At 44.0% G+C, this 245,604-nt stretch overlaps 1 protein-coding gene across 1 annotated transcript; it reads left to right on the top strand.

Annotated features, from left to right (window-relative positions):
* The first annotated feature begins 52,967 nt into the window (after positions 1-52,967).
* On the top strand, positions 52,968-174,474 carry LOC147736699 (lectin-like). Its single transcript, XM_086953813.1, has 5 exons — positions 52,968-53,055; positions 84,123-84,280; positions 172,525-172,665; positions 173,961-174,072; positions 174,383-174,474. The coding sequence occupies exons 1-5, from the start codon at positions 52,992-52,994 to the stop codon at positions 174,472-174,474; spliced, it is 567 nt and encodes a 188-aa protein (XP_086809939.1). The 5' UTR covers positions 52,968-52,991.
* The last annotated feature ends 71,130 nt before the right edge of the window (positions 174,475-245,604 follow it).

Genomic DNA, 245,604 nt, shown 5'->3' on the forward strand with positions numbered 1-245,604 from the left:
GAAATGCTTGGCACAAATGAGGTGTCAGTGTGGCAGTAATATCAGAAGTGCCTACAGGGGAGGCGGTCTGTCTGAGGAAGCCCCCCGCTCCTTACAAGGACAGGTTGTTTCCACAGACCCTCTGCCTCTCAATGCAGCTCCAGCACCCTTCCCTTTTTTCTGAATCACACCCAGAGGAGGCTAGCCGCAGGTATTGTTTATTTATTTATGCGTTTTTATATAGCGCTGACTTTACCCAAAGGTGTCAGAGCGCTTCATAATAGGAACAGAACTGATACATGAGAACATTACAAGTGAGCAAAATACAAAAGCAAACGTTACATTAAATGAAGCAAAAATGACAATCGTGAGCCAACAAAATACAAGAGGTGGCAAACGGTGCATTACAAAAGTGACAATCGTGAGCCAACAAAATACAAGAGGTAGCAACAAAAAAAAGTGACGTGTGCAGGTTAAAAAAGCGTGCAAAGTAAACATAGAGGTATAATACTGCAATATATGGAGGACACTCAAGCACAAGAACAAACGTTACGTAGGCGCTGGTGGCACTTGTGCAGGTATCGAAAACAAACAAATGTAAGAGGTAGAAAACAGTGTGTAACTAGAGAAAGTGACGGGTGCATGTTACACACGAGTACCAAACACAGGTAGAAGGTTAATACTGCAATAAATGGCAGACTCTCAAACCACAAGAACACACTGAGAAGACACTTCCATAGTCATGTAAAGTAGATTTTTCTATAATGGAAGGGCTTCCTTCAGATAATAGAGAGGGCATGGATTACATTTGGAAGTGTCTTTGAAGGAAGAGAACTTTGAGGTCAGTTTTGAATGCCTGGGAGGAGGTGGTGGTCCGGAGCTGAGGCGGCAGTGAGTTCCAGATTCTCACTGCGCTGCCTGAAAAGGATTGGGCCATCGATCTTTCCTTCTTGAAAGTGGGAGGTTCAAGCAGTAGATTTTTCGCTTTTCGTGATAGTCTAGAGCCTCCAGAGAGTTTCAGTTTATTCGCCAGGTAGTGCGGAGAGGAGGAGTGCAAGTCTTTGTGGGTGATGCAGGCAGTCTTTTAGATAGCTCTAGCCTCGATGGGAAGCCAGCGGAGGGTGGATAACATGGGAGTGATGTGGTCGCTGGTTTTGGCCCCATAAATGAAACGAGCTGCTGAATGGAGAACAGGCTTAAGGGGGGACAAGTGGGATTTGGGGAGGCCAGTCAGAAGAGATTTGCAGTAGTCCAGTCTGGAGAGGACCAGCATTTGGACCAGGGTTTTAAGGTCATGCTCCGGGAAGAAGCGACGAATCCCCCAAAGAAGGCGCAGTTGGTATCGGGCAGACTTTGCAATTGAATTAATGTGGGAGAGTAGATTGAGTTTTGTGTCGAGTATGACACCAAGGGATTTTGCGCTGTCGACAATGATGGGTTTATTGTTCAGCAGATTCATCTGGTCCATCATGATTGAACCGGGGGAGGAGAAAGTGAGGAGTAGAGGAGGAGGAATTCAGTTTTGGAGGGCTTCAGAATCAGTTGATGTGTTGACATCCAGTTTTGAATGGAGTCGAGGGTAGAGCTTAGGACGGAGAGATTGTGAGTGGAGGCAACCTTGAGGTAGAGTTGAGTGTTGAGCTCTGTTTATTCATGCTATTTGGCGTGGCGCTGTATACCACGCATCGCTTCACAGCACTGATCTCAGATGCCACTGTGTTTCATTGGTGAATAATAATATTTCATATTTGTAATGCACACATTGAGGCTAATCTGTCCTTACCTGCAGAACAATAGGCCTTATATTTATGTAACCCACTGGCACTAATTTATCAGCTCTCTGAGGGGATTCGAACCTGTGATTAGGAGGTTACAAACAGCTCTTCATCAAGTGAGAACCCCCATTAAGGAATCTTAAGAACTCTTTCGGCCATTGGCAGATAGGAATGGCAGCAAGAGGATTTTTTATGTTTGTTTCATTTAGTGCAAACTCGATCCAAATGTACCACAGCGCAATATATCAGCACCGGTTACGTTACAGGTGGACACATTCATTTTGTTAAGCACGGAATGTTTTATTCCGATTTTTTTTTGTTTCCTTTCCTTCTCTTAATAAACAAGAGTTTCTGTCTGAAAATAGGCCAGAGGATACCTTGGTGTAAGGGGAACCTGGAGACCTTTGTTCTCACCTCGAATTTCCCCCAGCACCGCTCTAATCAAATCCTGCTCAAAAGTACCTCAGGCACCAGCCTGTTTTATAAAGAGCATTGTGTGCTTCCAGGTGATCATATGCACTAAGCATGTTATGTGTAAAATGCTGCACTGTTTCTTGCAGACTGTATGGTGCATCTATATCAACTAACAAGCATTTGTAATGCAATTGGTCTTGCATTTGCGAGAGTTTGAACTTTCGTCATTATAAATAAGAATGCCTTTTATTTATATATTTTGAAAACCTGCAAGTGGTGCCTAAACACCCACTTTGTACTTATAGTCGTTGCTTTTTGAGAAGCAAGGCTGGCGGTAAAAGGGGTGCAGTTACTCCCAGACTTGCTTCTTGTAAGCAACAACTATAAATACAAAGTGTGTGTTTACACACCAGCTCCAGATTTTCAAAACACATAAACGAAAGACATTATCATTGACAATGCAAATAGCTCATAAAAATGTGAGACCTATTGCATTGCAAATGCTTGTTATTGTGTTACTCCTCCCAATTAAACACAGTTGTAAATTATTCCATCTCGCGAAGTCCAGCTAAGTTTAATTGATCAAGGGATCTAAATCAATTTCCATGATCCCCTCAATATCTGCCTTAATGTTAACACCCGGATAAACTGCCGACTCAACCAACCGTCTATCCACAAACTCAATTTCCCCATTAATAATAACTTGCGTTTGATCTTGATTCAGTAAATAGCCAGAAAAGCTCCCAAATCTACCCACCTCCGTCTCAATTTCTGTCAGCGCAGTCTTGGGGTCAGGGGTAATGACTGCTGAATCAGAGCAAATGCCAAGGTTTTTGTTACCCAAACCTGAAAACACATCTGTGGGATTTCTGAACCACTACTGATGAGCAGGTCAATATAAAGAGCCAAGAATAATGGTAAGCATTGGCATCCTTGCCTTGCGCCACGCTGTATCATCATTGGCTCGGAGTAATCTTAGCCCTCGGATTCTAATACAGGACTTTCACAGACTTTGGAAACGCAGGGCCTGTACCTCTTTGCCATAACCGGCCAAAGATATGACTAGGAGAACCTATCAAACGCTTTTTCAGCATCCAAGAGCACAAACGCCATAGGTTGTAATGATGTTCTGGCCGCATCAAACAGAGTAAACGCTTTTTCTGCATCCAAAAGTATTAACGCTATAGGGTCTAATGATGTTAGGGCCCATCAAACAGAGTAATAACCCAGCAGATATGGTCGGGTGTGCCCCCTCCCAGAATAAATCTGTGTTGCACTGGTGAAACTAGACGGCTAATTACTGCTGGTAATCATGTTGCAAAAATTGTGGAACATATTTTTGCATCGCTGTTCATCAGCATAATCCGGCGATATGAACCTTATTCCTGTGCTGTTTTATTTTTCTTCAGAAAAACTATTATATTAGCCAAAGCCCAGGAGTCAGGGCGGTTTGCTCCCCAATGGACCTATTGAAACAGGGTGGCTGAAAAGGACTTCTAAAACTCCCTCGGCATAAAATCCATCCTGAATGCCTTTCTGGATTTTAAACTATAAATGACTATATCCCTATGTCTTCCTCTGAAATATGCAGTTCTAGAGACACCCTGTCTTCCTTATTTAGAGTTTCACATAATACTGAATCCATATACCCCCCAATATCATCAACTGTCTCCCCCGAATCAATAGTATACAGCAGCTCATAGGTTGCCGGTATTCCAACTGAACCAGATATTACACCCATATGGGAATCCCAGATTTCTTTAATCTTCCACTGGATAAAAATGTGTCTTGTACAACTTGTTAAAAGGTGTCCCACCCTTTCGCTGTATTCATGAAACGTTTGTCGCCAGACTGTATATTTGTCAGCAGCTTTTCTAATAGAAATGTCTATAATTGCAGATTTAGCAATTGCCACTTTTAATTGGCCAGGGTCAATCTCTCAATGTTATTACACTTCCTCAATCAGGAGAATTTCTGCCTTTACCAATGACTCATACCAATCAAGCATGTGCAACCTATCTTTTCTTTGGTGTTGTAAACTAAACCTCAGAGTCTCCCTGCAACACAACAGCCTTCAAGGCATCCCAGATCACTTCTGCTGTATCGCTGCCTAAATTATAAGTCATAAAGACTGGGATCCTCTCCTTCATATACGCTATATAATCTACGTCCTTTTGAATGACCAAATCCGGCAAGGGCTAGGAGAGGAGGCCATCCGGCAAGGGCTAGGAGAGGAGTCCTTTTTTACCTCTAACACCAATGGATTATGAAGTGGCCTAACAAGACGGTATTTGGTGATCCGAGAGTCCTGCACAAACCCTTCTGATATATAAAAAATAATCCAGCCACGCATGTATCTGGTGGGGAGGGGAAAGGAATCTAAAGCCGGAGTCACACATCTCCTTTTCAGTCCAAACTTCCACTAGACCATGTGTTAGCCACACATTTATCAGAGATCTGCACACCTTAGGCTAGCGACATTGATAAAATTTAAACCCTGTCTTGAGAATCCCACAGATTAAATTACTATTAGAATCCCTGCATAAAATAAGCAGAAGTGGTCATAACGCTAATTCATTATTTAATCCATGACCGAGCCACATACAGTGCAAAGAATAAATGACCCACTGGGTTGCAGCATTCTGCAATAGTCCACCAGCCAAATTTGTCTGAGCTAGAGAAAAGAACGCTGCAGACGCCCTTCTATGTCAAAATAGCTACCCCCATGTACGTGTCCCTTGAGAGGTGCAGTAAACATCTTGATATCCCAAACCATCCAAGATATTCCGCTGTGCAGTAACCTGCATGCATTATGTCTGCCTTCAAAATGTGTAGATCATTGGCCACCCATTGTCTTTTTGACCATATTGACCATATTGACTATATTTATAGTTGCAATCGGTAATTCATTCATAGAATGAAATCAAAAAATGAAGCCTTGAAAATATTATTACATCAAGCTGCAATTCCACTAGTCGTTACTAGATGTCTCTTATGAGTCAAATGCAAAAGCATTGACCTGCAGCTTGATGTAGTAATTCCAAATTCTTTTGCATTTGACTTGTGAGGGACACCTAATAAGGACTAGTTGAACTGCAGCTCTTTGTAGAATTATTTTGCTATTGGATACTTTAATATTCACTGCCCACTGCTAATCTCATCCCATAATGCTTTGCAGGGCCTTTGGTTCGGATTGTATTTTTGCCCATAAAAACTATGCTAGGGGTGGTCCTAAGAGGATGGGACCACCACTGAATCGTTCAGGATGATATGCTCTTTGTGGTCAAGGCATCTGCTTGGTCCTCCCCTAGTTAAGGGGGGACCCCAAAATCATCACCACTCTCATGGCCTGATATATTTCGTTTTCAAAGTTCACTTTTGTGAATTGGTTACATGCTTTTAGCATGTCAATTTGCTTTATCAAAGCATTTGTGGGCGCAGTTTAGTAGCTGACTTCGAAGAACGGAGGTGTTTTTAAAGGAATGCTTAGTTATCAAATCTCTGCAACTTCCGCTAGCGAGGAGGAATTTATTGCCCAGGCCTAGTTTGTAGTGGAAAATAGAACAAAGAAGCAAAGAACGCTATTCCGGATACTGGTAGTGCCAGACCGGGACAAAGCCAAAAGTTAAGCGGAGCATGATGGAGCGCAGGCTGGCTACATGGACTCAGTTAGGCCTGCTGAGCAAAAGTATCTGAAATTCTGGTTGAAGGAGCATTGTATTGGTCTGCATCGAAGATGTATCGTGCAGCAGAGCCAAAGCATCTGCTCTGAGATGCGATGAGGCTGCAGTGTGATGGCCTGATGCATTGACATTGTGGATCCTGTCGACCGAGCTTGTGATGCAAATGCATGTGTAGGGGATGCGCCGCACAGCTGAGACGATGCATAGGTTCTGAAGAGCAGTGAAGCTGCTAAGCATACGATTGACGTTCTCACAGACACTGCACTGGACAAGGCATAAGAGGAGCTGGCACTACAAAAAGCTTCACATAGTGGCAATTCCGCAGGCCTTGCGTCAGTTACAAGATGCTGGATGGAGTGGAGATGTGAGTCTTTTGCGACGGGTCCAACCCATGCAACAGTGGCAATGTATCTGTTATGCTCAAAGAAACACCGCTCAGCCAAGAAGATGTGGCGGTTCTGCTTGGGGATTCATCGCTTCGCAGAGGATGCTTTGGTTCCACTGGAGAAACACCTTAGGGCTCCTTCCAAGTGTCAATGACTGGGGTGGGACCACTTGACAGTAAAAACTCACAGATGGCAAAGTAAAGGTACAAAAGCCGGTTGTGATGCAGGTCCAGTCCCCTCACCCAGGCAACAAAGCAGCAGGGAGCTGTCAGCAAGGCAAGAATTCTGCAAAACAGAAGTCCAGCGGAGTGGCAATCATTTCAGCAGCACTGCCGTCCTTCTTGCTGGCAGAGTCTTAACCGGTCCGAAAGTTTTCTGAAGCAGCAGTGTCAGAGGTCTAGTACTAATACCCTGTTTGGCCTTTGAGCTGTTGGAAACTGAAATAACAAGCCTTTGAAGTGTACAGAGGTCCTGTCTTCCCTTCGTCTCCTTGGTCCATACACATTACATGGGGTGTGTAAGTCTTTATTTGGGGACAGGACATAGCCTATTTTGGTGTAAGTGAGGCTGTGACCAGGTTCACCATCCCACCCTGTCAGGATGGCCCATCAAGTTACACCTAAGCTTCCATTGTATGTAGCTGTTTATGGGGAATACACAAAGCCCAGCTGTCTCCCACCCCAGACATGTGGTCAGACAGACAGCAGACACCAAATGGTTAAAGTAAGAAAATGGCAACTTTCTAAAAGTGGAGTTTTCAGAATTGTAATTTAAAATCCGACTTCAACATAGGTTAGGATTTCAAATTAGGATTCCAGAGACACCAAAGTTGAAACAGTGATATCGTCCGATTTGGAGATTACTCTCATAAAATGTAATGCATTAATCTCAATATTATACTAAGGGAGTTATTATATACCTTGCAGTACTGAAAAACAAATTTAAGAGTGTTTCACCACCGGGACACGTAAAAAGTGAAAGTACGTCCTATTTTTTACAGACGTTGGACCCTACCCTCGGGCTGTCCAGCGCCTACCCTAGGGATGACTTATATTTATTAAAAAGGAAGGGTGGTGCCTGGCCAAAGGTTTACTTTGCCCGGTTGAAATATATGGTTAGAGGGCTACTTAAGTGGGTGGCACATTCAGTGCTGTGGGCCTACTAGTAGCATTTAATTGATAGGCCGAGGGATGTACAGTGCCACTTTAATAGAGACTCAGAAGTAAAAAAAATATACCAATTAGAAATGAGCCAATATTACGAGACAGACGTGCACTTTAGCACTGGTTAGATTGGTAAAGTGCTCAGGGTCATAAGGCTGACAAAAAACAAGGTAATAAAAAGTGAAGCAGAAAGGAAAAACATTTGGGGTGACCCTGCAGAGAGAGTCATTTTCCCAAAAATAGCATTTGCTCCTCTGTCCCAAACTTCTTTGATTCTGTACTTTTTTTGTTAATTGGGAGAGCAGATGAGTTGGAGGAATGAACTGAGGCCCTCCACATGCTGCCAAGTTTTCACTCTGCATATGTGTGACATTTTCATGTCTTTAGTGAGTTCATGTGTGACATTTGATTGCCATGTTTGACAACAGTCACACAAACTTGCAAAGCCTTAGATGCTTACGGGTTGCTGTTTAACTCGGGTCCTACAGGCCAGATCTTGACAGGGGATCTTTTAAAGTCCATCACTGTGGCAGGTGGGTGCACCATGCCACGGCACACCGCTAGTTCCTAGGAGGTGCCTGGATGCCAGACTACCCATGGTAGCTGGGTTCAGGAGACTGCTTGTGCAAGGGAATAAAGTGAAATGAACGTGCTGGAGAACGATGTGATTCACACACAGTGTCAATGCAACCATCAGGTCACTGCAACCAAATTAACAAAAAGCCTTTCTGGGACTACAGCCCACAAACATAACCTGACAACACCTGACCTACTCAACCCCAATCGTGATACAAGAGGGACAGCAGTTTCTAAGTGCACTATCAGTGTGCATGAGCCAGGTTTGTGCTGACAACATGCCTTTTCAGAGATGCAGTGCACGCAATTACAGAGGTTAACTGGTGGAACTTCAAATTACGTGACAAATGATTTCAGTTCAGTAATGCGGCGACGATGAAGCATTTGCGTTAGTTTGACTCCGGATGAGTGACACTTGACAGGGCTCATGTGTTGGCTGGTCAGGGTCTTTCTGGCACTGTAAGCTTAAGCCAGGGCTGTGATGACTTAGTGGTGGGCGTGACCTATCTTAATTTGGAAGTATAGGTTTCTTTTTTAGGTGTTACTGTAATCGTGTTTAGAGCAAGACCTTTCACCTAAATGGCCAGGGGCGGGGCAGGCCTGTCGAGGAGATGAAAGAGGGGGGTGTGTCACTGAACTCTGCATTCTGCCAGAAACTGCTGTTGGTCATCGTGAATGACAGGACTTGGCCAAAGGGCGAAGCTCAGTGCATCTTTCTTCCTTCCTTCCAGGCAGCCAGGTCGGAGCATATGAGTGTTTTACTTTTGTTTATTCTACTCCTGCTTCAGTCCAGTTGTTTTTTCATGGAAGAAGTCACTGAGTTTGTAGTGTGCCCTTGTGCACACCAAATGAGAGCAGTCAACAATATATTCCCTGACTCAAAACAGCAGCAAGTCAGCTAGGTTTTCACTGAGCAGTCATCAATCTTTGGCAAAGCTGCCCAGTCTGTCTGTCTGTCCCTCCCACCAGAAGAAGAAAAACGTGTTGGAGTCTGCGATGTGCTGCTATGTGGTTTCGGGGTTTGTAGGAGATCGGAGCTGAACACACCTGGAGGAGGAGAAAACAGAGGAAATTTGCTCACCTGACGGAAAAAGCAAGTAAGTGAGCTCCATTAGAATTCTGATCTTTTTGCAATGCTACTAAAGCCAACCCCGCTCGCCCTCATGATAGTTTGTACCTGAAACGTCAGCCTGAGCCAACTCTGAGACAAGACTATGGACCCTCTAACACTAAGAAACATCAAGCATTTACCAATACTCGTTTGCATTGTTGCCCAGGCCGACACCTGTCTCCCTCATGCCATTCTGTATCTCAAGTGCCAGCCTGTGGCAGCGTTGACACTGCAGTACGGACCCTTCGAGACTCAGAAACCTAATGCATTTACCAATGCTTGTTTGCATTGTTGCTGAGGCCGACCCCACTCTCCCTCATGCCAGTCTGTACCTAAAGTTCCAGCCTGAGCCAGCGCTGACACTGCAGTATGGACCTTCAGAGACTAAAAAACCTAATGCATTTACCAATGCTTGTTTGCATTGTTGCTGAGGCCGACCCCACTCTCCCTCATGCCAGTCTGTACCTGAAGTGCCAGCCTGTGGCAGCGCTGACACTGCAGTACGGGTCCTTCAAAACTCAGAATCCTAATGCATTTACCAATGCTTGTTTGCATTGTTGCTGAGGCCGACCCCACTCTCCCTCATGCCAGTCTGTACCTCAAGCCCCAGCCTGAGCCAGCGCTGACACTGCAGTATGGACCTGCTGAGACTAAGAAACCTAATGCATTTACCAATGCTTGTTTGCATTGTTGCCCAGGCCGACCCCACTCTCCCTCATGCCAGTCTGTATCTGTTTGTTATGTTAATAAATATCTAAAGTGCACAAATACCCTGGGGTGTCTTGGCGCTGATTCAGCATAACAAACACGGAGCTGAGGAGGAGACTAGATGTTTTAATCAGTTTCCTAAAGCTCAGCAGGGTGGGAGCCGCTCTGATGTTTATAGGCAGGCTGTTCCAGAGTTTAGAGGCTTCTGAGGCAAAGCAACTACCCCCGATTTGAGTGTTTTGAATCTGGGGAGGGTGAACATCATGACATGATGGTAAATCCCTGCTGGGTACACACCATGCTAGGGATTGTTTGAGATGGATTGTTCACTAAAAGCCAGGGATTGTTCACTGAAAGCCAGTGGTGTTCCTTGATACCTGAGGAAACTGACAGGAAACTGACAGGAAACTGACAGGAATTTTATGAGATCAAGAAGAAGTCTAACAGCTGTGTTCTGGACACTCTGCAGTTTTCTGAAGGATTGCTTTTGGGTACTTATGTATAGTCCATTACAGCAGTCCAATTTGGTAGGATTAACAGTGTAATAATGTTTTTTCTTGAATTACGGTGAATCAAAGAGACAATTTTCTTGATGATTCTAAGGGTGTTGAAACTTGTAGAAATAACTGAGTAAATGTGTTTGCTAAAAGTAATCATCTATTAGGACTCCTAGATTTTTTATTTTTTGAACAGGTGAAAGGACTGCTCCTAGATCAGAGGGCCAACAGCTAAGGCTCCAGAATTGTTATCTATCACCAAAAATAATTATCTCAGTTTTGTCTGAGTTTAATTTAAGGCAATGTTTCCACATACAGTTGCTTACAGCTCTCATACAGTTGTAAAGTTGGAGGTTGGTGTCATTGACATTGTCGGAAGCTGACACAATGATTTGTGTATCATCAGCATACGATGTGGGTGAAAGAACAAATAATCCAATAGGAGGTTCTAATTCTATTACATAGATATTAAAAAGTAAGGGGCTGAGTGAGGACCCCTGTGGAATCCCGAGAGGAAGAGAGAAAGGATTGAATGTGACATTTTCCAGCATCAGCAAGAGCGTTGTTGTTAAAGCCGAGCTGTTTAAGGTGAGAGTACAGAGTGGAATCGTTCACAGTATCGAAGGCAGCCAATAAGTCGAGAAGGATAAATGCTGCCGAGCCTCCTCTATCCAGGATGGTTCTTAACTCATCAGTGGTTTATATTAACGCAGACTTTGTTCCATATTCAGCCCTGAAGCCAAGTTGTGTGCTGTACACTAAATTATTTGACTAAATTAATTGCGTCAATTGAGTATTTATTACTATTTTTATGATTTTGAAAGGGAAAGGCAGTCTAGAAATAGGACTGTAGTTTGCTGGGTTATCTGGGTCCAGGTTAGGCTTCTTGAGAAGAGGAAGAATAGAAACCTTTTTCCACATGTTAGGAAAGATCCCTGTGGCAAACATCGAATTAAAGATGTTGCCAGCATCAGCCAGCGCTGAAACTGCAGTATGTACCCCCTGAGACCAAGAAACTGAATGCATTTACCAATGCTTGTTTCCATTGTTGCCCAGGCCGAGTCCATTCTCCCTCATGCCATTCGGTACCTGAAGTGCTAGCCTGAGCCAGCACTGGCACTGCAGTACGGATCTCCGAGACCAAGACACCTAATGCATTTGCCAATGCTATTTAATTTATAAGCACAGGTGCACCACATGTAAGGATTGGATGTATGACGTTACAACGCATGCTATTTTGCGTTGTAATGGCTGTTCCCCGTAAGGATTGTGAAAACTAAGTCCAATTTTTTTCAAAAATCCTCTTTATTGTTCCATTTGTAAGAAAGAACAGCCAACACGTTTCGTCCCAGATGGGACTTCTTCAGGGCTGTATTATGACAAAACAAAACATATAAAGATACAATTAAAATCATGAACTATTTACATGCTCAGCCGAGCAACAATAGTCACAGATTAAAAAACATAGCTGCTAGTATTACAATACGTAATTAGGTTTTGGTACACAAAAAAGCGCCAATAGGGCCAGGCCGTTGGCCATAGCCCCCCCAAATCTGTTACAAAGTTGTATGGCCAATACTATCTGTTCACTTAGTCTCTATCTATTCCTGTTTCTAATATACAGGAGGTTAAATCTGGAAATAGGTATTTGGGAGAAGAATAACCATAGAGAGCTGTCTTCTGCCTTTACAATTGTTACAAAAAAGACGAAAAGGTACACACTGAGTCATGGCAATCATGCGGATAGAAAGTGGTATAAAAATAATATCGGGACCTACCGAGATGAGCTGAAACCTCATGGACGATTCGGCAGGTCCTGTAAGAGTAGACAATCGTAGCGATAATTGCTGTTTTATACACAGTCTGGATGTATCTATTCCCAAAAACAAGAAAAGGCAGAAACGTATGAGCCTTAGGACGGCACTTTGCTCCCTATCCTAGTCGCACCCCCCTTCGTCATCAGTAATGCAGATGGTAAATGCCTAGGGGGAGGCAGGAATGGCCACTTACGTTTGTAAAATTGAAGTGAGGTTTATTTCTATTGATCAGGATACGAAGGATAGAGAGTTGTGGTTTAGACTGTGGAAGACATTGAGGGTAGATAATAGATGTATAAGTGTACATTAATGAAGTGGGGAGCCCTGCCCAAGATCCCGAAACAACATGAGATTGACATTATAAACCTCTTATATGTGTCTAAAGTAAGCATTATATCCATCTGTAACCTAGTCCCGTTCATGTCCATAAACGTAGAACAAGATTCACATGTCGTTTACTGACTTTCCCCTAGGGGTAGCCCCAGAGATTGCCCATGCTACAATCACTCCTGTGTAGATAATGCTTACCCTTACATGTCACAAAAACCAAGAAGCTTGTGTAATATCCAGGCGAGCACCATCAATCAGATGCGCCCTATAGACCTAAAAGGAGGGACGAGAAGAACACGTTTATTAGGTAGGTTGTGGCGATGGACATAGTGCATGGACGTGACACACGAGTACTGAATTACCTGGTCTCCAATTCTAAGGCTCAAATCGGCAATCCAAGGTATCAATAAGAACCTTCCTATGTCCCTGGCCGACTCTAAAAAGAATAAGAAATTAAATTAGATGACCGAAAAGAATTTTGAATAAACCAGGTTGATGGACATGGTAAATGGAAGTACTGAATTACCTGTTCCCCAAATGTATGGCTCAGATCCGCAATCCAAGTTATATATCCAAACCTTCCTATGTCTGTGGCTGACTCTAAGAAAAATAGGGGGTGAAATTATATTACAGAAGGAATGATTACACTGTATAATTCTCAGATTAGACACAACAGGGTGTTTGATTAGTTATGAGTGGTATTCTCAGACTACCGACAACCCCACATAATAAGCTTAGTGTCGTTGTGCATATACCATACCTACGGTCACCCAGGATGTCCCCCATTTTTTATATATATATATAATGTCACCAGAGCAGGCAACTTCGAACAGGAGGGATAAAAAATTCAAGTCAACATGACTATTGACCATACAACTTTGTAACGGGTTTGGGGAGGCTATGGCCAACGGCCTGGCCCTATTGGTGCTTTTTTGTGTACCAAAATTTAATTAGATATTGTTATACTGGCAGCTATGTTTTTTAATCTGTGACTATTGTTGCTCGGCTGAGCATGTAAATAGTTCATGATTTTAATTGTATGTTTATATGTTTTCTTTTGTCATAATACAGCCCTGAAGAAGTCTCATCTGGGACGAAACGCGTCGGCTGTTCTTTCTTACAAATGGAACAATAAAGAGGATTTTTGAAAAAAATTGGACATTACACTTAGTGTCTTTGTAACAAACTTGTGACTTAGTTTTCACAATCCTTACATGTGGTGCACCTGTGCTTATAACGTCAAGTTCTGTTTGGAACTATCACTGTGATGGTGGGTGTTTATCGGTGTGCACACAAATCCCATTCTAAAATATAAAGGGAAAATTACTACTGTGGTTATTTTGGTTAGGTGCATTTGTAAAGAAGGTTCCACCATTTATCTTGTTCAAGCATTTGCCAATGCTTGTTTGCATTGTTGCTCAGGACAAGTCCGCTCTCCCTCAAGCCATTCTGTAACTGAAGTGCCAGCCTTAGCCAGTGCTGACACTGCAGTACAGACTCTCGGAGACTAAGAAACCTAATGCATTTACCAATGCTTGTTTACATTGTTGCTCGGCCCGAGTCCGCTCTCCCTCAAGCCACTTTGTACCTTAAGTGCCAGCCTGAGCCAGTGCTGACACTGCAGTACGGACTCTCGGAGACCAATAAACCTAATGCATTTACCAATGCTTGTTTACATTGTTGCTCAGGCCGAGTCCCCTTTCCTTCAAGCCATTCTGTACCTGAAGTGCCAGCCTGAGCCAGCGCTGACACTGCAGTATGGACCCAACGTGTCTAATAAACCTAATGCATTTACAGATTCCGCTCTCCCTCAAGCCATTTTGAGCCTGCAGTGCCAGCCTGAGCCAGTGCTGACACTGCAGTACGGACTCTCGGAGACTAAGAAACCTAATGCATTTACCAATGCTTGTCTGCATTGTTTTCCAGGCCAACCCCGCTCTCCTTATGTTTTGTTAATACATTTCTAAAGCTCATTAATAGCCTGGGGTGTCTTGGTGCTCAGACGAAGACTAGGGGCCCGATGTAGGTCGCCCACTACCGGTCGATAACAGCCGATTTTGGCCGTTACCATCTGGTATTTGGCTTTTGACATGTAGGTGGCTCGGAATTCACAGAATCGGTATATTTACCGATTCAGTAAATTTACCACTTCGGTATTTTTACGAATCGGTAAATATACCGATTCTGTAAATCCATATGTAGGTGGCACAGTTTGCAGTGCCACAGGCCCTTAGGAATTCTTAATTTACCACCCAATCCTATTGGGTGGTAAAATACCGAATTCCAGTGTACATGCAGATCTGTGCATGTACACCTATGCCATGTGACACACAGACCAGGCAAATATTAATATCAGCACGTACTCCTGGTCCATTCTCATATAATGGGTATGAAATTCGTATTGCAGCTGATTTTTTCAGAGACACTAACGAGAGACGCAAGGCCTTCCTTTCTTTTAGACCTCAATTACGTCAGCTAGACATTAAGGGGCTCATTAGGATTGAGGTTTTTTCCGCATCCTCGGGGCCGGCGGAAGCCACCGCCGGCCCAGAGGATGCGGAAAAACCGCAGTGGACTGACCAAAGACCCACCGCCACATTAGGATGGCTGGTGGGTCCTAGTTTCCGTCCGCAGCTTTTCCGCCGCGGCTGGCTTACAACCGCGGCGGAAAAACTCTAATCTGGTGATGGTGTCTCTCAGACACCGTCAGGCAGATTAGGATGGGATGTAAAACATGTTTTTCCGCTGTGGCTTTTCCGCCGTGGAAAAGCATGTGTAACTCTAGGTGAAGGGGGGTTGGGGGGTGCACATGGGGGGTACCTATGGTACCCCCCTGCATTTGTATGCAGAAAGCGGCAGGCACCGCGAGGTGCCTGCCTCTTTCTGCATGCAAATGCAATGACTGCATTTTTAACATTGCCGCGGGTGCAGCTTGAAGCGGCACCCGCCGTAATGTTAAAAATAGAGGATGTGACCGCCAGGGTGGCGGTCACATCCTAATCGCACAGGAGGGGACTCCGCAGCCCATGCGGACATCCCCTCCTCCTCAGTGATCACGGACGGACGCAAGTCCGTACGCGATTATAATCGGCCCTTATATATGGTCTATTTGATCCTGCTCATCTCCGAATTTCTAAGGATGGAATATCTAAAGACTTCTATGACCATGAGGACCTCCGTATATAATTAGACAATTGGAAACCGCAACAAATGGAAACTCAGCAGTCCACTCCAGATCTGTCACATCACGGTTCTTTTCCTTGGGCATCGAGCAATCCACGACGTAATGTCAGCAGCCCTCGACAAAGAGGCAGAGATTTTGAAAGGACTATTCGTGGTCAGGAGGACAAGAATTCTGCTCTTCAAACTGTATCTGCCTTCACTAAGGAACAGCATAGGGATAAATCCCGATCTCCACTAAAATCCATTTCGAATGCAAAATATGGATGACTCAATACTTCTCTACAATTTTGATCAAATTAACCTATGCTCACACTTGTATCTTTAAATTACTAACCACTCTTAATGAACTCATAACATACAGGAACTGAAGCTGTTATCTTACCTGCGGACAGATGAGTATTAAAATCTAATTTGAATCAGAATGTGGATGATCTAATGTTTTAATATACTTTTGTTCAGATTGAGCTCTGTCTTCACACCCATTTCCTTCTAGGAGTTAGATCAAACTTAATGAACTCTTGATATAAATGGGGAGAATAAGATATATCGTCAGTTTGCTGAGTAATATAGTTATTGTACTGTTCTTTATTGCTCTCCCTTTCTTTTCTCTCTTTTTGTTTCATCACATCTATTATATTAACTATATTGCCTTCAAACACTGGGTCTATCCCTCTCACTGTTTTTACACATATCTGATTGATATTCTTGGTATTTATTTATTCACTCTGGGATTGTGGTTATTACAACTCTTCATGCTGATACTCCCAATCTTTTAATTCTTCAGATATTATTTAATTATCTACAGGGTTACAACTCCCTCTCTCCTTATCTTTATTCTATTCTTTATTTTCAATTTAATACTCTAATGGTTTAACAATGTGTTTCGCAATTATATTATAATGATATGTTCTTTATTATTACTACAATACGTCTTCATATGAATTATAATAATTCACCTGCTTCTGCATCTATCATTCAATGCAAGAGCCTTATTATTACTGATAGGTATATAATAATTCGGTTTTTTTTGTCCTTTTATTGATTACGTAATGTTAGTAATACTGTTTTTTCTACCAAATGTACTGTTTATCTTCCCCAAATTCATATGGTAAATATTCTCTGTATAGATCAGACATAGGTTTCAATGTTACAGTATTACAATTTATTGTTATATTTCTTAATAATAATAAGAATACCTGTTATTATAAACATTTTAAAGACATCTTTGGATTTATATTTGTCAACCACTGCTTCATTCTCCTGGTGGGGCCCCTCCTCGTAGTTTAGACACATGGTTAAAAGTCCTGAGATCCCTTGTGCCATTTTATACTTGGCACTCTTTCCTCCCTACCTTTCCCTTTGTCATTTATACTACATATTACTCCATCTGTTGCATACATCTCTACCTATCTCCACACATATATTATTCCATCATCAAATAGCAATACCATTTGATCCATTTATTATTTACCTGATCTTTGTTACGGTCCAAGGTCCCTTTTTATCCTCTTTATCCTCTTAATTTTATTTATTTATTCATTTTTTCTTTTTTCTTTCCTTTCTCTCCTTTCTTTCCTATTCTTATCTGACATGGCCACTTCACACAACCTTCGAGTAATAACCTGGAATGTTCACGGATTGACACATTATATTAAAAGAAAAAAGACACTCTCTTATTTACAGTCCAAGCATGTGGACATAGCTCTCCACCAAGAAACCCACCTTGGTGCTAAAGAGTCTAAAAATTTATGTAGAGACTGGGTAGGTCGGGTTATACACAGCAGCATACAGAGAGAACGGACCCAGATGCGACACCAACCCGCAAATGTGGAGTTGCGATTCTTATCTGTAAATCCTTACCAGTGACAGTCTTGAACTCCTGGATAGACCTGGATGGCCGATATGTCTTTGCCAAACTTCGCATCGGTGAAACACACATATGCGTTGGCTCCATTTACGCTCCCACTGGAGCAAAACGATCATTTCTCCTTCAACTAAACTGCCTTTTAACTGAAATAGGTGCTTCCCAGTTTCTTATCGGTGGATATTGGAACCTAGTGCGTGACCCTGTCCTAGACAAAACTGGCCCTCTAGATAAGGCAAATGCAGCAGATAGGGCTCTAATGGATGATGTGGTGACAGATAATGGTTTGGTAGACCATTGGCGACTTTCTCACCCGGTGGATAAGGACTACACCTTCACTTCCCCTATGCATGGCACACTCTCTCGTTTGGACTATTTTTTAATCTCCTAAAATGTAGTTCAAATAACACAGGACTCTCAGATACTGGAGGCAGTGATCTCTGATCATTCTCCAGTTCTACCTTCCTTACAAACTGGTTTATCTAAGCCAGGTCGCAAACACTGGCGATTAAACATTCAACGTTACAGGGCACCCAAAAACAACATTTTATTACAATCCCATTTTCAAGACTTTATGTCAGTCAATCAAGGGTCCGTTGACTCCAACAGAACTCTCTGGGCGGCGGCAAAAGCCACTATCCGTGGGCAGCTTATGAGAGATGCAGCTCAATTTAATAAACAAAATGCTAAAAAGCAAAAAGAATTGGAGCAAGATATTGTGTCTTACACTCGCTTATATACACTTAATCCAACGATATCACATCGTAAATCATTAGAAAAAGCTCGTATGGCTTTAAACAACCTTTTTACCTCTAAGGCAGAATACGCCCTACATAGAATGAAAGGGAGACATTATGAGCAGGGGAAAAAAGCGGGAAGATTATTAGCAGCCCAACTACGTCAGCAGCTATGGCTATACTGGCCATTAAGTCAATGAATGGTGTTACCCTAACTAAACCCCAAGATGTTGTAAACCAATCTGCCCAGTATTATCAGTCTCTTTAAACCGCTGAAACTCAATTTGACGCTGACAAATTGGATTCTTTCCTTACAAACGTAACCTTACTCTGTTTGTCAGATGAAGGTAGAAACTTATTGGAAGGTGAAATTACCAGGGATGAAATATTGCGTGCAGTTGCTGGCCTGCCATACCATAAGGCCCCAGGAGAAGATGGTTTTCCTGCAGAGTTTTATCGTTGGGCAGGAGTTGATGTGCTTGACTCTCTTTTACTCGCATTCCAAGAGGCAGGGCGTGAGGCCTCCTTGGGTCTCATATCTAATAAAGCTATTATTGCTGTATTACCTAAACCTGGTAAAGATCCTCTATTATGTAGCAGCTATCGACCCATATCTTTATTGAATTGTGACATCAAAATTCGGGCTAGCATTCTGGCCTCTCGCTTGCGTAAGGTTATCCCATCTCTCATACACTGTACCCAAGTAGGATTTGTTCTGGGGAGTTTCTCTAGGAACCATCTTCGCACTCTTGCCCTCACACTATGGTATGCCAAGAATCTTCCTGATGACGCTTTTGCCTTGTCGCTGGACGCGGAAAAGGCGTTTTATCGGATTGAATGGGACTATCTTTTTAGGGTGTTTCAAAAATTCGGCCTGGGAGACCAATTCATAAACAAAATACGTTTTTTTACAAAAATCCCTCGGCACAGGTAAAATGTGGGGGCTTTATTTCAGATCCATTCCTTATCAATCGAGGTACACGTCAGGGTTGCCACCTCTCCCCGTTACTCTTTCTTCTAGCCATGGAACCGTTAGCTGGCTCCTTAAGACAATCTACTTATATTAAGGGCATTTCTCTTCCGACAGATGAATCCAAAATGTATCTCTACGCAGATGATATTCTTCTTACACTCACAGATCTCTCCACTTCTTTACCATCTGTGTTAAAAATAATAGATGATTTCTCCTCCCTTTCTGGGTACAAAATTAATTGGAACAAAAGCGAAGCGCTACCCATCTCGAACGGGACCACAATAGCGACCATTCAAGGTTTTCCCTTTTAATGGAAATCTTCTCATCTCAAATATTTAGGCACACTAGTGAACAAAGGTCTAGAGGGCATGGTTACGGATAATCACAATCCCCTCATTGCTCAAATGCAACGTGATTTTGAAAAGTGGAAGGCATTAGGTCTCTCAATGTGGGGCAGGGTTCAAGCCTTGAAAATGGTTACTCTTTCTCGTTTTCTTTATGTCCTCGGCATGCTCCCTATTCAGGTCCCTTTAACTACGTTACGTTCAATTGATTCTAAGATCACATCTTTTATATGGAACTCTGCCAAACCCCGTCTCTCAGCTTCAAAACTAAAGGCTCATCGATCCTATGGAGGAATAGGTCTACCTTCAGTGGAACATTATGCTGTAGCATTACAACTTTCTCAAATGTCATATATGCTTCCACATTCCTCGGATGCGCTACAGTGGGTACATCTTGAACACTACCTTTCATTAACAAAAGCAGGTCTTTCTGTTTTAAATGGCTCTGAATCTCGTCCCTGAGACTACACTAATCCTATTTTGTCAGCTATGCCCGCCGCTTGGCAAAGGGCACACTGCTTACTGGGCTCACATCCTCGTATCCATAGGAAAGCACCCTTATGGAATATTTCTGCTATTCGTATTAATAGAAAATCAATTTTTTGGCCTATTTGGGAATCAGCAGGTGTTTCCACCCTAGATCAACTTTTTTCAAATGGTGATGTTAAATCATTTGTCCAACTGCAGGAAAAATTGAATCTGCCTGATATTCAACTTTCAAAATATAACCAGTTACTGCAATCCTTGCGAAGAAGCCTAGGACCTCCACCATGGCTCTTGCCTGACTCACCAATTGTCACATATTTCCACACTTGGGGTAAGTTGAAAGGAGCTACATCTGGTTTTTACCAAACTCTTACTTCGCATCTTTTTTCTTTACCCTTATCGCAAACTCTACGTACTAAATGGCAAACCTTATTATCGGTCTCTTATACCGATGATGAATGGTCTGACATTCTTAACAACCTCAATAGGGGTGCTCGTGAAGCACGATTGAAATTTTGCTTATTCAAAATTTTACATGATTGTCACTGGTCACCAACAAAACTGCGTAAATCTGGCTTGCTTCCCCATTCTAACTGCTGGAGATGTGATAGTACGTCTTGTAACATTTCTAATATCATCTGTGGATGTCCTGTGATCCAACCCTTTTGGAATTATGTAGGTAAAACCTTGCGTTCCACGATGCCTCTACAAATTCCACTTTCGCATTCTACCATCTTCTGCATGATACACATCAATCCCAATCACTTTCTAAGCCACAAGCCTGACTTTTACACACAGCCTTAGCTACAGCCAAAATGTGTATATTACGGCAATGGAAATCGCCTCAACCACCATCACCAGAAACATGGATGGTGGCCATGATCCAAACAGCTTCCTACGAACGTATGATATACAACATACAGGATCAAGCTGATCTCTTTCTTCAAATACGGTCACCCTTTCCTTGTATGTTATTTTTCTTCCTCATCTCCCTTGGTTCCGTAACAAAATATTCATATACCTGTAATATAATGTAATTTATTTAATTTTGTTTAAGTCACAGAATATTATTATATATTTTTTTCTTTCTTTGAATCAGCATAATTAATCTATGTTATGGTAAGTATTTATCGTATCGCCTTTTACCTTACTTTATCTTATCTTATCTATTTTTTAGAATGTCCTCTCATACATTTATATTTATATACCTTAAATAAAATGACTTAACCCGTATATTCACCTTTTACCTATTCGCAATTGCTGTATTATGCTTCATATTTGTACATTTTTCACTTACCGATTTCTTTTGTGATCCCTCCTTTCCTTACCTTTCTCTTCCCCCTTCCATCAAGTCCTTTTTCTTTTAATTTTTTTTTATGGCCTCAATATAAATCCAAATATTTGTCCTTGCACTTATATGTTTATGTATTTATTACATTATATAATATGGTTAATTATTCAAAGTTTTACTATATGATTATATATAACAATGTTCTTATATATTTATTGTTTGATAATACATACAGTTATCATAATATATGTATTTTTTTTATTTATAAATTTCAATAAAAAATTGAAACACGAGAAACCCATAGTAAACCTCTGGAATGCCACAACTTCCAAAATATGGAACAATTATGAATTTTGAGGTGTATATTATGCCAAAGAGGCTGATCGCATAAAGAATGAAGAGATGGATAAGAGGAGGGTAAAAAAGGGGTAAGAAGCTTACTAGAGTGGGAAATAATAGGATTTCGAAAAGAGGTCATTTTAGAAGAAAAGGATAAGAATTTACGAAAGTCGAAGGGAGCAAGAAATGAAGATTCGATTTTTAACCAGATGGGAGGATAAAAGGGAAGCGTAGAGGAAAGCCAACGGGACGTTTGCTTCAAGGAGAAAGCACGATGATAGGTCTTAAAGTCAGGGAAACGAAGACCTGCATGAGGTTTATCCTTCTTTAAGGAGGTAAGACAAATATGCGATTGTTTACCCTTCCATAGGAATTTAAGTAAAAGAGAATCTATCTTCTTAAAAAATTAGTCAGGAATATGAATCGGAATCATGGAAAGTGTATAAAGTACAAGGGAGATAACATCATTTTTATTGAATCAAAGTGACCCCACCAGGATAAAAAGAGAGGATTCCAACGTGTGATAGCAGCATTCAGTTTTTTAAGTATATAGTCAAAGTTTATTTTAAGGGTGTCAGGTAGATGGGAGCAAACCAGATGCCCAAGTATTTGATCTTGGATGGTTTCCAAGAAAAACCAGAATGTTCAAATAGATTTCACATTTATCGACTTTAAGACGATAACCAGACACAATAGAAAAAGAAGAAATTTGTTGAAGAAAGAAAGAAAGGGAAGATTGCGGGTCAGAACAATAAAGAAGAATATCATCCACGTAGACCGAGAGTTTAACTTGTTGGGAATCAAAACGAAAACCAGAAATGTTGTCATCATGACGGATCTTAGTGAGGAAACGTTCTAAGGCCAACACAAATAATAAAGGAGATAGGGGACAACCCTGTTGAACGCCTCTCTGTAACTCAAAATAATCAGAAACCATACCATCAACGAATATTGACGCCTGAGGACCTGAATAGAGTAAAGAAATAATAGAAATAAAATTGGGTGGAAAGCCTGCCCATTAGAGAGCATGAAACATGAAATCCCAACCAATCCTATCGAATGCTTTCTCAGCATCAAGAGAAATGGCAGCTAGAGGTTGATGTAGTGAAGGAGCCTTACTTAAAATATCAAAAAAGACACGTGAGTTATCAGAAGAGAGACGTCCCTTAACAAAACCTGATTGTTCAGAGCCAATTAAATCAGGTAAGAGAGGATCCAATCTAAGGGCCAAAATCTTAGCAAGAATCTTGAATTTGTATTCACTAAGGAAATTGGCCGGTAATTTTTTCACAATGAATGATCTTTATCATCTTTAGGAATTAAACAAATCAAGGCTTGTTGAAATATACCACACGAAGAGTCAGAATCAAGAAAGGATTGATATAACATTAAGAGCTTTGGTAAGAGGAGTGAAGCAAAATGATTATAAAATTCAATGGTAAAGCCATCAGGCACAGGGGCTTTTCCACGATGCAACACCGCAACGGCATGAGAAATTTCTGCTAGAGAGATATCAGATTCCAGGGAACTAAAGTCAACGTGATCAGAAGGAGGTGAAGGAATATCTTGAAAATAGGAGAGAAGATCAGACGGAGACGGAATAGATTCCGGAGAGTAAAATGTTTTTTAGAAAGTGACAAATTCATTTAAGATATCTTTGTCGAGGGAGGAGCCAAGCGGGCGACCAAAATGGCCGCATAGACGCTCGGCCCCGCACATACATCCTGACACTTATCCTGCGCAGTAACGGCATATTTCAGAAGACAAAGGAAAACTCTCCCTTACCATTTGCTTTTGGGGCTTCTACGTGCGGCAGATCCGAAGAAATGTCCCCGACCGTTCTGCGGCCTTCACGGAGCTGAGACCGGGGTGTCGAGTGAGAGGAGCAACCGGCCACGACTGTCACAACAGTGGCCATTGGTGGAGGTGTGGTGTCGGCCGGTGGGCTCCGGAGGTGTGCTGGGCCGATGGAGGCCGCGGCGATTCAGTCCGTCTAGCGGAGTGCCTTGTGTGGGTGCGTGGCGGTGCAGGATCTGGGGGGCATGTGAAATTTGGCCCCCCTTTCGGTCTTGTGTCCGGGCATGACAAACGGCTTTCCCCTGGAATCGATGGGCGGCTCCCAAGGAGCAGCAGCAAATTTGTTTAGCCCTTTGGTGGTTCTTCGCTGGATGGCCTGCCTAGACTTTCTGTGTCCACACTGTACATCCTGGTGAGCCCTGGTGTAGGGCCTAGTCCCGGGGTGAGGTGAAGAAGGACGAGGCCGGATCAGCTAAGATGGCGGCGGTCACCCTCCTACGCAGCTTGCATTTGAATGGAAAAGCCGCTGTGCGGGAGTGTTCAGGGGTCTGGCGGCACGAGACTGAGCCCTCGTCCCAAGATATATTGGTTGCTCTAACGACCCTGCATGTGGCCCTGATCCATGGCACCCAAGATCTGGGAAGAAGGATGGCCGCCATTGGTTTTTTTTTTTTTTTTAAACCTTTATTGTGCAAATAGAGGCATACAAATACGGGCCTACAACCAATCAGGCTGGCGATGACACATTATGAACGCACATGAGTCAACATTGAAGTTCCCCAGCAGTCGCCCAGTAGTGTACAGGCAAGCAATCAAACATTAAAAGGTCGAATGTAACCGCTAGAGGCAGGATTAAATAAGGTTAATTTTATAATATAATAGGAAGTATAGCAGGATCAGTTGCAACTTTCGACATCTGAATTCCCATGGCGGGCTATTAGTAAAGCATCAATACAGAGGGGCATTGATAAATGGAAGTAATAGCAGCAATTGACAGGAATCAACTTATAGTCGCCCCGTTTCAGATCAGTTCCCACCACGACCCGCCACACACCCGTCACCACCTGAATGCGTGCTGGCACAAATCAGAGGAATCAGAACAGCAACGTAAAAGTAGCCATCCACTATACTAACCCAAATAAAGAGAAAAAGAGGGGAGGGGTAGAGAAGAGAATATCAGAAAGAGGGAAAGAAAGAACGCAGCGCCACTGCACGCGTCCCACAGCGAACAAAATGTAAATGTGTATGTAAATGTATTTGAGCTTATATAGCGCACAGCTACCCACAAAGGGTTTCCCGGCGCTTGCTTAGGGAACCCGTCCTGGTATTCCCCTGTGAGATAACCCCGGCAGGGTATCCACAAGGTGAAAGCCAGGCATCCCGCCGCGAGGGGCCGTTGTGGAGATTAAGCAAGCTATTGCCCAGAGTCGCAGAGTGTGAACCCGTGAGTCGAGAAGGCACCGGAGCGAGAATTATCGAGTCCGTGGAATTTTTTGAGCCCAAGACCCGCCGAGGCGGGGAATTGAACCCTGGTCCAGGGGCGATCTCAGCTTCCGGGTCTGCCGCCTCTAACCCCTGAGCCACACTTCTCCACAAACAAAACACGCAGGACTGGAGGACCCGCTATCGGGACAAGGCTTGGAAGACATGATATATGTGCAGTCCATATTGTGGAAGCGGGAAAGTCATCCCATTCACTACCAGCTAACACGCCATGGAAGATGCGCGCAGACACAGCGTCCCGAGAAAGGGATACAAAAGAGCCATAGAACTAAAGAAAAAACGAACACTATAAAGACCCCGTCCCTCCCACACCACCCTGCACCCCTTCAGAAGGCTACGGCCTACCCCCCCAGCAGCGTGCCTGTCGCCCTAAGTAGAACCCGAAATATAGAAGAATCAGAAAGTGAGAAAAGAGCACAACAGACAAAGAGAAAAAAGAGGAGGGAAAGGGACCCAGTGGGAGAGGAGATCTGCAATCGGACATTCAGCTCCCACCCCCCGCCTTAACACAACTGAAACCCACAACAAAGCGAGAAAGACACAACCTCAAACATCAGGAAAAGGAATCGGCCATTTTATCACAGCTGCGGGTAGTCCTCTTCTCCATACATTAACCAGTAGTCCGCCGAGGCAATACCGTCTCACCCCTGTCCTCTCCTGATCATAGCTTTCGTGCGCAATAAAATGGTAGGCAACAAGCAGTTCGGCATGGGGTGCACCCAGGAACGAAACAAGGCAGGCCAAGGGCGTAGTCCAGAGGACCCCAGTCTCAAACAGCAAAGCAAGCAGTGGTTGCGGCAGACCAGACTGTCGAATAGCAACATCAGGAGCAGCAAACAGACTAGGTGCTGTCCCGCCCCCAAAAAAGCGAGGTGACCCCCGCGGGGCAGCTGCGGGACCTCACCAAAGCAGTTCGAGTCGAACATCCGCCGAGCTCCCCAATCAGACTGGCATGGAGAAGTGTGGCTCACTGGTTAGAGCAGGCAGACCCTGAAGCAGAGGTCAGACCCGGGACTAGGGTTCAATTCCCGTCGCGGCAGGGTGTTGAGCTCAAATGTCCACGGACTCGATAATTCTCGCTTCGGTGCCTAACCAAATCATGGGTTCACACTCTGCAACTCTGGGCATTAAGCTTGCTTAATCTCCACAACGGCCCCCCCGCGGCGGGATGCCTGGCTTTCACCTTGGGGATGCCCTGTAGGGGCTATCTCACAGGGAAAAACCAGGACGGGTACCCAAGGCAAGCGCGGAGATACCCCTTCGGGGGTCGATTCTGGCGCTATATAAGAATATAATAATAATAATAATAATGGACGGGCCTCGACGTGGGGCCCTCGCTCATGTTCGCCACAGTCGAAGCTTCCTGGGGATTCAGGGCTGCAGACTTACAGTCTCGTAAATGCATGGCGGCAGCACTCTTCGCAGCAGTTGAGGGGGGCAAAGCAGCACACACCATCAGTCGAGCCGCATTCATGGGGGACGGGCCAACAGGCACGGCAGCTGAACCGCTGTCTTGCATAGCCGCACGTAAAGAACATAGGGCGGCAAAGACATCACCAATCGTGGGCTCACGCCCACAATCCTCAGCCATCGTGTATGTCGACAAACCAGGTTCGCCGCCCCAAGCAGGTCCGGGTCCCGGGGTTCCGGCCGCCATTTTGCCAGTGCCGCAGGGACTCTCCGCTCCTCAACTTATGGACCAGGCTTTCGAATAAGGCCCGCCGGAGTCTCTTAGAGCCCCAGTAATGGCAATCTTGGTGCAGAAAGATGGGCCACCAAAATACAGGGGTCGCCGGTAACCCAAACCCAGCCCTGAAACCTAAAAATACCCCTGTACCCCAAAACCCAAACCCAACCCTGAAACCTAAAAATAACCCTGTACCCCAAAACCCAAACCCAACCCTGAAACCTAAAATTGCCCCTGTACCCCAAAACCCAAACCCAGTTCTGAAACCTAAAAATACCCCTGTACCCCAAAACCCAAACCCAACCCTGAAACCTAAAAAACCCCCTGTACCCCCAAAACCCACACCCAACCCTGAAACCTAAAAATACCCCTGTACCCCAAAACCCAAACCCAGCTCTGAAACCTAAAAATACCCCTGTACCCCAAAACCCAAACCCAACCCTGACACCTAAAAATACCCCTGTACCCCAAAACCCAAACCCAACCCTGAAACCTAAAAATACCCCTGTACCCTGAAACCTAAAAATACCCCTGTACCCCAAAACCCAAACCCAACCCTGAAACCTAAAAATACCCCTGTACCCCAAAACCCAAACCCAATACCCCTAATAAATGTTTTAAAAAAAAGATAAACTTACCTATACTCACGTTGTAACGGTATGCATTGTAATAGTATCTGCGTTGTAGTGTAATGCGTTGTAAAGGTATTCGTGGTAAAGGGTCCTGCGTGGTAATAGTTTCGTTGTAAAAGTATTTCGTGCTAAAAGTTGTGTGGTAACAGTTACATACCGTCAACACCAGTAGGGGCATAAACATTAAGTATAACAATTGGAATCTTATCAATAAGCAATTTAGCAATCACCCAATGACCATCCACATCGCATTCATGAGAAACATTGGAAACAATAGACTTTTTATGGCATAGTATCACAACCCCATTTTTCTTGCCGGCAGCAGGTGAATAGAATACATGACCAACCCAATAACGTTTAAGTTTTAAGGCTTCAGTTTCTGAAAGATGAGATTCCTGAAGAAGGGCAACATCAGTTTTAAGTCTAGCTAAATGAGATAATACCCGTTGCCTTTTAATGGGGATTTTTAACCCCTTAACATTCCGAGTGGTAACCCGGAAAGTGTATTAGAAAGAAGACATAAGCAATATTTTCTTAATAATACAAAAAAGAGAATTTTTAAGAGGAAATGCAAAGATAAAAAAGAGTGGGAAAAATTGCAAATAAGAAAAAGGTGAAAAAAGGCAAAGAAAACAATGTAGTATGACAGTTGAGAAAAAAAAGAACCAAGAAATACCAAGAGGGAAGAAAGACAAGATAGTATAAAAAGAAGATAGTACAAATCTAGACGACTGAGAGACATACCTACAAATACAAACGAAAAACGGGGGTGACGATGCCAGACAGATGACGACAACAGCAGTCAGAGAAACATCACCAAACGTCCGCTGAATTACATCAGAATGTAGTGAGACAAGAGGAACAAGATGGGATGGTTGAAAGAAGGCAAAACCTATAAGAAAGAGGAAGAAAAGCAGTAGAAAGTGGAAGAAAAAAGTTTAGGAAAAACGTAAGGTAAAAAACATAAGGTATGAAAGTTATACAGATAATGATATAAAAAAGCAGACCAAATAACAAGTAAGGGAAGAACAACAATGTAGAAACTATTATCACAAATAGGGCAGAAAAATCAAGTCAAGGAACTTGTGAAGTGTCCATGACGTCAGCTGCATGTCGACGAAGAAACTCTTGCAGTGCCTCTGGATCCAGTCTGCTGTAACTTTAGCGAAATCTTGGGAGAGATACAACCGGTGACCTTCCCAAGAAAGTTGTTTCTTAGACTTAGCAGCTGCAAGAACTTGTAGAAGGTCAGTATATTGGAGAAACAACATTATGACACCGCAAGGCTTAGTGGAGAGTCTCGGACCAAGTCTATGCACTAAGCATGGGCGGAAAATCCGTTACGCTCGCGGATTTTGCGGATTTTCGGGAAATCCGCAATCCGCGAGATTTGCGGATTTCCCGCAAAATCCGCAAATTCGCACGCAGCGGATTTTTTTGGCGGCGTTGGTGATACAATTTTTGCGGCGTGCGGCGTTTTTCATCGTTTGCCGAGTTGTTTTTTTCGATAGTTTGCGAGTGCTGAGCCATTTTGGATCTTGCTGTGTGATCCCGCGGGAATTGGCGAGCGCGATTACGTCATCGCGGCTTGCCAGCGATAGTTTGTCAACGCGAGTACGGCGAGATCTCGTCTCGCGGTACTTCGCAATTGCGAGATTTGAGATGCGGCGAGCGAAAATATAAATTTGCAATTCTGCACAAGAAATCCACCAGCAAGCAGCATAAACCTTCTAGAAATGATGATTTTTATGTGAATAACTCCTTAGTTTGACATTTGCCTGCACTTTTTTAGCGAGGAGTCCATTTTGGGGAGGGGGGCAGGGGGGTGGGAGGAAGGAAGTGCTTCATAGTCTTCAACTTCCTGTTCCTGTTCAGCAAGCTCCTCCCAGTGCTTTGTCCATCTCCTGGTCACTTTTCATTTGGATGTGCAGCTGGAAGGATTACTTTTTGTGGATGCTGCTGGATCTTTGGATTTGAGGCCTTTTTGACTTTCTTTGGATCACTGTTGGATTAGAAATTTACAAGTAAGTTTGTTTGGGGCAATACAGTTGCTGCAATTAAAATTTTGGAATTTTCGATTTTTGGGCTGTTTTGGGGCCTTTTGCCCAGGGGTACTCAGTGGTGGGTGGACTGAGTCTTTCTGTGGGGTGTCTTGAATTTAAACATCATGGAGGGGCTTGATGGCTTGGGATTGTGCTTATTTTTCAGTGATTTTCGTTTTTTTGGGCTGTACTTGTGGCCTTTTCACCAGGGGTAGTGAGTGTTGCATGGGCCTAGTCTTTCTGTGGGGTGTCTTGAATTTAAACATCATGGAGGGCATGGATGGAATGGGATTGTGCTGATTTTTCTGTGTTTTTCGATTTTTGACCTGTTGTTGGGGCCTTGACCAGGGGCAGTGAGTGGTGCATGGGCCTAGTCTTTCTGTGGGCTGTCTTGAATTTAAACATCATGTAGGCCATGGATGGAATGGGATTGTGCTGATTTTGCAGTGTTTTTCGATTTTTGGGGGTGTTCATGGGGAGGGACATGCCATGTGGCTGGTGGCCATTTTGAGTGCAGCTACAGGCACTGGCCATGTGCTGGCAGGCAAGTGGCCATTTTGAATGCAGGCTTTGTTGTTAGGCCTCCAACCATTTTGCCTACTTTTCAACCTTTATTTATGCCCAGGGGTAGGGAGTCTTGCATGGGCCTAGTCTTTCTGTGGGTTGTCTTGAATTTAAACATCATGGAGGCCATGGATGGAATGGGATTGTGCAGATTTTTCAGTGATTTTCGTTTTTTGGGCCTGTACTTGTGGCCTTTTCACCAGGGGTATTTGAGTCTAGCATGGGCCTAGTCTTTCTGTGGGCTGTCTTCAACTTAAACATCATGGAGGGCATGGATTGAATGGGATTGTGCTGATTTTTCTGTGTTTTTCGATTTTTGACCTGTTGTTGGGGCCTTGACCAGGGGTAGTGAGTGGTGCATGGGCCTAGTCTTTCTGTGGGCTGTCTTGAATTTAAACATCATGTAGGCCATGGATGGAATGGGATTGTGCTGATTTTGCAGTGTTTTTCGATTTTTGGGGGTGTTCATGGGGAGGGACATGCCATGTGGCTGGTGGCCATTTTGAGTGCAGCTACAGGCACTGGCCATGTGCTGGCAGGCAAGTGGCCATTTTGAATGCAGGCTTTGTTGTTAGGCCTCCAACCATTTTGCCTACTTTTCAACCTTTATTTATGCCCAGGGGTAGGGAGTCTTGCATGGGCCTAGTCTTTCTGTGGGTTGTCTTGAATTTAAACATCATGGAGGCCATGGATGGAATGGGATTGTGCAGATTTTTCAGTGATTTTCGTTTTTTGGGCCTGTACTTGTGGCCTTTTCACCAGGGGTATTTGAGTCTAGCATGGGCCTAGTCTTTCTGTGGGCTGTCTTCAACTTAAACATCATGGAGGGCATGGATTGAATGGGATTGTGCTGATTTTTCTGTGTTTTTCGATTTTTGACCTGTTGTTGGGGCCTTGACCAGGGGTAGTGAGTGGTGCATGGGCCTAGTCTTTCTGTGGGCTGTCTTGAATTTAAACATCATGTAGGCCATGGATGGAATGGGATTGTGCTGATTTTGCAGTGTTTTTCGATTTTTGGGGGTGTTCATGGGGAGGGACATGCCATGTGGCTGGTGGCCATTTTGAGTGCAGCTACAGGCACTGGCCATGTGCTGGCAGGCAAGTGGCCATTTTGAATGCAGGCTTTGTTGTTAGGCCTCCAACCATTTTGCCTACTTTTCAACCTTTATTTATGCCCAGGGGTAGGGAGTCTTGCATGGGCCTAGTCTTTCTGTGGGTTGTCTTGAATTTAAACATCATGGAGGCCATGGATGTAATGGGATTGTGCTGATTTTTCTGTGTTTTTCGATTTTTGACCTGTTGTTGGGGCCTTGACCAGGGGTAGTGAGTGGTGCATGGGCCTAGTCTTTCTGTGGGGTGTTTTGAATTTAAACATCATATAGGGCATGGATGGAATGGGATTGTGCTGATTTTGCAGTGTTTTTCGATTTTTGGGGGTGTTCATGGGGACAGGCCATGTGGGTGGGGGCCATTTTGAGTGCTGGTACAGGCAGGCCCTGGCCATGTGCTAGGAGGCAAGTGGCCATTTTGAATGCAGGCTTTGTTGTTAGGCCTCCAACCATTTTGCCTACTTTTCAACCTTTATTTATGCCCAGGGGTAGTGAGTCTTGCATGGGCCTAGTCTTTCTGTGGGTTGTCTTGAATTTAAACATCATGGAGGCCATGGATGGAATGGGAATGTGCAGATTTTTCAGTGATTTTCGTTTTTTGGGCCTGTACTTGTGGCCTTTTCACCAGGGGTATTTGAGTCTAGCATGGGCCTAGTCTTTCTGTGGGCTGTCTTCAACTTAAACATCATGGAGGGCATGGATTGAATGGGATTGTGCTGATTTTTCTGTGTTTTTCGATTTTTGACCTGTTGTTGGGGCCTTGACCAGGGGTAGTGAGTGGTGCATGGGCCTAGTCTTTCTGTGGGGTGTCTTGAATTTAAACATCATGGAGGGCATGGATGGAATGGGATTGTGCTGATTTTGCAGTGTTTTTCGATTTTTGGGGGTGTTCGTGGGTGGGGGCCATTTTGAGTGCTGGTACAGGCAGGCCCTGGCCATGTGCTAGGAGGCAAGTGGCCATTTTGAATGCAGGCTTTGTTGTTAGGCCTCCAACCATTTTGCCTACTTTTCAACCTTTATTTATGCCCAGGGGTACTAGTGAGTCTTGCATGGGCCTAGTCTTTCTGTGGGTTGTCTTGAATTTAAACATTATGGAGGGCATGGATGGATTGGGATTGTGCTGATTTTGCAGTGTTTTTCGATTTTTTTTGTGCTCTATAACTGAACTGATGTTCCTCTGTCTTCCATTTTTTTTAGGTGCACAAGACTCAAGAGAACCACCAGTGCCAGGAAGAAGTCCTGCAGCGGTGTGTGTGTGCAGCATAACGTCACGCGACGTCACGTCTGGCCTCAGACAACTCTACTATTCGTGCAACTGCGGCCTGCTGTCTGACCTGCTCTGAAGAAGATGGCCCCGCCCCCAAAGAAAGTTCTCCGTAGCTCCTCTAGCAAGAAAGTTGCTAGTAAGGAGCAGAAGAAGCAAGTTACCAAGGAGGCTGGTGTGCCACCCGCCACGTTTTTTGGGAGCAAAAAAAAAAGTACGCCTGCTGCAGCAGGTTCTGCTGGGGACCAAGCTGGGAGCAGCACCCCTGCTCCATTGGGTTCAGTGCCTCCACCACCACGCCAACTTAAGTCAAAGCCCTTGAGTGCTTCAGAGGCAGTCAGTGTACTTCTCCAATCACCATCGACCAGTGATGTTGGCTCATCGCAAGAAAGTAGCAGCAATGTCCCTGAATCAACACAGCCGCAACAACAACACCATGTGCAAGTACACGCCCAAGTACATGTGGAAGGAGAGGCAGCAAAAGGAGATGCGCAAGCAAAGGTGCATGGAGGTTCACAAGTGCCCACAATAGTTGTTCCTCCCGAAGTAGGGGCACATCAGGAAATCGACAATGAAGCCGAGGTATCATTGGAAGCCACTCCTCCTGATGATCATTCATTGTCTTCCACATCCCTAGCAAGGAAAAGATCAAGGGGGGTGTCTACATCTTCTTCAAGCCCACCTCCTTCTGATGCAAGTGATCTGTCTTGGGAACCACAACTGCGGTCTGACAGTGAGGCACACCATGATCTGACACCGGTACCTAAGCGTAAAAGGAAGGTCGTCCAAAAACTCAAACCTATGGAGTGTGATGAGGCTCAACAAGAAGTGACAGATACTGCTGGTGATGAAGCCTCTCACGATGACGACGAGCCAGTCATCACAAAGGTCACTGCAGCCTCACCGGGCATGCAGCAAAGAGACATTTTGACCCTATCCTGAGAAGCTGCTGAGCGTGATGATGATGTCGGCGAGGAGGCAATGGAAATGGAATCATTAGATTTGGAGTTAAGTAGTACACCAAAACCTACCGCTTCCATATTTCTTCGCAAGAAGGTACCCACCTCGTCCTCGACCTCAATTCGTGGTGGTGAAAGTGCAAAACGTACTGAAGTTCGGCAATCCACATCCTCCACTTCATCTGGCATTAGCAGCAGGACCACCACCACCAGTATCGCCGCCTCCTCCGGCCCCCAAAGACATTTCAAGTCTCCAGTTTGGGACTTCTTTAGTGTTTGCCCAAAAAAGGAAAACGTAGCCATTTGTAGCCTTTGTAAGCTTCGAGTTGGTCGTGGTAAGCTTGGTTCTAACTATGGTACCGGAGGCCAGAGAGGTCATCTTGAGAGAAGGCACGCTGTCCAATGGTTTCCGCACCTAGAGGCGGTCAAGAAAGCCGGAATTGCACGTAATGAAAACGTTGATTTTTCATCTGCTGATGACGAGGAGGTAGAAGAAGACGATTCAAACACTTCACTTACACCCAGTTCCCATGTCAGCAGCACACCCCATGGGAGCCACACTAAGAGTGTGGGAGAGAGTGAGACATCAATGCGGAAAAGTTCATCAGCGAGCGTAACTGGGTCGAAGAGATCATCATCATCCCGTAAATCATTGGTCCAGGGCAACATTAAAAAGATGTTGTTTACAGAAGCGCAATATGAACGCAACCACCCAATGACCCGTCTGTATAACACTAAGCTGGCTAAAATGCTAGCTCTGGACCTTCTCCCTTTTTCTTTTGTAGAAGGGGTTGGTTTTCTAGAATTAGTGACAGCGCTCTGCCCTAAATGGAAGGTTCCTAGCCGGTTCTATTTTGCCCGAGTTGCGGTTCCAGCACTACATGACGATGTTCTGAAGGTGATTGGGGCAGCTTTGCAGAAGAGTGCTGTTCACACTATACATCTGACAACAGACATGTGGACCAGTGGCGCAGGCGCTGATTACATGTGCATCACTGCACACTGGGTCTCTTTTTCAGGGGCTAAAGCAAAGCTAAACTCAGGTGTTGACACTAACATTGTTTTTAAAGGTGCTCGGAAACATGCAACACTAGCCATGTTTGGTTTGGAGAAACGTCACACAGCAGAAAACATTTTGGATGTCTTTAACACAAAGGTCCTTAACTGTCTGTCCCCACTAAAACGCAAGGTTGGTTATGTTTCCACGGACAATGGCGCCAATATAGTTAAGGCCATGAGGGACGGTTACTATTTCAGAGTGCCGTGTTTGGCGCACTGTATAAACCTGGTTGTCCAAAAATTCTTGGGTAATAAACGCAGTGCAGCGTACGGTGTATTGGAGACCTGCCGAAAAATTTGCAAGCATTTCAGGCATTCTTTTAAGGCCCGGAAGCAGCTGAGGAGCATGCTATATCAATGTCAAATGCCAGTGAAAGCACTCATCCAGGAGGTGGTAACACGTTGGAACTCAACCTTCTACATGCTTGAGCGTCTGTATGAGCAGTATACGGAACTCGATCAATATTTCTTGAAAGAGGGTATAGAGGAGCTGAGGATGGGTGGGCCGCAATGGAACATAGTTGAAAGCCTGACACGCATGCTTCGTCCTTTTGAGGTCTTCACGCGTGCAGTCAGCAAGGAGGACTCTAATTTGGGAAAAGCTATCCCATTGTTGTACATGCTGGAGGACCAACTGAAGGAGGTGTGTTCTGTGTTTGGAAAAGATGACAAAAAGCAAGACTCTTTGCTTCTGGCTGAGCAATTATTAGAGCTCCTACAAGGTGATGAACGTCTTAAAAAGATCCACTCAGAACAGCATTACATTTGTGCTACTATTCTGGATCCACGCTACAAAAAGGCGCTGGCAGGCCAAGCATTCTTTCCTTTTAATGATGAACATGTTCCAAAGTACAAACGTTGGCTAGCCTTGTCAGCCAAGAAGTTTGAAACAGAACGGCTGGAAATTGAAGGAAATGGCAGTACATCAGCAGGCCATCCCCAGTCAAAACAATCCACTTCTGCACCTGTGGCTGTGGCACAAGTGACCTCTCAGCCGTTAAAGACACCGGCAACCGGATCATCTGCACGAAAGACAACAGAAACATTGGAGGCTGAAGAGGATTGGCTAGCTCTGCGTGGGTTTGGTTCTCAAAAGGTCAGAGGCACAGCAAGAGCTAAGCAAAGTGGAGGAACCTTGGATGAGGACCTTGAGTCGATGGTGAAGGACTATCTGAATGACTCAACAGAGGTCTATGTTAATTCTGACCCATTGGCGTATTGGCATGGGAAAAAAGAATTGTGGCCACAGCTCACCAACCTGGCTTTAAACTACTTGTCTTGCCCACTCGCAAGTGTGTCTTCTGAACGGGTTTTCAGTGCGGCTGGTGGGATTGTAACTCCCAAACGGAGCCGCCTCTCGCCCAAAAATGTGGAGAGGTTAACAATGATCAAGATGAATCAGCACCTCATACCACCAGATTTCAGAGTACGAGAGAGCGTGCCGGATGAAGAGGAGGTGGCCAGCAACATAGATGAGGGAATTTCTACTCTGTCAGGTGACACTGACCTCACCCTGCCTGAATTCGCAGAGTATGATGACGAAGCCTTATTCTTATTCCTGGACCGTGATTCCGACTTTGAGCCCTGAAAATGAGACAACGAATCAATAACTTTCTTTTTCATCCTTATTCACTTTTATTCCTGTGTGTCTGTCTTTCTTTGTTGTGCACAGTTAATATAATTCAAACTTTAATCAGATAATCACAAAAACAAGCCCATCAGCAGAACTGTCTTCACTTGTTTGCTAATTTATTTGAAGGTGCCGCAGTCTGCATTCCTCAGGTTCACAAGTTCAGAAGAACATGCTCCTCTATCCTCCTCCTCCAGACTCCTATTTCCATCAAAGCAGAGGGCTGGTTTACGCCCAATGAAGAAAGACTCAGCACTTGTGGGGGTGTTGTTCTACCTCTTTGCAGGTGAGTTGACGGGTCTGGGGCCATTGCTGGGAAGCACTAAAAGTGGTTTGGACCAAATCCGAGGCGGAAATTTTTTTGTGTTTTTGATGACTTGCTTGCCTTTGAGGTGCTCTTAGGGGGGGTTCCGTCTGTTTGTGGGTGAGTTTCGTGGTCTGGGAGCACTGCTGGGACACTCTAATCTTGATTGCATTTGCTTTTCAGGAAATCCGTCGTGCCAACCCCGACTTATGGCCTAGCTACGCAGCGCGTTTGGACCGAAGGCCCTGAAATATTGCAAGTATGAGATTTTGCTTTTGGCCTGTTTGGGGGTGTTATGCTTCTTGGCGGGTGGGTTGCCAGGTCTTGGGGCATTCCTGGGAAGGTCTAATACCGGGTAGAAGTGGTTGGGACAAAATCCAGGCCGATTTTTTTTTGGGCTATTTCTGACATTTTGCTCTATGTAGCGTTTTCGGGGGCCTGTTTGGGGGGCTTCCTGGTGTTTGTGGGTGAGTTTCGTGGTCTGGGAGCACTGCTGGGACACTCTAATCTTGATTGCATTTGCTTTTCAGGAAATCCGTCGTGCCAACCCCGACTAATGGCCTAGCTACGCAGCGCGTTTGGACCGAAGGCCCTGAAATATTGCAAGTATGAGATTTTGCTTTTGGCCTGTTTGGGGGTGTTATGCTTCTTGGCGGGTGGGTTGCCAGGTCTTGGGGCATTCCTGGGAAGGTCTAATACCGGGTAGAAGTGGTTGGGACAAAATCCAGGCCGATTTTTTTTTGGGCTATTTCTGACATTTTGCTCTATGTAGCGTTTTCGGGGGCCTGTTTGGGGGGCTTCCTGGTGTTTGTGGGTGAGTTTCGTGGTCTGGGAGCACTGCTGGGACACTCTAATCTTGATTGCATTTGCTTTTCAGGAAATCCGTCGTGCCAACCCCGACTTATGGCCTAGCTACGCAGCGCGTTTGGACCGAAGGCCCTGAAATATTGCAAGTATGAGATTTTGCTTTTGGCCTGTTTGGGGGTGTTATGCTTCTTGGCGGGTGGGTTGCCGGGTCTTGGGGCATTCCTGGGAAGGTCTAATACCGGGTAGAAGTGGTTGGGACAAAATCCAGGCCGATTTTTTTTTGGCCTATTTCTGACATTTTGCTCTATGTAGCGTTTTCGGGGGCCTGTTTGGGGGGCTTCCTGGTGTTTGTGGGTGAGTTTCGTGGTCTGGGAGCACTGCTGGGACACTCTAATCTTGATTGCATTTGCTTTTCAGGAAATCCGTCGTGCCAACCCCGACTTATGGCCTAGCTACGCAGCGCGTTTGGACCGAAGGCCCTGAAATATTGCAAGTATGAGATTTTGCTTTTGGCCTGTTTGGGGGTGTTATGCTTCTTGGCGGGTGGGTTGCCGGGTCTTGGGGCATTCCTGGGAAGGTCTAATACCGGGTAGAAGTGGTTGGGACAAAATCCAGGCCGATTTTTTTTTGGGCTATTTCTGACATTTTGCTCTATGTAGCGTTTTCGGGGGCCTGTTTGGGGGGCTTCCTGGTGTTTGTGGGTGAGTTTCGTGGTCTGGGAGCACTGCTGGGACACTCTAATCTTGATTGCATTTGCTTTTCAGGAAATCCGTCGTGCCAACCCCGACTTATGGCCTAGCTACGCAGCGCGTTTGGACCGAAGGCCCTGAAATATTGCAAGTATGAGATTTTGCTTTTGGCCTGTTTGGGGGTGTTATGCTTCTTGGCGGGTGGGTTGCCGGGTCTTGGGGCATTCCTGGGAAGGTCTAATACCGGGTAGAAGTGGTTGGGACAAAATCCAGGCCGATTTTTTTTTGGGCTATTTCTGACATTTTGCTCTATGTAGCGTTTTCGGGGGCCTGTTTGGGGGGCTTCCTGGTGTTTGTGGGTGAGTTTCGTGGTCTGGGAGCACTGCTGGCTATATATACTTTACTTTGCAAGAGGTTTGAAGCAAATCCATGGTGGCAGAGGGGACTTAGGGCCTAGCTGCAGAGCGCGCGCGGAGTGATTTGGGAAATTTGTGAAAAATTGACTAAGTCCCCATTTTTGTACTTTTGCTCTTTGGCTGTTTGGGGGTCTTCTACTCGTTTTCTCCTGGGTTGACGGCTCTGGGGCCATTGCTGGGAAGCTCTAATACCGGATAAAAGTGTTTTGGACCAAATCCCAGGCGGAATTTTTTTTGTGTTTTTGATGACTTGCTTGCCTTTGAGGTGCTCTTAGGGGGGGTTCCGTCTGTTTGTGGGTGAGTTTCGTGGTCTGGGAGCATTGCTGGGACACTCTAATCTTGATTGCATTTGCTTTTCAGGAAATCCGTCGTGCCAACCCCGACTTATGGCCTAGCTACGCAGCGCGTTTGGACCGAAGGCCCTGAAATATTGCAAGTATGAGATTTTGCTTTTGGCCTGTTTGGGGGTGTTATGCTTCTTGGCGGGTGGGTTGCCGGGTCTTGGGGCATTCCTGGGAAGGTCTAATACCGGGTAGAAGTGGTTGGGACAAAATCCAGGCCGATTTTTTTTTGGCCTATTTCTGACATTTTGCTCTATGTAGCGTTTTCGGGGGCCTGTTTGGGGGGCTTCCTGGTGTTTGTGGGTGAGTTTCGTGGTCTGGGAGCACTGCTGGGACACTCTAATCTTGATTGCATTTGCTTTTCAGGAAATCCGTCGTGCCAACCCCGACTTATGGCCTAGCTACGCAGCGCGTTTGGACCGAAGGCCCTGAAATATTGCAAGTATGAGATTTTGCTTTTGGCCTGTTTGGGGGTGTTATGCTTCTTGGCGGGTGGGTTGCCGGGTCTTGGGGCATTCCTGGGAAGGTCTAATACCGGGTAGAAGTGGTTGGGACAAAATCCAGGCCGATTTTTTTTGGGGCTATTTCTGACATTTTGCTCTATGTAGCGTTTTCGGGGGCCTGTTTGGGGGGCTTCCTGGTGTTTGTGGGTGAGTTTCGTGGTCTGGGAGCACTGCTGGCTATATATACTTTACTTTGCAAGAGGTTTGAAGCAAATCCATGGTGGCAGAGGGGACTTAGGGCCTAGCTGCAGAGCGCGCGCGGAGTGATTTGGGAAATTTGTGAAAAATTGACTAAGTCCCCATTTTTGTACTTTTGCTCTTTGGCTGTTTGGGGGTCTTCTACTCGTTTTCTCCTGGGTTGACGGCTCTGGGGCCATTGCTGGGAAGCTCTAATACCGAATAAAAGTGTTTTGGACCAAATCCCAGGCGGAATTTTTTTTGTGTTTTTGATGACTTGCTTGCCTTTGAGGTGCTCTTAGGGGGGGTTCCGTCTGTTTGTGGGTGAGTTTCGTGGTCTGGGAGCATTGCTGGGACACTCTAATCTTGATTGCATTTGCTTTTCAGGAAATCCGTCGTGCCAACCCCGACTTATGGCCTAGCTACGCAGCGCGTTTGGACCGAAGGCCCTGAAATATTGCAAGTATGAGATTTTGCTTTTGGCCTGTTTGGGGGTGTTATGCTTCTTGGCGGGTGGGTTGCCGGGTCTTGGGGCATTCCTGGGAAGGTCTAATACCGGGTAGAAGTGGTTGGGACAAAATCCAGGCCGATTTTTTTTTTGGCTATTTCTGACATTTTGCTCTATGTAGCGTTTTCGGGGGCCTGTTTGGGGGGCTTCCTGGTGTTTGTGGGTGAGTTTCGTGGTCTGGGAGCACTGCTGGGACACTCTAATCTTGATTGCATTTGCTTTTCAGGAAATCCGTCGTGCCAACCCCGACTTATGGCCTAGCTACGCAGCGCGTTTGGACCGAAGGCCCAGAAATATTGCAAGTATGAGATTTTGCTTTTGGCCTGTTTGGGGGTGTTATGCTTCTTGGCGGGTGGGTTGCCGGGTCTTGGGGCATTCCTGGGAAGGTCTAATACCGGGTAGAAGTGGTTGGGACAAAATCCGCGCGGAAAAGCCTTTAGTTTTGGCACTTTTTGTAACTTAGGGTTCGTTAGGGTTAGCCCTAGCAGCAGGATTGCATGTGTTTCGGGGTGTTCTAGATTTTTCCAACTGAGTTCTGGGGTCTTAGAGCACTCGTGAGAATGTGTAATTTTGGTTGCAAGTCATTTGAAGAAAATCCATGGTGGGAAAGGGGGGATTTGGCATAGTTAAAGAAAGCCTTTGCCACTATTCTTAACTTAGGGTTCGTTAGGGTTAGCAGTATTTCTATTGCATGTGTTTGAGTGGGGGGGATTTCGAGTCTTGGAGCGATGCTGGCTATGGCTACTTTTGCTTGGTTGCTTGCAAGTGGTTTGAATGCAATCCACGGTGGGTAATGGGTAATTAGGAAGGGGGTACTTCGGCCTACTTTTACTTTCAAAGTAAGTTTTGTCACCAGTTTTCTGCTAGGCCTTGTTTTTTGAGATTTGATTGGGGGTCTTCTACATTTTTGCGACTGGCTTTAGTAAGGGTCTGGGTGGGAGCACTGCTAGGAAGATCTAATTTTGTTCTAAAACACAGTTTACAGTACACCTAGCTTGAGGGGCAAGATCCGCTACATTAATTTGCCCATACTTATTTATCCTTCAAAAGGTGACTCAGAGTACGCACTTTCAAAAATATTGTACTGTCTACTAGGAAAATCAAATTGTGACTTTTTGCACTCCACAGCCTACATACCTTATATTTATTTATCAGTGGTGTTGTAATATTATATCACTTCCTGTTTTTCGTTGAATAATTACAGGCCGGGTTTCAGTCTCTGCAATGGGGAAAAAAGGATGGAGTCAGGCTTCACAGTAGCGAGCCACAATTCAGCATCAGGCAGGCAGTGGACAGGGTGTCTTCTGGTGACCAACATCGATGGACGAGGCGTCGGCTGCAATGGAGGAGTGCCGCTAATAGGAGGATTTTTTTTCTGCAGGCAACTTACTTACCACTTCCAACAGGACCACTACAACCACATAGATACAGTATCCCTTGCCTTTTTCTCTGACTGTGACTGCATTTCTTGGCTCTCTCTCGGCTTCTACATTGATCCCTTAACACATCACTTAGTCCACTCCACTATCACATCTGCACCACACATAGTCATTTGTAAGTGCTCCTACGTAATTCGCAAGTCGCAGCATGCCCCAGGCCGTAGAGGACTGGGATGGCCCCAATGATGAAGCATGTCACCAAGGGCCAACCCTGGTGAGTGAGGGGACACCTAGAAAAAAAGCAATTTCTCCTTTTCTATCTACTATACCTTCCAGACCAACCCCACTGAGTGTTGTTGTGAATGGATTTATAGTGACCAGCAAGGCTCTCGGGTATCTGGCTACAGAGACCTTATGTTGAATATCGTTATCAATAATTTACACATAGGCCCTTTACTGTTGCATTCTTTCTTCCACAGTTGTCGAATGTACTACTTACTTTTCATTGACATGCATGCAGTAGTGCATGCACTTTCAAAGATTGATGGATAGGTTTGTACCCAAAGAATTGTTTATGTTCAATTGTTTGTCTATGCTGTGCTTTTTTTTACAGGGTGTCTTCTGGTGACCAACATCGATGGACGAAGCGTCGGCTGCAATGGAGGAGTGCCGCTAATAGGAGGATTTTTTTTCTGCAGGCAACTTACTTACCACTTCCAACAGGACCACTACAACCACATACATACAGTATCCCTTGCCTTTTTCTCTGACTGTGACTGCATTTCTTGGCTCTCTCTAGGCTTCTAAATTGATCCCTTAACACATCACTTAGTCCACTCCACTATCACATCTGCACCACACATAGTCATTTGTAAGTGCTCCTACGTAATTCGCAAGTCGCAGCACGCCCCAGGCCGTAGAGGACTGGGATGGCCCCAATGATGAAGCATGTCACCAAGGGGCAACCCTGGTGAGTGAGGGGACACCTAGAAAAAAAGCAATTTCTCCTTTTCTATCTACTATACCTTCTGTCAGGTTACGCAGCCCCTAAGCGCCTACCGTACTATGAAACTACATTTCCCATGAGTAGGCGGGAGACTTGCAGGAAGTTTATCTGGGGAACAGACGCGCTTCCTGTTGCGCGTTATTCTGGTTTCTGTTCTGCACCGGCATGAGAGCGGACGCTCTGCATGCTTTTCTATCGTGTCTCCTGTGGACTATCACCTTCCCCCCCCCCCTGAGGCTCAGTGGGGAGCGCTTCCGTGTTCTGTCCTTGGCGGTAGACGGACTTCACGCGTCTTCAGGTAAAGCCGCTCTAAACTCTTCGGCCGCCCGTGCGGTCAGCTGATTACTGCCTGAACGGATTGTTAAGGGAGGTTCTGTGACTGTTTTCTAACAGAATTCTAGCTTTGATGAATTCCTGTTTGGTTGAATTGTGTGTGGCGGAGCACAGTGGCGGTCTATACCACGTGTTAGCGTTCACATCGGGGATCGTTTTTGTACTATTAAAACGGAGCGCGGTAGTAAGGACAACTACGCGTCTCCGTTGTATAACTGTGTATTTCAAAGGACCTCCATAACTGGGCATGTAGTGAGGTAACTACAGGCTACCCCAGTTCTCTTTGTGTAGTGCACCGTGGGGTGTGTTGTTGGCAGAATTCAGTGGTGGTCGCAACAGCAACTACGTTTTTCTGTTTGACCTTCACCAAAGATTCTCTACTGGGTCATTACTTAGAGAGCGCAGTGTTGTAGTTCTTGCTTCCTACACACTACCGTTTCCCTCTTCCTTTTTGTTGGACCATACATCTTTGCTTTGACTATTTGGAACCCCCTTTGTACATTGAGTCCTCTACCATGTTTGTGGTATGTTGTGAGTAGTGGGTTTGATGTCTTAGTATAACGCGAGTGTGTTTGGTGCGACAGGAGTGTGTTCGTTAACTATATGTTTATGTGTTTCTTAGGCCTTCCTCACAGATTGTGGCAGAAGGGCTATAGTATTTCCTATCCAAGGTCATGTTTTCTTGGTGCTCAGGTACTTGTCTACTTCCTTGGTTATTTAGTGAGACTATATGAGAGTACCCTTGTATGTTAGGACAGCACTTCACTGATGCCTGTCTTGTCTTCTGTTACAGGTATCCTTTCCCTGCTGACCCTACCTTTACCCATCCCACATTTTTTATTTTAGTTTGTTATTTTTCTCCCCCGCCTAATGGCTCGAACACCCTGTGTTTACACTTCTGGGTGTTGGTGACATTTGGAGGTGGAACCATATTTGCATCGACTGGATCACGGGGAGTAAACCTGACACCTTCCAGACCAACCCCATTGAGTGTTGTTGTGAATGGATTTATAGTGACCAGCAAGGCTCTCGGGTATCTGGCTACAGAGACCTTATGTTGAATATCGTTATCAATAATTCCACACAGGCCCTGTACTGTCGCATTCTTTCTTTCCACAGTTGTCGAATGTACTACTTACTTTTCACTGACATGCATGCAGTAGTGCATGCACTTTCAAAGATTGATGGATAGGTTTGTACCCAAAGATTTGTTTATGTTCACAATAGTTTGTCTATGCTGTGCTATTTTTTCTTGTCTCCCAAAACCTTTCCCAAAAACCCCCGTACCCATCCATTTTTCAAACCCTAACCCTCTTCCCCCGGGCTGTGTGGTTTTGATTGATGTGTGACTAAATTATTATTACAGCAATAAATCCACACACTTGCTGGGTGGGGAGGATAAGGTGATAGCAACAGGCTGGTGAAGAAATCCGAGGATATATTCTTACTCTGCTTGACAAAGAACCATTGCTAATGTGAAAGAACTTCAACCGAATTAGTACTTATACTTTACCATTTGTTAGGCTACAATGTGGCACTGCTCTACTGTACTTCTGTCACCTGCTATATTCTCAGTTGTACCGTTGAATTGCTCAGGAGGACAAACCAGATTTCATTTTCTTTTTTTTCATAGGCATGCAACTGCCACTGTGTCACACCACTAGTACCACCGCTATGAGGAAATTTTATCCGACCAAGATTGCCAACGTTATTCGGTGTTTCCCGTGGAGCCAGCCCTGGGTCTAGCCCTACTTTCAAACACAAATTACAGGTAAGATAAGCGTTTGGTGGTTTGGGGGTATAATGGAGTATTAGTACGAGAGACGAGAGACTGAAGGTAGTACTACTAAAGTCCTAGGACTCTTGGATTCACTTCACTTAGTCTGTGAGAGGCACTTAGTGTTGAAAACATTTGGGCATTTACACTTAAAGGAAGAAAATGGAACTAAACTTTCAGGAAAACAGTCAACGTTAAACCCCCACCCACCAGGCAAGCAGTAAAAAACAGGTATGCTCAGATAAAGTTTGAAAAAGTATATTTATATCCCTAACAAAATAATCTCCCGCAAGACCCTCCCTAACCCCAACGATTGTCCTTCAAAAGTCCCCAAAAACCCAACTCCCAATTCCCACCCCCCAAAAGTCTCTAAAAAAGGGGCAAGGGACACTATGGGTGGATGCTGTTAACTTTTTGGGCCAGGGCATCATGCTCCTCGCGGAGCAAGGCGAGCTCCTGCTGAAGGCGGGACACCATCAGGGTAGTGCGGCGCAGGCGTGCCTTCACTGCCTTGCAGGTGCAATGCCTGTGAGAGGCAGCTGTTGGCCTTGCTGCTCGGCGGTGGCGTTTGCCTTTGGCAGCCCGCCTCAGTCTGGGTGGACCACTGTGCTGGGTGGCAGCCCGTGGGGCCACGGAGGCCGATGCAGACGACGTTGTTGTAGTTGTCGACTGCACACTTTCCACGTCCTCCAGGGCCACCAGCCGCCGATATTCCGCAACAGTGGCCTCGATCCTCCGTTGCCGGGCCGCTCTAGCCAGCTCCTTCCTCCTTGTTCGTTTGGAAGGAGAACCTATATGAAGAAAGAAAGACATAGTCTGTAACCAATGCTCTTTAAGATTAACTCAATCATTCAGCAGAAATTTGTGTTGCAGTACAACTAGCAACTTGCAAGCGCATTACATAACTATTGAGGCCAGTATCTATCTAACCTCACACTTCTTCATCCTTGCTCTAACATTAGTGGGAGTTTAAGGAACAAATTCTACGAGCACTGTGGACTTCCATTGGAGTCGACTATGAAAGTACACCAGTCTTATTCTTCTTCTTATCTCTTGTTTTGGAAAATTGGTACGTTATTTTCTGCAAGCCGGCATAATGCCAGCGCAGTAAACTTGCACCCGAGAAAAAGAGACGCACGCCATGAGGAGTGACCTAGACTTGCGTTGCTGTTGCGTTACTGTACCCGTCCAGTACATGCAGGTGGTGAAGCTCTTACTTTTCTATTACGGGTGGCACTGAGAATACTCTGTTACAACTCAAGGGCTACTGCTTAATTAATTTAACTTTCACCCTACAGTGGAAATGAGTACTAGAAATGGAAAATTGAAGAAGATAAATAATCTGATTATCTATCACTTCACATGGGATGTTTTTGCTTATATATGGGATGACTTTAGGTGCTTTGCTTTTTATTGAGTGACCAGTGATACATCCACACATGAATGACTGAGTACTACTAAACTTATTAAGAGAGGTAGGGAGTGGCCACCATAATAACCGGATCTATGCAGTGCTTGCAATACAAACTACTGCTACTATTTATGGTAGTATTTGGACAAAATTAAAAGTTCTTTTCCTTGCCTTTCCTACACTGGAACGGACGTGCGGGTGCAGTGTTACATGCTCTTCAAAGTTACACTTAGTTCATCCACTGACCGTCTACTCTCTCTAGATCATGGGTACTCACAAACTTTCTCTCAGGGGCTACATTTACAGTGTAGTTTGGGGCCGAGGGCCGCACTGGTGGGGGCGGAGTCAGAGGGGGCGGGGCTAAAGCAAAACGATAACTTGTGACCATGAGGTTGCACACAGGTCCCTGCAGCAGATGCCCTCATCCACTGAGCCACCAGACCCAGCATTTACATACATCTCTCTCCCTCCTGCTCTCCCTCCTGCCCTCCCTCCATCTCTCTCTCCCTCCTGCCCTCCCTCTCCCTCCCCCTCTGTCATCTCACTGTGTGTGTGTCTATCTGTGTCAGCCTTCAGCCCGGGTTGAGACCGCTTCCTCAACGCGCACACACAGACAACAACACCAAAGTACTTAACAGGTCTTTAAAAGACCATTAACATATTATTGAGGCTTTGTTTGTTTTAGCGCCCCTGCTTCTCCACCCTGACAATCACTGCTTGCCCGGCCCCACAGAGCAGAGGCTTTGTTCTATTTCACCTCTTTGTGGCCTTGCATCTCCACTCTGCTCTGTGGGGGCCGGGGGAGCAGTGATTGTCAGAGTGGAGATGCAGGGGCGCTAACAGGTGAAATACAAAAAAGCCTCTGCTCTGTGGGGGCCGGGGGAGCAGTGATTGTCTGCAAGGTCTGCGCACCGCCAAGGAAGGCTTGCCGGGCCACCACCGGCCCGCGGGCCGTACTAGGAGTACCCCTGCTCTAGATACACATATGCTATCTAAGAGTCAGATAGTAGCATGATCCAGGTATATGGACACATACAGTTTCTGTGTCACCCACCCAGGCTGTTGTCCTTCCACCCATCATTGCTTCATCATTCACCCAGCCATGCATCTCATATTCTTGCCTTCCCAGCTAGTCTTCAATCTCAATAAGTAAGGAGAGCTTACCTCTGGCCGCCACCACCACCGTCTCAACTCTCACAGCCGCCGCCGCCGCCGCCTCCTCCCCTGAAGAATCGGCCTCCGCCTCCGCGTCGAGCACCACCACCTCCACACTGGCCCCGCCACCAGATGTTCCACCTACAAAGTACATTTAACAATGTTAGAATAAAGCACTCACTAGTCACTAGTATTTGGTCTAGGAATGAAGACATGTGAAAACAATGTAATTTGTGACTGTCTACGTTAAAGTTAAAAAAAATGTCCCTTTTTCCAGGGAAGGTTGTCTTGCTGCACTTTTTGGCACAACTGATGAAGGCTGTTTTTTTAACACGCACCATTTTTCTCCACACAGACAGAAGATGGACTTCTAACAACAAGATCAAGTTGAAACCAGGTGAGAGCTTGGCTCGACCACAAGAAATGTCTTCAATTAATCGTCAGCACTAACCACTTTTCCATTATCAGTTAAACGTTTAGTTTTATTATGACTTCATTTTAATAAATGTGTTTACTTTTAATAAAGCTTTTAAACTTAAATACAATCTGTGTTTTTTGGTCCAGACTAGAGTGACTGAGCGAAAGGTTTTGCAATTTTTGCAAGCATGAGTCCAGATAGAACACTTCAAAAGACATTATGGACAATCCCAGAGGACTGCACTAAGTTGATAGAGCTATTGCTGACTAGAATCATGGGAGTTTCGCCAACCGTGCAATCTTAGTTAGCTACACAGACAGACTAATAAGAATAATCTAGTAATACCACAGGGAGTCATAGTAGAGGCAGGATAAGAATTTAGATACAGTCTACAAGAAGAGCAAAGACAATTTTGAAAAAAGTCAAATGAGGAACGCTAGGAAAAATAGGTACTAGTCTAAAATGAAAACTTACTGGGGCCAGCAGAGGAGCCCTCGCCTGCCCGATACTGGCCCTGTTGAACAGCATCCGCCGCCTGCTGCTCCTGTGTCCTCCTCTCGCCCCTGGGGGGAGCTGACGTACAACATGAAAGAAAGAACAGAAAACATGGATGATTGTTGCTTGTCAATGTCAACCAAATCAAACATTTCAAAAGAACAATAACAAAATATTTCCGCGAAATTATATTGATTATGGTTACTTTTCATTTATTTGCGGACCTGTGACTTCGAAAGTCACGTAACTCACTAAACAAAGTACTGAAACGTTCACCTAGGACTGGCAGTCCGCAGTCCGCAGGCAAGACGCAAAGTGACAGACAAACTCCATTGTGATTTCAGTCAGATCAGTGACAACACTAACAGTTGCCTGCTACATTACCAGTCATTTAAATAGTCAAACTATCAATCCACCGCCACTATTTTTCTTATTGTCAGGGTTACAAAGGAAGGGGCAGATTTAAGCCCTTGCGGCTCTTTTGCGCCGTTCTTGCGTGACTTTTGTGACGCAGCAGCTAAACAAAAAAGGGCGCCATGGTGCGGCGTATAATATTATAACAACGTGACGCATTTGGGAGATGCATCCCGTTATAAAGCCCTGCGCCATCAGGGGGCGTTCCGGCGCAAGGGAGGGCATTCCTGCGCTGGAACACATCCTAATAGTGGCTGAGGGAAATCTACAAAATATCAATCAGTCACCTTTAGGACAATGATGCGTCACACAAACCCTGCACCTGCTTGAAGCAGACGTACGGCTTGACCCAGCATTGGGGAGATAGGGTACCCCAGAGCATTGATGGAGCTGCGCCATCGTTGCGACGCAACTCCAGCAGTAAAGCTTCGGTGACGTTTTGGGCCCATGGTGCGCCGCATTGCAAATACGGCGCACCATGTTTGGTGGTGGTAGCGGGCCGCACAATTAATGGCGCATCCCTGCTACTTTGCAGGGATGCGACGGTAATTGCAATTCTGCCCCTTAGGGGCATACTTACTTACGCGTTCTGGCGCATCTCCAGAGATGCGCCAGATCAAATGCGTCACGCAAAACTACCCTTGCGACACGGCAGATGTGCCTCATTTACAATGCGGCGCGCCCTGGCGCAAGGGTAGGCACTTGCGTGACGCATCTCGTCACGTAAGAGCGGCGCATCGCTGGAGTCACGTCGCCAACGCAATGCAACTCCAGTAATGCTCAGGGCCACCCAATACTTAACATGCTGTGTCAGTCCTTTTGCCTGCTTCGAGCAGACATAAGGAATTGAATTGACGTAGCAGCGTCGCAGAAGTGCCTGCGTTAAATCTTGTACATTTCACGCAGGCAATTTTGCGAGGCGCACAGCCGCTGGACCGCCCACCCTGCGTACTAGGAACGCACCCATTGTGGTGCAGGCCCATGGCTTTATAACGTGACGCATCTCCCTAGATGCGTCATGCTGTAAATGACTCGCAGGGATGCGGCACGTTTACGCCGCTGTTGCGTCACGCAAGGCAACGTAAACGTGGCGCAAGGGGCTTGTAAATGTAATCTGCCCCCTAGTGTCTAGCATTACGCAGTTCTGTAAAGTACACTCATACATAATAGTTACTCAGGCCAATGAGACCACGAAATAGAAAACAAATAAGCATAGTAGCAACGCCACTGAGAAGGAGAGCAGTGCACCTGAAATGCACAGAAGATTTTGAAATATAATTTAACTACAATGTAATCGTCATCAGCGGCATTATTGGCTTGCTCCATGTAAAAAACAAATATTTGCAATACAACAACACAGAGCAGGAGAAAACATCATAGTAGTGAGTGATTAAATGGCTACTACTACTCACCAAGCCCGGGGATCTCCAAGCCGAGCTGGTCCAGCAGGTCGCGCTCGCGGTCCAGGAGGTCCGTCCAGCGATGGGTGACCTGGCTGTAGGTGCGCTGGACCCCGTAGAGGTGGGATATGGCCCAGCACACCTTCTCCCACCGCTTCCGGCGCTCCCGCATGTTGTAGCCGCCGGCCGCGATCCTGCCGCCTCCCGCGATGGTCCTGGGCAGGCGGCGCTGGACGAAGTAGACCAGCGCGCCCACTTCCTCCGGGCTGAATATCTCCCGTCGCGTCACCAGCTCCTCCCTCAATCTCCCGCATGCTGTCCTGGCACTGGGTCCAGCACTACTCCCCGCCGCCGCTGCGGCCCTCAAGTGCCTGGGCAGCTTCACGGGGCCTGGCTTGACCATGGTCTGGGCAGGTAAGGTAGGAAGAAGTAGAAAATTAAGAAAGAATAGGATAGGGAAGAAGAAAAGAAAAGAGTTTAAAAAAGTAGTTTAAAAGTAAAGAAAAATAGCAGAAAAGACAAAAATATACAGCTAGGAAAAGAGAGGGATAGATAAGAAGCAAAATCGTAAAAAAAAAACTGAAAACAAGCAAAGGATGGCAAAGATACCAAGAGGATTAAACACCATGCCCAGACACAGGAAATGAATGAAAAACAAGATGGCCGGCGCCCGTTCACGAGCGCGAAAGTAAGTTCGCGCGAGATTTTCCTCGCGATCTCGTGCGAACCTCTAGATTTCCCGCGCGATCTCGTGCGAACCTCTACTCGCAATGCGCTTACTGCGCGAGATTATACATAGCGGGCGGAAACGGAAATACGTCACGCAAACAAAATGGCCGCGCCCGTACTTGACCTTGGGGTAAATTCGCGTGTTGCGCTGCAAGCGGCTCGCGAATACTGCAAAAAAACTCGCGAAACAACAAGCCGCAAAAAAATAAAATGCTCATTCGCACGAATTGGCGGCTTCCGCGGTCGGTTTCGCACGACGCCGCGCCCCGCGAATAGCGCGAAAAAAACCGAAAAGCGATTTCAGCAAAAGCAAAAGCAATGAGCAGGTGCAAAAGGTCAACCTCATGATTTGTAACGATTCTTTGTAGTGCTTCCTGAGGGGGCCCTCCAGAATTCGGTTGCCTGCTTGCAACTATTTTGTGTGACCCTGCTCTGACCTTAACTGTATGCCACAAAGGTCCTGATTTACAGCTAAAGGAGCAGACAAGCAGGTGCCAGGCTGGAACTTTAAATTCTTTCAGTGACACATTAATTAGCCCCTAATTCATTATTGTCAGTTGGGGCAGGGCAGGTGTTGTAACTAATTTTGCAACAATGAAAGCACTTAGCAAGTGCAAAAGATCACTAATCAGGGCGCACTAAGAAAGCAGGTGCCAGCTAAAAAAATATTCTGTGACACATTAATCAGCCCCAAATTAATTCAGGTCACTTGAGGCAGGGAAGGTGTGCTTTGCTTTGCCGAAAATAATGTACACTGGACAACCAGAGGGTGTGGTGATGAAACAGAGGGTGGCATGGGTGGGCCAGAGGGTGGCATGAGTAGTCAGAGAGTGGCAGTGGTGACAGAGAGTGGCAGTGATGAAGAAGAGTGTCCCAAACAGGCTGGACATGTAGAAACAACAAGTTCGCAAAACTTGCGACCCGACAGGTAAGTTCGCAAATTGCGAAATTGTAAAAACCCTCGCGAACTGGCAGAAACACGGGCGAACACAAAAAATGCGGGAATTCGCGGATTTTGCGGATTGCGAATCCGCAAATCCGCAAAATTCGCGAACGCGAGATCCGCAAAATTCGCCCATGCTTACTATGCACCCTCTGAATGTTAAATGAGGAGGTTGTTGGTAAATCCAAAATTTTCAGAAGATAGGACTGGAAAAAAGTTGTTGGATTGGAACCTTCTGTGTGCTCCGGAAGACCATAAAGACGAAGGTTGTTCCTGCAATTACGATTTTCCAAATCCTCTGCTTGTCGTTTAAGATGGGAAACATCCGACTCCAGAGCAGTAATCCGAGAACATGAAGCTTGATGAGATTCCGTCGCCTGTTCTACAAGGAGAACTCGAGAGCCCAAAGAGGACCATTTGTCATGTAAAAATTGTAATGTTTTATTTGTTTCCTCCATGAAAGGTTTAGGAGAACGTATTTCTGCAAGAATTAAGTCCATGGAGGCTGTCGAGGAAGAGGAGGAGCCTGGATAAGGAGGATCTTTTTTCGGCCTTTTAGTGGAGGTTTTTTGGTAATTTACTCGTAGTTTGTGTTTTGGCCGTAGCACCAGAAGAGCTCTGCAATTGTGAATCCTCCATGTCTTGCATATTAGAATCAGAGTCAGAACCTACAACAGATTTAGTAGAAGCGGAGAGTTTAAACTGTCGTTGTTTCCCCATAGACAGAGAATGAAGTAGGGCAGAAAGCGAAAAATTCACAGTAATTTGCAAATAAAAGAGAGCACTAGAATGCAAACAATTGATAATAAGACCAAGTTATAGTCATTCAATATTCATTTAGAGGTGTACTCACCACATCCGAATACTAGGCACGGTTGTTCTTGAGTTGTTCATAGCATTTGCACACATATGTTTGAGTCTTTCCTATCCATGTTATGTAAGAGTAATTTTCCAACCCATCTGTTTTGAGAGGCCCATACCTGACAAAATACGGTAAACAGGTGGAAATATGCATCCAGGTGGGAAACACTTATGGCGCCTTTTTTGTGAGTGGGTATGTGTTTGGTTTATGGGCTGGAGGGCATATCCCAAACATACAAATTAGGTATGTACATCACAAATTTCTGGTATGCTTCGATAATTGTCGTGAAACTTGTGCTGTAAAATGCCCCATTTGAATTCCAGTTTTTCAAAAAGTAGTTCTAAATGTTTGTTATAAAAACCTATAATTTGAATCCCATACTTTCTAAAAATTTCTTGAGGGAGAAAACTTGCACTTGGCTTTTTTACTTCAGGCTTGCTTGCCGCGCTCACTGACACATTATGCTTGTGTATATTTGCACCCCAACACTTTTAAAATTAAACAGCCATCACTGATCTAAAAACACATGCAGCAAAACAAAGAGAGATGTGAATAGACATTAACATAAGGATACACACAGGGGCCTGAAATGAGAGGAGAACAGACATTAACATAAGGACACTCACAGGGGTCTGAAGTGAGATATGAGAGGAGAACAGACATTTTATAAGTTTGAATGAACTTTTTTTGTAATCGATCAGGAACACTAAAAGTAAACAGCAGAGTAAATGCAGTTTATTTTTATTTACTTTTTTAGAAAGATGAATGCATGAATTTACTGTTGTGTGTGTAGATTCCTTCGGGTTTCCTCAATTTTCTGTTCACACATTTATTTATATTTTTTAAAGATTTGGACTTGGCAGGATGTGTGTTTTGAAGAACATGTCAGAATGATTTATAAAAGGCGTATATTGGGTGACACGTGATATTGATTTGCAGAGTGTGCCCCTCTAACACAACTATTGATAAAGTGTGCCCTCCATGCATTCTTACAGGCCCAGAGGATAGAAGAGTCCGGGACGATGGGCGGTGCCAGGTCCAGGGTTCTGCTGCTCTGTGTCACCCTCTTCTTCGCTGTAGGATGGGGTAAGTAAAAGATAGCGCCCTGACCACACCGCTCTCCTTCTTGGCCGTTTGTGACACTGACCACACTCCACAGTGATTGACGCATATTTTGTTTTGCTGAATACATAATAGAGGCCTCTTCAGTAGCAGAATCGACTATGGAAACGCCCCCTACGTGGGAGCCCCGGCCAAGCTCATCAAACGACTGCAACGCATTAAAAACGCCTCTGCACGCCTGATCCTAGATGTACCATGCCACAGCCACATCACCCCCCACCTGTAAAACCTGCACTGGCTCCCCTTCAACAAAAGGATTTCCTTCAAGCTCCTCATCCACGCACACAAGGCACTCCACAAGACCGGCCCAGCCTACCTCAACAGACAACTCTTCTTCTACATCCCCAACCGCCAGCTCCTTTTCACCGACCTCGCCCTCGCCACCGTCCCTCGCATCCGAAGCTCAACCACCGGCGGCAGATCCTCATCCCACCTCGCCACCAAGACCTGGAACACCCTCCCACTGAGCCTACGACAGACCCAAGACCTGCTGATCTTCAGGAGGCTACTCAAGACCTGGCTGTTCGACCAGTAGCCCCTCCCCCCCTTTTTTCCCCCAGCGCTGTGAGACCCTCACGGTTAAGTAGTGCGCTCTACAAATTCTTGATTGATTGATTGATTGAGGCCTGAGGTTTTGTATCTTTTTATTTCTGGTGTAGGTTTAGTGCTGTATTTATAGTTTTTCAAAAACAGAAAGTGGTAGCAAGGCACAAGGAAACCGGATCGATGACTCTCCGGACATGGACTATCCTGATGCTTATTCGTTCAAGCCAAAGGACTCAAACTTGCCAGAAACAATAAAGTAATACACTTTAAATTCAATGATGACCTACTTTTAAGTCAAGAAAGTAAAACAGATGCTGAGCTACTGGGATGCTACAATGGGCAAGGAACAGTGCAAGTACAGTTGGATGCTTGTGGATTTTTTCTCCAGGATTGCTTGTTAAGTGCTTAAATAACAGATTGCCCTGAAGAAACCGCATTGGCTGTGTCCATGTTCCAATGAAATTTGAGAAATAAAGAATTTTCTAGGTACACAAAAATTCAGTGCATGAACCATTATTGAACATTGTAACATCTCGTATTATGTGTATTACCTCTAATCTTTCTGTCAAAAACTGGATTTATAGTTCTTCGCTTTGCTAATTTGTTACACTCCTATTACCAACACCATTGCACAGTATCATTTTTATTAAATGGTTTCTCTTAAAGCTTGTGGCTACCCAGATATGGGCTTAACTGCCCCTGGGGGTTTGTGTATTCGGGCAGGGAGAGGATGTAGAAAGTTAGTGTAACCTGGAGGTTTGTGTATTCAGGCAGTTGGAGGGTGTAGACAGTTTCTGTCATCTGGGTGTTTGTGTAATCAGGCAGTGGGAGGATGTAAACAGGTTGTGTCTTTAGGGGGTTTCTGTTTTTGGGCAGTGGGAGCATGTAGGCAGTCAGTGTCATCTGGGGTTTGTGCCTTTGGGCAGATGCAGGATGTCGGCAGTTAGTGTTGTCTGGTGGTTTATGTATTTGGGCAGTGGGAGGATGCAAACAGTTATTGTCAACTGGGGGTTTCTGTAATTGGGCTCTGGCAGAATGTAGGCAGTTAGTGTAGTCCTGGAGTACGTGTATTCAAAGCGTGGGTGGATGTAGGCAGTTAGTGTCATCTGGAAGTTTTTGTATTTAAGCAGTGGGAGGATGTGGGAAGTGAGTGTAGTCTGGGGGTGTGAGTATTCAGGCAGTGGGAAGATGTGAACATTGATGTCTAACGGTTTCTGTATTTGGGAAGTGGGAGGAAGTAGGAAGTCAGTACCGTTTTGGGGATTTGTATGTTTAGGCATTGCAAGATGTCAGCAGTTAGTATTGTCTGGGAGTTTGTGTATTCGGGCACTAGGAGGATGTAGGCAGTTAGTGTAGACTGGGGGTTTGTGCATTTAGGTTGTGAGAGGATGTCAGCAGTTACTGTTGTCAGGGGCGTTTGTTTGTTTGTGCACTGGGAGGATGTAGGCAGTTACTGTCGTCTGGGGGTTGTGTATTCAGGCACAGGGAGGTTGTAAAAAGTTACTGTCATCTGGGGGTTTGTGTCGTCAGGCAGGGGGATGATATGGACAGTTAGCATCATCTGGGGGTTTGTGTTTTCGGGCAGTGGGAAGATGTAGACAGTTAGTGTCGCCTCGAGTTTTGTGTATTCAGGCAGTAGGAGGGTGTAGACAGATTGGGGCATATTCTCAAGGGAACATCGTTGATTTAGCGGCAATTTTCAGCCACGAAAGTGGCAATAGATTAATTGCCCTATTCACAAGCCTGCGATAACAGCCGACATCACCAGTTTACCTGCAATAGCTGGCACAAAAAAATCGCCAAGGCTGAGAGAGACAACTAACTCTAATCATATCCAGTGTAGGCGTTTACGTCCAAAAACTCACTATAAAACCACTTTGCGATATTCTCAATGACCTGCCACATTGTTGATGCATGCCAAAAACAGGCGATAAGCCACGTTAGCAGCAGGGACTTAAGACCTGCTTTTTTTCTGGTCTTGTAGGATGACCTAGTTGACCTAGGGGAATATGAGACCTACATGGTCAATCAAAAAATTAAGGGACTAAAACGCAATCTAGAGAGATATACACACAAGTGGGCATTCCCATATATGGAGGACAAATACTATCAGCCTAGCACCTAGCAGCTGTATCACCCGGCAGGCCAGAGGGGTGGGAGACGTCAGGGAAGGAGTACACCGCAGAACTGGACATTTGATAGCACAAGTAGTGAAGAAAACACTAGTGCCCAACCTTCTGTCTCTAATCAGGGCAGAGTGAGATTTAATCCTCAGGACAGATCAGACGAGGATTTAGGTGCACTGTTCCAGTCTTTTTTTAGGTCAACACCAGGCAGACCGAGGAAGAGGGGGAGGGCAATCTCAGAGAGGGAGTGTCAGAAGTACAAACCAAACCAATGGAGCCGATGATGGTCCCACTGCCCCACTACCAGTACGCCCACCAGATGAGATTCTTGATGAGAGCATCAGCAGGGGGGAAAGGGGAAGTGGAAAAGAAGAGAGACTGCCCGGGAAAGATGACTGGTACTTTACGCCCTTATGTTCAGCATGGACTGGATACTCAGCATCTGCATAGGGAGAGAGCATATAACACTTCCAACAACATTCACATTTACCTAATTGTACTTCTTAGTATGATTTCTCTTACACGTTCATACCCAATTATCCTAGGCCTTTGCTACTCTCTTAAGTAATTTGGTTTGTCGTTTAGTTTCTTCCTGAATTCAGTATTACAATTGATATACTTATATATGGTAAACTCCAATTCGGTTGTCTTCAATCTGAATTCACTTGCCAATAAATTCACAACAGGAATAATTCTTGTAATCCTTAAATTTACTAGCTGAATGACAAACACTTATATCAACGCTGCAAAACTGAAGAATAATGGCTGCCTGTGATTTCTTCCTGAAGCGAATGAGTATCTAAGCTTCGCGATGCCAAATTGAAGAAGTCAAACTTGTCAGTTAAGTTTTATAAAGAACAAAAGTCTTACTGGTTCGTTGCTTCAACAAGAAGTCTTACCGGTACGTAGTTTCAAAAGAAAAGGTTCTTTATTCTTGAAGAGTGCTGGTAGAGCTCTAGTCTAGTAGCTCACCTACCACTGAGGAAAATAGTTGTGCATGTGTTTGCAATGTACACTGCATGAAATTAGTGAAAACAATTCTTTTCAGAGAATTCCGGGCAAACGCTGACGTCGAAAAAATGCTACCAAAACTTTACTTCAAAGAAATACGCAGGCTCGAAGGCAAAAAGCAGCGCGCCTCCATCACAGTTGAAGTGCGCTTTTCCCTAACGGAAACAGCGCATTAGACTCCTGATTCTAGCGCGCGCTGCAGGAAACTAGAGTGCTGACCTGAGTCTCCCTTTTTAAGTTTACTATCCACTTCATTGGCCATTTGTAAGTTCCACAACAGACAGGATAAAATATTCCGGGTTGCAGAATGTTGGCGCTTCCATTGTGGGTACTTGGCAAATTCTTTTAAACGTCTGCTCACTTTCTTATTCATTACCTTTTTACTGATACATCCTACCACAGTCCTAACAGGGAGAGGCAGGGCTCGCCAGAATTTGAACCAAACATGGCAATCCTACTCCTCCAGGGTCACACAGAGCAGAGGCAAGAAACCACTACAGTTCTGACTACTACAGTGATTGACATAGTAGTAAATCTATCCAATCATGTATTGACAAATGACAAACACCAGGTTTTAAACAAAGGACTTAGCTTTGTGCCCACTCTTGTACATGACAGCTTTAAGTGCATGAGTGAATTTTTTGAAGAGATGAGAAAAATCAAACTTAAAAAATTCTTTGCTTGCAAGGAACCTGATCCCCCTCTGTGTTCAGTACCAATCTGCATCGCCCTTCGTCCTTCTGCCCCCCCATGAGTTCAGTGGGATCTGAAGTACAGGTGTTAGAGGAGAAAGTTCACCAGGATATTGATCAGCTGGAGAAAGCAGAGAGCAAACGTGTTTTTTGTAATATGAGCAAGTCCGTTTGGGTGGCCGTTAAATCTTTGCAAAACAACAACTCACTGACCATCAAACCAGCCGATAAAGGCGGGGCAGTGGTCGTGATGAACACCATGGACTATGAGGCCCAAGTGTTACGGCTATTGGGGGCTCGACAGAACTATAGACCTTTTGCCCGTGATCCTACTGGGGAACTACAGGATCTTATAACTGGACTCGTGACAGTAGGGAAAGAGAAAAAATTGAGTACTTCTAAGGAAATGGACATCCTGATTAACACCAAACCGAGAACTCCGGCATTCTACATACTGCCTAAGATTCATAAAGCTTAACAGCCTCCACCGGGTAGCCCGATTGTTTCAGGGATTCAATCCGCGTTGGAGCCGTTGTCGCAGTTCTCTGACTTTTTCCTCAGGGAGTGTGTCATCAATCAACCTTCCTTCTTACAGGACACTATGGATATTTTAAATATCTTAGAAACTCTTGAATATGATCCTAGCCATCAATTTTTGATAACGATTGACATTGAATCGTTAAACACGAGTATACCCCAGGAAGCCACGCTGGTGGCAGCAGCCCGAGCCCTGTCAGTATGTGAGTGTTTCTACGACACGCCCCAATCGTTTGTACTCCAGTGTGTGGAGATAACTCTCACCCGTAACTTCTTCAAGTACAAGGAACAGCTGTACCTCCTGGTGTCTGGGACTTCAATGGTGGCTACTTTTACCCCAGTGTGGCCTGGATCTATGTGGACCAGTTTGAGGCACACTACATCCATCATGCATCTAACCCCTTCCAGAATAACATCTGCCTCTTGAAGAGGTTTATAGATGATGTGCTATGCTTCTGGTCAGGCACAGAAGTCGAACTCCAAAACTTTTTGGTTTGGTTGAATGGACTGGATCAATGCCTTAAATTCACCTGGAAAACCAGTAGGGACGCAGCAACATATCTGAATTTGGATATTTACGCAGTGGAGAATCAGTTGTGTACTAATGTTCACCAAAAACCGACAGATAAGAACTCTCTACTTCATTATAGGTTGTTCCAACCGCGTGCCCTCCGGGACAATCTGCCAGTGGGCCAATTTCTCCGGTACTGGAGGAATTGTAGCACCACAGAAAAATTTGTTGAACAAGCCACAGAACTGGCAGAGAAACTTGAAAAACGTGCATACCCTAAGAAAATTGTGAAAAATGCCCGGAAAAGGACATTGAACACACCAAGAACTGTGTTAGTGGAAAGGAATAAGAAAGAGAAAGGAGATTGTCTTCCGGTGGTTACCACGTTTGACCCTCTATCTACAAAAAATCTCCAAATCCTTAAGAGACATTGGCACCTGCTGAGTACGAACTGTTTCAAGATGCCAGCCCCCAAATTTGCTTTTGAAAGATCCAAGAATTTACGGTATCAATTGGTAGGCACTCATCCTAGACAAGTGTCGAACACCCTGGATCTTCAATTCACGAATTGTAACACTACCAATGTTATTTATCAAATGTCCTGTCCATGTGGGCTTTACTACATTGGTCTTACTACACATGAGATTAAAATCCGCATTCAGGAACATCTCAGCACTATCAAAGCCAGCAAATTGACAACTCGACTGGTAGTGCATTACCACTGACAAAAACATGGCTTGAGGGACATCAGATGGGTTGTTCTTGAGAAAGTATGGGGTGATCCATTGTATATCGAAAACAGATTGATCTCCAAGGTAGCCCGTTGGATATACCAGGAGAAGTCAGATAAAACAGGGTTGAATGATGTGATCGAGTGGAATAAAGTAATAGCACGCATATAGCCTCATAAACTGATATGTAGAACAGTATTTCTACCGCATTTATCAGTGGATGGTGTCAATCCTTTAGAATTCCTCAGATGCCTCATGTACAATCTCTGGTTTGGGGATCATCATACAACTTGCCCCTCCATGGCCCCCCCTTTTTTTTGGGAGGGAGGTAGAGAGTGCGTGATAAAAACTTGTTTCTCTCTGTGCTGTATAGCAGTCTGCACGGTTAGGCACCATTAGCTAACTACGAGTGTCCAACCCGCCTAGATGCAAGAGCAGGAGTTGTGGGGTGGAACCCCCTTTTTAGCTACAATTTACAGCATGTTCTCGAGTTTGTGATTTGTCTAGAGAAGGTTTGGGGCTTTTTCTATAAGACATGCCCTACTTTTAAAAAATATTCATTTGTTTCAATTAAGCCCCCTAAAAATATCCCTGTAGGAGTAGGAGTTTAGTACATCAAGTGAAACTGTAGATTTGTATTTATATCATGAGCACAGGGGGAGTACATTAGTTAGTTTGGACTTTTTACCCACTCTAAGATGGCCGCCATAGTCAAGCATCACGTGACATGTGAGGGTGCACGTTGCAAGGGCGTCAGAGTTCGCCGGGTGAAAGAGTTTTAAAAGCCCCGCATTGGAGAAGCAGCATAGCGGGGAGTTTGATACTGAACGCATCGGTCAAGGTCCGGTAAGAATGTGCTTGCGTAATTGGAGGTAACCGCTGCAGTAGTATGATACGGGTGTACTCCACACGCACTCCCCTCCAAGGATTACATCCTTTTGGGAGACCTCAACTTTCACCTTGAAAAGAACAACGACCGCAACTCCACCACCCTTCTGGACAACCTCGCCAACCTCGGACTTAAACAACTGGTCACTTCCCCCACCCACATCGCAGGTCACACTCTCGACCCTATCTTCACCTCCAGCAATCATGTCTCCTTCAGCCACACTACGGCTCTCCTCTGGACTGACCACAGCTGCGTTCACTTTTCCTACAACAAGCCCACATCCAACAACCATCCTCAACCTACTCTGCAAAGAAACTGGAACAAAATAACCACCGACCAGATCTCCTCATCGCTTCTTCTAAACCCCCCAGCCCACTCCTCAAACCCCGACCAAGCCGCCACTAACCTCACCCTATGGCTATCCAACAGCGCCGACTTCCTAGCACCACTGAAAAAGCGACAAAACAAACTTGGCAGCAAGAAGGCATCATGGTTCAACGATGATCTTAAGAAATCCAAGAAATTATGCCGCTCCCTTGAGAAGGCCTGGAAAAAAGACCCAACCACCAGTACCAAGGACGCCTTCAAAAACGCCACCCGCATACACCACCAACTGATCCGAAAAGCCAAGAAAACCGCCTTGAAGGAACGACTAGATAACAACGCCCACAACAGCAAGGAACTTTTCAACATCGTCAAGGAATTTACTAATCCCTCAGCCAACTCTAACGACATCACCCCCTCTCAAGCACTCTGCGACTCCCTAGCCTCATTCTTCCACAACAAAATTGCAGACATCCACAACAGCTTCGACAACCAACCCGAAGACCAACCCACCCAACCTTCTGCTGAACCTCCACCCCCCTCGAACATACTTAATGACTGGAACCCAATCTCCACTTAGGACACCATCCGCCTGATGAACTCCATCCACTCAGGATCCCCCACAGACCCATGCCCTCACCACATCTTCAACAAAGCAGACTCCATCATTGCACCGCACCGCCGAGACGTCATCAACTGCTCCTTCAAATCCGCCACCTTCCCAGAAAGCTGGAAACACGCTGAACTCAGCGCCCTTCTGAAAAAACCCACAGCGGACCCCACCGAACTCAAAAATTACCGCCCCATCTCGCTCCTTCCATTCCCGGCCAAAGTCATCGAGAAAGCTGTCAACAACCAGCTCGCCGCCTTCCTCGAAGCCAACAAATCCCTCGACTCCTCTCAGTCCGGCTTCCGAGCAAAACACAGCACTGAAACCGCCCTCATCGCAGCAACAGACGACATTCGAACTCTACTAGACAATGGAGACACAGTCGCCCTCATCCTCCTCGACCTCTCCGCAGCCTTCGACACAGTCTGCCATAGCACCCTTCTACAGCGCCTCAGAAACGTTGGAATCCAAGGAAAAACTCTGGAATGGATCACCTCATTCCTCACCGGAAGAACTCAGAGAGTCCGCCTTCCACCATTCAAGTCAGTAGCCACTGAAGTCATCTGCGGCGTACCACAAGGATCCTCACTCAGTCCCACCCTTTTCAACGTATACATGAGCCCCCTCGCGGCCATCGCCCGCCAACACAACCTCAACATCATCTCCTACGCGGATGACACTCAACTGATCCTATCACTCACCAATGACCCTAGCACCGCCAAAACGAACCTACTCGAAGGAATGAAAGAAGTAGCCGAATGGATGAAACACAGCCGTCTGAAACTGAACTCAGATAAAACAGAAGTCCTCATCTTAGGTACCTCCCCCTCCGCATGGGACGACTTTTGGTGGCCAGAAGCCCTCGGAAAAGCACCCATCCCGACAGACCACGCACGGAACCTAGGCGTCATCCTGGACTCCTCACTTTCAATGAACAGACAAGTCAACGCCGTCTCCTCATCCTGTTTCAACATTCTTCGCATGCTCAAAAAAACATTTCGTTGGATCCCCACCGAAACTAGGAAAACGATCACCCACGCTCTGGTCACGAGCCGACTGGACTATGGAAACACCCTCTACGCCGGGACTACCGCCAAACTCCAGAAAAAACTCCAGCGAATCCAAAACGCCTCAGCCAGGCTCATATTAGACATCCCGCGTAAAGAACATATCTCTGATCACCTGAAAAACCTCCACTGGCTTCCGGTCAATAAGAGGATCACTTTCCGGCTCCTTACCCACGCACACAAAGCACTATACGAAATCGGACCAGAATGCCTCAACACACGACTGTCCTTCTACACCCCCTCCCGCCAGCTTCGATCTTCCAACCAAGCCCTTGCCACTGTACCTCGCATCAACAAGACCACCATGGGAGGTAGATCCTTCTCCTACCTAGCAGCCAAAACCTGGAACTCACTTCCCACCCACCTTCGCCTTACCCAGAACCACCTAGGATTCAGAAAGTAACTTAAAACGTGGATATTTGACAAGTGATTCCCCACCCCTCCTTATGCGCCTTGAGACCCTCTGGGTATGTAGTGCGCTATATAAATTCTATGACTCTATGACTCTATGACTTGGGCGCAGGGGAACCGCAATAGAAGGAAACATGTGGCAGCAGTGGATGTATATCCGAAAGTGAATATCCTTCTTGGGGGCCGTGTGTAATTTACAAGGTGCATTGATGTCATGACACTGAGAGCAGGTGGTGAAAGCGATGTGGGCAGAATTAATTAGCTGGGATGATAACAACACTACAATTCATGCACCACAAGTAGGCAGTGCGCTGGATTGAGGGGACCCATGATGGTGGTGTTACATTGTGTTGTGAGGGGGGAATTTGATGACTTTGAGAGCAATATTCAACAGTGTGGCAGGTGTTAAACCTGGTGTATTACCATAAACCCCATGGGCTTTGAAATGGCAGTATATGTGTGTATCCCGCTTACAGGTTGACGGAGTGTAATTGGTATTACCAGACGTGGATGCGCACACATCGCGTTTATACTGGTGGCTGCAGGTATGCCAGAGAGTGGCAACCACCACTTTATGTTCAATGAGCAATTACAATGTAAATTAACTTTTGTTCCTGGGGCAATTATTGATCAGTGTCACTCTATGTATGTCTTTATGTGTTGTGTCTGTGTCTGTGTTCTACAGGTTTTTACTGCTGTGCAATCACAGTAGGGTGTGGACTGACCCATAGCCCTGAAGAACTTGCCGACAAATAATGATAGGCAATGAAACATGTTGGCTTCATGTGTGTTAAAATGAAGCTCAACAAAAAAGCTGGGGGAGTGCAGGAACTACCTGCACTGCTTCCTAAGGCACTCCGAGTGGAGAAGGAAACGTCTTCAGTGGACGTTCACTGTATGTTAGCGAAGTCGAGAATAAAAATACACTAAGCGTTAGTGCTCCATTTCAGGTACGTTTATTTTGAAAGTCATGTATTAAGTCATAGTGATTTCAAAAGAAACATGTATACATAATTCAATGTTCAAAAGAGTCCAATTGCATTGATAGTGTCCCTATGCATTTCCGGACTGTGGCCCTTCATAAAGGGGAAAATTCGCAATCTGAAAATGAGAGTACAAAGTATCAGGGATAGGGGCCACGTTTGACCCTCTATCAACAAAAATTCTCCAAATCCTTAAGAGACATTGGCACCTGCTGAGTACGAACTGTTTCAAGATGCCAGCCCCCAAATTTGCTTTTAAAAGATCCAAGAATTTACGGTTATCAATTGGTAGACACTCATCCTAGACAAGTGTCGAACACCCTGGATCTTCAATTCACGAATTGTAACACTACCAATGTTATTTATCAAATGTCCTGTCCATGTGGGCTTTACTACATTGGTCTTACTACACATGAGATTAAAATCCGCATTCAGGAACATCTCAGCACTATCAAAGCCAGCAAATTGACAACTCGACTGGTAGTGCATTACCACTGACAAAAACATGGCTTCAGGGACATCAGATGGGTTGTTCTTGAGAAAGTATGGGGTCATCCATTGTATATCGAAAACAGATTGATCTCCAAGGTAGCCCGTTGGATATACCAGGAGAAGGCAGATAAAACAGGGTTGAATGATGTGATCGAGTGGAATAAAGTAGCCTTATAAACTGAGCACATAGCATCATAAACTGATATGTAGAACAGTATTTCTACGGCATTTATCAGTGGATGGTGTCAATCCTTTAGAATTCCTCAGATGCCAGAGAGTGGCAACCACCACTTTATGTTCAATGAGCAATTAAAATGTAAATTAACTTTTGTTCCTGGGGCAATTATTGATCAGTGTCACTCTATGTATGTCTGTATGTGTTGTGTCTGTGTTCTACAGGTTTTTACTGCTGTGCAGTCACAGTAGGGTGTGGACTGACCCCTAGCCCTGAAGAAGTTGCCGACAAATAATGATAAGCAATGAAACATGTTGGCTTCATGTGTGTTAAAACGAAGCTTAACAAAAAACCTGGGGGAGTGCAGGAACTACCTGCACTGCTTCCTAAGGCACTCCGAGTGGAGAAGGAAACTTCTTCAGTGGAAGTTCACTGTATGTTAAAGAAGTCGAGAATGAAAATACACTAAGCGTTAGTGCTCCATTTCAGGTAAGTTTATTTTGAAAGTTACGTATTAAGTCATAGTGATTTCAATAGAAACATGTATATATAATTCAATGTTCAAAAGAGTCCAATTGCATTTATAGTGTCCCTATGCATTTCCGGACTGTGGCCCTTCATAAGGGGAAAATTTGCAATCTGAAAATGAGAGTACAAAGTATCAGGGATAGGGGCCGCCTCCAACGAACAAGTACATAAACAGTAAAGCTAAACTTAACGCGTGCCAGAGTGGGTACCACGAGCGGTGAGTCACAACTAAATAACTGTGAGTATGAAAAACTGCATGCAAAAAGGTACGTATCAAATACAGGGTAACTGAATGAAAATGAAGAGGGTAAAATTGTAGTGACAAAGATGTGTGAATAAAGTTAAGCAACCCTAAATTGAAGTTGAACACAAGGTGACTGAAAGTTAACCAAAGAAGGTGAAAGTCGTGGAGAAAATAGCGTTTGAATAAAGCTAAAAATGCCAGAAAGTGGAGCGGTAAGCAAAACGGGTGTGCGACGGTCAAAAATGAACTTACAAACTGTTAGGTTAGCTTATAGGTCACGGAGACAAAATGCATGTTTAAACAACAAGCATTAATCACCTGAATGATAAGAGTGGGATAGAATGCGGTGTTCCACGCTTAACGGATGGTGTACAGGAAAGACGCGTAGCGTGTCAGTCAGGGGAATGAAAGTTACGAGAGTAAACGCGGAAGTAAATAGAAATGGACTTGGAGGGTGAAAACAAACAAAGGACTCAAGGAGAAATACAAATGAAAATGAGCGTAAAAAACAAGTAATAATGTCAAAGTAATGAGGACTGCGACCAGGAAAACTGACAATTAGTGTGCATAAAAAAATAAAAATAACGATGTTAAATAAAAAACCATAGATCTTAACATCAAAAAACGGACGCACACTGGCGGCCACCTTAGGTGAGGAGTACGGAAAGTGATCTTAAACAAGGTAAGTAAAATCAGACAATGAACGGAGTTACAATTAGGAACATACAGATAAAGAGAAAAGAATACGAAGTGATAACACTATAGGAAACGATCAGGTGATTATCCAGAACAATAAATGGAGAGAATGAGAGGCAAGGACACAAGAAAAATGGTTATCAGAGGTAAAACATGGATAGACCAGCGTATGAAAAATGTAGATAGTGAGGAAATGCAGGATGAGAGAAAGGGGAAAAAACGTAGAGCTCAAGAAGACACAAGGTGCAAACATGTGAAGTATCAAGGAAAGTAAAAGTAAATGGTTGGGTAAAAAGTGTGAAGAAATGAGGATAGTAAAATGGAAAAGTGAATGGGTAACACAAAACCTGTAGGGTGTGGAAAAAGTTGAAATAAAAAGTGGAGAAAGCAGTAGAACGAGAGTACACGCGGAGCGTGTGGGGTGTAGAAAGGGTTGAAATAGAAAGTGGAAAAAGCAGTAGAACAAGAGTACATGAGGATAAAAGGTGATTATCAGCAAGTAGGACAACAAGTAGATCAAAGGAAGCAACTGTATTCAATCCTGTCGTTAAGGCCTTTAGGCTGGCAGGCATCAAGTCTCTTTATCCAGACTGTTTCTCTTTGTAAGAGTCTTTTTTTGTTATCAGTGCCTGGTCTCAACGGTACAATCTCCAATACAAGGAACAGCAGTTGACTGACGTTGTGGTGGTGTGCAGTAAAGTGGGCCACAAGGGGTGCTTTGGTCATCTTATTCCTTATGGTACTCTTGTGTTCAGTCAGACGAACCTTTACTTTTCTTTCAGTCTTACCTACATAAGGTAACCTGCAGGGACATTTGAGTAGATACACAACGTTTTTGGAGTCACAAGTTGCGTTAGTCAGAGGTTTAATGACTTTTCCACATGATTGATGATTAATGATATTCCCTTTGATGATATTGTGACAATGACTGCAATTCAGGCAGGGTTTGGTGCCAGTGTAATGAATGGAAGGGTCATTAGGTTGAGTCTCCAATATGTTCTTGATATTTTTAGCTCTTTCGTAGGCGAACAGTGTTTTGTGATTGAAAATACCCTCGAAATCTGGTTCATATTGGATCATATCCCAATTCTTTAGAATGATGTTTTTGATGGCCATGCTTTTGGTGGAGTATTTGGACACAAACACTAGTCTCTGGTTGCTGGTAGATTTGATCTGTGGAATCAAAAGATCTTGGCGATTCTTGGTGGAAATACATGTTTTGGCTGTCTGTAGAGTGGATACCGGATATTTACGTTCCCTGTATTTCTGAAGGATCTTTTGCTCATAAAGGTCATATGCCTCTGGTTCAGAACAGATTCTTTTGGCCCTTAACAACTGTGAATAAGGTAGATGTCTTTTCAAAGAGGCAGGATGACAACAGGTGAAAAATAGGGCATTGTTTCTGTCGGTAGCTTTCACGAACAAGTCAGTAACTAGTTTATTCTCCTGCAGAGTAACTTGGACGTCCAGAAAAGGTAGACTGGTGGAGCTGATGATGTGAGTGAACTGTATGTGATCATCAAGATTATTGATGTACATCAGAAACCCAGAGATTTCATCAGGGTGACCAATCCAAATTAAAAAAATATCATCAATATATCACCACAGGGTGAGGATGTTGTTTATCCATTTGTTGTTATTCAAGATGTGATCCAGTTCCATGCGGTGCATGAAGAGGTTGATGTAGCTAGGCGCTGCGCAATTACCCATTGATGTACCAACGAGTTGAAGGTAATATTCATTGTTCCAAGAAAAGTAGCTGTGGTAGAGTGTGAATTGTATAAGTTCAAGTATTTGAACTTTCAAGTCATCGTCGATAGGGTAGGTTAACAAAAAAGATTCAATAGCTTCAATGCCCCTATTGTGTGGTATCGATGTGTACAAGGCACATACGTCAATGGTAACCAAAGTGTATGTGGTGTCAGGCTCCAGAGTCACTTGTTGGAGTCGGTTCAAAAAATCTGTAGTGTCCCTTAAGTAAGTAGACATAGTTTTAACAATGTTCTGAAGGTATAGGTCGATAAATATACCAGTTGGTTCATGGATGGAGTTTTTGGTCGATACAATAGGGCAAAAAGGTGGTTGGTGTAGATTTTTATGAATCTTAGGTAGCATGTGTATGCTGGGACATTTAGGATGGGATTGTGTTAGATATTTGTGATCTTTGTCGGTGATGGTTCCCATCATACCAGCTTTATCCAAGATGGTTTTCAAAACATTGGAAAAGGTCTCAGTAGGATCATGCGTTAGCTTCATGTACAAGTCAGCGTCGCGGACATGTTCAGTCACACTCTTATTGTAGTAGTCACTGTCCAAAATAACCAGTGCTCACCCTTTATCTGCTTTGCAACAGACGAAATTCGGATTGCATGCGATTTGGTTCAACGCTCTGGATTCCCTACGGTTGAAGTTGTTGCGTTTAGGGGCTGGTCTTCTGAAACACTCCTTGAGGAAATTCATAGTGATGGTTTCGTATGAATCCAAAATCTTATGGCTCACCGGGGTCAAGAATGTGCTCTTGCTCTTCAATTCCTTGCAGGTGTGAGTCACGGGAGTGCTCGTTGGGGGACAGACGATGATAAAGAAGTGTTGTAGTCTCAAACTGCGCATAAATTTGTATAAGCTCACTTCGGTTTCCAGTTCAGAGGCGTTGTATGTAGCAACAAATGAGATACCTTGTTCAAGTGTAGACAATTGAGAGTTAGTTAACGTCGTTTTAGAAATGTTAATAACTAGGGTTTTTTGCTCCTGGTTGCCTGAGCTATGGATGTGGTTGTTTCTTTTGCGGCTTCTGCTCCTCCGGGTTCGACGGTGATAGCGGGGCCTTTCTCTAAAAAAGAAACACCAGATGTTGAGGCGCTGGTTTGAGAAATAATTTCAGTGGTCTTAGAGGGAGGGACATTTCTGGATGGTCTTCCGTGGGGAGCGCCTCCTCTTTGTGATATAGAACCGTCAGTAGAACTCCCCTCATCTGATAAGGGGTTATTATACGATCTTTGTTGTCTGCGTTGGGCATAAACTTCAGCCCAACTACACAACTCCCCCAGTTTGTAGTCCATGGTATTGCGTTTGTACTTTCTGATCTTTCTGTCGTTAATTTCCTTTGTATATTTATCCAATTGGATATTGATATCAGCACGAGCTCTTTCCAATTCATCTTTAGACATAATATTGTCCAAATTATGTTGAATTTGAGCAATTTCTTTCTCTAAATCGTCGATGATTTTTGAAAGTTCATCTACTATTAGTAGAATTAAATCAAGTGAACAATGGTTGAGGATGGCGTACCATCATTCCGTGAATTTCGGATTGCTCCTGCAGAGAGTAGGCTTCAAGGCGATGTGTAAACCTCTCGGGATACGTTGGTCTTTGTGGTATCTAATGAGAGTTTTGTCGTGTAGGCGTTGGTTGATGACTCTTTTGGATGTATATAGTAGTTGTCTTAAAATGCTGGGGTTTCAAAATGTGTTTGTGGAGGACGGATACACTTTCTGGATCAAAGAGTATATGCGTCTCGTTTCTTCAGGGGTAAATCCAAATGATTCAGCACGATTGGCTGTGGTGCTGGAGATCTCTTCGTAAGACGTTTTGGGTGGGTGCTCGCCAAAATTGGCCAGAGGAAATATATGAATAAGCTATACGAAGTGGGATGGCGGCACACCCTCTGTAAAAGTTCAGCAAAGTCAATTTAAATACGATGGTTATCGTGTCTTTGGCTGCCAAGGAAAGAGTCCCTCCTGGCCAGTGGGGGCTCCAAATTTCAACAGAAAAGCTGGGGGAGTGCAGGAATCACCTGCACTGCTTCCTAAGGCACTCCGAGTGGAGAAGGAAACTTCTTCTGTGGACGTTCACTGTATGTTAGCGAAGTCGAGAATGAAAATACACTAAGCGTTAGTGCTTCATTTCAGGTAAGTTTATTTTGAAAGTCACTTATTAAGTCATATTGATTTCAATAGAAACATGTATATATAATTCAATGTTCAAAGGAGTCCAATTGCATTGATAGTGTCCCTATGCATTTCGGGACTGTGGCCCTTCATCAGGGGTAAATTCGCAATCTGAAAATGAGAGTACAAAGTATCAGGGATAGGGGCCGCCTCCAAGGTATAAGTACATAAACAGTAAAGCTGAACTTAACGCGTGCCAGAGTGGGTACCACGAGCGGTGAGTCACGACTAAATAACTGTGAGTATGAAAAACTGCATGCAAAAAGGTATGTATCAAACACAGGGTAACTGAATGAAAAATGAAGAGGGTAAAATCGTAGTGACAAAGATGTTTAAATAAAGTTAAGCAACCCAACTCGTTTTTTGTGCCCTTCCGCCCTCTGTTAGATTCATTTTTCCCTTGTTTTTCTGCCCTTCTGCCCTCTGTTAGACTCGTTTTTTGTGCCCTTCTGCCCTCTGTTATTCCCTTGTTTTTGTGCTCTTCTGCCCTCTGTTAGACTTGTTTTTTTGTGCCCTCCTGCCCTCTGTTAGACTCATTTTTGTGCCTTTCTTCCCCGTTAGACTCGTTTTGTGCCCTTCTGCCCTCTGTTAGACTTGTTTTTCCTTTGTTTTTCTGCCCTTCTGTCCTCTGTAAGACTGTTTTTGTGCCTTTCTGCCCACTGCATCACCACATCATAACTCAGCGCTACCCCAGCATCACTCAGCACCACCGCAGCATCACTCAGCGCCACCACAGCATCACTCAGCGCCACCACAGCATCACTCAGCGCCACTACAGCATCACTCAGCGCCACCACAGCATCACTCAGCGCCACCACATTATCACTCAGCACCACCACAGCCCCACTCAGCACCACCACAGCATCCATCAGCACCACTACAGCATCACTCAGCACCACCACAGCACCAATCAGCACCACCACAGCATCACTCAGCGCCATCACAGCATCACTCAGCGCCACCACAGCATCACTCAGCACCACCACATTATCACTCAGCACCACCACAGAACCACTCAGCACCACCACAGCATCACTCAGCACCACTACAGCATCGCTCAGCACCACCTCACCTCAGCATCACTCAGCACCATCCCAGTATCACTTAGCACCACCACAGCACCACTCAGCATCACCACAGCACCACTCAGCACCACCACAGCACCACTCAGCACCACCACAGCACCACTCAGCGCCACCCCAGCATCAATCTGCGCAACCATTCAACAACAACTGGTTCAAATATGTTCTCTCAATGTTTCAAACTTTATTACAAATGTCACAAAAAGATGTTAATATTTCACTTCTGTTCTTGGATTTACGTCACAATAAAATACACTGAACAAAATCTTCACAAAAGTTATTTACAAAAGTTTAGGCTATTGCCATTATAAATTAAAATCACTTTTATTTAAGTATTAATTATTTTAAAAAATTAAAAGCCATTGTAATTTGTAATATCAATATAGCTAAGTCACGTAAATACAAAACATGTTGCATTACAAACTCTATAGGTGTCTCATTTGCGAAAGTTATAACTATTGGCATTGTAAATGACAAAGCTATTAATTTAGCTATTTTCAAAACCAACACATAAATAAAAAAAATTGTCATTTACAAGACCAATAGCTCAAACTTTCCTAATGCGAGACCTATTGCATTGCAAATGCTTGTTTTTATATCTGTCAGTGCTTCCTGTTGAGGGTTAATTTTCCTGACAGGCGCCTCATTGCCTACTTGTAACTATTCTCTGACCCTGTTTCAAGGATCAGAGCAGGGTCAGAGAATAGTTGCAAGTAGGCAACGAGGCGCCAGAAAGCCCTTACAGGTTTACAGCAGCAGGTGCCCAAGTTGAAGTTAATTTCTTTGTAACCCTTTTGCAAAAGGTTACAAAAAATTTGCTTCAGCTTTTGCACCTGCTGCTGTAACCCTTTAAGTGCTTGGCTGAAAATGAGATGTTGCAGCGCACCTGGTAGACTCTGATCTGACCTCTCACCAAGAATTTGGAAAGGAGGCAGACAAATGGGTGAGAACCAGGGTGAAGTAGAAGGTACAGCACCAAGGTGGTGACCAGAAGAAGCAAGATCCTAATAAGGGTGGAGAGAAGGATAAAGACCAGAAGTCTTCACCCCGCCCCCAAAAATCTTGTAACGGTGGGGATTCCCCATCATCCAAAAAGAAAGGCCAAAAGAAACCATGGTGTAAAACCTGTAAACAGAATAGCCACTGGACTAGTGATTGCACTAGATCAAAAGATTCAACTTCAGCCACCATTGCCCTAAGGCAATTGTTCCCCCTAGCTCAGCTCCAAGTGGTGGTACTAAGAATAATGGTGTAGTAGGGTTAACCCTGGGTTCTGAGATGGGCTCTTTCCTAGTCAGTGTTCCAACTCAGGCTGTACGGATCTGTGATGGAGCATGGATATGTCCTCCTTTGTGAGTAACTTGGGCAAATACAGACAGCAGCCTTTGATACATGGAAAAGATGCTATGGTCTACAGAGACACAGGGGTAAGTGTCACAATAGTAACCCAAGACCTTGTGCCTCCTGAGGATCTCATACTTGGTGAAACTTACCAAGTGACCAATGCTAGCAATGACAGGACCAACCAATCCCTGGCAGTTGTTAATTTCTCCTGGGGAGGGGTAACTTGTCGCAAGAAGGTTGTGGTAAGTGCAGACCTCCCTGTTGAGTGCTTGCTTGGCAATGATTCAGAGACTTCAGGTTGGGCTGAAGTGAAGCTCAGGACCCATGCAGAAATGTTAGGGATCTCTGCACATGTGTTTGCTGTGACTAGGTCACAGGCCAAAATGTCTAACACTGAACAGGCCCTGGATTCTGGAATAATGGACCAGGTGCCTTCCAAGAAAAGGGGCAGTAGGGTAAAGGCAGTGCCTTACCCCCTGACTCAGAATGCAGATCAGTCTCTTGAGGGAGATGATTGTAGTCCTGAAGAAAGAACCTTCCCAGGTGAGCTTGAGCCTGATCAGGTTGACTTCTTGGAGTAGGGGGCTCTTCTGGGGCAGATCTAAGCAAGGAGCAGCTGAGCTGCCCTTCTCTTGAATCCCTCAGACAGCAGGCTGCTGATGAGGCTGCTGGGAATGCTAGTTGCACCCACAAGATTTATTGGGATGATGGACTCCTGTACTCAGAGATTAGCGACCCCCAAGCCTGGTCAAGGGCTTCCTATTGACACCAGCCCATGATATTCCTCTAGCAGGTCACCTGGACCAATACAAGACTTGGGGCAGGCTTGTCCCTCACTTTCATTGGCCCCATATGTCTGAATACAAAAGGAGTTTGTCGATCCTGTGTCACCTGTCAAGCCAGTGGCAAGGCAAGTGATACCACAAAGGCCCCCTGATACCACTACCTGTGGTGGGAGTTCCCTTTGATAGGGTAGGGATTGGCATTGTTGGTCCCATGGATCCTCAAACAGCATTTGGGCACAGGTTTATCCTGCTGTTGGTTGACCATGCCACTAGGTACCCAGAAGCAATTTCCCTTAGAACAGCTAAAGCACCTGTGATGGCAAGGACCCTTTTGGGAGTGTTCTCAAGGGTGGGTTTCCCTAAGGAGGTAGTTTCTGACAGAGGTGCAAACTTTATGTCCAGTTACTTGACTGCAAAGTAGAAGGAGTGTGGAGTGAATTACATATTCACCACACCCTATCACCCACAATGCAATGGTTTAGTCGAAAGGTTCAACAAAACCTTAAAGGGTATGATCAAGGATCTCCCAGAAAAGCTTAGGCGGAGATGAGACATCCTACTGCCCTGCCTTTTATTTGCATATAGGGAGGTTCCTCAGAAGGAGGTTAGTTACAGCCCTTTTGAACTTCTGTTTGGGCATCTTGTAAGAGTTCTATTGTGCTTAGTGAAGGAAGGATGGGAGTTACCTCTCTAACGCCCTAAACGGGACACAGTGGACTATGTACGTGGTCTCCGCTCCAGGATGACTGAATACATGAAAAAGGCAACCAAAAATCTTGAGGCTAGCCAGGAATTACAGAAAGCCTGGCATGACCAAAAGGCTGTGCTGACTGTTTACCAGCCAGGACAGAACGTGTGGGTGTTTGAGCCTGTGGTCCCAGCAGCCCTCCAAGACAAGTGGAGTGGCCCCCATACAATTGTTGAACAGAAGGAAGAAGTTACCTCTGTGGTAGACCTTGGAACTCCCAGGAGCCCCCATAGGGTGCTTCATGTCAACAGATTGAAACCTTACATTGACAGGGCAGGCATGGGCTTGGGCTTGGGCATGGCTACTGATGAGGGACAGGAGGCAGAGAGTAATCCACTCCCTGACCTGTTCTCACAGAACCCTGATGATGGGTCAGTGAATGGTGTAGCCTTGGCAGTCAGCCTCACTGCTCAGCAACAAGCTGATTGTATACAGTTGCTAAATCAGTATAGGAACATGTTCTCACTGACTCCAAGTCAGACACTGGTGCACTCATGAAGTAGACACTGGTTACAGTCAACCTGTTAAAAATCAGATTTACAGGCAACTTGATCACGTCAGGGAGTGTATCAGGACAGTAATCCAGAAAATGTTGGATTTGGGAGTTATTGAACCCTCAGGTAGCCCGTGGGCTAGTCCAGTGGTCTTGGTACCTAAACCTCACACCCAGGGTGGTAAGAGAGACATAAGGTTTTGAGTAAACTACAGGGGTCTCTATGCAGTCTATGGGACTGATCATCCAATCCCAGGAGCATATGAGCTTATATATACTTTGGCCAAGTTTCTGAGCACATTTGATCTTACAGCTGGCTACTCGCAGATCAGACGAGCTGATGATGCAAAGCCAAATACGGCATTTTCTACCCCTAGTGGCCATTATCAATTAATGCCCTTTGGTTTGAAAAATGCACCTGCCACTTTTCCAAGGTTGGTGAAAAAAGTCCTAACAGGCCTGGAAGAGTATAGTGCAGCATATCTAGATGATATTGCGGTCTTTAGCTCCACCTGGGAGGATCACCTGGTCCACCGAGAAATGTTTTGGAGGCCCTGCAGAAATCAGGCCTAACTATCAAGGCTAGTAAGTGCCAGATAGGGCAGAGTCAGGTTGTGTACCTGGGCCACCTTGTAGGGGGAAGCTAGGTTCAACCATTACAGAGCAAAATCCGGACCATCATGGACTGGGTTGCTCCAACCACCCAGACTCAGGTCATAGCTTTCTTTGGCCTCACTGGGTATTAGAGAAGATTTGTCAAGGGGTACGGATCCTTTGTGACACTCCTGAATGACTTAACTTCAAAAAGAATGCCTAAGAAAGTTCAGTGGACAGTCAGCTGTCAAAAGGCATTTGATAACCTGAAGCAGGCCATGTGCACTGCACCAATTCTGCAAAGTCCTAACTACTCCAGAGAATTCATTGTCCAAACAGATGCATCTGAGTTGGGGGTAGGGGCTGTGCTGTCACAATCGAATGATGAAGGTCAGGAGGACCAGGCAGTAGCTTTGATTAGCAGAAGGATGACCCTTAGAGAGAAATGTTGGTCAGCTATTGAGAGGGAGGCCTTTGCTGTGGTTTGGGCTCTGAAGAAACTGAGGCCGTACTGGTTTGGCACTCACTTTACCGTTCAAACTGACCATAAGATCCTCTTATGGCTGAAACAGATGAAGGGTGGAAACCCCACACTTTTGAGGTGGTCCATTTCCCTACAGGGGATGAACTATATGGTGGAACATAGACCTGGGAGTAACCATGCCAATGCAGATGGACACTCCAGATATTTCCACTATAAAAAGAAGACTCAATTGGTCAAGGTTAGTTTAATGTCCTTACGTTTGGGGGGGTTGTGAAGGAGAGTAGGATCTGCTTACTATTGTTACCCCCACGTTTTGCTGGGGTTTCACTGGTTTTCAACTTTAGTCTGGCTGTGGCCCTGCTATCCAGGACCTTCGCCTAGCTATTTCCTATCTAAAAAGATTGCCTGTACTTTAGGTACACTACAGTTTGGTTATTGAGGTAACCTTGTGAGTTCCTAGTATATGGCACACTAGGTACTAAGGGCATAGGTACCCCAGAGGCCTACCAGGGGATGAAGCATGTATTATGCCACCCCTGGGAAGCCTTCCAAAATGACACCACAGGACTGCTACTGCAGCCTGGGTAAGGTGGTGCATGCACCCCTTACTAAGATATAGGTTACCTATATCTACCGTTAATCACTGACACATGTAAGCCTATCAGTCACTCCTTTGGCAGGCCTTATCAATCCTGAAGGCAGAGTGCTTGGTTTTATGTGGGAGGGTGCCCATGCATGAGCAGAGCCCCTCTGTAGCTTTGGGAGCCTATTCTCTGAGGCTGTTCTGTGATGCAGCCAGACCATATGCTCTTAAGTGTATTATAACCTCGCAGTAAATGCTAACTTTGGAATGGCTGCATGTAAAACATGGCGGGGGTAGAATTCCGCCCTTCTAGAGGAGGAGACATGTACACACTGGTCTAACCGGTAATAGTTTAAAAGAGCCCTGGCACCACAAAATAGATGCTGCAGCCACAGACACGAGTCTGGCCTCCTGCTGATGACCGAGACTGGGCAGGGGAGGCCTGGACAATAGGTTTCCTTCCTGTGACAGGGATGTCTAACCACCTCCTAGACATGCTTTAGTGTATTGGGGCTGGGTGTGTGCACTCTGAGAGTGCTTTGGAGTCTGCACTAGTGGCACATTTGGTGTCCCTGTGCATATCCCAGTTCAAACCGGTTGCAGGGGCTACCAGCCCCTTCTCTGGCATGAAACTGGACAAAGGAAATGGGTGTAGCCACCCCTCTTTCCAGAGCCTCCATAGGTTTGTCCCCAGAGTATGTCCAACCCCTTTCTTAGTATAAGTAAGGGACCCCTGGCAACAGGACTTTAGATTACATCTAGATGAAACTCTGAAACTGAATCCTGGATCTTTGACGCTCTACTAAAGACTAAAGGACAGAAGAATCTACCTAGGGGTCAAGGGGTGATTCCCCTGCTCAAGCAGGCACCAATAAAGCATTTGCCAGTTTGCATCTTTGAAGCTCCCACCAGAATCCAAAGTGTTTGCAGCCCAGGAAGAGAATTTCCAGACTTCTCGAAGGCCGACCCGAGTCCCCAACAAAGCTGAGACCCGCAGCCCTCACAAGTGATGTGGAACAAGAACCCCTGGACACTGTACACATTTGCTAAGTGCATGGACTTGCTGAGCTTTCCTGAAGTTGTGCTTTGGGCTACTTGTAGCCCAAGCCCCGAGTACCATCTACATGAAAGATTGTGGGTCTACACTCCCTGAGTGTTCCGTGAGCACGCTTCTTGCAATTCTGCTTGAGGCTCCTTCTTGATAACTGGTCCTTAAACTGATGGGTCCCCACGAAGGCAATTCTGATTTTTCAAGGGATTCTCTGGTTGCATTATACATGCCCTGATTCTCTATCAAGTGGTGCATCCCTCTGACCTTGCTGGTCCACACCAAAGCAGTTCTCTGATTCCTGCATGGGTTGCTGTTGCCAAGGCTTGTTGAGTCCAATCTGGGCACCAGCACTGCAGCACTCAACATCCTTTGAGGGACAGCTTGATTCCAGCTCCTGGTTGTTGTCAACACCTCCTGGTCCTCGTGGCTTAAGAGTCAAGCTTCACCTTTCACCTGAAATCATCCCGGCATTGGTGGGCATTCGACTATTGTGCCCCTGATCACTGGCTAGTGACCCAGACTCTGTCCCCTCTGCTTTCAGGATCTTCTGATCTTTGATCCAGGCTTGGATCACCCCAGACACTCTCAACTTCTTCGGCAGCAGCACTCAATCAATCAATCACAGCATTTATATAGCGCGCTACTCACCCGGGAGGGTCTCAAGGCCCTGGGGGAGAGGGGTATGTTACTGCTCGAACAGCCAGTGCAGGTCTCTCAGGTGTCCGGTGATGTGGCTGTGTCAGGGGATGTCCAGGATGAGTCGTGTGGAGGCGTTCTGGATGCGATGGAGTCTTCTCTGGAGTTTGGCTGTGGTTCCGGCGTACAGGGCGTTCCCGTAGTCCAGTCGGCTGGTGACGAGTGCCTGGGTGACGGTCTTCCTGGTTTCAGTGGGGATCCATCTGAAGATCTTGCGGAGCATGCGCAGGGTGTTGAAGCACGAGGATCACCATTGAAAACAACGACAAAACCCAACACTAAAAGACACCTATGCACCGCTCCAGTGCTCCCGTGGGTGTTGGCTCTAGAACCCCTTAAGTCTAGAAGGGGTTTGCTGAAAGTCCTACTCTAAGTGTCCTTTATCTTTAAATTTCCACCTGCGACGTTCCCCAAAGAAGGTAATGGTGATTCGCTGCTGTGTTTAGACACTACATGTGTCCCCTGTGTCACTACCTTGGGTGGTTCCTGGTCGCCCCAGCGGTTCTAAAGGCTCTAGGCCTTGTATCTATGCAAGTCGTATTTCTTATACCACTTACTTAAGATATGGTTTGGTACGCCCCTAGGGCTCAACTTATATTGTGCTATTTTATTGTGTGTCATTGAGTTTACTGAATGTACTTTTGCCTCTAGCCTCAAAGAGAGTAGGATTTGTTTAGAATAAATACATATATTTTATATATATATATATATATCTGGTGTGGTTCTCCTTTCATTTTGTCATTCACGAGATTATAGACTGATTATAGACTGGTAAAAAAAGCTGCTTTACATTCATCCAACACTTAGCCTGAAGGCCTCTATCCACAGCTACCACTAGGATAGCTTTCTATTAAGGTTGTCTTTAACCTACAATCAATAGGGTAATTTGGACTGGTGTACAGCATATGCCAGGCAAACTGCAAACAATTGCCTCAATTTCAATGTAAATCAATCAATCAATCAATCATTTGTATAGGGCACCACATACCTGCAAACGTCTCGAGGCGCTGGGGGAGGGGGTGCTACTGATCAAATAGCCAGGTCTTGAGTATCCTCCTGAAGGTCAGCAGGTCTTGGGTCTGTCGTTGGCTCAGTGGGAGGGTGTTCCATGTCTTGGCAGCGAGGTGGGAGAAGGATCTCCCACCGGTGGTGGTGGATGCGCGGGACGGTGGCGCGTGAGAGGTCGGCGGAGCATAGCTGGCGGTTGGGGATGAAGAAGGAGAGCCGTCTGTTGAGGTAGGCTGGGCCCGTCTTGTGGAGTGCCTTGTTTGCGAGGGTGAGGAGCATTAAGGATATCCTCGTGTTGACGGGGAGCAGTGCAGGTTTCTCAGATGGGGGGGTGATGTGGCTGTGGTGTGATACATCGAAGATCAGTCGTTCTGAGGCGTTTTGGAGGTGTTGTATTCGTTTAATGAGCTTGGTTGGGGCTCCCGCGTAGAGGGCATTTCAGTAGTCGAGTCTGCTGCTGACGAGGGCCTGGGTGACTGTCTTTCTTGTATCTGTCGGGATCCAGCTGTAGATCTTGCGGAGCATGCGGAGGGTGTTCAAACATGAGGAGGAGACAGCGTTGACTTGCTTGGTCATTGAGAGCATTGAATCGAGGATGATTCCCAGGTTGTGTGCGTGGTCAGTGGGTATCGGGGCTGCCCCCAGTGCCGTCGGCCACCAGGAGTCATCCCAGGCTGAAGGGTTGGAGCTGAAGATGAGGACCTCCATCTTGTCCAAGTTCAGCTTCAGACGGCTGGTCTTCATCCAGTCGGTGAAGGCCTTCATTCCTTCTCAGAGGTTGGCTTTGGCGGTGATGGGGTCCTTGATGAGGAAGAGGATCAGCTGAGTGTCGTCGGCATAGGAGATTATGTTGTGGTTGTGCTGTCGGGCTATGTGTGCGAGTGGGGCCATGTAAATGTTGAACAACGTCGGGCTGAGGGAGGATCCCTGGGGTACTCTGCAGATGATCTTGGAAGCTTTGGAACAGAATGGGGGGAGGCGGACGCTCTGGGTTCTGCCGGAGAGGAAGGAGGTGGTCCCATCCAGAGCCTTGTCTCGTTTTCCTGCGGAGTGGAGGGGGGCGCGTAGTGTGCGGTGGCAGACTGTGTCGAAGGCGGCAGAGAGGTCTAGGAGGATGAGTGCTGCAGTCCCCCCATTTTCCAGCAGGGTCCTGATGTTGTCGGTGGCGGTGATGAGGGCAGTCTCGGTGCTGTGGCTGCTGCAGAACCCTGACTGGGAAGGGTCCAGGATTCTGTATTCTTCGAGGTATTGTTTTAGCTGTCTCTTGACAGTTTTCTCGATGACCTTGGCCGGAAAGGGGAGCAGAGAGATGGGCCGGAAGTTCTTGAGGTCTCTTGGATCTGCCTTAGGTATTTTGAGTAGGACGTTGATGTCGGCGTGTTTCCAGATCTCTGGGAAGGTTGCGGTCTGGAGGGAGAGATTGATACCGTTGCGCTGCTGGGGTGAGATGGAGCTGCTTGCTCTGTTGAAGACCTGGTACGGGAATGGGTCTGACGGAGAGCCGGAGTGGATTGTGCGCATGGTCTTGATGGTGTCATCGATGTTCATGTTGACCCAGGCTGGCAGGGGGTCGTGGTTGATGGTGTGCGAGGGTTTAAGGTAACGATCCCATCAAGCGTGTGCCTGGCAATATGCGTATCATGCTTGACAATCTGGTCCTAAGAGAAAGCACCCATTGTCTCTATCATTGCAGCAATGTTATTGTCAGATTTCTTTTCTAGACGTAGATTAAAGTCCCCTACAATGGTGAAATCGGAGTCCTTCGAGCTAGATTCTAGAAAAGCACTTAGTAACTGTAACAGAGGGGTCTTCACCCTTGGTGGTCTATAGATCAAAAGACCTTTTAGCATGTAATTCTTTGTAACTGAGATGTGAAAAGATATCATTTCACAGTCATGGGAGCTGTCCAAACCTAAGCCCCTCGCTTGCAGCTCTTCTCTGAAAACAATGACTAACCCCTTTGCTTCCATGTTCTATCAACCAGGATGACCAAGTAGCCTACCGGTAGGGCTAGAGTGATGTTTGCGTCTGAGGCACCATCTGCCCATGTCTCTGTGATGAATGCTAGATCGAGGTTGTGTGCTTCAATCCATTCAGCCACTTCAGTATTGTGTTTCCCTAATAACGTGCGAGATTGATGACTTTAGTAAAAAGAACAATTCATGGACAGAATCGGGAGCAATGTCATATATTCACCCCAGTACAGCGATCTGGGCCTAAAGCCATTGTTTGTTTGCTCACAATGCCATTCCAGTTTGGACTCAGCCATATGCAAATCAGCCTTGACCCTGTGCCCCATGGGAACAGTCCAGCCCGAACTGAAAAGCCAGGTCCTCCCTGTACTGGAAACAAGGATCCTAGGACCAGTTTCGGGCTTTAAACCCTCATCAACCAGGATAGCTTGACTCCATTAGTATGGAGAGCACAGGACCCACGTTTGGCAATACCCATCCCACTCGGGGTGACATATACAAAAAGAGCAATTGATGGACATAATGCAGAACAATGACATACATTCACCCCAGTACAGCGATCTGGGCCTCAATCCATCTTTTTTTGCTCACCCTGCCATTCCAGTTTGGACCCAGCCATATGCAAATCAGTCTTGACCCTAGTGGCTTTTTTGCTAGAGGGAATGTGCTGTGGATTTAACGCCATACTTTTTGTGAATCTGAAATTCATCTGGCAGTTCAGACACTGCTTAGTTTGTTCCTGCAAGTTCAGGATTGGACAGCATGTTTTGGTCCTATGTCTGAGCCGTTCTTTGCTTGTATATGTTATAATCATGGGGTTTTCCTTGTGTTGCGTTTCCCTAGGGATGGGCAAGCGTGCACAGGCTCAGAAGGGTTTACCTTTGGCGCGCCAGTACTGCGCCTGCTGCGCGTGTCCGCTGCATGTCCGTGCTGTCATAGGTTTAAGTAGGGTGTGCAGCATGAGCAACTAGCCCGCTCACCACCCAGAACTGCCTATCAACCGGAAGTTTGGAAAGTTCTTACTGCCTTCAATACCCTCCGTGCAATCAGCACTTGCCTTCTTCAGGGTAGGCAAGAGCCCTCAGTGCTGCAGGTTAGACATGAACCCACAGCATTCTTGGCTAGGCAAAAGCTAACAGCAGAGTACAAAGTTCCCCGGGGAGCGTGTGACAGTGTGGAGCAAGGAGTTGGTATTGTCAATACCGTGGATACCAATGAAGGGTTCCCTAGTCGGAACTTAGAGAGCCTCACACACCCAAAGTAAGAGGCGTGAAACACACCCTTACTGGAGGGTGTCCGGTGTCATCATCGACTCACTGCCCCTCGTCAGACCGGCACTGCAATGTCTGACGGAGTCCCCAAAGGTACTCTTTTAACGGGGTTCTTTTGTTCCTTGCCGATGGTTGGTGTAGGTGAGGATGAAGAAAGGTGTAGTCAGTGTAATAGTGAGTGAAAGTAATAAAAAAGGTAATCAGTCCACTTTCAACTTTAATAACGTGGCTGATTCCTTACTTAAAAGGGGTGGGAGGGGAGTTTTAGAGACCGTAAAGGTATACAGAACAATAACTCTACCCCCTAGTGTGGTCAACATGTTTCTCGCCAAGAGGCGATTCGTCAGGACCTCAGAAAAGTACTACACAAAAACAAATGTGGACTCAATACTCAATCTCTATGAAGAAAGCAAATACAACCTCACTGGGTCGGAGGACAAGAGGGCCAAGGGGTCCTGCTCTATTTAGCCGACCCTAAAAGGATTAAAATAGGGCCTCGCAGCATGCTCCCGTGAGGCCAGCGTTATAAGGTTGGGTGCACCTTGACGGAGACACTGGAACGGCGGAACACCTACCCCTCACGCTCGCGGCACCTGGTCAGGAGCAAAAAAAAAAAAAAATTGGCTAGGCAAAAGCCCACAGCACTGCAGGGCAGTCAAGAGCCCTCAGTGCTTCAAAGTAGATGAACACCCTCAGCAATGATGGATAGGCAAGAGCCTTCAGCACAGCAGAATAGACAAGAGACTGCTGCAGTGCAGGACAGACAGGAGCCCTCAGCACTGTAGGGTAAGCAAAAGCCTATGGATCTGCATAGTAGACAAGAGCCCTCGGCACTGCAGGGTAGACATGACCCTTGATACTGCAGGATGGAAAGGAGCCTTCTGAGCTGCAGGGTAGAAAGGAGCCATTGGATTTGCACTGTAGGCAGGAGCCCTCAGCACTGCTGGGTAGATAAGAGCCTTCAAAACACGAGAGTAGATAACAGCCTTTGCCACTGGAGAGGAGACAAGAGCCATTGGAACTGCAGGATAGAGAAGAGCCCTCACCTCTCCAGGACAGGGAGGAGTCCTCAGCATTCTAGGGTAGACAAGAGCCCTCAGCACTGCAGGGTAGACAAGAGCCCTAGGTGGTGCAGGGTAGGCAAGAGCCGTCAGCACTGCAGGGTAGACAAGTGCCCTAGGTGGTGCAGGGTAGACAAGAGCCCTTAGTGCTGCAGGGTAGACAAGTGCCCTAGGTGGTGCAGGGTAGACAAGAGCCCTTAGTGCTGCAGGGTAGACAAGTGCCCTAGGTGGTGCAGGGTAGACAAGAGCCGTCAGCACTGCAGGGTAGACAAGTGCCCTAGGTGGTGCAGGGCAGACAAGAGCCGTCAGCACTGCAGGGTCGAGAAGAGCTTTCACCTCTCCAGGATAGGGAGGAGTCCTCAGCATTCTAGGATAGAGAAGAGCCTTCAACACTGCAAGATAGACAAGAGCCCTAGGCAGTGCAGGGTAGACAAGAGCCCTAGGCAGTGCAGGGTAGACAAGAGCCCTAGGTGGTGCAGGGTAGACAAGAGCCCTAGGTGGTGCAGGGTAGACAAGAGCCCTAGGCAGTGCAGGATAGACAAGAGCCCTAGGCAGTGCAGGGTAGACAAGAGCCCTAGGCAGTGCAGGGTAGACAAGAGCCCTAGGTGGTGCAGGGTAGACAAGAGCCCTAGGTGGTGCAGGGTAGACAAGAGACCCTATCTGTAGTAAATGGACTGGAGTCCTCAGTACAGCAGGCAGACTGAAGCCGTCTGGATTGCGGGCTTAATAGGAACCCTTAACAGGCTTGTAAAGAATATTAAAAAGGCTTATTAAGAGTTCCCAGAAGCCTGCATATAATACTTTAGCAATATAGGATCAGCAATATAGGAGCTCTGAATACAACAATCCTATGGAAATATTTCTCCCAAAAATCTTTTATTTACCACAATTGTATATGTTTATTAAAAGTCTATCCTCTGCTATATAGACCCAGACCAGTTTTTCACGAAGACAATATCAGTGTATATATAGTGAAAATACTCTTCTCTTCTACCTAGTAGTGCATAGGAGTATTTTATTATGCGCACAGCACTGTAGAACAGTAGATTAGGCTTCCTACGGTATTTTTTGTACTATTCATAGAGAACCATGATGGAAATGAAAGGAGCGGAACTTGTTATTTTTTTTATAAAATCTGCACTGTTGCCCCCCGCCAGACAATAAAAAATATTAAACACTGCTTCCTTTAGCAACCTTCATAATACTTATTTTTGCCATTTATTTCTTCAATGTGTCAAAGTCCATTAAATTGTTTTATTTCTGTCATGTATTGTGACCACAAAATGTACATACAATTAGAATCTGCTTTAAATGTGATTGCATTAATTGTCTCCCTAGTTGACTCTGAAGTGACCACCGGGACCTTGGGAAAGACCACCCACAAGAGCCGTCACCTCGATGGAGGTGTGCGATGGAAGGGAAAGACTGACTGGGTCCCTCGTCGTGGTTCCTGTTATCGATATCTCCCTGCTCAGATCCCCTGGGGAGATGCTGAGGTATGGTGCAATGTTTCAGTGCATGCCTAGTCTCTGCGGTGCCAGCCTTCTGCAGGGTCTCTGCCTTAACCCCTTCGCTGCTGGCCCGTTTCCGCCACTGTGTGGTAAACAAACAAACAGGGAGGGGCTGTGACGAACCCCAGCCGTCATCAGCACACGAGCACCGCAGAGCGTGACGGCTGGGGTTTGTCCCCAGCTTACAAGGGGTTAATGTGTTCCCACTCTAATAAATAGCTCAGTAGTTTACTTTATACTTATGGGATTGCACGCTTGCCAAGATGTTAGAAGAGGTAGGTGGGAAAATCCGAAAAATAAGTCCGGAAAATGGATTTACGCCATTGGTTAGGAATGACGTAGAGGCAGTTTCAGGCAGTGAAAGTTGTGGAAGTGTTTACAAATGTTGTGCATGTAGGCGATGGAGCAGTGTGGAATCGCAATTGTGGTTCCCTATTTAAAGGGGAAATAGAGGAAGAAGGAAGACATTTGGAGGATAAAGTGTGAAGTAGGGAAAGTGATACTATTATTTTGTGATGTACCAAACATGGAATGTAGATTTGGAAACAATGAGGGAGTAACACCATCCTTGAGTATACCAACTAATCGATTTAACTCAGGAAGATCTAATGTCAATAGTGGATGTAGTATTTACAGATGCATCAAACACCAATAAAGTACAAAGTAAACCTATTTATTTGAAGATGGGTCACACACCTCAATGTGCTTCTTCCAGCTGCAGCTCTTTCCCTAACCTGCTCTTCTTTCAAACCAAAACATTCTCTTGGAGCTTTGGCAGGAAATGTTCCACAGCACATGCAACAAATGGACAACGGTGGGGTTCTTAGGTGTGCACATCACTGTGAACCGCACAAATGAAAGCAAATAGTAATCACCTGATTGTGCTCTTCACCATCAATGCCCTGGTTAAATTGGAAGCATGACACTCTCTTCCTTCTGCTAGATGCTTGGAAGCAACCCAAAATGAGCACCATGTTGTTGATGATTGGCATGATGACATCACGCCGGTCCCAAAAACGTTTTGGTGAATTGCACTCACACCGCAGTCACCTGCACTGCTCCAGATGACGTGAACGGAATTTCGTGCTCAGGCTGCTGCTGCTTGCTTTCAGGGGCGGCCGGTGACATTTGAAGTGGTGGAACGTAAAATGATTGGCATACTGCACAGGAGCGTGCAAGCGTAGTTAGTGCACCCGAACAACCTAAGGGGGGATTGGGGGGGTTCTTCCCCCGAGAACATTTTGAAAAAAGAGTGGACAAATGGTGTCTTTTTAAGCAAATTTGAGAAAGCAGGAAGCTTAATTAAACAATTGTGAAAATGCAGTTATTACATTAATAAAGAGATGTCATAAAACATAGGTAGCTGCTTATTCAAGCTTTCTTTCACCCCATATTCCAGCAGGGTCTTGATACAAGACAGATAAGAGAAAAAGCAGTGTGGTCCTCGACCAGGAAGACACTCATATTTTGTTGGTAAGAAGTCAAGAGATTGGTCAAATTGAAAACTTAAAATGCAATATGCAATCCAATAATTTGCAAGTGCATCTCATCTATGTTCAACAAGCCATGTTTTACCCATGATTGGAATAGTGAATCACCAAATAAACCGAGCCACTGCAATCAAAAGCAGAGGGCCTCCTCAAAAATTATGCCCTTAAAATAGTTCTCTCATCTGATGGTCTCTCTATATTTTCTCTGGAATTTGAAAACTCATCACAGTCTACTGCACAAACCTGAACCCTTCTGCACATTCCAACACCAGAACTCATTATTGGCCATTTAGTTTGGAGCCATTCATACCAGGAATACAGAAATTTGTTTAAATAGAGTAGAAGGTATTCCAAAACAAGGAGTGCTGAAATGTTGCTTAAGATAAGATGTACACACTAAGCACTATGGCCAAGAGCACGTAATGTTTAGTAAACAATAGGCTTAGGAAAAACCAACCATTCTGAGAGCACCTACAGTCAAGATCCTTCACCTGAGACTATGTGTCCCCAAAGATGTAGTGATATGTTAACAGTTCTAGCTAGACTTAAGGCCTTCTAACTGATGTACAAGGTGAAGGATCTTGACTGTAGGTGCTCTCAGAATGGTTGGTTTTTCCTAAGCCTATTATTGACTCTTTCATCCCCTCTCCCTTTGTCCTCTACACTGTGCTTTTTTCTCACACTTCCATTTGTCTATGTCATCACCTAGAGCTCAGTTCCTTTACTTTTTCTCTCCTGGCATCCTCTTTCTATGCTACTTTTCTTTATTTGTGTCCGACGTTCTCTTTCCTTACATATGTGCTTCGTTTACTTTCTCTGTTGCTCTCATTTATTTTTTTTTTTTTTAAATTTATACAGTGCACTGTTACCCGTAGGTGTCCTGGCACTAAGTAATACTCCAACGCAGAGGCCAAGTAGAGATTAGAGAGTAAACAGCCAAGTCTTAAGACCTCTTCTAGAGGCCATCAGATCCGTAACCTTCCTAAGAGCCAGGGGCCATTCAGATGATTTATTGTTCTGTTTTGCATTCTTTCTAGCTCTTTTTCTTTCTTCCCTCCTTTCTTGCCATCACACCTGTCCCATCTCTTTCTCACTACCCTTTCTTTCACTTCACTTTCTTCATCCCATCTTTACTATCCTCTCTTTCCCTTACTTATATTTCCCCGTCTTTGTTTTTCTTTCCCTCTTGCCTTCCCTTTTTGTTCCTTTTCTTTCACAACATTCTCATTTACACCTCCTTCCTCCATCTATTTCTCTTTACCTTTTTCTTTCATTCGCCCTTCTTTCCCACCTTAGTTCATTTCTTTGCTTACTTCCTTGTGCATTTCTTCCTCCCTACCTTCTTTATTTACACATGTTCTCCCTCCAGTTTATCTGTCATCCCTTCCCTCATCCATTTTATCCCAACCCCACTCCTTCCCTTGTCCCTCTCATCTCCTTTTTGCTCTCCCCTTCTGTCGTGTCCTCGCCTTCTTCTTTACCTCCAGCTCTCCCCCTCTCGCTGTCTTGCTTTGCTTTTCCTCTCTTCAGCAGTTTTAATTTTCCAGGTTTGGATTGTAATATCCCACGGAGCACCAATTTCCCATCACTAATGTAAGGTGCATTTGCATATCTAACCATTGCAGTCACTATCCTATCAGCTGCTCTTGAACTTCTGATTCAAGGCGCCATTGTTCCGTGTGCTCTTCAGCATATCGGATCAAAAAAAAAAGGCAAAGAGATAATTTTCCTTTCAGTCATTTTGTTTGTATATGTGCGCACGTGCGATTTAGAGAAGTAATCACACAGGCAGAGTCCTTGTTGATAATCTACGGCTCGCGCATATGTTAAAATTCAAGGAGGCTGAAGCACAGATAAGGAATTGAATTTTGAGAGGAAAAAAAATAAGCCTAAAGTGTCTTATGAAACAGAAATAATTTTGCCTTAGGCTGGTTGGCTCACTAGAGATGACCTCCAAGTTCCTCTTCTTTCAGAGGAGGTGAATTTGTGAGAGCGCAGATGCATTTTGTTTTTCTGTGAGTTAAAGATGATTAAATCTGATAAATCATATGAAACAAATCTAAACATGGGCCTTCTAGAATATTCCGAACAAATCTCAAGTGGGCCTTTGCCATTTCTTCATCTGAGGCAAGGTGCAAGGTTTATCTCTTTTTAAGCTCGTTTTTAAACGCCCAACGTAGCTCATTAATAAAAGTGGTACACTTTTGTTTACTACGTGCAATACGGACGAATAGTGCTGATCTAAAGCTGACATTTAAATTCCGCTTAGCGCATAGATGTAGATGCTTTAAATGAGTAACTGCTAAGGGGATTTTAAAAGTTATTATGCCACAACAATTTCAGGATTTTTTTGTATATTTGAAAAGTAGAAATGTATTATTTGGATGTTGATATACATATATCTCAGTACTACATTGAGAAACATTTGCAGGCACTGTCCTGCCAAATCCAGTAAGCTGCGTCACCTTAGGTCTGAGGCAAACACTGAGTGATGTCACAAATAGAAGACGAGGTCATACATACAAACGCACACACACATAGACACGGGTGTGATTCTTTTACATACATATTTGTGATTCTTTTGTACATACACATAAATACACACAAACACACATACACACACAGAGATGATTGAGTTTGTGCCTGTGCCTTACAAGCCCCCACCCAAACCTGTGTCCTCATTGACCTTCTGTGGGATTAAGGTCTGAGGCTCACACTGAGTGATGTCACAGAAAATGAGATCACACACACACCGGTGATTGTTTTACATACACATACACGTGATTCTTTTATACACACACATACATATGATACACTGAGACCTATTCAAACACATACACGCTTCCTCATACATGCTCCCACCATAGGGTGCCTCAGCATGAGAATTAATGAGACAAAAGGCTGCCTCAAATGCTCCGCCAGTGTTCGAAATGACATGGCCTTCCCATAAAGTGGGAAGAGAAAGTGGAAGGTGTAGAGTCTGATGGTGATCTTGTGTATTCACATATATAGTTGTTATAAAATCTGCTCCCAAAGTCTAACCTAGGGTTAATGCTCCTGCTGCAGAAATCTTTGCTTACCCAGCAAGTTCCAGGGCATAACGTTGGTTAGATAATTTGGTAGTGCATGCATTTGCTAGAGATCTGAGTGCAGTATTGTCACGGGTTTCGCTCATCAAAAAGTAGCATAGATGGTTAATGGTGTAAAATGAAGGCCACACCTGAAATCAAGTTGCGGCCCCCGGGGGTCGGGGTATCGCGTGGGGGGGGTCTCGCGTGGGTTAGAGTCGGGGTGGGGGGTAGTTTTAATATAAAACAAAAACCTACCTGACAAGGTCCGCGCCGCCTCGGGTCCGTTCTGGAACAGCCGCATCACTTCTGGCAAGTAACAAACCCCTCTCAGCCGATCCTGGTGCCCATTAGGAGAGCGAGGTTTGAGCCTTTGCTCAACTCTCGCTCTCCAAATGGCCATGGGCCATTAAGGATTAGGTAGTGTAAAAGTAGTGTAGGGTAGTTTAGGGTAGTGTAAAAGTAGTGTTCTAACGTTTGTGTGTTTTTTTACGTTTTAGTGTGTTTTTTTGTATTGTAGTGTAGTGTTTGTTTAGTGTAGTGTATTAGGGGTTAGGGTACTGTTGTAGTAATTTAGGTTTTAGGGTAGTGTAGTTGTGTTTGTGTAGTGTAGTGATTTAGAGTTTAGGGTAGTGTTTGTGTAGTGTAGTGATTTAGGTTTTAGGGTCGTGTAGTAGTGTTTTTGTAGTGTAGTGATTTAGGGCTTAGGGTAGTGTTTGTGTAGTGTAGTGATTTAGGTTTTAGGGTCGTGTAGTAGTATTTTTGTAGTGTAGTGTTTAAGGGTTTCGAGTAGTGTAGTGCTTTAGGGTTTAGGGTAGTGGAGTAGGGTTTGTGTAGTGTAGTGATTTAGGGTTTAGGGTTGTGTAGTAGTAGCCAGGGGCTTGAGGGGTGGGTATGTACTCCATGCAGGCTGTAATGCAGCATGCATTGCAAGCAGGGAAGTGTGCATGACTGTTTTGGGCAGCCTGAGAGGACCGACCAAAACAGTCATTGTGCACTTACCACTCCGCCCCTGCTCCGTGAGTGGAGCAGCCCCACCCACCCACCAGCCCACAAAGGAAACATAGCATGAGTACATCAGAAAGGTATCATCATGTTATGTTTCCTCTTCTTGCACTGCTTGAAAGCCATAGTGGATGAGCCACCACTCGGGGTGCGTCACGCACAGGTGCTAGGCCTGGGCCCAACTGGACCCCTGTGCCTCCTCTGCTACACATCCCACTTTCTCCTCATCTGGACATTGACAAAGTGGCACAATCCGCTGCATTCTCTCCAAATCTGTGACTCAGCTAGCAGGAGCCTCAGCCAGGTGGGATTTCACAAGCCTGGGTAGAGCAGTTGCCGCCAAGTCTGGTGGGGAAACATCCTGATGCAGGTGATGCAACATGGCTCTCTCAGACATGAAGGTTCAGGGCTCCAGCTACACAAGTTCAGGACAGCTCAAGGTCCACACTCTCTACAGCGTCCCTCAGCACAATCTCCTCTGGAGGTGATACAGGGTGTATATATACAAGAACTGCCACTAACTGTAGGAGAGTGGGGTCTGCTTCCTATGGTCACCCCCAATTTTTTTTCTGATACTCTGGTTTTTCGACTTTAGTGTGGCTGTGGGCCTGCTAATCAGACCCACTGCCCAGCTGTTCTCTCTCTAAATTGATACCATGTACTCTAGGTACATACCTAATTGGGAATTAGGTCACCTTTGTGAGTCCCTGTATAGTGTACCATAGGTACCCAGGGAATAGGTGCATCCCAGGCCTACCAGGGGCTGCAGCATGTATTATGCCACCCCTGGCTGGCCATCCAAACTGACACCACAGGCTGATCACTCAGCTTGGGCAAAGCAGTGTATTCACCCCTTGCTTAGATATAGTATACCTATATCGACCCTTATATATAAACACATATATGCCTATATACCTATAAGTCACTCCTATGGCAGGCCTTGACAATCCTGAAGGCAGAGTGCTTGGCTTTACGTGAGAGGGTGCTCTAGCATGAGCTGAGCCCTTCTGCAGCTTTCTACCCATGTCCTTATAGCTGTTATATGATATAGCCATAAAATATACTCTTAAATTCATTCTAATCCTCGCGGTTAATGCTAACTTTGGTTTGGCTTCATCAAAACATGTCGTGTAAGGTGTCAAACCCTTTGGAATACTACCCCCCCCGCCAGTTCTGGCAGCGGGGGTAGCATTCCACCCTTTTACGTGCCAAATGTAAAGCCCTGGAGAGGAAGTGGAGGATGTCTTACTCCGCTCCCTCTAAAGTGATCTATAAAGAAGAACTAAAACTCTATCATGCAAACTGCAAACGTGCTAAGGCCTCTCATACTACTTCCACAATCACTTCAGTGCAAAATTGTCCTCGGACTCTTTTTGCCACAGTTAAGAAACTCACAGGAGCTGATACCGTTCCCGCGCTGCCGGCCTTAGATGGCACACAATGCAATGCCATTGCAGACTTTTTTATATCTAAGGTCGAGGGCATCTATCAATCTCTGGCCTCCCTTCCACCTTCTAATGATTCCTCCCAACCTTGCCCTCTTTGCAATGCTTTCTCCCCTACTGAGCTCATTCACAACTGGATACCATTCAACGACTCCTCTTTCCTATCCTGCTTAAAAAGCATCAGGTCAGGTTCTCCGCGGGACCCTGTCCCTATGAAAATACTCAAACAACTTGACCTTGAACCACGGAGATTCCTAATGAGGTTACTAAACATCTCTCTCACTGAATCTCGGGTGGAACAGGATTGGAAACATGCCATGGTCGTTCCCTTGCTTAAAAAATCCGGTGCTGACATCACAAATCTTGCCAACTTTAGGCCCATATCCCTGCTGCCAGCTTGTTCTAAAATCTTAGAGCGTCACGTTAACACCCAGCTTAATGAATTTGTTGAAAACATGGGATATCTCCATCCTTCCCAATCAGGCTTTCGCGCTAATTATTCCACCGAATCCGCACTCCTTGGGGTAACTGAGCGACTCCGACACGGTATCGATGGCGGTGAGACCTTTGCGGTTATTCTCCTTGATTTAAGCGCTGCTTTCGATACCGTGTCTCATTCCATCCTATTAGAGTCTCTCCGTTCCCTTGGTGTTGTTGGATCAGCGCTTGCCTGGGTGACCTCATTTCTCAATGAGCGCACCTTTCAAGTTTTCTCAAATAAAGCTGAATCTGTGATCCATTCCTCTGCCCACGGCGTCCCCCAAGAGTCTATATTGAGCCCTCTGTTGTTCAATATCTACATCAGACCGCTTGCTTCTATTGTAGAGGATGCCGGTTTGTCTATATATTCATATGCAGACGACACGCAGATTGTGTTCTCTCTGTCCAACAGCAGGGTTCAGGACACTTCTGCCCTTAAAATCGGCTTTTCTCGTGTTGCAGCTTGGATGCAAACGCATCTGTTAAAGCTCAACGGAGACAAGACCGAGGTGATCATACTTGGCAAACAAAAAGATCTATGGGGTTCAAGACACTGGCCCAGTGATATGGGCCCACTGCCTACCCCTGTGCCTGTTGCTCGCAACCTCGGTGTCCTGATTGACGACAAACTCTCGATGAGGCAGCAGGCAACTAAGGTTGCTGCAATCTGTTTTAACACTCTTCGTTGGTTGCAGAAGATCATATGGATGTTGCCTGAGTCCACTCGTAGAACTGTCGTACAGGCCCTTGTGATGTCTCATATCGACTACGGTAATGTGCTTCATCTAGGAGCAGATAAAGCCACAATCAATAAACTCCAGGTTGTACAGAACTCAGCTGCCCGCCTGCTGCGCAATGTCCCTCGAAGAATGTCTGCAACGCAAGCTCTACGTGACCTTCATTGGTTAAAAATTTCGGATCGTGTGGCCTTTAAAACTTTATGCCTTCTATTTAAGATTCGTCAAGGTTCTGCTCCTATTTACCTGCAGAATCTTGCTCAGCCATATCAGCCTGGCCGCCTTCTGAGGTCATCTAACAGTGGCAATTTTGCGATTCCTAGAATCCGATTGGCAAAAATGGGAGGCCGTTCATTTGCATATCTTGGACTTAAGATGTGGAACGCTCTCCCGTTGGCGCTAAAAACAGAAACGAGTCTTCTCGCTTTCCGTAAAAAACTGAAAACTCTTCTGTTTTAAATCTTTTGGTCTTGTGTCTCCCCTCTCTGCAGTTGCCTGTTTTCTTCTCTAGTCTGTCCCTGGCGCCGGGAAACCCATTGCGGGTAGCTGTGCGCAATACAAGTGCAATAAAATAAAATAAATAAATAAATAGAGGGAGAAGACATGTAGTTACTGCTTTGCCTGGTTAAAGGTAAACAGAGCCTCAGCATCACAAAATGGATGCTACTGGCACAGACACGAGTCTTACCTCCTGCAGCTGGGCGAAACTCCGGCAAGGGAAGCCTGGACAATAGGTTTCCTGTCAAGGGAGGTGCTAGCGCCTCCCCAGACAGCCTGTAGTTTATTGGGGCAGGGTGGGTTCAATGGAAATATGCTTTTCAAGACACTGCCTGGGGCACACAAGGTGCTCCATGCATAGCCCGGTTCAAACCAGTTAATGGGGCACTCCAGCCGCAGCTCTGGTGCGAAACTGGACAAAGGGAAATGGGTGTAACCACCCCCTTCCCAGGTTCCACCCATAGGAGGGACCTAGCAGGTAAGCCAGCCCCTTAGATTAGTATAAAGCTAGGACCTGTGTCTAGAAACATTAGATTATCCTGGACTGAAACTCTTAAACAAACTCTTGGATCTTCGACGTTCCATATCGACTGGAAGACTGAAGACATCTCCCTTGTGGTCAAGGAGTGACCACCATGTGCAAACAGGCACTGCCAGTTCCTTGCCGGTTTGCTTTTTCGATGCTCCTGCCGGAACCTGAAGACTCAGCGACTCAGGAACTGGACTTCCAGACTTCTCCAACTCCGATCCACATCCACAGCAAAGCTGAGACCCGTGGCAGACACAAGAGACGTGAGACTGGACACCCTGGACTACCTACTTTTTGCTAACCGTGCAGCTTCTGAGGTATCCTCGAAGTTGTGCATTGGGTTTGAGAAGCCCCAGACCCGAGCAGCATTTGCACTGAAACTCAGCTCTCCACACTCCACGAGTGCCACGTGGGGCCTGCGCCTACATTTCAGCTCAAAGCATCTTCCTGGTTGCTAGCCCATTGGCTAGTGAGCCCTCTGAAGACTTATTCGTAAAATTACACCACTTGTCTGATTGCTGTGGGCTTGCTTAAGCTTCCTTGCGAAGGAGAAGCTCCCCAGACCTTGCTGGTCTGAACTGAAGCCAATCTTCTTTTGCTGCGTGGATTGCGTTTGCCAAGGCTTGTTGGGCCCAATCTGGATACCGACACTGCAGTCAACTAGATCCTTCATGGGACAGCTCGAATACAGCTCCTGGTTATCGTCGACACCTCCTGGTCCTCGTAGCTGCAGAGACAAGCTTCACCTTCTTCACCTGAAACACTCAACATCGCCTGGTTCCTTCGTGGTTCCTTCCTGGTCACTGGCTAGTGACCCAGACTCTGTCCCCTCTGCTTTTCAATTTCTTCACATCTTCGATCCACCCTTGGATCCACCCGGACACTTTTCTCCTGGTCACCTGCAGCACTTCTTTGCAGCACTCCATAGGAAACAGCAAAGAAACCCAACACCTATGCACCCGGCTTTCCTGGGTGAGGTAAATCGAGTACTCTGGTGCTCCCGTGGGTGTTGACTCTCGAAGTGACCTAGTTTAACAGGGTTTTACCGTAGTTTATCCGGAAGTGTCCTTAATCCACTACTTTGTAACCTTTACGTTCCCATTATAACTGTATGGTAATTTACATGTGTGTTTAGACATTGCACCCATCTCCCGTGGGCCTCCTACTTCCAATCCCTTGGTTGTTCAGTATAGCCCCAGCAATTCCCTAGGCTCTAGGCCTATTCACTATTCCTGAAGTGGTTCTTTTTTTTTTCTTTTCTTTTTTTAAGTCCTCATTTTTTCACCATGGTTACAAGAGCTGAAGCCAACAGAGAGTGACATACTGACTCAGACAAATTGGTAAGGACCGCTAGATGGTATACGCGACTCCCAACAGCTATGTCGATATCTCCAAGCCTCAAACTACTAAGAAATCATTAAGGTGTACCCAGCCACCAAGGAATCAGGCCGGAAGACCTTGGCTTACCAAACAGAGCGGGGGAGTTAAAACCATAGCAGTATAATCATCGGACCTTGGGGGGGGGAAAAAAAACCCAGAGTCAGATTCGTTGTTGGTCCCATATTAACAAATTCCAAAAAGCTCTTTTATCCTGGTTTCCAGACCTAGCCAAGTGTAATTTTGACACCTGCAGCAGGGAGACTCTCCAGTCCGAGAGTGATGGTGGTATATGGTCCTTCCACTTTTTACAGATCTCCCTTCTAGCTAGCAGAATAGGGTAAAATAGGAGATTTTTAGCAGGACTTCGAGCCCAGAAATGCTGTAAGAAAGACCCCAATATCGGACCAAAATAAAGACACTCAAAAAACATATGGGCATCAGAGGCCTCTATCAGGCCACATCTGGCACATGCATATGGGGAGTTTTGGGAGAATTTGGAAAGTCTCAAGGGAGAGTAATAAGCTCTGTGAAGCGTGAAGATATGGTTCCTCCAGAGCCAGGCGGGCTTGACAATGTCCCACAACACCTAACATGAAGCTACCCACAAGATTTCTGGGTATTGCCCGCCAAGGAAGACTACTACTAAGTGAAGTATATGAATGCACCCAACTAAGAATCTGGAAATATTTAAATCTGGAAAGGTTTGAGCCAGCTTTATCCCTCAGCGATTCCCATGGTAACAAAGTGCCTTCCGTAAACAAATACCCCCTGACTTCCAAGCCAGCTACTCTCAAAGGCAGAGCCAGACCGCCTGCCAACCACTCCGGGCCACCAGACCGAGATCCGAAGACTTAGACTGGGCTCCCGTGGGTGTTGACTCTCGAAGTGTCCTATTTTAACTGGGTTTTACAGTAGTCCATCCAGAAGTGTATTTAATCTACTATAATAATTGGGGTGGGGTCGCACACTGCTCACACACCAGCGGGATCGCCCCTAAGGGCTGTGGTAAGTGTAGTTCGTGTTCTGCGATGCATCTTCTTTCGATTCTCTGCTATCTTCGCTATCTTCGCCATCCCTGTACATGTGTTTCGGGGTATTTACCCCTCATCAGCAGGGATTAGGCCATCTTCTGGGGTTGCCGGTGGCTGCCAAATATTACCAGGATTAGTACCACTCCAGGCGCAGGTTTGGGGTCCCAGGCTCATCAGCCGGCTGCTCAAGGGAGCATTTAACATTACAATTGGGGTGGGGTCACACACTGCTCACACACCAGCGGGATCGCCCCTAAGGATTGTGGTAAGTGTAGTTCATGTTCTGCGATGCATCTTCTTTCGATTCTCTGCTATCTTCGCTATCTTCGCCATCCCTGTACACGTATTTCGGGGTATTTACCCCTCCTCAGCAGGGATTAGGCCATCTTCTGGTGTTGCCGGTGGCTGCCAAATATTACCAGGTTTAGTACCACTCCAGGCGCGCAGGTGCGGGGTCCCAGGCTCGTCAGCCGGCTGCTCGAGGGAGCATTTAACATTACAATTGGGGTGGGGTCGCACACTGCTCACACACCAGCGGGATCGCCCCTAAGGACTGTGGTAAGTGTAGTTTGTGTTCTGTGATGCATCTTCTTTCGATTCTCCGCTATCTTCGATATCTTCGCCATCCCTGTAAACAGCTTGCTTCACATGCTCTCTGAGGTTTTAGCTTAAGACTGCTGGTCCATACTACCACTAGGATAGCTGATCTATAAGGTTGACTTTACAACCACCATCATAAGGGTCGTTTAGACTGGTGCAAGGTGCCCACTAGAATAGTGGACATCATATACCAGGCTAACTTCTCACACTAACTAAAACTAAAACTAGTTAGTGACCGTTTTTTTATATTGGCCTATCACCAAAAACTATCGCCTTGTTAGCAATGTATTTACAATACGTCTCTATATGGCGATAGTTTCAGGGAGCTGCAGTGAAAACAATAGAGTGAAGGCAATGCAAATGTTGGCGTTAGCAGGCGAAAACTGACGAAAAACCCATTAGCGGCAAACAACTCATGTTAGGCATCCCAACATGATTGATTTCCCTCTAGAGCCAAAAATACCCTATAAGTCCACCTCCAATGGAACATAGGAAACAAAACCAATGGAATGTAAAATGGAGCAGCGAGGGCCAAGTGCAGCACAGATCAACAACCCACAAGCCCTCCAACATCCAGGATGACCAGCCCGAGTTCCAGGGGGAGAGGAAATTCAGGGCTACAATCATGATGAAAAGAGGTGCATCGCTGGTCAAAACCAGGAATGCATCACTTATCATTGCACACTCATTGTGACACCATGATATCCAAAACCTTGAAAGCGTGGACAGTCCCTGGGCCCCGTATGCCTCATTGGGCCTGCATCTGGGACCAGGAGTGGGATGCGGAGGTTCTATGGAGTTGCTGTGCTGTGGCGGTAGACATTGTGTCAGAACTCACGGAAGGTTTCCTCCTTCCCAGCTGTTTGTGGCCATAACTTTCGCTCTCCAAAACCACCTAAAAGCACCTGGTCCTTCTCAGGAATTCAAACATGGCAGCCAACATCCTGACTAAGATTGGAAGACTGAGAGAAAACCCACAGATAGTGTTGTGGAGTGGTGGAGTGGTGTGGCTCAATGGATAGAGGCGGCAGACCCGGAAACAGAGAATGGCCCGGGACCAGGGTTCAATTCCCGAGGCGGCAGGGTTGTGGAGCAGGGTCAACGGACTCGATAATTCTTGCCTCGGTGCCTACTCTAACCAGGGATCACACTCGGCAACTCTGGACATTAAGCTTGCCTCATCTCTACAACGGCCCCCCACAGACGCCGGGGATGCCTGGTTTCACCTTGGAGATACCCGGAAGGGACCATCTCATAGGGAAAGCCAGGACGGGTTCCCCAGCGGTCTTCAGCGCCAGGACACCCCGAGATGGGGTAACAGTGCGCTTTACAAGTATCATCATTACATTGTAAATATGCCAACACTAAAATAAAAGCCACTCGTAAAAGAAACTGTTAGAGTACTAGTTAAATAAAATCGATCTGAAGTAACTAGCACTCGAGCAAATTCTTCGCTCTGTAAATTCAATTAAATAGAGGCTTTTGAAATGACAAGTGAGTGAACCCAAGTAACAGTTTGGTTAGTTGAGCGAAGCATTTCAGTTTCTCTGACACAAAACCAATTCCGAAGAGATTATCATTTCGCTTCACACCTGACACATTACCTTGGGGTTAACAAGTGCTCTTCCTTCTAAACATGCAGCGTTAACCATAGCAAATAACAACCTCAAAACCAAAAATCCCAGGAGTAGATCATTTGTTTAAAAACTCTTTTCATTTTGAGTAGTCTGTGCATTTCACACCATTGGAGTATGAAAGAAGCTTGAGCTCACATAATAGATTAAACCCTTTGAAAGTACACCACTGTTCTTTTGAAGTGAGTATAGAGCAATAGAAAGGGATACAAAAAGATAACGAATTACATAAACAGAAAGAATATGACTTACCAGACATTATTCCTTGTGTGTCTAGAAGAGTCTAGATAGCAAACTGAGAACCTGCAAAAGAAAGAATAGAACTGGGTGAAAATCTGCTCTACATAGATTAACGCTACACAAGAGAAGTAACAGAAGAGAAGTAGGCTCATAAAGAACTCTGGTAAGATAACTTAACCTATCATAAGGAGAGAAGTAAGTAAAATAAATGTAGAGTGAATTACTGAAATGAATATATATATTCACAAAAACAAACGTGTGGAGGGTCAGGGGGAATATATTTAACGACCTGTCTGCTCGCTCCCCTACTGTCAGTATACAAAACAACCAATAGAGCAGAACAGGTCTGGAAATGGTGTGTAACTAAACCAGTGACTATGAAACAACAGGATGCATGAGCGAACCAATGCTGTTGAAAGTTATTGGAGACAAAAGGCTAGTACAAAACCCATCAGCCCACCCTTCCGGATCAGCGTCTCCCGGTGCGGACATGCGCGCGAGTCTAGAGGTAGACACCAGATCGAATGAAAGCACTATTCTAATAGAAGGCATGCAACGCTTTACTCACATCAGCGATTAAGCATGTAAATAAATGACGAATTGTGTTTAAATCATTACCGGCATGATTGCCTCTCTGTTTAACTATTTGCGCACGCGCGATGGAGTAGTGTCTCCCTTCGCGTTTGTTCCGATAGTTCTGTAGAGTGAACGCCCCTTATCCACCGATCGGTGGTTACTTAAGGGTGAAGGGCGGCTTCACAATCACCTCCTCTTCCGCTTGGCTCATGAACAGGGGCACCGACGGACAGGTGAGTGTCCGATTGGACTCTCCTTTTCTCAGTAGTTTCTGCAGATAAGGGAACATCAGTCAGCTTTTGCTGACAACACAAGACCAGAAGTAGCCTGGTTTGTTTGACACGGCTGTGTTGCAAAAGGGGACTTTGTTGTTTAGTATTCTTTGACTTTTAACTATTCCACCCACCAATGCCCTTTTTCGACTGGGTTGTATAGTAGCCCAGAGTTTATATAACTGAATGAAAAAATTACATAAGATTATTTAGAGGCACTCTTAAGTGTCTGCACTCTTAAGTGTCTAGACTATGTCGTGTGAGGTTAGATATAAAACATGCAATTTCTAATGTGCCATACAGGATGGTGTGTGTGGTCTTTGGCTTGGCAGATGGGTTCCTATCACACGTTCTTTGGGTTATGTGTGTAGAGCAATTGGCTTGGACATTGTAGAGTTACTCACTGTGTCCTTTTTTCTACACCCCAGGGCGGGGCCTCATTCTCCCGAGCGGTTGCCGGGTGAGGTGAGGTCTTCACCCACACAAGGCTGGGTGAGTATCACCGTGAGGAAATGCCTCTGAGTGATTAAGCTATTATGCTTTTTTCTATATATGCAGAATGTCAATTATTCATGCAGGTGTGTCCTTTCTTTACGGTCTCTCTGTATTCAAATGGTTGTGTATGTGTAAATTAGTGTTGTTGTACAATTATTTTTGTTTGTTGATAGGAAGAAGACATGCTTCTCTCCCGCCAGTGGACGTTCAAGCATTGAAGTTCCTGGTAGATATGTATCTATCTATTAGTAAACATTTTTTCACTTAACATATCACTTATAGTTATAGTTGCAGTAGCTATTCTATATCTAAGGTCCTGAAGAAAGCTGGGGTAATGCCCCGCAAGCTGAAACATGTCGACCATCCTGCACAGCGCCAAGAGGTAGCCTCACTACCGGGCGTGTTTTTAATCATTGACACAAAGATTTCTGTATATACGTTCTTTCAGTATCTGTGTAGCCAATTTTATCCATCACCACCACTTAAGCACTGCACATAATTAAGTCCACTTCATGGTAAACATCATGGCTAGATTTCTGACATCCATTTTCACACCAGCACTATATGGCTGGATGTGGTATGGATTGATCAGCAATTCCCACGTGACGTAAACTCCATCGGAATGGTGGGCTGATGGGTTTTGTACTAGCCTTTTGTCTCCAATAACTTTCAACAGCATTGGTTCACATATGCATCCTATTGTTTCATAGTCACTGGTTTAGTTACACACCATTTCCAGACCTGTTCTGCTCTATTGGTTGTTTTTTATATATATTCACACACTGTTTAAAAATAATAATAGAAAGAAGAAGACGAAGCAGAACTGCAGAGAAATTTGGAGCTGTCTCTTCTCTGATTCATTCCCCTTCCCCCCTCAGTACTTACCTGCATTGGACAGTTAAAAACCCAAATAGAAACGTTCTGAGAGGGGCTTTGGAAATTAGTGTTGTTCTGCTTCTGTGTGGTTAACAAGTAATTACCAGCCCTGACGCATTGAGACACCAGCAATCACCCTTGCCTGGTGGTGAAGTCCGCCAAATGAGAATCTGTCAACTCCTTGTGCGAGAACAAGATGATGGTGTGTCTTGTACAGACTGTGGAACTTCTAGAAGAATATCAAGAGTTTGCCGATGTGTTCAATGAAACGAAGGTGAAGAAACGTCCCCCACATCATTCTTATGATTGTAAAATCAACCTTTAACCGGGGACAAATCTACCTTGTAGAAGAATCTACCCCCTCACCGAAGTGGAGAATAATATCTGAAGGATTATCTTCAAAAATGTCTGGAAAATGTATTAATTTGACCATCGCATTCACCTGTCTCATCAACATTCTTCGTTGTTCCCAAAAGTGACGGAGAGTTGAGAGCATGTATTGGCTATCAAGCACTGATCAGGATAACCGCAAAAAATCTCTATCCCCTACCCTTGATCTCTGTCTTACTTGATTCTTCCGCCTGTTCATGAGGTGTTTTTCCTATTCAGGATTGCGTGTTTGGGACTCTTATTGTGTGCTCAGGAGTAAATATTGTGCAACCTTCACCACGCGATCACCAATGGGCGCGGCCAACTTGTTTTTCACTTTTTGTTATGGTTCTATCCTTCCTATATCTTTTCAATTCTTTGTTTCTAATAACTTTTTTTAGATCGTTTCGATTTATTATCTATTCATCTCTAGTCCTGATTCTATATTTTGAGTTTTTTCTACTTTTTGTGTGTTTATTAGTCCGTTTTTCACTCTTTTTCTATTACTTGCTTTTTTAATTTCTTTTACTTACTTTGTTTATTCCTACCTTTTCTTTTCCGGCCCCCGCCCACCCAGAACCATGGCGAAGAGCCTTCCTTAAAACAACTATGGGCCAGTGGAAGAGGCCCAGGAGTAAGAGCCGAGACCGCCTTTCTTGCGGAAGGTGGCACCCACAAGGAGTACACCCACAGGCCTTTTTCAGTGAGGAGGAGGTGGCAGCACAGTTTTATTTTGTCCAGCGCCACCTCCCCTTAACCCTGGTACCAGGCAATAGGCCTGGATTTAGGTTCCGGGAGCATCACCGGTGGTGGGACAGGGCAGAGCGGGCAATGTTTGGCTGCTCTAGGCTCTGGGCCCGTAATCAATTGACGCACCAGTGGTCCATCATCCTGGACCGGGAGCATGACATTCTGGACCTGCTAAGTTTTGAGGTCCTGGGGCTTGGTGAGTAGCTAATTATATTACTATTATGTTCTTCTCTTCTGTGTTATTGCGAATATAATGTTTTTCACAAATAGGTAACATGCTGCTGCTGCTTACATGCAGGTAACTTATGTTTAAAAATCGTAATAATTGATTGTTACTTCCAGACAGGTGCTCATGCTCGGCTCTAAAAACTAATTGTACTTGTTTGCAACTTTAAGCTCTCTTGGGCTGGTTATGCAAGAGAGGTTTGAGAATTTAAGTTAGGTAATGCATATAGGATACACACCAGTCCTTTCCTTTGTCCTGGCAGGCTGTCCTGTCTCCTGTCACTATGATAGTGGTAGTCGTTAGTTAGTATTATTTGGTAATTTAGCGGCCTGTGTGACCTGTGTGACACATCCTCTCACATGACTTCAGTCTGAATAGAACATTTTGTAGTTTGATCTCATGGTGAGTGAATAGAATAGCAACTAAACCAATTTGGTGAATGCAACATGCATGAGTCCATCTATGTATTAACCTCATCGCTGCTATGGAGATTTTCCTCCAGTGCTGGATCCTCTAAAATGGGTGTGGTCATGACGGAACGGTTCCGTCATGAGCACAGCTCAACCGATGCTCATGATGGAACCGTTCCGTCATGAGCATCGAAGGGGTTAAGAAGAATACAAATGTAGACTTTTGTAATTGGGTCATCAAAGAGGGTTTGAGTTGGAGACTGAGTGATGATTGGGAATGAGATCTGAATTCATTAGAAGCAAACATATCTTTTTGCAGTTCATTCCAAACTCTGGACTAGGTGGGCTAGGTATGTTTAGGATTCGGGAATCAGAATTGAACTGTGGAATATTAATGATCCAATGGTACTCGACTGATACATGCTAGTCGACTACTACTAGTAGAATATGATCAAGAATATGTCATTGTTACTGCAATTCTTGTTTTTGCTCTATTTCCTACTAGTAGTACTAACATTGTTTCTAGTGGCTGTGTTTTTTACATCAAATCAAACTGCGTCTGACTAACCTCTGACTCTGTATTAGTATATAGCTTGCTTTGTTCTGGGTTTCACTCAGCTTTCCCTCTCCCCTTATATGTTGATTGCCTAAGACTCATTGAACCCATTGGTTGTAGACTACTACTAGTAAGGACCCCTTCTACTATTAGGACTTGTAGCACTAATATGCTGTGCAGATTGCATGCCCAAGTAAGGTGTTCTCTGTAGGTTTGTGAGCTGAGAAGGCTTTGCTTTCTTTTACTGTCTCATCATGCTCAATCAGTAATGGTGGTCACTAATGCTGGACACCTCAAAATGGTGTATTTTACATTTTCTAATCCAGGCCTTGGACTTTTTTTAGTTGGAGCAGTTGATGGTGAACACTGAATAACTGATTACCGTGCACCATGGCAGGAAGGAAATATAATAGGAGGACGGCATTATTATTTTCCAACTAAGAAAGACCTCATGTCCGCCTAGTTTTTCAAAAAATTAGATGCACCAATAGCTCTTGTCACTGAGTCCATTCCTTTGGGTTGGCCTCTTTTAGAGAGGCTTTTCAAAAATTGCCATGACCAAAATACCCAACCGGATATTATTTTGTTATTTTTAATAGGACAATACTGTCTACTCTACTCTACCAAAAGAGATGTGTGTGATGTATGTATTATTAATTATGTATTATTTTCAATCTTGCTAATGAAAAAAAAATGGTGGTGTATATGGCATCTAAATATATTGAAATGTTTTTTCAGGCGTACCGACCACCAGTGTCGGGCCAGCGTTGAGGGCCATGCCACTCTGGAGTGAGAAGATGCAGCAGCTGCAGGGGGTGAGCCAGCAGCAGTACTTGTGCTGAGACTAAGTTGTTGTGAACACTGAAAAGGTAAGGAAGACACCATTTACTTAACATTAGCATTAGCTGTGAGGTTCGAATAACTAATGGCCTATTCTATCTTCAACTCAGCAGAGAGAGTTTTATGACGGAGACAAAGAGTCTGACGACATGTATGACTGGCAGAGAAGAATGTGTGGGTGAAAGAAATGGGCCCTGGATGCATATAGGTGGTAGATGAAGATGATAGGATGCATGGGTAGTTTAATTATGGATGAAAGGTAAAAGACAAAGCAGAAAGGATGCCTGCCTGAGTTGGTGAAACTGTATGGGTAAAACAAATCCTCTGGCAGGTTTGAGGGGTCAAACTCTAAGGCAATCAAGAATGCATGGTATGGGTAGAGGTTGGTTATATCTATGACAAATGTATGTTGTCGGTGAAAGCCGGTTTATGGTAGACATGTTTGGATGGATGGATGCCTAGATGGAATCATAGATAGCAGGTAAAAACAGAATCAGACTGGATGACGGAATGTAAAAGAAAATTAAATTGTGCCAGGGTACCATAGCCAAGGGTGAGTAATAAAATATTAATGCTAGAAGAGCAATGCAAAAGATAAATTAAAAAAAGCCCTGGGTAAAACAAGGACTGTTTTTTTGCCAGGTTTTTGATTCAAAGGATTGAGGTTGTACTTGTATTTCAGAATGGAATACTTCCTTGACTAACAGTAGTTTGAAAGCACAACATATATATTGTGCATGACAATGATGTACCCTACCCACCCTTCATTAATGACCTCCTTCCAACTCCAAGGCCCACTTCTGCTTCAGTCCATACCCATGTCATTTTTGACAGTGTCAGCCATGGGTAGCCTATCGCTACATGGTAACTACTCATACTTACAAATCACTCAGTATGTCATCATCATCATCATCACATGAGTGACATGATGTTGTGCCACCGTATATCATCATTCATAAGCATATCATCATCATCATGTGCCTTTTTACAGTAGTCAGGGTGAAAGTGAAATTGTTGGAACATTTGCCATTGATATAACAGAGTAGGGCCGCAATGGAAAAATATGTAATTGTGTAGTACAGCTTCTCCACATGCAGACACTAGTAAAGTAACATGAGTCAGCGACACAAGCATGTCTGTCTAGGGCACAAGCGGACTGAGCTGGCATGCCTACAAGATTAATTGTGCTAAACAAGAGGGAGAAGAAGCATACTTCTACTCTACTCCATAGTGCCTAAATGTCTAATCATCGCATCCAAATCTTAAGGACAGAGAAAGTGAGGAGGAAACCACAACTGCTGGTGGTACTGTGCCACTATCATTTTTATGGGTGTAATTTTGTGTTACTGTTTTGGTACGAGCAACACTTGTGTTTTTTTTCTTTCTTGATATCACTACTCCTTCCCAACCCACCAGGCAGGAATTAGAAACCAGGGCCCAGCAAAGGGAGCTGAAGGCCATCCAGGATGAATATTGCGGGCTGGTTTCCTTGACGGGTGAGGAGGCGGTAGATATAGCTTCTGTCTCCAATGCCCGGTGCCCTGCCACTCCATGCCTCCGTGGTACAGCGCCGTGTTCTGGCAGCCACCCGCCGCCCATCAACTTCATCATCATTTACTTTTGACCACCACTGTTGTTCCTGCAGGAACTTTCGGTGCTGCATGTTTCTACGGATGACACGCTAAGCTGGAGGAGGTCCGGAGCAAACTTGCTGGCACCCTCGCCGCTAGACATTAGTCGTCGACCCTTGACCCTTTTTTTATCTTTTTTTTGGTGAGTGACATGTTGGGAGTTGGGAAAACTTGAGGTTTACTTTTTTTCTTCAACTACGACGTGGACGGACATTTATTTAATTTACTGGACATTGGTTGGGGTTAGGGAGAGGGGTGGATCGGGTGTTGTGGGTTTTTCTTCTAGTTTATTTGTGTTAAGATAATAACTTATTTATCATTTTACAATACATATGATGCAAATATTTTCTGGGGGGTTACTCTTTTACGTCAGGGTCGCACACAGTTTTTCAAATCTGCCAATTGTTTAACACACCAACAGATAGAGGCAGTGCCCTCACTTGTACTTCTACTGTCAGTCTCTCCTCCTAGTCTATGCATTCTGTAGCTAAAACCCCTTTGTAGAATGTACTTGGAAGGATGTGGCTGTGTGAATGAATTCATTTCCATAGTATGTACATTATTGACTCCCCCGCAATTCTTCTCTTACCTGCGTTTTATGTTTAGGTGAAGCGATGGCAGGATGGTGATGGTTTGAATTCCTAAGGTGCCATGGTGGGTGGTGGTAGCAGTAGTAGACAGTTGCATTTACAAAAAAAATAGATAGTCACTTGAGGGAGACTAGGGAACAAGTGGTAGAAGTACAGTTAGTAGTAAGTACACAAGAAGAAGACTGCCAAACAAGAAACCAGATGATGAAAGATAAGCACAGCTAAAGTAAAATAAAACATAATAATGACAGGGATAGCCTAGTACAAGTTACAACAAACTGAAGTTGACTCGAGCTATGAAGTGGACAGGCGAAACCTTTAGTGCTGGAAGGATGATAATCAATGCTGTCAATTAATAATGGATTATTATTGATGTTTCTCTGTAAAAAAAAGAGAAGAGCAAATACTAATGAGCATTGTGGGCACTTGGCAATCTAATCTGTTGTCAGTGTGGCCGATATATATATATAGACAACGGAAGCAAATATCGACTCATAACAAAGACAGAAGCAAAGGAGGAGGGCCAGAAGCAAGTGCAGGAAACGGAAGGAGCAGAAAACATCAATACAACAAAAGGAAGTAAAAATCGATTGTAATAGTAATATCATCATCAATCTATGCAATTAAATAAGGCGGCACTACAATTGTTATCCCTAGGTCTGTCTTAGTGTCCAGAGAGTAGTTTCAATTATTTGCAAACCCGTATGAACATTTTCAAATTCATATGAAAAATAAAATTGACAAAAATATTTCACTATTAAACACTCTAAGAACAACTCAGATCCCCCAGATTACTTAGAGAACAAGATGAGACAGAAAAAATGTTTGGCAGCCTACTCAGCAAACCCCAAAATACAAGACTGTATTCTCTACTTATGATGGTTAATAAACCATAAAAATGTGTCTAGAGATCAGCACTATCTGCGCCAACCTTGGCGAAACACTCAAAAATATCGGATCGAGCTATAAAAGACTGCATTTCCCAGAATACCAGGGGCTGATCTTGCCTCAGAGGTCAGCGGTGAGCTCCCACATCTTATTGTCTATTTAAAGTACTCTTGTGAGTCATTGAGCTGACGAGCTCGTGGATGAAGCACCTGCGCGCCAGTGAAGGTACCGGACCTGATATAATGTTTGGCAGCCTACTCAGCAAACCCCAAAATACAAGACTGTATTCTCTATCGATAACGGTTAATAAACTAGAAACACGTGTCTAGAGATCAGCACTATCTGCGCCAACCTTGGCGAAACACTCGAAATAATCTAAGCGAGCTACAAGAGACCGCATTTCCCAGAATGCCAGGGACGAACCTTGCCTGAGAGGTCAGCGGTGTGCTCCCACATCCTGTTGTCTAAAAAAATCATTCCTCACTAACAGTTTCAGATATTCCTGTTCTGCGAACATTGGAAACCCTGGCATCACAAAAGTGGTGAGTGTATTCACTTGCCCAATACACAAGAAACCTTACAGAATGCAGGCATTGGATTTAGGAAACTAGCTCACAGTCTTTTTAAACTTCAATCATCCAACATGCCCATCTTGCCCCGTGATGCTATCGACATCTTTCAGGATGTAATAGGAGATGAATTAAAAAAGCTACAGTCCAAAGTCCAACAAAAAGCTAAAATAATGGGATATAAACAAAAAAGTATCAAGATCTCATCCAAAAATGACAGGATTAAAATGATGTCATCATAAACAAAGCAGATCAAGGGGGAAACATTGTCTTGTGGCCAAATGTTGACCACAGAACATGCTTCGCCAAATCCAATCACCAAAAGCTAAAAGAGGTACAAGAACAACTAAAACAGCATCTTAGTAAATGGAAGAGGAAAGGTCCTTTGATTAATGATGAATACCAATTCTTTAAGACAGATTTTCCAATCAATCCAATAATCTATTTTATTCCCAATATCTATTAAAAAATCTCGCCAGTCCATGGAAGACCTATCATATCAGCTAGAGGACTGTTAGAGAAGGAGTCTCAATACGTGGATTACTATTTAAAGGATTTTTCTAAAGCACTGCCGTCCTTTATTAGGGACACAATCAGGGAAGCCAGGAAGGGTTTCGCAGCGGTCGAAGCGCCTTGGGACCCTCCGGGTAAGTAGTGCGCTATATAAATGCCTATACACATACACATACACATACACATAGGTTGGTGGGAGGAGCGGGCACTCAGGGCCACGCACAACGAGGCATGGGATTACCATATAATTTGCTGGATGAGATTTATAGATGATGTCTTTATGGTATGGAATTGTTCAGAAACACAATCTAAGGCTTTCATTGACAGCATTAACCACAATAAATTTACAGCAGATATCAGCAATACAGTAATCAACTTTCAAGATGTCAAAGTCCAAGTCATTAATAACAAACTGGAAACCACTCTACATAGGAAAAGCACAGCAGGCAACACCACCCTTCATGCCTCCAGCTTTCACCCTCACCCCCTGATTAAAAGCATCCAGTGGAGTTTCTCAGACTCCAGATAATATGTAGCACAGACCAAGCCTTTGAGGACTGTATTAAAAATGCTACTAACATATTTACAGAGAGAGGGTACAGAGAGAAAATTATACACACAGTACTAGAAAAAGTCAATAGAGTCTCACACAGTGATGTACCACGCATTTATAATTCTGGACAGAACGGGCAGAGAAATATTTAGCAAAATGCCATGCCAAGCAATCAGGGAACCAGACTAATAACTACATGTATTTGTCAACACAAACACATCAGAACCATCAATAATTCTAATTGGCCTATTAATAAAACTGATGCACTACTAGGTGACCTCATTCCAGGAGAGTCTTCCTTTACATTTAGGTGATCAAGGTGAATTCACAACTCACTGGAGAGAAGCAGTCCGGAACACTCAAGGGAATTACGTGGGAATTTCAATGGTTTTATGTCAGTAAAATTTCAAGCTAACTATAACTGGTGTGAAACCTATGGTTTTTTCAGTGAATTTAATAGGTTTTTTAAATGCTAATTCCTAACTATAACTGGTGTGAAATCTATGGTTTTTTCAGTGAATTTCAAAGGTTTTTTAAATGCTAATTCCTACCTATAACTGGTGTGAAACCTATGTTTTTTTCTGAAAAAACCATAGGTTTCACACATGTTATAGTTAGCTGGAAATTTCACTCATACAAAACCATTGAAATCCCCCCGTTATAGTTAGTTGAGGTAACTATAACTCGCGCGCCCGCAATGCATCACTCATGACATGGTCAGTGACATCACTCATGACATCACTCATGACATCTCAAATGACATCACTAATGACATCATCCAGTGAATGTGTGTCTATCTGAAAAATAAATATTTTTTATATATGTATATCGAAAGGTCGATGGAAGAATAAATGGGTAAATAAGTGTCTAAATGGACGTTTTTTTGGTAAAATTGATTGTATACCTGACTTATTAAGTGTATCTTACTGAATACATGTATTAACAAGTAATGTTTAAATATTTAAATATCTGTATCAGTGTCTCATTTTGTGTATAACCCCTCAGATGCTCATGACGAGCTCAGCTCGTCATGCAGTACACTGGTCGTGTGCTTATGACGAGCTGAGCTCGTCATGAACAATGGATTTCAAGCACTTTTAGCACAGAGGGGGAATTGCTGCAGCAGTGATAGTATTAAGTGGCTGCATGGGTTGGTGAGTAGCTACATGAGTGTGTATATGGGTTATTAGTTTGTTTTTTGAGTATCAGTATGAGTGTCTGTATGGTTCCGTGGGGGATAATACTTAGCGTATACATCCATGAATGAGTGACTCACTGTTTGTATGTGTTTTGAAGACCGCATTGGTGCAGGACTGTAAGGGTGGGTGAGTGTGTGTATGGGTGTGTTAGTGAGTGAATGGCTGTCTCAGTAGTGTCGTTATGAGTAACTACATATGTGAGTATTGCTAGAGTGAGAGTTTGGAAGAGTTCCTGTATAAATAAGTATGTGTTTCTATAAGTGATTGTTTAAGAGAGTAAGTATGTGTACGTTTCTGTAGAAGTAAGTGTAGTGGGGTGTGCATAGCTGTATATGCAAGTAAATGGATGTTTGATTTGCATTTGTGAGTATGAGTGTGAGTAACTCTATGGATGAGTATTGGTGTGTAATAGGATGTATAGGTGTATGAGTACATATGATGAGTGAGTACATGTATGAGTGACTATATAGAACTGATGGTGAATGCGTGGATGTGTATGTAGAAGTTGGAATTACTGAATAGGTTGTTGTAACTGGTATTGGTATCTCCATTTTTTGAAAATGTCTGTTTCTATTTTTGAATGTGTGTATCAAAGGTAATATTAGGGTGAGAGGAGGTCTGCCACTCTTTCACAAGGATGATGTCATCAGTGATGTCTTCAGTGATGTCATATGAGATGTCATAAGTGATGTCATGAGTGATGTCACTGACCATGTCATGAGTGATGTAATATGTGACATCATCAGGAATGCATTGCAGGTGCGCGAGTTATAGTTAGCTGAACTAACTATAACGGCGGAATTTCAATGGTTTTGTATGAGAGAAATGTCCAGCTAACTATAACGTGTGAAACCTATGGTATTTTCTGTAAATTTCAAAGGTTTTGTAAATGATAATTTTTTATTGTATTAATTGTTATATTTTTTTATATTGATTTACTACATTGTTTTAAAATATTTATTTTAAGATATTTTATTTTTTAAATTACATTACATATTTTTAATATAAATTGGAAAAAAAGTTTAAGAAAATATTAAAATTGTAATATTTTTATTTTTTATTTTATATTTTTTTAATTTATATATATTTTATATAGCAGGCAATGATATCCTATGGAAGGAAATTCAAGTTACTGGTAAGTACTGTTAAAATTACTTTTCAGAAACAGTAGTGAGCTGAAAGATGCAGCACTGAGGTCTCTCCTGATAACAGGTGAGTAAATCGGAATTCATAGTTCGGCTGATTTTAGAGGAATTTTTCAAATTTCCATAACTCCACACTTAAAATAATTTCCAAGTGAAACCAGTCAATGTTAGCCTATGGAAGGAAATTCAAGTTAATGTAAGTATGGTTAGAACTACTTTTCAGGATCAGTAGTGAGCTAAAAGATGCAGCACTGAGGTCTCTCCTGATAACAGGTCAGTAAATCGGAATTCGTAGTTCGGCTGATTTTAGAGGAATATTTTTACGTTTCAAAAATAGACAGAAACTTTTCTGGTGAAAACCACACAATAAATTCCTATGGAAGGAAATACAAGTTACTGGTAAGTAGGCTTAGATTTACTTTTCAGGGTCCGTACTGCGCTCAAAGATGAAGCACTGATGTCTCTCGTGATACAGGTGAGTAACGAAATTCGTAGTTCGGCTGATTTTAGAGGAATATTTTGACATGTGTGCAAACATGCCCTGTGGCGTGTTTTAGGTTGGGGAATTAATTCCTCTTCAATCCTGAGGTCCCCTGTGAGTCAACTAGCCCACCAGGTGCCTCCAGTATGCGCCAGGGAGCTGTGTTGCAGAGAAGTGTTCAGAGGGCACGCACCCTTTTTACAACATTCTGCAACGCAGCTCTGTGGCGCTTACTGGAGGTACCTGTTGGACTAGACGGCCCTTAGGGGACCATCTGATTTAAGAGGAATTAATTCACCAACTTAAAACACGCCACAGGACATGTTTGCACTCATATCACCTCAAGTCCCGCCCCCTACTTTCACCACTGTGCAAACGTGCCCCGTAGCGTGTTCTACATTCGGGGATTAAGTCCCCTTGCATACTGGGGTCCCTGGGGGCCAACTAGCCTACCAGGAACCTCCAGTATGTGCCAGGGGGCTGAGTTGCAGAGAGGTGTAAAAAGGGGTGGGCCTCATTACACCTCTCAGCAACACAGTCCCCTGGTGCATTTGCAGAGGGAGAACTAATTCCCCTTGCATACTGGGGGTCCGTGGGGGCCAACTAGCCCACCAGGAACCTCCAGTATGCACCAGGGGGCTGCGTTACTGAGAGGTGCAAAGAGGCCATGTCCCTTTTTACACCTCTCTGCAACGCAGTCCCCAGGTGCGTTTGCAGAGGGGGTACTAATTCCCCTTGCATACTGGGGGTCCTGGGGGCCAACTAGCCCACCAGGAACCTCCAGTATGCGCCAGGGGGCTGCGTTGCTGAGAGGTGTAATGAGGCCACAACCATTTTTACACATCTCTGCAACGCAGCCCCCTGGCCTATACTGGACGCTCCAGGTGAGCTAGTTGGCCCTCAGGGACCCCCAATATGCAAGGGGAATTATTCCCCCCTCTGCAAACACACCAGTGGGCGCGTTTGCAGAGTGGTGCAGGGAGGGGGCGCGGCCACCTCCCGATCCCATTTTTTTAAAGAAATTTACTTTTAAGCCCCCCTTCTTTTTCTTTTTTTTATGGCCCTGGGGACCCCATCCCTCAGGGCCTCACCCCAATTCTTAATTTTTTAAAAATAAATTAGGTAAGGGGGCAGCATGACCCTCTCCCGTGGCCAATTCCAGCCCCGGGGACACCATCCCCCAGGGCATGGCCAAATTCTATATTATTTTTGTGGAGGGGGGCTGCATAGCCCTCCTCCTATGCCCACTTAAGGCCCCGGGGACCCCATCCCCAGGGGCCTGTCAATCTTTTTTAATTTTTTTATTCTTTAATGGTGGAGTGGGGCCACGTGGCTCCCCCCTGGGCAACTTATGGCCCCGGGGAACGTGGGGAGTCCCCAAACCCCCCACAGTCCCTGCCGGCTCTCCACATCCTGCGGGAGCCGGCATTGCTTTTCTGCATGGGGATCAGCTAACATGCTGCTCCCCATGCAGAAAAGCAATCCGCTTTGATTTTTGAAAGAGAGAGCAGGTTTCCATAGCAAACAGCAGTGTCCCGGCGTATGCACCCCGGGACACTGCAGGAGCCGGCCCTGTGGGGTGGCAGTCCCCAGGGCCATCAAGGGCTCCAGGAGGGGAGCCTCGCGGCCCCAATCCAACCAGTTGAAAGCCCCCAAAGGGGGTGGTGGTCCCCAGGGCTGGGGGGTCCGTGACAGACCCCCCTATTTTAAATATTAGTGCCCCAGGGAGGTGGCAGTTGCCGGGGCTACAGGGGGCCCTGAGCCCCCCCGCATACATAATATTAAAGCCCCGGGGGCTGGTGGACCCCAGGGCTGGGGGGGCCACAGAGCCCCACCCTATTAAAATAAGACCCGGGGTGGTGGTCCCCGGGGGCTAAAAAAAATATGCAATTTTTTTTATCGCCAGGGTACGCGTACCTATGCCTATCCCGCGATTTAAAAAAGAAAAAAAATTGGGGGGGCCTTGGGGAGTCCTTCTGGGCACCCGAGGCACAAGATGGCTGCCAACACTTCCTGGTTTGGAGTGTTGACAGACAGTTTTTAGCCAATTAGCAAGCAGCTCGTGCTCGTAATGGTACGCATACTGTCCTCAGTCAGTACACGTACGGTACAACTTCGCAAATATATCTATGATTTTTCTTCTGATTTTCTAAGGAACTACTGAACGGATTTACACTATTTAACAAAAAGCATAATCTGCAAACCAAACTCTACCTTTTTTGCCAAATTTGGTGTAATTACGTTCAGCCGTTCGGGCTATAGCCTCACTTAAAGGTCCCTATGGAAAATTGCATGGGGAAAACACGTTTTGGGACCCCCTTTTTTCTCGGCCCCCACTTGACAAATCACCCCCAAAACTTTCAAGGAAAGAGTGGAGCGGAGCAGGCCATCTTCTTTGAGAATTTTGCAAAGATTCTTCGACCGGTGCCAAAGTTATTCCAAATAGAATGTGGCAGATTTCCTATGGAAACTACGTCCTAACTATAACTACCTACTGGCGACGGCTAGTAGATAATGTGTATATATATATATATATATATATATATATATATATATATATTACCTACTGGCGATCACCAGTAGGTATATATAGTTAGGACCTAGTTACCATAGGAAATTCTGAACATTCTATTGGGAATAACTTTGGCGCCGATTGAGGGATCTTTCCTTAAAGTTGCCTCGCTGCGCTCCGCTCCTTCCCTGAAAGTTTCGGAGGGATTCGTCAAGCAGGGGCCGAGAAAAAAGGGGGGTCCCTAAACGTGTTTTCCCCATGTTAATTTCCATAGGGACATTCTGACAAGGCTACAGCTCGAACGGCTGAACGGAATTACACCAGATTTGGCAAAATGGTAGGGCCTGGTATGCAGATGTGCCTTTTGTATGTTTGGTGAAAATCCCTCCAGTACTTCTTAAGAAAATTGAATTTGAAATTTTTCAAATGGCATTTTTTTATGGGACCTTTAGACACGGCTACAGCCCGAACGGCTTGAACGGAATTACACCAAACTTGGCAAAATGGTAGGGACAGCTATGCAGTAGTGTCTTTTCTATATTTGGTGAAAATCCGAAATCCCTCCAGTAGTTGTTGAGAAATTGAATTTGAGCAAATTATATATCTATATGCGCTCAACATTCTATTGGGGATAACTTTGGCGCTGATTGAGGAATCTGTGTGCAATTTTCCAGAATTTTGGCCAGCTCCGCCCCGCTCCTTCCCTCAAAGTTTCGGGGGGATTCGTCAAGCGGGGGCCGAAAGGGGGGTCCCAAAACATGTTTTCCCCATGTTAATTTCCATAGGGACATTTAGACACTGCTACAGCCTGAACGACTGAATGGAATTACACCAAACTTGGCAAAATGGTAGGGCCTGGTATGCAGATGTGCCTTTTGTATGTTTGGTGAAAATCCCTCCAGTACTTCTTGAGAAAATTGAATTTGAAATTTTTCAAATGGCATTTTCTATGGGACCTTCAGACACGGCTACAGCCCGAACGGCTGAACGGAATTACACCAAACTTGGCAAAATGGTAGGGACAGGTATGCAGTAGGGCCTTTTCTATATTTGGTGTAAATCCCTACAGTAGTTGTTGAGAAAATTGAATTTGAGCAAATTATATATCTATATGCGCTCACCATACGCGCACCATACGCGTGTGCGTACCCTTACATGCGCGAGTGAGTTTCTGATTGGCTGGCAGTCGACTGTCAACATTCCAAACTGTCCAAACCAGGAAGTGTTGGTCACCATCTTGTTTTTCAGGAGAACTGAGGCACAAGAGAGCCCAAAACAAAAGTGGAAAACACGAAAAGGGGGCAGGGTAGAGACCCCCTAACCCTCTAGCCCTTCTCAGGGGGTCCCAAAAGGACCCCCAAGGGCAAAAAAATTGCGGGGTACACTCACCGTACTGTGCGCGTACCCCGCGATTTTAAAAAATAATACTTTTTTTTTGCACTTGGTGGTCCTTTTGGGACCCCCTGAGAAGGGCTAGGAGGTCAGGGGCTCTCAACCCTGCCCCCTTTTCGCATTTTCCTCTCTTGTTTTGTGCTCTCTTGTGCCTCACTTCTCCTGAGAAACAAGATGGCTGCTCAGGTGGTCCCAGAAGGATAATAACATATATAAACTTTATCCGCTAATAGAATTAGCATTTACAAAACCTTTGAAATTTATTGAAAAAAAATATAGGTTTCACGCCTGATATAGTTAGGAATTAGCATTTAAAAACCTTGCAAATTCACTGAAAAACCATAGGTTTCAAGCCTTATATAGTTAGGAATTCGCATTTAAAATACCTTGCAAATTCACTTAAAAAACCATTGGTTTCAGGCCTTATATAGTTAGGAATTAGTATTTAAAAAACCTTGCAAATTCACTTAAAAAACCATAGGTGTCAGGCCTTATATAGTTAGGAATTAGCATTTTTAAAACCTTGCAAATTCACTTAAAAAACCATAGGTTTCAGGCCTTTTATAGTTAGGAATTAGCATTTAAAAAACCATTTAAATTGCTCCTTTATAGTTAGTTGTACTAACTATATTTCGCGCACCCGCAATCCACTGCTGATGCTGTCACATATTACATCATTCATGATATGGTCAGTGACATCACTGATGGCATCACCGATGACATCTCAAATGACATCACCTATGACATCACTGATGACATCTCATTTGACCATTTGATATTTAACAATCTAGGCAACCATAAGAGACAATCAAAGAAGTTTTAATAAATGGAAGGGAATTAAGCTACAAAATGTTTGTAAAGAAAACAATTTATTAAGAGTTAAAAAGAACAATATCACATTCACAGATTTAATATGCACGTTAAAAGAGTGTAGTTTAAACAAACTAGACTTAAAACAACAATCTATAAATCACATGGCATGAATCACAATGCAAATGAGAACATATATAAAGTTAAAAAACACTGGAAGTGGCAGATTGGTACTCTACGCGCGTTTCGGCGGCCAGCGCCTTCTTCTGGAGTAGCCACAAAAAGTTTAAAAAGTTGTTGTAATGATGTAAGGAAAATACTTTTCTTTCTTAGTTTCTTTAGAGAGCGGTTCTAGCTGTCTGGTAACAAGAGTATGATATGTAGATATAGCGTGTAAAGCTCAATGGCGACGTCTAGTCAAGATAGGACATTATTATTTTATTTCCTAGATGGACGGATTCCAAACAAGAAAATATCACGCTGTATGAAAAAAAGGGTTAATAACTGATCCCGCCGACCGGAACCTCTTATTCATTCAAGTGAAGGATATACTTGGTAATTTAAAATAGCGAGATCCTCCTGATGTGGAGATATTTGGTAGAGCAAAACCCCTCTAATAAGGTGGTTCTTCAAACCTCGAGTCCCGCCGCCGGAAGTAGAGAGCCCTGTTGAATCATTTTGGGGAGTTATTTTAACCTTTAACTAATCATCTCAATTGGAAGATAACCACTTGATAATTGATGAGGCATAATAAATTCAAAGCCAAGTGGCTATAATCCCGGATTAATTTGTCCATATTTTTTAAATCAAAACAAATCAAATCATAAGGTTCCCCTATGGGTTTTTTTTTTGGTTCTTGACATGAATATGATTATGAGACAATATTATTAGTCGGTGCATTGAGACACGGATTATTCCACTGGGAATTTGCAAGTGTATTCTAACAGCCTGTCAACAACACCATGATAAGATGGCCGCTTGAGTTAGGCTACTTATCACTGTCATGGTTACTTTGAACGTGAAATCATATACATGAGAGGTCATGTGCGCGACTAGTTGGCCGTCTCAGTCTAGCCACTGGGCTCGTGTATACGGTCCATGTTTGCCACGTATTAAAACACTAACATCACATGATGTAGTGTGCAAAATATATCACAAGAGGCATTTGCAAAGTACAATTGAGACAGGCAAATCCACTGGGAATGCGATGTATGACTGGCCAAACTGTCATTCACACCATGATAAGATGGCCGCCTTAGTCACTATAACTATGTCCTTTGTCTATGTTCATGATCGGTTCACTGATCACATGTGCACTTTTGTTAAAACTTTATTTAAATAACTTTGTTTTCAATACACGAGTCACCCGTGAGCAAGGCGAGAGTTTCATCGCCGAAACGCGTTGGGTTTTGTTCCATACTTGCCGTGTATCGCATGCTGGAACTTTAAAGGAGAAATAAATTAAATTTGAGCACACGTACTGTCTCGTGGATTACTTCGTAATTACCTGGACTGGAAGTGCATCTGCACAGCGGCCGCTGTGCTTGGTGGAAATCAATATTCACAGGGCGACCTCCGCCCCTGGATTGCACCGCAGTTACAGGTTCCGGTGTAAACGGAGGAAGTGGGCTGATATATATACATATATATATATATATATATATATATATATATATATATATATATATATATATATATATATATATATATATATATATATATATATATATATATATATATATATATATATATATATATATATATATATATATATATATATATACCAACAAAGTGCCCCAAAGCATTGAGAGGGCACACACAGCCCTCGCACCTTCCGGCTTTCTAATGCAGCTCGCCTTCATGTTCCATCATTTAGCATTTTATATGCCGACGTGTTTCAAGGCTCTGGGCCTCTTCTTCTTGGGCAGCTAATTAAAACACCACATCTCAAGCTCACAATGTGTTTTGCAGCGGTATTTATTTCTATTCAGGTCCTTAGTAGGAGTTGCTAAGTATAATCTATTAGCTGTATCCTGGGACATGTAGTCTCTTTGGTGAGTGTCAATATTTCCTTTAGTAAGTTCGATGTGAATTTTACAATTAAAGCATTTTGATGTCCTTAGTAGGATTTTGAAACATTGCAGACGGGCTCATTTTGCATTTCGAGCGCTGTACTGTAAATGGTTACGAACAGTTCAAAAACCACAGCCTTCTTCTTTGATGACAGTGCTCCTCTCCACCGCGGAGCTGCCGTGTGAATAGATATACCAACAAAGGTCCATAGTAGGAGGTGCTAAGTCCAATCTATTAGCTGTATCCTGGGACATATAGTCTCTTTGGTGAGCGTCATTATTTCCTTTAGTAAGTTCTGGCGGTCGGTAGGCTGTGGTAGAAGATCCGCAACATTCTATTCCCAATAACTTTGGCGCCAAGTGATGTCCGCTCCTATCTTTAAAGTCTCGGGTGATTCGTAAAGTGGGGGCATAGAAAAAGGGGGGGTCCCAAAATGTGTTTTCCCCATGCAATTTCCCATAGGACCTTTAGCCACAGCTACAGCCCGAACAGCTGAACAGAATTCCACCAAATTTGGCAAAGAGTTAGTCCTCAGTTCAGACTTGTGCCTTTTGCTTAAATGGTGTCAACCTGTTCAGTAGTTCCTGAGAACATTACAGTTAAAGTCATGGAGTGGAGTGGTGTGGCTCACTGGTTAGAGGCGGCAGACCTGTAAGCAGAGAACGGCCCGGAACCAGGGTTCAATTCCCGGCGCTGCAGGGTCTTGGACCAGGGTCAACGGACTCGATAATTCTCACCTCAGTGCCTACTCTAACTAGGGAACACACTCGGCAACTCTGGGCATTAAGCTTACCTCATCTCCACAACGGCCCCGCACATACGCCGGGGATGCCTGGTTTCACCCTGGAGATACCCAGTAAGGGACCATCTCACAGGGAAAACCAGGACGGGTTCCCCAGCGGTCTATAGCGCCAGGACACTCGGGTAGAGTAACAGTGCGCTTTACAAGTATCCCACATTTACATTTACATTTATATATCTATGGGCGCAGTGGATCCGCGGAGTGTGTGAGTATGAATGAATGAATATGCACTTATACAGCGCATGGCTGCCCATAAGGCATCTGTTACATTTTCTTTCATGTATTAACACTGTACCTTTAAATCCTTGTTGTATTTCTTTAAGTGTTCTTTAGAACACCACTGTCTTCTGGACTTCAGGTCAGTTGCACTGTTCCTATTGACCTAGAAGCTGCTTTCTCTGTTGCTGTGCTGCATAATAAATCAACTTTAATTTCAAGCTGTTCCTGTGGATTCTCGAACAAAATTTGGCGACGAGGTTGACCTTATCCTTATTGGACATTGCAGCACAGGTGTGGAGTCATTTTCCATATTTCAAATTTTTGGGAAAAACCTTCAATTTCAAAACGGTAATATTTAAATTGCTGTAATAATTTTTGCCAAGTATCGTTGCAAGGAAGAAAAAAATCCTGTTTTGATGACTCCTACCAACAGGAAGTAAATACATTTCTACAAATTCAAGGTATTTTCAAATTGTTTACCTTTGAATTTTTGACTCTGGCTGGTGGATCGTGACCACTTGGATCGTGACCCATCGCGAGACAGACGCTTCTTTGGACAGACGTCATCTTTTGAAGAACACTTCCTGGCTTTGTTGTTCTTCAAGCATCATGGAGCATCAAGCGTCACGAAGCGTCATAAAGGGAAACAACGTGAAGAGCACGTGATGCGCGATGATGCAATCGCGTACGTACGTAATGTGCAATAGCGTGGCAGCCATTTTGAGCTTGTTTATTTGATCGCCATAGGAACCAATTGTCGCGAACCTGTAATTGCTCGTTTTATAAGCATTTGAGGCATTCTGCAGTTTGGCTATTCCGCTTTTGGCGATTCAAAGCTTTTGGGAACATTTCTGATCTAGAAGAAAAGGATATAACAAAGTAGGCATTATTATTTTCTTTTTATCGAAATTCATGTACATTTACCTGGAAGTCGGATGGAACTATTTTCTTGAGTCATTTTAAGATACAATTTTGGTATTTATTTTAAATGAAGATATTTCTTTTCTTTCATTTGTCAACAGCAGTATACATCTCATAGTAAGAGTTATTCTTTTAGAATTTTAATACTTTGTAAGTTCTTTTTTTTCTCTGGTCTATTTTAACACTGTTACTGTTCTAAAATTCAAGACATGCAGTTTGATCCACCTGAAAAATGTTTACAGAACAAAGGTGATTCTCCAATTCCTTGGACACGCTGGAAAGAAGAATTTTTCAATTACATCAAAGCCATAGATGGTGAACGCATGGGTGCTGAGAGGAAGAAAAGTATTCTTTTACACTGCTTAGGCTCTGAGGGACAAATGGTTTTTAGAGCCTTACCTCCTGTTCCACCAGAGTTGGGTGAAGATGATGGTACTAATGTTTACAAAGAAGCACTTATTAGAATTGAGAAAAGGTTTAAACCTGTTTCAAATATAGCCCTAAATAGATATAAATTCTACACTCGTGCACAACAAGAGTCTGAATCGTTTGATGAATTTATGACTGCATTAAGATCTTTATCTATTCACTGTAATTTTGGTACCATCTGTGATGAAATGTTAAGAGATCAGATTATTGTTCATGTAAAGAACAAAAAAACACAAGAACGTTTATGGGAACTAGGTGATCCTAAATTATCTGAGGCGATTGCCATCGCTAAATCTTTAGAACAGTCTGAAAAATGGATGCTCACAGTTCAAAAACATACTGTTAATAAGTCAGACTCTCACGATGAAGTTTGTTTGGTCAAACATAGAGAAGGGCAAAATAATGATAACCCACATTCAAATTTTAATGCCAACAGATTTAATAATCCAGGAAATTTTAAGAGGTTTGATAAATCTGTGATATGTTATAAATGTGGTAGTAGGATGCATGTTGCTTCATATGCTGGTTGTCCAGCTATAAATAAAGAATACAGGAAGTGTGGGAGGTTAGGACATTTTTCTACTGTTTGTAGAGATTTTAGGAAGGTTGTTCAAAATCCAAAAGGTAAAGTAGCTGTTGTTACAGAGGAGTTATCCAAAACTTGCAGTTGTGTTTGTGAAAGTACACAGAATTGTGCAACGTCTAATAAAGGTTTTGTAGTTTATCTCGCGGAAGAGATTTCTTTAATTGATGCTGATTGTCAGGTCATTAAGAAACCCATTTGTGAAATGTTTGTTTTGGGAGTAAGTCTCAACTTAATGGCTGATTCCAGCTCACCTTGGACTATTATTACTAAAGAGTATTTCAATGAGCGTTTAGATGGTGTGTTAAATTTTTCAGTCATTCTTCCTTCAGAAATTAGTGCGGTTAGTTTCAATGGTTCAAGGGTAGAGATGTTAGGTTATTTTGTGGTTAAAGTTACTTTCAAGTCCAGATGTGTAGAGGTTAAATTATATGTTGCGGTCAAAGGTGTGAATGTGATTGGTTGGAAGGATCAATGGAGATTTGGTATAATACTCAATCCCCGTGCAAAAGATCCTGTTATGCTTGGTGATTCCTTTGAAGATGAAAACATTTATTCTATTGCTCATGAAAAAGAATCTGAGTTAATAAAATCAGAATTTAAGGATGTTTTCTCTGACAAGTTGGGTATGCTTCGGAACTTTTCCCATAAAATCAAACTCAAATCTGGAGTTGTTCCTGTTAAACAAAGATTGAGAGGTGTTCCTATCAATGTTAGGGAGGATCTGAAGAAAACTTTAGATGATTTGGTTTTGGAGAAAATAATTGAACCCATTGATTCTGCGGAATGGGTTTCTCCGATTGTTTTAGTTAGGAAAATCTTTGAGAATGTTGGTGGACCTCAGGGCGCTCAATTTAGCTATAATTGTGGACTGTCATCCCCTTCCAAATATTAATGAAGTTGTATCTATGCTAGAGGGTGCTAAGGTTTTCTCCACTCTCGATTTAAGATCGGCTTATCACCAAATTACCCTTACTGATGATTCTAAGTGCCTCACAGCCTTTATCACTCCCCAGGGTCTTTTTCAGTATACTAGAATGCCGTTCGGTTTGGCTTCGGCAGCCTCAGTTTTTCGAAGAGTAATGTACAATATTTTTAGAGATGTAGATCACTTTGTGAAGTGTTTCCAGGACGACATTTTAATTTTTTCTAGTACTGATGAAGAACACCTAGTTCATTTACGTTGTGTTTGTGAGAAGTTGAGAGAGAGTGGTCTGACTTTGAAGGCTAGCAAGTGCAAGTTGTTTCAATCTTCAGTTGAGTATTTAGGTCACACATTATCAGGGGATGGTGTGGTACCTAAAAGATCGAATGTGGATGGCATTAGTAAAGCTCCTCCTCCTGTTAATAGAGACCAATTACTGTCCTTTGCAGGTATGTGCGAATATTATAGCAAGTGTGTCAATAACTTTGCCACCAAGATGGAGCCTCTAAGGAAGCTGTTGAGACATGGAAATTCTTTTGTTTGGGATAAAGAGCAACAAGCAGCATTTGATCTCATCAAATCTGATATTTTGCATGCTCCCACTCTTAGACCTTTCTGTTTGAAAAAAATGTGCATCATCACTGTTGATGCAAGCATGTATGGTGTTGGTTCAGTTTTGTCTCAAAGATCAGGCCAAGAAGAGTGGATTGTTTGTTTTGCATCTCGCAAACTTAATGAAACAGAGCGCAGATATGCTGTAATAGAGAAGGAGCTTTTGGCTTGTGGGTGGGCGATTGAGCACTTCAGGAATTTCATTTGGGGAAGTAAAATTGTGCTGAGGACAGATCACAAGCCGTTAGTAAATATTCTTTCTCCTGGTGGTGGGTGGAATTCCACAGCTCGCATTTCCAGGTTAACTTCAAGACTTCAGGAATATTCCTTTACTCCAGAGTACGTTCCAGGAAAAAAAATGTTGTTGCAGATTTTATGTCTCGTCACCCATGTTTGGTTTCTGATTGCAAATATATGAATGACACTGAAGTTGTTACTTGTTTACAGGATGTTTTATCTACTTCTTGTGGTGAGATCTCTGAAGATATGTGGGAAACCTCTGATAACCTGATAATCTGATATGAACCTAATAGATCCCTCAGATCGAAAGGCATGGGTTTGCTCAGAACTTTATGCCCCAAGAAAGCCAGAATGGGAGGAAGATCCTTCCATTCATTAGCGGCCAGGCAATGGAATCTCCTGCCCATGGACACCAGGCTTGAGACCAATGAGGCCTCTTTTAGGAAGAGGCTTAAAACGTTTCTATTCACTTCATAATGGCCCCCCTCTCTCTCCTCATAAATGCTCTCTCCACAGCGCGGGGACACGCCGGGAGGCGTCACCAGGCGCTTTATAAACCCCCTTAAACTAAACTAAACCAAAGAACCAAGATCTTACTTTACAGTCTGTCAAGAAGTTTTTGTAGAAGGTTGGCCTAATAAAAAACTTTTAAAAGAGGATTTTATGCCATTTTTCAATGTTTCAACTGATCTGGAATTGGAGAATAATTTGGTGTTCAAGTCTGGTAAGTGTGTTCCACCTTTTACCATTCAGAATTTGATTTTGGATGTAGTGCATAAATCTCATCCAGGAATGTCGGCCATGAAAACGTTGATTAGGAACTATTTCTGGTGGCCGGCCTTGGATCGTTCAGTTGAACACAAAGTAAGAGAGTGTTCTGTTTGTATGGGTAATGATAAGATGTTGAAAGTCAATGTGCCTCTGTTAAAGACAACCTCTTGGCCTATTTCTCCTTGGAAAAAACTTGCCTTTGATATATCTGGTCCATTCATGTGTCTTCCTTCTGATTCTCGTTATGCATTTGTTCTTGTAGACTACCATTCTAAATGGCCAGAAGTCAAGTTTGTTTCATCTGCCTCTACCAATATGGTTATTGAATTTTTTAAAGACGTTTTTTCCAGAGAGGGTTGTCCTTCTGTCATGGTAACTGATAATGGGGTTCAACTTACCTCATCAGAAATGGAGAATTTTCTTAAATGACATTCTATTAAACATCATACTGTTTCTTTTTATGAACCACATGAAAATGGATTAGTGCAACGTTTTAATAGAGTTTTGAAGGGGTTCATTTCTGATGTGTCCAAATCTGGTTCATATTGGAAAACCCTTTTGAGAGAGAAACTTTGGCTCTACAGGATTACTCCTCATTCAACTACAGAAGTTAGTCCGTTCCGCTTGCTCAAAGGACGTGATCCTGCTTCTACCATTTTTCCTTGGTGGTTCAGGGATAAATGTTCAAATAAATCGTTTTCAGAAGAATTGGTTGAACAAGCTGCTCAGAAGGTTGAGAGTAAGCAAACTAAAACCAAATTGTGGTATGATAACAAGTGGAATGTCAAATCTCCTAATTTTGCTGTGGGAGATTTTGTTAGGATGAAAAAACCAGGTCTTATTACTAAATGTTCTGATAAGTTTGGTAAACCTATGAAACTTGTGAAGGTGTTTAGCAATAGTGTTATTACTCAAGATGGCAGACTGTGGAACATGAAGCGTGTTGCTAAATGCCCCACTGTTCAACAATCCTTAATCCCTTGTTCTCAAAAAGCTACTAGTAGTTCCATTGCCTCTAGGGTCAAGTGATGTTTCTTAACTCTATTTTCTTTTTTCTTTTTATTGATGGGAGATGTGTTACATTTTCTTTCATGTATTAACACTGTACCTTTAAATCCTTGTTGTATTTCTTTAAGTGTTCTTTAGAACACCGCTGTCTTCTGGACTTCAGGTCAGTTGCACTGTTCCAGTTGACCTAGAAGCTGCTTTCTCTGCTGCTGTGCTGCATAATAAATCAACTTTAATTTCAAGCTGTTCCTGTGGATTCTCTAACAGCATCCCAGCGCATAAAGTAACCCCAATCATTCAACAGTAATCAGGCAAAAAGAAAGGTCTTCAACTGTTTCCTGAACCTAAGATGGTCAACTTTAAGGCAGATGGATTCATGAAGCGTATTCCAAAGCCTGGCCGCGTTATTGGAGAACAGCCGTCCTCTGGTCCGAGACCGTTTAACCTTTGGGACTAGCAGCAGTTGTTTATTGCTAGATCACAAAGTCCTCTTGGTGTCATATAAATGCACCAGGGGCTGCAACTAGGCTCGACCTTTCCCCGAGATGCAGTTATGGACAATGCACCATGCCTTGAACCTGACCCTTTCTGCAACAGGAAGCCAATGCAGTTGTCTTAGTGCCAGCTAAACTGACTTATGCCTAGGGACACCCATCAAGAGACGAGCCACACAATTCTGTGCTATCTGAAGTTTTCCGATAGTTCCCAGTGGCGCACCCAGGTAGACTACATTTGCGTAGTCCAACCGTGATAAAACCAGGGATTGAACCACTATGCGCATGGCATCAAATGGCAAAAGGGGAAGAATCTTCTGCATCATCCTGAGTAGGCCATAACAATTAGCGGCTATCGTGCCTGCCTGGGCTTTAAGATTCAAATGACAGTGTAGCTAGACCCCAAGACTCTTAATTTGTGTCTTAGAGACAGGCGTTGCACCAAGGCAGGTTGGCCACAAAAAGTCCAGATTATGAGGAGCCGCATGACCAAGAATCATAATCTCAATCTTTGTGTTATTTAAGTTTGAGAATGGACGAATCCATCCATTCAGAGACCTTCGCAAGGCTATCTCCCAGGCCTGAGTTTGAGTTATCTTGCCGGTTAAGACCGACCACTAATTGTGTGTCATCCGCATATGTAACAGTGTGAATCCCCCAAGGGAGTACCACCTCAGCCAATGGCCTAATATAGATATTAAATAAAGTGGGACTCAACAAACATCCCTGAGGGACTCCACATTGCAACGGCCTCTGGTCGAAGAGAACACCCTCCTCAAAGACCACAAAAGACCAGTCGGAAAGAAAGGACTGTAACCATTCTAGGGCAATACCTCCAACACCCACCTCCCTGAGTCTTTGAATCATTATATGGTGGTTCGCAGTGTCGAAGGCTGCGCTGAGATCTAATAAAATAATTGCAGCGCAGCCTCCATTATCCAAGATCTCCCTCGACTCTTCAAGAACCACAAGAAGAGTGGTCTCGGTGCCTTGGCACCGTCTAAAGCCGGTCTGGGTCGGGTGGAGGTGAATATTCTCCTTAAGATAACGTGACAATACTGAATTGACATGTCTTTCTGCCAGTTACTCAGTCCGGGCAGCAGAGAGATGGGCCGATAATTAGACCAGTCATCTGGGTCTAAATTACTTTTCTTGAGCAAAGCTTTAACTTTAGCTTATTTCCAAGGACCAGGAACCTGTCCCGTTGAGAGGGAAGCATTTATCACATCTAGTATCACTGGGCAGACTATCTCTGATACTGAATTAAGGATAGCAGGAGGGGCTGGATCAGCTGGTGATCCAGATATTAACTGGTGCAAAGAATCCTGCAGTGACGACAAAGTAAGGGGGGAGAAAAATATCTAGCATAACTTGTTGTACAGGTAATGTGACAGCGCTATCCATGGCCCTATGCTGAAACCTAGCACAAATAACATGAATTTTGGTAAAGAAAAAGCTAGTTAGTTCCTCACAGCGACTTTGGGCATTATCATCATCATTAATGGGAACAAGGGGCATAAAAAGCGATTTCACAATTTTAAACATTTCAAAAGGGGAATTAGAGGCTGAGGTGATTTTTTCCTGGTAATACCTAGTTTGGGCAACTTTTATTTCATTTTTATAGAACTTCATAGCTTTCCTATAATTGACCTTACTGGATTCTGAGAAGTTCTTCCTCTATTTCCTCTCAGCTTTCTTGCAGGACTGTTTTAACTGTCTCAGAGTGTGCGTGTACCATGTTTTCTTATTAGGGCCTATTCGGTGACAAACCTCTTTTTTCGGAAGAATAATGTCCAAAGAGTCCTCCAACCAGTTGTTAAAATTCTCATTTGCTACCCCAAGGTCCCAATAAGAGGCTGGGGTCATATTTCTGAGATTGGACGCCCACTCATTGACTAGAAGTTTAGACCATGTACGACCTAATAGTTTTAACAGAATGAAGATAGTAATAAATGGTCGGACCAGGGAACCGCAGTGGGTTCCACAAAGATAATGTCTGAAAGATTAGTAAACAAAGGGTCAAGCAAATGTCCCAGATTATGAGTGGGGCCAGTCACTATTTGCTTGATTTGGAAAGTTTCCAGACAATCTACGAGATCCTGCGCTACAACCAGATCGGGATCGTCGAAATGCAAATTCAGGTCGCCCAAGATGGAGAAATAAGAGGAAAGGCTAGCCCCGTGAGTAACTACCTATGGCAGATCCATGCAAAAATTGCCTACTGGTCCAGGAGGATGGTAAATTAGCATGCCTGAGAAAGTGCAGATAGGAGAAAAACTACCAAATACTAAATTCTCACAATCAGCTAATTGACCAGTTGCAGCTGTACATTTATACACATCTTTATAGATAATGGCGATTCCCCCACCCCTCCTGCCCACTCAGTCTGCTCTGAATATGGCATAATTAGAAAGGAGGGTCTCACCAATCTCCGGATCAAAGTCCTTATCAGCCTAGGTTTCTGTGAGAAAAAGCACATCTGGATTCCTTTCCTCCAAATGTAGGGGGATTTCCCTGGCATGTTTTGAAAGGGATCGGCAATTAGGTACAAGCAGGGAGATAGATTGGCTAGCCCCGTGAGTAACTACCTATGGCAGATCCATGCAAAAATTGCCTACTGGTCCAGGAGGATGGTAAATTAGCATGCCTGAGAAAGTGCAGATAGGAGAAAAACTACCAAATACTAAATTCTCACAATCAGCTAATTGACCAGTTGCAGCTGTACATTTATACACATCTTTATAGATAATGGCGATTCCCCCACCCCTCCTGCCCACTCAGTCTGCTCTGAATATGGCATAATTAGAAAGGAGGGTCTCACCAATCTCCGGATCAAAGTCCTTATTAGCCTAGGTTTCTGTGAGAAAAAGCACATCTGGATTCCTTTCCTCCAAATGTAGGGGGATTTCCCTGGCATGTTTTGAAAGGGATCGGCAATTAGGTACAAGCAGGGAGATAGATTTTTCTAGCCCCTGCTAGAATCCCTAGAGGAGGCAACTTGTAAGGACTTCCAGTTAAAGGTACACTGAGGACAGGCAGAATTGGGAAATGGGGAAGGGAGTTAGAGGGTTGTTAGCTAGGCTCGCCCTCCAATAATTTAAGTCAAAAACAAAAAAGGTTTCTGTTTCCAGATACCTGAGAGCCTTGCTAGAAGAAATCATACAGCCAAAACTCACTGGGGTTGACTGTTGGAATTGTGTATAATGTATAAAAAGGAAAAATTGTTCCTTTTTTAGGTGTCCCCTCACTCACCGGGGTTGCCCCACGGTGACATGCTTCATCATTGGGGCCATCCCAGTCCTCTACGGGCTGGGGCGTGCTACGACTTGCGAGGTTACGTAGGAGCACTTAAATGGACTATGTGTGGTGCATGTGTAATGGTGGGGAGTGGACTATGTGATGTGGGTTAAAAATACCTGCCCAGTAGGTTTTTAATAAACTTTATTCTGACCTCTAGGTGGTAATATTAAAAAACGGGGTAGGGAGATAGGCTGCCCTAAACTTAATGTGTCCAGATGTACCTATCAACTCCTAAGTCGACATGTTTCGTGCATACCCCAAGCACTTCTTCGGGACTACACAGGGACCAGCCCTGTGTTCGCCACTCCTTAACTCTTTCACTGAGATATTTACAAAAAAGGGTTTCAACTGCAGCAAACTTTGCTAAGTGCATGCATTTATACCTACGTATTTTGTTCCAAACAAACACGTGGTTCCTGAAAGATAGAAAACAACTTTAAAAGTCACGGGGTGATTAGCCCCATTTGTTATCACACACAGTTTTTTGCAGAAAAAAGTGATGGTTTTCTGTGATTCTAAAGCGGACTCATTGGCCGTGCTTGTTTTCATGCACAAAAACGTGATTCATTTCGTGCATTTTTGAAAGTGATTTAAAAACACCTTTCACAGTGTCACACCCAAGCATTCATCAGTCATACACACTCATACATACTTTTCACGAGACCTAACTGGGCCCCATGGAGTCGGAAGGGTATCGGTATCCTAGCAACTCTAATGGGAGAGAAATAGAGTTGTTAAGTCACCCAGCACTGCACGTTTTCTTGGCGATGTTCCGTTACCACATCGGCAGTCCTTGGTGCCCTGTTTTCACTTACTTGTGCTCTGGTTACCTCCTGCATTCAGGCACCTACTTTGTCTCCCTCCGGTCCGGATGTTATCGGACTGGGGGTTCCGTGGTGTTTATATGGTGATGCCGTTCGCGGTTTGTTAGCGCTGGCGTGGGAACGCCCTTACGCGAGCTAGAGCGTGTAGTTCCATACCCGTTTCCCGCCTACGTGGCGGCCATCTTAGGGGTACCGATCTTCGTTCTTTGTTTTTAAAAGGTGTCAAGTGTGACTATTTAGGCATAAACACACCTCGAGAATAATTTAGGGTGTTATACATGGCATTTGGTTTATTATCAGGGTTTTGGTTGGCCTGGTTGAAAATTCGAAACAGGTTGGTATTTTATTCAGAATTAATGTGACATACCGGGCTCACCAATACTACCCTCCGTGTTAGATGTAAGGTCTCACATCCATCTAGTAATTAACTATAGCTGGTAAGAGAAAACTTTGATATTTCCTCAGGGATCGCACAGATAGGTAGAGTAGATGGTACTATTTATTTTCGTGAAACTTCGTGAGTTTTACACATTACGGGTCTGGTTTAATGTTGTTCATGTTTATCATTTATGTAAACTGTCCCCAGGGAATATCATCATTCAGTCCCACAATATGCGAACGAAGTTTGAACACCCAACGTTGCTCCTTTTTCAGTAGTTTCTTCTCCATGTCAGCATGGGGTCGTTGGGTTTCCAGCACTACCCAACGCATATCATTGGGTGTGTGTGCCTTTTCCAAGAAGTGTGTTGTCATTTTCGTATTCGAGTGTTTGCACGTGAAGTTACTGCGATGTTCAACCATTCTTGTGTTAACCTTTCTGGTTGTCATTCCTATGTAGTGCAAATTGCACACACATGTGATCATGTAGACGACCCCTGATGTGTTGCAGTTTGAGAAGTTTTTCAAATCCCATATGAGGCCTGTGTTACAAATCACCTGTTTGGTGGTTTCAGTCAGGTGGCACACACTGCAGTTGGAACACGGATGGTGTCCCGCTGGCAAAGGGTGTAAACGTCGGATAGGGCCTTCCATAGTTCTTGGGCGTGTGTGTACCACTAAATCTTTCAGATTTTTCCCTTTCCGATGACTGAACATCGGTTGGGTGATGTTAAGACCTCCACTGTTCAATGTTCTCCAATGTTTCTTTACGATTTTAGTCACCTGCTGTGAAGCTACGGTGTATGTAGTGATGCAGATAGGCCTTCTTTCAGATGTATTTGATGGTGGTTCCTTAGGTTTTGACTCCAGCAGTGCATCCCTGTTATTATTGGATGCCCTTTTCTTAGCTTTTTGGACAATCTTTTTGGGGTACTGTCTCTGGTATAGTTTGTCGCACAGTTCCTTGGCCTGCATTTCATAGTCACATTTTTCAGAACAGTTCCTTCTTAGTCTTAGAAACTGTCCAAATGGCAGATTCTCACGAAGTTGGCGTGGATGGAAGCTCTCAAAACTCAGTAGGCAATTCCTAGATGTTGGCTTAAAGTGAGTCGTAGTTATTAGTGTCCCTCTTTCAGCCTTAATGTTTAGGTCTAGGAAGACCAATTGTTCACGACTCATTGTTGAGGTGAACTTCAGAAAAGGGTCCTGCAGATTTAGCCAGTTAAGGAAATCATTTGCCTCCTGCTCATTTCCATTCCAGATGAGGATGACGTCATCGATGTAACGTCTCCACATCTGGATTTTGGTGGAGTGGGGGTTGTCTGTACTCAAGATCTTTTTTGTCTCTAGCCAGTGCACATACAGTCCCGCCACGCTCAGCGCGAATGTGCTTCCCATGCTGGTTCCATGGGTCTGTTTGTATATGGTTTGCTGGAAGAGAAAGAAGTTCTCGGTTAGGGCAAGGCGGCAACATTCTAGCACTACATGCCTTGGTGTTTTGTAATCCCACTGGTTTTCAAATAGGATGTCCTCCAGAATTTGTAGTGTCTCTCTGTGAGGCAAGCTTGTATAGAGGCTCTCTACGTCGAGACCAATTAGTATCTGTGTGGAGGGGTCAAAAGTCAGGTCCTTTAGGAGGCACAGTACTGATTTTGTGTCCTGCAGGTATGTCTCTGTCTTCTGTACCAGCGGTCTCAAGAAGGCGTCTGCAAACTTGGACAAAGGCTCTAGTATTGATCCTATGCCTGAGACGATTGGTCTCCCCGGTGGTTTTTCCAATCTTTTGTGGATCTTGGGGATCGTATAAAAATACGGAGTCCTTGGGTGTTTGTTATCCAGAAAATCCGCTTCCTTTCTAGTTAACCAGTCATTGACCAGACATTCTTCCACCATCCCTGCGATCTCAATTCTTAGACGTTCTGTCGGATCTGCCCTCAGAACCTCATAATTCCTTTGGTCAGCCAGTAATCTCAGGCACTCATTCTCATAGTCTGCTGAGTTTTGTATCACAATTGCCCCGCCTTTATCGGCTGGTTTTATTGTAATTGTTGTATCATTGGCTAGTTCGTAAATGGCTTCCTTTTCAGCTCTACTGGTGTTATGAAATGTATTCAAAGACCCAGTGTCCAAATCCATTACATCCTTTAGGATTGCCTTTTCAAAAGCCAGTAGTTCAACTGGTAGGCTATTGGTAGGGGGGGTGAAAGATGATTTTTTCTTTAGTCCTGTGTCACTCGCAGTTCCCATTGGTTGTGGTTTATCTTTAAAATAAACCTGTAATTTTATGCTGCGAACAAATTCCTTTAGTTCACAGTACAGCTTGAATTTATCCAAGGTTGTAGTAGGGACAAATCCCAAACCTTTTTCCAAAACTCTATTTTGAACCGGTGACAAAACTTTGTCAGAGAGGTTTACCACTAGGCTTAGATGTTGCTGGTTGATGGTGTTGTTACCGGTCCTTGGCTCCTTGTGTGTGTTCTGTTGGTTTCCAGAGGTTGGGCCCATTGGACTTGCTGCCCTCTGGTTTTGCCTCGGCCTGGTCTTTTGCCCCTCCCTAAAAAAGGCTGTTGTGGTATTCCTGACATCTGGGTGTTGTCCCAAAATGGGAAAGGTTGTTGTGGATACGGTTGCTGGAAAGGAGGGTGTCCGTAGAAGAACTGCGGTGGCGGTCCTTGGTAGGGTTGCCAATTGTTTCCCCTATTCATTCTCCTCCCCGCTCTGCCTCGTCTATTTCGCGGTTGATTGCGATTGTAACTGCTGTCAGAAGAGTCGGATCCTGTGTCCTAAGCCCCGCTGTCACTGTTGTAGCCTGGGTTCCTTCCAGAAAGTACATACTCGGCTTTAATGTATGGGTACACCTTTTCATGAGAAAAGGTTTTTTTATCTTTATAGAATTTTGTATATTTAGTATCTTTCAATGATACCTCGAATTCGGTCATTGATTTGTTCAACTCGTCCAGTCTTTTTTTGAGTTCAGCTGGTGATTGGTACGTTTTCAATTTAACTTCCAAGTCCTGGATCTGTACCTTCAGTGCCTCAGCTCTGCGTGCAGCGGTCTTAACAATAAGGACTAGCCAGCCTAGTGGTAAACCTCTCTGACAAAGTTTTGTCACCGGTTCAAAATAGAGTTTTGGAAAAAGGTTTGGGATTTGTCCCTACTACAACCTTGGATAAATTCAAGCTGTACTGTGAACTAAAGGAATTTGTTCGCAGCATAAAATTACAGGTTTATTTTAAAGATTAACCACAACCAATGGGAACTGCGAGTGACACAGGACTAAAGAAAAAATCATCTTTCACCCCCCCTACCAATAGCCTACCAGTTGAACTACTGGCTTTTGAAAAGACAATCCTAAAGGATGTAATGGATTTGGACACTGGGTCTTTGAATACATTTCATAACACCAGTAGAGCTGAAAAGGAAGCCATTTACGAACTAGCCAATGATACAACAATTACAATAAAACCAGCCGATAAAGGCGGGGCAATTGTGATACAAAACTCAGCAGACTATGAGAATGAGTGCCTGAGATTACTGGCTGACCAAAGGAATTATGAGGTTCTGAGGGCAGATCCGACAGAACGTCTAAGAATTGAGATCGCAGGGATGGTGGAAGAATGTCTGGTCAATGACTGGTTAACTAGAAAGGAAGCGGATTTTCTGGATAACAAACACCCAAGGACTCCGTATTTTTATACGATCCCCAAGATCCACAAAAGATTGGAAAAACCACCGGGGAGACCAATCGTCTCAGGCATAGGATCAATACTAGAGCCTTTGTCCAAGTTTGCAGACGCCTTCTTGAGACCGCTGGTACAGAAGACAGAGACATACCTGCAGGACACAAAATCAGTACTGTGCCTCCTAAAGGACCTGACTTTTGACCCCTCCACACAGATACTAATTGGTCTCGATGTAGAGAGCCTCTATACAAGCTTGCCTCACAGAGAGACACTACAAATTCTGGAGGACATCCTATTTGAAAACCAGTGGGATTACAAAACACCAAGGCATGTAGTGCTAGAATGTTGCCGCCTTGCCCTAACCGAGAACTTCTTTCTCTTCCAGCAAACCATATACAAACAGACCCATGGAACCAGCATGGGAAGCACATTCGCGCCGAGCGTGGCGGGACTGTATGTGCACTGGCTAGAGACAAAAAAGATCTTGAGTACAGACAACCCCCACTCCACCAAAATCCAGATGTGGAGACGTTACATCGATGACGTCATCCTCATCTGGAATGGAAATGAGCAGGAGGCAAATGATTTCCTTAACTGGCTAAATCTGCAGGACCCTTTTCTGAAGTTCACCTCAACAATGAGTCGTGAACAATTGGTCTTCCTAGACCTAAACATTAAGGCTGAAAGAGGGACACTAATAACTACGACTCACTTTAAGCCAACATCTAGGAATTGCCTACTGAGTTTTGAGAGCTTCCATCCACGCCAACTTCGTGAGAATCTGCCATTTGGACAGTTTCTAAGACTAAGAAGGAACTGTTCTGAAAAATGTGACTATGAAATGCAGGCCAAGGAACTGTGCGACAAACTATACCAGAGACAGTACCCCAAAAAGATTGTCCAAAAAGCTAAGAAAAGGGCATCCAATAATAACAGGGATGCACTGCTGGAGTCAAAACCTAAGGAACCACCATCAAATACATCTGAAAGAAGGCCTATCTGCATCACTACATACACCGTAGCTTCACAGCAGGTGACTAAAATCGTACAGAAACATTGGAGAACATTGAACAGTGGAGGTCTTAACATCACCCAACCGATGTTCAGTCATCGGAAAGGGAAAAATCTGAAAGATTTAGTGGTACACACACGCCCAAGAACTATGGAAGGCCCTATCCGACGTTTACACCCTTTGCCAGCGGGACACCATCCGTGTTCCAACTGCAGTGTGTGCCACCTGACTGAAACCACCAAACAGGTGATTTGTAACACAGGCCTCATATGGGATTTGAAAAACTTCTCAAACTGCAACACATCAGGGGTCGTCTACATGATCACATGTGTGTGCAATTTGCACTACATAGGAATGACAACCAGAAAGGTTAACACAAGAATGGTTGAACATCGCAGTAACTTCAGGTGCAAACACTCGAATACGAAAATGACAACACACTTCTTGGAAAAGGCACACACACCCAATGATATGCGTTGGGTAGTGCTGGAAACCCAACGACCCCATGCTGACATGGAGAAGAAACTACTGGAAAAGGAGCAACGTTGGGTGTTCAAACTTCGTTCGCATATTGTGGGACTGAATGATGATATTCCCTGGGGACAGTTTACATAAATGATAAACATGAACAACATTAAACCAGACCCGTAATGTGTAAAACTCACGAAGTTTCACGAAAATAAATAGTACCATCTACTCTACCTATCTGTGCGATCCCTGAGGAAATATCAAAGTTTTCTCTTTCCAGCTATAGTTAATTACTAGATGGATGTGAGACCTTACATCTAACACGGAGGGTAGTATTGGTGAGCCCGGTATGTCACATTAATTCTGAATAAATTACCAACCTGTTTCGAATTTTCAACCAGGCCAACCAAAACCCTGATAATAAACCAAATGCCATGTATAACACCCTAAATTATTCTCGAGGTGTGTTTATGCCTAAATAGTCACACTTGACACCTTTTAAAAACAAAGAACGAAGATCGGTACCCCTAAGATGGCCGCCACGTAGGCGGGAAACGGGTATGGAACTACACGCTCTAGCTCGCGTAAGGGCGTTCCCACGCCAGCGCTAACAAACCGCGAACGGCATCACCATATAAACACCACGGAACCCCCAGTCCGATAACATCCGGACCGGAGGGAGACAAAGTAGGTGCCTGAATGCAGGAGGTAACCAGAGTACAAGTAAGTGAAAACAGGGCACCAAGGACTGCCGATGTGGTAACGGAACATCGCCAAGAAAACGTGCAGTGCTGGGTGACTTAACAACTCTATTTCTCTCCCATTAGAGTTGCTAGGATACCGATACCCTTCCGACTCCATGGGGCCCAGTTAGGTCTCGTGAAAAGTATGTATGAGTGTGTATGACTGATGAATGCTTGGGTGTGACACTGTGAAAGGTGTTTTTAAATCACTTTCAAAAATGCACGAAATGAATCACGTTTTTGTGCATGAAAACAAGCACGGCCAATGAGTCCGCTTTAGAATCACAGAAAACCATCACTTTTTTCTGCAAAAAACTGTGTGTGATAACAAATGGAGCTAATCACCCCGTGACTTTTAAAGTTGTTTTCTATCTTTCAGGAACCACGTGTTTGTTTGGAACAAAATACGTAGGTATAAATGCATGCACTTAGCAAAGTTTGCTGCAGTTGAAACCCTTTTTTGTAAATATCACAGTGAAAGAGTTAAGGAGTGGCGAACACAGGGCTGGTCCCTGTGTAGTCCCGAAGAAGTGCTTGGGGTATGCACGAAACATGTCGACTTAGGAGTTGATAGGTACATCTGGACACATTAAGTTTAGGGCAGCCTATCTCCCTACCCCGTTTTTTAATATTACCACCTAGAGGTCAGAATAAAGTTTATTAAAAACCTACTGGGCAGGTATTTTTAACCCACATCACATAGTCCACTCCCCACCATTACACATGCACCACACATAGTCCATTTAAGTGCTCCTACGTAACCTCGCAAGTCGTAGCACGCCCCAGCCCGTAGAGGACTGGGATGGCCCCAATGATGAAGCATGTCACCGTGGGGCAACCCCGGTGAGTGAGGGGACACCTAAAAAAGGAACAATTTTTCCTTTTTATACATTATACACAATTCCAACAGTCAACCCCAGTGAGTTTTGGCTGTATGATTTCTTCTAGCAAGGCTCTCAGGTATCTGGAAACAGAAACCTTTTTTGTTTTTGACAGGCAGAATTCTCATCTTCTAGTGGTAAAACATGCCTACAGTCCAGTCTACTCTCACCTCTAAGTTTATGGAGTTGCTCCCTGCTATATACGTGCACATCAGAGAGAGAACGGGCAGGGGTACCAGCCCCTAGCCTTGTCCTGGCACGGACGGGCGCAGATGGGCTTGCGCGGCCATGACATCGGCAGAGTTTATAGCCGAGTCTGCATGTCAGCGTGCATCAGGCGTGTGCGCGAGGAAGCTGGAAGGCTTACTCAATTCCTCCCCACACCGATCTTACCCGTAGCCCTCAGCCAGCCCACGAGTCACCGAAGGTGCGTGCGTTATGTTAAATTCCCTGTAAGTAAATTATTAAAACAAATCAAGCAATACAACCAGTTTTAGTTTCTAGTCACCAACCATATGTGAACAAGAGTATGTTATCGTACCATAAGCGCACCCTTCCTATCATGCGCTGAATGCTAATTGGTTGTCAAGTGGTTGTCAACATTCGAAACCAGGAACTGTTGATGGCCATTTTGTGCCTCGGTAGAAGCGAGGCTGAGGAAGTCAGCGGAATATGTCTGCAAAACGTGGAAAGGGGGCAGGGTAGAAATAATGTTACCCTATAGAGCTGCTTAGGGGGTCCCGGAAGGACCCCCAGGGCCCACATTTTTTTTAAACCCGGCAGGTGCGTGTATGGTGCGCGGACTTTTTTTATAATTAGCCCGCAGGGGGTAAATACCAGTGGCAAAATTATTAAATTTTATGGGGGGCCCATTGTCACCCCCTGGGGCTAAAAAGAAAACAATGGTGGGGGGAGGGGTCCACGTTTCCCAAAGCCGCGGGAACCACCACCCCCGGAGCTTTATGTATTGTGGGAGGTGGACTGCGTGGCCCCCTTTCTGGAGCACTCGAGGGCCCCATTACCCCTGGGGCTACAAAGAAAATGGTTGGGGGGCTGCAAGGTCTCCAAAGCCCCGGGGACCACCACTCCTGGGGGCTTTATATATTGTGGGAGGGCCGGATCCTGCAGTGTCCTGGAGTGTCCATCTCACCCTCCCATAGCAAAGGAAATCTGTACTCTCTTTCAAAATCTAAATGAGATTGTTTTTCCACATGGGGAGCTGCATGTTAGTAGCTCCCAATGTGGAAAAGCAATGCCGGCTCCCAAACGCATAGAAGTTGTGCACCAAAGGCGCTGGAGTCGCACACTCTACAGATAATGAGTCGCGCATCCAGCACGTGCACACCAGGGGGTCGCACTGAGCGCCCCGCTGAGTGCACGACTTCTAATTTTACCATAAAAAATAAGCTCCTATCAGTAATTTCTATTATCCCCGGGGACCCCAATCGCATGGGGCTTATATAAAATGTTGGGGACCATGGGGGGAGCCACAATGCCCCCACGGTCCCGCGGCTCCCCGCGTCCTTTGGGAGCCGAAATTGCTTTTCCACATGGAGAGATGCTCACTTGCATGTGAAAAAGCAATCTGGTTTGGATTTTGAAAGTGAGAACAGATTTCACTGCTCTGTCTTTCAAAATCCAAACCAAGTTTGCTTTGGGAGGGCGCGTGCCGCAAGACTCCTGCCCTCTGATAACAAACAGCAGTGTCCCGGGGGTAGGCACCCCTGGACACTGCAGTAGCCGACCCTGGGGTGTGGCGGTCCTCAGGACACTGGAGGGCTTCAGGCAGAGGGCCACGCAGCCTCCCTCCCACAATGCACAAAGCCCTGGGGGTGGTGGTTCCAGGGGCTGGAGGGGGGTCATTGAGGCCCTTCCACTTCTAAGTTTGCAGTGCCCCCCACTCCAACTATTTATTTTTGTAGCCCCTGGGGGTGGCTCTCAGTCTTGTATAGGAAACAGCAATGTTGAGAAAATCTTTCGGTAAGATAACAAAGGATTTTGAAATCTATTTTCGGCGGTTTTGTTGTAGGTTGCAGCCGTTAAAGAAACGACAATTTTAACTCCGTCTTTGTAAATATGCCACTAAGTTTTGTGATGTCGACAATCACATCTCCCATTTAAATAGGCCCAAATTATTTATTGAAGTGCATTGTGAATCGTGAAGCAACACTGTCTAATTGTGATCGATAAAGAATTGAATGAGTTGTGTACTTCTTTTGCTCGTAATGTACATAGGGGCAGATTTACAAGTACATTGCATTACTGTTGCATCATTTTTAAGATGGGAAAAGTGACGCGAAAGTGGCTCAAGGGTTTGTAAATCTGCTACACAGTGTTCTGTCTTACTTTGCTTTCCTTTCTGTCATGTAGAGGATCCTGGGTAAATATAACGGTTTCTGTACAGCCAGTACCTTTCAACCCTACCCCCAAACTGCTTACTGCCTGTTACCATAGTAACAGTTCATGTAACACTTAAGTGAGAACAGAGCTTAGAAGTTCACCATACTATGTTGCTAATCGAAACAGTTACTGTGCTGGAGTTTTGAAAGTTTTCCGTAGGGACCGTTAATCGTACAAGAAGTCAGCGGAAAATATAATATTAATGATAGCGGAGGTTCGCTGGGGCCCCCACAGTCCAGGGGCTTCACTCATGTTGTGAGGGGGGTGCAGTAAGCTGTGTAAATTATATCGGGAAAATAACAATGCAGCTTATTGCGGCTTAGCTTTAATATAATATGGAATAATGTTTACTTATTAGGCAGTGTTCACTTTTGTTACGGATAGAGTCACTTTGTTATAGGAAATGTATTAATATGTAGGACGGCGTGTTCTGTATGTGTGCGTGGAACAAATTTAACGTTTAATTAGCTAACGTGTTCCAACAACAAGCTTAATGTTCATTGGGTGCGAACTATTGAAAGTAGAAGTGTTTTTTGCAATTGACTTCTGCTCCGTAGAGTAGCAAGAAAATCTAAGTGGTTACATGTTGTAAGGAGGACTTTCCTGAGCTTTATGTTGCTTGGTTGCGAACTATTGAAAGTAGAAGTGTTGCCAGCCATTCACTTCCACTCTATGGAGTAGGAGGGACTTCTGATTTGCTGACGTGCTCCAAGGAGGACTTTTCCAGGGCTTAATGTTGATTGGGTGTAAACTGTTGAAAGTAGAAGTGTTGTCAGCGATTCCTTCCCTCTTCGCGGAGTAATAGGGACATTTCATTGGGTAACGTGTTCGAAGCGGGACCTTACGAAGTTTAATGTTCATTGGCTGTGAAGCATTAAAAGTAGAAGTTTTGATAGTCATTCCTTCCTCCTCTGCAGAACAACATGGACATTTACAGCCTGATTCATCATTCTCCCGTTTTGCAAGCCCCTAATAGCGATTCATAGCGAATCGCTATTAAGGACTCGCAAAACGGGATTCATGTAGAAATTGCATAAAGAAATGCGATTCCTACATATTCCTTATTTGCGATTAGCAAATTGCTAATCGCAAATAAGGAATAACTCGCCATTCATTCCTATGGGCCAAAAGGCCCATAGGAATGAATGGGGAGTATTCCTTATTTGCGATTAGCAATTTGCTAATCGCAAATAAGATAGCGATTTGAAGGGTGCCAGGGGTGTCCAAAGGACACCCTGTAGCAACCCTCAAATTAAATTTTACACAGGTGTTGCATGTGTGTGTGTAACATGCAACTCAGAAAAATGCATTTAAATGCATTTTTCTGAGTTTTCGCAATTTACCACGACGTCTGACCTCGCGGTAAATTGCGGCCAGATATTGCGAATTCGCAAAAAAAAATTGGATGATGAATTGCATTTAAGGAATCTCAAATAGAGATTCCTTAAATGTAATTCCTCGCAAAATTGCGAGATCGCAATTAGCGATTTTTGCATTTGGGATGCTGAATCCCAAATGCAAAAATCGCACTCGCAAAGGGCCAGATTCTCAGAATCTGGCCCTTTGCGAGCGCAATTTTGTTTGATGAATCTGGCGGAGTATGACTAAAGGGTTTTGACCACAAGTTTGCTCCTTATTGGGTGGGAATGGTTCACTGTTGTTAGTGATTTTGTGATGCACTTGCAAAGGAGTATGGGAAAAGAAAGTAGTAGAGGGGAGGTTAGGGACACTATTAACTCTGTACAGTGGTCACAAGGTAGTGGACAGGGATTATGAAGGTAAAAATTTGTTTTATATGTTTTAAGGGCCATTTATATAATTGCTGTGTGGTGTACAAATCACGGTGGAAAAATGACAGTGTCTTGCGGTGTTTTTTTTATCAAGTTTGCTGGTGGGATACTTCCCAGGAGCACTATTTACTTATAATGTGGTGTTGACTTTTGTGATGGAGAGGTGTGGTTGCGCAGCAAAAATTTCAGTCTAGGCTTGAAACAGTTTTTATTTAGCAAACACAAATAAACTTTCTTCAGAAACTGACACTGTATATATGAAAGGGATCACAATTAAAAATGCAATTTCATAAAATATCAGTTAAGCGTGGCCATACCCTCCTTCTTTCAGCTATAGTTTGTAAAAGTGTTCCCCCATATTCTTGTTAATGTAAGAGGGCATCAGTTACTTTTAGATAAAGTAGAATAGAAGTGCTACAACAAACACTCCCGCACTACATTATCTGAGATGAGGAGAACAAGTAAAAAACAGTTAAATACAAGTGACTTCATATTACATAGAAATGCACGCATTATTATTTTTCAAATTTGTATTCTGTAGAATTCAGGAACGTTCTGTGTAGTGCTTAGAGGTCGCAACTGTTCCGCTAAGAAATCACATACTCACATAAGAATATATAGGATGGTACTATTATAAAATACAGAACTGGTCCTATATATCCTTTAGGAAGAAAGTGAATAGGAACCGCAAATGAGAAGAATAGAAATTAGAAAATAGCATTCAGAAATGTAGGGTTTATCAAATATTTAAAGTAACAAAGTATGTATGAAAGCTATATTTTTTATTCAGCAATTTCGTAAAATATGCTCCCTGAACAAAATATCTGATCAAGTACGTTGTAATGTTTTCTAAGCTGTATTACAGAAGGCGCAGAAAAATCTCCTATTCTTCTTCTGTAACAATAGGACTATCTATTACAATATAACGATTGATACCATTGTTACAGTAAAAAGAAATGAAAAATAAAGTTATCTATTTAACAGAACAGCCATAACGAAATACTTTCAAGCAGTAATTATTTTCTGAGCTTATTTTCTCTGGGTGGTCAAAAAGTTTGATCTTCGTGGCGACGGGTCATAAACTCCTCAGAGTTCATGACTGTGAAAACTATAATATATATATTCACAGTATATGAGCAAAAGGGGGGAACAGACTAAAAACCAGAAGCTGGTGACATTGCTTATATATCTTTACTCTTTGTGACGACTAGTCATGAAGTCCAGTAAGATTAGTATAACTTAATATTTTAATATACATATTAACAGTATATACTCCCTAGGGGAAAACACACTAACAACTGGAAGGTGGTGACGTTGATTGTAAATGTTTAGGGATTGCGCTGACGGGCCACCAACACCTCTGAAGCGAAGCACAGTGTCAATATTATAGTATAGAAAGTCACAATATGTAAGCTGAAAAGAGGCAGAAAAGGAGCAATGTTTGTTGTAATCTATCTGTTTCTGAAAACAAGCTGCTGGTGTTACAGAGAAAAAGGGAAAACATACAATAACACTTTTTTCTAGATATAAATGTTTAAATATTGACAAATAGCCACAAATTATAACTATCTACTATGCCATAATGAAACAACTTACAACTCTGGAATATGTTTGTTGACGCAAAGCAAGAATCCAATGCAAGAAAAGGGAACCTGCATCACAGATTGCCGACGCAGAAATAACTCGCAAAAATGAAACTAATCGCATAATAGGTGTGGTTTGTATAGTTTTTGGTTGGTAAGTAGTCTATGGAAGGAAGATTCGGATGCGCCTATGTAGTTGTCACGTTTTACAGTTTACACATGCTCACGTTTTAACTGTTTTACTTGTGCACGTGTTGGGAAAAGTTACAAACTGTGAAGCTGTAAAGGTTTCCATTTCCATAGTAACACGTATAAGGTCCTTATTATCTACATAGATTGGAGAGTTTAAAAAGTGTTACCCGGTAAACTGTGTCCTTTGCATTCGCATGATTAAGAACTTCTAAATAGAAAATATAAAAAATATATATATTGTTTACAATAGAAGAAAAAAGAACGTATTAATATTTGGTATCACTATGCTTTTTATTTAAAAAATGCCAGAATTTGTAAAGCGGAAAGCTACCCCCGGAAAGGTGTGCCGGCGTTTGGGGCGTTGGGAAGATTAAGCAAGGTGTTATCTACAGTGAGATAGTGGTGGGCTAAGATGCTAATGGAGTTTGGAAGCGAACTGTGAACGCCGTTCTTGAAAGTGAGTTATTATAGGTGCTGCGTCATACTTTTACCACACTTATATGTTATTACAGCTAATTAAGTTGTAAATATTCTTAAATTATAAGTAGGGCTCCTTGATTTATGTTTTTATTGATTTTTACAGATAAATACAGACAGAAAAGTATTTTCCTCTCTGTATTTATTTTAAAGGATGGATAAACACGGAAATTGTGTTATATTTTGAGCGTGTGTAAATGCTGTCAATGATGAGTAGTAAGACAATAGATCTGTTGTTCTAAAAGTAAAAGGGTAAAAACAATAAAAGACTTTTAGTAAAGAGCCTTAAAGAGCAATATATATCGTCGTATAAGAAAACTTGCAAAATTTACTATGAAGGTTGTGTATAGTTTATCATCTAAGAGTGTTTACATGAGTGAAAACAGCCAGTCTTTCAGCCATGAGTGTATATTTATCAGTAAAATAAATGTGTAAAAATACTAATTTCAGATATTTTTTTTTACAAAACTCTGAATATATATTGGAAAATACACATACAAATATTAAGTTATTCTAAGGAATTATCTTTTAAAAAACCTTTGAAATTCGCTGAAAAAGCATACTTTGCAGGCAGGTTATAGTTAGGATTTATCATTTAAAAAACCTTAAAATTCACTGAAAAAACCATAGGTTTCAGGGGTGTTATAGCTAGCTGGACATTTCACTGAATCAAAACCATTGAAATTCCTCCATTATAGTTAGTTGTACTAACTGTAACTCTCGCGCCCTTAATCCATTGGTGATGATTTCACATATTACATCATTTATGACATGGTCAGTGACATCCCTAATGGTTATTGATGAGTAGTATCAGACTAGTAGTACAGGGCAGCAGTATATTATTAATTATTAATACCATGCAATTGTCTTGCCTGTCTGCCCTCAGAGAGACCTAAATTACATACATTTTATGTTCTGTTGTACCAGACTTCCTTTTAAAGCCAGCAAAAACATTACAAAATAGCTGAAGGGGTCAAATATATAAGTGAACATAATAAATAACAACACACACAGTCCTAACGAATGAAGAGAAAAAATTAATCAAATTAAAAGATGATGATACTAAGTTACTAGGCTACAGTCAAACTAGGGAGTTTCATCTCCGCATTCCTCTTGGTATTTCCTCCCATGGACTCTCTGTCCATCAATCTTGGGTGCCACTGCCTTCCTGGTGGATGTGTATTGGTAAGGTAAGTGTGAGTTGTTTTTCCCAGTGTAGCGCAGAGTTAAGGCCAGCCTATAAGTGTAGATGGAAAAACAAAAGGGATATTGGAAACTCAAGGAGAAAAGTAAAATGAATATGCATAAATTACAAGAGGAGTGCAACAAGAACACTTTCAGAGGCGGCCTGGTTAAATAATGTCTACTCTGTTTTCAGCATTAACCTACAACAACAGGACAGAGCAGGCCCGCAGCACCCACCGAACCTCCACTTAGCTTAGATTTTGAGCCAGACAAAGCACACATATATAGCAACATAGCATTATCTAAATTAAGTACCTAAATCAATGCACTGCTGTCAGTCATACCACTACACTTGCCTCCACCACTACACAGACATGTAGGTCTGCTGTGGTTGTTGTTGACTTGTTTGTCTTTTAGGCCAGTTCATGAAACGCTCCGAGTTATTCCATCAATCATCTCCGATCCTACTGACTGACTGCGACAGGTATAGTTTGGTCATTATGGTGTCCAACTTTGTAGTGTACGGAGTGATTCCAGATTCCATATTAAAAAATGCAATGGATCGGCCTGCAGTAGAAGTACAATTTTGTTATTTAGCAACAAGAAGGGAAACATTGACTTGAGTCACTTTTTGTGCGTAGATTAAATACTAGTACACTTTATGCACAACAACAACACAAACACCAATCACTAAGGGTCAGTGTCCAATGCATGCCATCATCATTACCTATTCTTAAGGGGCAGTCCCTCTCGGCTCGGAAAGGAGGATAGCTATAGTCATGTTTTTTAGAGGGTCTCAATGAGGCAGGCACACATTTCTTGTACTACTCTCCATTCAATGTCTGACTTGAGGGTAATGGATGTAGGATGAGTCCGGAGGAGTGGACTGGAGCAGGACTCGGAGGAGTGGGCTTACTTCTTTAGTGACTGCACACAGGTGCAACTCCTACAATAAAATAGTAAGACGGTGGTGATGAATTTATTGTGATTTGAACCAGAAAGACAGAGACACACACAAATAATAAGAGTAAATAAGGAAGAAAGAAATTACCAGGTTGAAAGCCTAGTTTCCAGGGAAGTAGAGTTCGCTCTCAAACTCTGGCTGTTCACACAGAAATAGGTCATCTAACACTCTACTTCCATGACCTAAGTCATTGTCATCATCTTCCTGCTGTGCTACTTCAGGTATGGTGTAATCTGGTAGTATAAAGTGCTGATTCATTTTGATCATGGTTAACCTCTTCACGTTTTTGGGCAAGAGACTGGTCCTTTTCACTATTACAATGGCACCAGTAGCACTGAAAACACGCTTCGAGGAAACTCTTGCGACAGGGCAAACCAGATAGTTTTTTGCCAGCCTGCTGAGCACTGACCATTGGCCCCTTTTTTCATACCAATACACCAATGGGGTTCGATCAATGTAGACCTCTGTTGGGTCATCCAGATAGGCCTGGACCATCCGTTCAATCCTCAAGGGTGCTCCACTTTGCTCTGCCTCTTTTACCTTTGCCTCAGCACTAGACCTATCAAGCCCTGGCCGTACAAACCATTCCTGTGCCGATTTTACTGGGCTGTTGATCCTGTTCTTTCTCTTGTTCTTGGTGTTATTGGTGGTTTTGCTGCTGTGAGCAATCACACTGTCCTCAGGGTCTGACGTTGAACTTGACGCCAGCTGCCCTGCAGTACTTGTTGTGGGCTGGAGTAGCAGGTCTCTAATTCCTAGCTGTCTTTTTCTAAGCGACTGGCTTCCACAGCTATCCAAGTTTTGTACTTGACAGCATCCACTTCTGAAAAAGGAATCAATGTTTTAGTGTTCAGCACTGGTTTGTACTGTGGATCCAAAATTGTGGCAGAAATGTAATGGTTGGATGACATAATGCCTCTTTGCACCCTTGTATTTTCAGATAAGCAAAGGGTTAAGCTCTCCACCAACCCATATGCTTCTTTTTTTCCCCACACCTGCTTACATTGCAGACACACCCTCCACCTGTTCCTATAGCATTTGCAACAATGGGATAGCTCGGCCCATAGTGCAGTCCTTCTTGCTGACTGCACGTGTGAAGAGCTAGAAAGGAAGTAGCATCTATGTCAGGCATTTAACTAGGCCCCATCTCAATGGTCATGCCTTTCACAGTAGCAGCCCATCTTTGCATGACATATTCATTAATTGGTCTGTACTGCTCAAAAAGATGTTCAACCATGTAATAAGTTGAGTTTCCATGTGGTGGCACTTCCTGGATGAGTTCTTTAACTGGCACTCTATCCTCAGCTGTTTCCGGACCTTTAAAAGAATGGCTGAAATGTGTGCAGATTCTTCTGCATGAGGTCAGTCAGTTAGTTGCTGACTCGGTCTTCTTTTTTCAGAAAGTCTTGCGTCTGCCGCCGCAACCATATGACCCCCCACCTGAGAGACCTACACTGGCTTCCCGTCGACAAGAGGATCACCTTCAAGCTGCTCACCCATGCACACAGAGCTCTCCACAACACCGAACCAGCCACCTTGAACAGCAGACGCTTTTACACCCCCACACGCCAGCTCCGCTCCAACAGCCTCCCCCTTGCCGCTATCCCCCACATCCAACGAAAAACCTCTGGCGGCAGATCCATCTCCTTCCTCGCAGCCAATACCTGGAACTCCCTTCCCACCCACCTGCGGCTTACCCAAGACCTGCTCACCTTCAGAAGACTCCTCAAGACCTGGCTCTTTGAGCAGTAGCGGCACTCCCTTCACTCAGCGCCTTGAGACCCCCACGGGTAAGTAGAGCGCTTTACAAGTATTTTGATTAATTGATTGATAATGTAAATGCAGTGCGCCAAACACAGGACCCTGAAGTAGCCACCATGGTACATGGCCCTAACTATATTACTGCCATTGTCTGTGGCAACAAGACCAATGTTAAGCCCTCTTGGGTGCAGCCATTCAAAGACCTTGCTGTAAAACTCTTCCAAATTTTTTGCAGCAGTATGAGATTTCTCCATGGTGTACATGGCTACAGTTGCATGTTTCCGAGTGGCATTAAAAATCTCAGCAGTGTCAATATCTGCAGATGTCTTTTCTCTAACCTCAACAAAAGAGATCAAGTGTGCAGTGATGCACATGTAATCAGCAGATTGGCAACTGGTCCACGTGTCTGTTGTCAGGTGGATAGTGTGAACAGCACTCTGCTGTAAAGCTTGTCCAAGCACTTCCAGCATGTCAGGATGTAGTGCTGGAACAGCAACTCAGGGAAAATAGGACCTGCTGGGAACCTTCCATTTTGGGCAGATGGCGGTCACAAATGCAAGAAAACGCATCCCTTCACACAAAAGAAGAAAGGAGAAGGTCCAGTCCTAACATTTTAGCCAGCTTCGCATTGTACAAACGTGCCATTGGGTGGTTATTTCGTACTGCCCTCCGACCTTAACGTGCTGAGAATGGTAGCCTGTATTTTTTTTCTGGTGCCACTGATGTTAGTGACATCTTCTTGAAGCCAGATGTTGGTAGGCTCAACACACATTTCGTTGTGGTACTCTCTTGCCTGGGACCCGTGAAGTCTCAGCCAGACTCTTACTCTTGTGCGACTGCGATGTTGCTGATCCGGATCTGGATGAAACCACAGCACTGCTGGGGACAGGGCTACTTTGTGCACCAGAGAAAATGACTCCCTCTTGTTCACCTTTCACCATGATCAAATCTTCTACTCCTTCATCCCCACCAATAACAATGTGTGGAGTTCTTTGGCCACTAAGGTGCGCCTCTCACTGGATCATATGGTGTTTTTTTCAGATCTGTCCATAACATAGTTTATACCAAGCTTACCCAGACTAACACCTTGTCCACAAATGGAGCTGCTGATGCCACTTTTAATGCGGGGTAAACTGGTAGGTGGGCGTGAAGTTTGACTATTTACAGTACCTACTTCTACTGCGGTGGTTGTGCTGGATGTAGGTTGCTTCCAGAACTTTGAAAATGCAAATATGGAAGCTGGAGGTGGTGTTGATGTTATCTGTGTTGGTGATATCTGTGGCACATCCCTGACAGCAATTTGAGATGGGGTAATGTTGGTCTCCACTAGGTGCGGGACAAATGTCAATGCACCTAAGGCTTTCTGGAACCTTCCTTTTCCCTAGCCTTGTCCTGTGGTGTGTCTCACTCTCAGACTGAGGTAGTGGCTTCCAAGTGGTGCCTAGATCATCAGAAAGGGGACTTGCAGTAGAAGTTGATGGAATAATCCTCCTTTTCCTTGCTAGTGGTCTGGAAGACAATAGATCTTCTGAAAGAGTGGCTTACTCTTCTTCCTCAGTATGAAGCTCGATTTCCTGAACTGCCCCTACTTCGGGAGAAACAACTACTATTGTGGGCAGTGGTTGCAGCTGTTGTTGCCCACGTATCTGAGTTTCTTGCATTGATTGGGTACTACTTTGCATTAACAATAAGTCAATTTCAACATCACTGCTTGTTGCCGTGATGAGACTGGGTGCCTCTACGACAGACATGGGTTTGGGCCTAGGTTTGTCAGGTGGGTCTTCTGATGCAGGGGTACTGCTCCCAGTTTTGTCCCCAGACACCACTGCTGCATGCACAATTGTTTGTTTCCCAAAAAGGATCTTGGGTGGCACACCAGTCTTGGTAAGTGGCGGTTCCTTCTTCCCACTGGCAACTTTCTTAGAACTGGAGGACCTGGTACCTTTCTTTGGGGCCATCTTCTTCAGATGTCAGCAGCACGCAGTGACACAAGTTGAAGAAATGTCTGTAGTCACATGTCACATGATGTTGTGTGCAGCAGGAACTGCTGTATGGCAGTGCAATGGTTGATGACGCCTCCTACTCTTTTGTGCACCTAAAAGCAAAGAAGCATGAGGAACATCAGTGAAATGTGACATTTATTGTTTTGGTTCAATTACTACAAGTACAAACAAATATAATATATAACTTAGGGGCATATTATCAAGGGCCCTTTTGCCTCCTTTTTGGTTTTAAAAGGTGATAATGACATTGCCCTTTCTACAAGGGGATGCTAACATGTATTAGCACATGTCTGCCCCCGTTTTCCCGACGCCTTGCCTTGCAAAGTGGCCGTCATTGTGCAGTACTCCTTGTAAATTTTTGCTGATGTGCACATTGCGATATTTACAATGAGGCCCATGCATTTTTGGCAAAAACCAACGTCTGCCAATATGCTGTCTTAGATATACTTACCTTTGGGGTGGATTATGCAGATACGACCACAGGGTTGTATCAGCAAGGTTATCACTGTTTTCCATGGAACATCGCTGAAAAACCAGCAATGTTCCATGGAAAACACTGCTATTGATGGAATAATTATCGCCATTGCGCTATGCGTTGTTAATAATGCTCTAGCATGGCGATAAAGACCAGCGATAGCCGGCGATAACATATTTCGCGTTGAGTGCGTCCAGAGATAATTATCGCTGCCGCTTGGTAATATGCCCCACAGAGTGTGGTCACACGGTTTAGTGTTATTATTTATAATATTACATTATATTAACTCAGTTATTAAAAAAACATAACAGTGTAGCCATTTGTAAGACTTTGACAACAAGGGCTTTCATGGTGTACTGTGTACACTCAGGAAGGATAGGAAAGAAGTAGAACAAAAACAAAAATACAAATGTAATGCAACCTGTTTTGCATTGTGTATCACATGGGATGCAGCATTCAGGGAGCAGCACCTGGCAATGGGTGATGGAAGCAGTAAGCCAAGAGGAACAAAGGAAAGACATGTAGGCCTAAAGCAAAAGCAGCACACTAACTACCACCACAAAATGGCCACCAGCCACCTGGTCACTCATAACAAGCAGGAGGCCTGTAAAACAATTAACTGAAGCAGGCCTATTTGGCAACTATGACTTTGTCATCACATTTCAACCAGGCAAAAATAATGGAAAAGCTGATGCTGTGTCCATAATAGTTACAGAAGGGAAGAAGACATTGATGGACGAACAGAGGATCATTCCAGAAAACAAAATCATCGGAGTCATCATCAAGGAATCTTTGAAGAAAAGATCCAAAAAAATGATACTTGAGGAAATGCAAGAGTGGGTTAGAGAAGATCTGGTGAGAGATATTCACCAACAATTGCCATTGCATATGGAAGCCTTATACTTACCAACCCCAGAACTCCGACAGAAGGCATTATTTGACTGTCACAGTAGCCCCTTAGATCACCAAGGAATTCATCTAACTGAAGAATTACTAAAGAGGCAGGTTTGGTGGCCTAGTTTAGTAAAAGATGTTTTGCAATTTGTGGAAGGATGCGAGACTTGTGCATACGGAAGGTCGGCCTGACGGGCCCCTCAGGGTCTATTGCAACCCATGCCTACACCTCCTCACTCATGGCACACAATCACAATGGATTTAATTGTAGAGCAGCTTTCCAGTCAGAGGTATAACTCTATTTTAATAATTGTTGATGCCTTCTCACAGATAGCTCACTTTGTTGCCGTAAAAAGAGACCCAACTGCAAAACGGCTAGCAACACAATGCCATCAGCGTTTGGTTAAGATTCATGGAATACCTAAGATTCTGTTTAGAGACCGGGGGTCTCAATTCCTGTCTCACTATTGAAAGGCCTTTACTAAGAGATTGGGAATAGAAATTAGATATTCCACAAGCTTTCACCCACAAACTGATGAACAGACTAAAAGAACAAATCAGGAGTTAGAGAAATTCCTACGATTTTTCCTTTTAGACGAGGAAGGTGACTAGCCAGATCTCCTTTGGATGGCAGAGATTTCTTATAACAATGCAAGGAATGCTTCCACTGTGTTTTCCCCCTTTTATCTAAACTATAGGAGACACTCAAACTCTACTGTAGCATTTCAAGAAGTAACGGTGCAAGATTTAGTTCAACACTTAACAGAGGTTCATAAGTATGCAACCAGAAATTTGGTTCTTGCAAAAGAACGTTATAGACTTCATGCAGATAAAAGAAGAAGGCCTGGGTCAATTGTGCAGGTGGTAGATAAGGTTTGATTTAGCACAAAGAATCTAAGGCTCAGAGGGAACAGAAAATTTCCACCAAGCTTTGTAGGTCCATACCCTTTAGAGCAGGCAATACATCCAGTAACTTACAGACTGAAACTTCCTCCACAGGTCAAAATACATACGTTTTTTCATGTATCCCTAGTAAAAAAGGTGTCACCCTATTTAAAAGAATCAAAACCCCCAAAACCACTGTTAATTGAAGAGTAGGAAGAGTATGAAGTTCAAAAAATCTTAGATTGCAAATCTGTTCGTTGTAAGAATCACTATCTGATTGATTGGAAAGGCTATGGACCTGAAGAGAGGTCTTGTGAGGAACTATCTGACATCTATGCTCCCAGATTCATAAGGGCATTTCATCAACAGTATCTCCACAAACTCACCTCGCTCAATGTGCAGCTGTAATTGTCCGCAGTCGGGGTAGGGGGACCTGGATAGTTTGCAGGAAAACCAGGTTTGGAACCACCTGCTGCAGATCTCTCAGAGCACTCTGTGGGCAGTCAGGAACGATTGCGTAGATTGCCGATCTGGTCTCTAGCAGGCCATTGAAGGCACAAGAACAGAATTGGCTGTAAAGTGCGCTGGCAGCTTTCTGGGCCGCGCACTTCACCAACGTCTTTGTAGAGTGTGCTTATCCCACACTTCGGCTTAGGCAGTCAGGAGTTAGAGTTGTAGTAATTCAATTGGGAGTGCGCAGAAGTTTAGTTTAGGGTAATTTTTGTTTTGGTAGTGCTGGGTTAGTTAGTTAGAAAATACTTTAGGAAGTTATTACTTGGAGTTCAACACAAAAGATAGAAAAGAAAAAAATACAGAAATAGAAGAAGGCACTTACCCGGTTTTCATGTATGAATCTGATAACAAGGAAGACTCCTCATTTCTCGAACCTCAAGTATAAGCCTGTAAAAAGATAATGAAAATACGATTTAATTTAATAAAAGGCTAATACTTTTAAAGAAAAAGGCAAAGGTTAGAAAGGAATAACGTATTAGAAAAATGAATACATTTTCTAAAACACAAAGGAATAGAAGAGAAGCAAAGGCCTTAGCATAAAGGGTAAGTGAGAATATTAATATGTTTGAGAGAAGCAGAAAAAGAGAATGGTCATAGAAGTTAGTAATGGTGTGTTGTTATTTTACTTGCATTCACACAAGAAATACTAGAACAAGAGGCAGTGCCAGAAAGGCGCAGAGAGCAGGACATTGATGTGAACTACGAAAAGCAAGAAAGTCTCTTCCCTGTCCCCATCCCCTTACCGATGTTTCATATAAGTACCTTAATATAGGCCTGGGTAATATCATATACTGTCACCTACATTATCCCCATTATACTACTAAGAAACCTTTAGGATTGAACCTTTTCCTAGTTCTCTTTCTGGGTGCAGAAGGAGGGTTTCTCCTAAACAATAGAGTCCTATAACCGCATCAATAGACTCACACAGTATGAATGAATATTCATAAGGGTTCTTGAAAACCAGGTAGGGGCTACACCACCTACCCCACCATATCTATGTACAAGGTTCATCCCTTACGTCATCCTCCAATCCAACAATGGCTAACACAAGAAACAAGGGACAGATGAACAACAGATACTTTCCACATAAATTCAGCACATCTTGCTAGTATTAGGGAGTGGGAACCAAGACTTCAAGGCCGATACACTGACCAGAGACACTGCGTGCGCGCATGCAGACGCTCCAGCTGACAGCTGAACATCCCTTGCAGATTTTTTAACTCGAGACGAAGAAGGGCTCCTACATTCTCACATTTCAGGTAATGGGGCTCGACTAAAACGTAGAGGGATTCTTGGCTTCACACCTACTCACATGATAGGTACACTTAGGTACATCTAGATAAGCATAGTAGTAGTATGAGCGCTTTTTTATCATGCATTTTATATTCATGTATGTATTCATGACTATTGTAAAATGGTCGTACTGCTAACCATATATATACTGCTATTGTCTAACTGTTGTTGCAGTACATCCATTCTAAACTAGAAGAACAACTGCGCAATAAATACTTATTATAACACGGCCAACTGTTTCTTTTATGTAACTCTCTGAGACCAAATAAGTGAGCACATGTGATTGAGTGAAAAGTGGTACATTGTTCCCCAATGAGGGATCAGGGTTGTCATGTTTTAAGGATTTTTGTTTGAAAGAGAACGGAGGGTGGAAACGGGAACCGTTATTTAAACAGGTCCTGCACACCGGGCTCATAGAGAACTGTGCTGCGAGAGGGTATGCCGTTCCTAAAGTGAGAGAGGGAAAGACAGGTCTTTTTTCATGATGCCCTTACACACCCGAGAGGTGTCATGCTTCATTATTGGGCTTTGCTCTCTTCGTTGGGCTGTTATGTACGAATCTAGGACCCTAGTGTAATTGTCCTGATTCATGCCCATATATGGGTATAAATCACATGATCCTTATATAGGCATGGAAATCATATCCATATTTAGACTGAGTCCAAATACGGCATGGCTACTTCCACTAAGTTCTGACAATCCACAACAATTCAGCAGCTAGGGACTTCCCCTTGCCTGAATAATAATTTATCTAGGAAATCATGGAGTTTTCAAAGAACTGAGTCTTTGATGACGTTATTAAGTCCAATCATACGTCAAACTTATACCTTCAAGGTATAAATATGCCTACATTTGCCCAGACAAACACACAGTAGTTTGGAGCAGTTCGACTATCTACGTGCCCAATCCGCCCTGCAGCAGCAAGTGCTGAAAGAAGCCGACCCTCCAGCTGACGCACTGAGAGACGCTGTCTTTTCTCCTGCCGAGAAATCCAGCTCCAGTGTTTCCAGGCTACCCTTGCGGGTTCGCGGAACTGTAGTCCTGAGAGAGAGATACAAGATCTCCTTCATTCTAACACCAAGGTACTGAGCTGATTAAACCCTTAGAGAATTCTTGGAATAGATTCTTGGCAAAAAGAATACTAAAACTTGAGCTACACCTCACTTACTTCTTACCTCGTACTAGACCTAATTAAGGTACACCGGGGTAGGCATATTTTAGAAGCACCAGTTGAGTACTTTTAGTTATTATTTATCATTTTATGTATTTTATGCATTTTAGGTATTCTATGGTTTAGAAACCATATCATGCTATTACAATATTAATTTGTAATACTCTTTTTACTGTTCGCACTTTACTTCATGCTAAGTATTGTGACTGTAGCAGTTCATTTCTTATGCTTGAGAAAGAAGACTGTTCAATAAACACCCTTTTTATTGAAAACACCCGTCTCTCTATTTTCTCAGCACCTCTGGTGAAACGAAGCATGCACGATTGACTGAGTAAAATAGTTATCTATTGTTTCTGCGACTCTAGAGATTGATTTCTTTTTCTTGGGAAAGAAAGTTGTCATGTTTATGTGGTTGTCAGAAAGTAAGCCCCTCTTGTGAATTCGAGAAAGTTCTAGTGACCTCTGAGCTAGCTGACACTCACAATTAAGTCTAATATATTTATTAGAGACCTAGTCGACCTAAGTCCTACGTCAAATCTATAGTATATGTTAGTCCAATGCACAGAGCCTATTGGGAATATAGGAACTACACTACAGGGCCGGAGCAGCAATGCCCGACGGGCTCACCGTAAATGGGATCTTTGCCGGAGAACTTTTTGAAGAAGCTGTGAGGTGCATGCTGGTAAGAGGGCAAAGAAAGTGTGGTGCACGTGAGGTGGAACTAGGTCTGGATCAGTCCTATTCATATGCAATTTTAATGGTTTAGGTAGATTAAATTAAAAAACGAATCAACTAATTAAAAAAGAGTGGACACACTGTGAGGATATAATGTTCCTAAAGGGCTATCGCAGTGTGTAGGGTCGACATGTTTTGTGCCTTGATGCTCCTAATGAGTCGTGTGGCACTTCTTCAGGACCCACGTGGTGGCGTGGTGCACAACTAATGGACAGGCTCCTAAATTTTAGGTGGATAGCCTGACGTGGGGCCCTAATAGATCTGTACTGGGCGGTTGAAGACCTGTAGGGGTAAAGGAGAACAAGAGAGCCGGGGTTTAAGGAGGATAAAACAAAAACAACGTACAACAGAATCTTACATTAAAGGTGGCGTATGGTCATGTGCCAGTGGTAGTTTGCCTTTCCGGAAGCCGGGTGTATCAGCGGCATGCACAGTATCTACATTATCTACAGCAAATTTGGGGATGAAACAAAATCAAAATCAGTTTACGGACAGGCAACTCACCCCCGGTGCAAGGTCTACTGCCTGACGGGGATGTGACGAAGCATGTAGTTGCTCCGATCCTGAAAGGAAAAATGGTCTGTCTACGCATCATCAGAATTCACACATAACACTACACCTGTGGCTTACCAGAGGTCAGTGGTCATTGCTGGAAGGGAGGCATACTCACGGTTGGGTGGGTGGAAACTTGCTGGTCTCCTATCCTCGCTCTGTGCCCCGTGAGGAACGTACCCGGAAGCTCCATTTTTGTATAGAACACAGGTTAGGCTTGGAGCGCTAGCTGCTGCCGCCATCTTGGGAGGGGGGATGAAACTTTATTGAAGCATTGCTGTGCACAAAGGTCATGGCGCTCGTGAGGGGAGAAAATGTGAGTGCCATATGGGTAGGGAGCTGTGTGTTGCATTTTGCTGGCTGAAGGTTGCGGCTCAATGGCATTGGAGCTATGGAACGGGGTTTACTGAGGTGGAGCCCCCACTTGTTCCTTACTGAAGATTGCAACAAGGTTGTATGAGCAGTGTTGTTCAAGCATGGTATTCATAGCTTGTAACCCAATTATTCATGCGGGTATGTGTTTTCTGACCTTGGATAGGCAGGTAATGTGCTAGCGTTGCTCAGTGGCGCCCTGTGCTGGTCAGTGAGCAAAGGTAAACAAGGGGGTGTTGGTTGCCCAAGGTGGAGAAGAAGGGGTTAGCTGCTGAGTGTAGCAACGATGGTAAGGAATTTTAAAGCAGGTCACAAGGGTGCTCGTAAACCACTCTATACCTATCATGTGATAGCTAGGTGGACGGCTAGAGGGGGGCCTACTAGGCATGGGACAAGAACAGGAGCTCCCAGGTTAGTGGTTTAATACTGCCCTATGGGATGTCATCATTGAGGCCCCAAATGTGGGATGCCAGTTTGAAAACCCAGTGTTGTTCTTTTCTGAATAATGCTTCCTTGGAGATGTGTTTAGAGTGTTCCAAGATGGTCCAATAAAGGTCGTTTGGGGAATGTTGTGCTTCCGCATAGTGTGTATACAACTTAGGTGGTTGTCTTTTTACACTGGATGCTGCTCCTATGCTCCGTGATTCTTATTTTGATTGGGCGTGTCGTCATGCCAATGTATTGGCATTTGCAGGGACATGTGAGGAGATACACACAATTGCTGGTGTTACAGTTGATATGTTTGTTTTGTTTCCATATCCATGTTTCTGTCAATGTAATGGACTTGGTAGATTTTGTCAGCGGATATGCCACGCATTGACCACCGGGGAAATAGCCAGTAACTGGTGGTAAACCCCAGAGGGTGTTTGTGTGTGTAGTCTGTTGCCTTGGTCTCGTATTAATGATCAAGTCTTTGATGTTAGCAGTGCGTTTGAAAGCAAACCTGGATTTACTAAATGTTTTCTCCTCCACTTGTAGGATCTTCCAATGTTTGTTGATCACTTTTTTAAGCATATTTGATTCTGGGATAAAGGTGGTTACGCAGGTCAATACACCGGTTCTGGGTTTGACTTGGTTTTCCAGGAGCTTTTCTGTTGGTATTCTGGGCTTTTTCTGGGCATTTTTCATCTTCCTGGCAGGGTATTGTCGTTGTGCTAGATTGACACTAAGTTTAGATGACTGTCTATTGAAATTCTCTATGTTGGAGCAATTCCTCCGGAGCCGCAGGAATTGCTCATAGGGAAGATTTTCGTTAAGGGCTTTGGGATGAAAGCTCTGGTAGAGGAGAGGGCAGTGGCTGTCTGTGGGTTTTTGTAGGTGGTCGTGATTAGTCTGTTGGGTTGCTTTGTTCTCAGGAGGTCCAGAAAGGGGACTTCACAGGTGGAACTATTAGCTGTAAACGTAAGAAATAGATTCTTGCTATTGATCCAGGTTAGGAAGTCAATGATGTTGTCGTTAGTGCCTTTCCAGAAGACCAGGATGTCATCTATGTAGTGTTGCCACAGTTGGACATTATGCCTGTAGGGGTTAGTTTCAGTGAGTGTTTGTTTGCCCTCAAAGTCTAACATGTAAAGACATGCCAGGCTCGGGGCAGATGTGCTCCCCATTGATGTACCCTGTGTTTGATGAAAGAGACTGTTCTCAAATTGGAAAAAGTTCTCAGTAAGAGCGATGTGGGCGCACTCCATGATGAAACTGATAGGGGTAGGGGATGTCCATGTTCCGTTGCACAAGATGGACTCAACAACCTCTAGTGTGTTGATTTGGGGAATATTGGTTTAGAGGGGCTCTATGTCTAGTGTTAGTAGTACATCAGGTACAAGGCCCTCTTCATTAGTGGATTCAATGACTCTAAGGACATCCCTTGTGTCCTGAAAGAATGAAGGCGTGGTGTGGACCAGGGGTTGGAAGAAGTGGTCTCAAAATTTGGAAAGGGGTTCCAGAATGGACCCTATTCCCAACAATATTGGCCTCCCTGGGGGTGGGCTTACCCCTTTGTGTGTCTTTGGGAGGGTGTAGAAGTAGGGGAGTTTAGGGTTTTTTTGGATTAGGAAGTCCGCCTCATGTTTGGTAATCCTACTCTGGTTAAGGACTGCTGAGACTGTAGAACTGATCTGAGTAGTCGAACGCTTAGTTGGATCTTCGGTAAAGGGTGTGTAGTAAGGTTCGTTATGTAATTGATGTAAACATTTGTCTCTGTGGTCGGTGGTTACAATTATTACTATGGCACCCCCTTTGTCAGCCTCCTTGAGGGTGATGGTAGGAGAATTCCCCAGGGATTTGATAGCCACTGTTTCTTTTCTGGAGGTGTTCATGAAGGTGGATGTGGTGCGCTTTGCTGCTATCTCTTTCAAAACCAATTTTTCAAAGGTTGGAATTTCCGGGGGGACCATGCCTGAGTTAGGGGTGAACGTTGAGGGGTTGCAGAGTCCAGTGTCATTGGTAGTGGCTGTGGGCTCATCACTGAAGAATGCTTTCAAGCATATCTTCCGGAGGAAGTTTTGGAGCTTGCAGTCGGTGCGGAAGTCGTCGATGGTGGGTCTGGGAACAAAACCCAACCCACGTTTGAGTACGGTGGTGTCTGTTTCGGTAACCTTTTTTTCAAAGAGGTTCACTATCAGTTTTTCTTCTCCTGGTGGCTCCGTAGTTCCCGTTTTATTGGTTGGGTTTGGTCTTGCCATTGTACTTGTTTCTGTTGCTGTTGGGTCCCTCTTCTTCTCCTGCAGTGCCCCCTGCCCCAGCCTCTGCCTATAAAAGGTTGCGGTTGGAAGGGAGCAAAAAGAGGTTGAAGGCCCTGTGGGTATTGGGGGTATTGCCACACCTTTTGGCCTTGGAAGGGTCGTGGTCCTTGATAGGCTGGTGCTGGTTGATAAGCCGGTTGTCCGTACCCATACATCAGGTTGCGTTGTTGGTGGTTGGTGCCATGTGACTCAGTACTGCTACTGGATGAATAAGTGCATCTGCAAGAAATGGCACTATCATCAGATGAGTAATCTTCTCTTGCGGGGATTTAATCGTCCTTGAGTTATGGATATACCTTCTCTTTGCTGAACCGAATGATGTCTTTTTGCAGTTTCCTCACTTTTTGTTGCATAAGGTAATCCTTGTTATCATTGATTTATTTTGTTATTTCCGCAAGTTTAGCTTTGAATGCAGCATTGGTGATGGTTGCTTTTAAAGCTCCTTCTGCTATCATGATCTTTGTGATGAGTTCTTCTGCTAGGCTTTTCGCCGTTCTAATAATTAGCACCAGTAGATCTCTGGTACATTTCCATGAGACCAATGACCATTCTTCCTTGAATTGCTTGTCCTCGAGGAAGATCCTGGGTGAGTTGGTGACTATCAGACCATTGGGGGCTATGTTGGGACGAAGGTACTCTGTCATTAAGGCCCCATTCATAATGATGTTCATCAGCTGGTGCTTCTTGTTTGTTATGGTTGTACAGTCGCTGTTGGTACTAATGTTAGGAATCCCTCCATCTTGGTCGAGTAGCGATGGTGTGCGCAATATCTCCGAGACTGCATTGTTGTCGAAGGAAAGTCCTTGATTGAGCTCCATTGTATAGTAAGTAGGGGGTGTTCAGACAGGGAAAGAAATTCTGTTGTAGCGTAGGATAGGGGGTCCTGCGGGTTGGCAGGACTGGGGTTTAAAATTGGTCCCTCAGCTGAGCTGCCGTGCTAAATACTTGAAAGAGAAAGGAGGGTGGGACCTGGAGCCATTATTTAAACAGGCACATAAAATCTCTCAAGCGTAACACATAAAACTTTCCATCACAAACTACACACATACACCGACTACACAAAGGAACAAACTCTAATGCAAAGCTTTCTCTCTTTCACCACACCTAACACATATACAGCAACCCAGCAACTTCATTCCAACCAGCTCTCATTCATTGGGCAATTTAGAAGCCTACTACATGACCCACATGCTGCACCTCCGCCACTGACTCATACACCTTCCGCCCTAAACATATGCATAAGCAATGTGCCACACATCACAACTTTGCTTCTCCATGACTACTGCACAACAAGGTTACACTACAAAAACAACACAGCGCACCAACTCACTCTCAAACACCATCTCTACCACCTTCTCATGCAGATCCATCAAAATACCTTCTTAGCCTGTGGGATGAGAAACACATACAGACCAGCTACATGATTCTTATCCTCATACGGCTAATACCAACATTAAGGACATACCTGCTGAAATCCCACAAAATACTGCTCATTCTTGTATAAAACAAAGTAACACTATAACCAAAGTACATTCTTTAAACTGTCTACTAATAAATGCTTGATCGCTCTCCAAAAACAAACATCACATCTTCAGCCTTCTCACTGACACACAACCTGACCTACTCTTCATAACTGAATCATGGTTGGGAGATGACATGGCTTCAGTGTTGCATGAAGCCATTCCTATAGGCTATCAAATTATCACACATGATCATATAAGTAAACGAGGAGGTGGCCTAGCATTTGTGTTTAGACGAATATTACCAATCACTAACTGCTTTGACAAGGCTTGAATTCACCTGCTGTGCGGGGAAATTCCATGTGTGCATGATTCAGACGGCCCCCAGCTGTCCTCCGCACATGCCCACGGTGACGTTGGACGGCCGGGGGCGTCTTACACATAGAAGAGGCTAAAGCTGATGACATCTTTATAAAAGATTGTGAGGCCCTTTTCACTAGATGAAATCCTACACTCTCTTCCTCTTGTAACTTCCTGCTTCTTTACAGACCTTCACTGAGCAATTCAAAAATCACAGACACACTTCTAGACACGGTTTCAAACCTGGTAACACTACACTCCAACGTATGCATTCTGGCTAACCTCAACATTTGATTTATCAAACAGAATATGCCCCATATGGAAATAATCATCACTGGCCTAGATGCACTGTACCTGCATCACATCGTCCACAAACTGACACACATCGCTGGACACATCCTAGATGTGATTATTGCAAATACAGAACTAGTTACCTTTCAAACAATGACTCCAGTCACATGGTCAGACTGCTATTTGCTTGCTTTCCAACATAAAACACCACTAAGCAACGCACCTAAAACCACCTTACTATCATCCACCTATCGACCGTGGAACAAACTCAGTTTGAAACACTTAAAAGAACAACTAACATCCAGTACAGATCTAGACACAACAAATTCTGTTCAATTCCAATATGAGTGGTTTGAAGAAGCTTTTGATATCCCAAAAGCACTAAAAACGACACAACAGAACAAAAGAAAACAAGAACCATGGAGAAATACAGAAATGAAGGAGATAACACAACAAATTAGAAAGCTGCAACGTGCCTAGCTAAAACCAAACACCAATCAAGACAAACTTTGTCTACAGAAAATTAACAGACTATGCAAGTCAGCTATCAAAAGAGGTAAGAAAATGTACTATTTAGAGACAGAATTCAAAATGTTAAACGTGCAATAAAAACATTCTATCAAATTCTCAATGAATTTCGTAAATCAAAATGTCTTGGGCTAGGGAGCTCATCCTGTTACTCAAGATTTCACTGACAAACTGGCAAATCATTACAGGGCCAAAGAAGACATGTTGGACTCATACTTAAAGCAAAGACAAAGCACCAGTGCTAACCCTTTTCCAAAACAACAATCCAAAAATACTCTAACCCAGCCTCTCTGTTCCCTCCAACACATTCACACAATGAATTTATTGACCTGGTCAAGGCAAGCAGCCCTGCCTGCAGCCCTTCTGACCCATGTCCACTACAAACCTTCAAAATTATTGTTCTAACAACCCCAGCTGCCATACCAGTAAGAAGAATCAATTTCTTAAGTAGCAGAATATTTTGAGAAGAACTCAAAAAGTCATACAGAAGCCCATTACTGAAGAAAAGAAACTTGTACCTGCTGAACCAGCTGCAGCCGCTGCAGGTAAAAATAGGTGGGGTGGCTGTGGGGCGAGGTGAGGGGGGATTTCGACAGCAAGCCACAAGGGAAAATTAAATAAATAATTAATTTTGCTTTATGGTGGTCTTTCGAAATCCCCCCTTACCTGGCCCCACCGCCCCACATCTCTTACCTGTAGTGGCTGCGGCTGCGCTGAACCCCAACAACTACAGACAGATTACAAATCGACTTTTCCTGGGCAAACTGATAGAAAATGCCCAGTTGTCACAGTTCATTTAATAATGCTATGCTTTTAGACTTCCAAATGGGATTATGTCCAGGAAGAGGCATCAAACCTGCCCTCCTTTCCAACTTAGATAACCTTAAGAACACAGTTGACCTCAATGGGGTTGCTGCGCTACTCTTTTTGGACCTCTCGGCTGCCGTTGACACAGTTGACCATGACACTCTGTTACAAAGACTTTACGAAGCTAGAATAGAGGGGACTGCTCTAGACTGGATCACATCCTACCTTGGCAACAGAACTAATGTCACCCATATCCCCCTTTCCACTCCAAACCATACTCCACAAAAGCAGGGGTCCCTCACAGGTCTATCATCCTGCCAATGCTTTCAACATCTACATTAAGTCTTTTCCGGGACTGATCAATCAATTTCACCTCACGTGCTATAACATGCAGATGATACGCAAATACTGCTTCAACTGGAAAGCCCCAAAGACATTAGAAAGTCTCCTATTTCCAGCTGTCTCAGAGCAGTGGATCAATGAATGAGGTGGAGACATCTCAAACTGAATGCTTCCAAAATGGGAATACTCATGTGTGATGATTGGAAAAATGATGACCTGCTCTTTGCCTGAGCTGATGATCTGGGAACACAGCTTAAAGTATCAAAGGAAGTAAGAAACCTCGGAATGACCATGGACTCCAAACTATCAATTAATGCCCAAGTGGACACACTAGCAAGATCAAGCTTTGTTACTATAAAAACGGTGTGACAAATCTACTCCCATGTGGTATTTCCACACAAGGTCCAGGCTACCATCTCTCTTGTTCTGTCCACTCAAATACGTCTATAGCCTCTACCACGAATCACCTTTTACAACCATGAAAACACTACAACAGATTCAGCACTCGGCTGCCAGACTACTCTTACATTTCAATTCAATTTATAATCTTTATTCGGTTCTTAAAAAGGCACCATAAAAGCACAAATACAAAAATACACAAGCAAAATAATTTTTAAAACGGCAATAATTTTCAGTATAAAAAGGTGTAAATATTAAGAATGTCTGTCATCGAGGGATGGGCCGGGGGAGAAGATTTTTAAATGTTCGAGTCAAGTTAGGGGCCAATTTCTCTGGTGTTCCTCAATCTTGTTGCTATTCGGATAAAGTTTATCGTACAGAACAGAGTATAAGCGTCCTCCGCTTCCTGTAGGAATCTCAAGGCACATCTTGCATGTTTAAATTTTAGCTCCTTCAGAATCCCCACCAGGAACTTGCGTCTTGGCATAGTGTAAAATGGGCATAATAAAATAAAATGAAGAGTATCCTGCGGAGATTTAGAATCGCAGCCGCAGGTACCCTTCTCCTCCACTGTGTGAGTAAACCCCGAGGGCACCGCGAGTAGGTGATGTAACATGTTCAGCCTGAAACGGGTCATGAGGTAGCGGTCCTGCGCATTATACATAACCCTCAAGAAGGGTTCCATACCTTGCTTCACAGTGAGTTCATTGTAGGTGAGATTTGTGGGTTTGTGCTTCTCTATTTCAGCCCTTGATGTCTTCAGGTGTGTGAGGAAAAGTTTTTTCACCAGGACCTTACTCTCCGGGGTTAGAGAGTCAGGGGATAGAAAGAAGTTACTGCAATCGATCTCTGTTAGCGACTTCTTAACATATTTCAGCCAGGGAATGGCATGACCTTTGTCTCTTTTAAGACAGTCCTCGATGATTTGTCTTGTGAGGGCCGCCTCTGGATTTGTCCATGCTTTGACCCATGCCAGGAGAGGTTTAGTTTTAATCTTATCCTCTATAAAGGTTTCTCCTACTTCTTCGTGTATGATGTGGGCTGATACGCTCTGCGGAACTTTTAATATTCTTCTCAGGAATTTGTTCTCTTCAATTTGAAGCGGCTGTGCTTTTTTGTCCAAGAAGCCCCACACTTCTGCCCCATAACATGCCTTCGCACAGCAGATTGCTCTATATAGGTTCAATATTTGTTCCGGGGACCATTTCCCTAATCTTTGCCCGTACCCCATAATAGCTCCTGCTGATGCTGCCAGTTTTGTGGACTGCTTTTCGATCAGGGGTTTGAACGTGAGGTTGTGATCAAATAATACCCCCAAATACGTGAAGGACTTGACCTGGTCTATTTTGTGTGGCCCAATGTGATAAGTGAAAGTTCCTTTTGAGGGTTGTCCAGATGACATGATATAGGACTTTTCCAGGTTTGTTGCCAAGTCCAAGTTGTCCATGAACTTGACAAACCCGTCGATTAAATTTTGCAGTCCCAAAGGTGTTCTAGCGAGCAAAACCGCGTCATCGGCGTAGAGTAGTACGGGCACTGCACGATGACCAATTTGGGGTGAGTCTACCTTGAGTTTGAGGAGGTCCTTTTCCAATGCATTAATGTAAATAGAGAAAAGGAAGGGCGCAAGGATACATCCCTGCCTTACTCCGCTATTGCAGGTGAAGGGGTCGGTCTTTTACCCTCCTGGCTATACCTTACACTTGCTGAGGTGTTCCGGTGGAGATTTTGCAGGGTGTCAACTAGCAATTACATTTAAAGCTGCAAGACCACATCTCCCCTGCCTTGAAAGCCCTGCATTGGTTACGGGTTGCTAAAGATCCACGTTCAAGCTGCTTTTGTATTTCCCACAAAGCCATACAAGGAAAGGGCCATCTATTCATCGGGAATAAAATCATCAAACACATTCAACAAAGGAACCTCCGCTCTAGTGTGGCACCTCGCCTCAAAATCCGAACATTCAAGAAAAAAAACATGGTTGGCGCATCCTTCTCTGTTCAAGCAGGCAAACTATGGAACTCTTTACCCCCCAACATAAGATCCACGGACAACCACCTTATCTTCTGATAAATACTCACAAAATGGCTCCTCCGCACAAAACCACCATACGCAAACATAAAAATACAGCATATACATCTGTATATAAACATTTATTTGCACTATAGATATCTACCTATTTATGTGTATTGCTTTGTATAAACATGTAAAATAATTATGTTTTTAATAAATGTAGATATTCATTAGTTCAGCTTAACAAATGTACATATTACCGATAGTTACATTATTCTATGTCTTGAACATGTATATAACGGACTGCATAAATAAGTAAATATTTTATCATAAACTATTTATCTACAATTACTTCACGATTGAATAACAAACCAAACAAAAAAGCTAATTCATTAACTTAAAGTAAAACAACACTTGAAAGCCAGAGTTTATTAAGTGCACCTTTAATCTACATCTACTACCTTCCTTACTTATGTATCTATATTTATTACTTTTCTTCTAATTTAGCATATCCAATCCTTTACCCTATTTCCCAGCCTATATTGCTCTCTACCTCAACTCTCTGACTCATATTAAACCTCATTTCCAATGCACTACCCTATTTCTCACACTACACCTCTATCAATATATCCTCTACTTCCACTCTCTCATTCATCCCAAACTCCATACCACTACTATGATCCCCAAAATGGCGCTTTCTAGACTCTTCCCTCCTCCACCCCTCCTTGCATCTTGTTTTATGTCTTTTACTATTCCAATTCCTCAAAACAAGGCTTTCTAAAGCCATCCCTTTGATTCGTTCCCTTCCACATCCCTTTTACTCCTCATATTGCTATGACCTCCAAAGCAAACCAACAAACAAAAAAAACATATTTCTAAATTCTTCCCTCTTCCATCACTCTGCTATCCTTTTCAATCTAAATAACTTACTAACATATCCACCATGCAAATTAATTTCATATTTCACCATACTAATTCACCACTAATCCTCTATGGATTCTGGAGTACCGTGCTACTTGCCGAAAAAGTGCTTTGACACCTTTACTATGTTATTACAATACAATACTTCTGCACTTTTATCCTCTCCACTAAAACACAAAGGTTATTTCCCACAATTGTGATTCCCCATGTGTAGGATGGAGTCTCCTGTGCTGCATTCCGTAGAGAGGGGCAGGCGGCATTCCGGAGGTAATAGACCTTCCGGCAGTTCATTGTGTGTGTCATTATTTTAAAAAAAATGGCACAACTGCATGACACATTCATTGTCCCCTTAGTCTACCCCCCTCACAAGCTGCTTTTTGATTAACCGAGCATTTCTTCATTAGCTCCTAATGGTGAGGTCTTTAGGGTGACAACCCCTGGGAGAAAGTCTGAAAGACAGCACTTCTATTTATTTACTGGGATGGTCAAATTGCCGGCTATTTGAGGGCACTGAGTCCATTCCAGGTGTTGTTGAATTAAAGTACAGCTGCAATGCTCTTTCAATGGAGGAATGTCAGTTTTCACCACATTGATTTCTGATGCAGGCCTCCCTCACTATGTACCCATCACCTCAGGACTCCATCATCCACTTTCCTTAAAGGGACCATGTAGTGTAGAGAAAAAAAATGTTCTCCTTGCCCAGTCCTGCATTCCTAACAATGGCCAGCAAGATGGGCTTCTGAGAATGTTTGATGACCTTGGCTGGGATTTTGAGATCTATTGTGACATCCTTCACCTGAATACCAACATTTATAACCCAAAAGTTAGTTGCAGGAGCTTTTCACAGCACTCAGTTTAATTCTTTTGTGTTATGCAAGAATATATATGGTTTTAGCAATCTACAACATACACTCAAGGGCTTAAGAAGAGCACTGTAATAGAGGGCCCGATTCACAGAATGAACTTAAGACTCAATCCCAAACTTACTACTATTGGCATTCACAGAAGTTAGGGTTTTGCCTTAAGTGTGTCTTAAGACAAACTTAAGACAGACTTAAGACAGACTTAAGACAGACTTAAGTTAGGATGTTGTCTTAAGTCTGTCTTAAGTCTGTCTTAAGTTTGTCTTAAGTCTGTCTTAAGTCTGCCTTAAGTCTGTCTTAAGTCTGTCTTAACACCATCACTGCTTGAGATCTTCCCCTCCTGTGCTGAGGGTCAATGTTAATGGATGAGGTCATGACGAGCTCAGCTCGTCATGAGCACAGCTCCACTGTGTCTCATGATGAGCTGAGCTCGTCATGAGCATCAAAGGAGTTAAGTTTGTCTTAAGGCAAATTTAAGAAAAAATCCTATCTTCTGTGAATACTAAAAGTAGTAAGTTCATTCTGTGAATGGGAAAAGTAGTAAGTTCATTCTGTGAATACCAAAATAGTAGTAAGTTTAGGATTTAGTCTTAAGTTCATTCTGTGAATTGGGCTCATTGTGTTTTTCTAGCAAAAGAGCCAAGCTAAGAAACTTGATTGAGGTTTCTCAAACTTCAGGCGGAGGAATATGCACAATAGGACTGCTTCTTGGGAGTTCGTTAGTACACAGCTCATCGCAGTCAACAGCATCTCCAGAACTCTCTTCTAGTATAAAAGCAGTATAGGGCAAGGCCAAAGAATATGAAGCAAATTGGCATCAAATTAAAGACAATGAGGACATGCAGCTGCGACTCCGGGGCATGTTTTATTCATTTGGGCAAGTGTAAGTTAGGGTCAGTTCAGATTATTAAATTGAATGTACTTAACATGGGAGCCGCAGGATTCTTTACGGAGATTTTTAAATATTTTAGCCCCGTCCACATCGTGCAGAGTCTGTGCAGGATAACCCCTGGTTATGTTGGGTAGAACGGTCAGTCGGAAACAATGTGTAGTGCTGTAAGCACGCCTTAAAGTCTATACCGGTAAACCCTGTGTTATGCAGGGGGGGGCGGCCAGACAGCCATCGAGCCACCAAAGGAGCTGTGCAGCTAAATAATAGCATCCTAAGTCCAGAAGGGCCAATCCACCAGCAGTCACAGGTAGCTTTAGAGTGGTAAGAACTACCTGGCGGTTCCCTAGTCTCCAAAAAAATTGAAATGTGGGACGTGTTGAAGTGACTGAAAAAGGAACAAAGATGAGCAGGTGAAGGTTTTCAAAATACTACAATATTTGCGGTAGCACCAACATCTTCACTAGGGCCGCTTGGCTCATTAGTGAAAGTGGAAGAGTAGGGATCACTGAAATAATATCGAATGCCAAAATATCGACCTGCAAGAATATCGTGTAAAAAATATCGACTGACAAAATATTGAGTTTCTATCTACAAACAGGTAAGTACAAAAATATCGAGTTTACAATATCGTTTACAAAAATATAGTTTTAAAAAATATTGACTTTAGTAAAAACACTTTAAAATTTAATTAGTATTAAAAACTAATACTTAAGAATACTTAAATTAACTAATGATAAATAATTAATGAAAGTAAAATATAAAAAATATTTAATCATATTTCTTAAAACATATATATATAGTAACAAAATATAATTAAATAATAGCCAATATTATTAACATACAATAACAAAAGAATAAAAATTACTATTCCCACTCCAGAGAGTGCAACAGTAGGGAAAGCGTTGGATAGCGTAGGGGTTAAAATTACTATTCCAACTCCAAAGAGTGCAAAAGTAGGGAAAGCGGTGGATAGTGTACGGGTTAAAATTACTATTCCCACTCCAGTGAGTGCAACAGTAGGGAAAGCGTTGGATAGTGTAGGGGTAAAAATTACTATTCCCACTCCAAAGTGTTCAACAGTAGTGAAAGCGTTGGATAGCGTAGGGGTTAAAATTACTATTCCCACTCCAGTGGGTGCAACTGTAGGGAAAGAGTTGGATAGCGTAGGGGTTAAAATTACTATTCCGACTCCAGTGGGTGCAACAGTAGGGAACGCGTTGGATAGCGTAGGGGTTAAAATTACTATTCCCACTCCTGTGGGTGCAACAGTAGGGAAAGTGTTGGATAGCGTAGGGGTTAAAATTACTATTCCGACTCCAGTGGGTGCAACAGTATGGAAAGCGTTGGATAGCGTAGGGGTTAAAATTACTATTCCAACTCCAAAGAGTGCAAAAGTAGGGAAAGCGGTGGATAGTGTACGGGTTAAAATTACTATTCCCACTCCAGTGAGTGCAACAGTAGGGAAAGCGTTGGATAGTGTAGGGGTAAAAATTACTATTCCCACTCCAAAGTGTTCAACAGTAGTGAAAGCGTTGGATAGAGTAGGGGTTAAAATTACTATTCCCACTCCAGTGGGTGCAACTGTAGGGAAAGAGTTGGATAGCGTAGGGGTTAAAATTACTATTCCGACTCCAGTGGGTGCAACAGTAGGGAACGCGTTGGATAGCGTAGGGGTTAAAATTACTATTCCCACTCCTGTGGGTGCAACAGTAGGGAAAGTGTTGGATAGCGTAGGGGTTAAAATTACTATTCCAACTCCAAAGAGTGCAAAAGTAGGGAAAGCGGTGGATAGTGTACGGGTTAAAATTACTATTCCCACTCCAGTGAGTGCAACAGTAGGGAAAGCGTTGGATAGTGTAGGGGTAAAAATTACTATTCCCACTCCAAAGTGTTCAACAGTAGTGAAAGCGTTGGATAGCGTAGGGGTTAAAATTACTATTCCCACTCCAGTGGGTGCAACTGTAGGGAAAGAGTTGGATAGCGTAGGGGTTAAAATTACTATTCCGACTCCAGTGGGTGCAACAGTAGGGAACGCGTTGGATAGCGTAGGGGTTAAAATTACTATTCCCACTCCTGTGGGTGCAACAGTAGGGAAAGTGTTGGATAGCGTAGGGGTTAAAATTACTATTCCGACTCCAGTGGGTGCAACAGTATGGAAAGCGTTGGATAGCGTAGGGGTTAAAATTACTATTCCCACTCCAGTGGGTGCAACAGTAGGGAACGCGTTGGATAGCGTAGGGGTTAAAATTACTATTCCCACTCCAGTGGGTGCAACTGTAGGGAAAGAGTTGGATAGCGTAGGGGTTAAAATTACTATTCCGACTCCAGTGGGTGCAACAGTATGGAAAGCGTTGGATAGCGTAGGGGTAAAAATTACTATTCCCACTCCAGTGGGTGCAACAGTAGGGAAAGTGTTGGATAGCGTAGGGGTTAAAATTACTATTCCCCCTCCAGTGGGTGCAACAGTAGGGAAAGCGTTGGATAGCGTAGGGGTAAAAATGACTATTCCCACTCCAAAGAGTGCAACAGTAGGGAAAGCGTTGGATAGCGTAGGGGTTAAAATTACTATTCCCACTCCAGTGGGTGCAACAGTAGGGAAAGCGTTGGATAGCGTAGGGGTAAAAATGACTATTCCCACTCCAAAGAGTGCAACAGTAGGGAAAGCGTTGGATAGCGTAGGGGTTAAAATTACTATTCCCACTCCAGTAGGTGCAACAGTAGAGAAAGCATTGGAAAGCGTAGGGGTTAAAATTACTATTCCCACTCCAGAGAATACAACATTAGGGAAAGTAAATAATTCATATATTATTACAAAATCTACAAAAAAAATCTATTAATAATTAATTTAAAAAAAAATAACAATAATTAATTAAATTAATCATCTATTAATACTAATTAATTAAACATTAACAAATAAATATTTTGTAACTTAAACAAATATAACAATTATTTTCAAATAAATAAATTGTAATTAGTTTTATTATTTAATTAATAATTAATAATTTAATTTCCACCCTATGCCCCTATAAACCCACTACCCGCTACATAAATTAAATTAGTTACATCTACATAATTACCAATTAATCAATTAATATAAATTAATTAACAATTTTAAATTAATTAATAACAAATATACATTAATTAACAATTAATTACTATTTACTATCAATAAATAAATGTACATATTTAATTAATTATAAATAAATTACTTCCCACCCTATTCCCCTATAAACCCACAACCCGCTACAGAATTAAATTAGTTTATTTTACATAATTAACAATTAATCTATTACTCTAAATTAATTAACAATTTTATTTAAATTAATTAACAAATATAAATAATTAGCAATTAATTACTAATTACTATCAATAAATAAATTTACATATTTATTAATTATAATTAAATTACTTCCCACCCTATTCCCCTATAAACCCACAACCCGCTACAGATTAAAATTACGCAAAAATTATTAAAAAAAAATACATTAAATATAATTATTTATAACATAAATACACAATGTTCACACATATGATAACATAAAATGCACTATAAAAAATTATATATTATTAAAAATTCGATATATTGTACTATCTATATTATATACTTCGATATTTTAACTATCTATATTTTTTACAGTCGATATTACTTCACTTACCTTAAAAACGATATTTTTGTAGTCGATATTCTGTCCTGTCGATATTTTGTCCACTCGATATTAAATACACAATATTATGTCCAAACAATATTTTGGACTTGATATTATGTCTGTGCACCGAAGAGTAGATCAAAAAGCAAACCGGGCTTCGTATTGGAAGGTAACTGATTCCCGTTCAATCTTGGGTCTAATTGTACAGAAACGGAAAACACTATCACATGTTAAAGAAACACTTCCTAAAATGTGTAATGTTTATCATGTGCTTATATTTTGCTTGTGTAATTTACATCCCAAATATTTTGAAGATTCTGCATGTATGGTGGCACGTAAGGATGCACCAGATCACTGGTTTGGCCTCAGCTCGACTGCAGAACCATTTTAAGACATGGACAAAGGGGATGATTGCCCGGCACAACCTTCCAAGGGGTCTGGCCCCTGATCACCCTTCACAAGAACAATCAGCAGCTTAGTTTCACTACCAGAGTTCGTTGGGTGGGTGCTGCTTTCTCAACCCTTGACAGTGCCTTTTCAATTTCTCTTCTCTCTGCTGAGACAAATCCGGAGGTACACAATACTTTCCGATACTCATAGTGGGCCCCTCTTGTCTGAATTTAGGAATCGCCCCAACTTGTTGTTTTCTTTCTTATGCCTCCAGTTCTTAGCAACAATCCTTTGAATCAGTTGCTGTATATCTCCCATCTAATCCTGATTTCATCGTGCTCTTTAGTTCTCTTTTATGTTATTCTGGACTTCCAGTTGTGAGCTAAATGTAGAATCCTGGACTCACACTCTAGTGCTGTGAGACAACAAATAAGCTGTAGGTACAGCACATCCTGACATAAGTTGTGATACTGTCGACCACACCATCTGCTCTGCCACATTGATTTTCTTTAGGTTTATCGTTGACTGGAGGTTGAGGTGAGGCAGATGTTTTTGTTCAACTTGTCTAAACTAACAGATGGTCACTTACCTTAATGTTTCCCAAACTGTTAGCCATAGGTTTTAAAATGTTTAGAAACATAATCAAAGTTTGTAATTTTGCTGTTGCTTTTCTCCAAGAAAGTTTGGGCAATTCTGGATAGAGGTGAAGTACTTGACACCGTGCCTAGGTCATAAATTTACTATTGAACAAGGGCATAATGCCTAGAGGCAATCACATATATAGTAGAATGTCGAAAATAGTAAATAAATGCACTGATAAACTACTGAGGTAGGACCTCTCCTTCGATGTGTCTGCAAAATGGACATTTTGTCCTAAGTTTTTGTCCTGAATTGTGACCCTTTGTCCAGAATTTTTTACAGTTCTGTCCAGAATTTGCCTCCATGTCAGTTGGTCACCCTATTGCAGATAGACATGTTCCTATTGGTGTGCAGTGTTTGTGCCATGAAGCCGTGAGCATGGAACGAGCACTAGCCCCATTAGGAGTGTTCAGGGAGAGCAGTCCTGGGGCATTGCACAATAAAGCAAACAGAAGTCCTGGTCAAAGTCCTGGAATGTGCCCTTCAAATGCCCTCTGATGCTCAGTCAACACTCACCCAATCCTCGTTAAATTTCAGGTGTTCTGCCAACACCTCGCCGCAGGATCACACCTGGCGTCAGCACACAGTAAAGAGGACATGGAGTTCCTGAAGAGCTTCGCCTTCTCACTCTCAGGCGTTCATAGTGCTAACTGGATTGGGGCATCGGACATTTACAAGGTACTGTGCTCCATTACATGGTCTTAAATGGTTGCAAGTGCAAAAACTACAAACAGGGCATGGCTTTGGGAGTTCAGGTAGAAACATGGTCTGGTAAAGGAAAGTTTCCCAACCACTTCTCACCTTCCTCCAAAACAAATTCAAATGTGACATGATCGCTTAGAGTCAGGTCAGGGAGACTAGCTATCAGTAGTGCATCAGGTGCAGTGACACCCAGGTCTAGAGGCTTTAAGGGCCAAAGAGGTCTCAAATATGGTTCTGTTTCACTGCTCTACAAATTGACAGGAAGTCTCAATTGTCTTGCCTGGACAAAGCACATGGCAGCCCAACTGCGACGCTTTTGAACCTGTTGTAAAAAGTGGGTGCAAAAGTCCTGGCCAAGCAATTTCCATCCAAGTTTTGCAAGTGATTTTACAGAACTGGCAGCCTGCACCCGGTCAGTGGAAGTGGGGTGAGCTAATCCCCAATAAAAGGGGGAGGAAGGGAGACTGTACCCTATCACTGCAAGTAGGGTAAGTAGAGCCCCAATAAGAGACAGGGTAGGAGCGGCTGTATCCCATCAATGCAAATGAGGTGGTCTTAGGCCACACAAGAGGTGGGGGCAGCACACCATCAATGCAAGTGGGATGAGCTGAGGCCCAACAAGAGGAGGGAGGCTGCACCCCATCAATGCAATGGGCTTGAGCTGAGGCCCAACAAGAGGAGGGAGGCTGCACCCCATCAATGCAATGGGCTTGAGCTGAGGTCCAACAAGCGTCAGGGGGCTGCATACCATCAGTACAAGTGGCATTACCTGTGGCCCAACAAGATGCAGGAGAGAGGCTGCACCCCATCACTGGAATTGGGATGAGCTGAGGCCCAACAAGCGGCAGGGGGCTGCATGCCATCAGTACAAGTGGGGCAAGCTGAGACCCAACAACAGGTGGGGAAGGGGGTCTACACCCCAGCAATGCAAGTTGAGTGAGCTGAGGCCCTACAAGATGCAAGGGCTGGGGGTTATATTTTGTTGTAACTTGTAAAATTTAACTTCAATTTGAAATGAATTGGAAACATTAAAAAAGCAAGTAGATACTCTGGCATAGGGTACCTTCACTTTAAGTTTTCCATTCCTATCACTGGTTTAAGGTCTATGTTTAAAAGAGTAAAATGCCATCTTTAGCTGGTTTTCCCAATGTTGTCCCCAGCATTGACATACTATCCTGCATTATATTATTCTACTTTACAGCCCACAATTGAGGTGAGCCATCGGGCCAGAAGCTATAGCTCTTTGACAGCAATGGCTCTCTTTCTTTCAGAACAAACACTTTGTGTGGACGGATGGGAGTCCCATGAAATTCAAGAACTGGCACCCAGATGAGCCCTTCAGCTCAGGGGGGAAGGAACACTGTGTATGCACCAACTATAAAGGTATGTATTTGTCTCCCACATTCAAATCCTCTTTCCTGTAAGTCTTTAATTTGTTTTCACAAAACCAGTTCAGTACCTCACACCCATGTCGTAAATATATATTTCTCCTTTTATTTAAAATATTCATGGACATTTGTTGGACTTGACCCTTATTCAAAAGCATTTCCTGAAAAGCATGACTGCAGCTCCTCTATCTTTCACTAAGTGACAGAATTTCTGGAAGAAGTTGTGATTTGCTCCTGAACTGATCATTACATATTTGTAATGAGTACAATACAGAGGCTGAATGTTTTTGCTTCTTCTCTTGTAGGCCCAGGGCTCTGGGGGGAAGTGAGGTGTGACAGCAATCTCGCCTTCATCTGTAAAGCCCCCAACACTCATCAGGACAAGTCCTTATGTTAGAAGAGATTGTAAAGATGTGGAGCAACCAATGGGATCCGTTCTAAAGAGATGGAAGCACAGACGCCAGGAATAGGCTGGGAGGAACCCTCAGGGCTTTGTTCTTGAATGGCACTTGACATAAAAATAAATAGGTCACTTTGTTCACCCATGATGTGTGTTCTAAACTCTCACAGCTTAAAATACAATCTTTACCTTCCCTGGCCACAAAATTGGGATTTGTTCAATTCTGTCATCATAAATGGTGCTTGTGAAGATCTGCAGGTGCCACTCTAGGCGTGTGAGAGGTACGGGTGGAAAAAAAATGGAGGAGGTCTTATGCGTAGATCAATGATGGCTTAATTTATTAAGGGTCAATACAAGGTAAGTAAATAAAAGTCTGGTTTGGTTGGTAATCTTTCTCCTGCCTTTCGGTTGTTTTTTTCCTCCAGGCGAGTGGTGGTAGCATTCCTGGGTAGCGAGGGAAAAGAAGAGATGGTAAGCGGTAAATATTTATGTTCCCTGAACAACAGGTTAAAGAAAGGGAAAAGGTCCGCCACCAAGGTAAAAAAAGGAAAGAGGAACACCCAAGTGCACGTACTTGATGGAAGTGTAAAAATCAGGATAAGTAGTCTTTTAAGGAAAACAATTCACATGAGCTTCTGCCACCTTAATATCAGGTGATTGTGTTTATATTTTCCTACATTGGCTTCTTTTGTGCAGGAGTGAGGTTCTGAAATCCCCCCTTATTCACAGCAAACGTATTCAAAGGCATAAGTGCTCCCGTTTTTGGCTCCCGCCTGGGTGCTCACATACAACAATGCCAACCCCCACCCCAAACACACCAGAAATGAACCCCCCACTTCTTTCCCCGTGGATAAAGTTATCCTAAACAATCCCTTCCTTTCCCTCCCTTCTGACCCCTCTCCCCGGTACATGGACCGCGGGAGCCGTAACTCTCCAGAGTTACGGCGGCGTGAAGGCGTCCTCTGGGGGCGTCCCCAGTCCTCCGTCCAGAGGTCCGACTTCGCTTCTTCTGGGGTCTGGTCCGTCAGTCATCCTTTCCGCTGGATAAGGCGTCTCCTTTCCGTCTGTGGTCCTGCTTTCCTCCTTCGGCTCCCTTTCCTTGTGCTCCTCGACGTCTCTCGGCTTCCTCCTTTGAAGGACTGGTCCCGCCTCTCGAGTCTCCTCTGATTGGTCCCATTCCACTCCAGGAAGTTCCTCTTCTTCTCCGGGTCGTTCCTCTTCCTGTACAGAAGAGGAGTCTGGGTGAGTTAACCGTTGGTGCACTGGGGAAGTCCTGTTTGCGTATGTTTGGTACTCTAAACAGTCACGGTTAGTGATTGTAACCAATGTAAATAGGGTGTGAGTGTCCCTTTGAAGCCCACTGAACACCTACTAACTTTAGAATGTGTGCACTGAGACACAATCATTTCTTGGGAGGGGGGGTGAATCCTTCACATCTAAGGTCTCTGCTGCTCCCTGCTGCAAGGTTGATGTTCGCCCCTGTGAGGTGGACAGAGGACCCCAGGGAGCAGAGCACAACATGTGCCCAGGGTGCATTGCCTGGTGACAGGATCTCCACATCGGACCAAACCACAACCTTGGCTTTCCTTCTTTCTTCCAAGGCCTCCTGGTTTCATATGCATTGTCAGCCCTCGTGAAACCAAAATCACAGATATGGGAATTCATCCCACAAAGGTCCAGGTTCATCGGTGAGTTCTGAACATAGAGTGGACTGAGCAGCACTTAAAGGTCCAGCGTGAGGGCTCCTTAGGATACTATGTAATGCAAAAGGTGAGCAGTTCCTGAGGGTAGAGGGGACAAGAGTATATAGATTAGGGAAACTGAGGTATCAGATCAGGAGATCTCATTGCTCAGAAGCAAGGGCCCTCAAACCTGTGTGGGTGTTATGCTTCATCAGCTCCTCATTAGTCCAGTGCTGGGATGACCTACGGGCCCCTCAATGAAGTCTTATGAGCATAAGATGTCAATTTGAGGTGTAGGTAGAGCTGTTCTAGGTGTAGATTGGTGTAATGTGATTCTCTGGTTTAAAAAAAGCTAAGCTAAACCTAATTAAATTTAATAGGAAGGCTCTCTTGTTATGATTAACAGGCAATGTGTCACTGAATGTGGAAGTAATGGTCCTATCCAGCTCATAAAATAGTGTGAGTGTATGTCAACATGTTTCTTTTCTCAAGTGTCGCTTTTGATCTGGGCAATTCTATATGACCAAAAAATGAAACCTAATCTACTTGTGGTAGGGAAAACGATTGTACCATTGGCAAAAGGTACCCCAATCATACACCCAAATCTTCATAGTAAAGTTTACTTGGGGACATCTAAAACCCAATCTAAGTTTGTTAAGCTACTGACCCCGTAGGTGATGGCAGAGATCACACTAGCTGTGGAACAAAAGGCTGATTCAGAGGTGACTTACCCCTTCTCTGCCACCCTGAAGGTGAGTTCTCCATTAGTGCTGTCAGCGTAGGGCAGCCATCATGTTGTCTTAATGCTGCAGCCATCCAAGAAGTACTAGCTGAGAGTGGGATAAAAAGTAGGAGCATACTGTCTCCTCTTACTCAAAATGAGCGAGTAGTAGAATGATTGTGTAAATATATGAGCCGAGGACGAAGAGGATTTGGAGTATAGTTTCCTGATCCCATAGAGTGGGTGGTAATTGTGGCGTCAGCAAACGAAGAGCCAGGATTAGAGGAAGCAAAGTTGAGCAAAAAACTTAAGATGACCTGGACTTCAGAAATGAGGTCTTTACCTGGCTGGTACAAACACCGGGATATCAAGACTTGGGTCATGTGGAATTCATGGCATCGCTCAAACTAAGTATTCATCTTTTCTTCAAAGGAGATGTCCAAGAGAGTAATGTTGTTTCTTACTTCAGAAATACTCGAGTCCCACAATGACCCATCCTTTCACATCCACCTGCTGATCCTGGTGAAACTGATCCTATCTTTTGGATCTAAAAATATTAAACTTAGGCTGATGCTACCTAGAGATTGTGTACTCTGGTAATACTCCATCTCTTACACCACCCAAAGAGTGTATGATCAGGTTTAGTGTCTAGTAATACTTCATCGCTTACACCACCCAAAGAGAGTGTGACCAGGGTTAGTGTCTGGTAGTACTCCATCTATTACACCACCCAAAGAGTGTGTGATTGGGGTTAGCATCTGAACAGATCAGAATTGCCAACATTGTAAATCTGACAAGACAGAGATCCTACTTGTTAAAACCCACGCCCAAGGGTGACCTCTTTTTTCAACCTCTCTTCAAGTCTACTGTGAAAATCGTGGGCTTAATCTGGACAACAAGCCTACAATGAAGGACAAATATTCACAAATGCATCCATGAAATGTCCCAAAGTTTATAAAAATAAAGTTCTGTTTCACCCCGCTCCTCTGCAATCTTCTTTGATATAATTCTTCAAGGAACCTCCATGTAAAACAGCATCTTTTAGAGGCAAAGCCTTTTCCACTCTAGCCCAGTTCTCTGGAACAATCTATTGTTGGGTCTAAGATTGACATGACAGTGAGACCCTGGTTGGGCACTTTAACTTTGAACTCACAGTCACTCTACCCAGCAGGAAGGGAAGCCTCACCCACTACCTAGAGTTGGAATATCCTGATGTAGGGTTTCATAGATGAAGTTGAATTCAATGAGTTACTCCTGCAATATTAAAGATGTTAAACATCTGGGTGCTTGCTATAGTGCAACCCTATCCAAAAGGTTGCGGAGCGCTGTACATGGTCAAAGGCCAGCTACAAGTTAGCGAATAATACAAGAGGAACCTGAATGACACAGTTAATGCGCTGTGATGTAGTGTTCATTAAAGAGGTGAGTCTTTAAATCTTTTCCTAAATTGGAGCAGCAGCGACAAAATCCTGATGGATATGGGGATGTTGTTCAAGATCCGGGATGGAAAAGGCCTGCTGTCTTCCTTTTTTTCTTTTCAATACTTAGTCTTCAGTCTGATGGTTCCCTGGTTGTGGTCAAAGGGTGATTTATACAAGAAAGTACTAGAGGAGGTGCTGGCAGAGTCTAAGGCAGAACACCGGGGAGAGTTTTGGGGGAGTGGAGCCTCAGGGAGTGTATCAGGGGAGTGTTATGTAAGTATCAGTGAGAGTGGAGGAGATGTTGAGTGGGACCCTAGGAGAAGTATCATGAGGGGCAACGGGGGAGTGTTTGAGGAGTATCAGGGGGATATTAGGGAGACTATCAGAGAAAGGTCTAAAGGGGGTATCAGGGAGAGAATCAAGGGAGCATCAGAGGCAAGACACCAGGGAGAGTTACAGGGAGACTATTAGGCAAGTTTCAAAGAGAATTTCATGGAGCAAATCTGGGAGAGCGTTCGGGCAAAGCACCTGGGAAGGATGTCAGAGATAGAAATTGGAGATGTTAAGTAGAGGGGGGTAACAGAGGGAGTTTCAGGGAGCAGGAGGAGAGGTACTAGAAAGTGTTTTAATGGGAGAGTAAGGAGCAAAGCACAGGGAAGGGCATCATGAGTAGAGCACCAAATCCATGGGAAGTGCCATCAGAGGACATGTCTAGAGGGTGTGTCTGGCAGAGTATTAGGGGGAGTATCAGGAGGAGTGTCAAGTAGCATATATGGCAGTATATCAGGGACAGTGTCAGCATGGACAAGGAGGAGTATCAGGGTTATTAAATGTTAAATCTTTAATTAGTTTTTTAACTACTGTAAGACCTTCCTCTCCCATAGGATAACTGTGGAGTTGCGTTATTACATTTAATAAGTTGTAATCTCCAAATGGGAGTAGATAATGCAAAATTCCACCTCATGGTGAAGTGGGATTTTTTATTACAATTTTGAAAATGCCACTGCTATAAAATTGTCCTTTTCCTGCCTTATCCATTTGGTGCCTGTTCCTGGGTGGCTTAGCTGGGTGTAGCTGACAGTTGAACTTTGTGTATTCCTCCTAGACAGCCACACACAATAGGGAGATTAGGTGTGACTGGATCTACAAGCACATCTACCTTGGGAAAGCGGCGCACTTCAAAACCCTCCTGGACTCAGCCAAAAATAGACCCAAAAAACGATTCGATCTCATCAAGATTCCTGACTGCTCTCCCCCATCCTCCGAGTTGGAGGATTCTGCAAAGAGAGCAGTGGATTTCGCTATATTCTTCGATGAAAAAGTGAAATCACTTGTGGATCAAGTCGCTCATCCTACCCTTCCAGAGGAATGTAAATCCTTAGCCATTTGGCAGAACTTTGACCATATATCTGAAGATGCCCTTCTCAGGTGCATCCACGAAACAAAGCCCTCCAACCATCATCTGGACCCCATCCCCAGTGCCATTGCCATTGAATTTTATACCCTTTCCCTCTCCTACTGGACCACTCTGGTCAACCTCTCCCTCTATCAAGGCTCCCTTCCTGTCTCCTTCAAAACTGGGCAGGTCACCCGCTGCTTAAAAAACCAACTGCTGATGCGTCTGACCTTAACAACTTCCGCCCCATCACTAACTTACCCTTTCTTGCGAAGATTAGAGAAAGATGTGTAGCGAAACAAATCTCTCGTCATATCAAGGACAATGATTTTCTTGACAATTTCCAGTCTGGCTTCATTCAAAACTGCAGCACTGAAACAGCCCTACTGCCAGTGGTTGATGACGCACTGAGGATCCTCAATTCGGGGGGGTCCTGTCTTCTAATTCTCCTTGACCTTTCTGCAGCCTTTGACACTGTGAATCACAACACCCTCCTCAACATTCTTCAAAAGAGAATGGGCATGGAGGGCACTGTGCTTAAATGGTTTGCTTCCTTCCTCTCTGATAGATCCCAAATGATCAAAATAGCGGACAGTCCTTCATCTCCTGTGGCGATAGGTCAGGGTGTTCCTTAGGGCTCTATACTTGCACCCACATTGTTCAATCTCTATTTAGAACCACTAGGAAATCTCCTAAGTAAATCAGGGATCCACTATCATCTCTATGCAGACGACACTCAAATCTACCTCAAGGTTGCTTCCACTCACGATCTCTCTATCCTAAGCTCTACTCTTGACTCTATTCAAAACTGGATGTTTACTCATCAACTGATTCTGAATCCTTCCAAAACTGAATTCCTCCTATTCTCCTCCTCCATCTCTCCTCCCCCGGTGCAATCATGGATGGATCAGTTGAATCTACTTAACACTAAACCCATCATTGCCGACAGCGCAAAATCCCTTGGTGTCATACTCGACAAAAAACTCAATCTAATACCCCACATCAATTCCATTGCAAAGTCTGCTCGATACCACCTGCGCCTTCTTTGGGGAATCCGTCGCTTCTTCCCGGAGCAAGACCTTATTACCCTGGTGCAATCGCTGGCCTCTCCAGACTTGACTACTGCAATTTTCTTCTTACTGGCCTCCCCAAATCCCACTTGTCCCCCATTAAATCTGTTTTCCATTCAGCAGCCGTTTCATTTATGGGGCCAAAAGAAGCGACCACATCACACCGATGTTATCCACCCTCCGCCGGCTTCCCATCGAGGCCAGAGCTATCTACAAGAATGCTTGTATCACCCACAAAGTCTTGCTCTCCTCCTCTCCTAGCTACCTGGGGAATAAACTGAAACTTTCTGGAGGATCTACACCATCACGTAATGCGGAAAATCTTCTGCTTGAACCTCCCACTTTCAAGAAGGAAAGAACGATGGCCCAATCCTTTTCATGCAACGCGGTGAGAATCTGGAACTCCCTTCCGCCGCAGCTCCGGACCACCGCCTCCTCCCAGGCCTTCAAAACGGACCTCAAATTTCTCCTCCTCCAAAGACACCTCCAAAAGTAATCCACATCCACTCTATTATCTGAAGGAAGACCTCCCTTTACTGAAAATTCTATTCTCCCTGACTATGGAAGTGCCTTCTCAGTGTGTTCTTGTGGTTGGAGTGTTTAACATTCACTGCTGTTTTATCCTTGTACTTGTGTTTGGTACTTTTTTTGTAACTTGCACACACCACTTTTCCCTTGTAACACACAGTATGTTACCGCTCACATTTTGTTTGCCTTTGATACTTGCACAAGTGCCACCATTGCCTACGTTACATTTATTCTTGTGCCTGAGTGTCTAGCATATTTTGCCGTATTATACCTCTAATTGTACTATGTTTTCTCTTGTAACCTGCACACTTGTCACTTTTTCCTCCTGTGCACTTTTTGCTACCTCATGTATTTTGTTTGCTCACAATTGTCACTTTTACCTCATGTAATTTAACGTCTGCTTTTGTAATCTGTTCACGTGTAATGTTCTCCTCATGTATCAGTTCTGTTCATTTTGTGAAGCGCTCTGACACCTTCGGATAAGGTCCGCGCTATATAAAAACGCATAAACAAAATGGATCATCACTACTAGGATGGGAGGGCGGAGCTGAGCACAGACCTACCTTCACATAACTAGGTTGTGTCCTGCCTCCATAAAAAGGACTAAATACCTCTGTAGTTAGTCTGGAGTAAGGGTGGGTGGTGAACTCCACTCCGCCAGTGGACTTTTATGAGTTTTGCTATCTCCATGCTCCACTGAGAACTCAGAGTTCAGCAAAAACTCTTTCTGTGGCAAAGCAGAGTTTTCCCTGCCACACACCCCGAGGTTACTGTGTCTTACCTGGTCAAGGTGCTTCTCTTCCATGCGGTGCCTGGACTGTCCTCTTCCTCCTGGCTGTCACCTCTCCAGTCTTGTCCATGTAAGACAAAACCTCTACACTGCACATCTTGGCAGGAATGTGCATGTGCGCAATCGCAATTCCAGTCTGACCAAGACGTACAGCATAGGGGTTTCGTTTTGCATGGATGAGCCGGAAGACTGGAGCGGATACAGCCAGGAGGAGGAGGACAGCCCGGGCATGTCAGGACAGAGAAGCACCAGGTAAGATGTGGAGTTGCCTGCCTGCAGGCAGGGTGGAGCAGAGCGGAATTCCACAGACTTTTTAGGAAACTCTTTGGAATTCCACAAAGTGGAACTCCTCCTAATATGCCCACCCATAGTGTGGAGCCAGGTCAGGGGAGGCAGGGCACCAGTGTCTCTAGAAATGTCTCCTCCACTCCAAAGGCAGAACTGTGTATAAATATTGGACCTCAGACACCAATTCTTCAGTACACATCTTCATCTATAGATACTCTGCAAAGGAGAAGGGCTGCTGTGCTTCTGAAAGGAATGCCACTCCGCTAAACTGCTGACATGATGGGACTGCTGCCCTGCTGTGCTACCTGCTACCTGCTGCCCTCTTGCCTGGATAAGAAGGACTGGACAAGCTGAATTGCAAGGGATACTGTCATGTGTCTAAGATCACAGTGTGAGTCAGTATTCATTTCTGAAAAATGTGGCAGAATAATTGGCTTTGTTGATGTGTTTAAAAACTATGGGAATACATGTACTCATGAAGTGAGTTAGGCTTTAGGACATGCAGTGCTTTATAGTCCTAGCCCTTGCATGATACCATACACTGCCCAAACACAACTGCATTGCTCTAAACTGAGAAATATCAGTTCCACCTTGATCTCCTACACTGCCTGAACACCTCTGCACTGACCTAAACCCTGAAACACTATCCCTAGCAAAACCTGCTAAACTCTTTCAGCACTACTGCACTGCTCTAAACCGTGAAACAGCACTCCCAGCCAGACCCCCTTTCACTGTAGTAATCATGTTACTGAGTTGCAAGGAATACTGTCATGTGTCTAAGATCACAGTGTGAGTCAGTATTCATTTCTGAAAAATGTGGCAGAATAATTTGCTTAGTTGATGTGTTTAAAAATATGGGAATACATGTACTCATGAAGTGAGTTAGCCTTTAGGGCATGCAGTGCTTTATAGTCCTAGCCTTTGCATGATACCATACACTGCCCAAACACAACTGCATTGCTCTTAACTCAGAAATATCAGTCCCACCTTGATCTCCTAGACTGACTGAACACCACGGCACTGTCCTAAAGCCTGAAACACCAACTCTAGCAAAACCTGCTAAACTCTTTCAACACTACTGCACTGCTCTAAACCCTGAAACAGCACTCCCAGCAAGACCAACGTTTACTGCAGTAATCATTTTAATGAATTGCAAGTGATACAGTCATTTGTCCAAGATCACAGTGTGAGTCAGTATTATTTCAGAAAAATGTGGCAGAATAATTTGCTTAGTTGATGTGTTTAAAAGTATGGGGATACATGTACTCATGAAGTGAGTTAGCCTTTAGGGCATGCAGTGCTTTATTGTCCTAGCCTTTGCATGATACCATACACTGCCCAAACAGAACTACATTGCTCTAAACTCAGAAATATCAGTCCCACCTTGATCTCCTACACTGCCTGAACACCACTGCACTTTTCTAAAGCCTGAAACATCATCCCTAGCAAAACCTGCTAAACTCTTTCAACACTGCTCTAAACCGTGAAACAGCACTCCCAGCCAGACCCCCTTTCACTGTAGTAATCATTTTACTGAATTGCAAGGGATACTGTCATGTGTCTAAGATCACAGTGTGAGTCAGTATTCATTTCAGAAAAATGTGGCAGAATAATTTGCTAAGTTGATGTGTTTAAAAATATGGGAATACATGTACTCATGAAGTGAGTTAGGCTTTAGGACTTGCAGTGCTTTATAGTCCTAGCCCTTGCATGATACCATACACTGCCCAAACACAACTGCATTGCTCTAAACTCAGAGGATATATCCTATAGATTTGACGTAGGACTTAGGACGACTATGTCTCTATCGAATATATTAGACTTAATTGTGCCAGCTAGCTCAGAGGTCACTAGAAACTTTCTTGAATAAACAAGAAGGGATTAGTTTCTGACAACCGCATAAACATGACAACTTTGTTTCCCAAGATAAAATGTATCTTCAGAGTCATGGAAACAATAGATAGATATTTCACACAGTCATTTGTGCATGCTCCGTTTCATCAGAGGTGCAGAGAAATAGAGAGACGGGCATTTTCAATAAAAGTATTTATTGAACAGTCTTCTTTCTCATGCAGAAGAAATAAACTGCTACAATCGTAATAGTGGCTGTAAATATAATGCATACAGCAAAAAGAGTATTATAAAATAATACTGTAAAAGCATGGTATGGTTTATAAGTCATAAAATACATACATACATAAATAAAGACTAAAAGTACTCAGGTTTTAATGTCTTTATTTCGATAATAAAATCATAAAAGACAAATTAAAAACATTACAAAACAAAACAACCACTATGCATTAAGTTATACTAAAAGTACTCAACTGGTGCTTCTAAAACAAGCCTACCCCGATGTACCTAACATAAGTCTAGTAAGAGGGAAGGAGTAAGTGCGGTGTAGCATAAGTTTAGTATTCTTTTGCAAAGAATATATCCAAGATTTCTCTTAGGGTCTAATCAGCTCCGTACCTTGGTTTAGAATGAAGGAGGTCTGGTATCTCTCGGTTTCAGGACTCGATTTCCCAATACCCGCAAGGGGAACTTGGAAACACTGGAGCTGGATTTCTTGGCAGGAGAAAAGACAGCGTCTCTGGAGGGTCGGCTTCCTTCGGCACTTGCTGTAGCGAGTGGTGTCGGGCAAGTAGATAGTCGAACTACTCCAAACCACTGTGTGTTTGCTAGGGCAAGTGTGGGCATATTTATACCTTGAAGGTGCAGAGTTTGACGTAAAGTTGGACATTATAACGTCATCAAAGAGTCTCAGTTCTTTGAAAACTCCATGAGTTCTTGGACAAATCAATATTCAAGCAAGGGGAAGTGCCTGACTGCTGAAGCTGAGTTTTCCAAGAAATCGTTGTGGATTTTCGGAACTAGTGGAAGTATACATGCCTGTATTTGGACTGCATGGGCTATGTCTAAATATGGTTATGATTTCTATGCCTATATAAGGACAAGGTGATTTATACCTATATAAGGGCATGAATTGGGAAAATTACACTATGGTCCTTAAAAGCTATACAACAGAACCAGTGCTCGTCACTCCTTTAGCATTTCCTGGATATGTCAGTGCCAATAGTTCTAACTATTTGCAAAAGTTAACCTGCACACCTACCTAAGTGTAAATTCTTTGATGCGCGTGTATTCTCTTAATAAATCGTTCGTTATAGGTGCAACCCCGTGTGTCTGACTAGCCCCTGTCAGTCATATAATGAAACACTGAAAATCAAACAAAAGTATGTCTGAGTGCTGGGGTGCACTGTTTTAATAGCCCTGTAAGGTGCTCCTTCGTTTCAACAAATAGTTCTCAAAAACAATTATCAAAAACACTTCTTTGAATTTATCAACATAAACTCCTCAGTTTTTTTTTTAAAGTCATCAATCAGTATCAATTACTGTTTTTTATCTTCTTGTAGCAACAATCTACTTTTATACATATTTCGCCCATATTTGAAAATAAACAATAAACTAAACCAGGTTTAAACAAACAAGTTATGAAACACAAGTTATGAAAAAGTTATTAAGAAAAACCAACTCTGAATTCCAATGAGTGTAAGTTCATTTTCTGTATTCAATCTACCAAGATGTGTTTTTTTGATAAAACAATATTCCAATATTCTACAACTTCATTGCAATAATACTTCAAAATGATTCCTAATGCATTTCGGTGCCGAACACCTTCGTCAGGGGAACACTGTTGTAATTAAGAAAAACATGTATAACCATTGTGACCAATCTTTACTAAAATTAATTTTAACTGAATACATTAATTCACATTACATTGAAATAATCGTTTTCTGTATTGTTATTATTATTCAACTTTATCCACTTTCTTCCTTTTTACAGTGTGTTTTCAATTGCACATATATTGATGAGTTTCTTTACAAGGGTTTCACCAGCTCAACCAAAAATAGGTGTATTTTTTTGAATTTTATTTGGGATCGTGCACATAACAAAACTGATCCGTGCCTGTGAAGTTCTCGTTGAGATCGTGACTCTGAGTGCTATTTAAACATGCTTCATTTGGGTGAACGTGATAGGTGCCCTACTCATTCTTGCCCAACCATGCTCATAACCTTAAGCGCGATGACTGTCTTACCTATTGCCAGTGGTGTTTTTCAATAGCACATGTACGCCAATGTAACAATAGTGAATCCTGCAATAGTGTTACCGAAACAGAAACCTCAGAACGATCGGTAATAAGGTCGTTAAGGTGGTAAATAAACCTTTAAGGTAAACTTACGTATGTGTGCCGTATAGCGACCCGACCTGTTTTCAAAGTCGTCTTTATGTAAAACGGTGTTGTTTAGTACGCACTGTTTAAAAGAGAGAAAAAAAGCAAGATTCCCTTTACTAAACTGATAGAACCCCCATCTACTTTCTGCCCCAGTGCTTAAAGCTTCAAGGCAGTCTACCTGCTCTTCCAATGTGTAGCGTCCACGCTCTATGGGTTACGATGTGCCAATGCCAACTCTCATGCTATCGCGAGATTGTCTACTTACTTCCCGTATTTACGCTGTAACTTAGGTGGTGGTAAAAAACGGACTAAGTTATTTGAGGTGACGCTGGAAGACGGACTCTAGACTCAGCGCTTTAAACCTGACACTTTCTTAAAAAATAGTCAGCAATGTTGCACAGACTGTTTCTCAGTCTCGAAGTAAGATAACGTGTAGGGATATCACTTAAATCCTAAATATAAACCATAAACATGCACTCAAGTTCTGGTTTTTCCTGGTTGCATCAGTTTTATCATGCGTGCAAACTCGAATAAAGGTTAAAAATTCAACATCAAAAATTAATGATCATGAAATTTATTTTTACTTGTGCAATACATACACCATTAAGAGAATTGTTATGTTACAGAAAGCACAAAAATTCGATTTTATCATTCAGCCCATAGGGTTTAACCGTGTTGAGAAACCTTATCCAGAAGGTTTCTCTTTGTGCCAATTGTTTTTGTGGGTCCACATGTGGTTGTACTGACACATGCTCTAGTATGGTGTATCTGAGTTGCGGTATTGTGTGTTTGTTTTCAATCCAGTGTAATGCCAAACTAGACTTCTCATTAGCTGTTCTAATGGTGGATTTGTGTTCAGTAAGCCTTATTTGTACTTATTTTTACATCTTGGAAGATTGAATACAGATAATGAACTTACACTCATTGGAATTCGGAGTTGTTTTTTCATAATAACTTTTTCATAACTTGTGTTTCATAACATGTTTGTTCAAACCTGGTTTAGTTTATTGCTTATTTTCAAATTTGGACGAAATATGTATAAAAGTAGATTGTTGCTACAAGAAGATAAAAAACAGTAATTGATACTGATTGAGGACCTTCAAAAAAACAAAACTGAAGAGTTTATGTTGATAAAATCAAAGAAGTGTTTTTGATAATTGTTTTTAAGAACTATGTGTTGAAACGAAGGAGCACCTTACAGGGCTATTAGAACAGTGCACCCCAGCACTCAGACATACTCTTGTTTGATTTTCAGTGTTTCATTATATGACTGACAAGGGATAGTCAGGCACGCGGGGTTGCACCTATAATGAATGCTTTATTAAGAGAATACACTTGCATCCAAGAATTTACACTTAGGTAGGTGTGCAGTTAACTTTTGCAAATAGTTAGATACCCAGTAATCCCACATATAACCAGAACCCGAAGCATGAACTTTGAAGAGATATCACATCTAACAGCTAATCAAGCTGAAACAAAAGGGTACACACAAGAGGAAGCTGAAAGCATATACTAGTTAATCAAAGAAACTAGAGCTTTCCAAGCAGCACCAGGTTCCACCAGCCAAATAATCAAACAGCTGCAATACACACATAGAAAAGAAATAAATCAACGGCTACACGCCTCCACTCTTATCCAGTACCATAGGGCTAAACGCATCCCTCGGGGACTACGAATAGCACTAAAACCTATGTTATTCAAATTTAACAAACCATTCATGATCAAATGGTATGCCATTTTGAACAAATGTTCATTAGACTTGATACTCCTTATAATTGAATAACTGTCGGACATATTAAAAGAACTGGCCACAGAAATTCATGATTTAAAAACCAATCTGGGAACAAGAATGACAGCTGAAGAACTAGATAAAACTCTTAAAGATGTGAACGAAATTTTGGAACAACATGAGAAAGAGGTGCATGAACGTAAATTGCGCAAATTTCGTAGAGATACGATTGACTATAAACTGAACGAAGTCTACACATGGGCTGAAGTCTATGCGCAAAGACGACCATACAAGAAACCCCTAACCTCGACCTCTGACGAAAGCATTGCGACTGAACAGGACACTTTACCAACTAGGCCGCCTATTACAGTTCAGTCAGGTACCCAAGAGGAAGCAACTACCAGTTGAACAGCGAAGCAGGCTTTTTTAGAGACGGGCCAGTTGAGCAACCATCCCCCGGAAGAATTGGTCAGTGCAAAAGCAAACGAACCAGAAGGGGACAAGGTAAAAAAATAAAAAATCAAGGGTTGGAACCGGTAGAGGATCTGGTTATGAACATCTAGAGTACCAGTTTATCATCCAACGAAAAACAAATTTTAAACAAATGCATGTCCTTTGTCCCTACGTACGACACCAAGGCGTTAGAGTCAGAAATCGCATTGTTTAAATTTTTGCGTAAACTTCGACTCCAATGGATTTTTCAAAATATACCGCAGGAACCAAACCTTTCCAGACCTGAAAAAGTATTCAAACCCAAGAGCACTTTTATATCACCCATCTCCCATAAAACTCTGGATTTGTTTGAATTATTGGTTAAAAAGGATTTGACTATCATTCATCAAAATGAATGTAAAAAACTGAATTTGTCCAAGAAAGAGTTATCAACTTTAAGAGACATGAGTACCAAGAAAGAGCTAATGTTCCAACCCGCGGACAAGGGTGGGGCGTTGGTGGTTATGGACACTGTACATTATGATCAGAAGGTCACTGCACATGTTCAGGACACTGACACCTACATGCTTTTGGATTCAGACCCTAGCTCGAAATTTTCAAGCAACATTGCTCCTAATTCTCAAACGAGCAAAGGATTTAGCTTGGATAGATGACAGCACTTTCAAATATCTCATCACTGACTATCCCAAAAGACCACATCTATATATGCTACCAAAAATGCATTAAGATCCAATCGATCCGCCTTTCCACCCCATTGTGGCTGGGTGTGGATCGCTTCATGAACCTATAGGCAAATGTTTGGACTACCATCTTCAACCAATGGTTCAACAATGGGTATCATATGTGCAGGACACAACAGATTGACTGAACAAATTTAACAATATCACTATACCATATAACAAAGAAATCTGGCTGGCCAGAGTAGATGTCTGCGCTTTATACACATCAATTCCTCATGGAGAAGGCATTGAAGCCGTAGAATGGATGCTATTGTATCACCATTATGATGAAACATTGAACATCTTTCTGTTAGAGATACTCCAATTTTGTCTGTATCACAGCTATTTCACTTGGAAACAACAATTCTCTCTCCAAAAGACGGGAACGTCTATGGGTTTTACGGGGGCACCGACTTATGCCAATATTTTTATGACCAAGTTTGAAAACACCCATATTCTACACAACCATAATTGGACGGATCATCTGTTGTTATACTTACTGTATATCAACGACCTTCTAATCATTTGGCAAGGCGACAGACATCAACTTGAAGATGCGATCAAATCACTCAATACTTTTCATGCACAGATTAAGTTCACCCATTGCATTCACGCAACAAGTATCAATATTTTGGACATTCAAATTGAGAAATCACAGAACAAGATCGCAACCAAGGTGTACAAGAAAAAGACAGATCGCAATAGCGCATTACACTACTCTACTTTCCATTCCATAAGTTTGAAAAATCATTTGCCTTTAGCTCAATTTAAAATTAAAAGAATAAGCTCAGAGACAGCCCAGGCGCGAAAAGACATTGAAGAAATGGCAGACCAATATAAGAAGAGGGGATACCCCAAAAATATGTTGATAGCATCCCAATCTAAGGCTCTAGCATTTGAGAGAACCAATCTGTTAAATAAATCTGAATAATCACCACAGAAAAGGGAAGTTTTTGTCCTTAAGTATTCCACATCCGCCAACAACATCAAAAGATGCATTTAAAAAAAGTGGGAATTGATTGAACAAGAAGAGGATTTCAGGCAGGTCTTCTTTGGAAAGCCAATTTTTGCTTTTTCTCGTTCAAAGAACCTATGAGAAATTTTGAATAGCAGTGCAAAAGAGAAAAAAGTGCAAACAATGCAAGGAATGCGACAATGCCACAATTGTGGACATTGTGGCAATGTGATAGTGGGAGACACTCTTATGCACCCACATACAGGCAAATCCATCAAGTTACGACACTCTTCGGACTGCAACAGCAGTTGAGTCATAAATGCCATCAAGTGTCCCTGTGGGCTGATTTACGTTGGTAGAACTGCCAGAAAAGTAAAAATAAGGCTTACTGAACACAAATCCACCATTAGAACAGCTAATGAGAAGTCTAGTTTGGTATTACACTGGATTGAACACAAACACACAATACCGCAACTCAGATACACCATATTAGAGCAGGTGTCAGTACAACCACATGTGGACCCACAAAAACAATTGGCACAAAGAGAAACCTTCTGGATAAGGTTTCTCAACACCGTTAAACCCTAAGGGCTGAATGATAAAATCGAATTTTTGTGCTTTCTGTGACATAACAATTCTCTTAATGGTGTATGTATTGCACAAGTAAAATAAATGTCATGATCATTAATTTTTGATGTTGAATTTTTAACCTTTATTCGAGTTTGCACGCATGATAAAACTGATGCAACCAGGAAAAAACTGAACTTGAGTGCATATTTATGGTTTATATTTAGGATTTAAGTGATATCCCTATGTGTTATCTTACTTCGAGACTGAGAAACAGTCCGTGCAACAGTCCGTTATTGCTGACTATTTTGAAAGTGTCAGGTTTAAAGCGCTCAGCGTAGAGTCCGTCTTCCAGCGTCACCTCAAATAACTTAGTCCATTTTTTACCACCACCTAAGTTACAATGTAAATACGGGAAGTAAGTAGACAATCTTGCGATAGCATGAGAGTTGGCATTGGCACATCGTAACACATCGAGCGTGGACGCTACACATTGGAAGAGCAGGTAGACTGCCTTGAAGCTTTAAGCACTGGGGCAGAACGTAGATGGGGGTTCTATCAGTTTAGTAAAGGGAATCTTGCTTTTTTTCTCTCTTTTAAACAGTGCGTACTAAACAACACCGTTTTACATAAAGACGACTTTGAAAACAGGTCGGGTTGCTATACGGCAGACATACGTAAGTTTACCTTAAAGGTTTATGTATCACCTTAACGACCTTATTACCGAACTGAGGTTTCTGTTTCGGTAACACTATTGCAGGATTCACTATCGTTACATTGGCGTACATGTGCTATTGGAAAACACCACTTGCAATAGGTAAGATAGTCATGGCGTTTAAAGTTATGAGCACGGTTGGGCAAGAATGAGTAGGGCACCTATCACGTTCACCCGAATGAAGCATGTTTAAATAGCACTCAGAGTCACGATCTCACCGAGAACTTCACAGGCACTGATCGGTTTTGTTATGTGCACGTTCCCAAATAAAATTTTAAAAAATACACCTATTTTGGGTTGAGCTGGTGAAACCCTTGTAAAAAAACTCATCAATATATGTGCAATTGAAAACACACTGTAAAAAGGAAGAAAGTGGATAAAGTTGAATAATAATAACAATACAGAAAACGATTATTTCAATGTAATGTGAATTAATGTATTTAGTTAAAATTAATTTTAGTGAAGATTGGTCACGATGGTTATACATGTTTTTCTTAATTTCAACAGTGCTCCCCTGAGGAAGGTGCTCGGCACCGAAATGCATTGGGAATCATTTTGAAGTATTATTGCAATTAAGTTGTAAAATATTGGAATATTGTTTTATAAAAAAACACATCTTGGAAGATTGAATACAGATAATGAACTTACACTCATTGGAATTCGGAGTTGCTTTTTCATAATAACATTTTCATAACTTGTGTTTCATAACTTGTTTGTTCAAACCTGGTTTAGTTTATTGTTTATTTTCAAATTTGGGCGAAATATGTATAAAAGTAGATTGTTGCTACAAGAAGATAAAAAACAGTAATTGATACTGATTGATGACCTTCATAAAAACAAAACTGAAGAGTTTATGTTGATAAATTCAAAGAAGTGTTTTTGATAATTGTTTTTGAGAACTATTTGTTGAAACGAAGGAGCACCTTACAGGGCTATTAGAACAGTGCACCCCAGCACTCAGACATACTCTTGTTTGATTTTCAGAGTGCCAATAGTTCAACATGGGCCGCAGCAATCCATCAACGCTTAAGCAAAGTCGACAGTGTACAACTAAGGCCTGTGCCTTGCCAACAGGCCCACACTCCCCACACAGAGGAAAGGAGGGAACATGGCAACACAGAGGGAGAGAGGGAATAAGGCAGCACATAGGGAGGAAGGGAATGAGACAAAACAGAGGGAGGGAGGGAGGGAACGAAGCAACAAATACGGAGGGAGGGAAGAAGGCTGCTCAGATGGAGGGTGTGAATGAGGCAACACAGAGGGAGGTTGGGGACGAGGCAACCCAGAGGGAGGCGAACAAGGCAATACAAAGGAAGGCTACATTGAGGGAGTGGGGAAGGCAACATGGGAAAGGGAGGGAACGAGGCAACTCAGAAGGAATGAGGAAATGAGGCAATATGGTGGGAGGGAGGGGACCAGGCTACACAGAGGGAGAGAGGGAACAAAGTAAAACAGAGAGAGTGAGGGAATGAGGATACAGACGGAAGGATGGAACGAGGCAACACAGAGGGAGGGAGAAAGGGAACCAGGCCACACGGAGAGAGGGAACCAGACAACACTGAGTCAGTGAGAGAGCAAGGGAACACGGAGGGAGGGAGAGATGGAGGGAGGTCACACAGAGGGAGGGAGAAAACGAGGAAACACAGAGGGTGTGAGGGAACTAGGCAACACAGAGGGAGGTAATGAGGCAACAAAGAGAGATAGAGGGAACGAGGCAAAACATCAGGAGAGAGGAAACAATGAAAAACAGAGGGAAGGAGGAAACGAGGCCACATAGAGGGAGGGAGATAACGAGCCAACACAGAGGGAGGGTGGTATGAGGCAACAAAGAGGGAGAGAGGGAATGTGGCAAGACAGAGGGAGGGAATGAATAAGGAAACACAGAGGGCCCGATTCACAGAACTAACTTAAGACAGAATCCTAAACTTACTACCATTTTGGTATTCACAGAAGGCACTTACTCATTTTGAACCTCAAATAAGGGACCCTTTAGTGAAACCGTTATTTTAACACGTTTAATGGATTGGGCGGAGGAACATCAGATCATCACAGACGCCCAGGGTTTAGGCCGGGGAAATCAACGACGGATCAATGTTTAAATTTATATTTATTGGTGGCCAAATACACCATAGCTAGTAAGGAGGCGGTATATTTAGGTTTTATGGATCTAACCGCAGCATTTGATCACGTTAATAGAGAGAAGTTGTGGGCTCTCATGAGTACACTGGGGGTTGAACGGGGCATAATAAAAATTGTAAGAGGATTACATTGTAACACCTCTGCAAAAGTTAGATATAATCAGGAGGGGGGTTCCACAACATCTTTCCCCTGTACTAGCGGGGTTAGACAGGGCTGTATCTTGGCCCCTTTCCTGTTCTCCCTGTACATTAATGGACTAGATCAGGCTTTAACCAAATTGAAGGTGGACTCGCCGAGAGGTGGAACAAGAGCTGTCCCCGTGCTGCTTTACGCAGACGATGCGGTGCTTTTAGCACGTCCCCCGAAGGGACTCCAGTGTCTGATAGACGAGTTTGTCAGTTTTATGGACACGTTAGATTTATCGGCCAACTTGACTAAGTCCTATGTCATGGAGGTAGGGAACAAACCTTGAAAGAAGTTTATTTATAAATTAGGTGACCATAACATAGGGAAGGTGCAGACTTTTTCATATCTAGGCATTTTATTTGATGGGCTTTTACATTTTAAGACACTAATTGAGGAGCGGTGTAGTAAGTTAGTGTCCTCTACAGGTTCAATTATGAATTATGTTTGCAGGCTGGGCCGGTGGTCACCCGAGAAAGTGGTTAGCTTGTATAGATCTATCTGTTGCTCGAAAGTGTTATACGGGGCTGAAGTTTGGGGCTATAGCGATGTTCACCAGTTACAGATAGAGAATAAATATTTGAGAAAATCGCTCAAAAATCCATAATGTACGTCTCCCTATATCACTCATGAGGAATTGGGCATGGTTTACATCGAGAACTTGGTTCAGGTCAAACCAATTACGGCCTGGCTAAAGATTTGGGTTAATCCGGAGGCTAAACTGAATAGACAAATAATTATGGATTGCCTCAGTAGGGATAAAGGAATGAGCATTCCATGGTCCTAAAAACATGTTCGAAACTAAGAGCAGCTCAAGAGGACACGATCATGGGTCTCTGTTGGATGGAAATGAATAGCCAGGCAAAATCAAAAAATGACTGGAAAACAGTATGCGAGAATGCCCTGTCAGACCTCAAGCTGGAAAAGGCATGGAACACAAACTAAACCTTCGTGGCTTTCAAAAAAGTGACCAATGGTGCTGCTAAACAAAGATCATGGCTATCAGATAAAGCTGCAACAGCAAAGAAAAAACACGGTTGGACGGTGTTGGCCACGTACGGGAAAATGGAGCCGCAACCCTATTTAGTCAACCACATATCCACGGCTGCCCAAAAAACTCTTTTAAATCTACGGCTGGGCACTTCCATCTTAAAAGACCACACACCAGCATGGAAGCAAACATGGTCGACCCCTGACTGCAGAGTATGTGGACAAAAGGAAGAATCAATGATGCACATACTGTGCATCTGTCCCTTTTTAAAAAACTTGAGACGTTATTTTCTCCTTCATGCATTCCGTCTTTTCCAAATTAGAACATGCCGCCCGGCCGTCATGCTAGCACTGAACAGTCAAGAATTGCAGACAGCTTGTAGAGCCGTAAGATTCTGTCAAAAGGCACTGCAGCTAATGCAAAACATCTAGAAACAGGAAACCAAAGGCAAGAAAACCGGATGTGTGAAGCGTAACGAACAGATCCGCTGAAATACCTCACAAAATCACACCAAATACATGGATGTTTAGAAAGCTTTCCTTTTAACCACTTGAGAATTTGTACTTTTTTAAAATATGTGTTTTTGTTACAAAATTGTAAAGGTTTTAATTAACTATATACAATAACATTTTTCACTTCACTTTCATTCCATGGTGGAAGTATGTGAAGTCTTCTTTAGAGGGAATTGGGTGTAAGGACCTCTTTCTAAATCCGAGGGCAATTACTAGCCAGGACAAGAACAGAGTCAAGAGGATATTTGGTAATTACATAGCCTCTCGAAGAGAAGTATGGGAAGGGGCAAAAACTCTGTTCGCGCTCATAGCCTGTTGAAGACCTGTTTGGGTATGGAACCCTACTTATCCCTTATGTCAAATGCACAGGATAGATTTTTAATCGCACGTTTTAGGCTCAACCTTTTACATCATTTACTGGCAGATCCGCCAGGTTTTACCTTAACTGTTAAGCAGAAGGGTCCCTGTGGTTGCGACTATCGGTCCCCTCAGGATACCCTTCATTTTGTATTATTGTGCCCATTTTATTCATTGCCAAGGTACCACTTTTTATTAAGCATTTTAAAACGGGCCAAGGTTAGGCATGCCGGGGTTGCCTTATTAGCGTTGCAAATGGCCAATGAACCTAGGACGTTGTTTTGTATTGTGAACTTTTTGAAGCTAGCACTTAAATTAAGGAAAACGAGAGGGATCTGATGAAATAGGTTTTATGTTTTTATAAGCTTTCAAATGTTTGTATGAGAAAAGCTCAACTATTTGTAATTGATTGTGAAAACTTTTTTTAAATATTTATGCACTTGTATTATTATGCACTTTTATGGTATTTTTTTAATGCCGAATAAAGTATATGATTGATTGATTGATTGGAAGGATATCAAATTTCCTTTCATCAGAGTAGTTTTGCAAAATAGTAAGATGTGGAGGTCTGACTGCACAGCAAGGTAATTGCAGGAGCAGGCTGGCAAATCTTCGAGTTTATATCTCTTTTCAGGTTATCCTACGAGTAACGGGATCATGTTCATACGTAAGCACAGTATAATAAATCTATGCTGCGCGTTGTTAATACAAGAGAGATAGTGGAAACCTTGCCCTGGTCTAGCCGGAACCAAGTCATACGCAATAGAAGAGTTTTGTAATCGCTTGCTTTCCCTTCAATTATGATTTGCTCTCTTAGTGAATAATTCAGTTATTTTACCCTTTGTAACCCTGCTAAAAGAGAGAGGGTTTCGGAATAGTTCTCCCAGCCCCAAAGAATTCAATTGGTCCGCCTCATAGTTTAACCACCCAATCCTCTTTTAATGATACAATTTGCAGCAGTCTCTGATGATACTTTGGGTCAGATCTACTGTGGTTCTCTGCCATATAGACAACCACAGCAGAACTGGTGCCAATCTTATACTGTCAGTCAGGAAAGGGAACCACAGTTCAAGATGCACTATATCGTTTGGAGCTGATTGGGGTAAGGACACACGATTTTTTTAAAAAGCTGTCTCCTACTTGCTGTAATGATTTGGGATCAAACATCCCCCACACCCCTACCCCATATGTTGCTGCAGACTTTGTTTTTACAATGTGAATATTTTTAATTGTGTCCATCCAGGGGACTACTTTCTGGCTTTTTAGCAAATCTTTTAATAGCATTAATACTCCTTTCCATGCCTTGGACTCTAGCAGTCACCAAATTAGACCATAAATGCCATTTGTGAATACTGGAAATTGTAAAGTCATGACTTTTAGTCTCAGATGACTTTTTTGACTCAGGCCCACTGTTCTGCCATATGCCGTTCACAATGGACCCACAACAAGGCTACTTCCTGCATGTTTCAAAGGTTAAACCTCCATGCACATGAACATATCATTCGAATGAAACTGACACACTTGCACTGGGCAGCAAGTGTGCCAAGGTCTGTGCATTGTAGAATTATTCTTCACCAGGAGCATGTGACATGCAGGGGCTTGACGGAATCTGTGCTACCCGGCACATACATCCATCTCCATGATGAATAACAGTTGCAAATGCAATATCCACTCAAGGCCATGTCCCTACATTGTGTTGTAAATGTGCAACAGTTTGCTGTCCAACTCCATGAGTCACACTGAAGATGTTAAACTTCACAAATGACTGTCCTTAGCCTAGGCCCTAAATCCTACTTGCCACCCTGTTATCCATGCAAGTTTACTGTGCTCACATCTATTTAATCACATGGATGGTCGAATGGCCGGCTATCTGAGGGCCCTGAGTCCATTACATGTGCAGGTGAAGTAAAGTGCAGCTGCTTTGCTCTTTCAATGGAGGAATGTCAGTTTTCACCACATTGCTCTCTGAGGCTGGTTTCCCTCACTATGTACCCATCACCTCAGGACTCCTCCATCCTCTTCTCTTAAAGGAACCATGTAGTGTAGAGGAAAAAACTGTTCTCTTTGCCCAGTCCTGCATCCCTAACAACAGCCAGCAAGATGGTTTCCAAGAATATTTGATGACCTAGACTGGGATTTTGAGATCTAGTATGACATCCTTCATGGATGGCCCATTTAGGACTGACAAAGTGGTATGCATCAAGGGATTACTGTATAGTTCAGATGACACAACATGAAGCCATCCTGTGAAAGTGGAGGGGCCTAGCAAAGGTGTCGGAGGAGCATAGAGTTTCTTCATGTCAGTGAGTTTACCAGTTCTAATAAGGCAAGAGAAGGCTTTGTAGGATAACCCCGGGTGGCATTTGGTAGAATGGTCAGTAGGAAACTATGTCTAGTGCAGTAGGCACGCCTTAAAGTCTTTACAGGTAAACCCGTCTCATGCAGGGGGCGGCCAGACAGCGAGCGAGCCACAAAAAGAACTGTGCAGCTACATATTAGCATTCTAAGGCCAGAAGGGCGAATCCACCAGCAGTCACGGGTAGCTTTGGAGTGGTAAGAGCTGCCCAAAGGCTCCCTGATTCCCAAATCAGATGTGAGATGTGTAGAAGTGTCTGAAGAAGGAACAAGGGATGAAAAAGGGATGGTTTTCAAAATAAAACAATAATTGGGATAGCATCACCATCTTCACTAATGGCGCGAGGCCCAATACTGAGAGTGGGAGAGAAAATCAAAAAGAAGATCAAAAAGAAAAGAGGGTAACTGATTTCCCATTCAATATGGGGACTAATTGTTCAGAAACGGGATTACACTACCACATGTTAAAGAAACACTTCCTACAATGTGCGACATTTATATTCTTCTTATATTTTGCTCTAGTAATTTATATCCCAAATATTCTGAAGATTCTGCTTGTACGGTGGCACGTCCGGATGAGCCAGATCCCTGGTTTGGGCTCAGCTCGACTGCAGAACCATTTTAAGACATGGACAGAGGAGGTGATTGCCCGGCACAACCTTCCAAGGGGCCTGCTCACTCTTCACAAGCACAATCAGCAGCTTGTTACACTAGCTGAGTTTCCCGGGGTGGGTGCTGCTTGCTCAACCCTTGTAACTTAACTGGTCTAGTATATAACTAAAGTCAGTAGAAACCGTATATATGTATATAACGGCGCAGATCTATCAGATCATATGTTTTAAAATACCTGGGTTGCGATGTTGATTTCAAACGTAGCTCCGGTAAACAGCCTTCCCGCGTCTGATGTCATGTATGGAAGAAAAAAAGTATCACTATAATACAGTTTCAAAAGTAAGTTCAATATAAGATATGGAAACTGGATATGTGTCGACTGTTTGAGACACTTTTAACATCCTTGTTTATTTATTTATTATTGTTGTTCGTTCCAGAACCATATATATATCACGTGGTTGATCCATTCGTATTACACAGCAGAGCCATCTAAACCTTGTTGTGTCCTTTTATTCTAAGTTCATCAACTAAATATTTTACTAGTTTATTGTTTCTGATGAGGACCTTGGGTGGTAACGTCCATAAAGAGGTCCCCAGGTGCCACCCTGGATGTGTATCCCTATACTTGTGCAATATCCTGACCCTTTTTTTTTGCAACACTCTTTAGGCTTTGCCCCAAGATTAGAAAACAAAGCCATATATTGAATCTACCACCCTCTGGTTAAAATGCTATCCATATAACCTATAGGTTCTTTTTTCTTAAATTTATTGAATAAGAAGTCTTTCTTTCAAGATTGTTATTCATTCAATCTCTCCAAACTTATCAATTTTTCTCCTTCCCCCTCCTGGTTGTGCAATGGGCCGCTCAAAAAAGACAGGCATGTTATATGCATTTGCAATAGTAATGACACACTTATGGATTTGCTCACAAAGAATTGAACTATAGGATTAAATGTATTGTGATTTAATGTACAAAATGTATAAAGTGTATATGTATTTATTATATTTATATTTATTTTTACAGGTGTTGTAATTTCCTGAAGAAGGCGTTCTTGTACGCCGAAATGCGCGTCGATAATTACGACTGTAACGATTATTATTGTATTTGATAATTTTCAATTTTAAATCTTTTTATTGAAGTTTTTGATGTATTGTCATAATAACGTTTTTTATACTATACAAGGTACATATTGTATACAATAAAAATATACTGTATTTTTTAGACATTGCATGGTCAGTTTTTTTGTGAGCCGTCCATGAAGTAGTGTGAGCTTTATTCAATAATTGCCTAGGAATTATATTTCTTACATTGTTATTTTCCCTGTCCTAGGAATTCCTTGAATTAGTTTTCAGGGGGCCTTTGTTTTTCACAAGCTTGCTCAACCCTTGACAGTGCCTCTTATGTTTCTCTTCTCTCTGCTGAGATAAATCCCCAGGCACACAATACTTCCGATACTGACAGTGGGCTCCTCTTGTCTGAATTTAGGAATTATCCCACCTTGTACTTCTCATCCTTATGCTTCCAGTTCTTAGCAAGAATCCTTTGAGTCAGTTGCTGTGGATATTCCATCTAATCTCGATTCCAACTTGCTCTTTAGTTCTCTTTTATGGTGTTCTGGGCTTCCAGTTCTGAGCTAAATGTAGAATCCTGCACTCACACTCTAGTGCTGTGAGACAACAATAAGCTGTAGGTATCTCACATCCTGACATAAGTTGTGAGACTGTTGACCACACCATCTGCTCTGCCTCATTGATTTTCTTTAGGTTTAACCTTGAGTGGAGGTTGCGGTGATGCAGATGTTTTTGTTCAACTTGTCTAAACTAACAGATGGTCACTTACCTTAATGTTTCCCAGACTGTTGGCCATTAGATTTAAAATATTTAGAAACATAAACAAAGTTTGCAATTTTGCTGTTGCTTTTTCCCAAGAAAGTTCGGGTAATTCTGGTTAAGGGTGATGTACTTGACACCGTCCTCAAGGTCAAAAATTTACTATTGAGCAAGGACATAATTCAAGTCAAGTCAAGTCATAAAATTTGTATAGCGCACTACATACCCAGAGGGTTTCAAGGCGCTTAGGAAGGGGAGGAGGATTATTTGTCAAATATCCACGTTTTAAGCTGCTTTCTGAACGCTAGGTGGTTCTGGGTGAGGCGAAGGTAAGCGGGGAGTGAGTTCCATGTTTTAGCAGCCAGGTATGAAAAGGATCTGCCTCCCATGGTGGTCTTGTTGATGCGAGGTACAGTGGCGAGGGCTTGGTTGGAAGAACGTAGTTGGCGGGAGGGGGTGTAGAAGGACAGTCGAGAGTTGAGGCAATCTGGTCCGATGTCGTAGAGTGATTTGTGTGCGTGGGTGAGCAGTCGGAAAGTGATCCTCTTATTGACGGGTAGCCAGTGGAGGTCTTTAAGGTGACCAGAGATGTGTTCGTTGCGTGGGATGTCTAATATGAGCCTGGCTGAGGCGTTTTGGATTCGTTGGAGTTTCTTCTGGAGTTTAGCGGTGGTACCTGCGTAGAGGGTGTTTCCGTAGTCCAGTCGGCTCGTGACCAGAGCGTGGGTGACTGTTTTCCTTGTTTCGGAGGGGATCCAGCGAAATGTTTTTCTGAGCATGCGAAGAATGTTGAAGCAGGAAGAGGATACGGCGCTGACTTGTTTGTTCATTGAGAGTGAAGAATCCAGGATGACGCCAAGGTTCCGTGCGTGGTCTGTCGGGATGGGTGCTTTTCCGAGGGCTTCCGGCCACCAGGAGTCGTCCCAAGCGGAGGGGGATGTGCCTAGGATGAGGACTTCTGTTTTGTCTGAGTTCAGTTTCAGACGGCTTTGTTTCATCCATTCGGCAACTTCTTTCATTCCTTCGTGTAGGTTAGTTTTGGCGGTGCTGGGGTCATTGGTGAGAGAAAGGATCAGTTGAGTGTCGTCCGCGTAAGAGATGATGTTGAGGTTGTGTTGGCGTGCGATGGCCGCGAGGGGGCTCAAGATGGCTGCCGAGTGGGACATGTATTCGGGTCTCGCCCACTTCCTGCTTATTTGCTGTCCGGTGCCGGACCCTCTAAGCAAAAATGGCCCTGCAATTGACTGGCGATTGGCCCCTGCCCTCGATGCTGGGTCGGTAAAGCTGTAGAGATCCACAAGGAGACAAAGGAGGGAGGATCGGGGGCCACACCGGCCGCACAGAACTGAGACCTACTATTACAAGGAAGAGGCCGTTCACCCCAATAACAAGAGGTTTTGTTGGACCTGCAGGCAGCCGTGGCTGTCTATCGGGAGCTCACCGGAGCCTGCACTATTGTAGTAAGTGGGCCTGGCAGCAGCGACATCAGACCCCCACTCTGACTGCAATTACCAGTGTGGCAGTAAATGGTGAGGGACCTGTGGAAGGAGTCATACGCATGGGGCACCGAAGGATTCACTAAGCGCTCCTGGGGCCCTTGCTGGGCAGACACCATGGAGACAGCCGTCCTGGTGCGAGGAACGGCCTCAGTTGCACCAGTGGTGTGACCCCACTATGGCTGTCCCACCAGCTGAAAGTAAAGTGCAGTGAGAGCAGCAATACGTGTGCCCGTGTGCGTGCGACCAATGGACCTTTCTTCAATGCCCCGGGGTGGTAGGTGCTGCTACTATGGGGCCCGAGGACAGTGTGTGAACCCCAGGGGGGTGCCGATTTAAAGAAGCATTGCCTCGCCGGCCCCTGGGAGAGAATGAGATAAAAGGCACAACTGATGGCAGAGCTGGAAGCAGCAGGGTGAGGCCTGGGAGAGCTGTGGAACAGACACATCCGGGAGAGCGCTTGGCCCAGTAGAGGGAATTGCACTTGGATGGTCTGAGATGGTTCTGTCCAGAGAGCTCTGGCATAGACCGATCAGAGGGGAGCATTACCCATGGAGGGGGACCACCTCTTTGCACCATTGCCTCCTGTGGGGAGAGACTAAAGACCCCCCTATTAGAGCACAGAGATAAAACCCCCTGGGGTGCCCCTAGGGCTCGCCAGTACTTGCTTCTACAGGTCACAGGTGTGCTACTGCAGACACTTCTCTCTGCTGACCCGGTCTGGGCTGGAGTGCCTGGAGGCTGATTCTTGCACATGGAAAGTGGGGCCCAGGGGCTCTGGACCTGGAGTAGATCCCTGCTTCAATAGAGGGAACATTGTGGTCTGGGGTCTGACTGACAGGCAGATCCAGGGGACTTCTTCTTGCCTCCCGTCTCTTGTGCTCTTCACACCGCTACACCAATTACTACCCCCAGAGCTAAATAAGACAGGTCGGTGAAAGATATGCTGGTGAAACAGACGCTAATGAACATCGCGGCAGATGCACCTGTGGTGGACGAAGATCAGACAGAAGATTTAGAGGCTCCAGAGTCTCCAGTGACCAAGGCCTTCATGACTACACTCTTCAGTTCCCTCCGGGACGACCTGTTCTCTTTGCGGACGCTCAACAGATCTGAAAGACATGAGCAAAGACTTGGATGAGGTCGGAGAGCATGTTGCTTCCCTGCAAGAATGAGAAAAGAGTAGAGACTAAAAGCTATAGATGATGCAGCAGGAAATCTTACGACTCTGTGAACACCACATTGAACTACAAGCTTCCGCAGAGGACTTGGAAAACCGCTCAGGAAGAAATAATATAAGCATTGAAGGAGCATCGTCCCGGGCAGAGGACAAAGATGTTCTCGCATATGTCCTTGCTCTCTTCAGGCAGGTACTCGGATACGACTGCTCTGCCGACATTGATATCAATAGAATTCACCGCGTGGGCCTACCTAAACTTGCAAAAGCTTCCCCTCCAGACATCCTGATACGGTTGCATTATTTCCAGGTTCAATGAAGTTTAGGGGTTATATAATGTCATTCTTCCAAGATCTCTCCCTAACTACGCTCTCCAAGAGGAAGGAGTTACGGGCCGTGACATCGCACCTTAGAGAGAAGGGGATCGCCTACTCCTGGGGACACCCCTTTCGTATCATCTTCCAACACAAGCTATGGCAGATAAAATTCTTAAAGGAGGTGCGAGAGGTCCTGAGTCTCACACCAGACTTACCTCAAGATAGCACCGACAGACAATTGAAGAATATGAACTCAAAAAGCGTCCGCTGGCAGCAAATTGGGGGGCCTTCTGACCTAGAGACTATAACCATTGAGAGGAAAGCTGTAATCAATGCCTTGACCAACCTGTTGGAGCGTCCGGCCTCTCCCTGGGGCATTGACTTTGGGTACCGGGTTTTACAGATGCTGATGGCACCTGGAGACCCCTATCCAGTAAATAGTCCCTTCTAGAGACTCAACAGATTGGCCCTCGGCTTGCTCCAGCCCAGAGGCGGCAGAAAACTGCCGGCGCACCCATTACCATTAAGTCCTTTTACTCCGACAAACTGATGTCACCAATTGAGGTAAGATCAACGTTTAGTTTCTCTTTCTTTGACACTTGGTTTGGAAATGTTAGTGCTGCTATGTTTTCTTTCTCCTATTCTCTCCTACGTATTGCTGCAGGTCCTGGGCATTTGCCGGGTGAGATAGAGTTACGCATGGTTAATCCAGACCTAATGTGGTATATTGCCTACACAAGGCGTAGCTTTCTCCTGTTTTTTTGCACGCATGGTAGGGAGGGCTTTAATAACCACAAGCCTCAATGTCTGTGGCCATTGGCATCCAGTGAGGAGAGTGGCGGGCCTGTCCCCCTTGGATCATCCACAAAGGATCATATATATCCTACAGGATTCAGTTTCTCCCCTACAACAGGTCTTGACAGATCAGGGTAGATATCAGGCGGGATGGATCACAGGTCAGAGGGACCCCATACTCCATAACATGTACACAGACAAGCACATATATGCCATTACTGTTACATGCCATGGGTAAATCCTTGAAAATTGTAAGCCTCAATGTCTCAGGCCTCAACCATCCTGTGAATCTGTCTGCTTTTCTGTCTCTGCTGGAGAACTCTGGAGGAGACATCTGCCTCCTTCAGGAAACCCTCTTGCTGCTGCGAGATACACACCGCATGCGCTCTCAAAGGTTCCCCCTCCAAATCTGGTCATCTAACATATTCCTAAAAACAAATGGGTCGCCATGCTCTTTAGTGCAAAATTTGGGGGTAAGCTTACTGCTACAATAGCGGAGATAAGAGGTCAACTACTAGCAGTTAAGGTGCAATGGGAAACCTATCAATTTACACTAGCAAACATATATGCCCCAAACACACAACAAGAACCTTTCATACTTAGGGCGCTTGGAGAAGTTATAACACAGGCTGATGCTGCTGTACTGGTGGGAGGGACTTCAATTTGGTCATGGACCCTACTCTGGACTGCTCGGGGAAGAGATCAGTGCAGGCAGGATATTTTTCTGCGGAGAGATTGCACTGGTTCGCAAAACAGGGCCTTCAGGATAGTTTGCATAGACAACACCTAGACATACGTGATTACACATACTACTTGGCAGAACACAATACTTATGCCCACAAAGATCATTTCTTAGCCTCGGTAGCACTCCCCTCACAGCACATTGACCTTACCATTAAGCCTCGTCCTTATCTTATCATGCCATGATCACAGCCTCCCTGAACATGCCTACATGTCTCTCCAACTTGTTGGATTGTTGGGTTGGTGCCTAAGGGACAGTATGTTGCAATCGACAAAAGTAGTAGAAAAGATCCACGTGCAAATTCTAAACTACCTGGCCATCAACAATGGAAAGAGACGGCCTTGGCAGCAGTCTTGGAGGCTTTTAAGCTAGTAATCAAGTGAGAATTTATAGCAATTTTGGTGGGGGGAAAACAAACTTCGTCGAGAGAAAAGACAGAGCATGGAGCAAGAAGTTACTGAGTTAGAAACACTACAAAAGAGAACAGGGTCGCCCAGGATATGGAGGGAGTTAGAGAAGAAACGACTTCTCCTGAAACGCCTATACCTAGACAGAGCCGAATACGCTCTATTGAAACTCCACCACAAGTTTTTCTTAAACAGCGACAAGTGTGGTAGAACACTAGTACAAAGACTCAGAACAAGAGCTATGCTAGCGTCAATCAGGGTGGTTAAAAACATGGCTGGCGTATCAGTACAGGTGGATCGAGACATATCAAGGGTATTCCAAAACATCTACCAAGTCTTATACTCTGAGTCAGACATCCCACAGCCTGCCCCCCGCTCTTACCTTAAAAGCATACCAGTCACTAGATTGATGCGGGATTTGACAGAACAGCTAGATCAGCCCATTAGGATCAAGGAGGTCATCACAATCATTGCACGGCTGCAACCACACAAATCACCAGGCCCTGATGGATTCACGGCACAATTCTATAACATTTTCTGTACCGTAATTGGCACCCTTGCTAACAAGACTGTTCAATTCCTTTCTGGAGACTGGTTCTTTAACAGACTTGATGTTGGAGGCGTCAACTTCAGTCATACTAAAGCCATTGAAAGACCCTGAGGAGTGCAGCTCCTACCGCCCTATATCCCTGCTGAATATTAAAGCACAAAGATTTTTTATGGGATTTTGGCAGCGCGACTGAAACCATTGATGGCATGGCTGATAGACCTAAACCAATCTGGTTTCATTCGTACCTGTCAAGGAGGAGATAACACTGAGCGGCTGCTCCATATCTTGGATGTCATACATATATCAAATAGAGAGCGGTACTCTTAGCAATCAACGTTGAGAAAGCATTTGACTGGGTGAGATGGTCCTACCTGTTTGAAATACTGCAACACTTTGGGTTTGGTGAAGGTTTTATTAAATGGGTTGCCTGCATATATCACGCTCCAAGGGCTTTCGTACAAGTCAACGAAGTATCCTAGGATCGTTTTCCTATAGCATAAGGTACTCGCCAGGTTTGCCCTTTGCTGCTGCTCCTTTTTGTTCCGTATTTGGAACCGTTTGCCCAGAGTGTACATGATGATCCACAGATTAAGGGTATCAAGTTCGGAGCAGATGTGCACACTATTAGCTTATACACAGATGACGTGATCCTCTCCCTGACCCAGTTACAATCCTCTCTGCTAACGGAACTGAGTGATTTTGGAGAGGTTTCAGGATTCAAGGTAAACTTAAATAAATCTCAGAATCTCAACTTCTCAATAACCCCGGATCAAGAGAACCACTTAAAGGGCATGTTCCCACTGTCTTGGGTGAAACAATCCATAATAAATCTAGGAATTGAATTGGCTACCTCCATCCCCAAAACCCTGGCTTTAAATTACACGGCTTTCCTCGATTAGATGACACAGGCCTTAAACAGCTGGAGCCGCCTGGGGCTAACCTGGTTTGGGCAGATTTCAGCAGTCAAAATTACTGTCCTGCCACCCACCCTGTACACCTTTCAGGCCCTGTCCTTAGCACCTCCCCCAAAAGCAATTCACACATTGCAGTTAGCTATCAAGAGGTTTGTATGGGGAGGCAAGAAACCCGTATTGCACTCGTTCAGATCACACAACCCAAGCAAGAAGGGGGGATGGGACTGCCTCTGGTCTACAGATGTACGCAGGCATCACATCTCCGCTAAATTGGAACTGACCACTGTCAGAGAAATATTGGTCCTTCATGGACCAAACTGTTGCAGGGGTCAATATATGGATGGAGATTTGGCTTCCACGTAAATACCGGGCGTGGGGATTGTACTCCTCTCCGGTAACTTTGCAATGAAGGTTTGGGACAGGGTGGCATGCGCCAAGTCCCTGATGACATTCCCCTCCCCGATGACCCCAATTACAGAGAACCCGGACTTCCTTCCGGGCGTAAGTTGATGGTTTTTGACAGGTGGCGGGAACAGAGCTGCAAGTGTATAGGCTCTTTATAAGATCCCAATGACCTGCGGCCTTTTGATCAACTGCAATGGGACTCCGTTCTTCCCAGCTCTGACATGTTCCAATGCCTCCAATTGGCCAGAGGCTTTGGGGTGGGAGGGCTTTCTTGATAAGTTAAGTAAGGGAATTTCTCGTTGTGTTGTTTTTTTTTGTTGCCTTCTTCTTTTTTCCTTTTCTTCAAAAGATCTTCAGATGCTGCCGGCCCCCAGGGTGTAGGCATCACGTTGTGTATACTTAGCCTTGTTCACGAGGCGGCCTGCCCCAGGGTTGCTGGCATTTTACTGTGTATATGGCACTGTTCGCTATAATAAAAAGAATGGATCCATAAAATAGCGTGGTAGAGCCTCTTCTTCGATGTGTCTGTAAAACTGATCATTTGTCCTGAGTTTTTGTCCTGAATATTCACCCTTTCTCCTAAAATTCTGTCCTAAAATGTGCCCCTTTGATTTTTTTACAGTTCTGTCCAGAATTTACATCCATGTCAGTTGGTCACCCTTGTGCAGATACAGAGGGTCCTGTAATTACTTGGTGCACAGTATTTGTGCCATGAAGCTGTGAGTGTAGAACCAGCGCTAGCCCTATTAGGAGTATTCAGGGGGAGGAGTTCTCGGACATTGCTCAATAACCCACACTGGAGTCCTGGTGACCAGTCCTGGAATGTGCCCTTCACATGCCCTCTGATGCTCAGTCAACACTCACCCTGTCCTCTTTGAATTTCAGGTGTGTAGTGTCTTCACTGCATCTTTCACAGCCTCTAACTTGTTCCTGTAGAATGTTTATATAGTAATGATACTTTAGAATCTTCCCTGACTCCCTGATGTCAGTTGCGACCTGAAGCTGAGCGGGTAGGAACCTGCTCCTGGTGGGGTTCATTGTATTCCATTGAGTTCTTTTACTTTCATCTTCTTCTAATGTACTTACCTGGAATAAACCTCATTATCTACCACTCGGACTGACCACGTGATCCTTTATCCATCACTACAATTTGGGGACGTACTTCAGCCTACTAATATAAGGACTGCCAGACCAGGAAACTTCAAAGTAAAGAATTTCGGGGCATATTAACAACGGCCAGCGATAATTATCGCTGGACGTGCTTAGCGATAATTATATTATCGCAGGCTATATCCGGAATGTATCACCCTGGTAGCGCATTATTAACAACGCGTTACTCCAGGGCAATAAAAATTCTCGAGATAGCAAGGTTATCACACTTTTGCAGGGAACATCACTGGTTTTCCAGCGATTTTTCCTGCAAAACAACGATAACCTTGCTTATACGACCCACAGGGTCGTATCAGCAAAATCCTCCTCCTAGGGATAGCTAAATCAGGATTTTAGCAGACGTTATATTTTGGCGAAAACATGTGCTAAAATCATGTGGGGTGCTCATGTCGTTTCTGTCATGTGCCCTGAATGACTCATACACCTTGCTTAGTGTAAGAGACGTGCAATGACATTCTGTTCCATACACGCAAGTAGGAATTGGACATTACTGACCCTGAACTACACACGCAGGTGTGCTGTCCTCTGTGATTCACTGACTATTTGTCATAATTGAGAGTACCAATGTCATGAAGGTGATGATTTGTCACCTGTATGTTGAGTCAATTAGCCATTGAGTAGACAAATGTCTCAGAGTCATCTATTGTGTCTGTTATTGACTACTATTGCCATTTCTGAACTGATACTTGTATGACTTTACAACCCGTAGCTGAAGTGGGTGATGTTGTGTACTTCAGTCACAAATATTTCACGGTGAGCGTTGGAGTCAATGTTGTTCAATGTCTACTGCCATGGGGAGGGTAGTGAGTGGATATGAATGTGGGACCTGATAGTGTACACATGGCAGTGCGCAGTGCCCGCTATGTTGACACTACAAAATTAGTTTGAGTTACGTGGAAGTCTTGTGCTGTACAGTGTAACTGGTGCACTAACCACACAACACTGCCACTCTGATTAGGACAGTGTAGGACATATCTGCCACACAATTCTGTGTCCAGGGCATGGTGCCTGAGCCGGCAGAAATTGACTATTGGCATCAATCACTTACCCCCTTGCACCATGGTGCATTTGTGTCAGCGTTGTGTCCTCAAATTACTGAATGATTTAATTTCCTCATTCTGTGTGTCCCTTGGAATGCAGGAAACATAGTCTTTGGAAATGACAAACAGACACATAATTATTTATCCTCATTTCACCTCCCCTGGGAGGCATAGTATTAGCAAACAGTCCCAGGCCCCCTGATCCTTGGATATGTGGAAAGATGTGAGATCTTCATTGGTGTTGTATGGGAAAAGCAGCTGCAAGGCCCATGTAAGCCACCCTTAATACAGCACTTTCCTCTGGCTTGGCTTACTCTATACCTATGAGGTCATGCAAGGGCAAGAAGGATGACTCTACATTGCCTCAATGATATGAGTTGGAGACCTGCTCCACCACAGCATCATGAACAGTGATGCTCCAGCAGCGAGGCTCACTAGGAAATGTGGCCCACAGTGGAGTAGGCGGTCTCAACATGTGTGGCTTGTAGGGTTGTGTTGCATATATGCCAAGTAGTATGAGGCATGTAGGTGGGCGCACACCTTCTGCGCATGCACTGTCTCATTTAGTTCAACACTTATCTGGCAACGTATTACAACACAGTTCACTATCATGTGGTCTGTCATGTGCTTCAGAAGTACTTACCAACCAGAAGCCATTCCCATTGGTCCCATTCTGGAAGCGCTCATTGATGGTAAAATGACAGAGGAAGAAGCAACCATGAACACAGCCTGGGTACTTTGCAGAGACATTAAAGAAGAGACCAAGAATGATCCTCGATTGCCTGAATGTGTAGGGAATGTGTGTGCTTCCTATTGCTGTACAGGTGTGATGGAGCCACTGAGGGCTGCAGTCCTGTTGAATAATCATGGAAAAAGTTGTAAAGTTGTGATGTATTTATTAGCAGCATGGCCATCCATCCACAGGTTACAGAGTACAGCTACAACTGATTTCTATAACAGCAACATGTCAGTTCCACTAGCATGTGGAATGTAGAGCTCTGTTGAAAGGAAACATGTCGCATGCAGTGGCATGCGACAATGACCAAGCTTCTTAAAGAAATACAACCTGAAATAAGAATACATCATCTTCCCTTTTCAAAACAAAAAGAAAAAGAGAAGAACAAATATGTACAATATTGAATAACAAAGAAAGTAAAATAAAAAAATACAAAATTACATTCAGTCAGAAAATCTTTTAGGTAAGTTGACAACACGTTTTCCACCCTTGACTCTATGAGCTATAGAGTCCTCTGTGTCAGCATCAACATGTTTATCAGCCAAACTATTGTAAACATTATAAGGCTTAGTACACTTGGCTAACCTACATATATTCCAAATCCTACCGTCTTGGGTCATGACACTGTTGGTAAACACCTTTTTAATCTTAATTGGATCGGTAAATTTGCTGGATCCTTTGGGCAAAAAACCAGGTTTAAGAATTCTGACCCATTCACCCTCTTGAAAAAATAGACGTTTGGTATTCCATTTCTTGTCATACCATGATTTGGTTTTCAACTGTTTACATTCCACACGTTTAGCCACCTCAACAATATTTTCCTTATCATCCAAAGCAACCTTGCTATACTTTTCTTTTAACCACCAAGGTAGAACACTGGAAGCTGGATTACGACCTTTAAACAGTTTAAAAGGACTCACCTCTGTAGTAGAGTGGGGCGTGATACGATAAGTCCACAACCTTTCTCGCAAAGCACTTACCCAATTTTTTCCAAATTTGACAGATTCCACAATGAAATTTTTTAACACTCGATTAAATCTCTCCACTTGCCCATTTTCATGTGGTTCGTATAAAGATGTTAATCTGTGGACAACATTACATTCTTTGAGAAAAGTAGACATATCTACAGAGGTCAATTGCACCCCATTATCAGACACCATTACCGAGGGATAACCTTCTCTAGTAAAAATGTCCTTGAAAAAACCAATCACAGCCTCTGTGGAAGCTTTGGGTACAAATTTAACTTCCGGCCACTTAGAATGGTAGTCTATCATGACCAAAGCATACTTAGAAGATTCTGGCAACATGTGAAAAGGACCAGAAATATCAAATGCAACTTTTTCCCACGGTTCCAATGGCCACTTAACCATTTTGAGGGGTGGAGTAATGGTTTTCATCATCCTGTCACTGGATGCACAATCCTGACATTCTCTGACAATTCTATCAATGAATCTGTCAATTCCAGGCCACCAAAAATACGACCTAACTAATCTTTTCATAGATGAAATTCCCGGATGAGTCCTGTGTGCCACCTTAAGTATGACATCCTGCATTCCTTCTGGAGGAACACACTTGCCTGACTTAAAAATAAAACCAGACTCTAATTCCAATTCTACTTCCACATTATAGAAAGGCAAAAGTTCTGCTCTAATTTTGTCTTTGCTAGGCCAACCCTCATTGATATAATTTTTGAGTTCCTCCCATTTATCATCTTTCTGTACACACTCCAACCACAACGATTCAGAAATATCTTGAAAAGAATCTTGTAAAACATCCTGAACCGTAACCACAAAATCCCCTTCATGTAAAGTGCCCAATACATCTTGTTCACACGGTAAACACGATAAACAGTCAGCCATAACATTCTTCTTACCAGGTACATAGCAAGTGACAAAACTGTATTCTTGTAATCTAGAGGAAAGTCTGGCTATCCTGGCTGTTGAGTTCCATCCACCACCAACTGATAAAATGTTGACCAATGGTTTGTGATCTGTCCTAAGGACAAACTTAGAACCCCAAACATACAATCTGAAATGTTCAATCGCCCAGACACAAGCAAGAAGTTCCCTTTCTATCACTGCATATTTTCTCTCACACTCATTGAGAGTTCTGGATGCAAACGCTACAACCCACTCATTGTCACCCTCTTTCTGTGATAAAACACTGCCCAATCCATACAAACTCGCATCAACTGTAATTACACATTCCTTGTTTATGCGGAAAGGCTTAAGAGTAGGGGAACTTATAATATCATTTTTGATGGTATCAAAAGCTTGTTGTTGTGTAGTAGACCACTTGAATTCCTCACCTTGTCTTAATAATTTTCTCAGGGGTTCCATCTTAGTTGCAAAGTTTACTACAAATTTGCTGTAATATTCACACATTCCAGCAAATGATAGCAACTGATCCTTATTTATTGGAGCGGGAGCCTTAATAATAGCATCTACATTTGATTTTTTAGGAACAACACCCTCACCCGACAATGTGTGTCCTAAATACTCCACAGATTCCTGAAATAATTTACACTTATGTGCTTTAAGTTTTAGCCCATTTGACTCTAATCTTCTGCAAACTTCTTGCAAATGAGATTCATGTTCATTCACATTTTTTGAAAATACTAGGATGTCGTCCTGAAAGCATTTGACGAACCCATCCAAATCTCTGAAAATATGGAACATTGTCCTTTGAAACACGGATGCAGCTGATGCTAACCCAAACGGCATACGTACATATTGGAATAAACCTTGAGGTGTAATGAATGCTGTAAGTTTCCTAGATGTTTCTGTTAAAGGGATCTGGTGATAAGCCGATCTCAAATCTAACGTTGAAAATATTTTTGCACCTTCTAACATAGACACTAGCTCGTTTATATTGGGCAAGGGATGACAGTCAATAACTATATTAGCATTTAGTGCTCTTAAATCTACACATAGCCTTAATTTTTGGTCCGGTTTTCTTACTAGAACTATGGGCGAAACCCATTCGGGGGATTCGATTGGTTCAATGATGCCCTCATCTAGCAAATCTTTCAACATACTTTTAAGTTCCTCCCTGATGTTGATAGGTACACCTCTAAGCTTTTGTACAATCGGTGTATGGTTTCTCTTGAGAACAATATTATGTGAAAAATGTTTGAGCATTCCTAATTTTTCGCAAAAAACTGAACCAAAAGACTTTACTAGATTATCAGCTTTTTCAGCATAAGTAGTAGCAATATTGGATGGTTCAATCAATGAAACAGTACCCATGAGACTGTCATCACATAGAGAAATGGGATCTTTGGCACGTGGATTAATCAAAATTCCTAATTTCCACTGATCCCACCATCCTAAAACATTAACGCCCCTGAGAGAAATATATAATTTTATGTCAGCTTTCCTATTTCTAAATTGAATCGTTACGTGAAAAAAACCAATAATGTCAATTCTTGTACCAGAGAAATTTTTTGCAAAAATATCAGGTTCATTCATTTCATTCAACATTAAATAATTAGCTAAAATCTGGTTGAAATACTCTTGAGTGATGATAGTCCACGGCGAACCTGAATCCACCATGAGGGACAATTCAACATTGCCAATGTTGAATATGCAATCAGGTGCTTTAAGGTGTAACAAGGCCTGTTCATCAATGATGGATACTACAAAACCAGAAGAATGTGATTCAAGGTTACAAATTTCATCAGCATTCACTTCTGCTACAGAAGAAACAGAACCCTTATTATGAGATTGAAATCGTCTGTCCCTACACATGTTTCCAAAATGACCAATTCTTTTACAAAAATTACATTCTTTTTTAAGTGCTGGACAACCTGGAAAGGAAGCATAATGAGATTTGTTTCCACATCTAAAACACATTCCTTGTATATTAGTATATTCATTGGACTTTTGTGTAAAATTAGTCTTATATCTGGAAGGCACATATTTAGATGAAGATTGGTTAGCCACAAATTTGTTATCCTGTCTATTTTTGATAACACAGACTTCTTCCTCAGGAACTTTATTTTCTGAATCATTTCTAGTAGTTTTCATCCATAAGTCAGATTGCTCTTGTGCTTTCGCAATTGCAATTGTCTCTGTAAGATTGGGATCACCCATGACCCAAAGTTTGTCCTGTATCTTTTTGCATTTAACATGTACAATGATCTGGTCTCGAATCATTTCATCTGTCATCATACCAAAATTGCAATGTAAACTTAACGATCTTAAAGAGGTTAAAAAGTCATCAAACGTTTCATCTTCTTTCTGTTTCCTAGTATAGAATTTAAAACGATTTAGAGCAATGCTGACAGTGGGTTTAAACCTTTTCTCAAGTCTCGCTAAAGCTTCAGTATAGACGTTCATAGAATCTCCACTACCATCGCTTGGAGAAGTAATTTGTGGTAAAGATCTAAAAATAACTTGTCCTTCTGAACCAAGGCAATGTAAAAGAATACTTTTTTTCTCTCAGAGCCCATTCTTTCACCATCAATGGCCTTCTTATAAGTCATGAACTCTTCTTTCCACCTAGTCCACGGCATGGGTGGATCTCCTTTTAGCTGCAAAAACTTAGCAGGAGGATCAAATTGCATGTTGTAGATAAGTAGTTTGTAAAATTAAATTATAAATTGTAGATGGAAAATAAAGTACAATGCTGAAATTCTGTAAAAATTGTTTTTGTTTTTCTTTCTAATCTTCCAGTTGAAGAAACGATGTATAAAATAACAATAGTATCATACATACGCTGTATTTCAATAAGTAAAAGTCTCAAAATAAATATTTTTAAAATTTCCAAGAAAAGTACATAAAGTGAAGTAGCAACTTACTTTGGCGCGTTGTGTGAAAGCGCATTGAAAAACGAAGCCTCTAAGCATAATAAATCCTTCATAAAAGATTTACCGAGTTTGTAGCGTTGTCAAGGAAACACAATGAAAGCAACGATGCTAAAGCTGGAAATGACGTGGACGCGTGGTGAACGTCATACGTCATAGAGCTCACTGCGCAAGCGCTGAGGAATTCAAGTGCGCTCGAGCAACAGGCATCGGGAATTGTTTACTCTCAAACTCCGGCTCGGAAACAGGTAAAATAATAATAAAATAAGCGAAATTGTTAAGCGAGTGCCGCTATGAGCTCGGGTAAAGTCACAGTGTTATCGGTTGAAAAAAAAAAAATAACAAAAAAATAACGATGAAATGAAGGCTTGTAAGCATTGTTTGTGGAAGCGATAAGCTTGAAATTAAAGGCTGTAAAAGTAGAATTCAGCCGCAGGTGCGATCATAGCACATAGATATTCAATATCAGCCGCAGGTACAATCAAAGTACATGTAATGAAAAAATATTAAACAGAGTACATACCAGAATTTCAGCAAAAATAAAGAAAATAGTGGGTTCAACACCACTGAAATCCATGCTGCTTAGTGGTGATTTCCCTCGTTGCCATATTTTGTTGAATAATCATGGAAAAAGTTGTAAAGTTGTGATGTATTTATTAGCAGCATGGCCATCCATCCACAGGTTACAGAGTACAGCTACAACTGATTTCTATAACAGCAACATGTCAGTTCCACTAGCACGTGGAATGTAGAGCTCTGTTGAAAGGAAACATGTCGCATGCAGTGGCATGCGACAATGACCAAGCTTCTTAAAGAAATACAACCTGAAATAAGAATACAACAAGTCCCTTGTCCCCAACACATGTGGAAATTCTGCATTTGCCGAAAAGCTTTGCTTGTTTTCCTGTTGTTGCTGCACTGTGTTGGAGAAGTAGAGGTACTGGGGTATGGGGCTTATGATGTCATCTAGGACTTAGAGGAGGAATATAGTGAAGGATGCCAGGGATACTCCTGCCACTCTGGCTGGGGTGGGTTGGAAAGTTCCTGACGCCAACATGTTCATGACAGTAAGTAGCTTCTCCTACTACGGGATGTAGGTGAATCGCTGCAAAACTGGCTGCAGCCGTGATGCAATCTGGTGTAGGATGCGAACAATGGACTCACTCCTGAGCCTGTTATAGACGATGACATCCTCCTACATGAGGTCAATGAGGTTTATTCTCTGGCAGTAGGTCTGCGCACTTCTCCTCCGCTGCCTTGGTGGTGATGGTGGTGGTGATGGTGATGATGGGGGTGGTCTTCTTGGTGATCGGATCTGCAGTACGAGTAGGTCCATGATGTTGTTGAGCTTGCTAGAGTGATTTGTGCATGCTCTGCTTTTATACCAGTGGACATGCATCAATTTTACGCCTGGTTTGCTGCAGCAGTACACTTTTGCCACTTTTGGAACACTGCATTTCTTTCGTCAAACTAGCATAATTTTCCTGTTTTGTTGCAAATACGGCAGCGTTAGTTTTGCGGTTTTTTTTATGTGGGAATGAATATAATAATTTTTTCTATTTGCTGCATCTGACGCAGTGGAACATAGGCACCTGAGTGTTGAAAGTGACACTAGGCTTCTAGGGTCACTTTGTAAATGTTGCACCAAAAAAGCACTGCCAGAGCATAAAAAAAAATTACACTACGTCAGCGTAAACTCCTTGTAAATATGCCCCACAGTTTAAACACACAAAGATGACTTAATAAATTATAAAAGAATAACTAATGAAAGGAAAAAAAAATTTGCAAACTAAAGTTTTGGACGTCCTGCAATGGCACTCCAAGTTCACTTCATCATGCTGTTCCAATACACCTGTTTCATGCAGTGTTCGTTGTACTGTTTGAGGAGAAGTGCTCAGAGTAGAGTTCATTGTAATTAGTGTAGAGTTAATATTATTGTTTCAGGATAGGGGCATAGTGTCGAGTTCATCGTACTCTTTCAGTGTAAGAGCTTAGGGCCATATGTATCAAAATCCTCTTTTGCGATTTGAAAATAGTGATTTTGTGCGAATCGCTATTTGAGAATCACAAAATGCTATGTATGTTGGATTTTCAATGAACTTTGCGAATCCTACATATTCCTTAATTGTGAATCTCAAATTTCAATTTGCAATTAAGGAATAACTCCCCATTCATTCCTATGAGCCTAGAGGACATTCTCAATTTGCGATTAGCAATTAGAGAATTGCAAATTGAAAATGCAATTTCAAGGGTGCAAGGGTGTCAAAAGGACACCCTGTTCCACCCCTAAAATAAGCCTGGGTGCACATGTGACACACATACATGTCCTAAGGGCATGTAGGTGCTTCACATTGCACTTTGAAAAATGCAAAAAAGTGCATTTTTCAAAGAAATCGCAAATTACCACCAACTTGAAGTAGGTGGTAATTTGTTCCTTAAGGCCAAATTTCACTTTTTGGGTGATTCTTACATTGCATTTAAGGAATTGCAACATTTGCCATTCCTTAAAAGCAACCGCAAAATAAGGAATCACAAATTTTGCAATTCCTTATTTTGCATGCAGATTTGCCTTCATACATGCCATTTAGCAAAATTGCGATCTCAAATTTGCTTGATACATATGGAGCATAGTGTAGAGTTCATTGTACTGTTTCAAGATGACAGCATAGTGTAGAACTCAGTGTACAATTTCAGCATAAGTGCATAGTGCAGAGCGTTGTTCCCTCTATTTTTTTTCCTGTGTGTGCGGCAGTGTAGGGACTCAGTGCGCTGTAGCCATGCCTTTGTGTGACAGGAACCAGATCGCGCACGTGTGCAGCGCCAAATATCACTTCAAACTTGCTGCCGAGCTCAGTTAAGAAGAGACATTATATTCCCCTGTCTGATGTAACATTTTCTATACATTGATTTACACACTATGATTTAGTGTCTCTGTGTAAGGTGTGCGCTATGTAAAGTGCTTAACACCTTACACGGGTATGAGTGGTGCTATTAACAAAATAAATATGAAAGAGAGAGGGGTTATGGAGACTTGAGGGGCACTGTTAAAGGTTGGTAATGAGAGTATCCAAGGTAGAGGTGGTCATTGGGGCGCCAACAAACATTGTCACATCAGGCGCCACCAGCACTAAAGCCGGCCCAGTTCAAATGGCACAAATAATTACAGTGAAATTAGGAAATCGTCCCACATTGAAATTTGAAACCTTGGCAGCTGTGTTGCTGCATTTCTTTTCTTTATAGGATTGGGCTGCGGGGTGACTGTGTGCATTTGTTAAGGTTTTCGTGTTAATTGCAGCTCTCGATGGGTGCTGCGATTAACATGAAAACTTTAAAAAAGGCACAGGACTATCTTAAGGATTTTGAGGGCCCTGGGCCAAACTTATTTCTGGGGCCCCTGATCAGAACAGCTTTTAATTTCTGATCCAATTTCAGCTTTTTCATGTCCTTTTTGGCCAGGTCACCGGCACTGCAGTGCACACATCTAATATTCAGGGATAGTAATATGTGTTTTCAAAATTATAATATAGCAGCCGGAAGGAAAATGAGAGGATACTAGTGAGAAATAGGATTTCGTGGCAGAGAAAGGGAGAGAGAGGAACATTGGAGAAAAAAAGTCATGGCACAAAGATGATTAATGGAGAAGGGGGTAATGGAGAAATTGGTAAAAGAGGGATTGAAAGAGAAAGGCAGCAAGAGGGTCTGGATAATTGGGAGGGAGAATGGAGAATGGAAAGCAGGTAAGAGACAGTCAGTGAGAGGGATATGGAGACTAGAATGGGATGAGGGAGAAGGGGAAAGTGGGTACACGTGGAGCGGGACAGATATGAGGAAGAGGAAAAGAACAGAAGGAAATGATGAGAGCAGCTGAGGAGTGGAAGAAAAAAGGACAAAATATATGTCAGAGGAGACAGCTAGTGTGATATGGCAAGGCTTCAGAAGTAGCGTCTCTGTATATCGACGTTGGGGTTCTAAAACGTTTTCGCCATCTTGTCATTTCTAAATACTCACTCTATGTAACTGTGCTCACTTGAACGAACTAAGAAGGGTGGAAGGGTGGTTAGGCCTTGCCAAGATTTTACATTTTGCCAAGATGAAGGTCTGAGCAAATCACAGTTGCAAGTGTGTAAATGACTGATCCATCTGTTGGAAGTATTCTCTTCACTCACACATGCTCATTTCCTACAACACTCTCCAAACCACTTCCTGCAGGCATGAGCTCGGGCTGCGGGTGCTATGAATGGACTAGTCTTGCACTGGCATGGAATCTATCCAGAGTGACCCCCCTCCATGTAAGGCTTAAGCTTCCTGCAGCTTTTGGCTTCCACTGAGAAAGCTCCCTTTTTTTGACATTTTCTCCTGGTAGTCCCCAAATCTCACATGTTGTGCCAGGCCCCATGTGCTAACAGGCAGATTAAGACTGTTTGTTAATCAGCACCTAATGTGCCTTCCCTCACATTATGATTGTGTGATGTTCTTAGCTGACAGTGGGAGACTTATGATGGACACTACGTTCCGGGCTTTAAGTGGTCCGGGTCTCACCGGTGCTGAGCACTGGCAGTTTTATGAAGGGGTCTCGAAACAGGTCTTTATGTGGCTCTGCTTTGTGCCCTGGCACAGGCGGTCCTCTTTTTTTCCAGACTGCAGTGACAACAGGCACATTGATGTGTGCGTGCTCACACTGATCACTTCTCATTAGTGCAGAAGTTATGGCATGATGTCATGCCAGGTGAGTGTTGTAGGGGAAGGGAAATCCTTCAATGAAGCTCATTCTCTCTCTGGATTTCAGCAAGCCTACAAACAGGGGGTGTGCTTTACATGCTGTGTTTGTGCACTTGTTGAATTTCTTTTGTTACTAGAGCGCTCCTGTGGGCAGATTGTGTGCTTTTGTTATAAAGTATTCATGTTAATTTCAGCTTGTGACGGGTGCTGCAATTAACATGAATACTTAAACAAAATCACACAATATGCCTCGCAGCGCACTCTAGATATAAAAAGAATAAAGCAAGTGCCCGTCATAATCCCACAGGCTGTCGCAAGACTTACCTGCTGCTCCCTCGTCTTCTTTTCAAGTTAGTCTATTCCGCCAAGGAAATACCCGTTTTTCACGCATCTCACTTTATTAAAAGCAGTGGTGTGAATGCTCTTGCGGGATCATGTGCTGTCTGTGCGTGCTCCACAAATGGCACTGTGCGCTCATGGCAACTGAGGTGCGCTTGTGCACATGCGCGCAGCTTATTGGGAAAAATGGTGCAGAGTGCATAGTACTATTTCATGCTAAGTGCATAGTGTAGAGTTCTTCTTACTGTTTCATGATAAATCTATAGTGTAGATTTCATCATACTGTTTCAGAATAAGTGCATAGAGTGCAGTTCATTGTACTGTTTTTGGACAAGTTCTGTCCTGAAACTGCTCGCAGGCAGGTCGCTCACCAAGCTGCTGCACGGCTCTGCCTGCATTGTTTTTGCCTAATCATGTATTTTTCACCTGTGCCTAACGTGCTTTCTTGCCCAAGTCAAGTTAAGTCAAGTTAGAATTTGTATAGCGCACTACTCACCCAGAGGGTCTCAAGGCGCTTGAGGGAGGGGGAGTATGCTATTTGTCGAATATCCAGGTTTTGAGTTGTTTTCTGAAGGAGAGGTGGTTCTGTGTGAGGCGGAGGTGGGTGGGGAGAGAATTCCTGGTTTTGGCCACTAAGTAAGAGAAAGATCTTCCTCCCATGGTGGATCTTTGGATGCGAGGAATCGCGGTGAGGGCTCGGTTGGATGATCGTAGTTGGCGGGTGGGGGTGTAGAAGGTCATGCGCGTGTTGAGGTATTTTGGTCCTAGGTCATAGAGGGCTTTGTGTGCATAGAGTGCAGTTCATTGTACTGTTTTTGGACAAGTTCTGTCCTGAAACTGCTCGCAGGCAGGTCGCTCACCAAGCTGCTACACGGCTCTGCCTGCATTGTTTTTGCCTAATCTTGTATTTTTCACCTGTGCCTAACATGCTTTCTTGCCCAAGTCAAGTTAAGTCAAGTTAGAATTTGTATAGCGCACTACTCACCCAGAGGGTCTCAAGGCGCTTGAGGGAGGGGGAGTATGCTATTTGTCGAATATCCAGGTTTTGAGTTGTTTTCTGAAGGAGAGGTGGTTCTGTGTGAGGCGGAGGTGGGTGGGGAGAGAATTCCTGGTTTTGGCCACTAAGTAAGAGAAAGATCTTCCTCCCATGGTGGATCTTTGGATGCGAGGAATCGCGGCGAGGGCTCGGTTGGATGATCGTAGTTGGCGGGTGGGGGTGTAGAAGGTCATGCGCGTGTTGAGGTATTTTGGTCCTAGGTCATAGAGGGCTTTGTGTGCTTGGGTGAGGAGACAGAACGTTATTTTCTTGTTGACGGGGAGCCAGTGGAGGTCTCTCAGGTGACCGGATATGTTATTGTGGCGGGGGATGTCGAGGATGAGTCTGGCGGAGGCGTTCTGAATACGTTGAAGTTTTTTCTTTAGTTTGGCTGTGGTTCCGGCGTAGAGGGTGTTACCGTAGTCTAGTCGGCTTGTGACAAGTGCTTGGGTGACCGTCTTTCTTGTTTCGGTGGGGATCCAGTGGAAGATCTTTTTGAGCATACGTAAGATGTTAAAACATGAAGATGAGATGGCGTTGACTTGTCTGGTCATCGAGAGGGAGGAGTTTAGGACTAAGCCCAGGTTACGTGCGTGGTCAGTAGGTTTGGGTGCACTGCCCAGGGCTGGTGGTCACCATGAGTCCTCCCAAGCAGAGGGGGATGATCCTAGGATGAGGACTTCTGTCTTTTCTGAATTCAGTTTTAAACGGCTGTTCTTCATCCACTCGGCTACGTCTTTCATCCCTTCGTGTAGGTTGGATTTGGCGGTGTTTGGGTCTTTGGTGAGGGAGAGGATCAGCTGGGTGTAGTCTGCAAAGGAGATGATGTTGAGGTTGTGTTGGCGCGCGATGGATGCGAGGGGGCTCATGTAGACGTTGAAGAGGGTGGGAATGAGTGATGATCCTTGTGGTACGCCGCAGATGACTTCAGTAGCCTCTGATCTGAACGGGGGGAGAAGGACTCTTTGGGTTCTACCGGAGAGGAACGAGATGATCCAATCCAATGCTTTTCCATGTATCCGGACGTTGCTGAGGCGTTGGATAAGGGTGCTATGACAGACCGTCTCGAAGGCTGTGGAGAGGTCCAGTAGGATGAGGGCAGCTGTTTCTCCGTTGTCAAGTAGTGTTCGAATGCCGTCTTTGGCTGCGATGAGGGCGGTCTCGGTGCTGTGTTTGGCTCGGAAGCCGGACTGTGATGGGTCGAGGGGGCCGTTTGATTCGAGGAAGGTGGCGAGCTGACTGTTGACGGTTTTCTCAATGACTTTGGCAGGGAATGGGAGGAGCGAAATGGGGCGGTAGTTCTTAAGTTCGGTGCGGTCTGCTGTGGGCTTCTTCAGGAGGGCGCTGAGTTCAGCATGTTTCCAACTTTCCGGGAAGGTGGTGGTGTTGAGGGCGCAGTTGATGGCATCTCGCAGATAGGGTGTGATGATGGAGTCGGCATTGTTGAAGATGTGGTGGAGGCATTGGTCGGTTTGGGATCCGGAGTGGATGGAGTTCATTAAGCGGATGGTGTCTTCAGTGCTGATTGGGTTCCAGACGTAAAGGTTGGTGGTGGGGGGCTTCGGTTCGGAGGTAAGGGGGGTGGACTGGTTGCTGAAGCTGTTATGTATGTCCGCGATTTTGTTATGGAAGAACGAGGCTAGAGAGTCACAGAGGTCTTGAGAGGGGGTGATGTCGTTGGTGCCGGCGGTGGGGTTGGTAAATTCTTTGACGATGTTGAAGAGTTCCTTGCTGTTGTGGGCGTTGTTGTTGGGTCGATCTTTAAATGCTGATTTCTTGGTGGATCCGATCAGCTAGTGGTGTTTGCGGGTGGCGTTCTTGAGGACGGTCATGTTGTCTGTGGTTGGGTTTTTTCGCCAGGCTTTCTCGAGGGTGCGGCAGGTCTTTTTGTATTTCTTAAGGTCGTCATTGAACCAGGGGGCTTTTTTGCTACCTGGCTTGTTTTGAAGGTTTTTCAAGGGTGCTAATTCGGCAGCGCTGTGGGTGATCTATTGTGTGAGGTTGATGGCTGCTTGATTTGGGTCCAATGATTTGGCGGGAGGGTTTTGGTATAGCGATGTGGCGAGCTGGTCGTGGTAATTTTGTTCCAGTTTCTACGGGGGATGTGTTGTGGCTGGTGGTGGGTCGTGGTTTTTCTGTAGTTGAAATGGACACATCTGTGGTCCGTCCAATGGAGTTCTGTGGCGTGATAGAAGGAGATGTGCTTGCTGGAGGAGAAGATTGGGTCGAGCGTGTGTCCGGCGTGGTGGGTGGGGGTGTCTACCAGTTGTTTGAGTCCTAGATTGGCGAGGTTGTCCAGAAGGGTGGTGGTGTTGCTGTCGTTGTTCTTTTCCAGGTGGAAGTTGAGGTCTCCTAGTAGAATGTAGTCTTCGGAGGGGAGGGCGGGTGGGCTGATGAAGTCGGTGATGTCTTCGCTGAATTGTGTGCGGGGTCCAGGTGGTCTGTAGATGAGGGTGCCTCTGAGTGTGGTCTTATGGTCGGTGTGAATCTGGAAGTGAAGGTGTTCAGCGGCTTTGAGGTTGTCGTCGGAACTGGTCGTAATGCGGATGGTGTTCTTATGGACGATGGCGATGCCTCCTCCTGTTTGGTTGATGCGGTCCTTTCAGACGATTTTGTAGCCGTCCGGGATGGCTATGGCGATGTTGGGCGCTGATGAGGCATTCATCCAGGTTTCTGTAAGGAAGGCGACGTCCGGCGTTGTGGTATCTAGTAGGTTCCATAGTTCAGTGGCGTGTTTGTGTACCGAGCGGGTGTTGAGTAGGATGCACTTAAGGTGGTTACTATCGGAGCTCTGTTTGGCGTTTGTGGATTTGGTGTTGGTCTTGAGGCAGTCGAACTTGCAGGATTGGCAGGTGAAAGGTCCATGGGTGTGTCCTGGGGCGGCTTGGTGGCAGTTTGGGAGACAGCCGGAGTTGAGTGCTGAGAGGGTAGCGGTGTCGTACGTAATGCGGGTGGAGTGGATTTTGCAGGGAGCAGGGGGTTTGGCGCTGGCCGCGGTCCAGGCACGGACGGGCATAGACGGGCTTACCTTTGGTGCGCCTTCGGTGTGCATAGGTTGCGTCTGCTGCGCGTGAACGCTGCGCGTATGTTGCTCCGACATAAGAGGATAGTGGAGGGGGACGGAGCGAGGAAGGAGCAGCTGGGAGGCGGGAGCGGGGTGGAGAGCCGGGCTGGGAGGCACAACAACAAAATGGCAGCAAAACCAAAAGCGTAACAGGAGGAGATTGGGTCACAATCTTAATTATCGCTATGAAATGGGCAGTGGCACTGGCACAATCAGGCACAAATAATTTAAGCAGGCAATGCGAGCAATGCACAATTGAATATTGATTAATGAGCAGTCTAGCAATATAGCGCTATGATATTAATTAATGAGCAGTCTAGCAGTATAGCGCTACGATATCAATATAATCAGGCACAAATAATTTCAGTAAGCAATGCGAGCAATGCGCAATTGCTTAAATAGGCAATGAGCAGTCTGGCAGTATAGCGCTACGATACTAATTTTTGATCAGGGAGCAGCATGAGGAGCGACCGCTTCTGAGCAGGACTTGTTTTTATTCCCTTGTTTTTATTCCCCTGTGCCTTTGCTTGCTTCCTTGCCCATACTTGTTTATATTCCCCTGTGCCTAACTTGCTTTATTGCCCAGACTTGTTTTTATTCCTCTGTGCCCCTATTTGTTTTCTTGTATAAACTTGTTTTTCCTTCCTGCGCCCAGTTCTCCCGCGGCTCCTACCCTTTTTTCCCACCGCTGAGTCCCTGCGGCCCGCCTCCCTGCAATTCCATTCACCGCCCGCTCCCAGCTGCTCCTCCCTCCCACATCCCCTCATATGGAGGCCTCGAAGCGGGCACGCCGCTGGTACACCAAAGGCACGCCGAAGGCAAGCCCGTCTGTGCCCTTCTGCGACTGGACAGCGCCAGGACCCCGGGACCCCGCGAACGCCACGATACCCAACACCATTACAATGCCAGAACCCTCCACGAACCCAACACTGGATGATTACACACCTGCTTCCTGGCCACCCCCAAGCGCACCCAAGGAGCTATCACCTGCCGCAACTGCAGCTTCACAAACATCCGCCCCACCATGCTGCCGACAAGGAAAGAACCCAACCACCTCAGATGCATCTTTCTCAACACCCGCTCTGCCCGCAAACACGCTGTTGAACTCTGGGACCTACTTTACTCAACATCCCCAGATGTCGCCTTCCTTACAGAGATCTGGCTGAACCCCACCTCTGCACCCGACATAGCCATAGCCGTCCCGGAAGGCTGCAATATCACCTGCAAGGACCGCACCAATGGAGCTGGAGGAGGAATTGCCATAGTCCACAGGAACACTCTCAGAGTCTCGACCAACACTGGCAACACCCTCCGCATCGCAGAACACCTGCACTTTCAGATCCACGCCGACCCCAACACCACCCTCAGAGAAACCCTCATCTACAGACCCCCGGACCCTGACCACAGTTCAGAGACTCCATCTCCGACTTCGTCAGCACACACGCCTTCGCCTCCACAGAGTACATCCTCCTTGAGAACAACAACAACACCATCTCCACCACCCTGTTCCGACGTAGCCAACCTCGGACTCAGACAACTCATCACAACACCAACCCACTCCGCCGGTCACAAGCTTGACCCCATCTTCTCCGCAACCCCTCACGTCTCCTTCAACCACACCACCAAACTCCACTGGACTGACCATTGCTGCATCCACTTCACCTTCAAGAAACCCACCACGCACCACCACACCCAACAGATGCCTTGCCGCTGCTGGAGCAAAGTCACTGAAGACCAGCTAATTAACCTAGGGGTGATTAACCTAGGGGTTGACACTAAACATAACAATCACATGGTCAAATCAAGTAGGCCCCTCCCAGTATACTGCCCCCTGCCCTGACGAAGGTGCGGCCTCACTGGCCTGTCACCGAAACGCGCGTCGGCTTGTGTCTCCAGAAATACGGTTATTGTCCTTACTACATCAAGACCCGTAGTTAAAGCCATCTACCTGGACTAACACCCCGATCCATACAACACATTAACCATCTATGTGTTGTACTCGCCAGGATTAGAAGAACGAATGGTAGAATGAATGGTGAATGGTACTAAATGAGAAAGAGTGGGAAGAGATTGAAGTGAATGAGAGAGTGTGTGTGAAGTGTGGCCGGTACTGGGTAGGACAATTTCCCCTGCTGTTGTTGTCCCCATATCTATGTCTGTCCTATTTATGATACAAATGTACTTGTGATACAAAAATTTCATTCAATATTTATATCCTTGTTATCTTTAAAAAATAAAAAATATATATATTTCTAACATGAACTCTACAGTCTACTTGATTTGACCATGTGATTGTTATGTTTAGTTTCAACCCCTAGGTTAATCACCCCTTCACATATATCTGTTGGACCCTTTAGCTGGGGCCTTTATATCCTGAGGCAGGGTGTTCTTTCTTTCTATTTAAATTGGTTTCTCCCCCCTACTTCCTGCCTATATCCTAAAGCTACCCACGGGGAACCCCCTTCTTTGTCTACTGAAGACCAGCTAACCACCACCCTCGCACAGAGCAACCTCAGACAGTGGATCAACGACTGCACCAGCACCCTCGCCCCATTCAAGAAACCCTCCAACAGTCACACCAACAAGAAAGCCAGCTGGTTCACTGAAGACCTCCGGGCCTCCAAGCAAACCTGTCATAGCCTGGAGAAGATCTGGCTCTGTGAACGAACACTGGACCGCCACACAGCACACAAGAACGCCACACGCAGACACCATCACCTCATCAGATCCGCCAAAAGGGCCTCCTTCAAAGAACGCCTAGACAACAATGCGCACAACAGCAAAGAGCTCTTTAACATTGTGAAGTAACTCTCCAACCCCAGCTCCAACACCAGCATCGTCCCACCCTTGCAAGACCTGTGCGACTGGCTGGCCACCTTCTTCAACCGCAAGATCGCAAACATCCACGACAGCTTCAACGCCACGACCACACCGACAACCACTGAGACCTCCGCCCCCACAACCACCATCCGCAGGAACCGCCTGCTCTCCTGGACCAACATCAACGACGACGACACTATCAAGATCATGAACACCATCCACTCCGTATCTCCGTCAGACCCATGCCCACACCACATCTTCAACAAAGCCAGCACATCCATCGCACCCCATCTCCGGAAAGTCATCAACACCTCCTTTGAGACAGTAACCTTCCCGGAGGGCTGGAAGCATACAGAGATCAACGCCTCACACAAGAAACCCATGGCGGACCCCAAAAACCTCAAGAACTTCTGGCCCATCCCCCTGCTCCTGTTCCCAGCAAAGGTCATCGAGAAGATAGTCAATGAACAACTGACTCGCTAACTCGAGGACAACAACATCCTAGATCCTTCACATTCCGGGTTCCGCAGCAACCACAGCACCGAGACTGCCCTCATCGCCGCCACCGATGACATCAAGTCCCTGCTGGACAACGGAGAAACAGCAGCCCTCATCCTCCTGGACCTGTCAGCCGCCTTCAACGCGGTCTGTCACCACACACTACGAACACACCTCCACAAAGCCGGGATCCAAGAGAAGGCCCTGGACTGGAAAACCTCCTTCCTCTCCAGCAGAACACAGAGCATCCGCCTTCCCCCCTTCCGCTCCAAAGCCACCGAGATCATCTGCGGCGAACCCCAGGGCTCATCCGTCAGCCCATCTCTGTGAAACATCTACATGGCACCATTCGCCCACGTACGTCGCCCATCGGCACAACCTCAACATCATCTCCTACGCCAATGACACCTAGCTGATCCTCTTCCTCACCAAGGACCCCTACACCACCAAAACCAACCTTCACAAAGGAATGAAGGCCATAGCTGAATGGATGAAGAACAGCAGGATGAAGCTGAACTCGGACAAGACGGAGGTCCTCATCCTCTGATCCAGCCCTTTGGCCTGGGATGACTCCTGGTGGCTGACCGCACTGGGAATTGCTACAACACCCATCGACTATGCACGCAACCTAGGGGTCATCCTCGACTCCACCCTCTCCATGACTAAACAGCTCAACGCCATCTCCTCCTCCTGCTTCAACACCCTCTGCATGCTAAGCAGGATCCACAAGTGGATCCCAACTGAAACAAGAAAAACGGTTACCCAGGTCCTCGTCAGCAGCAGGTTGGACTACGGAAACGCCCTCTATGCAGGAGCCTCGAACAAACTCCTGGGAAGGCTCCAATTCATCCAGAACGCCTCTGCATGCCTGATCCTCAACATCTTTCACCGCCACCACATCAAACCCCACCTGAGAGACCTGCACTGGCTCCCTGTCAACAATAGGATAATCTTCTCGCTCCTCACCCATGCACACAAGACACTCCACAACACCGGACCAATGTACCTCAATAGACGACTCAGCTTGTACACCCCCACCCACCAGCTTCGCCCTTCCGACCTCACCCTCGCACAGTCAACCACTTCCGAAGAGCGACCTCCGGTGGAAGATTGTTCTCCCACCTTGCCGCCAAAACCTGGAACACCCTCCCCATCCACCTACGGCAGACCCAAGACCTGCTGACCTTCAGAAAACTCCTCAAGATCCGGCTTTTTGAGCAGTAGTAGCATTTCCCACCCCAGTGCCTTCAGACCCTCACAGGTGAGTAGTGCGCTTTACAAATGATATGATTGATTGATTGAAGTTCATAGTGTAGAGTTCATTGGACATTTTCAAGTTACATGATTAGTGTAGAGTATGTTGAACTGAGCGCATAGTGTAGATTTTATCACATTCTTTCAGGAAGCATGCTTAGTGTAGAGTTTAATCGAGTGATTCAGGACACGTGCCTAGCGCAGAGTTAATCATAATCTTTAAGGGCACAAGCTTAGCCTACAGTTCATTATGCTGTTTCAGTGCATGAGCTCAATGCACATATCATCGTACTGTTTACATATACGTGTTTAGTGTAGAGTTCATGTTACTGTTTTAGGATAAGAGCATAGTGTACAGTTCATTGTACTCTTTCAAGATAAGTTTATAGTGCAGAGTTTAATGGTACTGTTTCAGGATAAGTGCATAGTATAGAGTTCATCGTACTGTTTCAGGATAAGTGCTTAGTGTAGATTTCATTGTTCTGTTTTAGTATAAGTGCATAGTGTAGAATTGATCACACTATTTCAGGAAGGATGATTAGTGTAGAGTTTATTAGACTGGTTCAGGACACATCCTTAACAGAGAGTTGATCATAATCTTTAAGGGCACATGCTTAGCCTAAAGTTCATTATACTGTTTCAGGGCATAAGCTCAATCCAGAGATCACCGTACGGTTTCAAAATATGTTCTTCTTATAGAGTTCATTGTACTGTTCCAAAATATGTGCTTAGTGTAGAGCTCATCGTACTGTTTCAAGACATGCTTAGTTTTGAGATAATTTAAGTACACTTTATAGTTTAAGACATATGTTTAGAGGAGAGCTGATCATACTTAGTGTGAAGTTTATCTGACTGTTTCTCAAAATGTTCTTAGTGTAGAGTGCATCTGACTGTTTCTAGGCACATTCTTAGTGCAGAGTTCTCCGCTTTACTCTTAGCTTTTCTTTTAAATGAGAATTACATTTTCTAGGGCATGTACCTAACTGTGTTCCATAAAAACTTAGATGAAAATGAAGGAAACATGCATGCACTGTTCTTGTGAAGTCTGCAGTGGCGGCTAGTAGGGAATGGGGGTAGGGGCTGGGTTGGAGTAGAAGGACTTAACTTTTCCGACGGCCACATATCTCCTCCGCTTCTCTGCTCTTCCTGACTCCAGTCTGGAAAAAGCTGAAGGAAGCACATCACAATGCTGCAGTGCAGTGTTGTTATTGGTCTGATCACTGTGACGCTAAGATCGGGACAGGGAGGCTGTGCATATTCACCAGCAAGCTGTCCTTTACAGCCTGGTGGGGAATATGCAAAGTGTGCATGAATGCTTGGCCGCCAAAACGGCACACTTACTGTGCACAGTCCTCTCTTCCTCCCACCCTGAGCCACCAGCCTCGCCCCAACCCAGCCTGCAGCAACCAAAAAACAAAATGATAATAGCCTTGTTATTATCATTTTATTTTTCCTCTTTTCACTGCTCTAAGAGCAGTGGGGCAATGCTGTTCTGCCTTAGCGGAGGAACAGCCACTGGAAGTTTGACAACTTTTAGCAATAAGCACTTTTAGAAATTGTGCAACCTTGGCCTGTCTTGTTGTAGCCCTGTGATTGGGTTAATACTCTGACCTTATGGCACATAAAATGGCATTAGATCCAGATGTATAAATATCCGGGACTGTATTACACAAAGTGCTCTAGGAGTGTAACGGGAGTCTGCACCCACTTTGTCAGTCCGTAGGGCACTTTGGTATCACAGAAGAGGCTAGAGACACTTATACTCCCCATTCTGTATACTCCGTCCATCATCCCCTTTGGTTTTGCTTTGTTCGCCATAAGTTGGCAGGGTATGCCCAGACGTGGGTCCCTTGCTCAGTTTGCCACTGGATTCAAGCTGGCCTGGCTGATGACGGGTGAGTAGCCAGAAACCGGTCCCAGGATGCTTGTTTGCGGTCCCGGGAAGACATGGCTTGGCAGTTAAGGCTGGACTGTTCCCATGAGGCACAGGGTCAGACTTATTTGCATATGGCCATGTTTGAACTGGGGTGGCGGAGTGAGCTAAAGAACGATGATGACTTTGACTGGGGTGAGTGCTTGCAATGTTCAACACTCCATCCATTATCCCCTTTGGTTTTGCTTTTTTACCCATTCTGTGGCACAGATAGAGCCAGCGCTATCTCAAGAGGGCGTTCCCTTATTTGAATGGGGGAATGGCCCCTGCAAATGAGGAAGTCACTTTGTCAATGCACTCTGGTTGTATTATGAAGAAGTGCACAATGGCAACGACGCCCCAAAAGGTGAAGCACTGTAAGTGCGCCCTCAGAGGGAAGGAGAGGGGAAGGAGAGTCCTATGGATACACCCAGGCTCTTCACTGCCAGGCCTGAGCCGTGTCTAAAGGGCACAATCTGTGCTACAGGCCCACTAGTAGCTTTGATATTACAGGCCCTAGGCACACGTAGTACACTTTACTCAGGACTTATAAGTGCATTAAATATTGCAATTGTTGATAAGCCAATGTTAGCATGTTTAGAGTACAGAGCATCTGCACTTTAGGACTAGTTAGTAGTGATAAAGTGCCCAGAATACTAATGCCACAAAATGAAGGGGCATATTTACAACACAATGACGGAACACTACTTAGGCTAAAACTGTTAACACCGCGCTCTGCCATTCTGAAAATACAGGGATTAACTGTGTACACAATGACACAGGTCACCACTGCGTTTCCTCTAGCGCTGGTGCTGGGTTCAGCTGCCTAGGGCCAATGCAGGCACCTTTGCACCAAAGTGCAAGGGTACATGTGTTGAGGGTATGATTGTTTATGTGCAGGAAGGTTTCCATTCCTGCACATAAACAATCACTAATGGTGATTTGTAACTCCTATGTGTGCTGCATTGTGCAGCAAACATTGAAGTTGCTAATCATCATTTTTTTATGATTGTTTATGTGACGGATGGGACACCTTCCTGCACATAACAAAGTCAATTGCGCTTTGTTGTTTTTATGTGTGCGGCAAAATGCCGCACACATGGAAACAGCAAAGTTGAGGAGAAAATAATAATTTCTCCACATTTTTCTAGGTTAATACCAGGTTTTCCCTGATCTTATTTTTGGTGCTGCCTCATATTTTTGCCAACCTTGTTAATAGGGGTCAGGATCAAAATCAATGGGTGTAGTGGTGGAACGCCCACCTCAACACCCACTGCCCGCCCCTTTCACCCTGGATTTAGGGTGAAGGGGATCTTATTTACAGAATGGCATTAAGCAGCCTTGAGTGGTCTAACGCAGCCTTGTATATAAGGCAAAGGGTTTATAGCCACAGGAATGTCACCAACAAAAGTGACGTTCCTGTTGCAATAAGCCCTTGTTAACATGGTCATAAGACTGAAAAACAGCAGGTCAGTAGGCAGAAATGTTAGGGGAACCCACGCCAAGCATGTCAGATCTAACACTTTGCCTCTTTTTTCCAGATCTCTTTCATGCCTATATGGGATTTCAGCCTGCCTTTTATCCAGGCTGCATTACTGTGAGACACTTTATTTAGGTGTTACTGAATCAGCAATCCTGAAACTTCAAAGAATCCAAACTTGGCAATTCATCAAGTTTGGACACTTCACACATTTCATCATGACTCTCAAACTTGAATTAGCCAACACTGGTTTCCTGTCAATGAATAGTTTTCAAAGAATATTTCATCAAAGTGATAAATCTCCCTGTGATCTTGGTTTGCTCTCCAGCCCTGCAAGGTCTCTACACTGCCCATCTTTCTTCCTTATGTGAGACGTGAGCTCATAGGAGGCGGTATTCACTGTGCTCTCTTGTTCCCTGGCTCTGGAGCAGCATGCCCCATCACCTAAAACAATCTGGAACACATAGCGGGAGTAAAACCACACCATGTTCCAAAGGAATCTCAAACGCAGGCACTCAATGTATGTGCAAGAATAGCACCAGGACACACTGTTCCAGGACATCTGTGCACTTTAGACAGAGACCTCAATATTTTTTCAAACAGTGATGCCTTAAAGATTTTAGGGGCCTGGCCAAGACATACTTTGGGGCTTCTTGTGTGAAACAACTTTGAGTTTATCACCAATTTCCAGATAGTATAAATCACTTAATACCAAAGAATACAGGAGCATTCAAAATTAGCCAAGAGGTCAAATAGTCTGCTAGCTAATTAGCAAGAAATCACAGCCTTGACACATTTCTTTTTTACTTGGAACTTGATTTTCAAGTCACTCTTGCCAGACTAACACCAACTGTCTGGTTGTACAAGACCTGTTGTGAACTTACCAAAAATGAACTATTGTTTACTTGTTGCTTGGATAGAAATTTACCTTGAAAAAACTAAAAGACAAGAGGGGTTTGGTAAAACAGAAGCAAATTAATTAAAAATAACTGCCTGGAGGGCAGCAACAGAGTCACGTCTGAATACTGACTCGATGTACGGAGGTTTTGACCAGTTTTATATATTGTCCTTGAAGTACAATAAACTAATTGCACATTCATGTAGAGTATGTAAATACGGACCTAGTCATAGACCATAAATAACCATCCGATAAGGAGGACGGAGGTGGCTCTCAACCTCGTACAGAGCCAGTGTGGCCAGTGTGTTTGTGTCCAGAGGTCAGCATGGGAAGCGCCTGATCACTGTGTGCACTGTGTATGCTATAGTCTGACTGGGTGATTGTTTCTAACTACATGTGGCATCTGACTTTGTGGTATTTTGGGAACAGGTGCTCCTTTGGTCAAACGTGTTTTATTGGGGCCAATCTCCTCTGAACTTTTGTGGTGTAGATGCCTGCCTGAGGGATCCGACTCAGTTTTCACGGTTTGTGAGTTTGTCTTCAGGTGAGTGTAACCCAACATGTGGACTATCAATCAGTAGGCTTGGGTTTGGGTCGCAGCACCAGTCTGACCACATATTTCTGACTCAGGTTGATTGGTAGGTCATCTTGGGTAAATTTAACAGCAATGATACGAGTTTTTTTTTTTTTAAATTGAAATTTAAACTTTATTGTTTAGTTAATTAAAACCATAACAATTTGATGAATGTCACACACAAGTATAAAATTTACAAATTTGTCGCTAAAAAAAAATGTTACAATGTTAAAAAAAGTTCGAAGCATTAATTGTTCATATTGTTTTTATACGTTTCTCAAATGCCTGCAAGAACTTCACCAGCTTACAGTGTATTCTTGGAGCAGTAGTATCCAGGCTTCCAATAATTGCTGATCTACATGTTCGTAGTTTCATGGACCGATAACTTTCCTTTAGGTGTGACCGTTCCTTGGATAGCATCTTACAGTGACAAATTATGTGTATTAGGTCCTCTTTAGGGCTACCACACAGTCGACAAGAAACGTTGTCAAGCAATTTCCAGGCAGGTTCATTTGCTCATGTGGGAAAGTCACCAAGTCTCAAAGCCATCAACTTTTTCTTAATAAAAATAGAAGTAAGTTGAGTAAGTTGTTTCCAGGTATTTTGCAGCTGTCAATGTCTTATAGCCATTTATCACAGCCCATGAGTGCGAACGATGGGAGAACATTTCTTTGTCCAAGATTAACGAATGAAGTTTGGCCACTTTATTTAGGGTCTGTTTTAGGACAACAAATGACAGATTATTATCCCATACGGTTTTTGAGCAGGTTGTCTCCAAAGCTTGCATGAGAAATTGATTTGCTTTGGAATTCTTTTGGGATTTAAACTCTTGCCATAGGTAGGTATTCAGATTGTTATTACTTGCTTTTTGCTTGATCTGATACCAGACCTTAATATAAGAGTATTGTCTCCCCGGCATTTCATTTTTTAGTCCAAATTCAAGTCGTAATTGCGCTGGTGATGTCGTGCGTGGGAGAAGTAATACTTTTTTGTATATTTTAGTTGTCAGGATGTGTAGTAGGTCGGCATCCTTTCCGTGCATTGCCACACTTGCATAGGTCAGGGTTGGGAGGATTTTGTTTGCCATTACGGTTAGAAGGGGTTTAAGTGATGGCCCTTCCAATATTTTGCCAAGGTACTTAGTCCAAATTTCAGAGCACCCGCTCTTTGTGTCAGATAGTTCTTCTGTTCTTTTAGGTTAAGTTTGTCATCTATATAAAATCCCAAATATCTAGAGGTTTTCCTTTTAACCATATATCATGATGCAATCCACGGTGGTTAGTGATCAACATAGTTTTAATTTTTGAAATGTTTAATGACAACTTGTTTGCCATCAAGAAGACCGACAGTTCCGTTACTAATCTGGTTAGCCCCACCTTTGTTAGGCTCAGAAGGACAATGTTGTCTGCATAAGCCAAGTGCGTGAGATGTAAGTCGCCAAGTTTTGGTGGGTGGACATTGCAGTGGTTCAATTTTGCAGAGAGATCTGAGATAAAGAGGTTAAATAAGTGTGGCGTAAGAACACACCCCTGTTTGAGGCCGATGGTTGTGGGAACTTTTCTTGACAGTCGTGATCCATCACCAATTTTTACTTGCGACGAAGTATCAGAATAAAATAGCAGCAAACCCTTTAGGATACACTCAGGAATTGCCCATGATCTCAATTTCGCCAACAGATTACGATCCACACTGTCGAAGGCCGCCTGAAGATCTATAAAACACATGTTCAGATCCTGCTTTCTACTCATGCACTTCTCTGCAATCATAGTTATGGATAGGATATTTGCTGTTGTTCCGATCCCTTTCCTGATCCCCGTTTGATTTAGGGGAAACATTTCTTTCTCACTAGACCATGCAACCAAATCATCCAAGAGTAGAGAAGAAAAATATTTTGCCTTGATGTCCTGCAACGCTATCAAACGATAATTCTTTGCTAAGGCTCTGTCCCCACCTTTATAAATCGGCGTAAATATTGATCCTTTCCAACTCTCTGGTACTTGCTTCATGTTCTGTACGTCTGAGAACAGTTCCACCAGGCAAGGTCCCCAGAATTCCGGAGCATATTTGTACGCCGCTTGTGGGATGCCATTCGGGCCTGGCGCCCCACTTGTTTTTCCTTTTTTGATTCTTTTAATTATTTCTTCCGCCGTATATGGATTGTTCTTAGGGGTCGAGCTTATTGAATCGCTATGGTCTCTAAACAACGATTTACCCCCTTTTTCTTCTACATAACACAGTTTATTTTGATTTTTAGTGCATAGGTCACTACTTTGTGTTTTTTCCGGAGTGACCGAAAATTTAGATGCCAGAAATGCTGCCCACTCCGATTCCTGCACATTAGAACTCAGGACGTTACAAGGTCTTGTTAGTTGGTTTATTGTTTGCCAGAATATATTAGAATTCTGTAGTTTTGAGCTATAGATTAGTTTTAACCAAAAGCTGTCGTTTATTGATCTTTTATATTCCCAGATCATATTTTTGTATTCTTTTCAATGATACGAGTTCTTTATTAGGTCTACACATAACTCAGAGATCATTGATTTCACATTTACCGACATTCTAATTAATATGTGTACATTTGTCCTGGGGTATATTGACATCACATTCACCTATATTAACATTCCTGCGGCCAGTTGAATTTTCATCGACATCCTTTTTAGGTCGAGCCTGAGTCAGTGCGCATGTACTGCTCTGGCGATCTGCTGTAGTAGAGTATTGCAGAGAAGCTCCACCCACATTTTTCATTGGCTTGTATCTTTCTCCTTCTTAAATTATGGATTATGATTTAGTAATTGTCTTGTTAGTCCCTCCTTATCATCATTTGTAACCTCTTATGGCTATTGGCCCCTTTACTTTGGTTGTTACACCGTACGGATTTTTAAGACCGGAAGCACTATTTTGTTCAAAGAGTTTCTCCCATTGCAGGCATGACATGCTTTCCTGCAACATTCAGTGCAGAGTTTAATGAAAAGTACTGTCTCTTTCTGCCCCTCAGCTCCCTTTGTTCAGCTCCTAAACCTCAACCCAGGAGCCGAGGGCAAAACAATAAACACAGCCAGAGAGTCTGCAATTATGCCCAGCTGCCTGAGGCTTTCAGCGCATTGTGTGCTCTTTGCAGTACTTTCACTTTAACTGGCTCCTTTGTTGCTGAAAAAGTGCAATTAAAAAATGAGAGGGCTGGACACCCAAGCTCTTCTTTCTTCTTTCTCTGCATTCAGTTAGACGCTAATATGTCGTGGGCTCCTTTCACTGAGCGCTGAGTTGGGCTGTGTGGTACTCAAGACTTCCATTGCTGGCTGCAAACTTCAGATTTTGTTTCCACGGAGCTGCAATAAAAATGAGATGGTTTAAGAAATGATGAGTTAAGTTTCTCATCATCTCTGTAAAGAGAGACATCCCAGAGGAGAGGAAAAACATCTGCACATGCATGGTCGCTCACATGTGGAATTTATCATGCTCTGGAGGCGTTCGCCATTTTGAAGCGCCCAGACACCCGCCCACTGCTGTAGCGGTGCACGTGGAGCACGAACACAGAATCGCCATTCTAGAAGACACTCATGGCCATCTGCATAAGCTATGTGCACTGTCCTCTGCATTGGCTAAACCCTTGTGCTCTTTTCAGAGCTGAGGAACAATTGTGCAAACATACCTATAGATTCACCCAAAAGAGACACATTGTAGTTCTTTCTCAGTCTCATCATATCAGAACTGAAGGATTTTTATTATATATACAATGATGCCATAGCTGCTTTTTATTTATCTTATACAACTAACAACCAACAACAAAGCCGATACTTCTGGCTTGTTGTAGGTGCAATTGTACATGTTTTGTTATATATGTGGAGTGTAGGAGGGTAAGATATGCTTACTATAGTTACCCACACTTTTTGCTGGTGTTTCACTGTTTTTCACTCTAGTCTGGCTGGGGCCCTGAACCCCAGCTAGCTGCTTCCTCTCTAAAATGATTGTATGTACTTTTAGGAACACTCCTGATTGGTTACTGGGGTATGTGAGAAATTGGCCTGGCATATGCTGTCCACTATTCTAGTGGGCACCTTGCACCAGTCCAAACAACCCTCATTAAAGGTAGGTTTAAAGACAACCTATATAGAAATCCATCCTAGTGGTAGCTGTGGAGAACAGCCTTCAGGCTAAGTCTTGATGGAATGTAAAGCAGCTTGTTTTACCAGTCTATAATCTCATGAATGACCAAATATAAGGAGAACCACACCAGGTATATATATAAAATATATGTATTTATTCTAAACACATCCCTCTAGTCTGTTTATGAGGCTAGAGGCAAAAGTACATTCAGTAAACTAATTTAGCACAAAGTAAATTAGCACAATATGCGCTGAGCCCTCAGGGGCGTACCAAACCATATTAAGGAAAGTTGTATAAGAACCATGACTGACATGGATACATGGCTTAGAGCCTTTAGAACCGCTGGGGCCACCAGGAACCACCCAAGGTAGTGACACAGGGGGGACGTGTGCACTGTCTAAACACAGCCACGAATCAGCATTAACTTTAATCGGTAAAGTTGTGGTTGGAATTTTAAAGATTAAGGGCACTTGGAGCAAACTCCTTTAGAACTAGGCAGTTGTAGAGTCAATACCCACGGGAGCACCGGAGTACTTGAGTTACCCCACCCAGGGAAGCCGGGTGCATAGGTGTCTTTTGGTATCTGGTTTGGTCATCGATTTCAATGGCGAATTGCTGCAAAGAGCTGCTGGCGACCAAGTCAAAAGTGTCCGGAGGGATCCAAGCCTGGATCAAAGATGAGAAGAACCTGAAAGCAGAGGGGACAAAGCCTGGGTCACTAGTCAATGACCAGGAAGGCGATGACCAGATGCCCACCGATGTCGGGTGCTTGCTGGTGAAGAAGCTGAAGTTTGACTCTTCAGCCACGAGGACCAGGAGTCGTCGACGATGACCAGATGCTGGATTTGAGCTGTCCCACGAAGGATGTCAAGTGCTGCGGTGTCGGTTTCTGGATTGGACCCAACAAGCCTTTGCAACAGCAACCCACTCAGAAAGCAAAGATTGCCTTTGGTGCAGATCAGCAAGGTCTGAGGGACTCACCACTCGGTGGGGAGTCAGGACACATCTGGAGCAATACAGGAAGCCCAAAGGAAGGAAGAGTTACCTTCGTGGGGACCCACCAGTCGAAGGACCAGGGATCTCGAAGGGGCCTCAAGCCCACGGAACACTCGTGGAGTGTAGGCCCTCTATCTTTGGTGCAGATGGTGCTCAGGGCTTGGACTACAATTAGCCCAATGCAACTTCAGGAAAGCTTGGGAAGTTGATGCACTTGCAAATGTCACCGTGTTCATGAGTTCCGGTTCTACCTCACTCGTGAGGGCTGCGGGTCTCACAAGGGAAACCCAGTAACCAATCTAGAGTGTACCTAAAGTACATGCAATTGTTTTAGAGAGGAAGCAGCTAGGCTGGGGTCCTGAATAGTAGGGCCTCAGCCAGACTAAAGTCGAGAAACAGTGAAACACCAGCAAAAAGTGGGGGTAACCATAGTAAACAGATCCTACTCTGCTACAGGGTACCCTTGTGAGTCACTAGTATATGTTATTTTAGGTACCAAGGGCATAGGTACCCTAGAGGCCTACCAGGGGCTGCAGCATGTATTATGACACTCCTGGGTAGCCTTCCAAAATAGCACCACAGGACTGCTACTGCAGCCTGGGTAAGGTGGTGTACGCACCCCTTACTAAGATATAGGTTACCTATATCTACCTTTAATCACTGACACATATAAACCTATCAGTCACTCCCATGGCATGCCGTATCAGTCCTGAAGGCAGAGTACTTTGTTTTGTGTGAGAGGGTGCCAATGCATGAGCTGGACCCCTCTGCAGCTTTCAGAATCTATTCTCTGAGGCTGTTCTGAGATGCAGCCAGACCATATACTCTTAAGTGCATTATAACCTCGCTGTAAATGCTAACTTTGTAATGGCTGCATGGAAACATGTTGTGTTTGGTTTCAAACACTTTGGAATTCTACCCCCCTCCAGTCTTCGTGGCGGGGTAAAATTCCACCCTTCTAGAGGGAGAAGTCATGTACACACTAACCAAACCGGTAATAGTTTAAAAGAGCCCCAGCATCACAAAATCGATGCTGCATCCACAGACACAAGTCTGATGTCCTGCTGCTGGCCTAACTCCAGTAAGGGAGGCTTGGACAATAGGTTTCATGTCACAGGTAGGTGTAGCCACCTCCCAGACAGGCTTTAATGTATTGAAGCTGATTGGGAACACTCTAAGCGTGCTTTTCAGACATTGCTGTGGGCACACTTGATGTCCCTGAGCATACGCCAGTTCAAACCGGTTGCAGGAGCACTCAGCACCGGCTCTGGCGTGAAACTGGACAAAGCAAATGGGTGTAACCACCCCTTTTTCCTGACCCTCCCATAGATGGGTCCCCAGAGTATGTCCAACCCCTTTCTTGAGTACAAGTAAGGGACCCCCGGCAACAGGACTTTAGATTACACCTGGCCGAAACTCTGAAGCTAAAACCTGGAACTTTGACACACTACTAAAGACTAGAGGGCTGAAGTATCTCCCTTGGGGTCAAGGAGTGACTCCCCTGTTCAAACAGGCACCAAAGAAGCATCCTGCTTGGTCTGCATTTCCAAAACTCCTGTCGGACGCCGAAGTATTTGTGACTCAGGACATGAACTTCCAGACTTGCCAGAGGCCCACACGAGATCCCAGAAAAGCTGAGACCCTCAACCCTCACGAGAACTCCTGGATACCGTGCACATTTGCAAGTGCATCAACTTTGTGAGCTTTCCTGAAGTTGTGCTGTTTTTGCTACTTGTAGTCCAAGCCCCAAGCACCATTTGCACTGAAGATTGTGGGCCTACACTCCACAAGTGTTCTGTGAGCCTGCTTCTAGCATTTACACTCGAGACCCCTTTGCGATCCCTGGTCCGTGAAAAGGTGGGTACCCACATTGGGTACCTCTACTTTCCTTTGGGATTCCCTGCTTGATCCGATGTTCCCTGACTCCCCACTGAGTAGTGAGCCCCTTAGACCGTGCTGGTCAGCACCGAAGCCAGTCTCTGCTTTCTGCATGGGTTGCTGCTGCCAAGGCTTGTTAGGTCCAATCCAGAAACCGACACCGCAGCACTCAACACCATTTGTAGGACAGATGGAATCCAGAATCTGTTTGTCGTTGATGCCTCCTGGTCCTCGTGGCTGAAGAGTCAAGCTTCACATTCTTCATCTGAAATTACCCGATATCAGTGGGCATCCGCTCATCGCCTTCCTGGTCACTGGTAAGTGACCCAGACTCTGTCCCCTCTGCATTCAGGTTCTTCTCATCCTTGATCCAGGCTGGGATCCACCTGGACACTTTTGACTTGGACGCCAGCAGCACTTTGCAGCAGATCGCCATTGAAAACGATGACAAAACCCGACACGAAAAGACACCTAGCGGTACCAAAGGGGGTGGTGATGGACGGATCATCTGAACCAATCAAACACTCACACTCAGTCAACAGATCTGGGTTTAATCCATCACCGTTCTTTAGCCCACTGTGCCACCCCAGTTCAGACATGGTCATATGCAAATCAGTCTGACCCTGTGCCTCATGGGAACTGTCCAGCCCGAACTGCCAAGACATGCCTTCCCTGAACCGGAAACAAGCTTCCTAGGACAGGTTTCTGGCATTTCAGCCGTCTTCAGCCAGACTTGCTTGAGTCCAGTGGCAAAGTGAGCAAGGGACTCACGTCTGAGCATACCCTGCCAACTTATGGTGAACAAAGCGGTACAAAAGGGGGTGGTGATGGACGGATCATCTGAACCAATCAAACACTCACACAAGGTCAACAGATCTGGGTTTATTCCACCACCGTTCTTTAGCCCACCCTGCCACCCCAGTTCAGACATGGCCATATGCAAATCAGTCTGACCCTGTGCCTCATGGGAACAGTCCAGCCCAAACTGCCAAGCCATGCCTTCCCTGGACCGTAAACAAGCTTCCTAGGACCGGTTTCTGGCATTTTTGCCGTCTTCAGCCAGGCTTGTTTGAATACAGTGGCAAAGTGACCAAGGGACTCACGTCTGAGCATACCCTGCCAACTTATGGCGAACAAAGCGGTACAAAAGGGGGTGGTGATGGACAGATCATCTGAACCAATCAAACACTCACACCCAGTCAACAGATATGGGTTTAGTCCATCACCATTCTTTAGGCCACTCTGCCACCCCAGTTCAGACATGGCCATATGCAAATCAGTCTGACCCTGTGCCTCATGGGAACAGTTCAGCCCGAACTGCCAAGCCATGCCTTCTCTGGACTGGAAACAAGCTTCCTAGGACCGGTTTCTGGCATTTTTGCCGTCTTCAGCCAGGCTTGTTTGAATACAGTGGCAAAGTGAGCCAGTGACTCATGCCTGAGCATACCCTGCCAACTTATGGCGAACAAAGCGGTACAAAAGGGGGTGGTGATGGACGGATCATCTGAACCAATCAAACACTCACACCCAGTCAACAGTTCTGGGTGTGAGTGTTTGATTTGGTGCTCCGTCCATCACCACCCCACTTTTATACCACGAAAAGACATCTATGCACCCGGCTTCCGTGGGTGAGTTAACTCGAGTACTCTGGTGCTCCCATGGATGTTGACTCTAGAACCTCCTAGTTCTAAAGGGGTTTGCTCCAAGTCTTCTTCTAAGTGTCTTTATTCTATGAATTTCCAACCGTGACTTTCCCCATAGCACAAAAGGGGGTGGTGATGGACAGATCATCTGAACCAATCAAACACTCTCACCCAGTCAACAGATCTGGGTGTGAGTGCTTGATTGGATGCTCCATCCATCACCACCCCCTTTCATACCGCGAAAAGACGCCAATGCACACGGCTTCCCTGGGTGAGGCAACTTGAGTACTCTGGTGCTCTCATGGGTGTTGACTCTAGAACCTCCTAGTTCTAAAGGGGTTTGCTCCTCTTCTAAGTGTCCTTATTCTTTAAATTTCCAACCTTGGCTTTCCCCATAACAGTTAAAGGTGATTTGCGGCTGTGTTTAGACACTGCACACATCCCCTGTGGGTCCCCTCTGTCACTACCTTGAGTGGTTCGTGGTGGCCCCAGCAGTTCTAAAGGCTCTAGGCCTTGTATCTATGTCAGTTGTGGTTCTTATACCACTTTCTTAATATATGGTTTGGTATGCCCCTAGGGCTCAAAGTACATTGCGCTAATTTACTGTGTACTAGTTAAGTTTACTGAAGGTACTTTTACCTCTAGCCTCATAAAGAGACTAGAGGGATGTGTTAAGAATAAATATATATATTTTATATATATACCTGGTGAGGGTCTACTTTCATTTTGTCATTCATGAGATTATAGGCTGGTAAAACAAGCTGCTTTACATTCCTTCAAGACTTAGCCTGAAGGCTGCTCTCCACAGCTACCAATAGGATAGCTTTCTATTAAGGTTGTCTTTAACCTACCATTAATAAGGGTAGTTTGGACTGGTGCAAGGTGCCCACCTGAATAGCGGACAGCATATGCCAGGCCAACTTCTCACATGGAGGCATTGACAGAAGCAGCAAAATACCAGTCTGGCAATACACTGTGCTAAGCCCAATGTTTAGTTTCTGTTTTGAAGCCACTCCCTTAATTACATCGACCACGCTCATTTGAGAGACCTCCCCCCCCCCCCGATTTTTAATCCCACTTATGGCACTGCTTATGAGTCTAGTGCCAACTGTGTAGAGGCTAGTGTCGTAATTTGACGGTGATCGGGTTAGCGTTAAGCTTTGCTACACAAATTTCCCCTTAACTTGACTATGGTATTCGGAAGCCATTTTGTAAACACTGGCGTCCATTTTATATGAACGCGTTGCCTCGTGGTCAGAATGCCCTTTTGTCCTTTCTCTGTACCACTGACCACTTAAACTTGCCCAGCAACAGGCTATTTTTAGTATTGGTCAAGCTCGCACATGCGCAGTTAAACCCTCTGTACTAGTGGATAGTCATCGCTTAGGAATGTTTTACAAACTGGCCAGTGGTGTTGTAACCCCTCCCATGAGTTGGCTGTGTTCCAAAAATGCCCTTATATGTACCTAAACTGAGCAAATGTGTTCCGCCTACTCTTTTTATTACTGTAAAACTGTATAAAAGAGGTCTCACATCGATGTTCGGTGTGATACTTCTTGCATTACCGAAGGGTGCTGTAGGAATGTACCACCACCCCATGGGGTCCTAATAAACTTGTCTTTTGCATTTCCAGTTTCCGTGCCAACGTCTGTTTTATGGTCTAGCGGGTTTTGCGGAATATGTAGGCCTGGAGAACCCAATACCACAAATTGGCGACCATGAAGAGACTCATCGGCGACTCTGATGCCTGAAGGAGAGGTCGTGACGAAGGATTGGAAACTCGCCATGGACGCATACGCTGCCACTGAGTGACCCGAGTTTGGCACCCACGGTGTTTTTTTCCTTTCCTTCTGATCTGACCTTCCAGGTGGCGCCGGTCCCCGACTGAGATCCTGCTCGTTCGAGTTGTCGTACAGTGCCGGTTTGGCTAATTCGATTAAAGAACTTGGCAGTTCGAACCTGGATATTTGAGAATTTGGTAAGCTTGTGATTGGTAAGATTGTCTACGGATGCTTACTGTGGCTCTTTGAATATGTTTTGAGTTAGCTAACATTTGGTTCTATGATTTGAATTATATGTGTAGTGCACTCCACATAGGCGGGCATGCGGAGATATTTCTCTAAATTTGTCTTTGTTTGAACGGCACACCTTGTGTGAAGTATATTAAGTGCCATTTTTGTGATATCACGTTTCTGTGATATTTTGACATGCCTGTTTTAAGCACACTCCGAGGGATGTGCTGTCCTCGAAAAGGTACCAATTATCGACTAAATGAATCTCAGCCGGCTCCCCCAGAGGGGACCCCTAATGGCGAAATGTACGTTAAATTTGGCCTTCTCCCTATTCTATATAGTACATTGTGGCACAGATATACAAAATCTGATCCCGAATTACAATGGCCACTATATGGGTCGTTTGATTTACGAAAGGTTCAGTATGTGGAGCAATGTTTGTTTCAGCGCAGGTCTAGACAAGATATGTTTGACTGTGTACGTATGTGGGAGAAAGCGGTGCGTGAGCGAATGAAGCGTGAACTAGCCTTGGCGGACAGAGAGCAGCGGAAGGCTGCTCGGGATAAGGCTTTACAGCTGGAGGAGAAAGAGTTGCAGGAGAGAGGGAGGCACGGAAACGTAATTTGCAAACGAATGGTCAATTTCCTATTCGACATCCTCTTTATCCTGTCCTTACTAATGAAGTTGATGATTTTTCATTATTAGATCGTTGCCCGCCTCCGTATGTTCTACCTACGGCCCCAGATGAGGATTCGGACGGAGATGATCGAGGGGGTAGTCGTGTTAGGTTAAGTGCCAGTGAGACTGCGGAACTGCACTTTTTTGCCCGCAAACTCAATTTGAACAAAATAACTATGTCAGAGATTAATGACCAAATGAGTAGGTGGTCTGAACGAGAACGGTTGTATTTTTTGGGTCAGTTTGGAGACGAAGTTGTAGAACGATTCAGGAAAAATTCAAATGGTTTAGAGCCTAAGAATGTATCAGTTGGTCGTGAGGACATGCGTAAAGGTCTTTTTGTTATTGCAGATGCGGATCGGTTTTTCCAACGGTTGGTCTAGCTACGGGATGAGGCATCAAGATTACGGGTAGCGAGG

Source organism: Lissotriton vulgaris, chromosome 1_2 (assembly GCF_964263255.1).
Source record: "Lissotriton vulgaris chromosome 1_2, aLisVul1.2, whole genome shotgun sequence".
NCBI lineage: Eukaryota > Metazoa > Chordata > Amphibia > Caudata > Salamandridae > Lissotriton > Lissotriton vulgaris.

Coding starts and splice junctions, on each gene's coding strand:
- LOC147736699 (XM_086953813.1), top strand. CDS start 52,992: ATGGGCGGTGCCAGGTCCAGGGTTCTGCTGCTCTGTGTCACCCTCTTC. Junction 172,666..173,960: donor GGGCATCGGACATTTACAAG/GTACTGTGCTCC, acceptor TCTTTCTTTCAG/AACAAACACTTTGTGTGGAC. Junction 174,073..174,382: donor TGTATGCACCAACTATAAAG/GTATGTATTTGT, acceptor CTTCTCTTGTAG/GCCCAGGGCTCTGGGGGGAA.